We start from the raw sequence: 288,358 nt of genomic DNA on the forward strand, positions 1-288,358 counted from the left end.
ATGTCATAAAGACCAATTAGGATAAGAAAATATTAAAAATTACTAAAATAATACAATTAATAAATAAATAGGGCGGAGATGAGGAGAACGTTGGCCATAAATCTATGATCATCTTGTTGACATTATTACGGACTTTTACCTACCGATTAGGCTTCTTATTCAACAATAACCAACGTTCCTAAGTAAAAGCTGAAACAATGATCCCACCAAGATTGCGTATAGCGCCATCTATAAAGGGTAGTAGAGGTTCAACAGTTGACAGCCGTCAAGAGATGGCGCTCTAATCGTATAACAGGCTTGCTTTACTGCAATGTGTTTCTCATTACTATTATTTAAATAAAGTAAATGCTCTTTAGAAGTCAAGTTTCATACCTTTCTTTAGAAAGGTATGCGGTAAACTTGACTTCTAGTCTGTAATGTGTAAGCTTGCCTGCTTGCTCGAGATTCCACTGAGTTAATTAATGAATTCATTCTCAGGTTATCAGTAAAACAAACTCAGTAAAACAAATTGGAAAGAAAACTCTATATATGTATTTTTATGTTACAAGAAATCTGTGACGAAAATTAAACAAAAAAAAATGGCATATTCCAAGCTTTTTAAAACAACTTAACTAAAATGTTAATCAAGTGACATTTCTGCATCATCGTCTTTCTTGTCACCTTTATCTTCTTTGGGTTTATCATCCTTCTTCTTGTCATCCCCTTCTTTGGGCTTATTTTCAGACGCATTGGATGTTGTTTCAAGAGCTTTAAAGAAAGCCTGCATATCACCCGTGTTTGCAGCGGATGCGACTTCCGAAGGCAGACCGAATTGTGATATTACGGGACCCATTTGACCAGAAGTCAATGCCGACGAGAATTGGTTAGCAGCCTAAAACACAAGGTAACATTAGTAAAATTTAAAAATGTGCGATTACATTACAGTTCTATAATTATAGTTTTCAGTTAAAAATTATGAATACATGGAATTTATTAAAATGTTTATAAGAGGTAGTTTCTTTCTCCCCTGTTCAATATCATTTTATACCCTAAGATATGCATTATTAACGTCAGTAATTTAATTCTTTAAGAAATAGTCGGAATCGAAATATTAATCTTCATCATTTATCAGTGTTTTACTCATGCAGATTTGTGATCAGTTCGTAAGTGGGATTTAATAGTGAATCTTTTACACATCCAGAAATTTAATAAATTACGCTTTAATCACAACTTACCTAGCTGTGATTTAAATACAAAGACAGAGAGCAATTTGATGAAAGGAAAGCATTCCATGCACCACACGCAAACCGTCAAACCAATAAAGCGTTATGAAAATAGGACGAGCGCGCATCGCCGTAAAGAATCGAAGCCAGGCGCGAGTTGAGTCCCGCCGGCGACGTGTCGCAGCCGAAGACGGGAGCGCTATACGTGAAGGTTCACCTGAGCGAACTGCGGTGAGAGCAGGGTGGTCCTTACATCGTCCTGGGCGGCACCGGACGGCGCGGGCGGCAGGTGCGGCGCCAGGCGCGGCGCGTTGCTGGCCGAGCTGGCCGTCGACACTACGTCGGGGGACGCCAGCGCCGCCGCCAGGTCCACACGCGCAGCCCCGCCGCCGCCCGCCGCAGCCGCCGCGGCCCCCGCGCCGGCCGCGCCCGCCGCGCCCCCAGCTCCAGCCTCGCTTTCCGGAGGAGCGTTGCCTAGTCCCGAGAAGTAGCGTTGCAGGTCTGACAGGTAAATCTGTCCGCCCGCTCCATCTACAAGTTATGTTTCTATGAAAACCTTGAATAAGGTAATGTAACTGTACCTTTTTCATGTATCAAGGTTATTGCCTATTTTATTGATATCTATGATATTTAAACTAAAGGAAATTTCACACACTTGGAATTTATAGACGAGTTAGACAGATTTAGAGGAGTTCAACTGTCAAAAAAACTTATTATTTTAGAGGTTGATGTGATGTATATGTATGTCATCAATCATTTATTTTGCGAGTGTATTATAAGAAAGGTTAAGTATTCATTTTAAATATACCACGGGGCTGAGTTGCTGTAGCTGTATTTGGTGGAGTAGCTGTGGGTGCAGGCACATCGCGGGCACGCGAGGGAGTGCGCGTGGCACCGGACTCAGTAGTGCGTGGCGCGCTGCCACCGCGACTACTGTTGCCACTGCCTGCTGATGGACGGGCACTTGTGTTGCCACTGTTGCTACTGCTGTTGTTCCTGATAAATAAATGATATGTTTATGTTATGACATGTATGTTTAAGAAAGAAACAACGAAATGTGTCTGCTTTTATTTACCCCATAGTGCCAAGTAGAGATGAGAGTCCTCCTATCTGGCCTACTCCACCTAGAAGTTGCATCAGCTGCTGCTGGGACATATTGTTCAAAATGTTTTGCAGTTCACCATCCTGAGCACCCCCACTACTTCCTCCACGGCCTCCTGATGTAGGTGGGTTGTTCAAGGCTTCATTGATGCGCCTGCAGTAGTCATCATCCTTGTCGGTTTTAGGCTCCTAGTAAACAAAATATTGAAGCAAATATAATTTACAAAATCGGCATGAATTATAGAGGTGATGTGGATAAAGAAGAATACATACCTGCATCCAAAAAAAATATTTTTTGGAAAAAGACTTGAACTTTAAAACATAAACCCTGCCAGTAGTACATTCCCCAACACGAACAAATTCACAATCGTCTGGAAAGATTAGCAGGTCATCCTCGACTTCGCCAGTTGTTCTGTCTTTCCAACAGAAATGCATCAAGGAATCCTCTCCCTGATACACGTACAAAAGACCTTTCCTCTTATCAGGATGTACCATGCGGCCCTTCAGTGTCATCCTTCCAGCACGAAATTCAACCAGGTGCTTATTGCCTCCTGAGCTGCCGCCTAACCCAGATGTATTACCGAAAAGCGCTGTCGCCGACATATTGCTGAAATAGTAAATACTTCATGATATAAAACGTTATAAACAAGACAAAATTTACAGACAGACAGTAAAAACAACGCTTAACATTCTCAATCAAGGCCTACTCAAAATATCAACTTACATGCACAAAATATATCTGCGTCAATAACTTTTAAAGTGTTAAATAAGTTTATTTATATTTTTATCACAATTAAATTGGTAAAATATATGACAAAAACAGGCAATTCACCGAATGAATGAATGAGAATGACTATGATTTTTGTAAGAATAAGAAAGTCGGAATGACAAGGCAAGACAAGCAGCCACAGCGTCAGTCAACGTACCACAGAAAAAAAGCAAGGCTGTTAATTTATAAACCACAGATTATTAACAGTTAAAGTCAAGCTGCGCGTTAACTAGACTATCCAGTATCCAATGTATTTGGGCCTTGGATAAGCCTAGGAAAGTTTTGGTTCTATATAATTGAATAAAGTAAATAGTAGAAAATGTTGAGCCTGCCTTTGCAGTCGCTCGTCGCTCGTTTGCAGCGACAAATCTGGTCACGTGATATGTAGCGATATAACTCAAAATGTTGAGCTTTATCGATGAGAAAAGATCATAGATATTAATCTACTATGGAGTGTAGAGAAAAGAAAAGAAAAAATAAAGCGGTCGAGACAAGTCGATTTCGATATAAATTATATAGAAGTGGTGCTGCAAACGGTCTCTAAATTAATTCCCGTTAATAATGGAATCGGACAAGGTCAATACTTTAAAACGGACTTTGAGAATCATCCTTGTTTTAAGGGATATAAAAGGATGTCTATTGACGATAGCTATTATATCTTTCCGATGGCAGGTAATTAACATCATTCTGTCTATCATCGAGGATAGTGTAAATCCACGTATTGGACAATTCCGCGGACCCAACAATTTTTTTTCGGCGAACTTTCTGAATACGTTCTCTATGAGCAATCTGTTGACACTGAGCAACCCAGTTTCAATGTTTTTTTAATAACCGCCATATCGTTAATTTCTTTCAATTGAATCACCGCCACTACGGTACGAAATAACTAATGAGGTTAGGAAATCTGACCAAATTTATCGCTGCAAACGAGCGACCAGCGACTCCATGAAGCAGCGACTTTTCGAGTAGCGGGAAATTAAAAATGGGGTCACGTGATCACATTTGTCGCTGGAAACGAGCGACGAACGACTCATGAGGCTACGCCTTAACATACTTGAGATAAAGAATGAAAGAAACTCGTACCAGAGTATACTAGACGATGTATTTAATAGAGGATTATAGGTGGAAACGTGTGAGACACTGCTGTTCTCTTTCAATAATTCAGGTACTATTTAACTCCAGAAGAATAGCAGAATGAATAGAATAATAATATTATGCTTTAGCTTATTCCACCAAAGTAAAGTAAGTACCTTCGCAGATTCTCTTCTTTGTGAAAAATATATTTTTGCCGCCGGTATTTTTTATTTGCCATTATTATCCACATAAAAATATTTGATATTCGCGGCAGTTGAAGTTGTCTGGGTTGTCCCAACAAGCAATTAATAATTACGTGTTGAATCAGGGAGGAAGATTCGGAAATGTATGATGCAAGACCATAATGTTTGGATTTGGTGATTTTCTACCTTTTCATCGCACGCGAGAAATATTCAAGAAATAATTAAAACACTTAATATTTTTAGTGGTGGCAATCTGTTTGTATTAAATATTTTCATCATCTGTGGAAATTATTTAATTGTTACAGAACTATAGACTCTTTGTAAGGAAGAAGTTGACAGCGAGATTCTACTACTCTGGAAATAAAGCGAAGTTATTTACCTTGCTCTTATTAATTTAATTAATCCACAAGTACGTTTTACTGGAGTAGTTTGATGAATTCTCTCCTGTAGCACCACATACTGAAATATATCGTATATTTTCTTGATCGCTTTACGGTATCTTTTTTCAAGCAACATGAGTGGTGTACAAACAGGTATGTAAAAGTTTGTCTCTATTGATAGAATAGCCCATAAATGTATTTGTTTTCCATCGTCGATACTTTTTCCGATACCCATATGAATTTGCGACTGCCTATCACGTACGTAGATTACTAATATAGTTAGTCATTTAATCAAAGCCTGTCTTATAAGAAAAATTGATAAAATGTATCCTACGTGTAGGTCTCTATTTGTAGTTTCGATTCCATTTTTTTCGAGTACTAATTGCTTTTCCTACAAACTGCGTCTTTGTCATATAAAAACGTTTATGGTCGATTTCAACTGGTTATAAGGAAATTATTAAGTAATCTGCCTCTGGAAACTATGTATAAATTTCTTCCATTAGGCCAGTAAAACAATAATGCGCCTGTAATATCTAAGACATAAATATGAATTGTTGAACAGCTTGTAGGCAAAGCACTTGATGTATAAGTGACTAAAAATAAAAATAAATGTCTTGACTAAATATACTGTTCAACATTTAATAAAGTAGGTAATTGATCAGTATAATAATATATTGTTATTTTCCACCAAAATCCCCCAGATATTTTAGTGTCTGAATATTCCATAATTTAACATTATGAACAGTAAATATTTCTAATCATACAGTTACTGCTAGACAATATGCCTGGTCAAACATGAATTCTTGGAAATTATACTTTTCCATCAACTTTACCAAATTATATAAATCAAACTATTGATAGATTATCTAAAAAAAAGTAAAAATTGAAACGAGCAAGTAATTTATATCTGTATCAAACTTGTCTCCCATATTCCTCTATAATATACATGAAACATAAAATAATTAGGTGAGATTTAATGAAATGTATTCCTACAATAACGCTTTGCCTACTTGTAATACTGTATTATGCACTAAGATATACCAAGGGTAGCCTAAGTGTTTGTTGTCCGATATTTGTCATGTTTGTATTTGTATATATAGTTTTATGGTAATTTTTCCTTATAACTATAAGTTTTAATAAAGTACTTATTTATGTTTATATCTATTACATAATTTGGATGAGATCTCTTAAGATTAGAAAACATTTTAGTTGTTGTTAAGGTTAACATGTACAAAATGCAGGTTTTTAAATATTTTAACATTTCCTTGTAGTGAGTTAAATTAATTTGATAATTTGCATAATTATACTTCAGCCCTAGTTTTAACTAGCTTACAAAATAGGGGTTACAAAGTTGGTCGAATCTTTTGAATGGTTGTGCCACCTGAGATATGAGTCATGTCGTCGTGCAATCTACGGTTTTTTACTGTATTTCATCAAGCAACCAATGACGCAATACTCTGGCGTAGAACTTGCGCCGCCGCCGCTCGCTCGCCTGCGGCACTGTCAATAAACTTTAGCGGCACAAGGTGAGCTCAATCTATGGTTTTGTTGTTTTGTTAGTTGTTTCGAACTCGTTGCTTGGTCAGAGACCCTGTTTGATACACCGATACCACGTTTTAAAACACAACCGTTCTCGTTATTTTAAAATTAAAGCTTATCGTTATAAATATGCAAAGATATATTTGCGTTTTTTTGGAGGTCAAATTTAATTTATAAACTGCTAAGATCGTAGCTCGCGTTATTGGTGAAAGTGGCGAACACGAGCAATCAGGCAGCGGCGCGAAACGAACGCGAGCTGTCTGGTTTGGAGGGGCTTGACGTGGCGGAAGAAACTGACATCATTGCGCGCCGCCGGTGCACGTATTCATGTTACTCGTGTCGATTGTGCTCACTGCGAAAACAATGTTTGTAAAGTGACAGTAACTATTTATAATGTAGATTATCGGACAAATAATAACAACGGCCTTAACTGAATTGCCGAGTCGCATGTTTTCACCACGTGATATAAGGACACTTGGATTAAATTATTACAAGATCGTATAAATCAAAATATGCTACATTGTCGCGGAAGACGCGGCAGATAGAATGGCGAGCGATGGAACGTCGAGCTGCGGCGTGGAGCCGACGAGCTTGGAGTACATGGAGGATCCTTACTTCGTGCCCCCCGACGACGACTCTACGCCTAGCTTCGATGTGGCCGTGGACGAGCTGGATGAACTAGACGAATTGCCTAACTGGCCAGCTGGTGGCGTTGCTGACCCTGACGCAGACTGGCGCATGCTGCCTGACCTTGCCGACTCCGCTCTATGTATTGAAACGGAGTTCTACGTAGACAATCGCCGCCGTCGCCTAAGAATATTTCGAAAAAAAATGCGCGAAGTTCGAGTTACTTTCCAAGACTTATCAAAGCCGTATCTTGCCAAGATGTCCAGTCACACCAATTACAAGAAGTTCTTAGGTATCGCTGGAGGTTAGTTAAAATTCAGTTTATAACATAAACAATACGGAAAGGTATGTTTCTGACGTTACTGTGTATTGTTTGAATGACCTGAGCGTGCAATATTGATTTGAAATCGACATTTTATTAGAAACGTGAATAAAAAAAAAACATAATTACTTCTTAATATATATTATCCGTCATTTAAAGCAAATCCAATTCTGTATAGTAGGAAATTTATCTGTCTTTAATTTTGTGTAACAAGTTTTGTATAGCCTTCAAATTGCCTTAGCCTAAATAAATTCTAACGGATAATCTGTTAAACGCTAAAACGAGTTAATCTACATACACTACTAGTTCCTACATGTAAATTCTTTTGTGATTTTATAAGTAGCATTTCTATTACTAATTAACTTTTAAATTAAACATGTAGTATGGATGAAAAGTAAAGGGAATTAATTGATCAAACATCTCATCTTTTAGCCCACTGTTGGAAATAGGCCTTCGATTGGAACTAAACTTTTTAGAGTATCATGTTACAATTACATATGTACATAATCTGATTTTCGTACGGATCGTTTAGCTTGCATTTCACTGAAATGGACAGTACACTGCTCTCAGTATAACTAGCGAAATCCATGCGTGTAGTTATAAAACTGAAACGGTAATTTTATTCGTACATGTTACTTTTATAAATCTAGATTTTTGTGCGCCAAAACTCAACCCAAAAACATAATATTATGTTTTTTAAGATTTGTCATTAGTATTAAACTAACGTTTTGGCGGATCATTTTCTTAACAAGCATAAATTGTTTTTCGTATCGTTTCATTAATAACATAAAAAAGCTCTATAGATTTACAGTGATCTCTTTCTAGACAAAGGTACGAAAATGCGAAAAATAATACAATATAATAATAACATTTGAGAGAGAAGAGATTTTCATAATTATCCTAATTAGATATAGGTTGATTTCTTCCTGTCTGGTACGCACACCCAGCATTAAAAAAAAACGTTCTTAGTAAACTACTAAAACCCTTCGCAACCACAACACTTCATGTTATCGATTTTTTAAAGTAGCTCGAAGTTATTTATGTAAAGCCAAGGCAATTATGCAAAAGGTTAAAAAACGGCTTCTGCTTTATGGGCTTATTAAATTATAATTATCAAATGAATGTAGCTGTTGTAACCAAACAATACAATTAAAGGGCAATTAATTTAATTTATGTATGTGTAACAACTGGATTGATTGAGCTACGCAGCGTCATTCCAGGATGTAAACGGGATGGCTCTGATATGCCACAAAAGTTACTAAAATCGTCAGATAAAATATAAAAAAATTTTCGTACTTCATGCGCTTTAGACCTTGGCTTAAATATGGTAAGCGTTTAACAGATTTTAGAAATATCTTGTTTCGCAAGTAAAATTACAGTTACTGTAATCTACTGTTCGGTAATCGCACGTTTTCAAAATATATGCGCTGTGCGCTGAATAAAGCAATATATAATTATTTTATTGTATTACGTAACTAGACTTTCCCCCTGACGGTTTGCTCGTTACTGAGACAGACGTAAATGTGACTCGCTTTGTGTTTGTTACTACGTACGACGCAGTACGAAATTGTAGACGTTTTCCTTGTGTCTCAGCGATTTTTTTTGGAAGTTCTGTAAGTTCAAGCTTCGTCTCTCAATGAAGTGTGTATTGCATTGTCCTTCTTCCCGTTACTCACGTCTAAACTCTAGTTTCTCTTCGAAACGCATAGTCTATTGTTGTTAATCGCAAGAAAGAACCACAAGACATAATGAATTGAATTTGAAGGTTTTAAAAAAATGTATCTTTTGTCCTCAGCTGAAGAAGCAATGGTCGGGTCGGGAGCGGGCGGCGACGCTCACACCCCCGACGAGCTGGCGGGCCTGACGCCCGAGCAGGCGGAGCAGCTCCGCGCCGAGTGGAGCCGAGAGCTCGCCAGGGTCGAAGACGAGATCGCTACGCTGCGCACCGTGTTGCAAAGCAAGGTATGTTACTCATTCAGTCAGGACACAATATTATTGCTCATTACACTCCCGTTGTTGGGCAAAATCTTCCCTGATCTAAAATTAGATTCTCTAAAAAATTATTTAGATTTATTTAAAAATTGGTAGTTAGATAAAAAGCCACACCAAAATACCAACAAAGATCGCGAGTTTATTGCCGCTTATATTTTATCTAATATTTATTCTCAGAAACATTTCAACGAGGTTAATAGTGGGGAATATTTTAGAAATATAACTGTTTTGTTTTAGATCCGCCAAAGCTCCGAATTAAAACGAAAACTTGGCATAACCGTGTGGAAGGAGATTACTGAAGATGTTAATCAGGGTTTAAAAAATGTAAAAGAAAGCCAAGTGTAAGTACCAAACTAGTTTACTTATGTGTAGTACGACATAATTATTTATCTTTTTTTTTCTGAGGGTTAGAACAATATCTTTTAAACTCTGTAGTGGTGACAGGCATAGCTTCGTTTTAAATTTGCTTAAGCTTGTTCATATTGCAAATGGTGGCGTTTTACTTAGTTTCTTTGATTTCACGTTTGGTTTGTTATACAACAGCTATCAAACTATAGAAACTCGCGTGGCTGCGCTTACACAGGCTGTGACAGAAGCACCAATGTAAGTAAAGTTGACCATTTGTAACTCAAAGTGACAATGCACGTTGGTGATGGTTAACACAAACTCTTGCCTTACAAGTATTTAGCGCTTTAGTATTAAGCTACACAGCTTCTAATAGTTTAATCAATATTTTCTGAATAACCGTTCTAACCCGAAGGAAAACTTTATTTATACCTAACTGATATTATTTATGTTCAATTTACGCATCGATATTATTAGCATTATAATCATAAGTATATTTTACCAAATATTTTTATTTTAACGGAATATTTCCTACTTATTTTGGAATATCGTTTCACTGTACAGAGCCGTATGATCTAACAAATCATATCTACTTACTTATCATTTTATGTATGTCACAATAATTTTATTTACAATCTATTGCATCGTATGCGATTCAATATCGTACTTACAAACAAAATGTGAGTAATTTTTGTGGGGTTTACAATACATAGATTCTTATCACTTGAGTTTATGGCTTATAAAATAAGCTACCAAATGAAAATGAATTAACCAATAACCATTTCGCCCGAACTCGCAATTTTTTGTGGACTGTTAATACGCATGAAACGTGGTGTAACAAAACTTTGGGAGTCAATCATCTAACTGATATTAAGATTTCCTTAAACGTCTGTAACAATATCTATACCTACAACCAGACTAGTATCGACTAAACTCAAAAAAAGTTCTATGACACAGCTAAATTATATTCATAAAATAAATTTAAACTAAATTGATCCACAAATTCACAGATTGCCCATTTTTTTTACATCCATTGTTGAAATTCCAAATAGATTCGTTTTTTCTATCGACTCATTTAATTATAGAGCAAAATGTATTGACTGGCAGGCTGCTTTATATTCATCGTTACTTTTTTTATACTGGTAGATACCAAAAAACTGAATCTGTGATAAAATCGACTGCTGAGAAGACGACTTCGATTCTTGGCGGTATTACTGCAGGAGTATCGACCAAAATTGGCCAAATGCGAAACTCTGAGTCGTTCCGCTCCATCGAAGAACGTGTTGGCACGGCGTACGAAAATGTTAAGGTGAGATAAAATCATTGCTACTAAACAATTTTATCAATCGAAATTATTTTGATGTCTTGTCATTTAGGCGTTTAATAAATACTACTTTTAGAAACACACGTTTTAGATGTAAACTAAAGATGTAACTGCTACGGCTAATATACATGAGCATTTATTGTTCCGAATCGCGTAATCGCGTTTTATTGATCGCGCACTATTGATGTTTTTGCACAGACAGGTATTCTTGAATACCCGTATGCTCAATCGCCGCTTGGTATTATTGTTATAACAGCGGGTTTGCACACTTTTTCAGGGCAAAGTTTCGTCCCGGTCGAACTCGACGCAGAGCTTCGACGAGGCGCTGCGCGACGCCAGCCGCGCGGCCAGCGGCGCCACGTCGCCCACCATCCCCGAGAACAAGCCTCTGCCCTAATCCCGCCGCGCGCCCACCCGCCACACAAGTACACCCGGGACCGACCCGCAACGGCACTAACTCATTCATATGAGGAATATTGCATTTGTAATGCACCCTTATTTGATATACAACACCATTTTATACGTGCTATTAGATAGTATTTAAATTGTGTACTTATATTTAAAACTATTGTATCGCCCCTCTTGTGTCGGGCGGTGATACCGTAAGTGTTTGAAGATGTATGTTGATAAATAATGATTCACTATCTTTTAGTTGGGAGATTTGATTTAAGAGAGCTATCGAGAAGGTTACTAGTGTGAAGAACTTGCAATTTTGATTTCGCAAAAAGCAAAACCTAAAAAAATGCAATTAGTTTTACATCGTCGTAATGTAATAGAAGATGGTTGATAATTTATATACAGTATATAGCAACGTGTACAACGCGAATGTTGTATGTCGTGTGCACGTTTATTTGTAAACTGCGGCGTGGTGGAGTCCATTATTCCCCTATTTAAGAGACTGCTGGTCAAATGCTTCATATTATTATGTCTTATTCGTTTTGTCGTGTTTTCTGTCATTGCATTCCAAACAATCACTGAATATTATATTATACATGGTTATAAAACTATTTTACACTTGATTTTATAAGAAGACGTTGTGTACACGCGATTGGTAAGCGCCGCGCTTACGCGTTACAATAAAACGGGTCTAACACTCAAATATTCCCGTTCGCTTCCTATAAGCGTGAATTTAAAATCACCCAAAAAATGTGTATCTTTATGCTTAACTCAGTGTTATTCATGTAAAAGCTAAATGTTGAGATGTTCATGTTATACACGTTTAAACACATTTTGTAAATCCTTGTTACTTGTATAACAGTTGTAAGACACCTTACTTGCCGATGCCTGTTGAAGGTCCATTATTACTATAAAAATAATATTTTTGTAAGATGCTTAGCTTTCCTTACTTAAAAAATCAACTATTTACAATACCTCTAAAGACGGTAAATAAAATTTATGTATTGATGTGGCACTTTTTCTTTACAATTATAACCTTTTATTTTAAAACTTAATTTTTCGTCATAAGTTTAATAATTTGTAACCGTTTGATTAATCCGGGTATACTACAAGGTTTTATTAATAAAAAAATATTAAATCATACTTAAATAAAATGCATGTGTTTAGGGTAGAGAACATTTAATTACACAATTATAGTAAACAACGCAAATTGAGCGCTACTTCACAATATTAACGTACATAGCAACTATTGACACCAAGACTCGTGTATACCCTGCACGAAGAAATTTGAATCTATTTCATACTCTATGTTATTTGAAACCCTACTTGAAAGACTCATAGGATTAAAATATTCTAAAGAATTATATGTGAATGAATACAAAGCGTGGTCCGTTTATAAAATAACTAACAACTAGATATGTTTTAAAACAAACGCGATTGTTGTTAACAAGTACAGTAAGTCAAAATGTACGCCTTGATTACAAATGCGAACAAATATGAAGATGAATACAATTTGGATTTGTTCATACCTCACCTACATAGCTACAATGATTTAAAAAAATAACAGCTACGAACTTTAGAGTTAATATTAAGTAAAATATTGAAGTTTAAAATTAAAAGGCGCTCGACAAATACAAATATGTTTGGTGTTTTATGGGTACAATAACTATAGCGGCTTAAAATGAGGCTACATTATCACATACAGCTAGGTATAATGTTAGCAATATATCTAACTTTACATTGGCGGCAACGAGAGAAGTAACACATTGCACTCTGATCTGATAACAATAAAATAGCAACAATACGTTCACTTAGGTGACCATTCCCCTCCAAACAGGCAGTATAATAATTTGAATCGAAACGATGGTAATGTAAAAATACATTTTAAATCGTCGTTAACATTTTAAGACGTCCTTATCATTTTTATGAATATTTATGTTAGTTAAAAGGTAACGGTTAAAAGAAAGAGAAAGAAACATGATTCACGATAAGTGCAATGTGTTCATTGAACTATTCATTCCGTAAATTCATGTCGACATGTGTGTAACAAGTAGGTAGGTACTTAGTCACCCAATTTTACAATCAATATTTTTTACAGTCACTTCTCTCGTTACAATGACTAACACGCTATTATGATAAGATAGACTACTAGACTGATTTTACCGACTATGTAGTTTTACATAGCCGTGTGTGAATCACTACCAATAAATAAGTTATATTATCTTTATTTATAAAACCGTACAATCTATAAAATAAGATAGTTTGTGCTCTTTTTTCTCAATAAAGTTGTATGAAAATTGTACATGAATCAACGGCAAGCTTTTAGTTGCGACTCAAGAAATTAGCGACCGAACAACACGTTATCGTTAGTAGGTTAGTATAAATGTCGCAATAATTATTTTACCTACTCATACTCGGAATCGATAGTTCACCACTTACAAAGATAAGATTAGGTACTGCTATGACAAATCTACATCTGATAAATGATATCGCCATTCAATTCTTTTATCAAGTGATGAGTGTAGTTTCTAATACTGGTGTAGATAAAAATATACTGGTTCCGCACTGCTGATATAGTGTTTCTTAGGAAAAAATGTTGAAGTTTCATTTATTCACAAACATATGAAAGTTTTTGCATCTACAAGTCTTGGTCAATGAGGCTATTGCCCTGCACTGGGACGATCATATTTGATAATAATAATATGGTCGTCTAATCCGTAAATCGGTGGGTATTGCGGTGACCTAAATGAATTTATGTAGCGCCGATAACGGTCACATTTACTTGACAACTGTTAAATTGATAAGATTCGAACTTATACGGTTTCATTCGAACTACTATTTCATGGGATGTTAAGTTCTAGTTTCATAGGTAAGATTTGGGATAGATCCAAAACAAAAAATCCAAAATTGTTTAGATGAATTTATTTACGGATGATTAATAGACGGCAGTAACGATGCTGATGACATTTTTGATAGTGTATTAGAAAGTACTTATTAAACCCTGCAATACCTACACTTGAGAAACATTTAAAACATCCCATACAAAATAACCAGATAAAACCGGTCTCTAAAATATCCATAAACTTTAAGAGTAATACACAATCTTTGACAATTCATCACACTCCCAATTATGTTTTACGGCATGATATATCTCGAACAGCTCGGCCACGAGAGTTGTCTGGATTCTACTAATATTAAAACATATACCCACTAAATTTGAATTCCTTTTTCTGATCATGACGCATATTTTATGAGAAACAATCTAAAAGCCTGACGTCAGATTAAAATATTTTAGTTCTTTTGTTATTGCTTTTTTTATGTAATAATGCGTATGGCAAAATAGTTCATCTATTTAGACTCGAATATAAATACTAAATTCGTGCCGTTTTAAAAATTATATCGTATTATCATCATCGTGTTATCACAAAATTTGGTGTCATGTATTTCATTACGATCGATATGATAACTTAAAGTGTAATATTTTCAGTTAGGATTAGTTCAGCCGACGCTATGACATAAAAATAAGAATAGTGCTGTTTACAGAGTATAGCATAATGTCAGATGGATATTTATTCTTTGCATTCAACAAACATTGCTCTTAGGTGGAATTTAGCTTATAATTTTATGCTGATGCTCAATGTGTGTATAGCGTAGTCTGAACCCATCTTGTTACTAAGTAACACAAAATCAATTACTGATAATGGGTAATGCCTGTGAAACTTACATTAAACGGCCCGAACATAGTACAATATAAATATACATTCAATATTACAAATTTAAAATGCTTATCCCTTGTTTACACTCATAATAAGATTAATATAGCTTATTACAAAATAATTCTTATAGTTAATTTACTATAATGTCTGGCTTTTTATACTTAATTTAATAAAGGTGGTCATGTTGTCGACTCTAGACACGTTTTGCACACTCAGCTATTAAGTAACAAGAATAAAAAACGAACATGATGTAAAAAATAAAATAAGCTTCCTAGGAAATAGGCGAATTTTTCACAAATTTAAGTTATGAACTGTCAATTTCCTATTATTAAATATAAATAGAACATTTGATCAGGCACTGTATTTGCAACCAATATTTGAAGGCAACACAAGTCAATATAAAACAATTAAAAGTTTAGGTGCCATTAGTAGAACAGTTACTTATACTAACTTAGGAATCTTTATTCCTACCACCAACAAAAATATTATAAATTAAAATTCATGCATTAAAATAACTTTTGTCCCTGATAAAAATGTAATTAAAACCGAATCATCTTATAGTACAGCATATCTGTAGTCAAACCACCACAGTTGTCACTGGGAATTATATTGTATATTTTTCAATTTACTGACATACTGATTACATTTTTTTGTAGGTGGTTGAACAATAATTAAATTAATAAAACCGTGACAAAGTTGATCGATTGAGCGACATATCATTGACATAAAGCTTTGAGAACAAATTATTTGGTATTAAAGTAGGCGAATTTTAGATTCATATCAATTTATAAAACAACGCATTGAAAACTTACATACAAAATATGACTATTGGGACAGTACAAATGAACGTCTTTTGTATAAGTATAACATTTAAATCCATTTTAAACTAGTAATAAGTAGAATTAATTGATTTTCGAATGTAAAATTGCAGTATTATGAAATAATACTGAAACTTAATTTTTTCAGTTAAAGTTCTAGTTTATTTTTCGTACAAGAAAATACTTGTTCTATTTATTATCTGCTGTTGCTCTCTGGGTAAGCGTATTACATAACATATACAAAAACGGAGTAAAGCCTATTACATCACAAAAAATAATGCAACATAGGGACCAAGGAATTCTGTCGTGTATGTCGATCGACTAAATCACTCTGTGAGAACCCAAGGAAAAAGTAAGAGTATAAACATTCTCCGCATGGCCAGACCGTACTTGTTCAGCAGGGGATGGCCATCTAAGAAATGAGAACGAATCGGAAAAAAAAACAATTTTAAACAAAACACGATTTTCAACAATTTATGCAACTTGAAGGGTCCCTGACACTCAAAAAGATGTGGATGTAATACTGGGTACAGCCTTCTTGATTTTTAAAGATAAGGCATTAACACCAGCATTTGGGCTTTTGATTATTGTGAAGACCGGCACAGTGAGCTAGACGAAACATTATCCTCCGTTAGAAGAGGAAGAGGATCATAATTAATAACTTGTTGAATTGATCCACTGATATCACATCCACTAAATTCGATTTCTCTCTGTAAGTCCTGACCTGATGGCATGGGCGAAACCACATTGGCTCTTTCCTATGTAGAGCTTAACTAACAACAATCATCATATCAGTCAGAAAGATACTAAAAAATGGAGATAGAAGTGAACCGAATAAGATTTCAGAAATTCAATTTTATCTCAGTGTAAAAACTACGCTCGCTATTTTTCTTGCCCAGCTATGTCCGACTGTGTAATAGAATGACCATTCAGCACTTTACGTCTGGTCAAAACGCAGCTTCGCTCAACCATGAGCGAAAATCGTCTAACCGGCCTGTGTACCTATGCTAAGTGAGCACGGTAAGAGGATTGCCAAATCGAAAAATATTTTTGAAGAAGAAGTGCTAAATCGATTATGCCAGAACAAAAAAAAACTGGAGGAGGGGGGGGGGGTAGGTTTACTGCTGCCCCACCCTGAGCCCATGGCTGGCTACGCCCATGGTTGGACTCATTGTAACTAACGAATCAATGGATTGATAGTTATGCACTCAACAAGTAATTACGAATTCCTATCTCCTCTGAACGAAACATGTCATCTCCACAAATACCTTATATTATTAGTTCGAGAAGATTATACTGTAGACCCTATTTTTGTATATTTAAAATGTATAACTTTTTCTTTATAAACGTCACTCTACAATCCGAATAACAGAATTCATTATATGTACATAAAAGCGTGTTTGTACACAATTTTAGCTATAACATAGTAGTATAGAATATATAGCACGTGTGGCGGCTGGTTGGGCGAATGAGTTGTATGGCAGTTACTAACGTGTTGTCCACGTATTGTTGAATATATTAATAACATATACATATATACTACTTTACGTCTACCTAAAGTAAACCTAGACATAGAAAATCGTAAAATGTATTACAGACAGATTTTTAAAGTAGTAAGATTCAAAAAGTTTAAAGATCAACAATAGAAGTTCTTGTTCTTTCTGTACCGACTAATAACAACGGTTAGGGTATATACTAAGCTATTATCTTACATTTGCGAGCATATTTTTAATTTGACTTGGGGAAGAAGACAACGTTCTGTTTGATAATAAAAATATTTTCATCTTTAATAGCGAAACTTCTAGCCGGTTAATTACAGTACATTGCGCACACTTAACAGCTTTTTCTCATAACAAAGTAGTTTTGAAGCAGCGCCATGTTGGCTTTATTTGGTATTTAGCGAACATGTCAAAGCTTCTAAGGCTCCACTCTTTTGATTGAGAAAATGTAAAAAAGACGCGTCACGTAATTATAACACAACATGCCGAGAATACATAAAGTTCATAGTTTTGTTTAATCTAAGCGCTGACCCACCACATAATATATTTATGTCCAGGATCAGTCTTTGGATGAAGACGATTGCTTTGGATTACTTATTTAATAAAGTTCACGGAAAAGTCATACAAATCCATCGGTACTTCATAATTTTATGTACGCTTAAATATAAAACGGACTAGTTTAGTAATTAAGATGAAAATGAAAAGAATACACATAGGAAGATATGTACAAAGGGTTGTCTTTAGTTGGAATAAATTCGAAAGTAAATTGATATTAGTTAAAATCTTAGTTTGCTTTTTTGTACACGAAGGCTTAGGCAACATTTTGTTTTGTTCTTTTAAGGCGCTTACTCTGTTTTGAAAATCTTCAGTAATGATAAAAAAATCGATGCCTAATAACTTATTATGTATTTATTATTAATAAGTTAAGCAAAGAACTAGCAACAGATTTATTTTTTGCTAAAGAGATGTTGTAGAAGTAAAATAAGAAATAATTATATTAAGTTGGAATCACCGTGGCAACCAGAGCTTCTTTTATAAAATTATTGTTTTGGTTTGATGTTTTGAATGTGTTTGTAAGAAAACAGATATTAACAATTTTATCTTAGACATATTATTAATATTTCATTGAGAAATCTTATTAATAAACGATCGCATTATACTTAATTTCTTATTTCATTACAAGTAATTTTTTACTACTAGTTTTTTTTTAATAATTTATGATTAACAGCAGTGTGAAGTAACTAACAAATTCTTATTTTGTATTTAGACAAAAAAACTAATCGATACAAAAGCCTAAAAACTATATTTATTCAGATAATAAATAAATGGGGCACTTGAAAATAATATGAAATCTTTGTGCTTGGGTTATTACTGTTCCAATGAATATAATGGTAGGTATGCATAATACATAATATTAGGTGTATATTATCGACATAAAACGTCACACAGTGCATAAAATAATTAGAAATTGTGTTAAAATTATACATAAATCAATAGAATACATTTTTAAACATATATATTTTTACCTTCTTTACGTAATTATAATATTTCAATTATATTAATCTAGAAAGAAAAAAAAATGTTCCGTGATATAAATTTGAAATAGAAAGAAAATATAAATGCTTATGAACTTGAACCAACTAAAAATGATTTTTAAACTGAGAGACTGACAAAAGAACAATTGAAACAAGAAAAATAAATTAATAGTAAAAAATGTTTATTAACTTCCACACTTTACAAATAAAAACATTAGTCACCCACCTGTAACGTCGGGACCAAGCTTTCACCCAAATATTAGTTAATTCTTCACTTAAAGCTAAAAATACATTATGAAGGAGCTCTTAAATTACAAATAAAACTTAAAAATGTAAAATAAAAATAACATTCTTTACAACGATGATATAATGGCGTGTATTGTGTGTTATATGAGTAAGTATATACATAAGGTGAGGGTCGTTTCGTAAGTGCGTGCATTGTTTAATGGTATAAAATATATGTTTTAGAAAAAAGATACTGTTGAGACGGAAACTAAACAAATTTCGTTTCTAATCGCGCAGGGTAAATTTAGAAATGAACTACACGTAGTTGATGTCTAACAAGTGCAATATGATGTGCCTCATACGTACTAGGCTATTGCAATCGATAACCGAAACTAATGTGCATTTTCATACTCAAATCAATGCAATCAAACTATTTGCGTTGCGATACTTGTCTTTTTGCTTTGTTTTATAAAAACGTCACCAAAATATTAGGCATGGGACAGTTGACATATGGTAAAAAACATTTCCTACATTTTATGGTTATAAAAATATTGTGGACAACAACTGCTTCTCTAAATAATCGCACTTTATCAAATTATAAAGCTAAATTGAATTCTTTTTTTAGAATATAGTCAATAACAGGGATAAATGATATGCAGTAAAGAAACATAAAAATGAATGTTGCACAATGAACATTGCAATCTTCTCACTACATTTCTATTTCCGACATTAGAAGTTTTGATTGCTTCACCCATTATCACAACTTTACGAAAGAGTAAAAACTGTCTAGGGACGTCTGGATTTGTAAAATCATAACAAACAAATAAAAAAATTAGACTATGTTATGAAACAAGTGGGGCTATGCAGAACCTGATAGAATATGGTTGACATTAACATTGATGTAAACAACCAGAAAATAGGCGGAGTTCTATCTCAAAAACAGGGAGATCATATAATATTATTCCATGCTCATGATATACTCCACAAAGCAGGATATAAATAACTATCACTTCAACATACATGATCTCCATGTTGAGATAATTAAAAAGTATAGAAGCCCCAACAGTTTTAGTTTGCGAGATTATTAATTTTATTGTTACCGCAAAGTGCTCCCTTATTCAAAACGCATTCGATATATTGCAACGTGGACTTATTTAAACCCGGCATGAGGTCGAGTGAGACTCGACCGGAATACCGCCCGCTGACCCGAGCCATACCAACTCACTGGCCGCAACGAGCTGCGCTGCTCACAGCTGCCGGTTTTACTAGGAGAGGCACGCGATCCTGATACGGACCCGGACGCGAGTTCGTGCGGCTCTGCGGCGAGACGGGGCGGGTTAAGCGAAATACATGACCTTCTTGGTGACGGCGTGCACGGTGATGGCGCGCGCCATGGCGATGGGCGTGCGGTCCTCGCTGCACGCCGACTGGTGGCTGCCCTCGCCCGAGTCGTGCTCCTTCTCCACCAGGTGGTAGCGCGCGCGGAACGCCACCAGGTGCGCGTAGTACGCGGGCGCCGGGATCGACACCGAGCGCGTGCAGCGCACGTACGTGTGGCACAGCTGGTACGTCAGGCACTGCAGCTCGTCCGACCCGAAGTGGTTGTCGTCCCACAGCACGTGGTAGTGCGACGGCCGCGACGTGCCCTGCAACACCACCGGCGTTATACATATACGCAACCCATCCACATGCGGCCCGACCTCAATTCAATATTTTAGATGGAAAACTGTCTCATTTAAAAATATCGGAAGTTACCAAGTCTTCATATAAAATAACAAAACCTATTGAGAACTTAAAATATTGGAATGTATACCTTAAAACTCTTATATAATACTAACCTGTATTCCTTGATGACTGCATAGATAAAAGTCAAACTCAGTGGGGTGGGTAATGCCGAGGTCGACAGTAGTACCGGCGGGGATGTTGCCCGACTTGCCGGATTGCTCCTTCTTGTCCGCACAGAACAGGCGGGTGTGGTGACGCTTCTGTACCACGATGAACGTGATACCCGGCTTATATTCCGCTTCCAACTAAATATGACAAATGTCATTACGAATACTCGTTATATGAAAGCGAAAGTTAAACAATACTGTGAGATAGGATCTAACATACCTTGATACAAGCTTCTCGGACTGCGGTGAGCTCGTGTTGCAACACGTGTAAGAACTGTCCCTCGGAGATACCGTCGCGGTACATGATGATGCGGTGCGGTTTGAACCCGCCCGTGCTCTTGTAGAACATTATCAACAACTCCTGCACCATGCTGCTCATTTCGTGGACTATCTCTTGTCTGAAACGTTTTATACATTATTATAAAACATCTAGTTTGCGCATAAAATAATGTGCATTAAATATTGCGGTTCAACTCAGCTCATTTCTTCCTGACGAATGCTAAGTAACAATAATAATTCACATATTCGCTTTTTGTACAAAAAAGAAATAGTGTGGTGAAAGATAAAAAGAAGCAGAGGCAGCTAAAAATTTTATGATATAAAGTTAAATTATGTAATTATAATTCGAAGGAAACCAATGAAATAAAATATGAAATTTACAAAAACAACATAAAAACTTGCTTAAAGGCATCATCTGGACCCACGCTTTCGCCACCACAATATAAACCTATATAGTAACTTCTTTGGCGTTGTTTGTGTATTTAGGTTATCAAAGTCCAAAGTTGGTTACACATGAGATGGAGGTCTGCGAAAGGGAGTGCGCACATTGCAAATATTTTGTGGACCGGTAGCTAGACTATCGGGTCGAGTCTTAATCAAAATATTATTTTAATAAGAATCGAGTGCACACACTGTTTTCGATGGTCGGCCAATTGTTTACAATGTTCAATTTTGAGTACCTATCGTTTACGCTTAGTTACATCGCTGATTGGGTTTTCGAATCAGAGCGACAATAAACCAAATGGGAATCGGAACGCCCTTCAGATTTTTATCGACCGACTTTATGGATTATGTGCGCACTCCCATAAATGCTCAAATTAATAAGCAATGGAAGTATTAATAATTATAGTATTTTCAAGTGTGTCGTTCACTGGTATTTTTTGCGTGTGAATTCAGCACTCCAACTAAACTATCGGCCGATAAAAAATCTGCAGTGTGCACACTCCATAAAACGACTCCATCTTACTTACTTATAAAACCCTAACGGTGATGAGTCGGTGCAACTCGCACACCTGCCCTCGCTTGTCATTGACGAGAGCAGTGGAGGTGTGATGAGCGAAGCGAAAGGGAAAAATAAAAAAAACAACGTAAGTGCGTTTATGCACCATGGCCAACGCGAATCGGAGAAAATACTAGGTTTGTAGCGATAAGTACATAAGCGTTTCACTTATGCTCTGGGTCGAAGACTTTAAAAGAAAAAAAAACACTAATTCCAAGTAGCTACTATTTCGTAAGACTGGCGATATGGAATAATCATAAGTGAGGAAAATGATATCACAGAATTATAAAACGTATTTTCTCGGATTCGAATCGGGCATAGCGCACAAGTGCACTCACTGCGAGTTCGCGTCTGTGACTGAACTCACGGCGCGATATATGCGCATACAAGCATTATCACAGCTTTTGCAGTTTAAAACATATTGACAACCGAAGCAGCTTATGCTGCAAGCACAACACAGCAGCATAAGATGCAATTTTGAAATGCTCCTGTTTTAAATCGCAAAATCATTAAACGTTCATAAATGACAGCTCGAAAGTGTATTCTGCAAACAATTTAACTACAGCATATGCAAAAACAAAAAAAAAAAGATTAAATTAAAAAACATACAATCTTACGTTATGGTAAAGGATATTAGGGATTAAAAAAAATGAATTTATCTTCCTCTATCCTACTTAGAAATGACTAATTTGTTATTCATCAGATATTAACGTAGTGGTAATGTCAGAGGCGCCGTGATCCTGTTATAACTGTATCATCTGCATGGAAATATGATAACTTCGTATAGTATGTATCTTACATGAGACAGGCGCGCCGTGAGTCCTGTTATGTATATCTAGGTCTTTGAAATGTCAACTATATGTTACACTAGAACCGGAATTTAAAAAGTATATAATTTTTGTGGCAGAACTGGTAAATAGAGCTTTATTGTTCGCAAGCTCTTAATACAATCTATGGACTCAGTTTATCGTGGACACGCTAAATGGAGTATCAGTATCCTAGTTAAACGATGTATTAAATAAACTGAAAGGTAAACAGATGTCTAACCACATACATTTTAAGTATTCAAGAACGATTTAGGTACGTGATTTAGTGTATCATATAGTTGTGTGTGCGGGTGTCAGGCAGCGTGTTAGCATAGTACCTGTGTTGCTGCACGCGCACGGTGGCGGCGTAGCGCGAGGGGTGCGCGTCCATGGAGCCCACCACGGCCGCGATGGAGGGCTTCTTGTTGTCGCCCGCCGGCGGGTGCGTCACGTCCACACCCAGGAAGATCACCGGCTCGTTGAACACCTGACACATAATACAATTTATAAGCTTTCTTGCCACTTTTAAGGGTACGCTAAAAAGCATAAAGGTTGGAAGTTAGGCTGGAACTGAAACAGCAGCCCTGGGCAGACCTGCATTATTTTTAAATATTATGTTGTACAAGCGAACACACCTTTGGACGTAGCGACGGCACAAGTATAGAGTTAATGCCACCAAGCTTCACGTTAATCTTGAGACATAAATTGCTTAATGTTTGCGGCGATGTCTTGTTAACGTTTTTAGCTTGAACACACTGGGTCGCCATACCTAGGACGGTATCTCCCACTCGCTTTACTTCGGCTGTGAACAAATAAATAATTATTTTAATCCTATTCCAATTTTAATATATACCCTACAGTTATTTACATTAATACATACCATATACGGGTGTTTTTCCAGGCAACACAACAACAACAAGTTGCAACTGCACAAATGTACTCTTGAGATACTTAAACATGGGCTCCACTTGGTCAGGCCCCGTCGCGTATTTACAGAAACATGGCTGACCTATAATAGGCATACCAGCGTCATTCGATATCTTCTGCAGTTGCTGAGTGAAATTCCTGCGTAAGTTAATCAAACAATTACCTATTTATTTTGCATATTTTCGTGTTTGATGACGTTTTTTTTCTGATTTATTGCTAAAATTAATAGAATCACAATAAAAACTCACTTCAAAGCGTCTTCTCTGACAGTCCGCTGGGGCGCAAAGCAAGCTATAGCCCACACGCGAATCTCAACCCCCATGAAGAACTGCTTGCCTCTCATATCCCAAACACCTTGGTTAGGCAACGCCTGCTATTGATAAAGTTAAAGGAACAAAACAAAAGTAGCCATTAAAATTCTAAGTCATTAAAAATCCAAAAAGGCTTTAAGGTAATCAGAAAATATATGGATGCAGCCAGAATGTTACCAAATATTAAGTTGTTATGGCTGAACTGGCTGCATCCACACTGATATGATTTAGAATAATATTACCTGACCACCCAGTGATGAGACTCGGCCCCCATATTGTAGCTTGGGCGGCGGCAACACTCGGCCACGCACCTCCATCATATTATTCGAGATAGTTAGACCAAACTCCTTCACATACAAGTCAGTGTTGAAATTTGCTCGCCGCACTAGGTTATTGATTTCCCGTTCCCTATTTAGTACGTAAAATTTATGGTGAGTAACTGCTAATCAATCATATTAGGTGAATATTCACTTTGCATAATGACTTTTACTATTAAATCACTACATTTTAAGTTTCACTCACAATAACCACTTCTTTTGTAACTATTTTATTTTATACTTTCATCGCAAACGCTAGTCCTACGACATACAGCAAAATAATGTTCTACAATATTGTACACCATAAAAAGATCTACAAAAAAATCTCAGACATCATATGTCTATCTGTTAAGATTGACTCACAATAACCATTTTTTGGCTATTCAATTTATTCCAAAACAAAACATTTTTGCCAAGCTGTTTTTGTTGAGATGGTACTTATCCCTAACGCTTATCAAAATAAAGAACGTTAAAGACATTCTGTAGTGTATATTAGCATTGCTCCCGTGCGAAGCCGGGGCGGGTCGCTAGTGCAGAAATAAAATAGCAGTAAATCTTTAAAAAGAGATAGATATTGAAGTGAAATATGTATATTCAGAGTTATTATCCTGTTACAGTATTTAAATATTATTTACCTGTCTGGGGCTGAGCGTGCTGTTGCCTTGATCATAGTAGATGTTTGCATATCCGTTAGTTTCTTTATGCATCTTTGTCCTGGCACAATGTTGCACACCTCCAGAGGTAGGTATGTGTGTTTATGTTCCTGACCTACTTGCAGGCATGGTAAATGTGGGTAGCGCAGTTTCATCTTATACTTGTCCAAGAAATATTTAGCTACAGTACATTCTACTGTTTGTCCATTTTCCAGCTGTAGAGGGAATCTAAAAATTATAATTGTGTGTTTAACATAGGTATTAAAGTCCAGTTAATGACCGTATTGTGTTTAAAAGAGTTGGTAATAAAAATAATTGATAACAATTGTGTTGATTCAAGGTTAATCAACTGTTGATCATATTGTTTTGATTTTCTGAAATTATACAACGAAAACATAGTCTAAATAAATATATTTAACATTTCTATTTAACTTACGATTGCATCTGTGAAGGTCTTCGGGTCACATTACACACTCTATACTTCCTCTTCATTGTACCACAATGAGTGATTTCTATCTTCAGTCCCTTGATTTCCTTTGTAAACTTCACTCTCTGGGAGTCTGTCAATGGCTTTCTTTGATCATTAATGTCTCGTATGTCAAGTACTTCACACATAAACTCTATGACTGGCTGTGCTTTGTAGAAGGCAGTAGCAGAAACTAAAAGAAAACATTTTGTAAAGATACTACCTAAATGTAATTATTGGTGATACATAAACCTTCTTGTTTAATTAATTACATACCATCAATGTTTAGCATCATTTTCCACTGACTAGGTCTCACAGATTGGTGGAAACCAAACCAAACTTCTCGGCCGCCACCAAGAGGGTGATAATACCCTTCAGGAGATGAGAAAAATGAGCGTCCAACAGGAGTATACATCATTGAAGGGAGATGTCTCATAACAACATCTAAAGCTAGTATAGCATCATAGGGGATCTGTCTTGTTCGACCTTCCAAAGCCTCTTCTAGAGCAAACAGTGACACCTAAAATCATACAAGTATAAAACTTCATTATATTAGATTTTTTCAAAGACACCACAATTATTTTAAGAAGTAATTAACCAAAAAACTTGTTTGGTCTTTAAAGACACAGAGATTTCAATACAATTAAAGTTGTACATAAATTAGCAGAAACTATTAATCTTTTTTAAAATGTAATTAAATACTATGGCAAGTAGGCAATATTATAAAAGATGAATAAATTGGGATTTTCTTATAAAGTAAGGACTTATCAGACTTTGTTTTATATATCAATTGTGTAGGAAAAAATAAAAGGAAAAGATAATCAGGTATTATTAATTAGTAAATGAAATTATACATGTTTGTATGTTTACTTACATATTACAAACAGGCTTTCAATTAACCAATCAATAACTACTATTGTCAACTACAAGACACTTTAGTATAAACAAAACATTTTTGTGTACCTAACCTGTTCAACCAGTTCTTTGATGTATTAAATAGCAGGTAATTTAAGTTTATCATTGAACTATTAATCAAATAATAAGACAGATTTATTTACTAACCTGTGCAACCCATTTGATGCTGACACGGAACACTCGGTCCTTGCCCTCCCCGGGCAATATAACCTCCAACTCAACTTTATCATTACCAATTGGCAAGGGATCTCTGGTATAAAGATTATTTCTGCCATCAAACACAGGTTTGAGCGCTCCAAATATTTTATTGTAACAATGAACCATGGTTTCAACAATTTCTCTATTGACCTAGAAATAATAAAAACACAAAATTCATTGTTTGTCATTATGATAACTGATGACTGAATAACTATTGAAAGTTACTGAAATTACATATTTCATCATTGAGAGTCAAATGGCTTATGATATACACTTGTTGAACACTATTTGAATTAACATTGAGAACAAAAGACAAATAGCAACAATGGATTACATACCTTTCTAGGACATTTATCTGGTTGAATATTGACATCATAATGATGAACAAATCCTCTAGGCATTGATATTTGGAAGTGGTTAGCTCGAAGCATAATCGGCCTTCCTTCATGGCCGAGGTTAGGGCGACGCGGGCAGGTGAGTGTCGGTAGCTCGGCCAGCGGGGCCGCAGGCGACACGAGGCTCATGGCGCCCGCCCCGGCCGCCGCGCCGGGAGCGGTCGCCCCTGTCGCGGGGGCAGTGCTGGGGACTCCGGGCGCTGCACCAGTAGTGCTCGCTGCCGCGGTCACTGCCCCCGCAACACTCACTGCTCCAGCATTCGTGTCCCCCGCTGGAGCTGTTCGGATAACACATGTTCAAATATAATTCACAATATTTCACAGATCACTTATTTAATGATTAGCATTCCATCGCGTTACTTGAAATATTATTTAGAACAATCAAACAAAGTGGTGCTCCCATAGAGTAGAACACCTACCTTGACCAACGGGGTACATTCTGATATGATTTAAATCAACAAAAGGTTAAAACTTAAGAAACACAAGTATTTTGTGTAAGAAATAGCCACAGTGATATTAATCCAGCAATTTATTTATTGTAAAATATAGAAAGTGTCAAAGTATTTTCTAAATCGTCGCCCTAATCTAATGCTTTATGACGTCGTGTAATAGTGAGGTTCCGTGCCATGTTGTTTTAAAATATAGTTGATTAGTAACTAGTGCGGTTACACACGATATGTTGAAATATAAAACTAAAGATAAAAATATTTGTCCAATGTTAAAACGGGTAATTATAATAAAAATTTACTTTTCAAAGGGAAATTCGACAATATTTCAGTGCATGAAATATCGAAATTGTGTTACTGTTTTACCGAAAAAAATAACATCTCACTAACAATGTACTTAGTGCAATCTTATTACGACTAAAACAATATTAAGAACTTGAATATTAATTTGGGTTTTTCAATCTAGATACCAATCCTGTTTACTGGCCCCAAAAGTAAATTAAAAATGTCTGCTTTTAAAGTTTGCTCCAGGGTTTTGATAATCTGTGTTCTATACATGAAATGAAAATAACACCGTGTTTGTACATATAGCAATTTATATGTATTTTGCATTATAATGTCTATCCCGTATAGTGGTACGCTTCGAAGGTCTGGAGGAGTCGTATCTGCGATTGGAAAACAATTAAGAGGTGTAAATTTAAAAGCTGCCAAAAGAATTACTGTTAAATTTGACCCATTTGGCGATAATGTAACTCACACGAGGTAAGACAGTCTTCTGCAAATTTTACATATTATTTTATGATGTCAAGTGTACGTAAGCTCCCTATTTTAAAGAATTGTGAATTGTATTAATAAGGTTGCAGTCTTTTTAGTAGCGAAATAAAGTTCATAACCTCCAAATGTATACCCAAAACCACAGAAGCACAGATTCAATATTGTGCTTAGGCCTACGATCTATATAACATTCTTGCCTACGATATGCCAGACAATGAGCGCTTTGGAACCATTTCAATTGAACATAATTAATCAATAATGTTTTTTGATCTCTTCGAATGGAGCACAGAATTCACAGAAAATTGTGTTTCTCTATTTCGTAAGCAAAATTTTCTTTCTCACTAAGAGTAAGACGTCTAGATGACAGTGACGTCACATTCGCAGCACTTGAACATTTTCCTAAAATATTTTCAAACAATGTCCTAAAATAGACGACTCAAACATTTTATCGGTTACTGTGAGGATCATTCTAAATGGCAAGTAGAATTCCTAGATTCTTGATGGATCATTTAATTAAATTAACAAATACGGCCATTACACTGCTGGATTGTTCCATCGCAAATACAAGTTCTTTATTTCAAGAAATCTAATGTATTTATTAGTTAACCTAAACATAGTCTAAAATTTAATCATGAAATTATGTCTCGTCTTGTTATGCATTGCAGTGTTTAGTGTAATGATATATAAAAATATATTTTTTAGGAATTTCCTGCATTATATCAGTTCACCAAAAATTGCGCTGACGAACCCTAACTGCGCTCTCAAAACGGAAATTGTCTGCGATCGCAGTGAACCCACAGTTGATGTTCTTCTTGCTCCTTCAGTAACAGGTAATCACTACATATTATAAAACGGAAGCACTTTTTCTGTCCTTATTTCCCCTTGACTACTTAAATCTTTGAAACTACTTGACTGATTTTGATGCGGTTTTTTTTTTAAAGATAAAGTGATGAGATGGTAGTTATCCTTATCAAAATAAATACGACTACTGTGACAAGTATTCAATTTTTCTTTCAAACGCTTATTCCAAAGTTGTTTCAGAACAATGGTATGCATGCTTTTCACAATAAAGAAAGTTAAAGAAATTCTGTAGCGTACATTAGCATTGCTCCCGTGTGAAGCCGGGTCGCTAGTTTTGTACTATAGCTTATTGGCTATTGTTAAAGTTCAATTTGAACTTCATGATAGATTTAAGAATGGATAACATTAAGTCCTCAGAAGTGTACAACTACTTTAATAAAATCATTTGGAATAAGCTTAAAACTTTAAAAGTTATGATTGTCTTTTCAGAAGCTTCAAAAATAAACAAAGTTACCTTGAAAACTGGAAACCTAACTTGTTTAGAAATTCTGCAACAAATAAATAAACATATTTCATCACTTGCACCTGTAGAACAGCCAGCAGCGACTATCCAAACCAAAACAGAAAAAAAGAAGATCAAAAAGAAGTAAATACTATCAAGATGACGAGGGCAGGTAAAGGGAACCTCAATGTTGTTGAGGAGTTATACAGCCAGATACCAGCATTCACTGATGTCTTCTCTGAAGACACATTCTACATATTTGTTGTTTTCTTTGTTTTGTCAACATTAATGGTTGCCTTTATTTTGTCTAAGTTCATCACTATCAAACCTGTAGAATAGTATGTATAAATAGGTATTTATTGTGTATAAAATTATCTTAAAAGTTTAAAATGTATTCAAATACAGCTAAATAAAAAGTTTTTTTTTCTCATTTCTGTATTAATATAATTCTGGCTCAACAACTTTAAATGTTTGGCACAATGCCCTCCCTCTGGTCCCATAATTTAAATATCTTGTACTATGGTAATCACACAACTGATTATCTTACTGAAAAGAAATACATAGCTACATAGTAACAAAATTAATTGTTAGTTTATGTGGTCACAGCACTGTTAGTGTCAATGTGTTAAGATAGCTTCAAACGAAACGAAATAGCTTCAATTACTATAATATTTATTCCACATAAAAAAAAAACGCCAAGTTCAATGTTCCTAATAGAATGAGACCTGCAGACCATTCAACTTCCTTCCATCAATGATGAACAGTAGCAGTAAGCAGTAACAGGAGAAAAGGTTATGAAATAAAAATAGAAATATAGTGATAAATATGTAATAAAATTCCTTCATGGATGGGCTGAAGTAGTTGGTTTTAGACTGCTCTTAAGTATTATAATAAAAACGAAGTACTTTTATGGTAATCAAAATTCTTGAGCGCCCCAGCGAATCTGTAAAATAAAATAAAAGTTAAATCTGTAGAATGTTTCCAATAGGTTTCTCAGACTAATTTTAACAGTAAGACAGTATCGCTATAATACATTCTGCTCATTATTGAGACTGTAACCACTCTCCAAATCTCATGCATTTTTATCCTATAGCAGTAGGTTTCAAAATAGATTGAATACTTTAACATCAGCCTATTAGGAAAAACTTACGTCTTGATTCCGGGTTTTCTGTTTGCGTTCCACTAATGAGGTAAGTGCCTCTGATCGTACAGCAAGCGAGTCGATTCTTTCAACAAGCTGCTGGTAAGGAGACAGCGGTTGCGCACCCATCACTACGTGGCCCAACTTGGAATCGATCTTAGCGTCCAAACGAGCGTTACGGATCAAGTTAACAATCCAACATTCAGCTTCGTCCGGCTGCATGTTCAAATTCTCGGCCAACATTCTGTAGACATGTTAAAATTTAATATTTTGACCAAAAAAATAGGTACCTATAAAGAGTAAGTACAAGCTTTTACTATTAAATTCATACCCAATACTGATAACTTGGTGAATACGGCAGAATGTTTCGAAGATCATTAGACGAGCGTTTTCAACAAACTCTTCTAGACAAGCAATCAGGAAGAAGTCAGTAAGTAGTACTGCTTGGCACTGATTGAGTTTCCTGCGTGCAGCTTCGAAGTCAAAGTTTACATACAGATGCTCAATGAACTCCGTAATAGGATCCCTAGAAATGAATATAATATATTATTATGTTAGAACATTTAATTCACCCTATTTAAGCCCAACATCATTGAAATGTAATTTATACCTGTATGTGTAAGCTTCTTGCTGTATTACTTTTACAAGATCCTTGAGTGCGTTCCTTCGTGATCGGTTTATGATAACAGCAGTAGCCAAATAACGAAGGATGTGTGGGCACATTGTCTGGATGGCGTTCAAGTACCTATAGGGAAACAAAAGAACAATTATTAAGAAGTTAATGATACCAGCCCATTTTCGCAATGCTGGTCCAAGAATTTACGCCAAATAGATAAGGATATAGCATTGATCATCCAGTTTCGTGAAGCAGTTTAACAAAATCCATAAATTGATATGTGCTTGGATTCCGTGTCTTTTTAAAGTATAACGTGTGAGATGTTTGCGTTTTAAATGCGTTACAGAGAGGGGTTTGACCGAAAATGAGGGATGTCTTAGTCCCAGAATAGACATAGTATATGTGGAATAGTAAAAATAATTATCGAGAGTTACTTACAAAGGCTTGTACAAGAACATTTCAATAATGAGGTCGCGGCCCTTGACATGGTTGAAGAAGACGAATAGTGACCAGTGTACCAGCCAAGTGCGCTGCTGGAGCGCCTGCATGTTGTTGGCTGTCGCTCCGGCGCCACCGTTGTCGATAAACTCTCTCAGCTTCGTTAAATCATCAAGTGCGCCATCCCAGTTTTGCACCAAAATTTCGCTGGCCAGTTTACCCCACAGAACAGAGAGGTAGTTCTAAAATAAAATATATTACACATTTGTCAGTTTTTTATTTCAATTGGAGTAATTAAAAATGGTGTAAAATTATAAGAAATCCGAATTTTTTTGAAAGTAGGCAATATATCCGAAAAATAAATGCAACCAAAATAAAACTCTTTTGCCAAAACTTTGATTAAATAACCTTTTTACAGTTTATTTTGTTTTCAGGCTTAGATAGCTATTACATTTTAAGAAAACATCATGTCTTTGTGACAGTTGCTAAAAATGTCAGCTTCATCAAAATTAATAATTCATAAATTTGAGGCATCTGGCGTTAATTACAAATCATTACATATTACAATCGATGAAGAGGATAGTTGCACGCTTGCGGTTAAATATGGTGAATGGCTGGATGGGAAAATACAAGAGAAAAAGAAAGACCCTGATAAGTCTTCACGCTTAGTTGTAAAAATAGTTACTGGAAATGAATTTGATGTGTTTGATTTGGATTCCACTGCAAAGGAAATAGATGCTACTGAAAATTATACAATCAATAATTTTTCGGACTCCTTAGTACTACATAAACCTGAACTTTACTACAAATATGGTGATAAAGTACATGATACAGAGAGCAGCAATAAAGAAGAATCAAGAAATCTAGTAATTTCAAATCAACAAACATTACAGAACAATATATGTTTCAAAAATGATATAACATTACAATTTTATGTTAAAAATAAATGTAAACTATCAGGAAACTATTTGAGTCCTTTGGAACACAGTCTTGAGAAAGTAAAAGAAAATAATGCTCGTATTATGGAAAATATTCACATGCTGAATAGAACTTTAAACTATACGAAAAAGAAAGAGATACTTGACATTGTTTGTCCAAAATCAATGAGATCATTTCCTTGCAACACATGCGGAAAATGTTTTGTTTATGAAACGGGGTTACGGCGACATTATTCTATGAGACATGCGATGACGGAAGCGCAACCTCGTTGGCAGGTCGTGTGGACATGTATTCAGTGCTTTCAAGTTTGGCCGCGACAAGATCAGGCACTCAAACATTCCAGTGAATGTTGCAAATCAAACAACGCAGATTGTGTCCGAGAGATAAAAACTTCCTCACTGCTACAATGCGAATTTTGTGAAAAAGTTTATACAAGTATTCCTAGACTACTGCGACATTCTAAAATTCATACTACAGCAAACAATTACGAATGTAATGCATGCGGTATGGCATTTTTGTCATATAAAACAGCTGAACAGCATTGGATTTTATGCCCTTGGTTGAATATGTATTACAGCTTTTCTTTACCGAAGTTATTGCTATGTAATGCATGTGATCGAAAATTCAGGAATTATGAACAGCTATATAATCATAGGTATGTAAAATACTCTAACATTAATCTTAAGCTTTGATTACGAAATAAATTTTAATGAACCCTTATTTTACGTTTCCCAGGTATAAAGTTGGCCACTTCATGACCAAAACACATTGCAATCAAGGCAGTGCAAAATCTTTGGGTATATTGGTATATCAATGTGAGATATGTGGTCAATGGTATCCTTCTATAGCACCATTGAGAGCCCATAAAAATCAATACCATCCGAAACATGAAATTGGAATGCAATGCAGAATGGTATGATTTATAGTCATAAGTTTTTTAGCCATTATATCCCATAATTAATCACCTTTTGTGTTACAGGATAAGACCTTCAAAGATGGTCAGAACTTCTTTATGGCAAGTGATAATTTTTATGTGAATCAGAATGAAGAGATAATTAAGCCTCAAGAACAACAATAAATATAATTTGTAATGTTAGTGTAGTTGAAGTGTTAATTGCATTTTGTAATAAAATAAAGTAAGAATAATGTACATCATGATTTGTTTCTTTTCAAATTTCCTTAGCTTCTATCATAGTCAACTTGTATGATTTTCTATGATCAAGTTAGTTCTAAAAGTGTATTTATAAATTATATTGGCTTTCAAGCAGGAATATATTCATAAATAACATGTCATAATCACTTGGATCAAAAACATTGATAATATTGTAATTGGTGTGACATCTATACTCCATTGGTTTAGAACTTTAGATACATGAAAAAGATTAGTCTTTTTGTCCTAAAACATGGAACAATAATAAAGATCACAAAATCAAATATACCCCCTGAAATATCTACATGTTTATTTATTTCACATGTATTTGCATAAAGGGACACTGGTGTCTCCCTTAATATACTATACCATTTATAATGTTGGTACATTGTTTACCTGTTTTTGAGTACCTTATCAACTGCTTTTTAAGAGTAAGAACATTTAACAAAATTTGCATGTTCAGTTCATTAGTACTTTTGGTGGAACAGGTTACAATTAACTACTTATCAAATGAAAATATCTTACCTTGTCTGTTGGGCACATGACCAGTTGGCAGAAATAGAGGTATGAGGCAGACTCTACATAGTTACCACACTCATACCGGTATTTGGCCAGCCGGTACATACTGTCAATCATCTCAACTTTGAACTGAAAGAAAACAAATTAAAAAGTATAAAAATTGGAAACAGAAACTATTCAGAATAAGTGGATGCTACTGATAACTAATATATGATAGCAATTGATCCATGTAAAATATGAAATTTAATTGAATCTAGTAAGAAAGAAGACCACTTGTACTTATCTTGTAAAATGGGTACAGGTTCATCAACAAATATCTACCTAAACTTTTATTTGCATATTTTAGTGCTTCTATAATCTAGTTGCTACAAATATCAGTTCAGTAGCACTAAGTCCTCTTTACTTTTCCTCATAAATCTATAATAACATCAATTATTCTTACCTCAAACTCCTTATTGGTGGTAAGATGGTTGATAAGAGTCTTGGGGTCTCTCATAGTCTCAACGGTCTTCATGACATCGTCTCTTTGCATCAGTCTGAGCACAGGTTCCACGGCATCCTGCAGTTCCTGTAGCTGGGAGAGGACTACTCCTCTCCTTGACTTAATCTCCTAGAAATTAAACAAAAAATAAAACTAGTGAATGCTGTATTGAATGAAATGTAGGGTATTGACTACTTAAGTAATGATTGTATAATTACTTTCATGCTGTCTCTCATTAAATATCAGATAAAAGTAACTATTACTTATAATTTCATAAAAGCAACTTGATCTGACATCATACATAGTACACATACATAAATTAAAATATATAAACAACCGTTTCCACAATAATATAATAATGTGTGTTTATAATGAAATAAATTAAATGGATAAAGATAAATTGATAATAGAAAATCAAATTAGAAATATAGTGTGTTGAAACCATTTTTACATACCTCTGGTGTATCCTCATCAGGGTAAAGCATTTTCCTGATGTCAATAACATAATCAATCATGTTAGTTTTGCTCAGTATCTCTAACTTAGCTTGCAGGAGCTCTGATTGGTCATAAGTCTGAAAGTAATACGAAATTGTACATTTTTAGACTGAAACATAAGTAGATAAACTTGTTTTAAAGTGAATCAGGTTGAAATTTATAACCTACCTCTTTTGCAGCCAAGAACTCTAATAATGGAAACACTAGATGTCGGTCTAAATATTGACCTATTTTAAACGTTAGGTCAAACTTTGAATAACTCATTTTTGCGTTTTTACTTTATACTGTGTCAAAATATAAAAACCATGTACTCGTGAAAGTGAGACTATGGTGAAGAGAAGAAATGACAACTGTTCATTTATGCCTTGCGTTGCATGAACTTGACGTTTAAATGCTGGAATAACACTGTCTCATTCTTTCAAACGCAAATTCGTATCCTTTATCTCTACATTAAGCCAAAGATTAAGTGATAGGAGAGTTGGTTCACTTTTATAACCTAAAACATGATGTTTAAACGTCATTGGCTGAGATTTTGTGCTTCACGGAACCGGATATAGTAAGGAGGGACGTTTTAGCTTATTTGCCTTTATTTTTAATAGCATATATTATCCTCTAAGATAGTACAGACCCAAATATGCTGCTATTTTACTAATAAAAGTGGGTGACAAGAAATTTAATTATATTTAACGGTTTCTAAAGCATTTTTTTTTTTACGATTTTTGCTTTGTAAATAAAACAAAACATTTCTTGTATTAAGCTTGCATATAATGTTGGCGCACAACTTTTAATTTATTCATGACAGCGTTAATTCGTATAGCGTAATTATAAATTGTTATATTCGGTTTTGACTTTATAGAACAAAAGTGACTTTGATGTTTTTTTTATGTTCATTTAATATTTCAACACATCTTTTTTATATATTATGTAGTAACGGTTATCAAATATATTATTCTACAAAGTCGAAGAAGATAAAAAGACACTAGACATGTCATTAATCGTGGAGCGCCTTTATTAACCATGCTATGTAGTATGTACTTCATACACTAAAGGAAAATATTACAATGGTTATTAATTGAGGCAACTTACAAATTATACTTGAATAAATAATTTACAAGAAGATATATGCACGGTCAAATAGTAATGTTTCGACCTTTTTCGTAGATACAAAGCCATGAAGTCATGTCCTATAGTCTACAGATTAAAAAAATAGTTTGATAACTGTGTGTGTTTCGGAAATTAAAATTTCTGGATTCTATGCAAAACAATGTTTATCGTTTGGATAAATTTGAAACAATTATCAAGCTTATAATCTATTATTAGCGTCCTACACAAGTTAAAGGTTATAAATTGTTGTGTTTGCCGCGGTGCGGCCATTCAATCCAATGGTGGAGTCCAAAATGGCGACTAGCGCGTTGGATTTGGATGCGTCATAATTAGACGCGGTGCATGTGTCTTGAATGGCTATTAATAGAGGAATTGAATTAGAATGGTTGCATGAATTGCAATGAAAAATGTCAAACACGGTTATAACTAATTATACGGATCTTAACGGACCTTCCACAAAAGCTGATAGCTCTGTTGTTGTTATTGTAAACAAGGATGGATCATTGTCTGTTGATCAAAAATTACTGGGGACTCTAATGGGTAAGTCCTTAAGAACATATCTAACAATATATATAATACTTTTCAAAATTGTCTTCCATATAGATGAAGGCTATCATAATGTTCTACATAAGTTTGATGCATAGCAACTAGATGCTAGGGTACTTGTAGTTAGAGGTTTCAGGTGTGTATTTTGTTTGGAATAAGTATTGTATCTAGACAATAACACATAATTATCAACAGAAGTTCAGTTAGAATTGTTTCATTTAGTTGCAAACAAATTGCAACAAGATTATAGCAAATTATGCATTTTGGCGCCAAAATGCTGTTACTATAGAATATGCTTGACTTTTATAAATTTCTTCAATAATATCGATAATTCTTATGCCTAATTGCCTTCATGACATTTTAGGTACAGATGGATCTCAAAGTGCTGGTATAAGTGTTGTACGCGTTGGGCATGAAGGTAAACCGGATGATGCTACTGACTCCGAAACGGATGATGAGAAAGTACCTCATGTAACATTGTCAGTAGACAGTTATTATGATGAGCCTAATAGTATCATAAAGTATGGTAAGATTTATTTCTATTTTCATGTAAATTGTACCATAATCTGAACTTTAAACCATTTTTATGGGGTTAATGGTTCACAATTACTTCTATTTACTTGCAGTGTTGTTTTGAAATTTTAACTGCATGATCTCCTCTCCTCTTCTAAAGTATGTCCTAGGTTGTAGTTTTACTTGATTTATTAAAAACTTAGATTTTTACAAAGTGATTACCAATTTAATCTCCGAATATGGGGAGTATCCAGGGTGTCTTTGTGTGCGTTTGTATTGTATAAACTGTAAAATTTTAATAGTTTTATAATATGTTATATAATGATCTGTAACAATACAATTATTTTTAATTGCAGACAGTGGTGCTGAGATGTTACAGTCATTGAGGATAGAAACAAGGGAAAATAGTTTAGTTGGTTTTCAAAATGACCACTGTTATACACCACTCAAATCACCAAGTCAGTCAGTACCAACAAAAAGCGATAGTTTACCAAACTATGATGAATCAGTCATTGAAATCACTCATACACCACCACCAAAACCTGTGCCCAATTCTAAGAAAATTACTATATTGGAACAAAAGATCTTACCCAAGGGCAAAAAGATAGTTCTAAATTCTAATGAAGCTCCTGTCCTCTTGAAAGGCCATGATGTACTACACAAACCACTACCTGTCACTCCCGGTAATAAATCCAAGGACAACAGAGAACCTGATAAATCTATAGACGCTTTACAAAAGGCAGATGACAGTACTGAGTCATCTTCTATTAGCTCATCAGGTGATAGTATCCCTGATAGAGATTCTGATTCTGATTACAAGTACACTAAAGACCGACCAGGTTCTGTAAGAATAAAGAAACTTAAATCAAAACCTCGCATTTTGAAATCTGGTGGTAGCGCCAAGGCTAAGCTGGAGTCAAAGTTAATAACTAAGCTTAAACCTGCTAGAACTATAATTAAAAAAGAAATTAAAGAGAAGATACAAACTAAAAATGTCACAGAAAAGAAAGATAGCTCTGAAGTTGATTTGGAAAGTATTTTACCATCTTCTAAGATTTCTACTATAATTCCGCCTACTAATGATCTCAGCAAAGTTGTATTGAAACAGACTCCAAAGCCTGTGAAAAAGGAAAAGAAAACACCATCACATGTCACAGCACTATTGACGGATATGACTTCATTGTTTTCAACCCCAGATGTCATTAGAAGGGTATCTACAGACAGCAAAGTGCCACCTAAAACTCCTACAAGTGACAAAGACTCTTTACCACCTGGCATCGACAAAAAGCCTGCTACCGTCACTAAAGTACCTGAGTCAAGTGATGTGAAGGTTGCAGATAACAAGGCTGAAGATATAGACAGTCCCAAGCCCATTGTACAAAAAACTTATGTTAAAGCTAAAGAAAAAGTTGTACAACCTGAAAAACCAACTAAGCCTTATGATCCTATACCTCAACTTGATGATGCAAGTTTGGCACAAATATTACAAGATACCACAGGCATATCTAACCCAGTGAAAGGTCAACCAACTATAACAACTACAGGAGCTATGAATAGTCCTGGACTTGCAGGTCCATTGTCACCCACTCTAGACTTGTTAGGTGGACTTCAGCCTGAAGAGGAAGGGCTGACTGAAGATTTCTTGATGTCTGTTGCTCAACTGGTAGCAAGTTCTGAGAATTTACAAGAAGTCATAGACAAGCAGGTTTTAGGTAAAGTAGATACTGCACCTGCTAAGACTCAACAGAAGGTGCAGACACCACAGACTCCTCAGACACAGCCATCAATTTTATATACACAAGCTTTGTCAAAATCAGCTCCTAAAACTGTTCCTGTACGAAAGGATCCAATTGAAATTGTGAGGCGTGATGGCAGGGTCATTACATTACCACCCATTGAGGCACCAGCAACACGCTCATCAAAACGGAAGAATCAGACAGAAGTAACTTCTCAACCAGAGGCAATACAACCAGCACCAGTGGTGGCAACAACACCAGCTACTCCGGTTCATCCTGTGTCAGTAACTCCTGAGCCACAGGTGCAAGCTGTGTCAAAACAGTACATCAATAAGAAGCTTACTACTAAGAAACAGGAACAGATGGCTAACCCAATCTTGGATAAGGCAGAGTCTCAAGAAAGTTGGAATTCAGAAGATGATCCTAATAGGTAAAGTTTATATGTGATAAACATTATTCTGAGAAGATTGTTTCGAATTTATAGGCAAGAAGATTAATTTAAAAGTCATAGTTTTTAATTGCTCATCTCATGGTTTCTACGATTTTAATTAATTTACTGGCCACAAGTTCCTTTACATTTTTTATTTCAGACTGTGGTGTATATGTAAGCAGCCGCATAACAATCGGTTTATGATATGTTGCGATGGCTGCGAAGACTGGTTCCATGGAAAATGTGTCAATATTACAAAAGCAATGGGTCAACAGATGGAAGAACAAGGAATTGAGTGGAGGTGTCCTAATTGTATCAAGAAAGCAAAACCAACATCTAAGAACTCAAATAAAGTAAGTTCCACTGAAGTTGAATTTGATTTAATATCATTATGTAAATATTAGTTGTATCTAATAATATTAGTTGTTATTTGATTTAAGTTCCAAATAAACGCTTTTTCATTTCATTTTTTTCATCAGAGAAGGATACAAGCTGTCAGTCATTGAACTGTAATTTTTATTTTCAAGTTTGATCTGCTGAATGAATTAATGTTTAATGATAATTTGTAACTTTACCTATTTATGAACTTTATTATAACCATAGCCATTAAATAAATTTAATCAAAGTTAGGATTATTTTTCCATCCACTATTTATGCATTTAGAGATGGACTAATGTCATTATATGAATTTAAACTTCTCTTCTTAGGTCCCAGCACAAATGAGATCAGAAAATGATCAGGAAGGGGCAGTTGCTATAAAATCGCCAGTTCAGTCATCAATCAAAGACTCACTGAAGACAAGTTGTATTGTATGCAAGAAGCCAGCACGTGCTAGCAGCATTTATTGCAGTAACTCTTGCATATGGAAACATGCTCAGGATTCTCTTGGAAACCAAGGGCCTTCTGGGAAAGGTGATGGTGAACCAGGCAAATCTAATGAAAAACAAAAGGCTGAATCTAGGGTAAGTTTGTGCAAAATACAAGTTTTGTTTACCATAATTTTGTGTATGTTCAGATATAATAGGTTTTGATTTGCTTCTTTAGGTAATAGTGTATGAACGTAAATCTGGAAGACTATTAGCTGGACCCAATGCTCCAACTGCAGAAAACTTGAAGGCTTGGTTGCAACAAAATCCTACATTTGAAGTTGTGCGTCCTGGCACTTTGAGTACAATCAAACCTGCTGTAGGTAAAAAGAAGACAAGTGAACCAACTAAGATTCAAACAACTCTCAACTTTGAAAGGATACCTAGAAAACCTGCTGAACAATCAACTAGTGCTAAAACACCCCAAACAGATCCAAAGGAACGATCTATTAGGCTGATACCAGCTCATAAAGAAGAACCTAAGACCCCACAACTTAAGACACCAGTTACTCCAAAGTCGCAGCCCACTACTCAGTTAACTGACACTCCTAAAGCTAGCACGTCTACAGCTAAACCTGGAATTACATCAAGAAAACTGATTAGAACTCCCAGTAATCAAGGACAATCGTCGCAAGACAAGGTAGGATTGGTAAACATAATTACTTCATAACTTCTCCAAAAATGAATTATTCCAGTAATCCATCCATGTAATATGATTTGAAATTTTTTCATTACTAGCTGGTTCATGAATTGCTTGGTCAGTCTACCGTTTTTAAAGGAAGATTTAAGAATAAGACCTTTGTATTAGGTTTACACTTGATGGAGAATTCCTTTTGTTTCGGCAGTTTGTAATTTATAACGTGTTCGTCGTTATCTACGGAGTTGTTATGAATCAGCTAAAATTGTGTGGTCAGTTTTACGACGCACGTGATATGTATATTTTATTCAGTGTTTTGGTAGGTTGTTGTCTCAAATATTTGTCTCTAGTTTGGTAAAAATATTACTTATGGATTTTTCTATATTTTTTTATTATCTTAGATTCTAAGAAATATTGCGGATAATTTAGGTTTACATGATTTAATTTACTACCTAATATTGCGGAAGCTGCTATTGTTTTTGTTTGCCTATTTGGTATTAGTTATGAACATTTTCTAATGTAGTGACCTTGGACGTGTTTGCATAGTGATTATTAAACTGAGGTGGCGAGTTAACGATAATGAATACGTTTCAGGCTCCATCAGTGTCGCCGTCGACATCGCGTCGGAAAGATTCCACTCATACTAGGTTGAGAATGTCAAGCGGTGAACCTATACGCGACAATGTGCGGAAAGCTCTACAAGAACAACTAGCCATAAGGATGTCGGAAAACAAAGGACAGAAATTCTCTGAAGATGAAATACAACAGTTTGCCAATGAGACCGAGCAAGAGTTGCATGAACTGTTTAGAGATGTGGGCATGAAGTATAAGGCAAAGTACAGATCACTCATGTTTAACATCAAGGATCGAAAGAATCTTACGCTATGGGAGAAAATCTGTGATCGTTCGATAACACCTAAACAACTCGTAAGTAATGTTTAAATTTTTATCTGTTCACTGTGAATTAACTATAAGTGCGTTTTTTATATGACATGTAATAATAAATAATTTTATTTTGTAGGTACGACTCTCACCGGAAGAATTGGCAAGTCAAGAGCTAGCTCAATGGCGGGATAAAGAAGCAAAACATCAATTAGAACTTATTAAGAAATCAGAACTAGACCTACTTGCTGCTAACAAAACATATGTCCTCAAAACACACAAAGGAGAAGAGGTACTTCTGTTGTATAGAGATTTATGAATTAACTATTATGTTCTTTACAGCTTACTCATTTTTTGTTCTTATTTAGGTAATGGAGACAAAAGAATCGGTGTCCACTGAATTAGATCCAAATGTGCCTGTTGAAGATGTTGTTACTGCACTAAATGACTCTACAGTTGGTCCTGATGTTATAACAAAAGATAAAACTCCAGAAAGGTACTATATTTTTGTCTTACAAAACTTTTTATAACAATATGTCATTTCAGTAACTAAATTAATCATTTTTTGTATTAGTACCAGCAAGGCTGAAGTAGAAGATAAAAAGTACAGCAGCAAGAAACGAAATCGAGAAGATAGCAGCTCTGGACGCTCTAAGAGAAGTAGGCGGGAGTCTAAACGTGATTCTGACAGAAAATCGAGATCATCGAAACGAAGATCCGAATCAAAAGAAAAAGATGCAAGAGAAGAGCAGAGAAGATCTACACGTAGATCAGAAAAGAAGTCTACTAGAGTCAGATCATCGTCAAAAGAGAGGTCTAAAGATAAACCTGACACCAACGAGCGATCGCGGCATAGGTCTTCATCCAGAGAGAAAACCAAGCGAAGGTCTAAATCACCTGTCCGTGAAAGGTCGAGCTCTCGTGCTCGGTCCCGACGACGATCTTCATCGCGAGACGCAAGGCGCAGAAATAGGTCACGCTCTAAACGCACAATCAGTAGCGAGGATAAGTTGAAGAATCGTTCCAGGTCTCAAGATAATGCTTATAAAACGAAGAACGAGTAAGCAAATATTATGATATAATATCCACAACCTATGAACAGTAAAGCATTGTTTTATAATATTTATTTCTTTAGTTCCACAGATTCTGATTCAATAGAGAGACCAAAATCGGCTATGCTAAAAGAGGCACATCCAGAATACGATCCTCATGAACCAATGATAACATCAGCATTTTCTGAAGAAGACCTCCGGAAGTCTAGAGAGGATGTGTTTGAAGAGAACTACAGGAATGATATGAGTAATTTTGAAGCAGAGTTTGACACATCCAAGACTTTGATTGATACGAATTTGATCTTGCCAGCAACAAGATATTCTGCAAAACAAGACAAAACATCAGGTACTAGAAACACCACACATTTACTGTAACATTTTTGAGTGTTTGTACCAGTACTTTTTATAAAAATATTCATTTTTAAACTTTCTAGAAGCTGAAAGTGATCAAGAACCAAGTAGCACAGTGGACAATGCAGCAGCTACAGTATGGAGTGGATGCATCAACATGGTGGATGTTGCTAGGTTCTATGTGGCTGCCTATGAGGTAAGTTTCTACAAATTATACAGATACATTACTTATGTGCATTTTGTATCTGGTTTTCATTCTCATCCTCTCTTCTATTTTACAAAATTACAGGTGTCCGGCAGTTCTGTGGACTTGGAAGAAGATCTCAGTACAGAATTAGATATTGTAGGAAGAATCAATCCTGACACTGTTTGGGACTATATTGCAAAAATGAAGAAAACTAGTAATAAAGATATTGTTATTCTCAAGCTACAAACTGCTAATGATGAAGAAAAAATGCAATACATTGCTTTATATAGCTATCTCAGTAGTCGCAATAGGTTGGTATTATTATACATGCAAATTCTATGTACACTCAAATGAACATCACCTTATTCCTTACTATCCCATCAAATGGTTTTGTTTCTTATTCCTACAACTTATTTTAGGTTAGGCGTCGTGAAGGCGTCGAACATGATGACAGTAAAAGACTTTTACATTGTACCATTGCCGGCTAATACTACATTACCGGCAGTATTACTACCCCTCGACGGGCCGGGCATTGGCGAAATCAAAACTCATCTTCTGATCGCCATAGTTATTCGACAAAGAAAAAAGCGCTCAGCCGCCAACATTCCGACTGATGTTATTCCAGCTAAGGTCAGTTCGCCGACGGATTGTGACTTATTGTAAATGAATTAATAAAATATACCCTACTTGTGCATTTATTATTTACCGATTTATTTGGCTTAATAGTAAATCTTTGTAAATAAATAAATATGACTGATATTATGTGCTATTGTAGATAGTTCAATAAAAGTAAACCCTAATTAATAAACAAATTTTACTAATAATTTGTTTTGATGTATGTACATTGATATTGGTTAGTCTTACGAAACCCTTCTGATAAATATTTCAAAGGCACCGATCTGATAATGTTACGTTACATTAGGTGGCGCGTGAGTCCCGCAAGCGGTCGTACACTCCCCCGGCCTCGCCGCGGCGGCGGCCACCGCTCCCTCTACTAGCGTACACGTCATCGACTCTCTCTACAACCGTTAAGGACAAAATTGCTGCTTCGCTGGGTATTAAAATATATATAATAAATATTGTGTTTACTTTCCTATTTTTTCTCCTGGAAGCATTGTAGTGTATTTTATTTCTAACATTAAATAAAAGTATTTCATATAAAACAATGCTTAATCCTTAGATATAAATCTCTGGCATTGCTTTAGATTTGCATGCTTTTCAATAAATGGAAAACCTTACTCTTAATAGTACAGTACTGGTAGAAAATTTGGGTTAACTCATGTTTTGTATTTGGTAGTGTCGGCGGATGACGATGAACCGTACAGCCCGGGTTCGACAAGCAGTAGTGGCAGTGGGCAAGCGTCAGGGCCAAGCTTGACCTCGAACACGCTTAGGAGTAAAATGGAAGAACTCAACAGACAGATTGAAGAACAGAAACAACAAATCATGAAGATGGCACAAGCTGATTCCTCCATAGGCGAAGTATGTATACTATTTAAACTATACATGATATTAAAGTGACTATTTCTTATCGTATGGAAATAGGTACAACATTTATTGAATTTTATATTATTTTCAGGACGAAGCTTACTCTCCATCGCGGCCTATGACTCCGCCGCCAGTACAGAGCGTGCCTCTGGCAGATATTGCTTTACCATCCAACTTGCAAGAAATTCTAGCAACAATCAAACAGAGGTCAGAGACTTCAGCTGGAGACGTCGACATGCGTACATTGCCCTTACCATAGTCATAAATATTAAAATTGTACATAAATAGATTTAATTTCTTTATTTAATTATAAGCACAAGGTTTCTTTGCAGTGCAAACATATTATCCATTTTTAACCTACTCCAAAATTGGAGGACGATGTGAATAATATTCTAGCATTTTAATATTTTCATTACATCTCACTAGAAGTTATATACCTAAGGTTCTACTGATTTATATTTCTACTTTTGTAGAGTAGGACGATAATAATGCATTACTGATCCTAAAATTTCATAATGTTACTTTAGTAATTATATAAATATTATGTAGTCTTACGGATTTTATAAAAAAAAAACAAACGAAACAGAATGTGCAAAGCATACATCATTTCTGTGCAATATGTAACATGATAATTCCCAGTACATTATGCTAGTACATACATGGGTGTGCATGAAATTGATAAATTTTATTATGAATGGAGCAAAACTATTTTTTTTTGTGTAAAAGCATTGTAATAAAATATAATACATGATTGTTTGTACCTAGGTACGTATTTATATGTTCAGGATATGTAGTGTACAAAAATTAGATTATTATTAGTTTTATCACAATTATTTTACATTTTTCATGTTTAAAATCTGAAGTTATACATTATGGTTAGATGAAATAAAGACATGTTTCAATTGGTATTTTATATATTTTCATCATCATACAAAGACCTCCTAGATTTAAGTCTCTTTTCCTTAAATACTAATGTGTTCAACTTAGAAAGTTTAATGTTCTTCTTGACATCATATTGTAATTTTTGATTTAGATTTTTCTGCATTGCCATTATTTTAGTTTCCATAAGTTTTCTTCTAGGGACATGTTGTAATGCATATTCCCAATCGGCAGTCATCTTTAAATCTAGCAGAATAGGTATCATGTGGTTAATATTGAGATTTTTCTTAGAACCAGGTGCCCATTCTAAGTATCTGTCCAGTGGTAGTTTAGCCATCTTTATGCCATCTCTTTTAGCTTTAGCAAGGGAAAGGGGTTCATTGTTAACCTGCAAAATTATACATATATATTAGATGTAAATAAAATTTTACAAAACTAAAGACTGTAGTGTGCCACAATACTAGTCTAGACTATTTATAAATTTTAATTCAGTTTATTATTTATGTTTACCTTGTCAACCATGCATCCAACTATATATACAGCGTCATGATCAAATTTTGTTAATTCTTCTCGACAATGTGGGGTCAAATATACAAGCTTTTCCTTTGGGAATACATCCAAATAGCTTTTAGTATGAATATTCATAGGAAACCATGGCTCATCTAATGATGGTATATTTTTCAACATCTGTTTCATAAAAGCACCTGTCATATTTACATTGCACAAATGCAAGTTAAAGGGGTTTTTATGCACTCTGTTATCGCCAAAAACAAATGTCATTTGTTTAGCAGCATTCACAGTTTCTTTATACACCATGTGGCTTTCATAAGAACAGTCTATTACAATTGATTGACCATACATCATAGCTTGAAGAGCCCTGTAAAAAAAAAATAAAGTTGAAGTCACACCTCAAAAATAAATGAGAATTACATAAAGTTTAAATACTTTTATGGTAGGCTGCTTACTATTCTGTTTTCGAAGAGTCTGAATTATAAATTTAAATACCTGTAGTTATCAAACTGGTTGATTGATTGGTCTCTAATGCGTAGAAACAGTGATTGATGTTGTATGCCATATAAAAGGTCATCTTTATTTTCTTTCATATCTTCAGGCTTTGGGACAGTAAACTCTTTTCTTCTTGCTTCTTTTTTAGCCTTAAATAAAAATTTGTAGATTAAATTTTTCTATAAGCAATAGATTCAACTGAGGCTGCCTCAGGTCTAAATATTTAACGGAGCATCTCCTACAGCAATTTAGATAGTCTAATTGAATGTAACTGTTATCTAAATCTATCAAAATACTCACAAAATATGGTAAATAATATATTATGTGAAACTGAGTTGGTTTCATTACAAAATAAAAGAAAGAAAAGAATATAATTAACTTAAAATTTAATTGATAAAAGTTTGAACAGTTTCTTCTTTACCTTGAAATTTTCCTTAGATTTTTCAGTTTTGAACAAATATCTCAAGTAACTTTGGCGCTGATTTTTAGTTTTTAAATCTAATAAGTGTTGCCACTGATCATTGTTAATTGAGTCCGGTGCAAAGCGTCCGTCCTGGCGCATCACCTCTACTTCTAGCATTAATATTCTCAATTTCTTTTCAAGTTCGGCATTACCTTTACATATGAGATCCACCACTTGATCTGAAAAAAATATGATTGACAAAATTGGCATCATTTTAACCATTGAAAGCGAATTGTAATGTAAGAAATTAACTATCTAATATCTACCTGGGTCACTTGTTTTTTGAATTGAATAACATCTTGGATGATTATTGAATGTTACGCATGCTTGGAATGGGGCAACGGTAATTTGCTTATTAGAATGGATAAGTCTTTCACGGCTTATAAGCACGGATGTTATAACTTTTCTAATACAATACATAATTATTTAAAATTATGCAGTCACATACAATTTTAAGTATTTTTGATTTTATTTAAAGTTTCAAGGGTTCATGTCATTGAGGTTATATTTATACTGCAAGAATATGACAGACAGCTCAGAGACAATGTGACATAAAAACATATTCGATATTTAAACACAAACGACTACAGATTAGTTAGACATTAGTATTGTTAAAGGTTTGGCCTCATGGAGCCGCTCGACGCTCGTTTGTAGCGACAAAGGTCATGTGACCCCATTTTAAATTTGCCGCGGCTTGAAAAGCGCTGCATGGTGACGATGCGACCCTGTGTTGCTGCTTACCCTGTGGCAGATACAAGTGAAATAAATAGTAGCTGTACCTATTTTGATTCCATTATTTACAGGAATTAACTTACAAGCTGTTGCAGCACCACACTTATTTCGACTTGTCTCAGCGGCCACCGCTCATTATCGACCTTTTCCTAGCGGCAAAGCCCAATATTTTCAGGTTTTGTTGCTAAATATCTTGTGACCATTTCGAACTGCTGAAAATTTAAAATGGGGTCACGAGACCAGATTTGTCACTGTAAACAAGCGTCGAGCGGCTCTATAAAGCCGCACCTTATTACTCATCACAAAGGATCCAAGCAATTATTGTATGCTTTACTGATTCTACACTTATGAGTGAGTATGCGTTCTTGTAGAACATGTATATGTTATAAGCATCATACTTTCTGCCGGCTTTTTAGAAGCATTTTGAGTTTTATGGAACTATGTAAAATTTTCCTTGTGTGGTTTTGATTTATCCTCAATATTTTTTATCTATCCTCTTTGTAGAAATTATAACTGGTCTGGCAATTACAGAACGTGCTGGCTGGTCGGGTTAGCTGGAAGGTTAGAAAAACATAAATGTGATTTATGTGAATGTGAAATGAAGAATCATTTAAGCCAATTGCTTTAGTTCATTATGCATTTAATTTAATTATATCTAAATTTTTTAGGTTTTCGTTCTTCGTTCAAGATGGCCATCTCGACTATGTTACGCCGTACCGGCCGTACATTAATAAACGGTACGCTGTATTCTGCTGCTGCGCTCCGTCTTGCTTCGACCCAACCTGAAAAAAAAGTATATTTCGATGTCACCGCTGACGGCGAATCCCTGGGTCGCATAGTGATAAAACTGGAAACTGATTTAGTGCCTAAAACATCTGAGAATTTCAGAGCCTTATGCACTGGCGAAAAGGGATTTGGGTACAAAGGCTCTTCATTCCATAGGATCATTCCCAACTTTATGTGCCAAGGAGGAGACTTTACTAACCATAATGGTACAGGTGGAAAGTCTATTTACGGTCGTGTTTTCCAAGATGAAAACTTTAAGCTGAAGCATACTGGCCCAGGCATTTTGTCAATGGCCAATGCTGGTCCTAACACAAACGGATCTCAATTCTTCATCACCACTGTACCTACGCCGTGGCTTGATAAAAAACATGTAGTATTTGGGGCCGTTGTTGAAGGTATGGATGTGGTTAGTAAAATGGAAGGGTTTGGATCTAAAAGTGGAAAGCCTACTAAGAAACTAGTTATCTCTGAATGTGGTGAGTTGGAATAATATTACTGTGTAAAAGTTGATGTAATCTGTTGAATACTTGAGTAGTATATGTAGATAAAATAATTTGTAAGTTAAGTTGTTAAATAGAATTTGTAGAAAACAGTAACTTGGTATTATTTATTTAATCCATCCTAAAGGTATCATCATGCAGTTTCATGAGTTACAATAGATACATATTCTTGTCTTGACCCACAAACACAAGTAGTATTAATTGAATGGAACTTAGATGTGACATCATTTCTCTGTATCAGTCTTGTGAAATTGGTTACATCACAACCCCTGCTCCTAAACTTAGTCAATCAGAATTTTTCAGATAAAACACTATTTTTTTATCGTCTACCCAGTCATCATCCCTATTATCCCATTCCCTATTTCACAATTCTTGTAAAGTATATGTCTTTATTTTTTTTCATTTATATGCAGGTGAAATTCATGAAGAGCTTGCAGCGAAAAAAGTGGTTCAGTGAATTTCATAATGTTCTATAGGTAGTCTAAATGTGCAGTTTTTGTGTTTTTATAAAAAAATAAAAGTAATTTAAAATAAGTATGCAATTTTATTAATCACTAAATGCAACAAATTAGTTTAGGAGTTGCTATTAACAAATTTGTTTGGGTGATTGACTTATCAACTTACTCAAATACATCTAAGTCAGTATCATTATCAAGTCTTAAGATCTATTGTAGTAATAAGGCATTTTTCGTTAAAACACTCTCTTTCATATCAAACTATTATCCTCTCTTAACATAGTGACAAAAATTTACACTGACAATACTTCTGTCTTTTTATTCCAGAGTTAAATATATTGCTTTAAAATACATGTTCATCTATATTAAAATGATATAGTTAATAATTGAGTTATTATTCGAGCAGCCCAACAATTGACATATTTCAAAAATAGTTTTCTAAATTACTTTCAATTAATTTTCATGACCGACCAAATATAATTAAATAAATGTTTGTTTTCAACCAAGGCAGTTTTAATTATTATAGTAAAAATATAAAATTATCATTATGAGCTAAATATTAGCTGTCCAAAATATACAATTATAAAAGTTGAAAACTCAAAATATTAAATTGCAATAGTGTTTTTTGGACCTTCAGTGTCATGTACAGGAATACTAATTGCTCAATGACAATTTCATAAAATAATTTCAATAATAAAGAAATTAAAAATAAATATTTACAAAATTAAAGATGCAGTACAAGTAATCATAGTTGTCAATTATTTACACACCAGCAGTCGGCTGAGGAGACATTCATTTCTCGTATTTAGGTGCACATACATTCTACAGTAATTTTGTTTGTGCTTTATTTATATTACACATAATTTTGAGGAATGTTACATTAACTTAGACATTTAAGTAAAAGGTATGAAAGCACAGAGTCACAAAAAGAATAAGAATAGTTCTGAGAAGTCTGCCAAATCAGTCAATTTTTATAGCAGAATTGCATAGCAAAAATATAAGATAAGATTAGCAACAAAAGGTATATTTAGAATTAAGTCCACAACAAAAATTTCTGGACTTGTGATCATTATAGTAAGGTGCAAACAGTTTCCAAGTGCATAATGCTGTACCAGATAATAGACATTTTAGTATAGTTAAGATATCCTTATGTCGGGGGCACAATCCTAAATTAGGATATATTATTGTGACATTTGTGCTTTTAATTACTTACTGCAAGGGTAGGTCTACTTTTTGTACACAAGTGAATTTGAATGCCATTTGAAAAAAAATCTTTTCCTTCTAAGTAATGTCTAGTTTCTATTTCTAAGTCTTACTTTGTGGATTAAATTACACGTAAATCACTCACGCTACTGCTTTAGATGCATAAATTAATCAGTGTGCCTTTTTACATAGCCATATTATAATGATAAAAGTATATATCCAGACTTTGATTTGTATTTGTAATATTCTCAATAAAATGATATTTTTTTTGCAAATTTTAAGTACAGTAGATGAAACATATGTCTCAATTCTTCGAATGTATTCGAATTAGTTATAAATATGATTGTTAAGTATATATGCATCTTTAAAATAGCAAAATATAATTAACTATTTTTATTTACTAGTTTACATTTTAAATTAAAACAAGAGTGATGCGAGTATTTAAAATGTTAAAACAACAGTTGGTTATCACACTAATTGATTCATCATTACAAACATGTTACAATAATAATTGATCCTACATGTTGTAGCTTCGAAAAGTCACCACTAGAACACTAGTTAGCTGCAGAAGCGACAGTTCTTTTTATTTAATTTTTATTTTATGAAAGCATCAAGACTACATTTAAGATATGATTTAGAATCACTCATAATTTTCCTCTATTTGCTAGTTTTAGAATAGTTTATCTTAAACTTACTCATTTTCACTATATTTATTTCTCACTCAGTCGCATACAGCGGTAAAAAGCAAAAATTGTTTACACACGTACGTAACACACAACTGAGATTCAGTCCCGACTCTTATGTAAAGGTCCCTCGAAATTGGTCTATCGCATTCTCAAACGCTTGGATCTAGCCGGGTAGACGCCAAGTGATCTACGCTCCTACCCTTTTGCATCTGTAAACTAAGCTCGTTGGGTTCCAACGTGATGTGATGCGAGGAAGTTCGCTTGTGTTTCGTCTCAGGAATTTTGGAATCCTTTGAATTGGTCCGTCTATGGCGCAAGACCCCGCCGCCGTCGATGAGGCGCTTGCTCTCCTCGTCCACGCAGCGCGTGAGCGGCAGCACGGTGAGGTCGAGGCTCTCCATGCTCTTGAGCGCGAGGTGCTTCAGCTGGTCCAGGCTGAGGTCGCGGGAGCCGCTGCGCGAGTGCGCGGGCAGGTCGCGCGACGCCGAGCGCGGGAAGGCGTCGCGCCGCGAGTCGCGCGAGTCCCGCGAGTCGCTGCGCACGGGGCGCGCGCGCTCCGCCTCGTCCTGCGAGTGCTGGCGCGCGCGCGGCTCCAGCTGGATGGTCTTGGAGTCGTTGCGCAGGTGTCGCGAGGCCACCAGCACGCGTGAGTTGCGGCCGGCGGGCGCGCGCGACTCCTGCGAGTACTGCGACTCGGTGCGCTGCAGGCGGCCGCGCGCCTCGCCGCCCTCCACCACGCCGCCCGCCTCCATGGGCGTCGTGGTGGCCGAGCTCACGCCCGACATCACGCCGGATCGGAAGCCGCTCGCGTTGTCCGCAGAAGGCAGTTCCTCGAATACTGCACAGATCGATTTTGCAAATAAGACTATGTTATCATGTTATGAAAATCATTCAGAACGTGTCATTCAAGGAAAGTTACATTTGTCAAGACTGATGATAGATCCGGCAATGTCCTTGTGTGGGTCTAGCGGCGGCGCAACCTCGAGGTGTCTTCGGCGGCGCACTAGCCACCAGTCAGCCATGAATATTCCTAGTGCTACTATCTTGATACCTCCGCAGAGCCCCACATACCTAAAATAAAAAGAAAGGATAATTAAATACAAACATTCAATGGATAATATTTTCAATCTTCTTTTGTCATGCTACCCGCTCTGACCTGTATCTAAATTGTTCTATATCGTATAGTAGACAGCGGCCTCCTTTCTCCCCGCTGCAGGATTGTTTCCAAAGTAGACACGTGGAGTCAATAAGGTTTCCGAACACTATCGGTGCTGGTATGTAGCCGAAAAGGCGGAATATCACGAACTGCATGCCCAAAGCAAAGGAACGCTCTTCTTCACTCACAGACCTGAAATAAAATGATATATTGTTATACTTCGTATGACTAGAATCCAACTATACTGTTAGTAAAAAGAATGAAGAAATATAAAAGTTAAGTTATATATTATTATCTCCGACCAACAAAGCTAATTTAAAATTAATAAATTTAAAAAATTTCCCAAATTTCCATAATTTCCATTAAAATATTCTCAAAATCGGTCCAGCCGTTTTTAATTGCATTGTCATCGAGTTTGATGATGAAATTGAGTAGCAGAATTCACCGGAGCGACAAACAAAGAACAAGCAAGAAAGTGAGTGTATAAAAACGTGGGAATAAATACCTGAGCACAATCATAAGCAGCGGCATCTGCGTGACGGCGACGACGAAAGTCATGAAGAACAGCAGCACGAGGAAGGGGAAGATGGTCGTGCAGGGCGGGTTGCAGGCGCCGGCCGTGGCCACGGGCACCACCGTCACCTCCGAGTACTCGCGCGCGCCCGCCAGCGCCGCCGCCGCCGCGCCGCTCACCACCGCGCCCACGCCGCCCACGCCGCCCACTCCGCTCTCGCGGCTGTTCTCGTGCACGCCTGCACAACAATATACGGAATGGAGTAACTTGCTTCATATTGATGGCTGGATTTGTTAGCCTGCTTCTGCGTTGTTTTAATAAAGTTCCTAAAGTTCCATTCCGAAAGTGCCACTTGTTTTTTTTAAATCTCAATTAGATATAAAATTGACAAAGGAAAACAGAAAAGAAGGTTTTAAATAGCAGTTAAAAGATATATGTTTGATTGTGAATCAAAACGCACTCAAATTATACAAGGCTCATAAAATGATAGAGCATTAGGTATGTAATAGTGTCTCAATTTGAAATGATTCCTAATGCAGAAATATCGCTGTACCTAACAGCGACCTACCAACCTCCCGGGTTGATATTTGGTTTTATGACTGGTGATTAAATATAGAACATAGCTGATCGAACCGACACATTTTGTACTACAATTGAGTTTGCGATGACTGTTGTTATTTATTGTTCATAAGTTCAGTTCATAAGTTTTAATGAATATGGCTACACATTAGATTGAGAGTCCACGAAAGAAAGGCATAAAAATATAACAGATACAAAATAGTAAGTAGGCAAAACTTACAAGCACAGTTAGTGAAGTTGGATCGTGAGGAGAAGGCGGCACAGCCGGCGTGGCATGGCGAGAAGTATGTGAGGCCATTGTTGCCGCACACCGGCTCCATGTCGGTCTCGGTGCACAAGCAGTTGAAGTTGCACGCGGCAGTCAGGTTCACTTTGAACGGCTCTAAGTTGCTGCACAAAATAAAATCACGAGTCATTATTATGTTTGTAAGATCACACGATATTATGTAAATAAATGCCGGTCATACAAATTGACCCACCCTGTCTTATAGTTGGTTCGCTTTCAGCGAATGTGCTAGACAGCTACCTATTGCCATACTATTAAATTACCTGTTATTAGTATATGGTATGGTTGTGCCGGCCATCTTGATGTTATCGCAGCCGAGGAAGAACAGCAGCGCGTAGCAAGAGAGGCAGATTGTGTTTGATATGAGCACGAACTGAACAGCTCCTTTTGGTCGAAGCTCCAACCGCTTCAACAGGCAGCCGCCCATGAAGATACCGATGCAAGCGCCCGGGATTGCGATTGAACCTATTGACAAAACCATTGCAGAAATAGAAATCATCATTTCGATCCCCATAAAGAAAATATAATTTAACCGGTACAGTGCTATCAAGAGAACACTTCATGTCCATATTAGAAGCAAAAGCGACTTCAGACTATTTAGAAACTCAACGACAAGCCGACAGACCTTCAGACGTCTCAAAAGTGATGCAAACGGTATCGACGGAAGATGTACAGGAAAGATTACATTGTATATGATTCTACTGTTACTAAACTTGCATACAATGTAGAATTTCTTCATCTTTTGTCTTGTCAGGTTCAGAATAGTTAATGGTTCTTTTTTGCATTGCAATCATTACTTTAAAACATTTTCACTTTGTCTACATACTATACGTAAAGTGTACCATGTGTAACTGAGCACTTATATTATTGGAGCATTTTCTTTTTGTACCTCACCAATAAAACGTCCCTTTTATTATGGAAAGAAATAATGAAGTCAGGTAGGTACATATTATTTTAGACTATAAGACTTAAATTAAAAAAATCCGCCTTTTGACTTACCAGTAAAGACGCTAGCTTGACTCTTCCCCAGACTGAACTGTGTCTCCAGATATTTAGGCAGGAAGACTACGAAGCCCGATACGATCATTAGCTCCATGCAGGCGCCCAGGCACGTGACTACGTACACCGGGTTCTTAAGCAGGCGCCACATCGACACTGGGATATCTGAGGATTAAAAAACATTTTTCTATGAATTTTGTGAAGCATTTCTATTACAAACAAGGTTTGGGTACTGTTCTGTAAAAAGGTCTATTAGATTGAGAAAACGAGTTTTATGATATTTTCCTGTCACTATATTCAGGCAAACCCTATGCTGGCAAAAATCACAGAGAATCGATTCTAGTCAGGAGATACATAGAAGGAACAGAACTAATCCTTTTTTATTTACCTTTAATATCTTTCCCGTAACCAGTATCCTTTATATCAGTTTGTGGTTTCGGCGGTGGTTTGGAAGTGGACGCTCCACTCGCGGCTGCGGCCTTCTCCACTAGTCTGATCTTCTCCTTCTCCCGTACCAAGACTTTTGGGAACGAGAAGAAGGGAATAGCGACCAGTATTAGCAGGAACCCGCATAGCAAAAACCCACCCCACCACATGCCTACCCAGCGGTGATCGCCCGGATCTGCAATGAACATAAGAATAATTAAATCGAAAAGTGCACAAAAAGACATTATTCATACAGTTATTCAGTCATAGCTGTATTAGATACAGCAAAGTGCAGAAAGTAGAAATTTATAAACAGCTGATTGCTGATTTTGCGGGCTGTATAAAAACCTTAAAAACACTGGATGAAAAATAGTTTGCCTGACAAGTGAATCACATCAGACTTTATTTCTATTGTGTCTACATGACGGCAAAGTTGTTTATATTGTTCCGTTACTCACCTATTGATATGATCTGTCCAGAGAATGAGTCCATGTGGAAAGACAGCAAGTATGCGCCGAGAAGAAAACCGAGGACCGGTCCAAAAGCCGCCATGCTGTACATGCACCCTGTAAACAGAACAATGTAATGCAATTAGCGTCATCATTATCAGTTTGTTTACATATGATAGTACTACGTCACAGAACAACATTACGCCGCCAATAAAAATAACAGAGTATTTTGTTGTATGTTCCAATTAATACTTACAGCGTAATGAGCACGTTTAGGATTTGAATTATTGGTCTATATTAATTTGCTACTTGTGATAATTTGTGTTTTTAATAAAATTGCTCATCTGGCATTTAGAGTGAAGACTACTTCAACCAAACGTGTCCAAAATCCTGACACGTACGATACGCAGTTTGAACGCAGTCTTAAATTAGTATCTACTTGCTGTACTAGCAGCTGTTAGACATATTGTCGGGTTTAGTATTGATTAACAAACAAAAGTACGATGATATTTAAATGTTTTTAGAATCCACGTTATTTGGCTACTGAATTCGCAATGTGGCATAAAGCAGCAGTCCATGTTATAATAAAAACAACATGACATGTGTAGTAAGTAGTAGTATCGACAAGTATACTGATAATATCGTGTTATCCCTTTGTGACGTAGTACGTACATAATGTGTCAAAGTGTAAGTGCAGCCGGCACCCGGCACGCCGCACGCGGGTAGTCTGGTACTGCGCCCCGAATCTAGGTCACTCTTGTTTTGTACGGCCGGCGGTTGCAAATGGCGCGGATTTCGCGTCTAATATCAATGACTTATGGTGCTCCGAAATCGGTTCGCGTGAGAAATATTTCCATACGCGCCATTTACTTTGGTTAACTTGCGATTGTTCACAACCTCGATATCTTAAAGGTCGGCTGGAACCGTTCAAAATGCGTTAGAGCCATAGAATCGACCGAATAAAATCATTCTCGTTATAGAAATTAATGGCGGCACCCTGGTACCCTATACAGTGTGGGTACCTACATGTTGTGACGTAAGATTCTATTATGAAAACATTGCGTGCTGGTGTTGCTCGCTTCCATAACTTTAAATTTCATTCACTTTTACGCAGTTGAGGTGTTAATATTAGTTGGTAAAAGAGATAAATGTTTGTAAAAACACAGACGCCGCTTTAAAACTGATCCGAGCAATGACCTGACCTGACCACGTGAGTGCGATATCGCAAGATATCGCAATTACAACAAGCTTTATCTTTTTCGCTTACATTTAATCGATACTATAGACCTTTCTCGTAAATACGAGTGGCTCTCGAATCCAGGTCGCGTCTACAGGAGTCTTAAAGCAAGGGCCTTATTAAAACCCCTCCCCTCAATGGCGCTATAACGAAGTAGGCTACGAAAAATATAACATGTACTGCGACTTCATTTTTCTTTGTAAAGTGTTTGAACATGAAACTGTAATAACAAATCCTTGGTAACAAAATATTTAACAAAAATGTATATTTTACAGTTTTATGAGACTAAATATTTGCATTAATGGTTTTCTCGCATCGACTGTGATATACCAAGTGGGTCAAGGGCGCGGGCTCACGTTAACAATGAATTTTCAAGGCACCTCATTTGATTGTAGTAGCCCCTAACAGTGCTTTTAATATCACTCCTGTTAGACGCTCCGTAGCGGAATAAAAAGGACGTATATTTTATCCAAACTAATTAATTCAAAAAGAAGTCGTAATATACTCAAAATAAATTAATACTATAAAAAAAAATAGAAAATGGCAACAGTTCGCAGTAACCGTTTATTTATCCGACATAATACAATTCATTGCCCGCCGAAGCCATAAACTAAATTCCAACAACCTGTATGTCGGTACGTTTATCATTCTAGAACATTTTCTGCTAACTCCACACACAGCATGTGCGGGTTCAGTAACCTTTCACTTGAATTAATTTAATAAATGGATCCTGCAGTTTTATAGCGTCCCCGTGTCAATGAATCAAACATATGTAGCCGTAGGTATGTACATAAATGTAGGTATGCATGTGAATATAACAACGTTATCGTGAACACGTGATACCGTTAATGTAATAGCTTTCTTTAATGTAATACACTTAAAATTGTTTCTCTAAAGACTGTAACCAATTATAATAGGGACACAAGAACTTAACTCAATATAAGAACGTCGTTTACAATGTTCCATACTTAAATTCACAACTACAGCCTCATTGCAAAATGTCTATTTGGAGTTTGCATTTAGCTCGCGGTTTTGCTACATACTTCAAATAATAACGTAAACGTGCTATTATCTTGTACACAATGATCGTCAACATTGTTATTATGTATTGTTCATCTAGATATTCTAAACAAAGTGATATGAGGCTTACGCAGCGATACAGCTCATAAATTATTGCAACGTTAATTTTCGCATTTCGTAAAACAGAGTATGAAACTAAACGCTGCAAAAAGGTGTGTCTAGTTTTGTTGTTTTTATGAAGTTCAGTGACTCGTGGTGTCGAAGTAGTTTATGTGAGGGACACCGATTACGAGCGACGCACCAGCCGGAGCATGACAATAAAGACATGCAACGAGCGCAAACGTATGAAGAATACACGAATACCCGCTGCCAGTAATAACGGAGGAACGTCACGACAATCGTATTGAAGTCGTTTGAAAGTTAACAAAGGGCGCCGCTCAACGTACTCAGCGATATATGGGGTTATATCGCACCGGGTATTTACTTTTTTGTTTTTTTTTTGTCTTGCTACCTACCTACCCTTTCACCAAGTACAGACAGCAACATAAGTCCTAGGATACTGTCAGATTTCCCCAACATATTGCTCAATAAAATGTTATGAGTTTACTGACTGAATTTTACTGAAAATATTGTAGAGGTAAACTAAACAATGGAAACAGTTCTAGAATCTGCCTTTGTTCATCGACTTTCATTGCTGACCGCAGCAAAAATATGTCCTTGGCTCACAATGCCGATAAGGGCTGTATGGTATTCAAATACAAACGATAACTTACCAATATACATGCTGGAGGATTCAGGTCGGACATGGTCGTCCACATACGTGGTGCCGAGGGTCAGCAGCGGGGAGCCCCCGCAGCCGAGTAGCAGCTGAGCTACCACAAACACCATCACTGGCATGAAAGTGCTCGGCGTGCTCTGTTGAAAGACAATGCTGTTCATAATTATATAGGAGACAGTCGACAATTGTTTGTTCTTGTCTTCATGATATAAGGAGTCTCTGACAGCCGGGTATTCTGTCTATAGGAAGTTACGCCTTACAGTATACTGATCAAGCTATTTATTTTCTCTTGGATTTATGAATAAGTTTAAATTTACAACCTACCTTAATGCAATTATCTGGTCTCAAGTTACTAGGAGGCAAGCCTTGTGAGAGTCGTCCCAGGCCACCCATATCCTGCTCCAATGCACGTGGCAATCGACAGATGTTGTCATCGGATTTATTGTTCATCAAAGTTTCGCTATTAACTTCCGCTATAAAGTGCGGGACGACGAACACCAACGAGCCGATGCCCATAATCACAGCACCTAAAATAACATACGTCATAAACATTATGTTACTCCGGATATCAAGGACCGCTCGAATAATCGATTCGTTTTACTAACAGACTTAAGAACAATAGCTATATTTAATGAACGATTCATTTGCTGACCCGGTCAAGGCTAGACATAAAACGAAAATGAAACATGGTGAAGGAACGTTGGAAGTAAGCATATTAACATTTTTAGAAATTAATTTAACCATTAATTTAACCTAATTTAAACACAGTAAAATGTTCTTACCAACTGCGATCCAAACTGGAATGTGTCTCCTACTACCGAGATACGACACAAAGATCACGGTAATGACGTTCCCGATCTCGTAACTGCTCGCTATGAGCCCCGAGAGACTCGAAGGGATTTCGAAGCGTTTCTCGATTGTAGTGATCACAGAGTTTATGTAACCCGAGCTCAACGCCTGTTGCAGCGTTACCAGGAACGAAAGGAAAAATACAAAAACCTGGAAGAAAATATGTGTTAGGCAAATGTGAACATAATATAAATATGTAGTGTAATATATGAAGGTTATTCCTTACTTTTATGCTAGAAAATCTCTGGATGAAAAGCGGTCTCCAAGACAAGATCCCGCAATCTCTTGCGTCATGAGGAATGTCTAATATTTCTGGGTACATTTGTCTGGGCTTTTCTCGCTCCTTGTCCCGCTCGCGATCTCTATGAATAGAAGAATATGCCGGTTAGTTTCATGTCGCTTAATTTCAGCTCATAATATATAAAGTATTCAACTACAGCAGCAGCTGTGTCTATTTACATTGCGTGCGCAGGTCGATATACGGACAAGTAAGAAAGTGCTTGCTTTTTTCAATTTAGGTCATCCGTACAGCACTAACATTTGCGGTACTTAATTGATCTTTTTGTAATCTGAAGGTTACTTGACAAAGAAGTTACACTGCAAAAACTTCGTAATCTTGTGTGTGATTGGTGGGACATCAGGTGGGTGCAGCTGTTTACCTGTCGCAGATGCCCGCCGATGGGTTCCGGCTGTGGCACTTGACGGACTCCCGCGGCGGGTGCGAGAGGTGCGGCGGGGTGCTGGGCCCGGCCTCGTCGCCGGCGCCGTCCGCGCATCCCGACTCCGCGTACAGGCCCGTCATCGCGTACATTGATTCTTGCCTCCTGAAAATAATACCCTCATCAATACGTTACATGTGCTAGTCAAAACTCAGCTGTCGATACGTTTCCCGTTATATTATCCGCCACAGTTCATTAAGCGTGGCCGTGTTATTTGATTCCGATGACAAGAATTACATAATACAGGAAACATGTTCTCATGAAAATGAATGGTAGGAAGAGAAATTGGTCAATACGCTTTTGTTATTTGTGTTTCTGAAAATTACTTCTCTTATTTATAACCTGGGATGAGAAAAGGTTTATGTGACACTCTTAATGCTGAATTTGTATTATTAATCTGCTTACGCAGCATCTAGGTTAGATATGCTAGGGTATTTTTTGGCAAGCTGCGAAACCCTTGACTCATCAGCAACTGGGTCAGGGAAATGTGCAGAAACAAATTTAACATCAAAGGTATCCGATTCATGTCATGTCATGACGCGAAACAAAAAGTTCCAAGCACAGCGGTCTCAAGTTGCGGTGTTTATTTCAATGCCAAGTTTTTACACGCGGCTTTTAAATTATATGAATGTGGCATGCAATGTGTAAGACAAGTGAATATAGAGATATCGAATGCTGTTCTATTAAAAAGGTGTTCAGACCCGCATTAGTCTTAACTTAAACACCGGATACGAAGTATCGCTCTAAACACAGACAGCTGTTCCATAGATTCATCTGGTCAAATTAGTTAATCACCTTCTAATAATAGCATCGGTCGGTACCTTTATGCGGCAAGAATGACACCTCAGAATTGGGTTAGGCTCTTCCATGTTTAACTGGAAGCTCTATGATATGGAAACATCCTTTAAAACAGTCACGGAAACTTTGCGATGATAAATGGCGAATGTCAGCCTACATACAAATGGCCGTTTGAAATTGTTCTAACTTCGTACTTTACTTGTTTTTCCTCTGATGGATTATCTTATTATTTTTAAACATTTTCACAAAACATCCGGTCATATTATTACCGTAATGACTATAATAACGTAGTTGAAATAACAATCACAACACAAATTTTAATGACAACCGCTTACGGACTTTTTTTACGTTTTACGGAATCAAAGATTTTCTATGCAGTAGGTACATAGGCATTAGTTAATGATGGAAAGTGCAAAGAGAACTGTGGGAAACGTCGCAATGTAAGCATTGTTAAGATACACAAAGCAATCGCACAGTTGAATAGGTATAAAGAAACTGATTCTTACAGAACTAAATGGAATCACTAATGATAGGCAATAACAAATTAATACCTCTTTAATAAACCACGTAGCTGATCCATTTTTTCCGACATAGCAGCACGTAATTACAGTCGCCGTTCGTAAATAAAATAACACTAACACGTAACACGAAAGGAATATTAGCTTATGTTTGTTGAAAATACAGCAGTTTGTAACACAGTGACATTATTAATCATTATACGAGGAGGTGAAACGTGGCGCGTGCTCAAACAAAACATTGGCACTAAGATGACTAAACTTAAAGCTTTGTCTGCCGGTGTGATATCAGAGCAGCTCACAGTAGGTACGAAATGGGCCAGGTGATGCAAACCTACGTTATCAGTGATACGTTATCACGTAAGGGACGGGTTTTCTGTTTGTTTCGCTCGTAGGATGACGAGATTCGGATGAGGTAATTTAGCGCTGATAACGTAAATCTTTCCCATCTGAATGGTTATATTTATGTAACTTTATATCTAGCTCATAACATTTTAAAGTTCTCGTGCTAGAGCTAGGTTGTAAGATACTTATGGAGAATAACCAAGCAAGCCTCGTCTGAAATGACAAACAAAGTATGAATACAAATTTGCAAATGTATGTTATACACGCAGGCTTGCACGCTTAGGAGCTGAGCCCTATAACAAAGTAGCCCACTGGCCTCATTGCGAAACATTCATTACAACAGCTAGCCTTCATGACACCACCTCTTTGATGTTATCAGCCCTACCTTTGTTACTATTATCGAATATAAACAAAATTTCTTCAATTCCTAAAATCCATCAGTTTCAAGTGTTTTTCAGTCATGATTTTAAACAAACACATGATTCATCGTTGAATAGAACACAAAATGACATCGGTCACGATTATCTTGATAAGAATGTATGTATGATCAAATGACCTCGCCGCATGGCACATAAATCTATCCGGACATTAGGGTAAACATTCAACAAATACATTGAAGTTATATTATAATTTAATTGAGGCCATTAACTAGTATAATTTAGACCAGGAAAAAGGTCTGTTATTGTGTGTTTGTTAAGTTTGGCGACCAAAAGATATGACGTCTTTCATTTTGCAAAAACAAATAGTTTTATGACGTTAGGGTGTTTTTCAGCGTTAATTTCCTAACCTAATTTGGTTGTTACAATTTAATATTGCTCAAAGTAATACCGTCGATGGATTTAAATAGCTATCAACTTTAGACGTTTTTGGGCTAAGAGTGCATTTAGTTTACTCGGTACGATTACCATTTGAGAAGTAAGTTAGTGATAAAGTTGTTTTGAGAATATTTGATGGCGAGTTTAATTGTTTAAATAAATAACCATTCATTAAAAACTAAGGAACGCCGTAACAAAAATATCTAGTACATAAAAACAGCTGGTCTTTCCGACAACCGTTTTAGGTTTGTTTATTCATTATTTAATCAAGTCTTATTCTTTCTCTACCAAAAAAGATGTAAAGACCAACGACATCCAAAAATTTGAACGTCTTCTACTGTTTTTCAGTTGTTTCGGTATCCAAATGTCAGAATAAAAATAACAAACATTATAGCTAAGGATGAACTTTAATAAGGTTTTATACAAAATAAATAGATTTTATTAAACACATTGATGTAAAAGTATTCAACTTTATGTCATTGAATTATTACACAATATTCTAGTTACGAAAGTACACAACGCAGCTGGTTCCGTATCTAATTAGACAATAATGGAGACCGATATTGATTAGACGGTCCAATATTCATTCGTTTGCCATAATTGCAATTAATAACAAACAGAATGAATTGCGCATAAGGGTTTGTGGCAGTGAAACATTGAATAAACCGATTGAATAACCGTTGTCAGAATATTTACAAAGAAATTCCACGGCTAGATACTATATAGGTCAGTCTAGGGACAGTCTCTTTCCTTAACAATTTAAAAGTCTAGGTAGAGCAGCGTCTCTTTCCACAATATTCCCGTAAGTAAGACTTATTCTTAAACATCAAATACATGAATGAATCCGATGATATATTGGCTAAAAAAAATCTTTGAATTTGTTTCTATCTTTCTCTTGTGACAAAATAAAAAACCTTTCTAATCTAAATAAATCATTCAGAAAGGCGTAAATGTACGAAACGTTAAATAAGGTGGAGTTTTAAATACCATTCCAATTTCAAAAGGTTCAATGAACACGTTCGGAACCTATCCATTATACATTGATAAAGCTTCCACTTCCAAAGTGCAATCGAAACGAGTAAGTGGGTCATCGTAATAATATCACGAAAGATACAGACTCGTAAATCATACCGCATAGCAACAGGGGTGTTATTTCATGCAGTTCGAGAATAAACGGGATTCAGGTGGAATTTATTTAAAACCTAATTATATTTAGACCTCTTTACAGACTATATGTGTCAAATTGCCAGCATAAACCTACTTACCAGTACATATTTTGAATAAAAACTCAACCCACGATTGACAGTAATTTAACCTATTTATTAAAATGTTTGGCCTTGCTGATAAGAGCTTGTATAGTGTTCACTAAATTAGCAGTTCTTTTTGAAGTGATACCTTTTTTATGGGCACTTTAAAATTGTATTGTAAGTTGGTTGTAAGCTTATAGAAAAGAATTGAATTTTCTATTGATTTGGAAGTCACAAAAACTACTTTACATTTACCGACCTTACAATTACTATTGATCACTTTCATTCAGTTGCAGGTAGTAGTCAAAACCTATTGAAACCTCATTGAACATTGTGTAGCAATAAGATTTATCCAGAAACTGTTATTTAAAAACAATGGGGAGATACATTTCCAAGAATTGTAAAGGTCAAACAACATAAAGTTGGTATCGACAGCTGCCTGGTAGCGGATTACAGATCGCAGTAACAGTGATTTGACATATCCGACACGCGGATAATTATATTTCAGTAAAGTTTACGAACAAAAATAGAATGTTTTTTTGTTTGGACGGACGTTCTGCTGGCAGGAGCCGGCGTACTGAAACAATACCGTCTAAAATAACTCTATTTATGAGTCCGAGTATTCAGAATACAAAAAACAGTTTACATTGTATTCGCAAAAACCATAAACGTCACCTTTGAGTCATTTGGTAATGAGTGAAAGTCTCAGAAAAGGATGTCCTATTGTGCACGTAACACTTATTTTCATTCATTCATAACTTTTCGAATTGTATTTTTAAATAAACACGAGTATTAGGATCTTTAATAGAATGGTGTTTTGGTGAAGTCATTTATAATATGCATGAAATTAAAACTATAGAATAACATTCTGATTCTTAGAATAGACTACATTTTAAATATTCGTCGTCGTTTGCTTACGTCTTAGTATAAAATACACGCGCATGTTGATCAGAATTACATCATAGTACGCGAAGATAGTAAAGATTACAAAAATAAAAGTTTATTGAAGAGTGGTGAAAAGTGTATCAGGACAAAACTTATTTGACTTTTAAGGTAGAAAAATCCTGTCTTTGTTTTGTCGACGTAAAAAGGCATGTGATATAAGTTTGCCATGTCTTCTACATTTTTTTGGGTATAAGAGTCCAAGTGTCGAGTGAGAGTATTAATTACTAAATCTGTCTTTGGAATTCTCCTAAAGAAGACATGTCAGGTGGTCAAGGTTTAATAGAATGAAGTCCTAACAGCATACCTGTGCCCTTTCCTGTGCTGAGGCGCGGCGTTGGTGCCGCCAGCGTTCTGTTGCCGCTCGCCTTCCGTCATCTTGGTTAAGAACTACGCGTCTCACCGCACGCCCATAACACTCCTTACTACCAGACTCCTCCACCTGGTAACAAACAAACAATCCATTAAGCAACGTCTTTAACGCTTATGAATGAACGTTAAACGTGAATGCAAAAAAAGGTTCCAAGAACTTGGAGAGCCGTTGTGTTTGTGACGAACAATATCTAGAAATATGTAAAGCGGACAGACAGGTGAAGGGGACTATAATTATCTTTGTCATAACACGCGCAAGCTCCTCATCTGAGGAATGACGGAGTGTGCTGTAAAGCTTCCACAAATAGTTTATTATATGGCCATAAGGTGAACTGTTATCATTACTCTCGATTGTTGGATACCGTCCAGGTTTACGATAGTTAATACCATGTATGTATACAGATAGCTACATAATATTTATAGAACCTTAAGAAGATTTCGCAAATAAAATACATAAAAGTGGAATCGCTTTATCAAGGTGACATGGCAAGGTCACGTTGACGCCTCAATACCGAAGGCTATGTTCTTCACTAATGGCAATTTGGCTGAGGGCTATGTTTGCACGTTCGTTAATATTCATGTAATATTATGCTCTAGCTGCTGTAGTCTGAGTCACGCTACACAACAACAATGGATCGGCACAGTTTTATTTACATACTTCATTTAATGACTGGCTGTATCCGTGGAACACCATACGTATAATCCTGTTTTAATCTTAATGGTACAACTTTTGAACCAAGTACTCGTATTACACAAGAAATAATTTGAAAGCTCAAAGTAAATTGAATATTATTCTGTTGAGGAGTCTTATCTTCTAACACACGGTCTTAGTTAATCTCTGGTCTCTTACAGATACTAGCCGACAAAGAATATTATAAGGCAGATTAAGTCTCTTTGATAAGCATTACAAGTAGATAGAGCAAGTTCTAAAATAAGACCTTTGGGCGTTATCATAATGGGTAGCTTAAGCTCAACATACAATATATTACCATACTTAAGCCTCGGTAAATTAATTTAGGAAAGAAAGAAATTTAAATGATTAATATCCAGTATTTCTGTAACAGGCTGTTTGAAATCTTGTTGCCGTTTCCTAATTTGTCATTTTTATTATTGTCCATTTGTTATTCATTCAGAAACACGAAGTAAGCCATGTCTAGCAGGTTTTAATAATATAAGCGGACGGAGTTCTTTTATTAGATGTTCCAAATACGTATTAAATCCGCGTTGGGTGAGCTAGTTATTATTGGTACGATTCGTCTTGTACCCGTGACCCCCAGCGTTGTGGTTAACAACATATGTTTCTTTGTACGACTCTTCCAGATACACCATTTGTTTGGTTTATGAACGGGTGGCTTCTTTTAATAAATTCTTAATATGATATGTACAATTCAATTGGAGATAATAGCTGTACTTTATATAGGCATAGCCGTCATACATGTCCGCTTGTGTAAACTGTTTGCGAGTTCAGTTAGTGTGTATGCAAACCTGTTTGTCTCTAATTGATCAACATGTTCGACAGGGCGGCGACCGGGCACGGACTGAATGATTCATTTCCAGATTCCGAATAACAGAAAAAAAGTGATGTCGACCTATTTACCGTACGATGTGACTAAGTAAACAAGCCTACCATTCAGACTACTTCGCACAGTTTACTGAATCTAAATTGAACGGCTAATGTAAGTCGTTCGCATTGCTGAGAACATGTAAGTATTCCAATTCGTCTGATTGCGGTCGAACTGTCGGCCAAACGTACCCCGTACTGGGTAAGTATGTATCTAACGGATATATATGCGGTCATTAGTTCTGAGTAAAAACTCCTTGCCCAACCTATTGCAAATGTTTATCGTACTCGTACATTCCTATTTATTTAAGTACAACCTACTTGGTATGTTGCGAATGTACTGCTACTTCTAGACCGTAAAATTTCTAATGTTCAATGTCCAATTTCCAAACTTGTCATCAATTTACTTTAATACTTACTTAAAAGAAAATATGATTACAAGACTAATATTGTCGGTCATAAGTTTGGTCTTCGGACTGACAACTCGCCTGGTATCATTGCGGTCACTCGATTCTAAGTGGAGCAGAGAAGCTGCAGTTGAACTAAGGTTAATTGTTTAAAGAACCAGCGAGGACACTGCAATTTTAAACGAAGAAAGTTCGTTCGGGTTCATATTCTCTTCTAGTTTGTCTTTGCACTGTCAAACTAAAATATAATTCTGTATTCAGTTAAGGTTTTTGTTTCAGTAAAAGCTTTTTAAAATGTAGTTGAGAATAAAACTGACTATTGAGAATAATAAATCAGACAGCCAACCAGATGCAAGCAATGACCATTAATAACGGTTTGGCAAACATCGTTAATAACGTTTTTTGAATTTACATAAACACTAAACGATAAAATAATAGATTGCAAATAAAAGTATTATTGAATGTAGCGCATTTTACACAGTTCAAAGCAAAAGCAAAATTAAATTACAGGGATTATTGGAATTGTAGTGTCAACGGTACATCGCGGTTGGTCACCTAATTAAGTTTCGAGGTTTCATTTATCTAGTTATATTTCACAGATTTAGGCTAATGTATCTGATTTACGAAATTGTTTTATGGCGTGCTACAAAAACTCCACCTAATATGTCGAAAGCCAAAGTGATTTAATGCCAAACCTAAAATCGCCGTCGTTCTAAATTTACATACCTGTCCAATTGAAAAAAATACTGGCAGATGATATTCATAATATTCATGGTATTAATTACGTGAAATCCACGTGTATTATTAAATAATTGATACGCGGAACGAAATTCGCGCGAATAACGGCAGTGAGAACAGTAGAACGAACACAAAGTGAGCTCTCACGGTTAGTGTTACAACGTTATAACTGTCCACCTGCCGCGAATAGCGCAATAAATGATACCATACAGAGTAACCATTTACACTAAACATTAAGAATTGAATTGTGATGGGCTGTGATTAACACAAATATCTATATGTCCGTCAGCACTTAAACGTTTTATAATTATTGTAACTATAAAAGAGAGGAGAAAACTGTTCTTTCAATAAAATTATGTTGTTGACATGAAAATAGTTTGGTATAAAATACAACCGTTTTTAGAGAAAGCTTTAAAGTACCGCTGAACGGGATGTAAAGGTTTTTAAATATTTTTCAAAATAAATTAATACATTTCGAGTACTCGTGCTGCGGATTCTATTCACCGCGCTTGTCCAACTTACTCATTTTACTCGGTATACAAATTCCGATTCGACATAAGTTACTTATGTAGGTAATTAAATATTAAAGAGCTTGAAGGAAGAAACCTTTTAATATGTTATACGATAGTCACAACAGATGCTTCATACCAGCCGTTTTCCGTATGTCATCAAGTAAACTACCCAAACGGCATCACTGTCGACGGTACTGACACATTTTCGGTCAATTCTTTGTGTCACCAAAACCAATTTGATGATCCGCAACTCCAACTGCAGATTACAAGTGTCACCGTAAATGTCAATTCGCCTATATTTTTATTCATGAAGCAGTATTTGAATGTATAATTTGTTTGAACAATAAACACTTCATGATTTTTGTGTCACGAATATGACAAATACTAAAAAGTTCGTGTTAAACTATTATTAAAATACTATTTTTTTTTGTTGCTATACATCCGTCGAAGGTCAGGGTAGTGCACTGGTTGTAGTGCATTCAATGACTTGGATACTTCGGAGCATCGACAAAACATCCTGTCTTGTGTAGTGGGCCGCATACCTGCATTGTTATGTAACAATTTTGCAGAGTAGGACGGATGCCAAAATTTCACTCCGCGCCAACTGCTACCGTCTATAGGGAGAATGGTTTCACTGCGGGACCGAGACCGCAATATAAACACACTTTTAATACTAACATAACGTAAAACCTCCAGTCGCTGCGTATCGCTAAATAACAGAATCTGTGTTACGTAACTGTAGCAGTTGCCGCTTTCTAAGTAAGATACTGTGTTTGAACATATTAATTATCATAACATTAATTTTATTTCGTAATCTTTATTAGGTACTATGAGAGCAGTTACGATTTAATTAAAACAAATATGTAAAAAGGCAAATAGCAGACACAAGGTGGGCAAAATTCTAGCCAAAGATTCATGTCACCGTCTACCCTGTATGATGTTATTAATTAATTACACCTTAATTTATACTGTACAAAGATTATATTACACAGAAAGGACGTAAACACGCTTTACAATATTATACAATCGGTAACAGCAAAATTTTCTCCAACCAGATTAATTGAACAAAAAAAAATTGACATGTTTGAAAGCTGGCATGCATGAGGGCTTTTTGCTAAATCATATAAATTTACATTAAATGTTAATTCATTGTAAATACAATAAGTAAAATAAAGTGCATAATGCGGTTATGACCAAAGATTGTAATGTTAAGCGAGAGACCAAATAGCGTGCAAAGTCTCTGCTTTATAAAGGTCGGTAACCAAGGCGAGAATGTCACAATAGTAGCTGTTGTGTTACCAAACACCAGAAACAATACAACCAGACTGTTGCTTTTTGCTTTATCTCAGTTTCACCCGGACACGCTTTGGAAATAAGTTTCTTATTACACATGTGAATAATGTTCACATCATTAATATCAGCTACCTTGTGTTAAACGAAAGTGTCAATGTCAAGTATACCGGCAGGCCGTCACATGACCTGGAAAGCTAATGAAGCATGATACGTGCATCGTTATGACCTTTTACGATCCGGAGCAACAGTAAGCGGGAATGATGCACTTATGTTTAATCGGAACACGAGTTGAACACGGCCGGGCTTATAAAGACCTGAGCACAATACACGGCTCAGTGACTTCCGATAACTTTAGCAGAACAAGTTATGTAATTTAAATACAGAAATACGTAGGTACTTTTCACGTTCAAATGGAACAGACTGTGCCAAGCAAGGTGAAGGTTATTCGTTTCAAAGGCGGACACGTCTCGTGCAAACTTACAATGGAAAACTGAATATGAATAGCCATCATCTTTATTCCAATACTGACACATGGTCGGGTAACATGACAATGGACTATAGTCCTCTTGTAGGTCCATATTTTCTAAAACAAACATGACAGTTTCTACCTTGAAAGAGTGACGTATAAATTCTTAGGTGAGAGGTAATCTTGGCCGGATGACAGCATTTACAAATTATCACGGCAAATTGACGTAACCTATCATAATAGTATTGGTATTGTCATTTCTAATACGATGATATTCTAATAAATAGTTGGATTTTAAGAGGTAATTTATATCCTTTGGAGTGTGAGTACCTTCAAGTACCGTATCGCAATAAATCAGGTGTATTCTACCAGAGTTTATGCAGGCTCTTAGTTCAGGTATCAATCAATCAATTTACCCTTTCGTGGTCCACTGCTAGACATTGGCAATACTTAAGCTAGCCTTAGAAAATTGTAAACATATAAGCGAGCGTACTGTATGTCGTACTAAGTATTCATTTCGTCATGGCGTCATTCAGAAATAAATTTGCTACCAAAATTCAACTCAAGTCACAAATAGATCAACACGGAAAAAATATACAAAAATTATCAAAATTTTCGCATTGTTGCTAGCGAATGTTACATAATAAAATTGACTACAATCATCATTTACAAAAACGTGTTTCATTTAAATGTGGTTTAACAAGAGAAAGTGGCTTAACTAACATAATAATATCAAATCTATGCAACATGATTCGCAAAAGCAGAATTTCTAAATTATTTGCATGTTTTAAGATAAAAGCTTACTTTTTATAATATACCGAATGTTTATTATAGAAGTCGAAGTTATAAAGCCGTTTGGTAAAAAAGAAAACTACAATAGGTTGATACAATACATATTGTTCCGAGTTTGTTTTGGTTTATACTTCATAGTATTGTTTAATTTTATCTCGTGCAGAGAATGCAGCACGATTATTGCCGTAAACTAAAGCTGCAGCGAGAAGTTTACGATTGAAAAGTAATATAGTTGAGTCGAGCGTTACTTCTATCAATATTGGCAATTTATCGCTGGAGTTTATAAGAACGAGCGATCGCATTAAAAACGATCAATCACAGGAAATTATAACACTGCACACTGTAAGGTAACACACTCAGCGTACCTTATTACATTAGATATTTTAAATAAATGAGGACTAATTAGGATTTTGAAGAAAAAAAATTAGTAGTTCGTCAGATAGACTTTTGTCAAATTCTCTACTGGATTTTAGACTCCGAAAAATAACTGTGTAAAACATGGAAGTTAGCTATTACGTTAGAGCTTCGCGTAGGTGGTAATTATGATTTAATATAGTAAATTGTTTTCACTAATGGGTATTGTAAACAAAACGCTACCTTAAAAGATTGCCACGAACACGGGGATGTTTCATGTGAAAGTGGGTGTGCTGCCAAGGTTAATAGGCTCGTCACGCTGTCATGCTATAGGTTACGGTCGATACAATAGCATTCTGCCAAAGTGCCTTGAAAGATTCCTTCGATATTAACTTGTAGGGTGGGACTCACGCAGCGAGCCTATCAATTTACCAGCACGATTGTTATTATATACGAACCAATACTATCCGATATCTAGATAGTATGCTTAGTTACTGCCACGTTGAAGTGGTATTGGGCTGAGAACTTTTGTCGTATGCCAATTAAGTAATAGGGGAAAATTACCACCGAATGGTTGTTAACATAAAACTGACGTTAGAGTGGCAGCTCCTGGCGAAGATTGGGAAATAATCTGAATTCGTTTTAAATAAATTGATCACTCGCGAGATCAGAAACAAGTGTAAGAAGAGTCGGGAGGATTTCACCCAGAAGTGGAATATTCCGGACTAGTAAAAAAATACTTAGCTATTGTCGTATTATTTTCCGGTATCGCAAAAAGGAGAACATTTTCTCAAAGGTTATTAAAAAAAAATGCTCTACATTAAAATGCTTTTACCGATAGATGAATTAATTATTTTATTTTGCTTTTATAAAATTAATTAAACTCCATTAGCCTGCGGTGGGTTTGTGTTGGATGGGAGCGATGTCCGCGGTCAACGCGTAAATAGAATGCATTACCGTTGCACATATTGGGAAGTTAATTTGTATGTAGAGTTTTGATAACATTGATACATTTGTGGGAACATCATTGGATTAATATAAATATCGTGTCTGTGTATGTAGGAAGTAACCATACTTACTGTTGGAGAAATCTTGTCTTTGTCATATGTATGTTTAATGGTTTGAGGTGAGAAAGAAACATTTTGTAATAAAGTATAGAAAAACTATCTATAATTCAAATTATTTTGGTAGATAACGAGATTGATGATTGAGGAGCTTAACTTCTGCAGAGAATCATGCCCTGAGAAACGTATTAAAACTGGGCCAGCCGCCGTCCACGTATGACCAAATAAAATATGTAACTTTCATTAAACATATTATTGTTAGTCACACAACGTAGCGCGTAAAGTGTGTCTGCCTGTTGTGTTACACTAAACAAATAAGCACAAAAGGTTCACCGTATGCAAGCCGGTAACAGTACCTTTATACCTTAGACAAAAACGTGTCTCACACAGGTGCTCTTACAAGCTACAGTGAAAGGACTAAAGGGTCGTAAAGTACGTAGTTCACATTCCTCTTTACGCTAATGGCGACATACTTCGATAATTACGACAACACTAACTTTTGTTCGGTGACTGCGGCCATAAGGCAAAATTTTGCTAAGAGTGTTCTAGAATTCTTCAGGTTCTGGACTACCACATGGGCAGTTGCGATGTAAACCGGGCAGACGGACATTCAAAACGTGCGTGTTTTGTTTGATTCAGTCGATATTTAATGAAAAATTGCCAAAACGATCACAAATATTTAAATATATAATTTCTATGATTTAGATGAATTGCGGTGTTTCTTTTGTCTTCATTAGACCTTCTCTTATATTTATTAGTGTCTGGTTAGTGAGGTCCGTTTTGGTGCGTGCCTGGCCTCTGCCAGCGTCACCGAGGGAAAGGCAGCGAGGAGTGCGAGGCCAGCAGGCGGCGTGGGCGACGCTGCCTGACCAGGGGTCTAGCTCCGCCTCTCAAAGTGAGACTGTCACGGATGTTGAAGCGAGACACCGCTCTACGTCATAGCGCGCCATCACTCTTCCACAACTGCTTAAATCTCACTTCACGGCTTCGTGGTAGACAACCAATATCAAACTAAATGTCACTCTTTATTGCTGATTTTAAAACTAGATTAATTGTTTAAATGTTGTACGATTATGAGTCAGGAAGCTGACATTATTGGTAATGGTAGATTCCATATACGGATATATACCGGTGTTTTTGCTAACAATGACATAATAATTTTATTATAGAACGCAAATGTATATAAACTACGTGAAACGTTGTTTGCCCGCGATGGACTTGCTAAACTACCTTTCCGTTTGCAATCAAATTAGTACACCGAGTGTACCTTGGTCAAATTTGAAAGATAGGATAGTTAACATCTCAATTTTTCGCAATATTATTTTCATGTTTTTTTTATCTATTACCTACCCTCCTATAATCCTATCTATCACGTAGAGAAAGTGGAGGGGAAGAGCTAATAGAATTTTGATTAAATGCGTAACCGGCGTTATTATTGTTATTTATTTATAAAAAATAAAATAGAAAATTACATAAAAAATCGACAAACTGCAAAGCAGTTTGTTGGCGATAATAGCGCTCTTCATTATACATTTTTACTTTATTGTGTTTTTATAGTTTACAATGAGTGTAGTTGATTTTATTATTCTTATATAAAATTGCAGCGTAAAACTGCATCTCTCAAAACTGCAAAATTACTGTTAGAGGCGGTAGTAGGCCCCTGTTCACATTTAACCTTCACTAAGAGCAGAAGAAACACAAAGTAAGGGGTCATATTAAGTCGTTTCTTCGTAATGTAAGCGAAACTAGAGCATTAGGTATAAGGATTAAGGATGCCTTTCAAGTCGAGTGGATACTAGATACTACCGACCTATATAGGCGATGTTTATATATGTTTGCACTTCCACCATCAACATTCTCCGAGTTTACTTAACTGAGATTGTTAAGTAAACAGAAATGCAAACTGCGAGTAATATTTCCTTGGAGATAAATGGTTTTTCTTTTGTTTTTGTTACTTTCCAGTATTTGGTTTGTTTGTAAAGTTTGAAGATTTTTCATAATTACTGTAATATGCATTTTTGAATTACGTACTGAATAATTGTTTTGTTCCTATTTGGCAATTGTTTTTTTAAATATTAGGTTCAGCTCTTTGAGCTACTCCAACGTCAAATAACCAAGATGAAATCAAAAAAGTAACAAAAACAAAAGTAAAACCATTTATTAAAAATTATAAACTAAATAGAGTTAGAGACTAGATAAATCTCTCAAAAATCAGACCAAAGTAATGAAATTAAAACAGTGAATTGCGAAAGAACACGCAATAAATACGTGAGACTAATTATTTCGCCTCGCAACATCTCACAGAGCGTCACTCAACTCAAGATCATTACACACTTGAGATATGCAATGATAATTTTGTAATCGATGTTAAAACTTCGAATAATATCTGGTATCTACGTAAGTATGCGTTATTCAGTTATTTACACGTGCCCTTGGCGCGGACAAACGTAATGAAGCACAGCTCTATAACTTTTTTATTTGTGTCATAATACCACGACTACATAATGAAGGTTAAAATAGAATCGTTAAGGGATAAAGGCGTTAGGTAATTGGCCTTTTTCAAACGAGCGTATCGGACAAAGATCGTGTAGGAATCCGTGGAAGAATGGACTGCACACGGCAGAGGTAGAGCGCAGTGGCAATGAACGGTCGCCACTACAGAACCGGTTCGGTCCCGGCCAGACAAACATTCATGTTTAATGATGACTCACTTGTCCGATAGACGCTTATGCATTTACTGATCAGACACGTTCCAACAAAGAATAATAGGACAGCGATAAATATAGTTTGCTAGAAATTCAAGTAAGGATTGTCTCACTTTTCAGACGTCATAACGATAAACTAGTTAATGTAATGCATTGGTTTATTTTATATCTTGATATCTAAATTCTAGACATAAAGTGAGAGAAATACCGATTATAAATAATACGTATAATAAAACTGAGGTTTTTTAGTTAAGCAATGGTAGGAAAATAGTAATAAAATGCGATCAAATCACACTATAACTTGAATAAATAGAAATAAAAGCGCTTTCCACTTTGTTCGTACTCTGCGGAGTGTAGCGAGTATGAACATTGTGATTACAAAACATATTCCCGTATTGTATAGTCCCAGAGCCCCTGTTGTTTGCACAGCTCTCGGGCTCTCACACCTTAATGCAACCTGGACGTGTTATGGAACCTCTCTCAGCAGGGATAAAACACGGCTTACTTTCAACGTGTAACATTAAATTCCAAATTTGGAATCACGAACTCCTGAACACCCAATTATGAAGTTTCATAACATAGATTGGTCCAATTTGAAAAAGGATGACATAGACGGCTAACTGCAGCGCTGTATATTTTTCACAACGGCTCCGAAACTTCATAATAATAGCTCAGACCCGTTAGTTAGTTTACTATGTTCACAATCCCACATACGAAGAACGCATAACAAGTTGTTCGATGTTTTCAAATTGTAAATACACGGTGGTAATATTAATGTACATATTTAATATTTATGTGTATATACTATGTAAATATTGATTGAATACAATACCTTCACCAGTTTTGATTTGTGTTAGTCGCTGCTGGCATGCCAAACCTGGAAAGAAAAATGTGAATATTAAAACTTTGTGGTTTCATTCACCGCAATATTCCAAAAAGATATTATATTATATTATATATTAATTATTTTAAACACGTATAGTTAGCGATATAAAACCGCAATAATTTTAAATGTCAATAACATTGTTAAAATGTTCGTTGTTGCTGATAAGTTAATTTTAATTAATGATAATGTGATTAAGGATAAATAACAAATGTATATAAGTACTTTGTTGCCTTGACGCCAAAAAATATCGCTAACAATGAAAAATAAATTGAATTTCAACTCCGAAGTAGGTAAAGTGTACTTAGTTGTCGACTCATGAAAAATCGATACGTTGCTAGTCCACACTTGGACGTACGGTTTGAAGTTGTCACAGAAGTGCCACTACATGTGGAGGGTTTCAAGTGTCGAAACACAATTTAGATAATGTTGATATCGGATATGCAACATCGCCTACCCTTTTTCTTTAGTGACGTAGCCAAGTTTCGAGTTAACTCGTTATCATTCTATCAACAACACTGAAATATGTTAAAAAGTACAGCCAATAATCTTAACTAATACAAAAACATGCATGGCAACAAAAAAACTTGTTTTAGCAATGAGAAAATAAAGTGACGTAAAAAGTCATTTAAGGTCAAGCCACTTTGAACAACGAAAAGAGTGATAAAAACCTACAAAAATGCTTTAAAAACTTATCACTCAGTTTGTAATTTAAAGTTAGTAATATTATATTGTACAACCGTATAACACCCGCTGCGTGCCTCAACGGTTATCAAAGTACAAACAAAAATGAATATTAGCTACTATAAACTGGTGTAAACAGATTGTGTGACGTTATAATAATTGTTTTATCGCAGAACATTTAAATGTAGAACATCAGTTCTCTTAATATCTGACTTCCCAGTTCACGTGCAATTGTAATAACGCAATAAAACAACAATGTAATGTTGCTCTCCTTTGTTTGTTCTCAGGTAGACCATGATTAAGATAATCAGACCTAACACTTTTTCGTGGAAGAGAGATGCCGCTCTACACCGTCTATTGCGGTCTCCCTTCCACAGCTGTAACTGACTTAGTGTTATAGGTGTTGGTAGACATCCCGCGTCTACGGTCGACGTTTTAGTTTCAGGTCATCATAACAAAACCGCTTCCGTCTATTTACCTTTGATTCACACGTGATAATATCACAAGTGATATCTCTTATCTTATCATCACAAGTGGATGCATTTCTGTTAAAACCTATGACCTAGTATGTTTAACCAGTTGCCGACACCGGTCTTTACAAATATTATAAGGTTCGGTTTGTCGTGCATTATATTATAAAAATATAAATATGTAGAAACTACCTAAAGATGTTAAAACTAAAATTATGCAAAGGAAGTAAAACTTTCTAAATTCTTCAATCTTAATCTGCAGCTCTGAATATGGATTCGTCCTCGTTTAGATGAAACAAGACCAGCGGGCGGCACGCTCAGTTATTGCGATCAATTATGAAGATAAACATGGAACGGATATAGCACCACTTTCCATGTCCCTCTAGACAAGGCTATTACTTCAATGGCCATCACTGATATTGCTATCCAACTAATATAATAAAAGTTTATGACGTTGAAGTCTAAGGTACGGTGCAATCCACGTGTCTCGGCTAGATCAGAAACGTTTTTCCGAAGAATGTCGATGTTTACAACCGGTTCGATCACATTAACCTATGTATTTACGTTACAATACATTGATTCCGGTTATAAATGTAACTCAAGTACGGATACAAGTGTAGTGAGTAACGGAATGACTCAGATGAGGTCTAAAAGCTGGGAAAATACCAAAGAGCCTCTATATCCATAGGTTTTTCGGAAAAGTATTTATTGCGATGTAAAAAGTACTTTCCTTGACGAAAGCCACATTCATCTTTAAAATAAAACACAACTAGGCGTTTCCGGGTGCAGGTAGCCTGACCGTGAACTTTTAAAAATAACTGACTGCAAGGTGAGGTAGACGAAACACGCAGAAAACAACTGTTACGTCAATTATTTGTTCAAGTGTACGGGGAAGTACGTCGGTATGCAACAAACATGTTCCAAATGTTATAAAGATAGCACATGATTACGCTAAAACTTATAGAACACTTACTCCACTGAGTCTAGAATGGTCTACATATTAACAATATTCTTCGAGAAACGTCTACATAATACACGCTATGGAAAATTCTGCTTGATGTTTAGAATGCCAAGAGTACCATAATTTTACATCAACTGTAGTACAGTACTAACGGGATTCCTATGTTCACCTTTCTCTAATTGTACTCTGACACCAAAAGAATAACGATATTTTACAATGTCCTGTCAAATCTACAGAAAATAAAAGCGATGCCCTTAACATTGCTCTTAAAAACGAAAAAAAGTTAAGATCATTGTCATTCAAAAGATGATAATAAATTTAAAGGTTATACCTGAAAAGTATCCAATTACGCTCCAGTAAATTCTGTACGAATTTATCTTTGGTGGAGGAGAATAGTTGGGAGCACGGAACTGTACGGGGTGTAGTCCCTTTCAAGAAGGATATTTATTAGTGGTGTCCTAGTGGTGGCCAAACACGGATCGTGTTGTGACGGAGGTGAGCGACCGGCTGGTGGGTCAACGTCGCGCACGCCGCACGCCGCGCCCGCACTGATTCATCTTCTCGTTGCGCAATATGCTAAATGATCCATTTTACATTATCTATATTTATTTCTATACAGGCATCAGTACCAAGCATTATTTGATATTTTGAACCCACTTTTAAAGGTGACAGACGGGTCAACCAACTGAAATGAGAGTCAGAATCCTTAGGAACGTCGTAAGTAATCAGTATTAACAAAAAATATTAAAGGTACCTTGGTAAAACCTTTTTGTAATTTTGTACGGCATGGTCTTTAAAAGGTTTTCAATAAAGGTATTCAAATGAATTCGTGTCTTTTTTCGGCTGCTAAGATTTTATTTTTGTTACGTTTAATGAAAATGTGTTTGATATTCCATTAGTGTCTCAAAAAATTATCATTGTTATAGATTTTAAGCTGGTTGCTGAATTTACCGTAATTGCACTTTTTTAAGCAAGGGAACAAGTAAAGGGATTTTCATTTCCAAGATTTTTTGTAATGGCATTTAAAATTTACACGTTGCTAAACTTTTTAGCGTCTAAATTTTTTATTTATTCTTTCAGTTAATTTAATTACTTGCACGTGCTGCCGTCATATCTATTAGTCATTGGCATATATAAGTCTATTTCATTTTTATTTGCTCACGATTTGAAGTATCGACGTTTACATAACGGATTGGTGTCTACTGCTAACTATTTGTTGGAATTTTTAGAAGAAACTATTTTACTTAAGTACTATTTATCAGATTTTGCTAAATCTAATTTTAAGAATGCCTTCTGTCTGAAGGAGCCACATAAAGGCGGTGTTTACATCTATGATGCGCTTTCGTGTAAGATAAGTTGATCTATATAAATAATATTTATTAATTATTAAGCATCCATAAACTCTAGACAGGAAGGCATTACCAATCCATGGAAGCACTTCTAAGAAGAAGAGAAATTACTCACTCATCTTTAGGTTTATCAAATCTAGAATGTTATTACATAAACAAGATACTTGAAGATACGGATCTCCTCCCTGATGCAGTATGAAGGAGCATGTTAAACAATGCTGTGGGCGTCACACCAACTATATCAACTATTGTAGTTCCCGTTGCTAGTCTTTGAAGTAAATAGAATTGTGATCCGGATTGCAAGACTAAAACAACAATCGAATCGCCTAACACGAACGAAAATCACGTTTTCTCCAATAACCATGGTTTTTGTTGCTTGCTTCAACAGTGACATTCGCCATTAATTGGAAGTTATATAACACTGAAATCAAAAGTTAATTTATTTTTAATACGCTGTTTTTCTGTCAATCTTTCGATTGTTTCTGACGTACGTATTTTGTTACATGATGAAATTCGTCCTTCATCTCCCGTACAATAGGAGGGTCACATTTAGCTTTTTCTGCAGACAAAGGTTTATATTGTATGTAAGTTCAATGCTACCTAACAAGTTTCTAAACGAAAGACAATAGAACGGTTAGTGTGTATTACGAACCTTACCTACTTAACTATGTAACGAGCCAGGTCGTTAGTTACTGCAGACAATATAGCATATTAACCGTTTCAATGATTAAGTGACGCAACGGCTTACAACTACCTACAATCACTATGGCGTAATAAGTTCACATTAGGAGTGTAATTAAATAGACTTTTTTATCGTCGTGTATGACCTTATTCTGTGTCCACTACCGCTAGATAACCCGACGGAAAAAGATAGCGAATTTGATATATTTTTTTAAACTACAACTTGTGCTCAACAAAATGCCTAAAAAGCATGAAATCGATTAGAAATCGCAGGGGCGGCTTGTTTATATTCAATGGAAAGTGAAGCTTACGTAACAACTCCAATTTTCTGAGAACGACAAAATTACATGTAATTTTGAAGCCATTGTTATTTAATGAAGCCACTAATGGGGTCGCTTTGGTGACCGTCAGACACTAGTTTACCGATGAAAGAAAATTTAACCCTTCTGGTTAATCGATTTTTAAGACACGTAGTATTGACCTTGGCTGCAGTAACCGCACTCATATGTTACATATTGAAGATATTATTTTTCTTGTGAGATGAATTTCTGTCAAAGCGTTGAGGTTCCACTTCGCGATTCATTGGTTACTTTGATGGACAGAGGTACAAGGATGAATATATCAATGTAAGAAAATCTGTATCATTCTAGTTGTAAATTTACAACTTTTGCTTATGTAGTAATAGATCCGGTAGTGCGTTAAGTAATTGGTTCCTGCTGTCAACGAGCAACTACGACGCAACGACGCAGCAAAGAAATAGAACATCATGTCTATTTATTTCGTACCATCCGCTCAATTAGTTATTCAAACTTGCACCAGAAAACTATATCGGTCAACGCGTATTCCAATTTTATTTACTATAAGCTTAATAAAACCGATCTTTACAATCATAAGGTTCGGTTGGTTATGTACTCATTTAATTAGGCCAAGCTAAAAGTAGCACGCTTTTAAAATCGAATAAAGTTATAATCATGCGTTTATGACCTCTCACTTCTGTGGAATTGGTTGCGACTATTAGTTACGCTGATTTTGGTTGAGGAATTCCACTTAAAATTATTGATTAAATCCAAACAAAAAGTCGTGCACCTGCTTTTTTAGGTTAGGAAAAAACAATGGTCGCACGTTACATCCAAAAAAAAAACAACTAGAAGTAGTCCTTTCGTAGAAAAACCGCAATTAGAATGCTCGTCGTGATCCCGGAGCCGCTACGAGGTGCACTTTCTACATCGAACAATGGAAAATGTCACCAACTACCTGAAATGCTCCTTGTGTCTATCCGATAAGATCCAATTTACTCTGAGATAGTTTTGAAATAATCGGATAGCTCGAGTCGAACAAAGGATGAATGCAGTGACATAGAGTGTCATTACTTGCTTTGAAGTATTTTAACACATTTCGATATATCCTCTCATAACCTCTCATAAATTGAACGAACGTATTGATCGGTTAAAACCTTGGTGGTTTTTATAAACAAAGTGATATATTAATATAGGGGTTAAAGGGTATTCGGATTTTAATTATTTAGCAGTCCATTGGAGGTCAGTGAAGTTGGAACGTTTATCATGTTTGGGAGGACGACCTCGGCATATCGTCGCATTGCGCAGCTGTGCTCTACTAGCGGGGTTAGTTTCAATAGTTTGTAGAATACGATTCTTGGTTTTATTGCCCAAGACATAAACATCGATAATAGTAAAAGAGAAAGAAAAAGTATTATTGGATTTATTAAATGCGAAGCAGGTTTTGCCATTAATCATTGATTAGTATTGAAATAAGTAGTATGGAAGGTTCCGTAGATTGTGTCGAATGATAACTTATGTTCGAAATGTTTATATGAAGAAGTAAATAGTATTATTGCTCTATGAAGATTTCAATGTAACTAATAAGGACCTATAAAGAAACTAAGGAACGCGTTGAACTGAAGCGTAAGGAAATTGAAATTGATCTATATTATATCACGATGATTCTTATCAGAATTAAATAATTGAGTCTAGACTCAAGTGTCAAGTGAGTCAATGGTAAATTCAATCCAGGCAATTGTTTTTTATGAAGATTGTCATGAGAACTGCTCCACAGACGAGAGACGTTTGCATGTAAATGTCCTTCGCTATAAACAAATACTTAGTCATTGTAATGACTATCATGTTTACAATGTCCGAATTCTTAATACTTGGCAGACCACAGACATTCAGTTCCGAAGAAAGAGTTGCGACACACAGGTGTCTCGTTTAAGCTCATGATGAGCATACGAATTCTCTCTGTGCAAACCTTATTGTATGTATAACGTATGTATATTGTCATCGCGGAACATTCTGGGTAGCCGTACGCGCAAATTCAACCCTTAAATAAGATTGTAAGCACAGCCCCGCAAAATCGGCTAAGTACAGGTCGGATTTCGAACTTTTTCATGAACAATCATGACTTATGGGACGACCTGAATATGATTACTTATTTCCCTTTTTTCTGGGCATCCGGACGTTGGCCTTACAAATTGGAATGCATATCGTCACAAGTAATTTAGGGTTGTGGGCATGCCCACCGTGCCCACAACGGTGGATCCGCGCGTGGATAGTCGACAGTACTAGGATAGTGAAGCATAGTATTCACTTCTTGTTACTTCTAGCCAGCTACTTCAAGCAAAAAATGAGCCGTTACTTTCAATAACACTTCAAGAAACTCGCTAAGAATATAATAGTACATTTTCGTTGCAGCATTTCAAATCTAAGCTATCATTATGGGTCACGTCCTTTATAACCAGATGGTAGTTTACTCGTACATAGGTCAAAGGTATTGCGGGTCCGGGGTTACCGATATGGTAATTATATTGTAATGTAACCTACATTACACATATTCTGTTTCCAGAAAGAGAAAACAGCGTTTTTGCAGGAATCCAATAAATGTCGAGAGAATCCAATAGTTACCTACGTTGTCCAATAAAAAATGTTGCAAAATGAATACAAAGAATTACGGTCTGAGCTTGTTGTGAAAAAAATAAAATTATTCAGTTTACAGAATGCTTGGTGATATCATCAAAATTTAACATTGATAAATTTGCTTGATAAGAGCCGGCCAACTTCACTAATTTCCTTTAGGAGGTAAAAAATTCAACTAAATTATAATTAAGTAGCAAAGACCCACTTATAATTTATCGTTGTAAAAACTAGCTTTGTGGTTATACGGAAATCGATAAGCCAACAGCCTGCACTGCAAGGTCAATCCATCGTCATTTATTTTGCCACACCCGAGCTATCGTGTGCCAAATTAGAATTTCTATCCGTAACAAATTAATCCAAGCAATTTCATAGAAAAGAAATATAGTGACTCCAGGGAAAGAGCACTTATCGATCAATATAGCCTCCCTAGTTCCCTAGCTATAAGCAATAATTTATGGAAATGGTATTTCATGAAACTTTGATTAAATATCTTGCATGTAATATTAACCTATAGAATTGCTAAGTTAAAGAAAGCATTACGGTTACCGTACTTGGCTGGGATCCAAGAACATTGTACGACTTGTACGTGTAGGTATTGCAATATCCTCACGCTTTCCTAAGTTTCACCTAAAAAGTTATTAAGTTGTTGAGAAGTTGTTATGCGGTGTGGGTCGTACGCGGCGATGGCGATGTCGATGTCGCCGGCGCGTGTTGCGTATACCCTCCCAAACGGCATAGCGCCAATACCCTTGCAAGGTCGCAAGTTTTACTCAACCCCAGCTAAGCTGACAGATTCGTGATCGTTTCACTTTATTTTATTACTGCGACTTTATCTATCATATAAAGCTGCGTATGTTTTGGATCGAGGATTAGTTGAACTGGACAGTACACAAGCGTTTTCTTGCTGCAACTTATTTGATATTAACTGAATGTATGATAATGAGACAATAGGACTTGCAATATTATGAGTCTCGTATATCATTCCTTTAAATATTATAAATGTATCAAATCAATTATCCCGTAAAGCATTGTGGCATAACGGGTTAATTCTCTTGTTATTTTATGCAGATAATCGATACCATTGATATGCAAGGTGCTATGACAGCGAACACCATTGTTATCGCAAACTCTATCGATTTCAATAGACAGCCTTACAACCTTTTCAGAATAGATTATGGGGACTAGATTACCTGTCGCGACGCGCGCTAAGTCATGAATTAATAAAATACTGATTTAGGAAGCAAAATTAATATTATAAATATTTATGAAGTAAAAGAACATGAATATTCCGTTTAAAATTGTTTATATTTTTTCTGACATTCAATTTTTCTTGGTGTACCCTCTAAAATAAAAAGTGGACTTGCGACCTTGTCAAGTTGACAGGCCAGGATACAATGTGTGCCGAGGTTTAATTTGTCCAACATGGCGACTCTATCCATCAGGTCAAATTTTGTCAGAGAATATTTTTACTTAAACATCTATTTTATATTGTAAATTAAGATATTTTTGCAATAAAAGGAACGTTTGGTAAAAAATATTTGTGAGAATTACAGTAATGTGTCATTTTATAACCGTTCACGTTTTTATAGGATGATTCAAGTTATAATCTAATAATTATCTTCATACGAGTCTAGTTTATAAATCCGCTTAGTGGCTTAGTTAGACGGCTATAGTCGAATACATAACAGCTGTTTAATTATTTTTACATTGGCATTGCGAGGCTTCAATATTACACGAATTACAACATGCCAAGGCTATTTAAGTTCTCAATCAATAAACTATTGAGACATTATTTGTTTGACTGCTATTTTAAACATTTTTCCTTTTAATTTTAGTTTTTATTAATGTATAAATTTGACGTAACATGCAATACGTGATAAGATCAAAGGTCCAAGATGTCATATGTGAAAGATTTGATTAAAAATAATTTTAATATACTTAGCCCGTTCGTGATCGCACACAAAGGGCGTATTCTGCGGGTCGACCTTTACAAATTACTAATGTATGTCACAAGATTACGTTTTATCGATTTTTTATGTTGTTGACGCCTGTACGATGTGGTAAAACAATGTTCTGCAGTACAATGAAGGCAAAACAAACGTCTGATAGCGGTTCGTTGCGGTACCTGTCCTTGTTCCACCTATTGTTCGCTACTGTTAATATGAATGCTAGCTGTCTAGTTTCCCGTTTATACTGATAATGGTACATGCATTAATAACATTCAACTGACAACATACTATTATTAACCATTCATATCCCGTCAAACATTGAGATGTACCTATGTTTTTTATAATAATTATATCAGTATAAAATAAACATTCAATTTATAGAGGAACGCACTTATTAAAATGAGGTAATACGTCCATTGATGCTGCGTAATCAAATGAGAAATGAATTATCTACATAATTGAATTAAGTAGTTTTACTTGTGTAAGACTTCATGCGTCATAAAGAAATTATAGTAAGAATATTATAGAACTTACAGTGCCAGTCCAAGAAGATTTATCTTTATTAACACTTAGCAATCGTTTATCTTATTGAAGGTAATTGAATGCACTTTCTGATGACGTTGGATATGAGATTTTGAAGCGAGATTGTTCATATAGTAGGATTTATATGGTCTTTGTTCGCAGTTGTGAGTATAAACTTATTAAGTGTAGCAATTAACGTGGCGGCACATGTGTGAACAAACGGGGCAGACTGCACATGGTGTACAGTGCACAGCGACTAGGTAAATATTTAGGTACGCAATTAGTATCTAACGCTAAGGTTTTTCATGCAGTTATGTTCCACGAAAACAGTAGATGTAGGTTAACCTTATTTGCGTCGCTACAGGCTGGAGACAAATATTTCATTCAATACCTTGCTGTGTTAAGTTTTTTATGAGCTAAAAATACTTTTTCCCTCTCTTGTATTATCTGTGGAGATATCCCTCTTATAGACAAGAGGATGACGACAGCGGAAGACTAAGGTGGCGTAAAGGTGATAAGTCTTTATATAGGTAGGTATAGTGAATACGTACGTAAGTACTTGTTTCTTTAACTACAATGATTATACGTGAAATTGAATGATTATTTTTATATCATAAAAATAACTCGTTATTCAATTATTTTGACATCATTATTTATGCAAAATGCTAGGCTTTTTAATGCAGTGGCGGAAATACGTACATATGACGTAACAATGTCAAACAAATAAACTTCGTTATAGGAAATTGCTTTTGTTTTATTACTATTAACTTTTGCAGTTCTATGGAGATAAAACTTAAACAAAAGACGAAAAATATCACAACGTGACGTGTTAAATGTAAGGGCTTATGCACAGTGCGATCAGTGTGCACTGTATTTTATACGCGCACACTTTGACTTCTAGACTAGACTAAATAATATTCAAAATTCTTAAACAAATCAAAGATTTGTCACAATTATGACACACATCATTTTATTGGTCTATACATTTATAGAAAGTTTATTGCGGCTTTACCCCGCAAGGCGCACCGTATGCATAGGCCCTAACAGTATTCAATTCTAAATCACTTTCAAATCTAGTTCGACGTTCGACAATCGAATTTAGATTTATGTAACAAAAGAAGTTCGAATATAACCGATGGAATATTAGATAGACACCATTGTACTTTTGCATATTGATTATGTAGTCCACGACTTGATCCCGCCTGGTATGAAATGTCATCCAGTAACTACGCATTGCCATTTTACCGTCTCTCGTTAAGGATTGCAACATTTTCTCTATATCCTTGATATTTCAAGGATTTCAATATACCTTTCCATTGCCTTAAGCTGTTTATTGATGTTATATTTAAGCATCTATTTCATTTAATCTGTTTTATAAAAAGTCAGAAGGAAAAGTCATGATAGTAGTCGATTTAGGAGAGAAGAAGAAATTGCTTTGTTAGTGTTGATAAGTTTAAATGGAAATAATCTTGTCTATTCCATGGTCATACGATCTATGGAACCGATGCTTAATGTAATGATGATATTGGATCTTCATAGTTTAATACCTACTAATAGTTGCACAAGAATTAACCACATTAATTGATTATAGTATATGAAAAATGCAAAAAAGAAATAGAAGAAAACTAGACCAATGGAAAAAAATACCATTATAATTTCCTTTACAAAAATAGCAAGTGCATTTTGCAAGTTTGCATTATAATAGCAATTTTTAAGTCTAAAATCTCCTGGGCATAGGTTTGTAAAGTAAAATAACAAGCGTTGCCGCGTTGGTGCTATTTATACTTACAGTAAGTAATGACTGATTATGTTTCTGATACGCAAGGCACGTTTACTCACGTGTTATGTTTTAGTTTTTGTATTATAGTAATCGCTACTCATATTCTATACAGTTTAGTAAATACAGATAAAGATTACACGATTACGTGTATTTGATATCGTAATTGAGTAACATAGGTATGTTATAAGTAAATATTTACGTTTTACATGTGGGTAACCTGTAGCCATCCGAAACTAGAGGTACAAAACAAAAATACTAAATAAAAGCAACTGGCACCATTGATTACTCATTCTAAAAAGTAAGATGTCTTGATATTCGAATCTGATTCATAATTCTCTTTAACATACTAGCTGACCCAGCAAACCTTGTTTGCCATGCAGCAGAAAAACAAAACTAGGATAAAAAGATGTTGTTCTATTCTCAAAGAATCGGTAGAGCCGTTTTGGGGGAGTTCAATTTCGTACACCGTGGCACGAGAATTTTATACATATAATAGATTTATTACCCATCAATAAAGAACGAAACGGTCCTCACGCCAAACGCACTGTGGGCCGTGTCGCGGATTCAATCCCCGCGTATGACACACATTTGTTCGATCCACGAATACCTATGATGTGCCCTGGTTGCCTCTCTACATGTGACTAGAATATTCGTGAAATCCCCCGCGACACAAGGAATATTTTAGTCTGGGAGTCGTTTAAACAAAAGCCAGATCTTTTTAAATGTGTATCAGTATTTAATGGTACAGTTTACAGTGCAACGGCGCTTGCGCAACTCAATTGCGTCATCGACTCACAGAGAGCTTCGGGCTTTCGGGCCTTAGTTACAGCACTTACAGCCCAGCGAAATCGCATTCTAGATGGGTCGTGGGATTTTGCATTTCCTTATGTCTATCTAGAAATTTATTATGAAACATGTAGTTTAACCCGTTCTTCATAATCCCATAAGATATAAGTACGTACTAAATCCAGTATAATAAGATTTTTTTTTCCAATCGTAGACACAAATAAAACCTATAAGGATAATTTATAATCCCTAGCTGTTTTGAAGAATCAGTTACTAAAAAAGTGCGTCTCTTAAATCTCAGTCAAACAATTATTCGATTAACTGTCCAATGGGTTCATACGAAACAATGAAAACCGACAAAACATGCTGACATCAACAACACGTGATGATGCAGGTAACTAAATTAATGAATTAACACGAATTAGGCTTCCACATCTAGGTCAAGATTACTCTGTGCGTGCAAATATCAGCATGTGCACGAGTTCACAAATTATAATTACGACCTTAATTTTTCATATTGGATTTTTAGAACTTCGTTAAAACTTTTTTTATTTTTAAAGACTCCCTCAATTATTAACCCTTGTTTCATGGATCACAAAAATGCTTATCCCACGAGGGGATCGAACCCGCGACATGTCTCCCACAGTGTGTGTTGGCTTTGCGACCACAATCACTCGGCTATCCGTGCATTCAATGTTGCTATAGTTTATAAGGCATTTTCCTTTGTGAACGTCTATCATGACGCAATAGTAGTTAGAATAGCACAGGTACATGGGATGCTGTAATTATCATTATATTACCATAGACCTTACGGCCTTCAATGTACCATACACTAATTGGTCAGTTACAGTTTACACCCAAGGTTACTTACTCATAAATACCAACAAATAACACTGTTCTACAATCATCGACATTATCTTGGGATATCTCCCTGTTCCTGGGAGCGCAGTATCATGTTATTGCGTATTACGTTAATTAGACCTTTCTCTGTATACATAAATGTATATTATGTATGTGCATGAATTCTTGCATTGCACCCAACCGCTACTTATGCTTGGATTAGAATTAAAACCATATGTAATTCTAACGGCTATAATGTTGCATTAAAAAAAAAGTATTAAGTATGCAGATGTGAGTCGGTTGGCAAGTGGTGCACATTTCTGCGCCCGCGCTAAAGACGTCGCACGATACGGAAGCGCATACTGACCTAGTACACTTCTCTGCTTGCCTTGCGATGCAAATGTATCGTTAATAAACCACACAATTGAAACGAGGTTTGAGAACTTTGTGATTAAATTTTAAATAGACGATTTCGTATGCGTCATACAAAGTTAGGAGTGCACTCATTGTTTACATACCTATAAGGTGGGTTGCTGTATGTAGTTTATACACGAATGCTGTTTTTTAAATACCAAATACACTTTTCAAATACTGAAACATCACTCAATGTGAAATCGACGTTTCGTTTAATGCACACATTAGAGGCTAATGTCAGTACAATTAAGAATGTAATTTAAGCATTTTAGCATTGAAATCAAATTCAATTTTTAAATAAGGAATAAGTGTGTTCACAGGAATTACAGGGTTGACGTCACCTTACGTCTGTCTACCTGGCCCTAGGCTTGTAATGACGGATATTAGTTTTGCTGAGCGTAAGCGATTTGTAAAGGGAAGGGCGCGGATATGTGTCGACACGTTCTGTTGTTTATAGGCGAAGCAAAAAATGGGACAGCCATCTATTGTGAACTTTATAGATAGTTTTAAATATATAATGACGTACGTTTTGTTCAAGAGCAACAAAACATGTCGCAAATAAAGTCATTATAAATTAGATAAAATAATCAGAATAAAATAATGAATGAAAATTCCTGAAATGTTTTGAATATTCCTTATAAGTTTACTAATACACAGGAAGATTTATCAATGAGTACAGAGGACAGAAACAATTCTAAAGTACTTACATATTTAGAACACCCATATCCAAAATTGAAAAATAAACAAACGCTATGGTACCTTTGAACACCATCACTTCTAAATAACTAACCCAAATTTGAAAGAAACATCCGAGCTATAAAAGTGTGTCAAGAGGATAATTCATTCATTTATGTACCAATAGCAATGTAAACAGAATACAGTTGGTATATCAAATGATATTGCATCAGATAAAATTGTTTTTTTTAATATAATAAGCCACATAATTAATGTATTGAAAAGTAATGGAAAGGTTTTTTAAAAATTGTCATTTATCTTTTAATTAAAGTTTACTGCTGAATAAAATAACTAGGGTTGGAAATGTTTAGAGAATAAATATCATTATGATAATGAGTTGACGAAAATAGTGAGAGACAAATGACCTTATAAAGAAATTCTACAGAAACCATACCTATTGCCGTCATCAAATACATTTTGTTTAAACTCACTTATTCCTAAGCAGAAACATATTTTAACCCTCAACGCAATGATTGTTGATTTGGATACCATTTATATTTATTTGAAAGCAGGTTTTTAAGTGACGGTGCTTCAGCAGGTTTTATCAGAACTAGTTTAAAGTAATAGTCATAAAATAAAATATTTCTCATCAGACTCATAATAGGTGTTCATAGCTGTTGTGATTAAGTTCATAAAGTTAGTTTATGATCATTTAAGTGCAGGTACCTTATATTAAACTTCCATAAAGCTAGAAAAATAAAATTATAAAATATTACTTCATGATAGGCAAAGAAATTAAGAAAATTTCTAACATACAAATACAAATGTGTGTCATTAATATATGTATGATGATAATGATGTATGTATGATGTGATGACAGTGTGCAATGAATCAATAGTATGCGTGAGAGGTTATTGCTATAAAATAATTTAAATTTCAGTAATTTCAACCCACATTTGCAGCATGTCAACAAAATATTATTTAAGTATGTAATGCTCAATCTTTTGCTCAATTGAATAAACAGAAGTAGGTATAGTTTGACAGGTGACCCCAAATTCTTTGGAAAATTGCCAAAAGTAATGATAAATACTTCAAATTATGCCTGAATGAAATGTATAGGTAACTCTTATACTCATTCATGTTACTTTTAATACAAATTAAGTCACAAATCCATTCTGTTTACACAAAAATCTACATGAGAATGGCTTGTGGTGAAATTTTCAATGCAAGCAATTTAAAAATGATTAAACAAACATAAATCAAAGCAGTGATTGTGATATTGTGTTTTTATTACTGAGAGCATATTTCAAAGCAGTAACTGTATACAATAACAACTATGGCTACTAATAGTAATGTGAGTAATTGAGTACATTTCAGATAAGCAGTCTAGAATTTATGATTAAAATTTCATAAAAGATCTCTTTCCTTGATGTATGATTGTTTACAAGTCGAGGACGAGCGATGCTTAGTTTTTAAGTATTACTAACTATTAAACAAGAATAACATTCGAAAACACTGAAATGATTAACTTATTTTGATTGAAGAAAGTCTGCAGTGCCCAAATTCGCCAGGATTGTTGTGCAACCCGATTTTCTACTCAGCTGTTGAAAAATAAATAAATCGATACTCTTTCTGGTTACACGTAACACGTATTCAAACATCAGATTAAAACTACCTGCATTTACTGAAATAACTATCGTTTAATCTTTTACCTGACCTAAAAGATTAATGCATCGTAAATTTTAAACGAAAATATGAGCCTCACTGGATACATTTTAGAAATAGACAGCCCATAGCTTGCCCATTATTTCACACTGTTAGGATACAATTATACGGATAAAATAGAATTATTTGTTTATTTACAGATTTATAAAGATTCTCAATCATTCTACTTACGTTCGGTAATGTGTAGCTGTCGTTTTGGTGAAATGCGCACGGATAAAACACGAAGTCTCCCTATTATCCTTTGTGAAAGGAGCCCGTAAAACACACAAGACTTTCTCTTACACTGTTTTCGAATCGGTTTGCAGGATGTTCACACATACAACGTGGTATGAAAAACAATATCAGTTGCACTAGTCAATAAAATTTACTAACAAAAATATTCTTGACTCCAAATTAAATCAACGTCGGAACACAACTCACGAAATCGAACACGAATTCTCACTGGCTAATGTTGGCTGGTTGGCGTGACATGAAGTTGGCAACAATTGAAAAGCAAAACATCATCATAAAAACAGCTGTTTTGCAAACCTAACGACATCTACATTTCTGTTTCTGACTCATAAGAAAATGTTGAACTATGAATGACAACAGGTGTCGCTTTATATACCCATCGATGGGTATATAAAGCGACACGGCCGTTCCATTTAAGTGTAGCTATAATCTAAAAGATGTCGCTTTAGAAAATATCATTCACTGTTTCGACATCGCGGTCAGAAACATTAAATTCTTATCAAATATCAGTATATTTAGAATATAATTTGCAATGACCATAACCAAGTTGTATAATTTTAAATATGGACAAAAAGTTAAAACAAGCAATGACCGAGCACAAACAATCATGATACGAAATAACTTTACTATTTACATGAAAATTGTAGGTAAAAATGTACAATATTTAAAACTAAATCTTCCAAAAAAGGGCCCCTCCGGGATTTGAACCCGGGACCTCCTGCACCCAAAGCAGGAATCATACCCCTAGACCAAGAGGCCGCACATATTAAGTTTTGAAAATGCAAGTCACAAAATAGATGGAGTTATTTCCATATTCCAATCAAATAATGAATTCCTACCGATCCTTCGGATCCAGCGACGCTCCACTGTAAAGAAAAATATTAGCAAAAATTAAGCTGTCAACAACGATTTAACGCTAAGTTATGACAGGGTGCATGTAATTGAGGTTATATGACATTCAAATGGATACTTACTAAATAATTCAATAGAAATTCAAGTCGCAGACCCGGAAAGTAATTTATTTAACGCACCCTAAAGGTATTTGTTTGAATATTTATGACACAATCAATATTCGCTTTACGTAACACTGCCCAATGCATGTTCGTCGCAGTGCCCCGACTGAAAAATAGGCGTGGTTTTCATAGAGTTACAGCAAAGAGCTGGTTTTCAATACGCGGTGTATCCTGCAAATAGTTCATTGCAAAACCGACAGGTGGCACTTTGACAATACGTTGCACAGCCTGGAATATCTAAGGGTAGCATTGACTTGAGTTATTGCACCAGAGACTGCGTTCATTTTGTAAACCCTTTTAATTCAAGGCTTTCATTTTATTAGTTTCAAAGCGATTAGTAGTAGTACATAAATTAATTGCGTTGTGAAAACTATGTAGGTAAATGTTTTCAATACTCATAAACCTATTTCATAATAATATTATTTCGATTACGATTTGGCCAAACAAAGTAACGGCTTACAGAATAGATGCGTTGTAATTGCGGTACTGATTTGGGATAGGACACAGCAAGGACTATTTTTTTGCAACCCATAATATTTTAGATTTTTAATATGATAACTTTGCGGCCACTTCTGAGCAGTAGACTGATTAATTATATAATTATGTTAAAGCTAGCATCTCTTTAGAATACCGTCTAATACTGTGAAGAAATAAAGAAAATAATGTTTTTTTTAATGCTTTACGGTAACCATATTATTTGTTCATTCGTGTACAGTCGATTCGTATGGCTGTTGACCAACATTATTGATAGCATAAACTAGTTTGATAGGTAACCATATACCTACTTATTAAAAAAATATCTTTATGTTTTTAAACTAGATTGAATCTAGTCTAGAGCTAAGTAAAATATTCAAATTAATACCTTTATGATATCAAACAAAAAGAAAAACATGGAAAGCAGATTATAGTTTAAATAAAAAGCTTTAACTAAATTACTTTTAGCCACAAATATCGACGAAAAACGTCGACCAAGAAGGTGCTCTAACCTATTTTCACATAATTGCACAAAGAAAAATCGTGCACCGTATAAAAATACATACGCTGCTCAAGTTTGTATAGCACGTACAACATGCACGTTTAGCGCTAGAAAAGATTAATGAGCAAAAATTACGTACAAGTCGTTATTTAGTGTTTTACCCTAACACCCACCGTTATTTGTAAGGCAAATGTGTTCTTTAGAGCTATTAGCAGTCTGTCGGGGCAGTCCACGTACTGCATATGTTATGGAGTTAAATGTAACAGCCTTATATCATTTTGGCCACGCAATTTGACGTAATTACGAATTACATGAGCATGTGCACGGCCACGAAACTGCCGACAAGGAAGCACCCGACCGTTACTCAAACATGCCCATCGAGCCGCGACTATTGTGCAAGTTTTTGTATGTTTTATACCATATACAGGTCCTGATGATCGATCGTAAGCGGAATCCTGATTTATTAAAGCGCCTTTCTTTGTTACGAGAGCAAAAGTGCCGAGTTTCACTTTAGTATGTTGGATTTCACTTTAATTATTATAAACGCAAGAATTCCATTATTTTGTTAAGTTTTTACTTCATTCGTTTTCATAATATCAATAAATTAATAAGTACGTTTACGACAAGCATATTGTTGTGTACCTTTCACTGTATCCGAACAAAAATTCAATATCATGAGCATATTTTCCATATCTATAATAAATAAATGATTGACAGGGGCGCCCCTGTTGACCTGAGCGAAGCCGGTCCGGGATCAATCTCCTTATATATTGCCATAATAACAAACACCCAGGCTACGGATAAACATCTTTAGGCTAAACATATATTTGTTCTACGTTGGTACGAAAAGACATGAATATACTTTATTTAATACAAACTTGGTATGTATTAGGATGATCTAGGTCTCAAGAATCAACGAATTGTATCTTTTAATGTTAATTGTATTGTTGTTATTGTAACTGTTAATTGTATATTAATTATTGAGGAGCTACCCGGACCTCTCATAGACATATTTCTGCAGTTGTAAAAGGGTGACAGCGCTATAAAATCGTAGAGCCACATCACTCTTTCGCGGCATAAATCCTAAATATTACTTGAAGAGGTAGCCGTACTTTTGTATCAATTAATTTTATTATATTGAAAAAGCGCGGGAAACTTTCAAACTTGGCGGACGCGGTTTTTTGGTTTCTTGGGAAAAAAAACAATTTTTTAGTATTTTAATCATTTTAATCATCAATAGTAGTAAGTTTATGTACATATTCTTTTCTTCTTAGTGTAAATATACTTTTTCCTTCCATTGGTAAGTCATTTTTAACTAATTACTTAAGATTACAATGAACGACCCGCCTGACCCGGGGGACTTTGTTCCCCCGGCAGGTAATTTTGTGACCATCCAGTCCAATGAGTCTGGAATGGAAACTGATGGGTCCACATCGACCCGGAGTCTAAAAAGACGTATGCATGTGTGCAAACACTGCAATAAGCGTCGTCGGAGGCACATTGGCACTGATTCGGTTGGCTGCGGATGTCAAGATCCCCAAAGTTTTTCCGAGAACATAAGTAATAATACTCCAAAGAACCCAGTTCCGGTTACTCCTCAAACATCCATAGGCAGAAAAAACTACGAAAAAACAGATAGTGCACCATATGTGATACATGTTCAAAAAGAAGTTACATCACCTAACGACGGTACCACATTGCATACTATCACCTTCGGCAAATTTTTAAAAAAACATTCTTTCACTAACATAATTAATGGTAGCGTTAAGCGGATAGGGCGAAACAAAATTTCCATGGCTTTTTCCAACCACACAGACGCTAATAATTTTCTTACTAATAAGAGTTTAGAGGCACAGAATTTAAAAGCCTACATTCCGACATTTAATGTCACAAGGATGGGCTTAGTTCGAGGGGTCCCTGCAGAATGGTCTCCAGAGGAAATCGGTGAAAATATTTCAGTACCTTTAGGTTGTGGTCCTATAATTAAAGTTAGGCGCATAAATTTTAAAACATTCATAGATGGCGCTATTACCTGGAAACCTACACAATCCGTAGTTGTCACATTTGATGGACAAATTCTACCGAAACGCATTTTTATTTGCTACAATAGTTTACCTGTAGATTTATATATTTTTCCCACAATACAATGCTACAACTGTTGCCGGTATGGTCATACAAAACTGCAGTGCAGGTCAAAGCCCAGGTGCTTTAAATGTGGCCAGGGCCACACAGGGGACAGCTGTGATGTCGATGAAGACCATGCATCATGTTGTATGTGTTCGGGATATCATTTTGCATCCAACAAATCTTGCCCTGAATTTGATAGGCAAAAAAAAATTAAAACTTACATGGCCCAAAATTCTGTTTCATATGCTGAAGCCATGAAAGTACATCCACCAGTAGGCAGAACTTATGCAGAAACGCTTTTATCCTCTCCGTCAAAAAATTTTTCAAACAAGCCTGTTGTTATTTCTAATCGTATACCTAATACCACCACAAGCTATAAAAAAACAATTTTTATGAAACCCCGATCGCCACCTAAAACCACCCAAGGTTATGACATTGAAGCACACAAAAATATTATTAAAGATTTTCAAGAACCACAGCCATCAAATGGGTGTGCTTTAACAATAAATGAAAATAAGAATAAAAATGAAACTAATAGTAACATGTCTATAAATGATTTCATTACAGCTTTCTTACAACTCCTTTCTCAATTTAATATTTCACCGTCCAACGCTGCCTCTTTTCTTAATACTTTTACCCTTCCCACCAATCATGGACTGCATAATACAGTGGAATTGTCGCAGCCTATTGAGCAAAAAAAGTGACATAATTTATTTACTTAATAGATATAAGCCTTCAGTTTTTGCTTTAGCAGAAACTTGGCTGAAGCCACATAATGTTTTTAAAATTAAAAATTATTTAATTATTAGAGATGATAGACTTGATGGGTATGGTGGAGTAGCCATACTTATCAAAAATTCTATCCCCTTTTCTATCATTTCCTTCCCACCACATAGTGAGGACATTTCAATTGTTGCTATTAAAGTATACAATCTTTGCCTTGTCTCTATTTATGTTCCTCACCCTTCTTCTTCTTTACTTCTTGAGATCAACCATCTCTTCTCTATTCTTCCAAGACCTTTAATTATAATGGGAGATTTAAATTGCCACCACCAATGTTGGGGCTGCTCAATTTCAAGCAACTATGGGCAGGACTTACTTGACATAATAGACCAACATAATCTATGCATATTAAATACAGGTATCGCCACTCGGCGGTCAGCCCCTAATCAGAATAACAGTGCTGTGGATCTATCCATTTGTTCTCCTAATCTAGCTTCTTCACTAACCTGGAATACCCTTTCTTCTACATATGGCAGTGACCATTTCCCAATAGTTATTTCCAGCCCATTCTCTATGCCAACTATTTCAAAGAGACGATCAAACCTGAAACATAAACTGCCTGATAGGAATAGCATTCATTGGGAAAAGTATAGAAGTAGTGCTGACACAAAGTTGTCTACTCTCCCGCCTATTTCAGATGGCAATGAAAATGCATGTGCTAATGCTTTAGTTAGGTTAATAATAACTGCAGCTAATGAAACTTTCCGTACTAAAAGTGAAAATGTTACTTTAATTCCTAAACCCCCGTGGTGGGACTCAGAGTGTACAGAGGCTGTTAAAAAACGTAAACAAGCTGAACTTAATTATAATCGTGATATGTCTGATATTAACTTTGAGGCACTGACTAATGTTATTACAGACACCAGACAACTTTTAAAGAAAAAAAAATATACAGGTTGGCAGAGTTTCTGCTCAACAATTTCCCCAAATACCCACCCTACTATAGTTTGGCAAAATATTCGTAAATTCAGGTCCGTTTTTACACAGCCGACGCCTGCTATTCCTGATTCTTTAGCCTCTGACTTCCTGGACCATTTGGCTCCACCATGGGTTCCTCAGAACATTTGTTGTGCACCGTGCGGAACAAATGCCGATAGTTCGAAACAGTCTACAACTAATACATTACACCTCCCGTTCTCCCTAAGTGAATTAAAGGGGATTGTGCAAAATACTGTAGATTCCGCTCCTGGTCTAGATGGCATTCCATACTCATTTTTCGTACATCTGAGTGATAATATTCTTAGTTACTATTTGGAGTTGATTAATACCGTAATGACAACAGGAAACATCCCTGAAGAATGGAAACGTCAAATGGTGTTGCCATTCTTAAAACCAAACAAAGCGCCTTCTGATATTTCCTCGTACCGCCCAATAGTACTGTCCTCAGTATTAATCAAATTAGCTGAAAATCTAATTAAAAATCGTCTATTATGGTACATCGAAAGTGAAGGCCTTCTATCCTCTTCACAATATGGTTTTAGAAAAGGTAAAAGTACTATGGACTGCTTAAGTATTTTAACAACTGATATCCGTTTATCTTTTTCTAATAACCAGTCTACAGCAGCTGTTTTCTTAGATATAAATGCAGCCTATGATAATGTCCTAGTATCCGTATTACATACTAAACTAAGTGAGCTTCGAGTACCATTGAATCTTTGTAATTTTATTATTAACATTTTATCTGATCGTTCCATAGATATGCCTTTAGCTGATCATAAATTATCCCGTAAGGTTTGGAGAGGCCTTCCTCAGGGATCTGTATTAAGTCCCCTTTTATATAATATTTATACATATGACCTGGATAAATCCGTAAACAACGGAGTCAAAGTACTGCAGTATGCCGATGATTTATTATTTTATAGTTCAAGTCATTCCGTGGAAAAAGCCTGTTCGGATATTACTTCGGCTTTGACATCATTATCCTCATGGTTACAGTTGAACGGTTTGGAATTGTCTACTTCTAAAAGCGCAAGTGTCATTTTTACACGTAAAAGAAATATTCCTCATTGTACCATTTCCTATAACGGAAATCCTATTCCTTTCAAAGACTATTTTAAATATCTGGGCGTCATTTTAGACTATAAGCTTAGTGGTGTTCAACATTGCGAACATATTATTAATAAATGTGAAAAACATTTAAATATGCTTAGGTGCTTATCCGGAGTTTGGTGGGGCGCTCATCCTTTCTCATTAAAGTTAATTTATAACGCAATAATTAGAAGTGTTTTAGATTATGGTTTGTTTACCCTTGTACCTGGAAGTATTATGGCTTTCAAAAAATTAGACTTAATTCAATCTAAGGCCCTCCGGATTATTTCTGGTGCCATGAAATCTAGTCCGATAAATGCCCTTCAAGTGGAGTGTGGTGAAACTCCGTTACACCTTAGGAGACAATTTCTGTCAGATATTTTTTTCTTCAGGATCCTTCAGTTCTCTGCTCATCCCCTTATTCCTAAACTACACCTTTTAATGTCTCAAGTCCAATCATCCAGCTACTGGTCTCATAAAACTGTTCCCTGTTTGGTCATTAGTTATCAGAAATTCTTATCCCTTAGTTCCCCTACACATCGGTCTAACAAACTCCCGTTATTTAGTGTTAGCTATGATAGCCTACACTTCTCACCTTATGTAGTACACGACTTAATTAGTAAATCTGATCCCTGTCCCCAGTCGAAATTTAATAAGTTGCTCGCAGAACAATTTCATAATTTTCACCACTTATTCTCTGATGCAGCTAAGCCCTCTTCAACCGACTGTGTTGGTGTAGGGGTATACCACTCACAATACAATGTAGTGCAGAAAATTAGGCTTCCCCCAGAGACTTCGGTTTTCACGGGGGAATGCTTTGGAATTTTCAAAGCACTTGAATATATAAAAATATTTAAACTAAAAAATTCTATAATCTTTACAGACTCTCTGAGCGCTCTTCAAGGTATTCAAAAATTTCCATTTCAACACAAAATTCAACTTCCAATCATTTTTCAAATTAATGAGCTGACGTATAAACTTAACGCTAACAATTATAATCTGCAATTCGCTTGGATCCCAGCCCACTCTGGAATTCGAGGCAACGAATTTGCTGACAAATTGGCAGCTGATGCGGTGCAATGTGGTGACTTGTTTCCTTACAAAAACTTTTGCCAAGACCTTCTGTCTTTACCGAAGGCCTTTCTATTAAAATCATGGAAAGCTGAGTGGGACTCCAGTAGCAAACTTAAGGGAAAATGGTACGCATCAGTTCAATCCAATGTCACACTAAAACCATGGCTTTTTAGAGCCAAGTTTGGCAAGATGGAGACATCGACATTAGTCCGGATGCGCCTGGGACATTGCAGCTGTCCCATCCATCTGGTCAGATTAAAAATTATGTCCGACCCGACTTGCGGGTGTGGCAAAGATGTGGGTGATCTTAACCATATATTCTTCTCCTGTCCTCTCTATGACCATAGTTCCTTTGTAAATAGCTTAGTATCCATTAATATTCCTCTTCCTTCTTCCATCCTGTCCTTACTTCATTCTAATAACTTTCATGTATATAAATGTATAGCGTCATTCATTTCTTCGAATACCATAAAATTGTAATTTAATTTTTCAATTTGTCGCTCCAAATTTATCGTCCTTTTATATATTCCTAAGTTTCCCTACCTTTTGTAAATGTTGTCATTGGCCAACACTAACCGTGAAGAGCCAGAAAAAAAAAAAAAAAAATTTTATTATATATCGTATCAGATTGACATAATAACATTGGGTTTGAAAAAAAAAGTTAGTAGTCAGTCCGATTTTATATACCGACTCGTTGGTTCAAGTCCTGACTTTTTTTTGCATAATATACTGCTGTATCTGTTTTTTATTTACTTTCTGAATAAATAATACTACTTTTATATTAGAAAAATGATTTTACAGTTACCTAATAGGTATACAGTAGATATATGTAATATAGTCTGCAGATTGTTATAGTTTGCGTGCAGTTTACTAAAGTAACCGCGAATCCGTCAGCTAAGACGGCAGCGCTTCCATTTTGTCCGTCCATTGTAGTGGTAATTGAGAGGCTTACGTTTAGCAGCGGACGTTTACGAGCTGATAAGAGGTCACTGCCCTGACAATGTTCTCGCACTAATCTAGGGTAAATCTTATAATTAATTTACTGTTATTGTTGGAATAAGATGTGGTTGGAAGTAGTTTGATACGTTTGAACAAAAGATCTTTGCATGGAATGTAGAATAGCCATGACAGTTGACATCTATCTCAAGTAGTTACTTTCATTATAATTTCATAGGAAAATTTATTAATATATTTTCAACTAAATGAGAAACATTTTTTATTCTGGTTCCGTACCCAAAGGGTGAAACGGAACCCTATTACTGAGATTCGGATACTCTCCATACGTCGGTCACCAGGCTGATATCTCATGAACAGTGATAGCAAGACGGTTAATTTTTTTACAGATGTTTTTTATTCCCTTATCACAATGAATACTGAAAATAGCGGTTACTTATTACAATGAATAATGAAGTTAGCGAGGTTAAGCAACGGCTGTGCAGCCATATATTTTTTGGTAGAAAAAAAAACATTTTCAGCCTATTCGTATGACACCTTCATTGTCGCGAATCCAACTCGCACTTGACCGACTTCTAGGTATTTTACTAAAACTAACTTCGTTTAAAATGGTCATGGTCTCTCGGTTAGAAGATGTTTGAACCACTCCATACGAAAAGGAGAGTCCTCGAAGACTAAAGTGCTATTTGTTAACATCTATGTACATAGGTATGTTATGTATATGGTTTGAGATGATAGCGGTTCCCGTTGAAAGGGACCCCCTGTAGAGATTCATTGTAGAAAATCTGAAACTATGAAAGTGTTTCAGCCTGTTCTGTTCGGATTCGCTGAAACCCACAAGAAAATATGTTTAGGATTCTTCATATTATTATTTATCATTGAAAAGTAAGGAAGATAAAAAACACTTAAGATTGGTAATGGGAGCTAGAAATATGACTTGCTAGTAAAAAGCGTAATGAAAAGTGACGTCACTAGAGATTTTAAACCATTGTATCTCTTAATTTTTTGTTTACGATACTAAAGAAAAAATACGTATTTTGGGAATCTGTGTGACGGTTGACCTTTAGCGTTGAATTTGAGGATTTCCACGTAATTGGCCTGTTCTCAGACACCTGGTTTTCTCTACCAATACTTACCACGCTGAAAACAAGCCACATAGTTATTCAGCAGCTATTCGAAGCGTTCATCGAATGCGATCTTAATCACGAACTTGTTTATATTGCGTAAAACAAAATACATTCCTTGATCATAAAACAACGCGTTAGTGGTTCAAATGAAGAACCTACCAATGTGGGCGCGACTTCTTGTTGCGAAATCTTGAATCTTGACGACTTGTGAGATGAGACCACGTCGAGCGCTGGACAAATATTAAGAAGGTCGTTTGTCCGCTTAACACGTGTAGATTCTATATACTCATATTATAAAGCTGAAGAGTTTGTTTGTTTGTATGTTTGAACAGGCTTATATCGGGACCCAATGGTCCGATTTGAAAATTAATTTTAGTGTTGGATACACCATTTATTGAAGAAGGCTATAGGCTATATACAATCATGCTTTAATAGGACAGGAGCAGTTATTAAATATGTTACAAAAATGGAGAGAAGATGCGTGAACTCTAAAACTACTGAGCTGATTAAAAAAGAACATTAATTATAACTAGGTGGATGAAGTCGCACGCAACTGCTAGTTGTATACAAATACAAAAGTATTGTGAATGAAATATCGTAATTATACGTTACAAGTAAGTTCTCTTTAAAACAGCAATATAAATACATAGGTACTTATAAGTATTGCTGTGTCAAAGAAAGCTTGCTTGTGCCATTCGCATTTGTGTCAAACGCTTTACGTCGAATTGAAATAGGTTTTGGGTTTTTCCATATTATGCAATTAAGTAGGTACATATATTTGACAATAAAGGACAGTTTTTGTGCAAAATAATTAGTTATCTTGTATAGAGTGGTTATATTATTTTGTAAAATAACATTTATCGACAACATTTTGAGATAGTACGAAAGCGTAAATAGCTTGAATGAAAAGTATGTCTTGTCTGAAATAGTTTATTTACCAACCGAAGTTAAAGATGTATTTATCATACAATACTTAATTTATACAACCCTACCTCTTAAACTAGGATGTATACCTTTATTTAAAGAGACAGTGTTCCAACAAATAGGGCCCCAATTCTGCTAATTACAATGGCCGATGAATGAATGGCAATTGTATTGATCTTGTGTATTTAAAGCCAATTTTCATTAATTTATCGTCCATTGTAAATAGTAGAATTTTGGCCCAGTTCTTTAAACATATTTTGAAGCAATTATGTTAAGGATCTACAAGTTCATATATGTATATCGGTCTGAGAGATCATTGTTTTAATGTATGTTATATAGTTTATTTTATCATTCTTTATTTACATATTGCGTAAAGTATTTACAATAATCTACAATCAATATTTCATGTTACGATATAGCTACGTAATCTAAATATAAAAATGCTGTTAAATTTACAGACAAAGCGTTACAGTTTTCATTTTAATATGCCCGTAAAATTACGTTTATGTTAATTAGATATTCTACTCGCTTTAACAATCCTTGTATCACGGGGTGTTTCGCAAATATTCAAGTCACATGCACAAAGACACCTAACTTTAAACATATACTGTAGCTGAAGTAATTATATTTGATTAAGAATTAGAAATAAATTACATTATCAAAAAACATTGCAATTATAGAAGACAAGCGCCACTCTACACACGCCACTGGGTGTCTTTGTGCATGTGATTTGAATGTTTGTGAAACCCTAGCGAAACAAGGATTAAATTTCTTAGTGAGGGAGTGGTTTATAAAAAAACAACATTTTATCACGCTATCACACTTCAACAATTGTAACAATATAAGTAGAGATCTCGGTAAGTACTCAGTTCACATGCTAAAAAGGTAGAAAACAACATTTTCCAATACCTACGTAGTAGTATTTACACAGATCTTCAAAGTCATGCCAGTCGTTACAAGATTTTAACAAATAAGTGGAATACCAGAATACCAAATTGGGCCCTTTGACGTACAGAACAGGTCCTGAGTACCTACTCCTAATAGCATTGAGGGATTTGTGAACGAAACATCAACCCACAACAGTATATTTTTATATATTGTTGTTGCCAATTTATTTTAAGACATGTGGCGTTATTATGGAAAGTTTTAATAGAATGTTTTTCTAATTAAAATATTTTTATTGTTATCTACGTAAGTTTTAAATATATAATTTTTCTATGCGTGTGTGTCCAGGTTTCCTCACACACTGTTTATCTGTATTGATTTAGACTTTAAAAATATAGTTTTATTTTAAAAAAATACTTTTAAAAATCTAATTGGCATATCGTTGGGTTCAAAAATATTTAGATAGAATCCATTCCAAGATGCAAGGATACTGGAACACTATTTATTTACCATTATTTACTTAGTACTTTTCTAAGTCTCAAGGGTGTGTTCAAACCACGTAAGAGACCTACAGGCGGTATTAAACCTCTAACTTCAGGTTTAACATTTAACACACGAAAAGGACCTGAAGACTGCAATACCTATTACTCGTATTATCATAATTATTTCATGTTTTTAATGAAATATATAATTCTTTGAATTGGTTTTATTAATCTCCTCAATATCTTACATGCCAAGTATGTAACGAGTATTAAAATGCACGCAAATACAAACAGCACGCGCAGTGTTACGTATACTGAGAATTTTTTTTCCAAGGAACTATCGTAAATCTTTGGTGCACAGAATTAATATGTAACAGTGTCCAGAAGTAGAAACAAGAATTTTAAAATATTTAATGTGGACTTTCAGGGCTGTTTTGCCATGGCGTAGCGGTGATCCTTGTTAGATATCCTATCACATTTTCCAAGGCTTATGTGTTTTACACCCGTGTTCTATAATTTAACTATTGTAAGCTTCGAAAAAGGAAATGTGCCACCCCTTGAAGTTATCTTGTGATACAGGATGCTTGATGAGATACAATAAAATATTAAAAAATATAATAAGTAAGTTTCAACTTAAGTAATGAAAATCTATCAACACGCACAACGCTCATTATTCTGCACAATTTGAGTAAGTTTTCCAACCTCTCACTCTATTCCTGATTCATAATTGACATCAATTTGATAAATGAATAGTGAAAACACCCTTCGAACAATATCCAATGTTTTCAAAAAGACGAATGTAATTTAATTAATAGGCAATTAATACATTTACGAAAAATCTTCTTTTCTTTTTTAGTAAACGACAATTCAAGTTGCTTGTCAAACCTTCTTGGTTTAAACGGATTTGTCCTTTTATAAACACTTCATACAAAAATACATACATATGAAACAGGTTTTTGGGACTAGGACTTATAAGGGTATACGGAACATCGAACATTCAAATCATACAAAGAAGAAATCTAAGTATTCTGGTTTCCTAATTAGGAGATCATGGCTAAGGTTCCGTTCGACCAAGCCGTCCTTGATCCCATTTAGTTATAGGATATTAACACAGTCCTAATTCATACCAAAATTAGGTACTTTTCCTACATAGCATGAGACATATAATTGGGTGTAAATGGAAAAAACATAAAACATTTCGTAACAAAGGCTACAAACTGCAAGTCATGGTTGAATATATTAAAAGTAATGATCGATAGGCAGAGGCAGTCATTAAATACTAAAATGATATTAGTTTCGAAACTAGAAACACCTCTTCAGAGAATTGAAGAGTGTTTCTGTAATCAGCCGAAATGTGAACACTATTATACTGTTAGGTCTTCGAGAGAGAATTTCAGACACATGTTTTCGCAATTCACGTGCATAAAGCTTTTGAAATATTGATTCAAAATTTACAAGTTTAAAAAATGTGACTTCCAGAACTTCAATAATATATTAAATAACTGGGTTAAGGTTAGCATTGTTCTTGTAAGCTAATTTTGATTCTGTCAAAAATTATGGTCGATGACAGTTGAAAATAAAATTATTGCTTATCCGTTCAGTCTGCGATATTTTAGGCTACAAAATACAAGTACAAGTACCTGTCGACGTCGCAAATTGTCGCTAAAATAAGCACGGATGGGACCTTGTATATTAATTAATCTTCCAGTACTAAATGAACAGAAGGGACATAAGCCATGCTTGTACACTTGTTTGTGCGTGTGTTTTCCTTGAACCCTAGAAACGCAAGGCGGCCGGCTGCCGGCGCCCTCCCCCGTGGCATCGCAACTGCAATCTATAAAAGAAATGGACACCAGCTTATTGTCATCGTGTGTCAGTGGCTGCTGCAGTGCTGTGTTGTGTGCTCGTAACATATAGTCAAGGTACTTGCGTCACATCAGTGTTTACATAGCACTAGTGGTGGGAAATTCTTGTGCAGTGCGCCGGTTAGGGAGAAAATTGCCTATCAATTTCAAAGAATACTTTCTTAGTAATTTCTTTGTTTCACCTATTTTTGTTTGTTAAGAAAATTCTAGGTTTTCCCCGGTTTAAGTATTCAGATCCTCATCTGTGAGAGTATGCAAACAGTCGTTTGGTGCGGTTGCGGTAATCGTACGCGTCTTATTCGCGCAGGATTCTATGCTAATGTTTCGATAGTATCATTAACGAGTTAGATATAGAAAAAACGTAAAGTAGTTACTTACCTCGCTCGACCTATCTTTACTTAATAATTAACTCATATTAGCGATGTAATGTTTATTTAATTTCGGGAATTTCTATTCTAACTGATGTTATTTACAATTCATATTCAAAGGGTTTAAAGTCCAGAGATAAATTGGCGGCTCATTTATATTCGATATTTGTCACACCTAAAACCCACGTGTCTGCCGATACGATATGATTAAACAAATGAATTATTCATTACACGTATCTATTACATGTCGTGTTTGACATAATTACAATATTTATTTGGATGCAGTTCGACGTTAATGCTATTCGTTAACGTTATTCTCTATTCTTCTCTCCTGAAATATTACTCACGTTGGAAATTTGTAAAATTACGTTTATTTCGTATTTGTGGTAGTTTCGTTCGTATCTCTTTTGTATATTGGCGCACATCAGTCGATAGGTAGGGAAGCAAATGTTTTCTGCTCGGCAGCCGCAACCGGATCGCCAAGGAGATGGCTAGGAAATGTTGAACGAAAACCAAATAGAAATGTCTCAATTTCCGTTGGAACGCTTCTTAGCGAAATTGCAACATTTCTTTTTGAGGAAATTTTTCTCTTGGAATATTTTTCGTTTATATCAATTTTAAGCGAATGGCAAAATAATATACGTTTACAATCAAATATGTGAATATTATTTTGTCATGGGTTTGGTATCTGTGAATGTTTTGCGTTTGATGTTTCTCTGTAAATATTTACATTTGATTATTGGCATCGACTTATATTTTCCATTTGTAAAAGTTAGCGAGTGTTTCGGACGATTTCTATCGACGCGTCTCAGTAATCCCAATCATCCCTGCTGACTCTGCGTTAATTAACATAGATTAACAGCCAACTCGATAAACAAATACGTTTAAGTCTGTTTTAAAGATAATCCCGATCAATTACGAGGGGTTCGGAATACAGGCTTAGGATCGAACCGGCGAATTGTTTCTTAGAAAATAGCGTCTTTCTGATGAATTTAATTACGAAAATTAGATATTAGATTAAGTTCAGAAGTGCTAACTAGATAAAGAACATACCCACTCTAATACGATGAAACTGCTGATTATGGACTTGAATAGCGTTTGTCTTTGTATTTTAAATCTATGTGTAAAAATAATAGAATAATTAAATACCCAAATATCGCTTAACTGCGTCCTCGTATATTCCTTCAGTTATTTTGTTGACATATTAATTTTTCATGTATACGCTAAAGACGATAGCACACACAAGCCTCGATCGAGGTCTTTTTCATTTGTCGTTCAACGGCGGTGTCAATGTTATTTATTCAAATCATTACTCTCAAATCGATAGGTAACCTTAGTTTTTCCATAATAATTAGTACCTTGGTATATACATACGTAACATTGATGATTATCAGGCCCAGAAGACGTGTCTTGACTTGTAGTTTTAATAGTAAAGGTGATCTTAGAAGTATGTATTAGTGTATTTTTAATGTCGTACTAAAAGCCTATATTTTTTTTACTCATGGTATAACATTATTCTTTTATACAAAAAAAGCTGGAAGAGGAAAGTTTTGAATGAATCGAATAACCTATTCTAGTCACTTTCAAGCATACCTTAAACATATGGGCGTCCTATGTCATTTTATAGTGCTTACACCATATGAAAATAGGTGCAGACGATTAAAAATTACGATACCAACCAATCAGTAATTTGAGTTGATGAAATCGTCCTTAAAAGGCAAAGGAATTTAATCGAATGCTCCAGGAAGAGACATGGCATCGTTTATGCAAAGTTTTACGATGACACCCTGAATATACTTGTTCAATATGTACGCCCATCACTTGATGCGGCCATTATCAGATAAATGATCTGTTTTATAAACGAGCTGAATTTCATTTGCACTTTTTGCACGGACATGACATTTTAAGTAATGTGTCCTTAAAGTAGACGTGCCATCGGAAGGCAAAAGAGAGACAAAAAAAAGGAATTCCCACTGAACTGTTTATTATGGTCTTTTCCTGTGTTTTTACACTTTAGCGTGTGGTTCAATGAATACTATATATAGGAAGAGGAGTACATTTAGTATAGAACTATTTCGATCGAATGTCGCTGTATATTCTTTCAATTTTAAAAATGTATTGATTCATTCATTCTTTGTATTTATGTTAAGTAGTTGGGATAACGTTGCTCTACGTAAATGTTCTGATAAAACATTTCTTTTTTAATAGAACATGTTTCAAAATATTTTCTTTCTTTTCCAGAAACTCCAAACCATGCAGACCTCAACGATTGTAGTACTCGCCTGCCTATTGGCTGTAGTAGTTGCACAGGCGCACCAGGAACCACAGCCGGTGAACACAGTACATGACCCAGACTTCGACACACCGGCACATGAAAGCAGTCCCAGAAATAAGAGAGGACTCCTATTACTGAAGAAGAAGTTGATACTTGGTGAGTTTACGGTCTCAAAGATCGACACTTAGCTGAGTGACGTTTAAAAATGTCTATACCTATGTCTTTACATGCTACTTAAGAGAGACAAAGACTGCATGACACTTAAGGGTGTCATATTGCCCAGTATCGATTAAAATTGGCAGTAAGGACAATACTAGATTCGTGACTCTGCGTCATGCAATATTTCTTCGGAATTCGCCCAAAGTGCTTTAATGTTTGATGATCATCGTAATACTACTTAAGATATAGTTAGTAGAACTGTGGCGAGGAATTTATGGTGATTAAGATTCTGGGCTTGCTGCTCACACAAGACAAACATTACGTGAACCGAGAAGTTTGTTTACAAACTCTTTTTGTTTGCATAACACACTCATTCATGTTTTTTTAAGAAGTATTTACTCAACGCATTGGAATTTAAAGTTATTACGAGATAGTGACGTAGGTAATTTTTAACGAGCCCAAGACAGGGTGTCATTGTGAATAGTAATGTCGACCTACAGGACGAGTCGTAAATCTCAATTAAGAATTACATTCGTGACAATTGCTAAAGAGACGTTTTCAATGTCACTTGAACTTTCTAAGTTGATGAAGTGGATAAACCTTATTTCTCAATCCTCAATGCCTAGTTGATGCAAACGCAACGGATTAGAGTGATGCGTGATCTTCACCTGATCAAAGGTCAAGCAAAGTTCTCGTGACTCATCAATTTTTCGATCGAATTTTCTAGAAGCATGATTTTGAAATAATTTTTGATGATATCCCCATGGTCTTCTCTCATAATCACTATGCTAAATTTTTCCATGGAAAGTTCACTAAAACTGCAAATATTTCCTCATGAAGATGGTAGACAACTAAAAGATACACTGAAATATTTTCTAATTGCGAAGCAACTCAAGCCTTCGCTAAGTTTTTTGGGGGACGCTCATAAAAGCGCTAAAGCAAACAACGTCAAGTACTCAAATATTATGTTTGCCAAACTATAAATGTTTGCATTATGTAGTCATTGGAGATGATTTAGTTAATCGGGTCAATGCCGTATGGCATCACATTTTTCTAGTATTGTGACCGCCTCGGATGATTTGGCAGCTTTTAAAGTTCCCAGAATCATTGACAAGCAAAATATATTATACTAGCTTTTTCCTCCTTCTTCGCTCTCGTGAATTGTTGGTAATAGCTAAAAAACATATCTATCGTTCAAACGCAGTCAGGTAAAAAAGTAGGCTATATTCAAGGTAAGGATTTCAGCTAATATCATGCCAAAATTTATCGAATTTGGTGTACCGGTTTAAGCCTGAATGTGACAAACGTATAAACACACAAACTTTCAACATTATAATATAAGTGTGATTTATGTTAAAAACTTCATGTTCCTTATACATTACAGAGTTGAATACCAAGTATTGAGGTAATGTTTGTGTGAGAATCTATTGTTTGCGATTAGCGTTGCAAAATAATATTGCATGAACTTAATTGAGTAAATAATTGTCGATAATAGTTTGTATAGTCAATTAATTGCGTAATACTAGGGGTATGAATGGTTTCAGATACTGACGTTCTATTATTAGAATATTGTATGTCTAATTATTTAATTAAGTCATATTAATATAGAGGTTCAACAATGAAACTTTGTTGATTAAGATCGATGAATATAAATCACTATATTTATGATTATATTTCAGTACTATACTGACCTTTGAGGAATATTTCTTTAGTAACATGTTATGGTATTCACGTCAAATATTTCGTGTATTCAATATCTCCATTTCCATTTGTCATTTTCTGCCTTAGGCTGTGTCTTTCGTAAGTTACATATTGAACTTTAAACTTTATTAAAATAATTTTGTTAGTTATTTGTTTGGTGATTTATTGGAATAATGCAATAATAATAATGAGGTTGAGTTAGTAGCATGCGCAAGTGATCCCCGTGACTCTGCCTTAAACCAGTAGAAGGGACTCGGGATGTCTTTTGTTTGTTTTTGACATTCTACATATAAATACGTCGTACTCTTGGCGTCCGATGAATTCATTAGAGTTTTAATACGAAAAACAAATGAAGATGTATAGTCAGTAACAGAAGTCGTCTCACACATTTCGATTTACAAAATGCGTCTGTTTTAGTGACATGTATGTTCATAAAAGCCCTACAGCTTTGCCTGGAGCCTGGATTGCGCTGACAAACTTCTATTAAGGTCTTAATAACAATGCAATTTAAAATACAAGTCTTCGCTGGGGCTACAAAGGGCATCCGATACCTTATAAAGTTATAGAGTCCATGGTCACTCTTTGTTGAAGGCTCAGCTCATTGTAGTAAAACTAGAAATAAACAATACCTATCATACTTACAAAAACCTAGTAAAAATGAATTTTACGATTCTAAATTTCTATTTTTATTAAACAAATCAAGGTTTTACAGGTTTCAGTAAAGAATTTCATATTTTAGTAGATAATTATAAATAAATGGAATGGATGGTTTTTTATGGACTTTGAATGAATGTTTGGATTACCACACAGCGAGAGATGATAACTTTTCTCCTGAAAACGCTATCAAACATTTTAATTGTAGTACCTTAGAAGGTACACAATGAACGAGGTTACACAATAACTTGGACGAATTTCTCCATATTAATATTCAATGGTAAAATACAAATGGGTGAACCTTAGTTAATATTCGAATAGCTCGGTTAAGTAAACTATTGACATTGATAATGTCGACATAATCATAAGTAAACTTTATTAACCTACATGTAAGGTTCACCTCTAAATTAGTTAAATATTGTATCAAGCATATTTTGTCATCATGCGATTGAGTGCCTGGTAATACAAATCGCATTACAGGTCAATTAGCAGAATAATTATGCATGAAAACGCTTTTTGAATTTTTCTACTAAATCTACTTATGAATAGTAGTCGTCTGACAAAGCTTTTGGGATTAAAAGAACAGATACTCACCAAAATTAAAAGAAAATATTAAAATGTAAAAACAACAAAATCTTTCAAAATTAAGAAAACATTTCATAAATTAATTTTACCTTCTCAGAATTCTCCACCGTAAACTCCTACTTAAAATACCATTTAATACTAACGCCATGAAAATTTAAATTTCCTTGTCTAAAAGACATGTAAATTCGGAATTTGCATCGTCTGCGTACATGTAAACATGTTTTGGTACGCAAATCATTATCCCGGTCGTTAGGCGCCGCTAATCCGCTGATGGATGTAACAGCACTCCAAGGCAGGATCCGTTTGATACGGCTCTAACATCCGATGCTGAAATATTGTTGGCGGAATTTACTTGTTCGCTCGCTGCTCATACTACTGCATGCGCCATGTTTGATTTTCGATTTTGAATTTAGAAATTCCATTTCCGAATTTCGTCTCGATGTTTTGATTTTCGATTATATGATATTATGTATGTGTACCATGTTTAAAATAGGTACAACAGTGCTGCTTGTTCCACGTTTGCTTTTGAATTTTGAAATTCCATTTTCGATTTGAAATATTTCATTCAAATGTACATGTGTCGCAGTTTTACCTGTTCAAAAATATATTTTAAGAATGTTGCTTTTAATAAAAAATGTATGATTCGAGTTTGTTATTCGTTAGAAATATTTAATTTGAGTTTGACTGGTTTTATTTTTTTTTCCATTTAGTAAACTTAATAAATTTACTAAAATGATAAGATGATTCAAATAAAAATACAAAAGACTCTTTCTACTGACTTATTTTTAATTCCTCCTTTGTTTTTCTTGCCAGGTGCTTTGGGTCTTAAGGCAGCGAAGGTTGGAGTCGGTGCCGGCGTTGTTGGTGCTCTGGCCCTGAAGGCTAAGTCCAAACCAAAGTCAGTGGGAACCACCTATTACCACCATGGGTAACTACTCGAGTTTAAACATGATTGTGCACCAAAAGTAAGATAGACAGTATTGACGTGCTAAGAGAATAGTTGACTAGTATTTTTGCGGAATTAATCGTATCATCAAATCGAATAATAAGGGCTTTTTGTACTTCTAAGTTACGGAATCGTAAAAATGATTAAAAATAGTTGGATAAAAAGTGCGTTAGAGAGTCTGAATAGGGATTCTCTTTGCTTCCGTAATTATTTAAATATGAGTCGTAATTGCGCAGTTATATAAAAAAAAATAGAATAAAAAAAACAGATACAAAAATATCCAATATAAAATGAGATATGTGTCTTAGGGGTTTAGGACACATCAAATCCATATTGTGGCCTATTTAATAATATGAAATAGGATTGACACATCAACTTCACAGTTCTTACCCTTAGAAATCGTATCAATCAATATAGTTTTCTTGGAAAAAAGGATATTCTTACCAAAAGTGAATAAATCTTATACGTGTGTGAATACGAAATAGTAATATTATTTTATAGGCGAGGTCAAATACTATATGTATTATCTACTTTGTTACGCAAAATAATATAAACGATATTATATAGTTTTTCACAATCGAATAATGATACCGAGAAGTTTATGATCGTGTAACAATTTATTGAGTATTACGATTATATTAAGTTCTAAGGTCAATGCCTGCTTCATAAACTATAGACAATTATTGTCATTTATAGAAAAAATATAAACATAAACTTGCGGCACTTAATTTTGTCATCGAAAATGTGCGTGTTCATAAAATCTTTACGAGAACGAGTTGCCTCAACAAACAAGTTCCCATAAGCCACGTGAGCACATCCTTTCAATACTTCGCCATAGTAACACCTGTTACTGCTATTTACAAAAACGTGCATTGCCATTTAAAAGAAATATAAGCAGCTGTGGAAGCGAAATACCGCTCTATACGGTATATAGTGGCATCTCTCTCCCACAAGCACAACAGTTGTACATTAGCGTAGTGGTAGGGCCACTGTTACTGCTATTTCTAAAACGTGCATTGTCATCTGTGCGCTACGCTGATCGACTAGTCGCACGAATGGGACTATGGGAGTCATTCGGCGTAAGTGTTCGATTCAGTTATTCAATTGTCTATCGTACTAAATTCAAATCGAAAAGGCGATATACATATTTTGTAACGATGGGAATGGAATGTTGATAAATTAACATATTGTGTTTTAATATATTGACGCATTTTACCTTATCACGTCATTAATGTTTTTTAAAGAAGCCATGGGTGATTTTTTATTTGGATTCGAAAAAAGCTCAACTTAAGAACTAGGATTTACGTTATCTTACGAGAGCTAAAACAGATCAAGTATCAGAAGATACTAAATGTGACTAACTGCTAGGGTATTCACTGAGCTTGAATTAACTTACGCTGTTGTCTAATTAGTAATAATTTTACAGTGTTGCACCGTCATTGGACATAGAATTAGTTCATCGGTGAGTTTATTGTGGTATTAGGTTGCGGTCACAAGAAAACAAATGCACTGCTTTTTTTATTAAAGTGACTCGAAATTAACACTTACATCTTACCATTACTTCTAAGAGTAATATTTTTGCAGTTGTGGAACAAAGACGCAGATATGCGCCTTGCGTCGTCCCGCTTCCACAGTTGCGACAATTTTATTTTTATTGTTAGTGGTAGGACCAAAGATATTTATGAAAAGAGCATTGGAATTACTATTCATTTTGAATTTATTTATTAAAGCACAAGGATCAAAAGCACTGTTTTATGAAACGCACTGGCACAAAATATAATGCACTATTTATTAAAAAAAAAGAAGTCCACAATTTTTTTTTAATGTTTTTCATTGTTTATTTGTGTTGTTCAGGGATCATTCCGGGAACATACCGCTTATCATCAAGTACTGAGTCCCGAGCTTCCACTTGCTCTAGTCTGTACATTGAGTAACGGAGAAGTTTGACGTCAGTTTTAATTTCGGTAACATTTTGTTTTGAGGCACAATTGCACGTGTAATTACTGCACTGGCATGAATACTCTCGTTTTTAATAATTATATACCTACTTTTAGAGGAACCTTCTTGAATCTTAGTCACAGATTTAATTGCTTTATTACGTTTGTATTATACTCAAAGGGAAATGTATTCAGGAAAAATGATTCAAAGGTGATGCTTATTTCAGCTAGCAGGTCTGCTACAAGATAAATGTGTGAAGCAACGCTGCCTAATTTAATAGCACATAATTAGCATTGTAATAATGACAAGGTATAGACAGCAAACACGTTTCGAAATTTAAAACGATTATTTATAATAACACATGAACTATGTGTTGTGTATAAACAGCCAGTTAAATGAATTATATGATCATGTTTGTTTTAATTTTATTAATGTGATAGTTTGTAGTAATCAAAATGGTGAAAACAGAAGATAAATGAAAAGATGTACAAGGGTATTTTTAGTATGTATTAAATCTTACACTAAACTAGTGTTCAAGTCAAACATTAAGACACTCATATTTCATTCGTTACACATTTTCGCAAACCTTTCTTTGTTGGAAAGGTACAAATAAATTCTAACGTATTTCTTCCATTTTAACATTGAGGTTTGGTAAAAGCGGTACAATGGAAAAGTTGGTCCTTTCGGAAACTAAAAGGGGTTGGATGAAAGTTTAAGAATAGACCGCGCTCCGTAAACTGTTCAATAATGTAAGGAACCTTTAGGTATTCTTCGAGTTAGTTTTGGAATAACAAAAGTTGATTTTAATAATGAAATTATATTTGCCTTGCTAGAACCTCCTTTTACATTTTCAACCGTATCTAAATCAATACTTTTCGTAAATAATTTATTAACAACCCATTCATACTTATACATCACAAACGTACTCATAAAATATTTATTCTAATCATGAAATTAAACACCGTACAAAACCTACTTACGAACTCATTATTTAATTACTATTTTGGTATTTTTATGACATTCGAAATGACAGTCACGTCCGCTTAATTAATACAGTTTTATTAACTGAGTAAATGATATAACCGGTATGACATTTCCATATCTCACAGTATGAGATGGACGGCTGTTGGTATGTCTGAGGGCGTGTAAAACCATGAAGTCTCGCGTGGAATGCGGATCTGTCTCACCGGGATGTGAAGAAAACGTTCACTCTTATTTGTAACATTATATTCTTAAGCGTAATATTTTTCTTAGCACATTTGTAAGTACTTTTCTATTCGATTTCTTGGAATTTTACGGTCACTTATTTTTCTGACGCACGTCACTGCACATTGTATTTTCTTTTTTTTTAATATTTAAATCGTAGAGTTGCCTACTTTTATTTAAATAAGTAGAAATTAATTGCACACTGATTTCATTATGCACAAAATGTTTAAATGTATTCGAGTTTTCCCTAGTATTTAAGTAACTAACATAGACTTTAGTGCTTCCTACTAATGTATTTTTAAAACTAAAATCTGCTATTTGTTTATACGACACGGCTGCCAATGGCAACGATGAATGGTCAACTACGCAGAAAATATTATAATGATGCACAATGAATGCGCAAATAAAGCCACTCTCTTTTCCTTACTCTTGAGGTCCGATGGGATAACAACGTAACACGGAAAAAGATTATAATTGAGACGTGAGGCCGAACTGTTATACAACAATGCTGGCACGTTATAAATAAAAAAAAAACAATTGCATTATTAAAAATATATTCAATAAAAAAGCAAATCATTTTGTATTTACTACTACTTATTTGAATTTAACATGAAAACTAAAATTTAAACTCAATTTCGAATGTTTCCTTTATTTTTATCCCGCTAGTAAATAATTTAGAGGTTATTGTTTAAATTGAATATACTATGAAAATTGAAGCTCATGTAAATTTACACGTATTTTCTATAAATGGATTTTCATTAGGATTTTTGTTAATAAATTATTGTCGGTGACATCATCTATTAATATTACGGCCGGCTGCCAAAGCGGGCATTTAACACACCCATAGTAATATGTCAACGTTTAAGCGTTGTTATTTCCATAAGAACGCCATAAAGTAATAAACTACTCAACGCATTGGAAAACACTTTAAACTTTTCCTCTGTATTGCAAATATGAAATGCTTAGTAAAAAAATATGCGTATTTCATGGCCAGTACATGTAACATGTGTAACAAAGTAATTGAACTATAAAATCTGTGTTTATTTTCTGAATGAAATTTTTCAATACAGTACGGGCAAAATTAAACTTTTGGGTTTTTGCAATGATACACTTGTTTTTCTTTATTGTAATTGATATGTATCGGTAATGTACAAGTAGCCTAAATTATATTTGGGATATTAATTATCATTGTTTTTTTTTGCAGTTGGTGATTGCTTTCACTGGGGATTTTCTTATAATGCATCGAGTGTCTACGTTATAAGAGAAACCAGTAGGGTGTGTATAATATTAAATGCTAAGATTTCATTGTAATCTGTGAGAGGCTTTTATGTGATGGGTATTTAGAATAATTACAAACACATTTATTGGACGTGACTGTTGATGATCGATTATTGAATACGTATGCTAATAAATTGTCCTTTTTAAGGCACCACTTGGTACTAGTCTAATTCAGGTTGTAATGGTCTTAATATAGTGTAATCTTAAGACCACTATACTGATATTTTGCTAATTAAATTACTCATTTTGATATATTAAACATGAACAAAAGATCTAGTAATTGATTTAATAGTTGTCAGAATTTTGGCTATAATTCAAATTACGTTTCAAGTAATCATTGCATTCATAATAAGTGATTTATTAACCTATTTTGTAAGAAGCAAGCGTGTGCAGAATACCAGGTTAATTACGATTCAATAATCGTTATATCATCATCGTCACGTATACTTGCAATATATGTAAATAGCCTGTTACATAAACCTAAGATTTTAATATAAGCTACTGTTTGAAACAATGCCATAGTAGATAATTTTGTAGACTGTATGTTTTCATTTCATTAAATCACTTTAAAAAATGTAACTGTCAAATTGAAGTAGTGTCAAAGAACTGTCAGATTTGACAGTTGCGTTTTCTTGTTATTTTTTACCCATTCGCTATTGACATTTTATCCATTCATTTATGAGGAGAAAACACCAGTATTGACCATAGTGTGCTAAAATGATTATTTCTAAATGTATGTACTTGTATTATCCGGAACATGGTAAACCTGTGTCACAGGCAGTTTGTGTTATAATATTTATAACACAAAGTGCCCAGCGATTGTTGTTTTCTACCAATTTGTTGCAATAAAACGATTTAATGATCCTAAATCTTGGTTTTTTATTCCTAAAACATATCCCTATATAAAGCTAACATTATTTGAGACTTTTATTTTCATAGCTAAAGCTCGTTTAAAATATGACCTGCCTCTAGGTCTTACTATTGACCTCTTTGTTGGAACATGTATGATGGTAGTATTTAAACCCATTTTTTTACTCTTTTGCGTAGGAGGTGTTTCACAAACATTCAAGTCACATGCAAAAGGATACTTAGGCTCAGGACACGCATTCGTGGATCACACAAATGCTTGTGCCGCTAGGGTACCAAACCCGTGTCGTCGCGCACAATGGGTTTGGCATGGTGACTGTAAATGTAGAGGCAACAGTCTAAGGACTGAGTAGACGTTGGGACCACAGATTGTGAACGTGTTATGATTAAAAGCTTAAATAAATCAACCACAATCAATACAACTGTCTCATTTTTTATACGTTGTCGCCATTAAGCCTGTTTACGCGAATTAATAATGTGCAAAATTCCCAACACTTTAATTTGAATAAATCCTTAAAATAGAGAACCGTAACTGTTTAAGATAAATTCTTGTTGAGTTTGTAAATTAATAATATTTTCAAGTTACGGTATAAGACTGGTAATTTGTTAAGGCCTATTAATAATGGAAGAACTGATGGAAGTGTCAATGACCTCTCTTCTGCCATCAGTTGTAAGGTAGACGATTAATTAAAAGAATTTGCTGTGATTCTATTCATACTATAAGGCTATTAAAATGATAAAGGAATGTGGCTTAATTTAAGGATTCTGTTTTACCCTCGTTGAATTTATCTCAATTTGCCAGGTGGGATAGGTGTGACAGATAAGACTCCGGGAGTTTCCGCTCCATAATTCAGTTTGTTTTTTCATTTTAAAATCGGCCGCTTTAATATTTTCATTTACTTACTTTTTGTACGATTTCGAATTTCGAACATTATTCAGTCAGCTAAACTCTATGCTGGACATTAATACCATAAAACCCAAATAAAACGTTAAGGCTGGTATTCTCGCTAGTGACCTTGTGCATTTGGACGAGTGCGGGTTTGATATAGATGCAGTATTTATACGGGACGCATTTTTAAATAGTTATTATAGAAATCAGACATATTTTTACATATTTTTTGCAGATATAAAATCTCTGTAAGTGCCGACGAAAAGCTGTTTCATCTGCACACTTTTTCACGAAAGAGGAGCCTTAAAATCCTAAAACCGAAGAGAACAAAAGTTTAAAATGAACTATTTAAATCATGTACTGTATCATAAACAAAAAATAAAGAAATGTTTTCAATGGAAAAAATAATTTAAATTCATATTAAAAAAACTGTGTATCAGGAATTTAGATAAGGCATTTCTCTTTTTTATTCTCGCGAAGATCCAAGTTAAGACAGGTCAGAGGTATTTTAGTAATCAATATGAACGTGTCGTTGACATTAGAATCAGCCAGTTTATAGTGAAAATAAAATTAGTTGTCTCGGATCATGTGGAGTGCCACCTGACCGATGACGTAATCAAAAGAATATTATGAACATTAAGAAGATTTAAGGATCTGATTTTAGATGGAGTCGTGTATTATGGCCCTTGGTATAAATTATTAAGATCCGTTTGAATTCATTATAAAATCAGGATCGCATTCGACCTTTGTGCTTATCTACCTCTTTAAGTTTTTTTTTATGTGGAAAAGAGATGGATACACGATGTAGTTCACTGTCACGCTTCCACAATTGCACTTTTATAGTTAATTTTGTACAACTTGGATATGTTTTCATAGCCGATGAAGCAGACAGCAGAAATATGGTAAAAAACGTTTTGCATTTTCTCACTCAGAAAGTGCAGATAATTCGCGGTGTTGAACATTATTGGATTAAACATCTTTAAGCTGGGAAAATTTGACAATGTTGATTTTCATAACCGAAATTAAAATTCTTAGATATTTACTAAGTGACATTACTCACGTAAACTAATACAACCTTTAAATTATTACTTTGTACAAATTACATCTTAAGCGCATTCCTGACTTGCGAAATTAGCTCTTATTGCTCTTTTGATAAAAGTGAATCTTTATGCCTAATGTCTGTTGCTAAGCGCGGATAATGCCTTTGACAAACCTTACCGTTATGATATCTTGCGTCTTCGGTCGCCGCCTTGAACTTGAACTTTGAGGTTTTAAAGCCAGTCAACTCGAGTTGCGGTTTAACATATTTAAAAAATTGCCAATATGTTAATATATCTAATGAATCAGCTTGTTTGCTTAGTGCAGAACATAGATATTTCTCAGGTAGATCAGAAAGCTGTATAACTTTTTTGAAGAAAGAAGATTGAAGAAAATGTTTCAATACTTGTATTTTGGAGAAGCAAATTGCCAATGGTAAATACTGCTATTGAAATGTAAATACTGATGCATTTACATTTACCACTTCAGTTTCCGTGATTTATTTAAAGAAAGAACATAAAAACTTTCAGATTTGGCTGCAAACAGGTCAGAACAAAACAATATTGAATCTGGATTCTCCGATCTTCAATCTATATTTAGAACGGAAATCCCAGGAATTATTCGCAGTTCATCCAACACCTGAAGTCAAACATTCTGTATATTATATGGTTTTAGCAGTAGCCCGAGGCTGCAACCGTGTACCTACGCCGAAAGATAATCCTAGTCGAAGAAAAAGTACATTTATCTAACACTTTATGACAAGTAACAGGGACTCTATAATGTCAGAAACTCTGGTGTTTTTTCTAAGCAAATAAGGAAATAAAGGTAAAAAAAGTGCGAGTTATTGCAATCTACAAATATTTGTAATATTTGGGAAAATTTTCATTGTAATAATTTCTATAGTTTGCGTTAAAAAACAAAACAAATTTCCATAGTAACTCACAAACTTTCGTACTTATACTATTAATAAGATATACATATGTCGCATGTTTTTAATATTTTTATGACGTAAAGAGAGAAATATCTTGTAACATCCTGCCGCGGTCGTTCACTCTAAATGTTTGCTGTCAAACAATTATAACGACGGAATAACGATTACATAGTGACAAAAATTCTATTCAAGTTCAAATAAACGCTAATTTACTTTAAGTTATTGACATTACCGTCTTTGATAAGTTTACGTATCTTATAATATTGTTAGTAGGTAATTTTATAATCAGTTGCTGTGTAAACATTGTTTTTGTAAATGTCGTTAAAATTTACGCTAATCTCATTCATAAATTCGTATGCGTCTATAAATAATAGTATGAATGAAAACTTAAATATTTCCTTAAATAAATACTTTTTAAATATCTTAGAAGAAAGAGAAAATCTTCACTTTCTAATACTACAAGATAAAGTTTTTCTATTTCTTCTTAAGAAAGATAGTCTTATGATGCATATGTAGGACTTTTTTCAATTCTGTTCCCTCTCTTTGGTTCTGTATTCCTTTTGAAATTACATAAGCTTGCTGATATACTGACATATAATTTTGTTTACCTAAACAAAACATTTTACATTCCGTTACCGTTGTATACTTGCTACCTTTGCAGAGGCATGCCTTAATAGCAACTCAACGCTTGCACACATTGCTCACATTCTACAGGCAGTCAGCGTTTTCGCTTTTAAAAACGGAAAGGTTACTCAAATATAGCAATGCCAAATCCATTTAAAATTTAATTTGAGTTAAATATAATATTATAGAAGTATCCAAGAGAGAATGGAAAAATAATTAATCTCAAAGATTTTTTGGGATGATATTAGGTATTCAAGATAAGTCATCTTTGTTAAATTATGTGATATATTAGGGTTGACGTCATCTAAGGTATTTCAAACTCATCTTTGTATAAATTTTTGCAAATAATGATGATAAGGGCTAAATAGAAATTGATGTCCACCAGCTAATAACTTGTACTATTATTAGACGTGATAACAACCCTAGCAAGTACAGTCACGAGAAAAAGATTTAAAGACAATAAAAAATTGCGAAATGAATTTGTTTTTTATATATTTATAGACTGTTATGGAGTTTTCATAATATGTAAGCTGGGCTTATTAGAACTAATTAAGAAAAAAACTATATCCTTCATAAATAATTTGCATAAGAAATACACTACAATGTTTCTGCTTGTTACTGTACACCACCATAAGTCCTCACTTAGTTAATTAGCACTTATGTATATGGAAGTACCTTTCTTATTATTGACATTTAGCACGTGTTTCTAATTAATAGCCTCTGAGATATCTCTGAGAATAAAAAAATATATTTTGTGTTCAAAACATAATAGCGACGAAATGGTCAGAAGGAAAATCTGAAATAGGATGAAACAATAAATATAACTACACTCCTAGATCAAATATTATTAAAATCTTTTCAGAAAACTATATAATTATCAATCTTGGTAGTATTGGTAGGAATAAAAAATGAAAATCCACAAATCCTATAGTCAACCATTCTGTAAATGAACTACTGCACTAGTAGGTATGTATAAGGGAACTGAACACAACATTGAAATGAACACCGATCACAACAAACTAAAGGAATTGTCTTAGTACCGGACAAAGCTTTTCATTCAACAATGGGGTATGATGTTCCTCAATACAGACCCTGGACGGTCTTCCAATAGCTCACAAAGTATAGTTGTGGAAAAGAGATGCAGCTCTGCGCCATGTATAGCGCTGTCACACTTCGACAACAGCAATAATATTATTTCAAGTGCCGGTAGACCCCAGTGCTTGTTACCGTAGCATCTGATTAATACCTACGGAATTCCTCAAGCTCCAACAAAGTTGAGTTCACCAACTATGCCTATCAGCAATTTCATGTTTGTAATAACGTCTAATGAATATTGAATATCTGAAACTGAGGGGCCTGTTGTGTGCGTGTGTTATTAAAGGTGGGGCGATAACATACCTCCTTAGAGGCAGCATATATTATCTGTTAATATGTTTGTGTGTATGTGTGCTCGCTTCGGCGACCTATAAAAGTCATTGGCAGGACATCATCGCACAGTAGATCAGTGATCAGTGCTAGTGCTAGACGGAGATAATTAAACAGGTAAAATAATAATAAATATTTTTTTATTTAATTTTTAAGTCGCGTCAAAAATTATTTTTTAAATTAATCTTTTCATTCATTCATTTTGTTTCAAGGATATCGATACATTAAACAATTAAAATGTGTTGAATAATTCAGATGACTTACTGATTAGTTTTTTGATAATAAAGCGGAAGGGTATTTATCCAGAGTATGTCCTGAACCGAGGGGTTGCAGATAACAATCTCATGTAGGAGTATGAAAGTGTAGTTTAATTTGCAAATGAGAGTAGTTCATACAAACTAAATTAAAATATTCTCAAGTTTTAATTGTAACCCTAGCCTATTAGATGGTAAACTGAGATATAACATTTGAAAACATTCTAAACTTTAAATAAATATTATATTATCAAATTATATGAAACTTAGTTAACAGTTGTACAGGCTTTTAACCGCAAAAATACTGGTGTTTTAAATACAATAAATAGATGCTTCAAAATTTATAAAAATGAACGTCAATTTGTATTATGTTTAACTTTTATCATTTCAAATTAACGGCCAAGTTTTTCTCTAAACAAGTTTTAGCTACAGCCTAATATCTGCATTGGTTTTGCGACAAAACAACTCTTTATCGCTACACTAAAACTTTACGCGTATACTAAAACTATTTTTGTTAGTATACGACCCTTGCGCATCTATCTTAAACTAAAGATAAGAATTCATAGGCTTATGTTATGTACTAAACTAGCAAACATAAATACCAAACGCCACTGAAACGGAGAAATTATAAAATACCGACGTAAAGACATTTTGTAATAAGGCCTTGTTTTCTCTTGTTTTCCTTTTAAATTATTGCTAAATTGTACGCAAAAACAAAACAAAAGAAGTTGCTGGCTGGTCGCTATGCTTAAAGAAGATCTCGTTGATTTAATAATATTACCTGCAACGCTAAAAATACGGCTGGCTCGCATAGATTGGCAACATCTTGTTTTTTAAAAAAACATGAATAACCTACCTGTGTCGTAGCCTCTTTTGACTGTGATTTGGGTAGGAATCACGCAAAGGATAATAAATTTGTATATTAAAGTTATAGTTATATCCGACTCCCGATTTTATTAATGAGTTATTGATTTTGTAAGCAAGACGGTGCAACACACTGCACTATCAACATATACAATATGTTCATACTACTAAGTAAGATCGTTGCAGAAGTTCAAGCTGGATTCTATGGCGTGTATATTCTACAATCTCTTTCACAACTGAAACTGTAGCACTTGAAGAGGTGACATTTCTAAGCCACCGAAGTCTGTTAAATAAACAGTTCATTCGTAGTTCTCGTCGTAGTCTTTAGTTTTGGAAGAAGCAACAACTAGATACATATATATTAAGATAATCTGTTTCTGTTTACAGACTAAATCAACATGAAACTGTGCACGATTATCTTTGGAGTGTTGGTGGCGTGTGTGGCGAGCCTCGCGGCTGAGAATGGTCCTCTCCTGACTATTCTGCAGCCTGAGGACCAGCAGGTTCAGCAGGTTCAAGAGGTCATGCTCGTCGACCCCCAGGGAGTCAGACAGAAGAGGAGTCTCCTTCTTGGTAAGTAACTAGTGCAATTACAGATCAGATTTGCATAAGAACTTTTTCATATCAGGGGTGTGGAAAATATTTATACACAAGTTTTTCTAAATTTAGATATTTCCTTTCTGCAATCTTTGTCCCTTCTGTAACGTGTAAACCGTTTCTCACTTTTAAGATAGGAAACCGTAGGCAAAAGTGTTAATATAATAATGTATTTATTATGCTTACGGATACAGCACTTTACTGCTGTACGTACATATTTGTAATTGCATTTAAATGTATTATTATACAGCTACAGAGGTAAATGCTGTTTATTTCCGACGATTAATTCAGTTCATTTTATTTACGACCGAGCAATACTTATAGGAATACATAAAAATTAAACATTACGCCGAGACGAGTTCAACAAACGTTTAATACCGATTATTGTACATGAACTGTCTGTTAACTTCGTTAACCTAAAAATTGCGTGTTAATAGTGTTCATCTTACGTGACCGACTATCATGATCCTTCATATAAACTTCACGCGATGTATTTTAGCAATGTACAGTTCAAGGTTTCTTCTATTTAATTACTGAACGTCCGATACATTGATAATTACGTAATTACATTATTTCAGGATAGATCTGTGCCTCATACATATTGAGTACGCCTTTTCAAGGTTCTTTTTTATGTAACGGCTGCGTGAGGGTTGTCTATGAAGCACTTACGTTAATTAAGTTACATCAGCAATTCTTGTGGATTCTTCACTGTTAAGGTATCGGCTACATGAATAATGGAATCATAAAATCTTCAAACTTTGTAATAGTTTCGTCGTTCAATTTGTAATCCACACCAAGGAGAACAATAACTCGTTTAATAGCCCCGCGGCACTCATTTCCCCATCAAAATTTCATGACGTTATAAAAGTGAACAATTTTCAAAATTCATTAAATTTGGAAACAAAAATAGTCGAAAGTAAAATAAGGTTCGTTAGCATGTTAGTACAAGTTAGAAGCCCTCAGGTGATATTAAATTAACAACGAGACACGTACTACTGCGTTCTATTTTTTATTTGTTTGCATTTATTTATTCTATTGCTGGTTTTTTGGATTACATTTCGATGGACGTTTCTGTTTACAATTTATTTTCTCTATAGTACATCATTAAAAAGTTTTTGTTGTATATTTCGATGAATTTCGCATGCTATCAACACAAAAGCGAGTAAAAGAACTACGGTAAAAGTTTTAACATAGATAGAAATAAATTAACAATGATAAAGCATCTAGGTATCTACTATTAGTACGTAGTTAGGTGTATCGCCCACTTATCTTACCTCTTGGGCTCTTACAGTCTCCGAGAGATTTGTTACACCCTTACATTCTCTGTGAAATATTGCAATGGTGGAAACACGGTTAAAATCCCAAGCGCTCACGATGTGATTACATTTTTACACCTATTCTTATAAAATATAGTCGTGTTTTGTTTTATTAATTCTTAAAAAAGTTTGGTTACAAATAGGTCCTCGTAATTGTGAGTAGAAAAGTAAAAAAAGTAAATTAGTTTCGTAGACATCATGTTGGAATGCCAAGACATTTGAAATGAAAGGTTCAAGCATGTATAATTTGTAATTAAGTAAATCATGATTGCAATTTGTTGACAAGACATACAAATTTTAACAATGCTAACAGAGGATAAATGGGATTTTGCAAATTATTCACTACTAAAGGAGTCTCTAAAAGAAAAAATATAAAGCGATGAAGATTTAAAAAAAAAAGCACCCATTCAAAGCTTTTTGGTATGACAGTTCTATAATAATAACTTATGTTTAGTTGATCTTAAACTTTTTTCTGCGTTTAAGATCCCGCAGTAATCATTTGCGGTTGACAAAAGTTTTCGCTGAAGTACTCACAAATGTGAAGGAATGGTCGTTTATATGCTAAAACCTGGAAAATACCATTTTACGCGCATAAACATATAATAAGGCATACAGATGCGATAATTTGCTTGGGTATCCATTAGATAACTTAGTTAGTTATTATTTTTCCTATTTTATTCATTTTTTATTTCAAATTATAAAAGGTAATGCCCTGTACAAGTATAACAGTTTTCGTTTTAATAATAACTTCAGATTGAAACTCAAAACTTGTATTTTATAAGATTCGTCTGCGGCCACACCGCGACAGACAGACAAGTAAATAATATTTAAATACATTCACATTAATCCTTATTATTATCATCCAGCCTTTGCATTTTTCTTATTTCGTAATAAAATTCGAATTAATACGATGCAACGCAGTCATGTATCTCATTAAATGAGACATTTGACTCAGTCATGAATATTTGAAGACATTCCAATGAGCAAACACAAGAGTTTGTTCTTGTTAATTAGCGGTCCCATAGCAGACTTTGGCACATACTTTGCTTGAACCGTCAATAACCGACTCTCAAGCTATGGAATTCCCGACGGCACATTATCACGTGTTGCGCATTATTTGTGCTTTGATGAGATATGGGTAGTATGTATGTAATACGGACAAAATCCCTATAGGCATCACTTTCTAGACCTATAGATTGATTACGCAATTAAAACGGTATGGACAGACTAGTTCCGTAAGTATATTTGTTTACGTACGGGTTCAAACCGATGCGACTTTCATAAGTCTTAATTACTATAGAATACTATTTACAAAAATACAATCTGGAATCGGTCCGTCAATGTGCAAGTTGGTGATATGTGTTCCAAAAGGTGAAAATTTACTCATCGATATGACATAAAAATTACCGATCGCCTTAATATGCTAATTCTTGAATAAATAATTCAAAAACAAATAAGTTTCTTCTCGAGACCTTGATCTTTCGTTACCAAACTGTTATATTTATGATAACGCACACGGATGTATCAATCTCATAAAAATGTTAATTTCTCAAGCTACAAATAATAGCAAGCTATAAAACAAGGTATGTATGTAAAGTATTTAATGTCAACTGCGCGGATAGAGTGGATGAGGTCACTAAGCCAAACCCATGGTGCACAGGACATAGGACAAGCATTTGTGTGATCCACAAATGCTTGAGTGATGCTGTGTCTGCGTATATTTGTGCATGTGCCTTGAATGTTTGTGAAAACCCCTGCGTCACACGCATTTTTTCCTAACTGCCGGAGAAGTTTTTTTTATAAGAAATTAATGTGAAAGTTTCGCAACTTTTCGTTAAATTCGGCTTGTACTCACATCTGAGTACAAGCCGAATTTAACGAAAAGTTGACTATAAATACATAGCGAAATAGTGATAGCCAGGTGGTATGAACGTTAGACCGTCAAGTCAAAGGTCGTGGGTTCGAATTCCAGTCTATCCAACGTTTTTTGAATTCATGTGCGTATTAAAAAGTTGTTATAACTCGCTAGAAACGGTGAGAGAAATGAGAAGACCTCACACCTGAGAATTCTTCGAGGGTATTTTAAGATGGGTTATAAGAAAAAGCGCTGTCACCGGGTTGTACAACCATATGAAAAGCAGTTGACTATAAATTTTCATGATCATTTAGTGCGTTTTGTCGCGTGTCGCTATGTTCGTGTATCGCTTGAAGAATTTTTATGGTTTTATTAGGAAAAAAACTTTTATCCTCAGCCTTTTTTTATTGATTATTGCCTATTTTAATATCTAATGTGGCCATATCATTCAGATTCTGCTTCTATCAGCCTTCTTCCTTGAGTCAAGTTATTTTATGTGAATCATTTCAATAATGTTAGTATACGATGTTATGTAGATTCGAGATTTTATTACATAAGTGGCGTTGAACATAAGATAAACTATCTACCATGTACAGTGAAGATATTTGCTAACAAATTCCCGCCAAGAAAGTAAATAAACCATTTCGTTCGACTTTCGTACGTTTATTGTGAGTTCAAAAGAATGCTGCGTAAAATGGAGATTTTTAATATATGACGATGACATGTAAAATATCCACTTTTCAAAAATATTGTTGTATTCAGCAAAAAGCTGACCTATCTCGTTCCGCAAGTTCATTTAAATTGTAAATTCAGAAGCCACTTTATTTATGTATCTGCTTGGACTATGAGCTCTTGAAGCAAGCCTCGTGCCGCTGTGAAAGCGAGAAAGCACGCTTCTTTATTCTCAGCAGCGTCTCACTTTAAGTGTTATTTTAAGACGCGTTTATTTTTTCGCAGTTATTATATTATTATTTTTTTGTTTACTAGGTGGTCTCGGCGCTGGTGCTCTCGGCATTGGAGCTCTCGGTCTCGGTGCTGGCCTGGTCGGCGCTGGTCTCATCGGTGCTAAGGCTGGATTCATTGGCGGTGCCATCGCCGGCAAAGCTTTCTCCGGTAGAGGATACGGCGGCGGCTACGGAGGTGGCTACGGACACGGCTACGGGGGCGGCTACGGGGGTGGCTACGGATACTATGGCGGTGGTGGCTACGGACACGGTGGCTACAAGTAATTATGATTTCTTTATTAAGATATAAATTTGTGTTTGGATACTCTTACATCCAAATTTTTCAAGACGTAAACATGTGTCACTAACATTTATTGATTTTTTTTCCTGATGCAACATAATTTGATTTGTTTATTTCAGGCGTTACTACTACTAAACTCCTATGACTAACACAAACAACTAAACCTATGACACTAATATATTCCAACACTTATACACGGACCTACTCAAAAAAAAAACCAAATATTTATCTGATACAAATATCAATATCACAACTCCTATTTGATCACGATACACGTACTTTGTACATAAAACTCAGGAGGGGTTCCAATGTACTCAGACGAACAGCCCAAGGTCTCGTTTGAGGAGAAAAAACCGATTCAAATATAAGGTAGATGCCTCCAGATATGGTCTGATATGTAGCTGCACTGGTGTGCCGTTAAAACTATACCAAAGTACAAGTATAGTCGTAGCTTGCAAACATTGCCTTTTTTGCCTTGTTCCATTCTATGCTGAGATCTGGTTCCAACCTCCCCGGATTCAGTTGAAAACTATATAATATATGGAATCATGGTTACCTGAACTTCAGTCATTTAATGACTGCAGACTGTGTATTGTCGCATATATTGCAAATATGGAAATATAGATCGCAAAGATTTGACTTGCTTCAAAGGTGTCATGACTATATTAAATGATTGTAAACATGATACTTATCTACATATATAGGTGCATGAGAGAATTCTCATTTACGTCATTATTTGTTCATTTCATTTATTGCAGTAAATCGCTTGTCATGATTGTAAGGAATAAGCATGCTTCTGTCAGCTGATGATGTGTCATTTAAACATGCCTTCATTTTTACATTCTAAAAAAAGACAGTTTTTCTATTAGTCATGTTGGTAGTGAATGTTTATTAAATATTTAGAGAAATCATTCCCAACTTATCACCCAAAAAACCCATTAGCAAGTTCAGGCTTTACTACCATAGCACGTTGCACGGACTGGCGGACATTTTGCATTGACAATTGCGCTATTTCTGCACATATGTTTATTTTTTTTGGAAGATTCTAATTATATTCCTTTTGTTTCAGACAAGTCTACTACCAGCCTTCATACGTAGTGTCTCAGGTGTCTGAACCCTGGTGCTGAGCCAAACGACTGATTAGCCAACTGTTAAGATGATTATTTAAGTGTATGTGATTATGAATGGAGTGAATTTGTATAAAACAATAAATTTTACAAATTAATATTGTGTTTAACTGTATTAAAATTAGCTGTATTAAGTTGTAAAAGGTTAATCTTTCTCTACCTAAAGGACCTTAGCCCAACAGTGGGAAAGTCAAGGTCTAATATTATTAGGTTATATTTGCTAGGTTTTCTTAGTTAAGTGCATACGAACCATTTTCCCGGCCTAGATTTCATAATAATGAAAACATAAAATGCTAAAGCTGATAAAGCAAAACAAAACATTGATTAAAAACGTTTTCAATTAATATTGAAATATTTCCTTATTGTAAAAATTGCTTCCAAGAATAGGTGTATTTCTATTTTCTTTTTAACTTGGAAACAATCTTTTGTGTTTCTTTTTGGTAAAGACCTATATTATCTTTATTCAAATGGAAAATTGTATCAAAATGTATGGCTTTCTTACATTGTAAAAGTCCTTGTATAAAACGTTAAGAAATTTTAGTCGGTTAGTTCTCCTTGCGGTTATTCTTCTCTGATTTGCTCACGAAACGTACTCACTTGGCAAAGAGCAAAAGTCGTTAAAATGTGCATTAGTAAAATGGATATTTGAATGTGTCTGGGACAAGCTATGCATACGCGATGTTCAGGCTCCGTTCCAGGATTCCTTTCATGTACCCGATATTTTCACCGATCAACAGTGTCTTTTATTGCATAAAAGTTAACTGTCTCTATTTGATTTGAGCACAAACTCGATTTATATTATTGGTTTGATTTCATGGTTTGAAACAGGGTAGAAAACAGTCGAGTAATTTTAGCGTCTTGATAGGAAATTAATAAAGCTATATCCATCGAAAAATTCTAATATTATTTCTTTGCTGGGTTATTTGTGCATGGAACTTGATTGGGTCTAAAACGTTGCACAAGGATTAAATTACTAAGTGCGGGAGTCGTTTTTTTAAACAAATCTGAAATATTAAAAAGTTTGATATAATCTGTACAAAACTAATAACAAATTAAACCGTACAGGTGAAATACAAACTGTTATATACTGTTACATAAATACGTACATACTGCGTCACTACGTCCATGTCAGCAAAGCTGCAAACCAAACTTAGTTACCAATAAATATCATCGCAGTAGACTCGGGCGTGCATCACGTGACGCGCGGCGCTCGCCGCTCGCAGCCGCGCTGGATGGAGCCGTCGATACAGCATTAACTGAGATGAATGGCATCGCCCCACGCCATCGCCTCTTTAATCTCACCTACAAAAGAGATATACGACTGTGCCGTGGTCCTGATAACCGTGCTTTTCATTGTACCCGTTTTATAACAAAGACTAGGTGTCTTTGTGGTAATCCCATTTCTACACATGTTTGTCTTCCTTTAAAAACCGCTTGATCCTGTTTAAATTCCCTTTAAAGATGATTTGATTTTGTCTGCTAGGACTTTGCAGGACTATAGCGTGTTTATCAACACGCTATAGTCCAAACACAAAGACTAAAACACTATACATAATAGTTACCGAGAATGATCAAAGAAATATAGAATAGGGGTATAAAATTGAATGGAGCTCTTCTACATTGCATTGAAAAGGGCCTTAAATGGAATAAATAATGGACTGTAACAAAGAGGTCTGTATCGCTAGAAACAGTTCTGCAGACAGAGGTAACAATGACAAAGATTAATTACAGCTCAATAATGACGGAACAATCTTATCCGACGCCATCGATGGAATAGATTATGGGAGCCGTTAGCGCCCAAGCGCCCCGTCATCTGAAGGCACTATTCAATTCTCAGTCGTTTTGTTTGCTATTGTGATCGCAAAATATGACAACAATAGTTTCTACATCTTCAGCCAAACGGAATGTTATTTATTACCCAAAATTATGATTTAGGATATAAGTTTCCTCAATATTTTCGAGAGTATATCTTACGTAAGGAAAGTTTGAGTCATCTACTGTCAGAATATGCTTTATTATCCACGTTAATGCAAGAAAGTGGCGTGATGAGAGATGATGTAAATTTTGTAACCTGATTTGATCTAATGAAGACGTTCTGCGTGGAAGTGGGGCGGCAGTAAACCGCGATCATCCAAACTTTTCAAATAAAACCAATGGAACCCTTGTTTACGCGTTTTGTTGCTTTATCCGCCCTTTTCTTTGTGCAAATCCAAGTTTGTCCTGTTCCTCTAGTAATTTGTGGGTTCAACTATTTTTATTAGGATTTAGATAATGTTGTTAGGCCCCTCTCTTTAGTTTGATCACGTAGTACGCTTTCAAGAACAAAAGTACCACGTTTATGTCCTAGCAAAAAGTTTTGTAACTAAGTATTTTGAAGTCTGTAAATATTTAACCAGAGAAACGTTTCTTACAAAAGTACTTTTAAACTTCGAGAAAAGTAAAAAGGAAATTTTAGTAATTGGTCTTTCAACGTAGTTGTTTTGACTTGTTTTTTTCTTTCGACTGTTTATTTAGGAGAATGGTAATCAAATCATAAAAATATGAAGATTGTTACGAATGTACGTATGATTTAGTTGTATCGCATGCCCGACGATTTGATACAGGTCGCTGATTAGATCGCCGAGCATGATTCAATGCACTGCTTGTTAATAACTAAATGCCTTAAGGAATTAAGGCATTTATCGCTCAGATAAACCCTTTGAAGCTTCATCTAGCAATATGAGCCCCGCTGAATATTCATAGTATGGGCAAGTCATTAAGGCACTTAAAGCAGCTCCTACTATTTTAATAAAAGCAAATTCACTACACAGGGCAATTTGTAGGAAGTTAGAGTTTATGTGAGTTGATTTGATAGTAAGTAGTTTTGTTGGACCAATACTTGTTTGGTGGGTTCCAGATATGTTTACCTTAAATTAGGCCTGACAGAGAAACTGTTGAACTGAGCTGTGTTTCGTTGAAAATTAGAGTTTAATTATATGGTGTTTTTGTTGTGTGCTATTTCAGTTAAAACTTGCCTTTATATTCTTTAAATAACTAGGTGTTGTTAAAAATATGAAAATAATTGTTAAATAAAGTGTGACTACAAAATGATGTAAGACTGTTTTTGTTTATTTGTACAGATTTTCTTGTACAGTCACTTTAATTGCTTATTATTAAAGTGCATTGCAGGTTATTTAGGTAAACAAAGATGTAAATAGTAAAGTATACCAGCGATGAATATAATACGAACGTTCAGGTAAAGGAAAGAGGAAAAAGAGATGAATGGTCTTTGTAAAGAATGACATCAGAAGAAACGAAAGCGGTAATATTCCTCTTTTTCTCAGTGGTTAAAGTAGATGCTTTGAAATGAAAAACAGGAAACAAAGAATATGCCATTAATTATTTTTTGATGGTTACAAATTATATGATAATTATTGCGTTATCCTTACTTTTATAGGTCTTGTTAAAACATTGTATAAAATGTGTAGTATATAAATTTTTAGCATTGGACGTATTCCGGACTCGAAAGACGATTAATAAAAATTCAGATCATTTTGGTATTTTTTTGCCTGATATCAAAGGAGTTCAGCATGAATGAACTTTTAATTTAGTGATTTTTTTGGTCATTCTACTAGCAATGCGTCTCTTTCCAATATATCGTCTTTTATGCAATTCATATGTATTTAGGTATATACTTACTAGCTGTACGTGGGTTCTAGTTATTTTTATGGTTCTCATTGATTGATTTACTATTTTTATGAAACTATTTTCAGTATATCAAAAGATGATAAGATAAAATTTCATTACATTAAGCACATTCCATAAAAATACGTATATTGATTCTTTAAACATAAACGGCTTGACCAATTTTGATGAAATTTGCCGATTTTCACTGATTTAAACCATAAGTTATGTTTAACCTGACCGCAGAAGAAGGGGGAAATGTGATTGTTAGCGAACCCTCAGAGAAAAAGGGTTGCCATAAATTCTGTTCTTATTATAGAGTGTTATTAGACATAGCTAAGTAGAAAGCCACTTGGCCGAAATGTCACAACTAAATGGTTACTTTATTGTATGTCGTTCTGATAACAAAAAGGAAAATCATTAAATTAAGTCGCTAAAACCTCACTTGGGTTCAATCTTAGAAGATACTGGAATCGGTACAAATAACAACAGGAAGGATCAAAGTTTTTTTTTATAATTGAATACTTTTCCTCAACAATTAATCAGTTTCGTGGGATCACAAGTGATAAACTGTTACGGAAAACGTTTAGGTAGAAGAAACCTCCATAGTCAATGCTTAAGAGCTCCAGAGACCAAAATAAGTTTCAATCAAAACTAACGTGTAGTTAAAACTGTTATATATTCCTCGATAGACTTAGCTTAACTTAGCTAAAAATCATATTCTAGCGATACTGTTTCAGTCTAAAACAATTAGGAAAATCCTTTAAACTCGGAAAACCTGCACCTTTAAGGGCTCTTAAGCTAATTATCGGGTGTCACTACTAGATGTTTTAAGTTTATGGTTTAACAAAGAAAACTGCGTAAAATTAATAAATAAAATCAATAAATCTAAAATATTATATTAAAATGCGAATTTCGGAAAAACTCTTCAAACTAGCTTAAACTATCAAACACGATTGATAATCAAAAACTGAATTTACAGTCAACCATGTATATTTACAAAAAACATTTCCTTTAAAAAATGGCATAAATCCTTATAGCACTTAAATCAAACCATTCAGTTTTGTTAGTGTAGCTAATGCCGTCGTAAAGTGTAAAAGTGCCATATTATCATGAGATGTGCGCCTCTCTCGCTGCGGATGACACACTTTATTACTATCTTAAAGTTCCACCTGATATTACTTAGATCACTATTTTTGATGCATCACGTTTTATTACTTATAACCTTACTGTAATTTTGTTGTTATAGCGTGGGAAATTGTTTTTATTTTATGATGAAAATGAACAGCGCTGCGTTTTGATTTTTTTTAGACTGTTAGACGCTAGACAAACTAAAAACTTAATTTTAATAAAAGCTTTTTTAAATAAAAACTTTTTTCTAGATCGAATTTTATGTAAACAACAAAGACAATATTTTTCTGTTTGAATATCGAATGCAATATATCAAATGTATGCGTCTGTGACCTTTGGTCGTTTTTATCTATAATTCTCTAGAGTCGTAATACAAAATTGAGATTGAAACAACAATTCACACCGTACAAATATACGCAACGATAACATAATTAATAAATTAAATTTTACTCGATAAGAATGCAAAAAAAAACCTAGAAAAATGGCACGTGCAAAGTGGGTGTTATTCCCAGGTGTGGTCAATAGCTGTGGAAGACGATGATGTATCAAGCATTAAACTCAAACATACATTAAACACGAGTTAAGATTAGAAGATTAACGTGTATTGATCCTGCGACCGACGCATGGGTTACTACAGCGATTTACGAGAAATCGTAACTTCCAGTCAACAAGGGGTCGATGTATGTTAATCGAAAGCTAAGGCCTGGATGTATGGAGATGCTACGAGTACGATGCGAAAACTGAGATTTATTAATTGAATTTTATTTAGAAGGAACACATACTCTAAGTAAAACATGACAATTCGCCATCATTTTTAAATAATACCTACATGTCTTTGAAACCTTTATGAGAAAAAATTACATTATTATTTAAAGAGTACCCTTTACAGAGATTTCTTGCAATTAAGCTCTTACCAGAAGTGAAAATATTTAAGAATAGTAAGTAATAAATTTAAATCTCGATACTACAGTGCTGTATGCAAAAGGTGTATAGAATCCTATAACGGAGTCTCCACTGTCTATCATCCGTTCGTCCATCACCGGGCTGTATCTCATGAACACTGATAGCTAGGCGGTTAACATTTTCACTGATGATGTATACTGCAGCTATAATAGCAAATACTTTACTTTTTTCTTTCTTTACGCGTTTTTACGGTAATAAGTTTATGTGTAGCATATTTATACCGAACATTCAGGATCACGAGTTCGACTAGCACTTGACCGGTGTTTTTGAGTATTTTTACTAGCTTATAATATTCCTTTATGAGTCATACTTTTGTAACATTGTTTCTCAAATAAATACAGTTTTTACTTCTATTTTAGAAGTTAACATAAACAGTATTGACCGTTCTATTTTCAGAATCTTTTAATAATAGCTCAAAGGATGTAATAACAGTGCACAAATAACATACAATACAATGTTAGCTTTGATATCGTTAGTTCAGATTTAACTGTATTCAGTTCAGTTAAGTTTCGCAATCAATACCGAGAACTATGCTGGCATTAACCTGTGCAGTAATTGATACATTTTCTGCAATATCTGCTGAAGTTCTGAACTCTAACTTGATGTATTTAGCTAAGTCTGATGGTGAGATGTGATGTCTTCTACGTTATTGTTTACTTTGCATGTACTTATTTATTTATGATTTGCTCGTGGGGGTCTTGAGGTGCTATGTTTGGTTTAGTATAAATGGCTGTACTTAGTGCAGGATCGATCCCTAAGAAAATAAGTACTAAGGTATCTCTTTCAAGACTTGCAAAACATTAAATCGTACATATCCGTTAAAAACTGGCAATTTGTATCGGATTATTTCAACTGACTTCTTTTGCCGACTGTACTCCGAAAAATATGAAGTGCACCATAAAGTAATTACAAACACGTTCACGTGACGCGAGACTTTATAGTTATTGAACAAAGTGTAAGGCGTTTCGGGTTAAAAGAAAAGGCCTCTAGGGAGTGATAGGGAGCGCCTCTTAAATGAGTTGTGCTGGTGAAACTCGCTGTACCCGTTCTTTCGAACACAGTGAACTTTCACGGCATAAAGCCAGCATTGAAATGGTGAACGGGCATGGCATGCATAGATGGCGTGATGAAATCGATTCCTAAATGAAGGACCTGGAAACCTGCCTTAGAAAGAAACAAATGGAAAGAGAAGATGAAGACCATTGCCCAGCCGTGGGGTAACAGGATTTCATAATATAAATATTATATGGGGTATTTGGCTAAACATGCATCACAGGAGGTAAAACGTATTAAATAATGGACTAATGTCGTCACTTGTCGGTTAAAAGTGTACTGATAAATTACGTTACGCGAGATTCCAACTTTCCCTATCATGTTCATTTTCGCGTTCCAGATAAAAGAAAAAATATGTATCTGATATTTTGAGACAAGATACTTAGACGATATTTTTTTTATCTAGTACATCTTAAAGATCTTCGGACTAATTATATTTGTTTTGCAACTACCCAGTTCCACTAGATGACGTGGCCTTAGCGCCCCCCCCCCCTCAGTCCTCTAAGCTATTATAATATAGAGGGGGTTTCGTCTTTAACTTTATGTAGTAAATGCAAATTTATTCAAGGCTTATTAGGTTTTAAAGCGAATTATTATATCACTTTATAATGACTTGGATCATTATCAACCTACTCGGATATTTTATTATCTCGGTTGTAATTGTTCTTGTAACAATTAGGCATGCGTTTTATTATCTGGGTTAAATGTTATATCTGATAGAGCGTATAATAATATAGCTTTTCATTATTTACTTTGTGTTTCTGGTGTTTTTAATACACTAAGACTTAGAACGAGCATTATATAAAAGCCTGTCCAACGTGGGATTATATATATACCACTGGACTCAGAGTGCAGTAAAACATTTATTTTAGGTCAAAGACTGGTCTCGAATCTTAGGAACATAATAAGGTTATTTTCTTATAATATTTTAGTATCTCAGTGCTCAAACAAAATGGAATTCTAGATTAAGACGCAAAAAACAAATCAGTTAATAATCACAATCAACCTTTTCACGCTAACAAATAGAAATGAAACACCAAAATGAAACGAGAATGTAATAAACATTTGAAGCATTTGATACGTCTAAAGAAAATATTCAAGGACGAATAAAAATCTACATAGTATATACTTGAAAAGAAACCGTGCATAGCCCGAGTCGATTCTTTTGATATTGTAATTGTTGGCAAGCGTCAACGATGCTTTATTTGAAACTTGAAAGGTATCTTTGTTCTCAATATTTCCATCGTTTCAGTAAAGAAAACTTGAGTTTGTTTTTGTGATCATTTAAGTGGGAACTGTAAAATTAAATGTGAACTTGCTTTCAATTATGGAAATTTGTAAAATGTTTTTAAAATACAAATAATAGACATTTCAAGGCTAATTTAAGTCATGAAACGCCTAGATCACACACACTTGGTGATTGAAATCTCTGAAGAAATAGGTGAGATGGATGTTTGTCGCTAGAGGATTAAATTTCTTAATACAGGAGTCGTATTACAAAAAAAGAAAAAAAAACTATCATTAAAACCTTTTCTAGGTAACGCACAGCACTACTTCAGCATTTTTTTTAAATAAACCGGCGTCAGCACATAAATCAACAAGTCTTTTAAAGCCCCATTAATTCTATTCGTGACCTATTTCGATTCTCCCGGTTCGGTTTCGCGAGAGCCTCTCTGATCGCAAACGCAGCCGAGTCATCCATCAAATAAAAGTTGATCTTTGTTCGATTTATGAAAACCGATAGTTTGCTTTTCGTACCGTTATAATAATCTCTGTCATATTGGAAAACTTTATGAAGAATCGACGTTTTTTCTCGTCTCTCGCGAAGGTTATAAAGCGGTCTTCTTGTTGTCTTAAAATGTGCGTCGTTCAATTAGTAAGACGATATATTTACAGGATTGTTTACACTGAAAACGTTTTTTTGGTATTGTTTTTCTTTCTATAACATTTTTAACTTTAGAATGACATGAGCTAGGCTAGTAGCATGTATTAACAATAGCTATATTACGGAGCACGTATGACAATAAATTTGAACAAGGGATAGCTAAAGCATTTTTACAACGTAGCGATATTTCAATAACCACGGAATTTCTAATAACATGTGCTGTATGCGGAGCCAACCGTCAGCGCGCATCGTAATGAACATTTTGTTAGCCTGAAGCTACGTCATTAAACTCATGCGATCAGCGCATAGGCTATAGTTTGGCAGGTTGGCGGGTGAAGTTTGCGTCGATGAGCTGAGTCGGCGGTAAAAGTTGGCACATCAATATGCAGGGGCGCCTGGCCGGTGGCCAACGTAGGATACGCCAATTGAATATTTTGGCCGTCCCAGGTCCCGCTACACATCCCCGATACAAAACTTGCGACAAGTTTAATGGGGTACTCATAATAACGCGTCCACTCACCGCTTATGTCACCGCCCGGATTCATATTTATTTCATAGATCGAGTTTTTTATGGTGTGATAAATTGTTATTTATTATTTTATGTTGGAAATTTGTTACTTTGGCTTGGTTGACAAGTTTAGCACTTGCTGTTTGAACTTTTACAGGAATATTTTGATCAGCTACACCTGGGCTGATGAAACTAAAAATAACACACGGATACAAGAAGTATTCTTCACGTTTAAATTTGTGTAACATAGGAATTGCAACGCGTACCTGAAAGGTCGTCATTAAAAGACTGGCTTTGCATGGGAATTTCCACGTTATTCCGAAATCCGTAGGGATTACAATCGTGTGTAGCGTGTCGGGGATGGCATTAATACTGTCGTCGTCTGTACGTTTGTGTTATGTAGGATTATACCTGTTTAGCGTCAGCAAGTGCTTATGCGTGTGTCGCGTTGTATGAATGTTGGAATTTGGTTAATTAGTGTTTGTTAGCCCGATGGGTATTCGACAACAATCTTGTTAGTGTCTGACGCAGAGGATTATATGTTCCTCTAGTATATATTTAGGTTCCTAATTAGCAGAACTTGGGAAGTGAAATATCTTTAAATATGTCTATCAGTTACCTAGTAGGTACTTAAAATACAAACATTGCTTAGTTTGTGACTAGAGGGCTTTGTGTGTATTTTATTTATTTTAATGTCTAATTGAGAAAGGGACATTGCATAATGTTTTTAATTTATTTAATGATATCATATTAGATTGGACAAGGAGCCCCTGAGTAGTTAAAAAAACAAACTAAGCAAAATAAAGCATTATATAATTTTCCTCTTACACCTTCGCAGAACACGCAACACTGACCTTGTAAGCATGATTAATCCCTTAATTCAATTACTAACATTTCATTTCGAATTCGCAACAATTTTAATAGAATTTCCGCAATCACTTCTGCGACAATACGCAGTCATTTGGAAGGCTTAAATCAATCTTCGGTAAGTTATAATTTCTCCCGCTGTTTGCTACCACCCAGAAATTTAATTATAAGCATTTGTTGTGTGCCCTGAAACCCGAAGAAAATGTATTATAACAATACGTTCTTATATTTATTAGAGGAAATTATTTTGTCGTTGTTATCATCTTAAAAATACGTTATTACAACGATTTCAGTAATTGTGTTTTGGCTCATTACACTAATCATGACGTTATCAGAAATGGGTTTTATAAGGTGTTATCTTAATTAACAACTTGTTAAATTCTGAGGTTTCATGTGATAAAGTCTCTAAGGTCTTATTTTAAGAGATACCTCCTAATTATAATTATAAGACATTAATTAAAAATATTTAAGCGAAAATTATTGTAATTAAAGGTCTCTAGTAACTTGTTTGAAGTCATAGTCAGGGACGTCACGTAATTAACTTGTCATATTAAAATAGCCCTATTTGTTTACTTATAATAAATATCTTTCAAAATAAACACCATATTACTGCTTATCAATCTACTCAAACAGAAAATAAAGTTGTTTCTAAGCAAGAAAACTACTAAAGATAAACAAAAATATAATCTCTTGAAGAGTGGGTGCGAAAATCGCTGTGTTTTACATGTGAAGTCTACGATTGTAGATAACTTTGTGCCAGCGTTTGAATGCGGGCCGCTGCATGTTTTGCCAGGCCGCGAAGATACGACGTATTCTCAAATAGCCGTGTACAGAATATAAATTAAAATACACAGGCTGCTTCCACGAGCACATTTGGGCGTCCGTATAAAGGTTTTATTTGATACGATAAAACCGTTGGAGTAATTTACTCGGAGCGGTGTTTTAAACAGATCCGTTTGCAAAGAGACAAATAAAACAGTTTGAGCAAATAAAAATACAAAAACGTGACTAGAAAGTATTTGATTATAAACTGGTTTAGTTAGATAAAGCTTAAATAAACATGTGCCGATATACCACCGGGTAAAATCTCCCTGTTGCAATTTTTATAAAAGGTTTTTGCCTAATCTGGATAACTTTTCCTCGTTTTCATCGTTACGTTACTAGCATATGGAAAATCTAGCTGCCGTAGTCACGTAAACCTGTTAGCTTTTTATTAAACAAACGAGTTAACGTCTATTAAACAAACGAACCATTGCTGAGTTAGAAGTGTGATGTGCACTCGCCCACTCGCCCACTCGGCGTGTGCAGGTGCAAAAAATAAAAGCGGACCGCGTGCCCTGCACAGTGGGCAAATTTCGATGGGAAATTCTAATTGTACTGGCGCAAGTCGAAACCACACGGCAAACCTTACGGGCAAACGGCGTTTGTTTCAAAACACTGGCAAATGGAACTATTTTGTATGCAAGTGAAGTTTTTCATAAACTTTTGCCGGTTAAACCACGCCAGGCGTTACTGTGAACAAAAAGTGTAATTAGAGAAAGAATGGAAATGAATTCGTTTCCGCCAATTTCTTTTATTTTGCGGTGACTACTTATTTTCATGTTATTAAAATCTTGACAATGTTTTGCCGTCGTATTGGAGGCGGATTTTCACATTCAAACCGAAATAAATTCGGTTCTTATCTGCTCGATGTGACGGGTGGGTACTTCAGATGTGTTTGATATCGACATTCCGGAAAGCTCATCGTCAACATCGATTCTTCTAAAAATAGACGTCTATACTGTACCACCATTATCGTCGTCTGCGATTAATCAATCAAGTTTGACATTCCGATCATTAAATTTAAGTACTCGTCGAGCGAAAATAAAACGAATGAAACATCACGGGAATGAAATTTTGGATGTAGAACACGTTTTATATTATTTTAACAAAGTTGTTTACTTGAGTTTGGGACAAAGGAGGAACTGATAGGGGAGACTGAGCGAGCGTCAGACTTGTCAACTACTTTATGTGTGAACACAGTTTTGAGATTGTTGGATGCACTTTCAAGTTGCACTATAAACTTTGCTAAAATAAAAGTAACTTGTTGTTCAAATTATAAGTAGGTACCTGTCGTCCTTTGTTTGAAGTAAAGTGGTTATTATACGCGGGTTCAAACTTTAAAATTAAAAGGAGGTTAAAAATAGCAGTTCAACAATAGCTTATATTGAGCCGCGCTTACTTGAGCTGACAAAGGCTTTGGAATGTCTAGTATAACTTAAGTAGAGGTCTGAACTAAATCTGTGATGCTAATGGATCAAACACGTGCATCAGACAGTATTTGCCGCATACCTTGTTGATGGTAGGAACATCAAGCGACACAGTGCAGTGCCGGTAATCGGATTACGAGGCGATGGGCAGCTGTGCGCGAACCTGTGCCACGGTGTTTGAGCCACCCCACTCGACACCTTGATGTATAGCTAATATCCTTTACCTGTACTGAATTTCGTCAAAATTGTTCCAAAGTTTCACGAAAATAAATTACGTCGGTATTCACACGACCAGGACGGCAACGGTAAGTAAACTTGATAAATGTCTACTATTTGTCAAGAACAAGTGTGTGTTGTATGTTTCTATTAGATATATTGCCAAGCGCAGTAATCTGCAGGGTTGCATGTGGAATAAAAGGCCAAGAATAACAGGGACATGAAAAGCAACTACGTTTTTTCCGCTAAATATAAGCACTGGTGGCACTAGTATCAATGATGCCGCCGATAAATAAAAAGTTTTTTTTTTAACTAAAATAATTTTTTGGCTTCACGACTTATGTTCAACTTTTATTCGTAAATAAATGAGGTATTATGAGTTATCAACCATGTCACTTAGGAATACGTTATAAATATTTAAGTAAATATGTTATATCCAAAGAGGAAAGTTTTAAATCAATAAATGTTGAGATCAGTTGGCGCACGTGATATTGTTGCTAAACTTAGTAACTTGGTTCTTGTTCAGGTATTTCAAAATTATATTAAGTCTAGTTGTCGACTGTAAGTTAAGCACAATATTGGTTGTTTCGTTCTAGAATAAAGGAATACTTACGTAACAAGATATTAACTGGTAACAAGGATCCAAAGTTCTCTTATTACGTTTATTTTTAGGTTATATTTTGTCTAGTGTTTTTATACAACCTTTTTCGTCTCGTCTTTTCGTGTGAATGTTCCGAATTAAGCCTCAGGGCCTACTCCTCCTCAGTAACAAGTTATGGTAAGAATTATCAAGTTATGAAAGCGAGACAGCATGCTACAAGAACGAGCATCGGTCTTTAAAAAAACCGCCGTGCTACTTAAAGTGGTTCGGGCAATTTATAATACAAGTCTTTTACGTCCCAATGATGGGCATAGGCCTCTTCTCGTAAAGGGAAGTACTGTGCTTTGATCACCACGCTAGCTAGATTTCAAACGATGTTTTCCTTCACCGTTTGTTAGTGGTGTCTTAGAATAATTTAAAAATAACATATAACTTTGAAATAGCCGTATTGTTACTTTGCTTGTGTTGGGATCGAACCTGCACCTCATGCATACAAATCCATACTTAAAACCGGACACGAAGGCCATCTCCGATTTATTTGTAAAATAAATGAACTGCTACACTCAATCCAGTACATACGTAGATAAAAGTAGGTATTAAAAAATACGCAGTAGGTTTACGCAGTCTCAGTGAATTATATCCCGGCGGTTCGTGCCCTCAAGGAAATTCAATTAGCCAGTGCAGCCCGTGCCTGGTTGACCATCAGTGCAGTGGCGGTATCGCATCGCACGCTGTTCTGAATTAATACGACAGTTTGTTTCTGCGTAGTTTCAATAGGTATAACGCTAAACCTTTTTCGTACTCGCATAGAACTCTTTTGTAGATCGGTTGAGATATAAATAGGTTTTATGCGTCCGGTCTTTTAGAGATAGATGGATCTATAGTTGTTGGAAAGGATTTTAGAGCCTGTAATTTTTATTTTATACCTAGTCTTTTCTTTTTTGACTGGCATGATCCTGGGCTAGTGGCCCTGTCTTCTTTCTCCAAATCTTAACTACTGATGAACATACTGACGGATGGAGGATGCCTGTACCCAATAGTGGGACACCTATAAGTTGTTATAATAATTCATTAAGGATAGCAAAATGTCACGAATAATAAAAAAAAAAACTAATACAAGTTCTGACTCAATTTTCATAACCTTTCCTGTTACGTAAGATTAAAGCTGGGTTTTAGAAGAGTTTGTTCGCTTAACAGGATTTTTAATTAGCGCAGTCAGAATCAAAACTCAATTAACCCCCCGTGCTTCGATGTGAGCGAAGTTCTTTATGTAAATGGCTTTGAGTGAAAAAGGAAATTGAATTATTAAGAGAAATCAAAGAGTAAACAAATTCACATGTGTAGCAATAGGGATAAGGAAATTTCTTTTTTCAGTGTCCTTCTGGTACAGGCCATTCCTGACGGATATAGGAAAAGTTAAAAAAAAAATGAATAACATAAATGGAACTTACGTGTGATGTCACTTATGTGTATAAAACTTGTCGCAAGCTCCTCTCCTAAACTTCAAAGCCGTTTATCTATTTTTTTTTTAATTTCAGATATAGGAAGGAAGGCAGGAAAAAATAAGTGTCTATTATTATTTTATCTCTTTTGGAAGCAACCTGAACACACGATATTATACCTTACTTTAGTTCTACGAATCATGCCTAACTAGTAGAATAGAAATTCAATTAGTGCCAAAACCACATTTGGCGCAGATATAGTGAGTTAAAAGTTCGTGGAATGACTTTCTAAAGTGTAGACCCGAAGTGGTCAGCTTGCTAACAATATAATACCATCGTAGTACACAACTAGCTTTTGCTTTTGTGCATCTACCGTTGATAGTAATGTATTTTTGAACAAATTGTTACCATATTGGAATCCAGGCCAGAAAGACTAAAGTGAAGATACATACCAAAAATCCAGAGAAGTATTCGAAGGCTCAGATATGCTGAGATCAGCTTCACTCTTCAGAGATGTTGAGTGGCTTTTAGTAATATATATCAGTAAATTGGTCTGATCCATTAGAGCACTATTCAAACTCCTTTCTCAATGCACAGACAAACGGCAGTCTAGTCAGTCAACCGTTGAAAAATCAATTCATTTTTCAAATAACTTATTCTGCTTATTCAATCGTATAGACTTCAGAGCCTGGTTATAATGCCAGCTTGGAACTAAGGCCAGCGACTACAAGTCACAGGGGATTCCTGGCTCTAACGTAGTTATGGGATTTACATGGTAACACGCAGAACAATGTTTTATTGCCCGACTGTATTAGAGTTTGTATTTCCCGAAGGCTTTCTGAAAATGTATGTGGGATTGCATGTTACGCGAAATCTACCTGACTAGTCTAGTCAATGTTGGAGTTATGCTGACACGGAGTTTGAGACCTGTCTCGCGAACTAATACGACTGTTGTGTAAACTTCGTTGAAATACGTCTACGTAGTTCTGTGTCTGTAAATCTTCGGAGTGATCTGTATATGTATGTCTGTGTTCGGGGTCTTGGATATACGTGGGGAACTCCATCAGAGAATTTATATGGCTTAGTTATGAATTTTAAGGGATGTAGATTTGTATAGTAAAGTTGAAAATAAATATTTTTTTTCTTGGAAAGTACAGGTGCAACTATAAATTTAGCATTGTTTTTGTTGAAGTCGTGTTCTACATTCTATGTTATCTGTATGCAGATAAAAAACTAGAATGAAAGATAAAAAACATGAAAGAAACTAGCAGGGCCAATACTATGGATTCCTAAAAATACGAAATAAACTCTAAACAAATGAATCATCGATAGTTCATCGTTCATGAATAAGTTTGCTGGTAGCTCAAATCGAGACGATTTTCAGTTTGCTTTGTAGAATTTATTTATACAAAAGTAGGCGTTTATAAAGACTAAAGAGAAATCGGAAATTTTCATTGTATGTTTAGTTCAACTAAAACAGTTTTTTTGTAGACATTTTTAACTTCTACTCGCAATACAATTATTTTCTTTCTAAAGACTATCTACTCTTTATGTTAGAAGTGTCGTCGCAATGAACTAAATCTGGGCTTTTCGATAACGAATAAACAGACTCACGACCGCCACGTGCAGCCAACTAGATTAATTAATCTGTTATAACATAATAATCCAATCTCAATTTCTTAGACAAACACTTGGGAGAGTAAATCCGTCTCTACATTTTCAAAGTTATCTATTTGAAATAAAAATAAATTGCAATTTGCTTTGCAGTAATGTGATAAGCATCAGACTCCTCGATATATTTAAGGCTGGCGTGGTGTGGGGCCGCCGGTGGGGTATTGATTCGGTTTATTTGTGGACTGCTGCAACGGCTAGCCCCCGACTGTCGCATCACACCAGCCAGCTGGCTAAATAAAGATTATGTCTGCCCGATCGAAAATCTTATTCTGTTACGTTGAACTTTCAACCATTAGGTATTATTTGGAAGATAGTATTTATTTATAAAATTTTCCCCGACGTTACGGTTATTTTATTAGGAGGCAATAAAACCAGTTATAAACGTTATACCTTAACATACGCAAGTAATTTGTTCGGAGCGTTGTTTTATTAGGCCATAGCTATTTTGACGGCGGTAATTTGTCTCTAGCGATGATCCTTTCATTCAAAGAGTGCGAATCATTCTTCGTAATAACACCTTCGCTCGGTTGGTGTTAAGATTTACGATTTTATTCAATCCAACGTCCCGGTAAATTACGGGGAGCCGAGATCCATTAAGTGCTTAAGTGCCTCCCGAGCACGAAATTGGGGATGATAATGGAAATGGGTTCCTTACTATGTTAATATGGGACTTTACACCGAGCGGACCAATTCACGCGTTGTTCCAGCAATATGCAGGGCCGGGTATTGCGGTCTTACCGTTTATGTTATGAATAGCCCTTCGTTATGCTGACTCATTACTTCATGCTCCATGTTACTTAGCATTGGGAACGATTACAGATTTTAGTTAGATCTTACTAATACAGAACATTTAGTTCTTATATTACAATTACTAAAATTAAAGTGCTATCCAAGCAAAAAGAAGCTAAAACAAATGATAATTTGATTTAGTTCTTATATTACAATTACTAAAATTAAAGTGCTATCCAAGCAAAAAGAAGCTAAAACAAATGATAATTTGATTTAGTTCTTATATTACAATTACTAAAATTAAAGTTATATCCAAGCAAAAAGAAGCTAAAACAAATGATAATTTGGTAGAGATTTTTAATGTTAATAATTTTTTCAAAAAGGTATGGAAATAATGTACATCTGAGTGTGAAAAATAACAGCATTACGTACAGGAATAATGTGGCCGCCATTAAGCGAGGAGTCGAGGCGTGTACTCGGTAACGTATGTATCCTGATACTACCTGGCCTTTGTTGCAAAGCTCATTAAGCGCGGTTTCGCTTTTCCTAATTTATTTAATTTTCGTATGTCCAACTTCCCGTCAGTTTACGACTTTAGCGAAGTTTCTTCGTGGCTGCGGTCCCATTTATCACTTGCTACTCTCATAGCCTCTCGTCGGATTCCACTCATAAAGCTTCATGTCTCTACACATTACAGTTGTGCTATTATAATTTATTAGCTTCGGCTCACTAACTCAATAGAAATGGAAATAGGCGCTCTCATTCGCAACTTTGGCACAATAAAGAAGTTCCCATTCCTTCACACTGGGCTACAAATGGGTTAAGTTTAAGAAAGCAATCGGCCTTATATGGTCGTTATGGACCACTACGAAGGAGCCGGCGTGAAAACCATTCGAAAGTTTTCCTTATCGCTTCATTTGATATAATTCTTCTGCAATAGCTATTTCCCTTGAAAACTAGCATTCGATAAAGCTTTAAAATAATTTGGTGCTATATAAATGTTAAGGGTGAGTCAGGCCGAGTTCGGCCCGGGGTCGCTAGAAACAAAATTAATTACGAATAGTCGAGAAAACTTTTGGGTTGGCGTCGCGTCGTCGGAATAATTGTTGCTAATTGAGTTCCATCCACCTGGGAAAAAGGGGACGGGAGGGGATGAATTACATTTGACTATGAGCGCGCCCTGCCGCCGCCCGACATGACTGCACCGACTAACGAGTCACCTTTTAATTACACATATGCTTGACGACTTTCTCTTTTTGCAATTCTGTCTTTGACAAGGTATTATTTGCATGTAATACTTACTTTAAAACATTCTTAGACGGGAATTAGTACCTACAGCCATGAATCCTACTCAGGTTCCGTAACCTTTTAGCATTCACAGCCCAATAAAGAAGAATGTAAACGATTCACTTTGTATACTTTAATTTATTTTCGAACTTGTGTATACAAGTTCTTAAACAAAATTTCTAAAATGCATACAAATGGTAAAACAAACCCCGATACTCAATTATTTTGGGGGAGAAGATCGCATAATTAAGGCAGCGCCTCGAAGACATTCAGGGGCTGGGGCGGGCGATTGCAATGAATTGTCAAGTTGTAGATAGCGGGTATCAGTAGTCTCTTATCTCCGAGGGAACCTCGTTAGAGTCGCCGCGTCAATGGTATTAGGATTACGGTGCTGTTCGTCATGTGATTGGTAATAAGCCAATCATTCGGCTCTGATTGGCTTTGAAGATTATACGGAGCCGTCTCATGTATAAGGATGTTTCGGTATATTGTACGGATAGAAATAATATTTGTTATCTTTGATTTCTTTTTTGTGTTGTTGCTTCAAAAAGGTTTTGTTGTTTCGTAATATATGCTGTATTATTACTTTCTATTAATACTTGCTTGATTGCAGTGTCTGTTTAAAAATATATTTTCATATTAGCTTTCAGCGTTCAGGTAACGAGACTGAATGCTCTATCCAAATATTGGACAGCATTGGCCAATAAAAAAGTTACTCAAACATCAGTATACAAACAAAGCTTAATTAATCTCAGTCTATTTACCAGAATGCTTCACACAATTACTCATATGTATACCTACTTAATATACATGTTCCACGATCGTGCCCACACATACATCGCGCGATTCAGTGTGTCATTTTACATATTTAGATGTAACCCTCCGTGGCTATCCAGCCGTAGGTAAGTCTTCGCCCGACGATCTAATTACCATCAGCCTAATGAATATGTAATGTTTATAACGTAATTCAATTATGCTCACCGTGAAAGTAATTTTCAATGCAGCTTTCATTTTCTTTTCAAAAGTTTTGTTAATGAATGAGTTTATTTGAATTAAAAATTAAAATAATCTTTTCTGTTTTGTTTTTGAGGTTTAAAGTATTTTTGTTTTCATTGATCGAGAGTTATTCGGGGGTACGATTATAGTGATAAAATATAACCTTAAAGATTTCGATGTGTAAAAAAGCAAATCTGAATTTTGTTTGGTTCACATATGTAGACATATACTGTTAACTTTCATGAAGAAATCGAACAAATCGCTTAAGACGTTTTGCTCATAAACGTAAGAAAAACTGATGAAAATGGGATGACGACATAACAGTTTAAAAATAACAATTCAGCAAAGTTGTTCAATTCCATTTAAAAATAATATAGCAAGAACAATGTCACCTGTGATTTGCATTAAAAGCTCTCCGCCGGTCGAAACTGGGGCGCCGGCGCCGCGCAAAGTGCATTTCTATGTTAAACTTCAACATAATGTTATAATGCTTTGGCGTTTATAATACCATATCATACAGAACATACCCCAGAGAATTAAACACCTGAAGCTAATTTATAAAATATGTACGAGGTAGATTAATTAAAACTCGAACTGACTGCTGAATTAAATTATTCAAAGCTGATTTTTCTAACTTTATTTTTCTTTCAAAATTGTTAAATTTTGATTAGTATAATTTAAAAGTTATTTTTTAAATATTTAAAAATTGCGCTGCTGTAACGAAGATTTAAAAAATGAAAATAACTGAAACTCAATTATAATTTGAATAAAGAATCCTTATGCGCGGCACTACTTGTATGTGCGAATGACAGCAATTGTTTTTTAGGGCTTTAATTTGTATGACAATGATACACAGGTAAAAGATGCAAACAAAAGCGTATTTTTACAAAAGTTACTCACACATCCCGAAGTGCGTAAAGATGACTTGAATTACTAAAGTTATTTGTTAAAATTCGTTTAAATTTTCTGCAAAAACCTAATAGAGACAAATTACTTCTGTATTTATAATACAGGTTAATGCTGGCCGTTTCGGCGGTAACTCTTCATAATCTTGCTCTTTTTACTTTGCCTTAAACACAAATTAATGCAGCGTTTATGAACGTGCCTTAAATTGAGCGCAACTTTATTAAATATTTAAGGCGACGTAGATTCTATGCGTGACCGGTGCGCGGAAAATGTTTTTATACAGCCAGCAACGTTAACTGTTATTTATGATTTCAAATGAAGATGAGATAAGAAAATATAAGCCAAGATCACTATCGTATTATAAAAAAAAATTCATGAGATATTACTTATGTAACGTAGACAATATGTTTCAAAACTCCTGAAGCTCTATAACTTTTGTTAATTTAAAATATGAAAACTGAAAATTTACTCTGTATGGCCTGTACCCGCCCCTATTTCGTGGGCCGATTCTATAATTTAAACTTTCCTAGTTCATCCAAGCGTACGTGATATCTTTTTATTTGAAAACTTTGGATTAACTGAATATAATTAGCAAAACGGCTGTGCATATTTAAATTAATCGATTCTGATCTTTGAAGTTAATTTTAATTGTCGCAAAAATGATTTTAATGTACAGACGAAAGCTCAGCTCACTTCGAAACAAAAGCGAGTCACTGTTTAAGTGTAAGGATTGTGTGTTAGACTGTACTATAAAGATAAGACTTTATTTCATGACTGTCCAAGTCCCTCTACTTTGTATATTTTATTTCAGCGGCGTCAGACTGAGCTCGATGTAAGTTTGTACGTCAGTTGGACTTATTCCGGGCGTAGTGAGTCGAGGGCGAGCTATTAATGTTTTAGGAGGTTCTAGGAAGGAAGATACACAGATTACATAACAGACTGCGACCCGATGTCCTACAGTTTCGGATTTGTGACCGCAGCTCGCTTAGTTAGGAACTCGGCGTATGAGTTAAGCAACTGGCGCGTAGCGGGTCCGGGTAATGGGTATCCGATTAGCTTGTTAATTCAATATGTTATAAGTTGAATATTTTCGTGGAAATAAATGATAATTAACGTACCTAAGTACTAGACGGATTGTTACCGCACTGTGTGTACTTTAGGAAACAAGATACGAGTGTGATGGAACAAAGCTGAGACAAACCAGCCATAAGCTGTTCAAATATCTCATAAAATACTCTTTACATAACCGTATTAAAAACATACTACTTATCTATGCAATTTAAAACTACATTCTAGTAAGTTGAAAGGGTAACCCCATGTGCTATTTCACGCTGAAAATGTATCGGCAAAATGTTCCCGTGAAAGTTGGTAAAGTCAACGGTGGGGTTTAGGCGGGTGTGGCGGCGGCCGATGGCCTATTGACTTTCCTCGTTATCGCTACACGCGCCTTCAAGCCTCTCTCTAATAAACTTGCCGAGGATATCCCCTATTCTTACCGTTCTCTTAGTTTATACGAAAAAAGGTAGACTCTAGGTGCATAAGTAAGCGAATAAAATTTATTTGTAGTTCATCATCTTTTTGGATTGGTTAGATATAAGTAGGTATATTTTTTTGGAGTATTTTGTTTCTTTAGCCACTATTTTCGAAAACAAGGATTCATAATTATTTATTTGTGAGTAAGCCATTGTCAAATAATCAATTTCGATAAGACAAAGATTACAATTACTTCAAAGCTGTAAAATCTTAGTTATAATCAGATATTTTAATGCAAAAATAATATTCTATCATCATTACAATATTTTATTTCATATCAAACCCCACAAACCGAACGTAATATATAACAAAAATACTACCTTTCAATTCCATTCCTTTTCTCATAAAAAACACTCTGATACTCGAATAAAAAAGACGCAGTAACGACGCGTGATTATGATAGTTCAATAAAGTATACGGGAGGCACTAAAAGGTGTGCTTTCAGTGTATTATAAAACGCAACACTATGAAAAGAGCCGGTTCATGCGAGGCTATTACATAGTGCCTACATTTCGTGATGCAAACACATAAAAGTTGTGTGTGGCAGCTGGGAGGTAATGGTCCCGAAATAATTTTCTTCGCTGAATACTGAATGCTATCGAAGTTTAAGCGGGCCGCCGTTAAATGTTCCGTTATTCGTTCAAAGCTTTACAACTTATGTAAAACACTACTGCATTGACTTTAAACTGCGTTATTATGGAGTATTAGACTTATTTTATGCCGACTTTTAACAGATAATACGTAATCACTGTACACTCCTATCTCTGTTATTTGTCTTTTATTTATTTAAAACGTGTGTATGAATGCATAAAAATAGGAAAAAAAGATTATCATTGATTTTTTAACGAATTATGGACTAGCATGATTATTTTTGACTGCTTGGACCTTTAATTTAATTCAGATGCCGAATTTAGGAAATTAGGGAGTAAATCTAATTTAACCAATCTAAAATTAAACATAATTATCCCAAAACCTTTGAAACCACTTCCGTTCCCAAATGAGTTAATCAGCTCCATATTCTAAAAATAATCCGGGAACAAATAGGCTGAGTGCTGATTAATATATTCAGCTTAAGTGGCAGGGAACACATCGCCGCTGACAGCGTCCAGACACACCAGTTCTCTACGAAAATATAAACGGACGAGTCACATTCATAATTTAGTTGACCAACTGACGCTGGGTATTTTTAGCCAAAGCTTTTAAAGGAACGAAGTCTGCTAAAAAGCTCACCGTACTAAAATACTCTGTTATTATCAAGCATGATGGACGCTCCAGAGAAATAGTAAATAAAATAGAGCTTTCGCTTCGTATCCCATATTTTTCAAACATCTATTTTTCAAAAACTTAAACGTACTTCTTGTAGACCACCTCTAAACAATTTCATTTTCTGTACTCTGACTTCGTTTTGGAGCTTAGCGTTTTCAGTGAAGGCAAGTGCAAATTGTTTTCGCATATTTTATTTCTTACTCAAACAAGAAAGCGTTTAACACGGTAAATACAGAAACACCAGCGAAACTTTTTAATGTTATAAGATTTTATTTTTACTGGTATATTCGCAGCGATGGCGGCCGGGGTGCAATTAAAGATTATACCCTAGTATTTGCATAATATTGGGGCGTATATAAAGTACGGTGAGGAAAAATATGGAATGGACCAAAACAATAGCCGGCCGTTCGCCAGATTACTAAGGCTTTGTAATGAATCGTTGAATTTAACGAAACAAAGGCAGGGTAAAGATGTTTATACAGAGTTTTTGAATTCCATTTGGGTAATTATGTTAATTGTATTCAGTTTCAATCTAAGAAAAAATAAATCTGTTCCGTTTTAGTTAGAATATCCTTTTATTAAATTTATGAAAGCAATTCTGAAGAAGTGGATAAACAAAAGCCCGAAGCTCATATACAAAGGTTCATGGATTCCTTCTATTAAAATTTCAATTGAAATCAAGTATTGACATAAAACAATTTATACAATTTAACACACTGAAGCACTCTCCCACTATATGATAAGAGGTGAGAACAGGCCAGGTAAAAAAACGCCATAATTTGTCGAAATTTCTTAGAGCCACTTGAAAATGTGGGGCTGTCTGAAGCACGCGCACTAAAAGTTTGCAAGAGAAGCCTTGGAGGTGGGATCTCCCCGGAAGCCAAGATTTATGACGCCAGTTAACGTGACGCAGGTATTATCCCGAAACTGACCAGTATCGTAGCACGTTCTGCCGGAACTTTGGATTTATACCTATACGTAAAAGGTTATGTGAACACTTTTAGAGGAATATTATGTTTAAGACTGATAGTATTTTAAGGAATTGATAATTATTTTTTTCAGTTTATTTCAGGGCTAATTAATTTCGTAATCGTTTAGTTCTAATTACGTAGTAGTGTCCTGCGAAGTGCCATTAGAGATATTTTAATTTACTTCATGTTTTTTTTATAAGATCATTGATGAAAACTTTAGAATGTATAATTTAAATCAACACTTATGAAATTACGTACATGGGTACATAAATAGGGCAATTTACTGATTTTATTTCTAATGAATGATATTTAGCTATAATATAGCATTTTTTTTACTGTGGGGCGAAAATAAAACGGTTTACTTTCATTACTTTTGTAAGACAAAATAAATAATGGATTTATGGCGTTCGGAATCTGCTTTTCGGTCCGTGAAAATCTACTTAGGACTAAGAGCTAAGGACTTAATTACTTAAGGTAATTCATTAGGCCATTGGGGTCTAATCTATTTTACTCGGAACAGCAAAGGAATGTTTGCCTACAGCCAGACAATTTATAACCAAGTTAAAATGTTAAAGATTGAATAGAACCGTTTAAAAATACCTCTGCTGAAGCTTAGTAAATTAATCTGTACGAAGCTATCAAATGGTTAGTTTTAATTCAAGCCGAGTCGAGCCACACCGAAAAAAGCTGTTCAGAAAAATCCAATCATATTTTTATCATATTTTGCTTGACTTCTGGATAAAAGTTTGGGGATAAAAATACCTCAAAAATGTAGTAGTTTGATAAACTGAATTTACAAAAATTCTTAATATTAAGTAATACCTAACATATTTATTTTGCTGTAAAGTTACATATTTATTCATAATCTTATTTTTGCATACTATCTATAATAGAATGCAGAATCAAAGTTAAGAGTGCTTACAATAGAAAATTGTTTCCTACTTATCGTAAAAGAAATTTGGTAAACAAATGCCATTCCGTATTAATTGTCAAACAACTCGTTAAACAGAAGTAATTAGTACTTTCGCACTTGTTGATTTCATTTTCGTTCTCATTTCGTTTGGAACAATCTATTTGGCCGGTAACTGGCGTTAACAGTTGATCCTGGAGCTTATTCTATCAACAACGTCTAGGAAAGTTCCAGAAAGATGCGGGGAATGGCTTAACTGTACTCGATGAACTTAAATTAAATGTTCCTATACCTGTATATTGTAAGTTGTGCATTTAATTAAAGGTTAGATGAGATGTTTGCGCTTCTAGAATCGCGAGAAAGTTGATATCCGCTGAGATAAGACTCCGTTTAAAGTGGCTGTGAAATGAGAGCGAATAGTATCTATCTATAGGTTGTAGCAGGCTAGATAAAACAAGACTGGTGAAGGCGTAGGTCACAGAAGAGTACACATTGCAGGATAAGACACGTTAAAGGCCTGTCTGCTCATGAGTCACGATTTCTGCTTATGCAGAATACTCGTAACTACGTCTCAAGGGAAATCAAGATTTTGTACGATGTTATTAGTAAGCAGGTGAATGTTAGTGGCCATCTACACGACATACGGCACAACACGCCCCTGGGAAAACATGTGTTATTGCCAACGAACAAGCATTAAAGTAACATATTACCTATTTTATTTGTAAAGCTCCTGTGCAGACACATACCAAGGAGGAAATCTTTTACAGGTATCCGAATATATTCCAGTCCATTTAACCGTTCTCCGTCCAAGTTTAACATGCTCCGATCCAGCAGTACTACCCTGACATAAGCGTTTAAGAACGGGTTCTTTAAAGGCGCCTAAGCGGATGAAAAGACGTAAAATTTGTTATCACGGCCCACGGCGTGGGTCGGGATACTTAACTCTACGTACATGCATAACTTGCTCACATGTGCCCGAGTTATGTCATATGGAAATCGAACAATAACTGTAAGATATTGCTTGTTTAAATTCAAGTACAGTGCCAAGCAGGAGCTTTATACGTTTGTAAATTAACTATAAATTTGTGTTGGTTGTTAATGGAGGGCAAATATTAGCGTCGGTCGCGAGCCCGATGAGGCTAGTGGGGCGTGCATCACGCTGGAGCCATGCCAGCCCGAGATACTCGTCTCCATGTTGGAATACTGCTGTTTGTCTTCATTATGACTCGCTCTTAGGATTAACTTAAGCCGTTTATCCCGGATTCCAAAACAACTAAACAAAAATAGCACAAGACGAACCTTGTTACGAGCCAAGACATTAATGATAGTGGTTTTCATTTAATTTTCTTATTCTTAAGATTTGTAAATCGGATTACTATTTATGATAGGGATAGTTAAAACTGGCTTATTTCAATTCACCAAAAATGAATATTTGAGTTATATTTATTTTATTACAAAAAACGAGGTGTTACACAATGTTCTTTAGACAATTTTTGTTAAATTCCAGTGCTTAAATATCATCACAAACATAAAAAGTTTCAGTGTCTCCGAGGGCTCTAAATCGTAGACTATTCGAAAGAAAAATAGCCCCGCATCTTGGGGCACAGGGCAAAACGCTTTACGAGTGATACGTAAACATTTTTTATTTCGCACGCTAGGCTAGCTCTGAAAACAAAAGTATGAATTAAATTTATGACTGCATAATATTACTGGTGTACCTTTAACGAACATCAAGCCGTATAAACGTGTAAAATCTGCCGGGCTGACTCGGCCCGCTCATTACGTATTCCGTTTCGGCGAGCGAATATTTCGACAACAAACATTATGGTAATTTGGCCGCATAACGATCTATTTTACACCTGTTTACGTAAACACGTTGCCTAAGCTCCGGAGACGATTTTTCCTTGCTTACACTAGTTCGTTAGTCGCCAAAACGATCGTTTATTTACAAAGGACGCCAAATAAAATGGCACTTGTGCTTTGATGAGGGTCTAATGTTTGTAGTTGGACCAGAGCTTTTTGTTCGATGTCAAATGTTTTAGAAAGTCGTTATTGAGTAATTATCTCCGATAGCGGACGTTATGATATTTTATTGGGCATTTAAATGGTTTAAATGGAGACATTGAGCCTCAAAATGTGCACATTTAATTCATAACCTGTTGCACGAGACATTAAAGCGTTTTAATCTGGCTTACATTACGCTGCGTTTAGTTGCAGGTCACGTTTCAGAGTTTTCAGTCGATTGCCTGAAACTTAAGGCGGAAGGATTCACTAAGCGTTGTCTCCCAATTTTATATTTCTCTTGGATTTATCTGAGCGTCGTAAAATATATAAGTTTGAAAAAGTTTTGGGATAACATCGGTGGAGTCCAATAAATTTAAAATCTCTTGAGGGCATTATAACAGGACGGTTGACAATGTGCAACAAAGCTTCTACAACGGTCCCTTTTGTTTTGTAGATATTATGTAACACTGTTTTTGTGCACTCGGAACATTTCAAGTACTAATGATATCCAGAGGAATACTAACTTTAAAGTTTTACGTCTGATGACAAATTACAATCGAGTTTTAACTTTAGTGAGTCAGTTTAAGGTGTGTTTTGTTTTATTTCTAATTTGGACGATGAAATAAGTACGTGTGATGTACAAGTTTAGCAGATACTGTGACCTTCGTTTGCTGACATTTCAGGGGTGTGGGAGAGTGCAGGTAGAATTATATGATATGAGTGTCGGCCTCGGGCAGTTGTAAAACTTTTAGAGTAATAGTCACGTGACCCACTTAGAGAGAGTAATGTAATTTTTACTAGCGTTTTATGTAATGATATTGAAAATGAAAAGTTATTAAGATACTTTAGTTAACTCGATATTAAACGCAAAGAAAATAACTAACAACGTAAATATAAAAGGTGCAAGTGCCTTGACTCTGGCACCAGGTTGTACATCAAATAAAAGCATATAAAAAAAGCATCGGCCCCATTTGTTTCATGCAAGTTAATTTTTAAACTAAGTTTTTTTTTACTTCTTTCGCAAATTGTTTTGTAAGCGGTGGTACGCAAACATGATGATCTTTTTGATAGTTTTATGATACTAAAATAAGAATTTAACTGTATAACTATATATTTCTTCTTACACATAGTTTCTCTGCAACAACAAAATATCCCTCTTTACTTAGTACTAAGATATAATACTTGAATAGTGTACCCGAGCTTCAAGGTATGGAACAAAATTGACACTTACTTGGCTAAAGACTCAATCTGCATTTAAAGTCGCGCTTCACCTATGAAAACTTGAAGACACCAGCGTCTGAAAATGTATTTTTTACATATGAACCTACTATAAGCTAAAGTGAGTATAGTCCATCTTATCATGAACCGCAATAGCTAGACAGACGAAAAATATATTATGTTTAGTGAAAATTTCAACTTTCTAGCTATTGCGGTTGAGCGGTAGATAATGCCTTGCGGCATTAAGTCCACCTTATGTACCACAATTATACATGAAAGATAGACTATAAATAAATAAGATGGCCTATACTCACCTTAGTACGTATTTGATTGACGAATAGAATGATAGATTGACAAATTTTGTAATTAACAAATAAGGATTATAAATATTGAAAGCAACCAAAAAGAATTTAACTCTTCATTTAAAATAATTTATTCTTCTAAGCTTGACAATGTTTGATTGGTGCTTCGTTCAAGACAATTTAGTAACGCTTGTTATAAGGTACTAGCGTATGTTGCATTTATCTTGAAGCTAGTATATGCTAGGTAGTGGATTAGATGAACAACAAAAACATTCATACGATGCATTGATAAAGTGATTGCTGAAGAGTGTACATTTGTAGTATTCTTAGGCGTCCCCTCGAGACGCGCTGAGCAGAGCTGCATGTAAATGCAGTCTCGTGATTTGTGGCGGAGTGACGTGTTCTCGTGACGCGCCCCGCGGCACCCGACAACACTCCACACCCTATTGTTGACTCCCACCGTGTACCAACCTACACTGCTACAAATATCCGCAGACAATAAACGTCTGCCTGAATAAATACCGCAGTTTTTTTTACCTTGAATAAGAATTTGTACGGAAAAGCCCTAACTTTATGGCTTCCGAGGTTTAAGTAATCGGAAATTTATAGCGTCTACACAAGATCTCTTGCTAGACGCGTAATGGCAAGCAACATCTATGCATTATAGCAATACCAGCTGTTGTACAAATCGAAAATTATCCCACGGCAACCTCAAATCGGGATTAAAACTATTCTATGGGTTAACCATAGAATAGTTTTTTCTTCCTATAAACTATCTGGCTAGAAAGTTTCGTCGAAATCCTTTCAGAGGTTTTTGGGTGAAAGAGGAACAAAGATCCATCCGTCCATCTATACATTACATACAAACTTTCGCGTTTATAATATTATTAGGATATCTTTTTTTGTTTGATTTAAGTTTTAACTATGTATATTAAAGGCTTAATCAATGAAAAAAGTAATAAATAATACAAAAGCATAACTAGTGATGTTTGCATGTATTGAGCCGTCAGATGTGCTCGCTGCCGGTCTATTGTTAGAGGCAAAGCCCAGATTTACATAACACGCCCCGGATCATTGGCTGTGATTGTTTCGATGCCAGTTACTGCCCATGTAATTTGTTCGGATTCTGATGAGCAAACTGCTTATATTTAGAAAAATAATCATAAATTCCCACGCTGAGTAAAAATGGAATTTATGAAGAGATTATTCAAGAAACATTGCTCGAAAAGTTAGTGCGTACTAAACATTTGTATACCGTGTACTAATGAGGTTTTCGATAAGAAGGTTTATAAAGTAAAGGTTTAGTTCAATGTGAAGTGCCCACGCTGGGTCTTGTCCTAATAATACATCACCACTTTGTTGGAAAAAAATGCGTTAATATTTCGCGAGGAATTTCATTACTGCGAGCCTTGTTGGCTTTCAAATAAATAGGCGTTTTATTGCTTTTCTTCGCTCGCCGATGTTCGATATTGTGTATCGGGTTGAGATTAGACAACACGTATTCTACTTACTATCCCCCGCTTATTATTCTAGAAACGTAAAGTCTAGTATTTCTCGCTGGGATCTGTTACATTACCGTTTATTACATTACTTTTTAAATCTGTTTGTAGTACGAGTATGTCTGACTGAAGTTGTTTATTTTTCCGTATTGCCATGAGCTAATAGGACCGAGAGTATTTTGTGGGTTAGTAAAAAGATTTGAAACTCTTTTTTGTAGATTAATACAGCAACTGTAATTCATAAGTCTTATTATGTGAAGTACAAGACATATATTTGCAAATCAATAGCAACCTTTATCGAATACCCAGTCAATCGGCCGGCAGATTGTGTGAAATTGGGGCTACAGGTAACCCTACTTATTACATTTAAGATAAAAATCGAATTTGCGGATAAACCCTACGTTTTCCTGCGTCTTTACTCAACCGTAAAAATGAACTATTGGGTTTAGTAGGTTTCGATCGCTCTTTTTGGGGTTCCGTACTGTTCGTATGTCCATTCGTCTTTCACCAAGCATAATTTCAGTCATAGCTAGTGAGTTAATTTTTTTATTGACACTATAACATCAAATACTTGTGTTCATAAATTTAATGGGTGACAATTTTCGTACAAAAACTGTCATTCTTTTTTCTCTTTTTACTTAAGCCTCAGTGTGACGAGACTTGCTCGCACTTGACCGGCGTTTTTAAAATGTTCATTTTATTTTATACAAATTCCGAGACAAAAGCTTTTCAAAGAGGAGAGTGTAAAATTTGGTGTCTTTCTTAAGTAGTTTCAATAATAAAGATAGTTATGAAAATAGCTTTCGCTGGCGTCTTTATGAAGTAGGTATTACGCTTTCACAATTTTGTATTCTCTCTCTAGAGGTACTCACCTTCGTAATAAGATTTTACTTTCAAGGATTTCTGTTTACTTATGCTTGTGTAGGTATATGTTAAAATTAATAACATCTGCAGTGTTTGCTTTGTTCAAAACGTTTGGGTTCCGTGGACTTTTATATCAGACGATTTCTGTATTCGGTCTCGCCTCAAAAACTTGATCAACATTATCCCTTCAAAGTATCGAGAATCCGGTTTGAATGTTTTATAGTAAGTTACGGACGGTCGGCGAGGCAACGACTCTTTACTAATAAGGTTTTGTTTTTGACGGTACCCTAAGACACGCTCGTGTGGCGTAGAGTGAAAATTGTACTCGAGGGAGTGTAAGAAGAGGGGTGAAAATGAGAAATGCAAATAGGTTGTTGAGCTCAGCTTCGCACAGAATAAGCCTATGAACGCTTGACAAATAGTATTATGTCACAATTGCGCGTCACACGCCGAATAAATAATAATAGATTAATAAACTGCCAATCTGTATTTTATTGCGTCAACGAAGGAATTTATAAAATAAAATATGTCACGTGCACAGGTCGGACACAATATTTCGTCAACATTCAATTTCCTGTCGTGTGAAAAGGTTACGTTCCGCTATCGAAAATGTCAAAATAACGAGCGGAAATCGAAATGAACTCAATAGGTAGGAGCGATAAATTATAAAAGGATTTTTTGGCAATAACAATAAAAGATAGAGCTAATATTATATGAGGAGGTTTTACTATTAATTAATGTAATATTTTCTTTTTTAATATTTTCCAGTTTTGTATTTTTTGTTCAAAAAAAAAAGTCATTTTATAGACGTAGATTTGAACTGTTTCTATATTATTTTGTAACAAGTTTGTTAAGCCACAGTATCTTGGCTGTTTTCAATTACCTACCTCGTTTCTTTTTTAGTGTGAAAAAGAACATTTTCAGCTCTCTCGAGGCAAGCAAACTTGAAAATCTGTTCTTTGTAGTTTACTCGAACTATTTTAGGGTTAGCAAAATGTTTTCTGAAGTTTTCTGTTGTAACGGTAACTAGCGAAAGAAAATATCATATTTTTACAATTACGCTATGGGGGTTCACAAAACATGTTTGCATATGACATATCTCAATCAAATACTTCCTTGGGTTTCGATTTCCTATTTTTGTTTTGGATACGTTTTGATATTAAGTAATTTTAATATTTTCGTTACAATTGTATCAACCCATGACCAACTTACTACGACAAGATTTTTCCTTATTTACTATGTCACTGACTTCCTGTCATTTATTTTTAATCTACCTTAAATGAGGGTTAATAATAATACTTGCTTCTTTACGTTTCGTCTTCAGACTCTCGAAACAATTATAATCCCAAGAAATAAAGGGCAAACTCAATGAAAATAAATAAAATATTCGATTGCTGCAAAGACACCGTAGAAATTCAAGTAGAGCGAAACGCAGCGCCCTTGTTAGTGATCAGGATGATATTTCAGTACAAAACAAAGAGATCAAACCCTCTCTTGTTCCTTTAGTTAACAAAGCTTCAATGACCCTTTGCTGCCGGCACCTTCTTTGTCATCGGAAAGGCCTTGTCGTTAATGTCGAAAAAGATTAATTGCCATATAAATTAATGGGAAAACGTCTACTGATGACAGCAATGACATATTGCGGTGTAAGCTCCATTGTTTTGGTATTGTCCGCGACCGGCACAACTTTTGTTTAATGGTATTATTTTAAAAATTCCTGATAGAGTTGTCAATAGACGTTGGCTCATAATATGAAGATGATATAGATAGATAATAATCAAATGATATGACACAAAACCATAAGATACTATATTACGTAGACCAAGATTGAACCCTCAAAAAATAAGCCCTTGTTTTTTGCCCCTGGTTAACCTACGAATCGTCGTGTCTACCAATTTGGGCGGTTAGGATCCCGAAACTTTGTTGCCCTACTTCGGTCTGCCTTAGGCCATCGATATCCCGGTGGTAATTGAGTTGTGGGCGTCTGATCAGTCTGATGGCAATCACACCGTGGAAAATTCTAATAATTAACCGCGTTTGGTTTATGTTAGGGAAACGTCACCGTCTAATAAACTTTTTTTAAAAGATTTTTAACAGAACAGGTAAAATTACGAAGGTACAGTTTTAAACGACTTTGGTCACTGTATTTTGTAAAACAATTATCATCATCGCGTTTATTATCACACCCACTTACCAATATATTCCTAATATATAAAATTAAATAATTTATTAGGCAAAACAACGTTTGCTGGGTCAGCTAGTACATGTATAAAATCCCAATAAAGGACAGCTTTTCTATATATCTCAAAACAATTGAATTCCGAACACCAAAATTTACAATAGAATTTCGAAAGGCCCGTTCACGCTTGTTGAAAGTTATTTGTTGATATCAGAATGTTTCGGGAATGAAATCCATAATAATGTATAAATAATACAATAATTCAGTGCTTGAGGAAATATCCGCCGAGACCGCTAAGCGGCGCTGCAGTGCTGCGGTCTGCGGTAGAGCCGTGGGTACGACTCTATCGACGTTGCTATAACTTTACTTACCTTAGTCAATGTACTGGAGCTTGCATATCAAAGCTGACAGAACAATCTTGCAAGGTATTGTTTCATGAATGTTGTTAGAAGTTAGTGCGGTAAATAAAGGATCACCAAAAAGGTTTTAAGTCTGTCACAAGGAGTTTGCAGTGAGCGCTTAAACTTATCTTTATCTTAAGCTTACACGTAATTAATAATTATAATTAATGAAAAATATAGTCATAGAGATCTGCAATCCGCAAAATTTCCTGAACACGTACAAAATATTTAAACGTCGACTTTACCACCTGTCTCGTTGCTTGTCAATAACTTTACCGGTTAGCAGTCCGCTTACAATCAGCGATACTATATGTACATACGACTCGACATATAAATGGCATCTCATTTTAATTCACCATTGACGCCTCCTTGCACGTTTTTTCTTTTCCACCTATGTACAGTAGGTACATTCGATATGAATCATAAGTTAGTTCGCAACACTATCGCGATCGCGGTGGAAGTGATTATGCACTCAGGCGCCGACGACGCCCGAGCTCAATTTAACGCCATTTACACGGCGACCCGCGACGCGCACCGCTTAACGCCCAATTAATAACACCTATTTAGCTGCCTGTAACGATATAAAATCCCATAAAATTATCTCGTTTTCGGCAATATGCTTTACTATTGTTTGTTTTATGTACCTACTGAATTAAATTGACGACATATTTTGATATTCGATGAGATTCAGGTTTTATACTTTTTACAACAAATATTCGTCATTTTGTCATCAATTTGAGTTGATTTTGTAAGCTCGTATCCCAAAATAATCCAGCTTTGCCATTAGCGTGAAAGCCAAACAAGCGTAGCTAAAAGGTTTTAATAGCAGTCGAATCCGAATAACTCGATTGTTTCAAGTGATATTTGACTTCGGTAGTCAAATAAGGATCAAGTGAGAACCATCACTAGGGCAACGTAAACCTAATCATTGAAAACTAACAGTAAGCGAGGAGCATCGGGCATTCCCTGCCGAGATATGTTTGACTTGCCCCGTTTGTATTCCCTCTACTGTTTGTGAGTGAGACTCTACATCGAATCTGTTTTCATTTTAAACGTGTGTTAGCCTTTATAAACTTCATCTTGTTGGTTTTCTTTGTTTGAAATGTTAATTTTCGGTGTTTCGGAACTCTCGAACGGATGCAATTGTGTTTCACTCGATTAAAGTTTCGAATTTTGTGATCTATGTTAGGCTTTAAACTAGATCAGTTAGAAGTTATAAGTAGGTGAAATGAGCGGTAAAATGTGATGAAGTTTGAAGTGACCACAGAGGCGGGAGTAGAGTGACGTCACGGGTCCGGTAAACATTGCATACAAATCAGCGCAGTGGCCGACTTTCACGGAAACTTTGCGAAATTAACTTTGATCGTGTTTTAATACCCGCGCTTGCGTGGTAAAGCATTAAATCTCAATTTATATCCGAGCAGTCTTTATACAACTAGTTTATGAATTAGTTTCAAAGTTAACTCATTAAGTTGCGGTAGCTGTTGCATTTTATTTCTGAAAGAATATTAAACTTATTTGTCAAATTGTATATTCATGGAATGAAGCTGAACATTCTCACATTAAAAAAAAAATGTAAATTAAAAACAATATGTATAAAAATACCTAATAACTAAAATAAGTATCTTAGATCTGACTTAACCGGAGGTCGAGTTTAGAAGACTTCAGGAATTCCGGTTCTTTTCCTAAGAAAGGAGAATGACGGATCCCGAAACTAGGCGCTGGCACTGATCTTCTGTTTATGTTGAACTGTGAACAAGAGCAATATTCACGTAAATTTAGTAAACATCATAAATTGAAGGTTTGTTTTATCATTAAAAACTATACCACCTACAAACACATCATCATCAAACACATGCATTATTTTTATAGTACCTAACTTTCGTGAGGATTCATAATTTATTAAATGATGCAACGGTTAACTCGTAAAGGGTTGCCCATTTCGACTCGCGACCTCACCGCCTCGTCAGCTCATGCTTAAGGACTCCGGTTAGGATCTAAACTAGTCGGGCAATCCCGATACATACGCGGGTATAGCGATGCAACCTTTAACTAACATATTCTTTGAGCTCCGTTTCGAAAATAGAACAATTACACAAACCCAAAATAAATCTGAAAGAGGTTTGAAACCTGACTCTCAGCTTTTAATTAAAATGAATCTAAATATACGTTAAGCGTGCATAATTATATAATCCCGTACCTTTTTCTCGCAGTAGGTGTTGGGCGCCGGTGTCTTATACGCTGGCAGTTCTCTATGGGTAGCCCCGAAAGAGTATGCGGGTTTGCTCTTTTGGACGAACTTGTAATTTGGCTCGTGTTCGCCCGGCCCGGGAATGTAAGCCTTCGCGAGAGTCCTGTCCGGGTAGCCGAGGGTATAAGAAGGGGCGGTTCTGTACAGATTTAAATTAAATTATTTTAAAATAGTACAAAATATAGTTGCAGGATTTTCGTAATAATTGAAGCCGTGCAGCATGTATTCTTTAAAATTTTGTAAAATTAACACTTCCTCACCTATGCCTGCAGAAATTTCCATTATAATCATTTGTAAAAAGGCATGGCATATACCAACGAACCAAACCTTTCAGTGTGCAGGTAAATACTTGTAGAATCTACCAAAAGCTATTGTCCATAGTTACGGACAAAGCCTACTGACAGGCTGACGTCGGTTAGTGGCAGGCTTTTGTGCGTAAATGTACATTGTTATCTTTTTACCTTTTTTATTTGTGGACAGGACATGTTCTAAGAAATAACCATGTTTTTCCTAAAACTAATAATTGAGGTCAAGTTTGTATCTGCTCTTTTGCGAGTGAATATCTACTTATATGTTTATTATTTTATTCGCAGATTAATAAAAACAATTAAATATAAATAATACTAAAAATTTCAAACCCGAGACAGGATATAAACCTGCGCATCCTGGCTATACGCGCCAGGCGCTTCACCAAAATACTACCGACTATTTATTATAATTCAGCATGACATGACCCATGACGGAGTGCAAAAAAACTTCTCCTATTAACAGCAATATGATAAAAAAGTGCATCACTCTTACGCTCAAACAACTTTATCTTTCTCATTTAGGTCTACCACCATTGAGCTTTGAAAACGCACTATACAGCCTAGAAGAGCCCACAACAGAAACGAAAAGCCTGCAGAACTGCTACAGATTTAAAAAAGAAACATTTCCAACTTACGCTTTAGGTATAGGGGGGCAGTACATATTTGGTGGTGGTGTCCACGCATCGAAGGGTTGGTATGGGGGCTTGGCAGCCGGCCGCATGCTGTACGCGGGCACGCGTTTAGTTCGCAGCCGCGTCATTGGGTCGTAGGAACCCGGGCCGGGTACCTTCATTGTACTGCCAGGTGGATCGATGTGCGGGATGAGTAATCCACCTGGTATTCTATGGGTACCTGAGAAAAATATATTGATTAATTATTGACCGCCCTATTGGTCTAGTGGTAGTACGCACGATCATGTTCCTTGTATGGGTGTCATTTATCTATATTATGTATTTAGAAATATATAAGTATGTTTATCAGTTGTTTAGTACCAAGCTCTGCTTAATTTGACACTAGATGGCGTTGTGTGATTGTTGTGGAATATTGTTATATTCCAATTCCATTACCTACTTTCATTAAGTGAAGTTCCATTCAATGAAGTTGTAACGTTTGTAGCTTTTATTTTTGAATTAGAGTCTTTATTAATTTAATTGAAGGTTGCTTTACCTTTTGCACTAATTCCCCTCACATCCAGAAGAGGCGCGTTAAGGGATGCCGCTGGCTTCAAGTTACATGCGTTTGTTTTGTATCCAAACGTGTAAGCTGGTGATCGTTTAATCTTCGAATAACCTTTCCCACCTGTAATACAACATAATTAACGAGAGATAAGTTTCATATGGGTGGTAGTTTTGGCTTTTTTTATTAGTCTGGGAACTTGGTAAATATTTAATACCAACTAAATTTAAATTTACACCAACTTTAGTTTCAAAGAAATATGCAAAACAAAACACAAATAAACGGTCTAGAGACACATGAAATAAACTCCCACGCTCTGTAACGGTTTGCGTGTTTCCGATTGACTTTGCATTTTCAGGTGCAAAGGCATTCCGGTAGAATAAGCCGAAACATTTAGGGATGCATAGCGTTGTTTGTTTCGTTTTCATAGCGTATCGTAGCCTTGAAACATAGAGGGATTCGTCACAAAGCTTTTGTATCGTTTTAACCCGTGTCACCCTGTGTCTGTTTCAAAAAGAATTTCGGGAAGTTTTCTCCTATCTATCGGGTGTTTGTTCTTCTGTGTTTCTGTTTGAACAGTTTTGAGGACGTTTTGTTTGAAGATTTATTTGTTGGCCAATAAGCTAATACTTTGACGTCAACTTAGCTTACAAAATCCTTTATTTTGAGGATAATGTATGTAACTTCTCTTAACCTTCTCTCTTGTCCTAATACAAATAGTAAGTTATATGTGATATTAATAAAAATTTGTCAAAATAAAAGGTACTCTCAGGAGAATTGTTTTTTTTTTAAATACAGATTCATTTTAAGTTACCGGATACTTTTGGTGGTTCATAATAATCGGGTCCAGGTGTGCTTGTCTCTGCAGATATCGCGTTTTTACGGTGAGTGGGCTTCGCTGGATTCTGCTTTATAAGCTTTGCTCTGCATTCGAACCCCCAAGGCATGCTTGTCTTTATAAATGTTCTTCCATTTAAACTTCAGTGACGATGCCAGACGTACAAAGTTATTGAAATGAAACTACTAAGCTATCGCAATAAACAGACTTCCAATAAATTCAGAAAGCAATAAAATGTAATAAAACTATTTGATTAATATTCCTTCGACGGGACGTTACAACTGAATACCTTCGTTATTGTGTCAAAATATTTGTATTTCACTTCAGCCAGCAACATAGCGACGTCTATAAAAGGAGATCCCAAATCATAGCAACGGATGAACGGAATAAAGCCAGAGATAACATTTGGAGATAAAAACGGCACGAACGCAGGAATCAGGAGGGCAAATAAAAACTCAGTGGAATTTCCACGGTCCAGGAAATTGAGCTGCACCGGATATCGTCGCACCGAGCGACGTGCGACGGAGAAATGGCTTCCGGCCGAGGTGGGCCTCCTTCATTATTCCTCCATTCTCTCACATTTCAATTCTGAAAATATTATCCCGCAATACATAATTTTAGTTTTCATATTTTTTGTATCAATTCAATTACTTTTGACTATAAAGCACAGCGATCAATGTTCGGCCTTTGCAGGAGTGGGACAATTACAGGCCAATATTATTATATAGTGATATGATCGTTGTGTCATGATTACAATGCAGTTGTGGTTTATACAATGAGCTTTTGTTATCACATGGAAGTGATAAATGCACTGTAGCATTGTTTTACTGGTCGTATGTTTGTTAAAACAAAGCAAATATTTGGATTTTATTTATTACACGTTTTGAATAGGTATTGGAAAACAATATACATAAACAACAAATTATGCATGTACAATTAGCACTTATATTTTTCATAAATAGGAACTGTACAATTAGATTCATAATAGGAAATCTGAGTTAACATGCTAGTATAATTAGAATTAATTGTAATTATATCAACAGCAAGGCTATGAGCTCATCTACATATTAATTTTCTAAAGTATAAAAACAAGTGCATAAATTATAATGATATCAACCATTCTTGATACTTGGGTGTGATTGATGATATCGGAAAGCTTTTAGACATATTGCTTAAAGAAGAGCCAGCCTAAAATATGTCAAAAACATCATAACTCGATTGTAAATAATCAATGGAACGTTATATACTGTCTCCCGTCCCTTTTGTAATTTATTCATGTAAGTAATGGAAAATTAAAAACGAAAACGGGGCAATATGGCGGGTCGTGTGGCATTCATTATTCAGACCATATTGCCGGGACATGCGGATCCCGGGTTTTATAGATCCTGCTATGAATGCGCTGCTCTCGGCAATAACTATACTGAGGGTTATGTTCGTTCCAAAGTGATGGTAACGATGCATAACGCGACCTGATTGAATTTGAATAAATCGCTTACTTTGAGCCACGGTTTGGTGCGCCCGTGCAGTTTTAGGTTTCGAAATCGAATGCGAAATTGAGGATCTGGTTACTTGGTTATGTTGTACGTGGATATGTCACGTCCGTGATCACATTGCAAGATGTGGTATCTTAGTTTTAAATATAGATTGCCTTATAAGGAATACCCTTGTTTGTGAAGCTTATAACTAAGTGTACATATTCTTTGTATAATTATGACAAAAAAATCTCATTATACTTTTTGCTATAAATATTGTTTTGGTATCAATTTTGATGTTTGATTGACGTTTTCTATAAATCTGAACAATACTTCAAAATTGAACCCAAAAAAATATTTAAAGCAATTGGTCATGAGACAGGACAGATTAATAATATAATTTTATCACCTTTGACATTTTTAGATGATTAAAACTCAACATTATTTATGATTTGAGCATTGCGGCTATACCTATAGAGTTTATTTTTATATGTACAAAGTAAACTAGTGTTACATGAGTGCGGAGTTGTTCTTGTTAGGAAATCTCTCGCTCCGTCGCCTCCCAGTTTGTGGTTCACTAAACTTTATTACATCTTTTGTTTTAGTCGCAGCCTCTGACTGCGCGAACTGACGAGCGAAGTCTATTCGTGGGACTTAGCTGGTGGCTTCCACAGCTATGGGTCGTACTTTCCAAACAATATTCAATAGCATATACGTATACCTATGTAGGTAGGTACGTATTTGTTACTGTTCTTATGGATCAGATGGAGCATAGATGTTTTTGCAGAAATGGGAAGATAGAATACAAAAAATATGTGAATATTTACTGATCGTTGGAGGTTGGACGCGTTAAAAATACTTGTAATTATGTAAGTGTTGCGTTTGATAACACAGAAAAATACTTTTTGTCTCTTGCGTAATTTATGAAGTCGTGTTTGAGATTCTTCGTTAGCGTCAAGACAATCACAAGAAAAACAATGAGCTACTGCGGAGTTAAAAATCAATAGAAAAGGTCGACTCAATGCCGCTCGGCTTAAGCTCTGAAAAAAGTTGCCAGTTGGAATTGACTTTCCCTGTTCAGGGCCGAAGTTACAGTATGCTTCACTTACCCGTAATACGGGTGACCCGTTTCAACATCATTGTAAAAAACGTAGTTTTTAATATTTAACGCCATCATTTATAATTTCCGAGATAAGTTTTCGGAGAAATATATTTTTAATTAAATCATGTTCGCAGGTAGATTCATTTTCGCAGCGTAAATGTATTAAGTTTATTATTATTTATTTATTTCTTATTTTGAAACACGTTATAAAGGATTATTAAAATTTTAAAAACATTATAGAATATTAATAATATTACTTGATTTTATATGTTTTCCAGATATGAAATCATAATCAATACGAGATCATATTTATATATTAAACCAACGACATCAGAAGTAGAAACAACAAACATATCTATATGAATAAAATAATCAAACTTTTTGGCTTGGTATATTTTCGCTGAAGTGTGCGTACAATCCAAAGTGTAGCTATTTTTCGGATCTTTGCCGCAGGAAACAATCCGCTCTGCTGAATAATTAAATATATCCCGAATTACTTTTCTCTTTGTGTTAGTATATAATATTTTATTCCTATGAACTCCTTACTTTATATTTACCTGCAAAAACGGTCCTTGAAACCATACAGCTACCTTTGTACCTGTAATATGAGCAGCGTGCAGACTGGTATGGTTCTGCTTATGATTTAAATTTAAACTGATTCAGTCGTGAATAAAACCCAAGATTCAGAGATTCAGTATTTTTGGCATTTTAGCCGGCGTAGTCGGCATTTTTTTCAAAACGATTTCTGCCATAAATAAATCTCCTTGGGTCGCGAAGGTTTCACAAACATTCAAGTTATAGTTACATGCACAGAGATACCCACGTTTAGAACAAGATTTGTTTGTTGCACAATTGCTTTCAAGGGGATGAAACCCTCGGCACGTGGCTGGTGGTGACCTGAAATATTCGGCTAGCCATGCAGTCGCGGAGAGTAAGTGTCAGAATTAAGAGAACACACTTGATCTCAATTCTACGAGTATCTAAAATAGAAGACATTTAAATTAATTTGTTACACGTTCAAACAAGTATAATCAAGTATCCACTTTGTAACATTTCAGTTCACATTTAATCATAAAACATTTTAACGAAATCTTTTCCTCGCGCATGACAGACTACAGATATTTCATTAAAATGATAAAACGACAAGATTGCCAATTATTTTTATATTTATGAGAAAAGTATAAAGTTCATAAGAATTGAAGTGAAAAAATAAATTTTTGGAAACGTTGAGACTAATTTAAAGTTATTTTCTCGTTAAATTTATTCAGAAAAGCAAAACACATAGAGTAGGTCACCGGCGCAGTGTTCAGTTAAAAGCTTTGTCGGGCATATGAAGTTAATTCACCTAATTAGAACGTATCCAGCCGTACCAGATCATGACTTCTCGCAGCGTAGCGTTTCAACACTCTTAAAGTTAGTGCTTATCTACTTCGTTGTAGAAAGTTTCAGTCAACTAAAATTATTTTCTTGAAGTATGTGATATCAGTTTTATTTGTAACTTTCCGCCCTTTGATGAACTATTGGCTGATTTCAAATTGCGTTTGAGTCAAGTTTTAACGATTCATATTCGGGTTGAAATGGCCCAGATATTTCATAATAAATCAATTCAATAGCTCTTTATTTTTTTCTCGGTTCCTTTAATAAGTTTTCTTAACACTAATGAAAAATAAAAGGTGACTTCTAAGGGATGACTTCTACTTTTTTTAAGGGGAACAGAGCAGAGCCTGAAATCATATTTTGTGGATATCTTGTACTAAATTGTGTAGAGGAATAATTCCTGCTCAGCTATTCTAACAGTTGTCCGGTCAGTCGTGATTGCCTGTATTTTTATGCTCAAACCTTCCCTATACGGGAAGAGTCCCATACCCAGCAGGGGGACGTATATATTCTGGTATTATTTGCACATTATATGTTCTATTAATAGACCTAACAATCAAATATTGTGCATTAATATCTTGAGACGAGGCGTTATAATGTAGTCTGTTTGGCAAGGGGAGGGTAAACTGTCAACCATGTTGCGTGGTGCATAATGTACTTGATTAGTGTCAGGTGCCTGATTGGATAATTAGACAGGACTAGAAGTGGAAGTGTCAACGGTAATTTGCTCCTGTCATGAGCGTAGAGAATACTATCAGAATAATACAAGCGCTGCGATATTAGTTTCGGTTCATTGTATATGTAGTGTGTTCGAAGGCACGTTTGATATATGTATATATGGTGTGGAGTTCATGTTACAATAATACGATATGTGTTTGGCGTAAATTATGAACTAATATCAAGTTTGGAAAGCAAATATTATCTCATAGTTATGATGTAATCGCACGTTCTCGTGTGTATTGGTAACATGTTTAGAAACATTTAAGGCATTTTGAGCAGCTCATTTATATTTTTTGGGTTTTAAGTGCGTCCGTTCATCTGTACCTATCAGACCGTATCTTATGAACTTTGAAATGTTGAAATTTTCACAGATGATGTATTTATATTTTATCAACAAATACCTACTAGAAATAACGAACGATGTTAAGGTTGTAACGGTCATACATTAGTTGGGTGATAAAATAATGTATGAACCCCATCAAATACCAACATATACTATTTGTCACTAATCCTAATTGTTATTTAATATTCGTTTGATATTCGCCTTTTTGATCTCCTTTATTTGATTATGAAAGACAAGAACATTTATCTTTGTTCTATACTTAATCAGTTGCTATCGGTTTTCTATCAGGCGTACCTAAATATTATAAAACATTAAGGTAAGTCAACAGTCTCGAAACTTACAATATTGATGTTGAGACCCGTCAATGAATAGTTTAACTCGTCAACCCACATCAAACTAGTTACAGTCGCTCAACTTGTCAATTTTACAAGACATTTTATAAATGATGAAACTTTATGATTTATCCCTTGTCTGTCTTGATTTACTTATATTCTATTTCATTTAAAAATCATTTAGGAAATAAATTAATATAAAATACTATTTTGTTTCAGCTCTACTTAGTATTATGGTATCAAAACTTTTTGCATATATATTTAAAAAATCAAATTTGACATTCTAACTGTCACATTTATCAAAACGTCATCTATGACTAAGGTAAAAATGTTTCCATCGCCACTTTTGAACCGTATAAGACCGACACAAAGTACTTTTATATTTAAGCGAAATGCAGGAGGCACTCCAACTGACCCGATCCAAAAACTATTCGTCGAAAAAATCAGGGAATACAAACAGAAAAGCGTAGGTGGCGAATTCGTAGACCCAAGCCCAGATATCAAGAAGGAATTGGCGGCTGAAATGGCGAAACTGGACAAAAATTATGGAGGCGGCCCAAATGTTGATATGACGGCTTTCCCACAGTTCAAATTTGATGAGCCAAAGATAGATCCCATTGATAACGTCAAAACAGCGCCAGCGAAGCAGGAGAAGAAGAAGGACGAGAAGAAGGACGAGAAGAAGGGCGGGAAGAAATAAATAATATTTGTAGTTATGGTTAGATTGTACATACATCGTATTAAACTGTGATTATACAAGACGGTGGTATTGATTACAACAAAGTGAACTCTATCTGTGCACTATAGCACTGTACCGTTTACGTTCTAAGTAAAAATAGACAAATAAAAAAGGCAATATATAGCAAGTTAATACGCTTTACTACAGTTCGCAAATTGCGGTATAATGCCCCAATACGAAAGGGGCGAACCAATCGCCATTTACTGCAAGCTCGGCCAGTAACTAAAAGAAAAACCCAATTACTTGAGTTTTTGTGAGAAAACTTTCTTTTTTATATCCTCCGTGGTTTAGCTGTGATGTAGCCGTGCTAAGAACTTAGAAGTATACCAGAACGAAAGCACTATTGTTGTCGAAAGAAACTTAAAGGAGACACATATGGTATCGTTTTCTTTTAGGTTATTATACCTTGCTGTTTCTGGCTAAAGGAAAACTTAGATAGCGTGTAAACTCCTTATAATACGAGCTCTAGAAAGTTTTCTTCGAAAATATAACATTTGGTTTGCGAGCATTGTTTACTAATTGTTTCTAGAAGACAACAATTTGTTCCTTATTTACTGTTAATTGTTTCTAGTTTTTATTTATGCAAAGATATGGAAACTTTTATATACATACCTATTTTTTAGTTTTTTGGTACTGAATTAATTTATTGGTGTATTTATTAAGAAATACAATTGTCATTATCAAGGAAAAAAAATGCAGTAACTTTAAAATATCATAATATAAAACCAATTAATTTTATATCAGACTAGCTGTTGCCCGCGACTTCGTTCCCGTGGGTAGAAGAAGATGTAAGTTATGATTTATACCCGTCCTGTTTTTCTTTCACATTTTCCATTGTATCTTCGCTCCTATTAGTCGCAGAGTGATGGTTTATAGCCTAAAGCCTTCCTCGATTAATTGTCTACTCAACACAAAAAGAATTTTTCAATTTGGACCAGTAGTTCCTGAGATTAGCGCGTTCAAACAAACAAACAAACAAACAAACTCTTCAGGTTTATATATTAGTATAGATGTAATGAACGATTACGCACATTAATTAAGTTAAGAGCTCGAAGTCTGGGGCACCGCCGAGCGAGGAATTCCTAACAAGAGCCTCTGACACTCTCGTAATACAAGTTTATCCAGTGACAAGGGAGTATTTTTATTACCTGCCGACTTAACATCCAAAAGAGACGTAAAAGTTACTACCGTGCATTATTTCGAGTTTTTGGAACTTTAAAAATTATGTAGGTATTATTTCATATCCTAGTTACAATGTTATGCTGGTAGGAGAAAATAGAGTCGAACATTTGGAATCCAGGTTTTTCTTTGTCAATAGCATAGTAAATATTACTAGTAATGTGTCAATAGTGTGTTAGGTACAATAAGTATTGTATGGAGGATTGCAACGCATTGCCATACACCGACACAAAAACGCGGATGACGTAGCACGGCGGTTCAGGTTTAGTCAGTAAAAGTCTGACACTACCCATTTCCTCCCCCGAGGGAGTGGGTGTCCATGAGGACTCCCCCGCCTAAACAAACAAAAAAAAAAGGTACAATAAGTATAACTTTGCCCAAAATCGTATTGCCACTCTGCAACCTCCGCAATCCATTCACTGGCCGCCAAGGCAAAAACAAAGATGATTGAAGAAGTTCTTCACAGAGCCAGTTGAGACGGGCACATAATCCATTTGAGCTCACTACATTATTTAATAAGGGCGCTAGTATGGCCGACTACAGAATATCGGAGGTATTAACAATAGCTCGCACATCATCTAATTAATTACGTGCACAGACTTCGTTACCCTTCGCTTCGGTTATTGTTGCAGATATTGTCGTATATGAAGCCAAATAATTCTGTTAGCAATTTAAATTGGCGTGCATATAATAATTTAATTTTAGAAAATATAATGTTATATTTAAAATACTCTTGCATACTTGTTTTAATCAAAGCATGCTTACGCTTTTTAAATGGACAGGGACATGCATGGACAGGGTTTTGAAATAGGTATCTTTGTATAGGTTTTGTTGCTATATTGCGGTCTATATATCAATGTTTTTACTTTGTTATATACATATATGACGATGATGACAATGGAGGACGGTTCCACACGCCATTAGGCCTGATTCGCATGGGAGCTTTTTTAATGCGCGTTAAAAAAAGCGTTCAAATAGAACAAATGCAAAATTTCCAAGTACTTGTTCATACGTCCGTGCTTTTTTTTTAGGTTTTCTGTAACTCGAATTTATATCAATTCCTCCTAATTACTAACTATCACCAATATCATCGCAGCACGAAGCAATAGATGAAATAGGTACATTTTGTAGACTTCTCAGGAAAAATTATCAAATATTTGTCAGGACCTTATTATTTTTAACAAGGTAACTTTACATATAATTCGTTGTCTCCTTTCAACAGGAAAATACTGTCGCTATTTCTGTAGGGGATATTCTTTTACGACTTCCCGGATTAAGACGAAAATGAGTTATGTCATAATTATTATTAAGTTTGCAAAGTAAAACATCTAAACAAAAATGTAACAAGTCGAGTCACAAAACAGTTTAACGTTTGACGGATAATTTTAAATGAATTTACTGATGTACTTTCATGTTTCAACGAAGAAAAGTCTTTGTTTTAAATACCTATACTCTTTTTGTAAGACGGAAAAAATATATTAAATGGCCACATGTTTTGTTTTACAAAACGTAAATTTCGTATAGCCGAGTTGTTGAGGTCACAGGTCGCGGGTTCGATCCCCGCGTAGGACAAGTATTTTTGTGATCAAAGAAAGCTTGTCCTGTGTCTGAGTGTATTTGTTAAGACATGAATGTTTTAGAAACTCCCCGCGACACAAGGATTATCTATATCTATATTCTATATTAATATATAAACCTGAAGAGTTTGTTTGTTTGTTTGAACGCGCTAATCTCAGGAACTACTGGTCCAAATTGAAAAATTCTTTTTGTGTTGAGTAGACAATTAATCGAGGAAGGCTTTAGGCTATAAACCATCACGCTGCGACTAATAGGAGCGAAGATACAATGGAAAATGTGAAAAAAAAACAGGAGGGGTATAAATCATAACTTACATCTTCTTCTACCCACGGGAACGAAGTCGTTTATTATTTAAAAAAATACTTATCTGCTTATTCTCATACACTTAAATAGTTTTACTTCACTTAACAACATTTGTATCGTTACTTTCTTTGGTATTAAGTATACAGTACAGTACTGTAGTGTCTAATCAAGGCTGTGTTACCGCGTCTAGCGATCATCAGGCATACGGCTTTGAATATTCAACGGAGCAATTACTAGTTAAATCTCTGGTATCTTGCTGGATTCCACCACTACTACGGATTGCATTTTAACTAGAACAACTTTACTTTCGAACATGTAACTATTAATCTGTCCTTGTTTTTAAGAGCAGCTTATAATGTAAAAACGTCATAACTATTCAAGGAAGTTATTAATTATACTTTTTCTTAACCTTATTAATTTTCTGTCGTGTTTTTAAGTTATTACCGATAATTAATTTCATTTCAAAGATTCTATTTGTTTTTATCTGCTGTTAGTTTTTCGGACAATATATCGATAAGGAATCGGAGTTTACTAACATATACACATAACTATCTAAAAGTTTGTTAATAAGCGGAGTACTTTTGAAATTGCGAGGGTATGCCTCTAGTAACCATGGCAACGGTAATGTGCCCGTGTAGTGGAAACGCGTACTTGAGGTAATAGTGTGAGCACGAGTAGATAATCCTTCTGTTAATATTCACTGTCAGTAGCTATGAGTGTGCTGGTACAAGCGTACCATGGTGGTCGTATGCAAATCCATTATATTTACGAGTAATGCTAGGAGCATAGTTTTTTTAGTATTTAGTTTGAAAATGATGCCGCGTTAACAAAAAGTTTTCCATTGCCAATGTTTTAAACTTAATTGTTCTCTACTATTTCTTCTGATGGTTTAAAGGATGTTCCAAGTTTTTTAAATATTAAAAGTGCGGTGCTATGTGTGTTTCAATTCTATTTTGTATAATACGCAGACAGAGTTACGGGACAAGCAGCTAGTAGATCAGAATTCAGCAAAAACATCTGTAAATCCTGTTTACGCATCAATGCCCTGATATTTTTCGTGAGCGCACTCGTTATTTAAATTTAAGGCATTATTTAGTTTGACTTTGTCTGGCCATTACTTTTCTTGGTGTCAGATGCTTGGAAGTACCATTTACATGGCAAAAGGCATATGAAATGGATCGAGTAAATTTTAAAATCAATGGAAGAAACTATAGCGGTGCGTACTACATATTTTCCTTTCTTTTTTAGTTTCCCAAGTACAAAAAATATATACCTATTTCTATTTTGCAGCGGGTTCTGAATTTCCTGTGGACCTGACGTTAAATGATTATATCCGTCGCTATGCGGAGCTGCGCGGCACTAAGTACATGTGTCAGGAGGGCGGCTGCGGCGCGTGCGTCGTCAACGTGCGAGCTCGTCAGCCCGACTCACAGGAAATGTGTTCCTTCTCCGTCAACTCTGTAAGTAACCTTACTACCACTAGAAAGCAATTTCCGTGGTTTTAGACTTTGAAGTCCAAAAGATTAGATATTGAAGCTAGTTTTTTTATTCCCGAAAAAATCTCAGGACATATTTTTTCTTCTAAACGAGATTTGACTGAAAGATATTCTACGGCCTGCCGTCACTAATAAGGCAATTCAAAGGATCTAAGCTTTAAAATAATTTCAAGCACTCGGCCCTACGGCCTTGCGAACTGAGTAGGATTTGATTGGTTTGTAAATGAGTGTCTTTTACTCAAGAAATGGAGAAAGTCTCTGATACTAGTCTTTATTTCAACAGTGTCTCGTGGTTCTAATGTCCTGTGATGGCTGGGACATAACAACTATCGAAGGCATTGGAAACCGGAAGATTGGTTACAACATCATACAGAAACGTCTCAATCATTTCTTTGGGTCGCAGTGTGGATATTGCAGTCCAGGATTTGTTATGACCATGTATAGGTAACTTTTTTATTGGTCAAATGTTTGCTTCGATTTTAATAGCGCTTAAATATTGTATGGAACCCTTTTTTGGTTCTATGTATCTTTTCCACACACAGATTATTTAATTCCAATTTAATTAATTTTGCTAAGTCTTAAATTATTTTACCACAAGAATTAATGCAGTTAATGTTTTAGTCTTGTAGATAGTAGTGATCGTCATTTAACGGAAGCAGAAATAGAAAACTCTTTAGGCGGCAACATATGTAGGTGCACTGGCTATCGTCCTATTTTGGAAGCATTCAAATCACTTGCCCTTAACCCAGATCCAAATATCTTAAAAAAAATAAAGGATATAGAAGACGTGTCTGAACAAATATGTCCTAAATCCGGTGAAGCGTGTGGCGGTACTTGTGGGATCACTGACGACTGGTGTTTAGTGAACATGAATAATACAAGCAATAAGGATTTACCGAAAAAGATATCTTTAGCTGATGGAAGACTGTGGTACGCTGTTAACAATATACGATCGATTTTTAATGTTTTGGACGACGTCGGATATGACTCTTACATGTTGGTCAGTGGTAACACAGCGCGAGGTAATGTATGCATATGTACATTTTTGAGAGTAAGCACAGTCTAGTGTTAAAGGATATTTAGTGCTAATAATAGGCCAATTAAAACTGAACAGTCAATTGTTTCTAATCGTAAAAAATATGTATGTCCATTTTTTAGTTTAATGGCTATTTTTTGTCTTAGAGGAATCTCTGCGTGATTCCACCGATATGTGTTAACTTATGACATTCGGGTAACTAAAATGTTAATTTGGATTTCAGGTGTTTTTCCCATGCCGCTCTATCCCAAGCTGTTGATTGACATAAGTGATGTGGAGGAGCTTGCCACACATTACATAGATGTGAACTTGGTCTTAGGAGCTAATACAACTTTAACTGATACAATGAACCTATTCAAAGAATTAGCAAATTCAAACGAAGATTTCTGGTACTTAGATGTACTGTACGATCATTTGGAGAAAGTGGCTCACATACCAGTCAGAAATGTAAGTAATTTAAACATTTTTGAATTCTAGTAATATAATCAATCAATTACTTTAATAACTGCTCTATTATCCATACCACTAGTAATGGTAAAAGTTGTGCGTGATAAGATAATACTTTGATGATGAGGTCCAAAAATATTAAAAGACACACAAACACGTCTTGGCTTAACTTCTTGTTTTTTATTTTATTTGAATCATTAATTTACAGTCTATACGTAAATTAATACGTAACATAAACTTAATAGTATTAACAGTTCTTTGTCATTCTTTTATGTTTTCAGATTGGAACGCTTGCTGGTAATTTGGCTTTGAAGAATTGTTATCCAAGTTTTCAATCAGATGTATTTTTATTATTGGATTGTATCGGGGCCACTATTAACCTTGGTATAAACACTAAACATATTGTTCGTGAGAGTAATTGCTTTTACAATTGCAAGTACTGTAACCTATTATTTTTTCAGTTGATCGAAATATGACACAGACTGAAATGAAACTACCCGAATTTTTGAAAACTGATCTAAAAGGAAAACTAATAACGCAAATAAAACTGCGGCCTCTGTCAAGAAACTATGAATTAGTAACTTATAAGGTAAGGCTAACTCAACTTTCTGAGTAGACACTTACTGGTTAGTATTTCCTCTTTTTGTTTTGTGATATCCCAATATCTGAAAATTTGCGGACAGAATAATGCCTAATAGCAAAACCCTTAAAAATGCAAGTAAAATCTAAACAGGAACATTTGTTTCTAGATAGCGAGAAGGGAACAAAACGCCCAGGCTGAAGTGAATTCAGCTTTTCTTTTGAAATTCAACCCTCATACACATCTCGTTGATGAAGCTTCCATTGTGTACGGTAATATTAATCCATCATTTACTCACGCCTACGAAACAGAGAAGTTTTTGAAGGGCTGTAATATATTTAACAATGACACCTTGCAATCGGCTCTGAGGATCTTAGAGAAGGAAATTAATCCTAATGTACGACCACCGTACCCACCCCCGAGTGTCAGAAAAAAAGTGGCTTTGGGCCTTTTCTACAAGGTATGATAGTTCCTCCTGCCCTTTGAAATTTGACTTAATTGTAATTTAGACTTATGAAAAAATGTGAATATTCGTAACGTGTTCTGTTCATAATTGATATCGAGTAACCTTTACAGGCTGTTATAAAATTATGCCCTAAGGATGTTTTGAATCCTATTTATAAATCTGGAGCGACTACACCAAGTGACGATAGACCACCAGTTAGTCGAAGTTATCAAGAATTTGACACTGATGAAGATGAGTATCCCATTACACAGCCGGTGCTGAAGAAGGAAGGACTAATTCAATGTGCAGGTGAAGCTATGTACAGCGATGACGAACCCAGAGTAAAAGATGAAATATTTGGTGCGTTTGTTCTTTCCACTGTAGTAAAAGGAGATATAGAAAATATTGATGGATCTGAAGCGTTGGTAAGTACTCAATGTTAGTGCTGTGCTTCAACGATTATTGAGGAATTAAATAATATTTATTTATTTAACTTGAATTATGTTTTGTGTTATTGATAGAAACATGAAGGTATTTTAGCAGTGTTGACTGCAGCTGATATACCAGGAGTAAACAGCGTTATACGTGCAAACTTTTTATTCGTAGAAGAAAACGAAGAACTCTTTGCGAGCGATAAAGTAATTTATTATAACCAACCAGTTGCTCTTGTAGTGGCTGTGAATCAAAAATTAGCCGATAAAATGACGTCATTAGTAAAAGTGAATTATAAAAATGTTCCAATGAAGCCTATAGTCTTTACTATAGATGATGCAATACATGCTCCAAAACATGAAAATAGACTGGTTTCGTATCCTGGTATAGAGCCTACAGATAGAGGGACAAATACAAAGCACGTTGTCAAAGGGACGTTTATTAGTCCACGCCAGTTTCACCACACAATGGAGCTGCATACAACTGTTACCAAACCAGTTGATGAAGGATTTGAAGTAATATCATCTACACAGTTCATGGACCATGTACAAGCATCAATAGCCCAGGTTTTAAAAATACCTGAGAGTTTGTAAGTATTGCCTATTACCTGCTAGTTAAATCATGTTTGCCATTACTGTTAAGAAAGTATTTATAAGCGTTTTCGTTTTACAGGATTTTAGTAAAAACGCGCAGATGTGGAGGCGGTTTTGGTTCTAAAATTACTAGATCAAATTTTGCAGCGTGTGCTACTGCTTTAGTTGCTCATAAATTTAACAAGCCTTGTAGGGTTATAATGCCAATGACGAGTATGACGAGAGCTTTTGGTAAACGACCTAACAGTAGGCTTGACTATGAGGTTTGTGGTTTTAAATTATCAATGTTTATGTAAATATTGATTATTTACAAGCAACAATACTGAATTTGAAATAAGTTGTGTGAAATAAATGGTGTTAAAAAATACAATTGTCTTTTTTAAGGTCGGAGTGGATGAAAAAGGTGAAATACAGTATATGGATGCTACATTATACATAAATGATGGACATTCTAAAAACGAAAATGAAAATACGATGGCAATCAATTCTATACAGACTTGTTATGATTCTCGTAGATGGAAAGTAAAATCTTTTGGAGTTATCACGGATGCACCATCAAACAGTTTTATGCGGGCACCTGGTAAGCATGACAAATATGTTACAAAAATGTTTTCTATCCTTCAGTTATAAACAAAAAGATTCTATTTCAGGTTGGCTTGAGGGAATTTCGGGTGTCGAACACATAATAGATCATATAGCTGAAGAAATAAACAAAGATCCAGTACAAGTTCGGATGGCTAACTATCGCCCAGATGATGAAAATTTGCCTAAGCAGATCCCAATGTTTGTCGAGAAAATTAATTTGAAGGAGCGACAGGAAAGAATAAAACAGTTTAATAAATCAAACAGATGGAAGAAACGCGGGATAAAACTAAATAATATGGCTTTTCCGTTTGCTTACGTTGGTAATCACGGCGCACTAGTATCTGTGAACCATGGTGATGGAAGTGTCATAGTAAACATTGGTGGTATAGAAATTGGGCAAGGGATTTTTACTAAAATAGCCCAAGTTGCTGCTTCTGAGCTCGACGTTCCTTTGAAAATTGTATCTGTTGTACCTAGTCATAACTTTGCAACCCCAAACAATTTCGCAACAGCAGCGAGTAACACAACTGAAACTTGTGCATATTGCGTGATCAGATGTTGTGATCAGATCAAAGCAAGATTAGCACCGTTTAGAGCAGCTAAACCAGAAGCATCTTGGAGGGAGATTGTATTCGAAGCAGATTTACAAGGAGTTTCATTACAAGCCAATTACTTAGCTGGTCAAAATGACTCACGATTAACCAATTACAATATTTTTGGCATAGCTGTAACAGAAGTAGAAGTAGATATTTTAACTGGTACTAAATGGGTTGTAAGAGCTGATATATTCCAAGATGCTGGTCGGAGTTTGAATCCAGGCATTGACATAGGGCAGGTGAGTTGTTTTGATATTTGGACGTTTTTATAAATCTGCATTGTCTTGTTGGTCAAACATTGATGGAAACAATTCGTTATGTTATTTCCTATGAAAATTATTGGATCTTGCTCTGTGTCTAGATGTTATTTATATTTATGTTGGAAAACATACATATCTTTATTGTTTAACTCATTACCGTAATACGGGTTACCGTAATATGCCAAGTTTGAGATTGTGTAAAAGTGAAAAGATTGTTACTGCCAAACAGAAACTATCTTTTTAAATATATTTTTGTCGTAGGTGGAAGGAGCTTTCATTATGGCCACCTCCTTATGGTTGGTAGAAGATATCGTTTACGACAACAATACAGGAGAGTTATATACTGACCGAACTTGGACTTACAAGGTTAAAGGCGCGAAAGACATACCGTACGATTTCCGCGTATATTTGCAACGACAGAGACCCAATCCCGTTGGAGTTTTGGGGGCTAAAGGTAAATGAAATAAAGCTATTGAATTAAACTTTGATGGATTGAAACATACGCCACTATGAATTATTATTTTTTCTAGCTGTGAGTGAGCCGCCTACTTGCCTAGGATATGTTGTAGTTGAATCCTTACGAAGTGCAATACTAAGCTCACGTAGAGACAGTGGCTACAATTCAAGTCATATTCCTCTCAGTAAGTATTATGATTTTTTGAAAACGTTAATGAAAGTGATATTCTTATTTTATTTGTATTTTAGCTTAAAAAAACGACGTAAATTAGTAAATATTCTGGTTCTGTATTATTATATTTTTAAAACCTTCATGTACATTATGGAACGCAATAAATTATTGAGTATTGACTAATGAAATATTTTTGGTTTATTTGATTTCAGGAGTTCCAGTTAATGTGGAAAGTCTTATTGAGGCGGCAGATGTCAAGCTTCAGGAATTTGTGTTATATTGAAAAAATATTAACTTTTACGAATGTTACCCAAGTTTAAAAAAAGAAAAGTTTTTACAGTTCGTTTATTATATTTGAAGGGATTGATTAAAGGTTTCTTGAGTTTTATCTTTTGGCGGTCTAGCTCAAGTTGAACTGACCTTGTTCATAATATCAATTGCACTTTCTTCAAATCCTATCATAGCATAAAGACAATTTTGAGACTGCAAACTGTCAAGTAGCAATTTAAGTAAAGTAAGTATTCATTAAGTTTTTTGGTTTTCGATTAATTATTAGTTTTATTTGGCTTTTAGTAATCATTTATTGAGCAGCATTCTAATAGTCTAATCAGGGCTGCGTCTCATATCATGATCATCAGGAAACGGCTTCGAATATTCAACGGAGTATTTACTAGTTATATTATTATTATCTCTGGTGTCTCAACGAATTCCACTACTTCACTTTGACATGGTACATTTTTGGCTTCGAAATATATACGTAACTGTTACGCTGTCCTTGTTTTTCTTTTTCTAAAGTGGTGTTAATTACATGAATACTACATTAAAAATGTTCAATAAGTAACAAATTAATTGATACAATTTCCTATCTATTTACATTTTTACCGGTCGTATTGAATGGTAGTATTAATTATTTACTTAATTAATCAATAATTAACAAGAAATCGGAGAATAATAAAATCTAACAAAGAATATTTCAAGAGTATTCTTGTATGGACATTCTGATTCGCATGTCCTAGTGTAAAAAGGTACGTGATAGTGTGAGCAGACATTCCTGTTAATACGTCAGTAGCTCAATGTCTATAGGTACCTATGTACGAAGTCTTGAAGTGAACTGCTATAGTCCTTAGTAACTGTTGTTATCAGCTACTTAACGGATACTCTCGTCTATTTTGTTTTTTACCCTGGGAAGACTCCATGGCTTCTCTATGAATATTGGTCTATGTACTCTACTTACCTGTCTTCTGGACTACTACCTGTGTTTTGGTTTTCCGTGGAGAGACGACGACAACCCATTTCGAGGGCACTTCTTAAGCCAAAGTCACGGCTGGCCCTAGTAATTTGGAGTCCTCCAAGGATGGGTGTAGAGATGCCTTATTGCTCATAAAAATGGATGCGCAGGATGATGCGAACGTCTCCTTTTTTGCCTGTTAGCTAATAGGGTGACAGGGTCCTACCCACAAGTCTGACCTTATGGTAGCCGTAGATCACAGTCCTACCTATCCAAATTCTAATGTTATAAGCATTTACAAAATCTCGTAGATGAACGTTTTCAACTGATATAATTTTACGGTGAACGCATTTGACGTGCTTATACATATTTTAGTTGCGATTTCATACGAGATTTAAGTTGAACTCAGACTACACAGGTTCAAGCTCAAAGGGCAAAACTCAATTAAGCAGTCACAATGCTCAATTAACATGGAACGTGTTGGCGACAACTTTGAATTTTTCATTTTTCACTAACTCTTTTAAAAGCGAGATCGTTGACATGCAGTTTACATCCAGTTTTAATTAATAAATGTATTTCCAATGTTCGCGTTTCAAGTGGTTGGAACACAATAAAAGAACCATTTCTTAACTTGAAATGAATTAATTAAGCCGGCTCGCATTGGAGAGCTCAGTAAAGCTGAAATGTCTCGTCTTACTCGGATATATTTTATATTTCTTCCTAACTTTGTTCAACAGGATAATTGATGGATTTTTGAATGGCTGTGATATTACTTGTATTGGTAGGACAACTAATGTTTACATTATAATATTTTTTTCACACCAATACCAAACAAACGCCTCGATATAAAAACTACTCAGTCAAACTTGATGAAATGGGCCCGAATGACAGCTATTTCGCGATGAATAAAAATTATAATCAAAATCGGTTTATCCACCCCGATTCTCTCGACAAACTTAAACAAAAACAAAACACTGACGAATTGAGAACTTCGTTTTTATGTTGGGTCATCATCACAGCCTATAGTTGTCCACTGCTGGACATAGGCCTCTCCATATGTTCTCCAGCGCGACCGGTTCATTGCCACCTGCATTCAACGAGACCCAGCGAATGTTGGTTGAAAATGTATTAATTTTTACTAAATTGCCTTTATTTCTTAAAAGTAAGTTTGACCAGCACCATAAAATCCCATAACTCAATACTCAATATTTTTATTGCACTCCATATGTTCAACAGGTGTTACATAATATAAGTATAGTACACTCTGGACCCTGTAGGGCACGGCAATGTAGGAGAGAGGAGGATGCTAACTTTATTTAGATTATGTATCACAGATTATTTTTATTTATTAAGTGGTTGTTTTATTCTATTTATTTTGTAATGTTATTTATAACTAATGTATAATCTAATGTACCGTTAGTATAATTACTGTATCAACTAATACGTTTATGCAATTGCAGTTAACAGGTAATAACTTTATATTTTGTAAAGTAACACAGGAAAGAAGATCAATTACGTACCTTACATTTATAACTAAGTAGGATGTGTGTTTGGCGAGCCGTGAAATTAATGAAATATACTTCGGATCTAGACGGACAATTTAATAATGAGATATTGTAGCTGAATTGTAGATAATTGTACATCTTTCGGCTTGCCAGTGTTCCGTACAACTTCAGAGGGTAGAATTTGATTCTTGGTCTGTTTTTTTTTCTGTACATAAAGGATTGAAACAGAAACTTAAGCAAGGCTTGTCTCTATGTCTGTACGTCATCAGGTTGTATCTCTTGAATTGTGATTTAACATTTGAAATGTTTACAAACGATGTATACATATGCCGCTATAACGACACACAGAATAACCGTTTCATAGGTGATATTTTGTTTCCAAAATCGTTTTTCTTTTTATTAATGCAATAAAAGTTAATTCGGCCATTTGTCAGAGTCTCATTTGACCAATTTTTTAGTTTTCATCATGTACATATGTGAAAACTAAAACAAAAAACTATACAATCCTGGAGTCTTCGAGGAAGTAAAGATTTCCTGTTTTCAAATCAACTGATCTAAGAAAAATTAAAATCAGCTCATGGGCATGCATGAAATGATATAACGGTTGAACATTAAACATTTTATTTAATGTCAATAGTTTATTAATCACAACATTGCTAATTCAAGAAAGAAAGTTTAATATAAAAATGGGAGCATTGCAATATTCTTATAAAGCCACGGGATTCTGTATTATGAATCAATCAATCACGGGTGCGATAATTACGATTTCATATGCGCACATTATTGAAATCAATTAGTAAACGGAATTCGCTCAGTAATCAGTTTTTTTTTGTGTTGAATATCTACTCTAACAAAATTAATGTGAATAATTATTTTGTAATGCATCGAGAATTACAAACCGGATAGCAACTACTTATTTAAATAAAATTGACTTGAGTGAAGGCGTTACTTGAATTATAAAGATTAAGACTGTTGACAGGTTAAAACACTTTTGGTGCAATCGCACTTGATACTGAGGTTAGAGGAAAAGGGTAGCGTTTGATTTCAGCCTGTAAGGTCATATGCTCTCTAAAATGCCCATATACCTGTAAATATACAGTATTAGACTGAAAATATCTAATAGATAAATAATGGATTTATTTATGATTTCTTGAATCATAAAAAGTTACATGGATGAATTTAAAAAACAAAATTAGTGTTATGAATGCGGTAGTGAGCGATCCTGCACCTACGTACATGTAAATCCACTGCACGGTCACCACGACATCCTTCACACGACGAGTGAATCCTTGACCTAAATAGTAGTTAAAGGAATTGCACCATGTTTTAGAAAACGAAATCAAATTGTTTTAATTATTATGGTTCTTGCCTTGCTACGTATGATAATCATAATACTGCAGAAACAAAACCCATTGAAGGTTACCAGTGCTACAGACAAAAACACATTGAATTAAATTATGATTCAGAATTATATTAAATTAATTATTGACCTATCAGCATCAGTTAATGAAATGCTGAAAGTATTTTGCTGCTAAATTCTACTTAATTGTTACAGTAAGTGTGAAACTATAATAATATATAACTATAACAAATCTTCCTGATTTGTTAATTTTTGTGTTTTCTATGTACAAGTTATTGCTTACATTACATTTAATCGTTCGCGGTTGTTATTAATCCGTAAAAAATATTATTTGTTAATCCTCTTTATGCTTGAATGCGCTGAAATGTTTCATAAAACGCGTTACTTGATTCTAGTCATTTCGTAGTTAGATGTCGTGTTGTAATAACATTGATTGATTGGTTAGCTTCTGTATATCGATATAGTTTTTTTTTCATAAATGGCTGAAGAAATTAAAGAAATGGATCGTGTGAAATTTAAAATCAACGGCAGAAACTATAGCGGTCTGTATTATTTATAACATGTATTACATTTTTATTTATTTTCTAACGTTGGTGTTTAATTTTTTTTTGGAAACCAGTTTTCTTTTAACAAATTAATTGAGTTTTGCTATACATTACGTAATACTGAAACGATTTTCGATTCTTTACCTGTCGCATTTTAGAGCCCAACATTTTTTTTTCATATATTTCTTGTTTTATCCATCGTTATAGAGTTTTGTCCCATGAACTGTGATAATGATTGTAATTTAATTACGTTTTCAGCGGGTTCTGAATTTTCTGTGGACCTGACGTTAAATGACTACATACGTCGCTATGCGGAGCTGCGCGGCACTAAGTACATGTGTCAGGAGGGCGGCTGCGGCGCGTGCGTCGTCAACGTGCGAGCTCGTCAGCCCGGCTCACAGGAAATGTGTTCCTTCTCCGTCAACTCTGTAAGTACTACTACAACGTATTTTTTTAATATTTATTAATATCCAAAGAGGAGCTCGTGGCTAAGCTATAACCGCATAAGTGATTCGATCACAGGTTAAGCTATGCTTGACGCGGTTGGTCCGTAGATGGGTGACCATCTTTGTCATAACGAGTTCCTCCGTGTTTCGGAAGGCACGTTAAATTGTGGGTCCCGGCTGTTATTCCTACATCTTTGACAGTCGTTACAGATAGTCAGAAGCTGAAAAAAGTCTGACAGCCAGTCTAACCAAGGGGTATCGTGTTGCCCAGGTAACTGGGTTGAGGAGGTCAGATAGGCAGTCGCTCCTTGTAAAACACTGGTACTTAGCTGAAACCGGTTGGACTGGTAGCCGACCCCAAAATAGTTGGGAAAAGGCTAGGCCGATGATGATGATGGATATAAATCCTTGAATAGCGGGGGATTTCACCAACATTCAAGTCAAAGTCTGACTGGGGACAAATATTAACTAATCACACAATGCTTGTCATACGCGGGCATCGAGCCTTGATACGCCTCTATCAGTGGGTTTTTGGCGTGGTGACCTCCACCAGTTGACTATCCGAAACTAACTTATGACGACTTCTTTCCAGAGGTCTTACCACCGCGTTTTAAAGTTATATTGCAACACTTTTAAAAGGCCACGCTAATTGTAATAGTTTAGCAGTAGTGGAAGTGTGAGAGCCCAAAACCAAATTCTTGCAGAAGTAAGCAAACGCAAACGTTGATAGAGACATTTTATTCCCGAACTCATTAAACAATATCGCATACTTTTCTGTTAACTATTACGTTATAGAAACTACATGCATTATTTTAATTGTTTCTATATCCTTAAGAATCTGAAGCATGATAAAGTTAAGGGCTAGTGACAACTTAAACTATTTCGCTCTAACCCTCGTACTTGAACTTGTCCTTGTACATTGTATGTCACGAACGAAGGTTTGTCTGTTTCTAAAGTCGATTTGACTTGAAGATATACTACTGTCTGCTAGACGGCAACTAATTAGGCCTAGAGCGATTAAAAGGATTTAAACTGTCAAACAATCTCAAGCACTTACTTGGTCCTTAGGCCTTGACTCGACCCGAGTTGGGTTTGATAGGTACTGTGAAGGTAAAACCTTTTACGCACAAGATAATGCAAGTATTTGTGACATTTTGCCTCTAAGCTAACTGACTTCGAGCGATCCTAACCCTTGATCTTGTACATACACGCTTTTTTGAAGATAAACCGCAATCGGAAGCCTCGCGTAAAATGGCAAAAAAAGTAGTAGTTCTCTAAGATTCTGAAATAAAATGTGAAAAATTTACTATAGTCTGAATTTGACGTATTCAGTTTAAGTAACTGAGAATAATAGGTAGAACCGGCAAATAAATGATACTTATTTTTTCGTAATAGTGTCTCGTGGCTCTGATGTCCTGTGATGGCTGGGACATAACAACTATCGAAGGCATTGGAAACAGGAAGACTGGTTACAACATCATACAGAAACGTCTCAATCATTTCTTTGGGTCACAGTGTGGATATTGCAGTCCAGGATTTGTTATGAGCATGTATAGGTAAAGTTGTCTTTTCTTAATAAGCATTTTTCAATTTTATGTTATATTTACGTTTCGTCATTATTATTATTATCTTACAGTCTTGTAGATGGTAGTGAGCGTCACTTGACTGAAGCAGAAGTTGAAAACTCGTTTGGTAGCAACATATGTAGGTGTACTGGCTATCGTCCTATTTTAGAAGCATTCAAATCACTCGCTCTACACCCAGATGCAAGCGTACTGGATAAGATAAAGGATATTGAAGACGTGTCTGAACAAATATGTCCTAAATCTGGTAAAACGTGTGGCGGTACTTGTGGGATCACTGACGACTGGTGTTTAGTGAACATGAATAATACAAGCAACAAGGATTTACCGAAGAAGATATCTTTAGCTGATGGAAGATTGTGGTACGCTGTTAACAATATACGATCGATTTTTAATGTTTTGGATGATGTCGGAGATGACTCCTACATGTTGATCGCGGGTAATACCGCGCAAGGTAATTTATCCATAAGTATATACTTCCTTGGTATCAATCACGGTGTTTTGTTATAGTTGCGGCATCGAGACGTCTTAGATGTTTTTTTATAACTATTAGAAGAATCATTCAAAACCATAACAAATACACAAGTCCGTATTACAACAGAAGATTATTTTACAGATTTACAGAAACACATTATTTTAAAGACTTGGTTTTGTCCCTAGAGAAATCGTTACAGATTCCTACCTGTCCGAAAAATAAGTTAAAACCGTTTGGATGCTAAGACCTTCTGAGAAACAGAAAGTACTTTAAACAAAAATATTTAACCTCCTTACTGTATTTCAGGAGTGGTTCCGATTGATTTTTATCCTAAGCTGTTGATTGACATAAGTGATGTTAAGGAGCTTGCCACACATTACATAGATGTGAACTTGGTCTTAGGAGCTAATACAACTTTAACTGATACAATGAACCTATTTAAAGAATTAGCAAATTCAAACGAAGATTTCTGGTACTTAGATGTACTCTACGATCATTTGGATAGAGTTGCTCATATACCAGTCAGAAACGTAAGTAGCTTACATATGAACTAAAACTATGTAGTAATAGTTATTAATGTAGCTAGTAAATGTTTTTTAAATGCTTTTCTTTATGTCAGACAATCTGTAAGTCTGTAAATAGCACAATAATTTAATGACGTTTAATGGATCAAATAATTTTTAGGATTTTTTTATAATAACTATCGTGAGACTGATTCATTATTAAATGATGTAACGGTTTACTCGCGTTCGACTCGCGATCCCGCCGCGTCTGCTCATGATTAAGGACTCCGGTTGGGTCCGAAACTAGTCGGGCACCCCCGATAAATACGCATGAGTAAACCGTTAGATCATTTAATCATTTTTAGGATATTTTGGTTTGGCCTGTAGATAAGGTTAGAGTAAGAATAATTATACTTATTTGGGTTTTTACTGTCTTTCTAACATTTACTTCGATGTTTCTAGGTTGGAACGCTTGCTGGTAATTTAGCTTTGAAGAATTGTTACCCAAGTTTTCAATCGGATGTATTTCTGTTATTGGATTGTGTCGGTGCTACTGTTACTCTTGGTAATATATACATTTGGAATAAGATTTCGTAAAAATACGTGTACAACATTTTAACAAAGCAAGTAAAATATTTTTTTCTTTCAGTTGATCGTAATATGGCGCAGACAGAAATGAAATTACCTGAATTTTTGAGGACTAATCTGAGAGGAAAAGTTATGACGCAAATAAAATTGCGGCCTCTGTCACGAAACTATGAATTAGTAACTTATAAGGTAAGGCTAACGCATAATACTACGTAAGAGACCTATTGGTTCATATATCTTCTAATTTTTTAATATTCGATTTCCCTTATTTTGACCGATATACTTTCATCTGTACCTAAGTAAAAGTCCTTAGTAATATTCACCTGCGTGCGTAATATTGAAACTTGGTAAACAGGAACATTTGTTTCTAGATTACGAAGAGGGAGCAAAACGCTCAAGCTGAAGTGAATTCAGCTTTTCTTTTCAAATTCAACCCTCATACACATCTCGTTGACGAAGCTTCCATTGTGTACGGTAATATTAATCCATCATTTACCCACGCCTACGATACGGAAAAGTTTTTGAAGGGTCGCAATATATTTAACAATGACACCTTACAATCAGCTCTGAGGATTTTGGAAAAGGAAATTAATCCTAATGTACGACCACCGTACCCACCCCCGAGTGTCAGAAGAAAAGTGGCTTTAGGACTTTTTTACAAGGTATGTTAGTCCATCGTCTTAAGACAGGAAGTTGGTGTGCTTTTAAGGGTTGACTAGTTTTCCAAGAAATTAAATTAATTAAGAAGCATAATTGCCAAATTTAAGGTCGCGATAGTATTATAATTATTTTTATTACAGGCCATCATAAAATTATGTCCGAAGGATATTTTGAACCCCATTTATAAATCTGGAGCGACTACACCAAGTGACGATAGACCACCAGTTAGTCGAAGCTATCAAGAATTTGACACTTATGAAAAAGAATATCCTATAACACAGCCGTTATTAAAGAGAGAAGGACTAATTCAATGTGCAGGTGAAGCTGTGTATAGCGATGACGAACCCAGAATCAAAGATGAAATATTTGGTGCGTTTGTTCTTTCCACTGTAGCAAAAGGAGATATAGAAAGTATTGATGGATCTGAAGCTTTGGTAAGTACTGAGTAATTTGTGCTAAACTCCGGGTATCTCAAAATATTCATGCACAAATACTAATGTATTCTTGTTCATTAACTAATAGAAACATGAAGGCGTTTTGGCAGTATTGACTTCCGCCGATATACCAGGAGTTAACAGCGTTATACGTCCAGATTTTGAACTCAGCATTGAAAATGAGGAACTTTTTGCCAGCGAAAAAGTAATTTATTATAACCAACCAGTTGCTCTTGTAGTGGCTGTGAATCAAAAACTGGCCGATAAAATGACGTCATTAGTAAAAGTTCATTACAAAAATGTTCCAATGAAGCCTATTGTGTTTACTATTGAAGATGCAATACATGCTCCAAAACATGAAAACAGACTGGTGTCTTATCCTGGTATAGAGCCTACAGATAGAGGGACAAATACTAAGCACATTGTTAAAGGAACGTTTATTAGTCCACGCCAGTATCACCACATGATGGAGTTGCATACAACTGTTACCAAACCAGTTGATGAAGGATTTGAAGTAATATCATCTTCACAGTTCATGGACCATGTACAAGCATCAATTGCCCAAGTTTTAAAAATACCTGAGAGTTTGTAAGCATTTAAATTGTTTGTTATCTTTTATCTATTTCATTCATTTATGCGAGTGTTTATGCATGCCCTTGTTTTTCAGTGTTATAGTCAAAACCCGAAGATGTGGAGGTGGTTTCGGTGCTAAAATTACAAGGCCTAACTTTCTAGCATGTGCAACTGCTTTAGTTGCCCATAAATTTAATAAACCGTGTAGGGTTGTCATGCCCATGACGACTATAATGCGAACTTTTGGTAAAAGACCTAATTCTAGATGTGACTACGAGGTTTGTGATTTTAAGTTAAAAGATATTCATTTAAAAACACACTGTTTTGAAAACGGATGGTTTGTTAGATATGCTTATTTTGTTTTATGTTTATGATATAAAATACCTACATGTTTTTGACAAGGTTGGAGTGGATGAAAAAGGAGAAATTCAGTATATGGACGCTGTGTTTTATGTTAACGATGGCCATTCTAGTAATGAAAATGAAAACCCATATGTTACAAGTTCCATACAAAATTGTTATGATTCGCGTAGATGGAAAGTTGCATCCTTTGGAGTTATAACTGATGCACCATCGAACACTTTTATGAGAGCTCCTGGTAAGCAATTCATGAACAAAATTAACTAATTTGATGTCGTTCAGTTAAAAATATGGAAATATGTTTTAGGTGGATTTGAGGGGATTTCGGGTATAGAACACATTATGGATCATATAGCTGAAGAAATAAATAGAGATCCAGTTGAAGTTCGCATGGTTAATTATCGCCTACAAGATAACGATTTACCTAAGCTGGTCCCAATGTTCCTTGAAAAAATTAATTACAAAGAGAGACAGGAAAGAATCAAAGAATTCAATAAACTAAATAGATGGAAGAAACGTGGGATGAAGCTTAATAATATGGCTTTTCCAACCGCCTATCTAGGTAATTACGGAGCACTTGTGTCTGTATACCATGGCGATGGAAGTGTCGTAGTTAATATTGGAGGTATCGAGATTGGGCAGGGAATTTTTACTAAAATGGCTCAAGTGGCAGCATTCGAATTCGATATTCCTGTAGAAACCGTTAGTATCATACCTTGTCTTAACTTTGCAACTCCAAACACGTTCGCAACTGCGTCGAGTATCACAAGTGAATGTTGTGCATATGCTGTAATAAGATGTTGTGATCAGATCAAAGCTCGACTGGCACCGTTTAGAGCAGCCAGGCCACAAGCTTCATGGAGAGAAATCGTGTTCGAAGCTGATGCACAAGGAGTTTCATTGCAAGCGAATTATTTAACAAGTGACAATGATCCACGGCTAATCAATTATTCCATTTTCGGCATAGCTGTCACAGAAGTTGAAGTAGATATTTTAACTGGTACTAAATGGATCGTTCGGGCTGATATTTTTGAAGATGCTGGTCGGAGTCTGAATCCAGGCATTGATGTAGGGCAGGTGAGTTGAAAATGCATGTACGCTTTTTTTTAAAATGAAGAATTGATAATTCTACAAAAAAAACTAAAGTCGCATTTCAATTAGATATATTATATTATATTTTACCTTCTTAGGTGGAAGGAGCTTTCGTAATGGCTATTTCTTTATGGCTGATAGAAGATATTGTTTATAACGAACATACTGGAGAGTTATATACTGACCGTACATGGACTTACAAAGTTATAGGTGCAAAAGATATACCGTATGATTTCCGTGTGTTTTTGCGACGAAAACGTCCTAATCCTGTTGGAATTTTGGGATCTAAAGGTAAATAAGAGTGAAGTGTGAGTTAAATTATGAGGGATTTTAAACTGAGTTATTTAAACGGACCTTAATATTTTTTAAAGCTGTCGGAGAGCCTCCTGGCTGCTTAGGATATGTGGTAGTTGAATCACTGAGAGATGCGATAGAAGCTTCACACAGAGACAGCGGCTATGATACAAAATATGTTTGCCTTGGTAAGTACATCTGTCTTCTTAGAAGATTGCAATGAGTTTTGCCGCTTATAATTATTGGTATTGAATTATTGGGCACAATATTGTTTTCTAGTAAAAATTTTGACTTTAGAAATAACGATAAAACCCTTATTTTTAAATTGCAGAGGTTCCAGTTAATGTTGAAAGTCTGATAGAAGCGGCGGACGTGAAACTGGAGGAATTCGTATTGTATTGAAATTTAAAAATCATAATTTAAGTTTACCTGGATATTACTTAGTTTAAGTTATTGGTAAAATAAGTCCATTCATAGCGATTTCCTCATTTCGTTTATTAATTATCTTTATAGAAGTGGAGCAGGAAGTTTCTATGTTTTGTTACCTAACGATAATAAAGTAATAATGTCGGTCCTACCTAAGCGTTTATATAAAAGCAGAATGATTCTCTTTGTCGGTCGTAAATCCATTGCTTGTTCTAGGGTTTATTTGATTATGTGGACGGCCTCGGCGCCGGGATGGACATAACCGAGTTTATTGCTTACTTAAATAACTACCGTCCCAGGAGACCCCTTCCCTATAATTTTTGTTGCACGTAATTCATTTCTCAATCTTTAATAAAGCCTTGGAGTGCAGTTTATGCGTTTTGATTTGTTTGTTCATGAATCTATGCCTAATATATTTGTAGCACGAAAAGTGTTGTGTTCCTGCAAATTAGTATGAGGAAGTACCTAATAGTTATGGGGATTATTAGGTTGTGTGTTATGTATATTTTGATACGTTCCCATTCCAGTTCCCTTTTACGTTTTATAAAAAAAACACATTTTAACCAACAAACTTTTCTTCTATCAAAATATACCGACAACTTCTCTGAACATACAATAGAGAACAAAAAATTAAATAACAATGTTACCAAGAATGACATTCACTGTAGTCGTCGAAACTCTCGTAGAAGGTATTGTGGTCCTCATAGATCGTATTTGATTTAAGATGAGGCCAGACAAAGGCGTTAGGTATCATTTTAGATCAAAGCCCACGGCTGACAGTTCGACCAGAGCCAGCGCACCGGAAAATAGCCTGCTCATGAAACTGAGACGCAACGCCAGCGGCTGGCGATTAAGTCTCGATTACATGTTTTATTTATGTTAAAGGTTGTCAGCTTAATGTATTTCAGTTTTTTATTTTAGTTGGAAACTCTAATTGATAGGATGTAGGAAAAGTATTTCAAATATATTTAATTTGAATACCTATGTATGTCTAAGCTTTTAGAGATAAGACCGCCCATTGTGGCGCATGTAACTATTTACTAGTATCCAATCCTCTACTTATGTGGTGTGCAATAAACAATATTCTATTCTATTCTTATATTTCTATTCCCTATGTTTTTAGAGCGTTTATTTATTTGACCTATCTTTGTCTTTTACTCACCAAACGAAACAATAAATATCATAAAAACTTAATATTCTACATTTATTTACGAAAAGTTTTTCTACAAAACTCATTATGTTCGAGCATAAATAAATCAAAGTAACCTTTCCCATATATTCCCTGTTCAATAAGTAATCGCTTTGCTTCAATCCAGGTAGAAGAATCAATAGCCTTCGCATATACTAAGCCTCTAACGCCGAACGAAATTAGTACAAATGGAGTCAATATAGTGAAACAAATAAATACAATTACTGCTATCGTCGGTCATTTGTCCACGAACTACGTGCAAGCATATTTATATAGGTACACAGAGGAGCTCGTATCTAAACTGTAACTGCGTAAGTGGATCGGTTACAGGTTAAGCTACGCTTGACGGGGTTGGTCCGTAGATGGGTGACCATCTTTGTCATAACGAGTTTGTCCGAGTTTCGGGAGACAGGTAAGATTGTGGGTCCCGGCTATTATTCATACATATTATTCATTTATACCGGTAGTCAGAAGCAAGAGTGTCTGACAACCAGTCTACCTAAGGGGTGTCGTGGTGCCCAGGTATATGGGTTGAGGAGGTCAGACAGGAAGTCGCTCCTTGTAAAACACTGGTACCTAGCGGAATACGGCTAGACTGAAAGCCGACTAGGAAAAGGCTAGGATGATGATAGATACAAATGCCAATTTATTTTATGTCACACTACACGTGTAACAGAAATCTGATACCGAACAATTTATTAAAATTACGCGAATTTTAGTACAAAAGTTAATGTGTGAAATTGTTTTAGTTAGTCGATACTTCGGTGGATATGATTATATAGAGTCAATTTGATAGTTTTGAAACTAACATAATATTAATACAACTAAAAGTTTGTTTGAGTTTATTTGAAGTTGTATGGCGTTGAGACTTTTACTTCGAATTGAAAATGAACCTCTCCAATCTTTCCGAACGTTCGTTTCAATTTTAATTTAGAAATTTATATTGAGGGGATTTTTTTTTATTTTAAACATTTTATTTCAGCTAAAGAGTAACAGAGTTTAAAATTTATTAAAACGAAATGATGATGACAATTATTTTATTAATTTTGTCATTCTGATCACTTTCATTGCAGATATAATAGACACAAACAAATTATGGCGTTCATATTTGATATATTGAACGACCTACATGCTTCTGATATTATGTACATTCATATTCCTTAATTAAACTTCTATCTTTCCCATTGAAAGCTATTGTAGCAAATCGTATCGTAACAACGTACAAATATATTTTGTCTCTAGGTGTACGAGCGCTGTATGTAGTCGCATTTTCACCAAATTTGTCGTCGGGAATAGGAATGACGCGTAGTAACGAGCCAACGTCTGCGGCGGTGTCGTAGCGCGACTAACAATAATTCATTCCAGCTGCTTGTCAACAATTTCACCCTTATGTGTATGTAGACGAAATGTTTATGTAATTTATATTATTTTAATAGAATTTTAAACAGATATTAACATTCAGAAGTAACTTAATACACTTTAATTGTGGAAGCCTTTCTGAGGTACGCAGAACGATAGCAGTTTTTAATGTTTAAATGATGTTGTCGAAATTTGTTAAATTTGAAATTGTACTGAAGTAAAATTATAGCATCGGTTCTTATAGCTGTATGACATGCATAAAACTTTTAAAGAGGGCTGAACAATGCCACGACCCCGTACAAGGGTGTCGGGAAATTCTCCCTGCCTTATCATGTACAGCACACTTGAACTTTCGAGTATAGGGGAGTCGACAATTAGGCCCGTAGGAATTCTTATTAAGTTCACAACACAACGAAATAAATGTACTGTGATGTCAAAGGTTTACCATACCATGATATATGAACGGACGACATACATTACGAAAGTAAGCGAATACCTGCGACCATGGAACCACAAAGATGGCGCCCCGCCAATTCCACAATTTATACTTCAGGGAGAACAAGCATAGATACCGATTCTAGTTTTAGATTGCGTATGGCAAAGTTTTGAATAAAAGTGTCTGGGGCCCGATAAGGTACAGATTTTTTTGATTGAAGTCACTGAATTGCAAAAAGGAAAGTTCTAGCTAAATTGTTATCATCCACTTAGCACAGCCAATCACGTTTATCGATAATAATATTATTAAACTACAAATAAAAAATTGGCGAGGAAATAACCCGACAAAGTTCGCCATTTTAAATAAACTTCCCCTTACTGTTAAAAGTTTCATTCAGAAAATGGAAAAATTGAGAAGTAAGTTTGCTGAAGATTTTATTGATTCCATCTTTAGCCAGCTCAGCGAATTGAATTCAGTGTTGAAATCTCACAAATTGTAGGTGTTTTGACTTGGTCCATCACAAATTTCAATTTTGGTTAATACTGCGGTTAAAATTACTAGAGATTACTGCAGGCTTTTCAGATATCATTTATTGTTGGCCATAGATTCTTATAAATAGCCTAAAGAATATCAAAGAGTAGGAATATCAAAGGGGACGAAGGTTGCGCGATGCGCTAAGCCACATCTTACGGTAACAGCCGAGCTCAGACCCGCAGAGTTAATTGCATTGCCCCACACTATGAGGTCTCATTTTTAGGTCAACCGCATTATAAATTACGTTTCCATAACAATGAATGCTGTCATTGAGCGGATATTAAATGCATTTAATAAATCCATTATTTCTATATTATTTAGACTTTTGTTTTTAATTGCTGTTCAAAATGTGCACTAACGAAACTAAGCGAATACCTGCGACCGTATGATATAACACTTAATAACCGTTAAAGTCAATGCTCAAACCCAGTGCGTGAAAATATGACATAGGCTGGTATTATAACAACCGCATTACTGCAGTTTAAGCCTTAAGTTGACACAGACAAACATCCCGGCCGGTCAAGCATCAACAGCACCTATGTTTTTGCAACGTGTTCACGAAAATACCACCAAAAATGCGTATCAAAGCAAGAGAATAACGTTTATTTTTTGTTGCAAAAATGAGTTTTCCAAAGACAGCCAAATATGTTGTATTTCGTTGTCCTACAAACACCATGTGATGCCTCAAGCGAATTGTAATTTTAGGTCAGTGTTATCTGGGAAAGTATTGCCTTCCATAATGAGCACCACTCAGCTAATATAGTATGGTATAATAAATATAATATAGTATGAATAGACTTTAGACCTACGAATTACTAGCAACTACCAAAAACTACATATGTTGTGGTATGAAGGATGTGTAATTGTGTAGTACCTAAATTTATATGAGGAGGTAGAACTCACTCTACTTCTCCCCGCGCATTGATATTACATAGATAGATTTATTTAAAAAAATGTATGCCTAATCAAGCCAAAGATAAATTTTATCAAAGAATACCATAATTTTAACAAAAGTCAGTTGACTGCATTGAATAACAAAAGACGAATGTTTTTTCTTAAGCTTTTCTCTATATTAATTGTCTTGCTGTGCAAACAGCCAGCAAGATGGCGCAGTGCGCGGCAGCAGCGTATTCAAAGACGTCCAAAGAGTATCAACTATCAACAATCCAAAACCTTCTTTTTTCAACTAGAACCAAAAATAAATGTGTCTTGAAAATTTGAGCAGAAGTAACTGGACAAAATTAAATTACCTAAGTGTAAAATGTGTTTAGTTTCAATGTAGATATAAAGATTAGATACGATTTTGTGTTACAGACGAAGATATATGTTTATATGAACTAGCTGCCTCAGCTAACGTTTTGCCATACAAATGAGTTCTAGGGAGTAAAAAAATAGATGTTGTTCAATTCTCAGACCTAGCTAATAATCGCAAAAAAATCATAAGAATCTGTCAAGTCGTTCCGGAGTAGTTTAATTACTCGGACCGTGACACGAAAATTTTAAATATTAGATAGAAAAGTATACGAAGTCCAACAATGTGCAATAAAATCATAAAAAAACATAAAAAAAAAACAAATTAGGAATTAGAGTTACAGACAAAAACTTTTATTCTAATGCAAGTAAATGGCTAGTTGCAATAATGCTGTGTGATGTTTTTAGATTTTTCTATGAGACAGCGTTTTTGCCTTGCGGAATAAAGAATAAAATATATGAATGTTACCGACGACAATTTCTCAAAGCTTCTTCTAGGTTTAATGCTGAAAAATTAACGTCGTAGCGACTGCAATATTAATGTATTCGCTGGTTACTTGTTCCATGACTAATTGTTTTCGTATTTTGTGAAATTTTAACTCACTCTTGCCCTTTGTCGTGGTTGTTTTGATGTTTTAATTGTTTAAAACTTATGAAATATTAAATAATAAATTATGCTGCTTTAATCTTGTGTTCAGTAATATTAATTCGGGTTAACTTATTACGTTGGACGAATATTATATAATCATTTTTATTCAAAGCGATGGTCTTCTTTTCATCTCACATTGAAAAAATAAATACACAATAATTCAAGATAAAAAAAAAAAGATTTCTTAAAGCTTTCTCGTAACTCATATAATTAGTAAGAACGAAAAATAAACAACTATCCATCAAGATAATACTGTACCTTTTAAATCCTTGTTCAGGCAAAATTTATTGTTATAAATACGTAGTACTTACATGTAAAATAAACACATTGTATGTTATAAATCTTTACCTGGATAAGGTAAACTCTGCAGAGGGTTCGCGTAGGCTTACGGGATATGAAGGATTAGTTTTCTTACTCCTGTGTAAAAGTATTTTAATGCGGCATTCAATTATGACAAAGCTCTACAGTGAGATGTTATTGTTTAATTTTATAATGTGTATAAAAAACCACTATCGCTCTTAGGAATTTAATCCTTGCATCGCTGGGGGTTTGTCCTATGTTCCAAAACATTCGAGTCATAAGGCACTGTAACACCAGAAAAAGCATTCGTGGATCACACAAAGGTGAACTCACGTTTTGTGTGGTGACCTTTACCAATCGGCTATCCGCGTAGTTAGAGTAAATACGAAGACATTAAAAAAAAAATTAAGCAAATTAGCTTTTTAGTGTTAGTTTTTAGTTCTAACTAATGCAACTTCATTTAGGTTTTCCACATTTGTTAATCAGGTAGGATTTATCGTGGGTTGCGTACATTATTGCGTTTGATAGTGTCTCTTATCGCTATAAGCTTTGTGTTTTTAGTCCAATCATTGAACACAAATCTTGAATGGAACTATCTTAAATGTATTCATTTAAATTCGAATTATATTTTTATAGATATAATTTTGTCTTTTTTCAACCATCCATGTATGCATGCCATTCATAATTTACAATTTAAAGTAAATAATAATTAAGTACGTATGTATGGTACGTAAAATTACTCAATTAAAACTAAATTATATTTAATCACAATATTTGTTCACGTGAAATAACGCTACACAAAAACAAACAAGCTTTTCGTCGTAAGGTATCATTACACGGTTCACTAGTTAATTTAATTAGTCTAGAAGGATACAATCACAATACTACGGTTCATCGAGTTCAAAGTTGATGGACCTTTGTCACATCAAAGTCGGAGTATAAGGTCAAACTGTCGAATTATCAGAAATAGAACAATCAATGGTCTTATTAAAATTTCATTGCTCATTAAAGTTAATTCGAAATTATATAGTTCTTGTTTTATATTATGATACTAGCTGACCCAGCAAATGTTGTTTTGCCTAATAAATTATTTCTAGTCGTATGTATTTTTTAATGCCACATTATAAAAAAATAAAACCAAAAAAAATTCGTCCAAAAAATAAAATATTTTTTTTAGTGTGAGCAACCCTTATCACTTAGGGGTATGAAAAATAGATGTTGTTCTATTCTCAGACCTACCCAATATGTATACAAAATTTCATAAGAATCGGTCGAACCGTTTCGGAGGAGTACGGTAACTAACATCGTGACATGGGAATTTTATATATTAGATAATGATGTTGATTAAATACATGTTAAAGTTGAGTCAGTTGCCTGATCTGAAACTATCGTAATGTTACCATCACCGGACTTTAGTAAATTGGCATGCAAGAAAAAGATTGTTTTTTTTTCAAAAATGTAAAGCTTTGTGAAGAAAATGAAGTCTTTAAAATTAAATAACACGTTAAAATTCGAAATTCATTTTTGTAAATGAAATTAAATCGTTCAAATAATTAAAGCAAATATTTTAACCTTTTTAATAATTGGAACCCATTCGCAAGTGAGATCGCAGCCAATGCAAGCAACATTGTTAAGATACTTAAAATATTAACTGTTCGAAGTTTTTATTAATATTTCATTTTAAATTAATCAGGAAACGTTGAAAACACTTCATCAAAAATGTCTGCTTCGTTAAAAATAAATACATCATTCATAATTATCTGTCTTTTAATGAGCTTACAGTAACCGGGAAAAACCAATGAATACTATTCGATTTAATGTTAAATCCAATTACAGCCGACCGTGAAGTAGTAAAAAATGAAAGGGTTTTACCAGTCAAACCTTCGGGTAGTGATAATCCGCAATAAATTTCACACATTCGGGGCTACCAAAGAAAACTATTCTGCAGTTAACGTTTTTATTTATATCCCTGACCTTTGAATTGAGCACACATAATATTCCTATAAATCCGGGAAACTCATTCTGGTTTTATACTTTTAAAGCGAGGTCTGTAACGACGAATAAAAATGAGGTTTATCTGACCTATTTTATCGAAATCAATATTTTTACATAGACAAATAAAAATCAAAGGACCGAGATATCGTATTGCCAAACGAGCCCTGTAATATTGAAATGATTATGACTGAGATTAAAGTATATGGTCGCCGGATTAATATTGGCGCTCTAAATCAGCAATTTCACATCAATTAGCCACGGCAGGGCTACAAAATGATTATGCTAATACACCAGGCAGGCAATTGCTTCCACGTTGGTGCCGCCGCTGTAATTAAAGTTCATCAGGCATTCGCGTCGCGTCTTCAACTCGCTTGTATATTGCTTTGGCTGCAAACCTACTACTTAAAATAGACCCTCATTATTTCCTTTGTGCGACCCCTCCGTGGCCTTGTTCGTTGAACTGAGCGGGGGGAGGGGTGTCCGTTCCTACAATGGACCCTACCTGTTTGCGGTAACAGAAGCGCTGCGTTGGCCTAACTACCGTCATAAATTGTGCAAGTGGCGAAGCGGTTGGGAGTTTTTCGTAGCAAGTCTTTAGAGAGCACTCAAGGGAACTGTTCGAGCGAAGATTTCTTGCGTGAATTAAGCCGGCGCTACACGTTTGGGAATTTGCTTGCTGTAAACTAAGTACTAATGCTAATGCAGGTGGAAGCGGGATCTCTATAGTTAAGCGCGGCGTTTATGTAAGCTCTACATACAATCAAAGCAATGCTGATTGCTTGTGTTCAATAGACTTTAGTAGATGCAGCGAGGCTCGCTCAATGCTAGGAGAATTACGTTCTAAACACGTACAATCTACACCTTAAACAAGAGCAATGTTCGGTAAAGTTATGGATGAACTATTCCACAGTTGTTCACGGGCCATTGGTGCAGCATTATGCATTTGAGTCGTGAGGCAATGGATCCAGGGCGGAACATTGTCTCAAGACAACGAGCTCTATAATGAGACGGGCCGGCAGATTGCTGGCTCAGTGCTCGCGCGGCTCGGGGGAAATTAAGACAGTTTATTTAGACGTACATACATCAGGGGAACGAAAATGCGTGCTACGTAAAAATATTACATTATGCAAAGCGTTTTTCTTTATTTAAATAATCGTCTGATGTAAAAATAAATGAAGAGCGAAGAGTATCTGAATTTTTTGCAAATCTTTTGAGACTTTTACTAAACATTTTGTGTTGATATGCAAATCAATACCAATAGCCAATAAAACATTGTTCACACCCCATATCCGCCGTTATTGTGTAAACATAACACACATTCCTCTATAAATGGGTAAACGGATAAACAATAATACATTCTTTCCACAAAGGACATTTGTTTCACCGCAAAACAAAATGAAACAACCGCTCAATAAAACAAAAGACAAAACACGTTTGTGTTTTGCACGTTGGCACACCATCCATCAGGCGGTTACGTGGCAAATCGCTGACAATATCGATTACTAAGACGAAAAATAATATTTATGGCAATTCCCGAGTCAAGTTTTTGCATTGTTCCCTTGTTTGTTTCAGTTTTTCAACTTAAAAGGAAACACATTTTCATCGGGAAATACGACGGAAAGTTACACGACTAATGGTAACCTTGATCTACGATACGTGAAAAACATGGCTATTTCCGAAACGGGCCGATTGCTAAATGTAATTCAATTTTTATTTGGAAGAAAAGAAATCTACTCGTATTTTATTGTGAGCAAAAGCCGTGATCCGTATATTTGTTTGGCTCGATCTAATTAATTAGTTAGGGCTAATACCCAATTTAAAAAGGTATTACCTACATGCCATTTAATAATTATCCTTATACAAACCGTGTTGCTCGTTGAGTTAATTTCTTACAAAGTTCAATGGGAATGAAACGCTGACCGTTTCCGTGCAGAAGAGTTAATCCGAAGCTCTTTCAAATATACTGGCTACGGAATTAATCGAAAGCCTTTGAACCCTATTAATGGGTTCCTCGTTATACATATTTAATATGATGTACAATTTTTGAGCCATAAGTTTGAAAAGCAAATATTGATATTAGTTTGATAAGGTTTTAGGCGAAGTTAGAGGATGTTCGGTAGTAGTTGTTGTACGTTCTGCAACTATTACCTCTAAATTTCCTACAAAAATACAGAAATTCAGTTTTTTGTTTATTTTTATCAATTTATTTTTAATATAAATTGCTCCAAGAAATAATAATAGTATGTGTCTGCCGCATTTGCAAAACAGCGTAATTGTGGTACCAATCACAGGTACCAGTCACATCCTATTACGCTCATTCGAACATTCATTTCCTAGGATTGGAGGTGATAGCGTAAGGAGAACTCTCTCACTAAGCCTAACTAACTCACTGATGTGTTTCTGAAAAAAAAAAAAAAATTAAGTATTTTAAACTTTGCATTACATACAACGGTAGGGTGCTCATTTTGCCATATATTTACTGTAAGTAGACACCAAATATTATTATATAGTCACTGTCGTCTCGAAACCTACTCCTTTTACGACTAATATAGGAATCGCTGATCTTAAAGCATCGTGTCATGTAATGAGCCTTTGAATGTCTCTCTCCGAGGTACCAGGCATCTTGACTGGCCTACTAGTTTGCGAAGCCACTTGCGAACTTAATGTTCATTGCCTAATACATAAAATAGCGATCGGTCTCCAGAGGGTACTTACGCCACCTTCTATCTAGACATATCGATTACTGAATTGGAACTTTTCATCGTCTGTGACCACAATTGGTCGAATAAGAATAATTTTCCCATTTCTAAAGACGTTGCTAGTACCGACGATATGAAAAGGCAAAAATAATATAAAATGAAGACTGTACCTGTCTTCTTCGTCGCACTAATTGCGAGATTCGCAGATTTTTTGCTGAAAGTTTTAAGTGTCCATAAACTAGGGAAGAGAAAAGCATAAACTTTTGTTGCCATTCATCTGTTTCTTCGAATTAATGAGTTTTATTGCTGGATACTTGTTTTCTTTAAATTATATTGTTTTTTTTTCTGAATAAAACCTTACGTATTCAACATCAATTTATGAATCACTTATTGAAAGATCGCTTGTTCAGTGTCAAAAAAGTTTTAAAGAAATTCCTTGAAATTGTAAGGCGGTTGTGTACATAAGTTCCAGAAGCCTTCGTCTGCAGGAAAAGTTTCGATTCAAAACTAGTCATGTGCTAAATAATATTGGTAGACCAAGCCGGCCGAGTTCAGAATTCCTTATAAGTGCCAATGAATGATTTATGGGAATTAAAAACTTTTGAACTCTTTTTCAGTTTTCTGCACTTAGTAAGGACTGTAGCTAGTGTATGTAGTGGATGCGTTTAGAAAGGCGAGGTCTTTCTTAAAAGTATTTCATTCATTCATTCATCGTGATTAAATAGTGAATTAAATATACAAAGCTTGAGGTATCCCTACTTTTTTTTACACCTTTATGCAGCATTGAAATCAGAATGGATACCATGAAATTATCTTATAATCGTGTAAAAGTATAAAGCTTCGTACACACTGTTTTTAAAGATGTTTCCGCAAAAATATATAGTTGTCATTATTAATTATGTAATATACACATTGTTTCTAAAATACAAATATTAAAACGAAATTTTTATAAGAAAATTGTCTGCGATTCATTTAGCTTTAGTTTGGTCAGCTAAAAAGTATGGTAAGCCGGATCGCTGTCAAGTGGCCAGCTAGCGCGAGCGCTCGCGGCAAGCTGTAAGATATTTGTATTTAAACCTATAAATTTTACCTCCTTTTAAAAATATTGAAACTTAAAGGTATTTAAAAAAGGTTTTGTATATTTAGAGTCTTGAACTCATTCTAAATCTATTGACGGTACGACGAGAATGATAATTTACATTTACGTGCCAAAATGATGAAGTCACGCTTTATTTTTTCGGAGTTCCAAATATACATAAGAGATTCAAGTGATGCTTGAATATTCTATTGTTTTTCCCCAATGTAAAGTATTATATTACTTAAGGAAAAGAAAGAAATTGCAACATTGTAGAAAGTAAAAATTTGATACAATTAATTGTTACATGCTAAACGTCAGTGTTTACTCAACTCTTCTATTTTGGTGTAAGATGCCCAAAATTAATTAAAACGTATTACGCCATTCATTGATACTAAATTCATCAAATTCCCATTCAAATTCTTAATCCATTGTGGCAAGTTTGACAGTAGCAGTCATCGAAACATCATTACTTTCGTACTTAAGCATTTATTGTTCGATAAAGCACTTCCTCTGTTAAACGGTTTTATTGAACTGTTTATTTCAACATTCATTTATAAAGCGAGACAAAATAGTCATGACAGTGTCGCCCGTTTCACACTCAGTACTGGAGGCTGTAGACGACATTGAACGATTTACGAACTCCCTTGTGATTAATATGGATCTCATCGATCGCTGGGGAAAATAATGCTCGGCACACCCCGCCGATAAACGCCTATTAGCTCTGTTTATTTAACAATATTTTTCCCTTTAACAACTGGATTTACTGTTTATTTGCAATCTGTTCATTCGGGTTTTCATACGGATTGCGTGATAAAAGCGACTACAATCCGCATGTATGGGCAAGCTGTCAAAAAAGCTATAGTTAAGTCTTTGATTGCAATCTTCAACATCAAAAAATCTGATCCGTTTTATGCGTTTTCAAATCTTTTGATTATGACTGAAACTGTTTGAATAAAAATACTTAAAACTTATCACAGCACTTTAAACCTCAGGAATTAATATTTATGTTGTTTGTTCTTGCTGAAACCAGGAGTTAGTAAGATTAGTGTTATCATTTAAGGTCAGCTTATATGCTTAGTAATTATAGACTGCATCCAAGCTTGCATGCTTTCCTTATATCCTTGACTTTCTCATCTTAATCAGTAAAATAGTTTGTGGTGATTACGCACAGCGATTGCAACAATATCCATTTAATATTTGTAAATGATATTTAACAAAATAGTTATGATATTCAGCTCTACCATAACATCATTCATTGACATAATTGTTGTGTGTTGTAATTATGATTGTTTATGCTCTCTGTGTACTATGCTTTATGTTTGACCCTATTGTCAACGGTTGAGTAAAATATATAGAGAACCATCAAGGGTATATTTCGTTCAGAAAACAGCCGTAAACCCTGACAGAAGTAGTCTTTCAGTGTGAATTGTAGCACATCAATGTTGTATGGGTTCGATTTATGTGGTTCCATTGGTTTATTTAAATTTTATCATATTTTTTTCTGCTAACAAAAAGATTATATTTCAACATTATTGGCTATTTAAATGTTCGCTGGAAAGGAATCGAAACACCACGAAACAGGCTGCTTTTCCTATTATTGGAAGAAATTCCCCCCTTCAAGTTTATTTGTCACACGCCGATGAATTTATGACTGCAACTGTTTGCTTTACCTCGAACTTATTTTTAGTATTTTTCCGGTTCATGAGATTCAGCCTGGAGAAGGACAGACGGACAGATAGATGGAAAGACGAACAAATAGCGGATCCTCAGTAAAAAGTTTCCGTTTTACCTTTGGGTATATAACCCTAAAAACAAATTAATTAGTACTTCATGAACTATATTATTACGTTTATAGAGTTTAACAGACTTGTTTAAACTAAAGCAAGAAACAAACAAGCCACAAAAAGTTCCAATAAAAAAGTTGAAAGTAGTGAAGAGCAGTGATGACTTTTATGACGTTGCTTCTTTTACGAGGTTCTGTTTTACATCCGAGGATAGGATAACTTGTCTTTTACTTGAGAGTGTATTATAATATGGCGATCGAACAAGAGCGATGGCAGCGAGATAGGTGCCTTGACACGCCTCCTAGATACATTTTTCACTCTCGCTTCAAATTTGCAAGCTAAGTTCATTCTGAATTATTTATGAAGTGCGCTCAAATAGGTAACTTTAGCCAATAACTTATACTAAGCTATTTTTCTTGTATGTCATGTTATTTCTTTATCATCCAGTTCAATAAAACCTAACAAATAATTGATAGATTCTGTTAGTTGCGAGTTATGTCAAAAGAAAGGTTAAATATGTTTGAATTTGTCCAAACAAAAAATATCCTTATTTCGAGTAATATTAGATCAAAAGCATTTTGTTAAGGAAATTGAGAGACCGTAATAATTTTAATGGCAAAGGAGGTATTATTTTTGTACTAAGCCGAAGAAGGCGAAGTCATTATACGACGAGTAAGCATATAAATTGTGAAAAAAATTAAAAAGAAAATATAATTTCTTAATACACTCTTGAATAATATAGCTTTTAAAATATTAAAAACTTTACCTTTCTTTTAATAAGTGTTTTGCAGAAGTGTCTACGTAAATGTACATTTGGATGCGAATATTTTTTTAAACTCGCATATTAGGCTTGCGTATCCTTGGACATAGACAAAGCACAAAGCCTCGAATTTCTGTAGGCAAACAACAGGCGGACGTGAATAAACTAAAGGCCTGATTCAACCTGAGCTAATCAAATTTTGAAAAGCCATATACCCGAAACATACTCCACCAAACGGAACTTAAACATATGCACGGAGTAACCCAATTATGACAATAGAATCGCGATGGGAGGGTCTGACTAGGACAAGACCAGTCAGACGTATTAAGCACTCCAAACGATAATAATTAAACCGAATAATACACTTATAAACATTGTGGAAATGACGCAATCGCTGATTTATTATTTCACTCAAAATAAACGAAATGTTCTTGTTTACGTAGATTCTTTATTTGAGCCTTTATTAATTAATTCCCGCCACTTTATTCGCCGTCTATTTCCCCGTTTCTTTTGTCGTTTTGTATTTCCATTGTAGAAATGGTTGTATTTAAACGTTCGTTAATGAGTACTTGTTTTTCAATACTCTAATCACATTGCCACTTGTAAAGGAACACCGTAGTTTAGTAGTTTTATTCATTAGTATTTTACGTAGTTAAAAAAATTAGACGTAAGAAAGACAGAAAATGAAATTGCCTTCATTCCTTAATGTGTTTTTGGACATCTAAAAATATTTCCTCTCTAATGGACAATCTAAAAAGGGAGAAATGTTGAAGTAAATTTCATGTTTCCTTTCAACGTTCATTTCCTTTCGTATTGCAAAGAGCACTCTCTAAATCGTTCCGTCACATCTAGTTTGTTGAAGTTTTTCTTCGCGCTATGTGAATTTCATAGGGTGGAGAAATGCGCCAAGTTTGGTGACGTTAGCAATGTCTAAGTTCGCATTGCATAGGCGGCGCGGCACAGTACAGGCCGCTGCAACGCTCACCGTCTGCAAATTGAATTTCTAAGTTATTCCCCAACTTGTGAAGGCCCGAATGAAGTGAGCTCGTTCCCAGTTGTTGTTTCCCGACTTGGGACTCGATGATTGGAGCCGAGGGCACGAACGACTTTGGTTTAGACCAACTTCTCGCTTTCTAACACTCTGTTTAGATCGCCGACGCGCAGCATAGTAAGTAGGCATCGATTATTTTATTACTGTCGGTCGTTTCATACGTGACAAGTTTTGTATGCTTCTCCCTAGAAAGTCTATTGAATATGTAGGAAAATATTTCATTTCGTATTCACGGAATGCAACAATCTAATAATCGAGTATCACACATTCCAGTGTAGCATACTAGTTTTGTTCGTGTGCGATACTGCTGCGTTTTGCAAGACAGAAATATGTTACAGTTGCAGGTAATGTCATTTGATACTGATGGCTTTTGTGATTCTCTAATAGAGATTTCTGAAAACGATGTTAAATATTTATCTGTAACCTGAAATTCAGTCACCCGGTTTCGCGGAATAGGACCTCCAAGCACAACAACGAAATCTATTCAGTATTTTATGTAATATATACAATATCCAAGCTACATGTATATGAGGGCGTTGTAAACGGGATCGGCTGTAACGTGAATTCATTAGCATGTAAACTGTTGCCTTGTGATAGTCTTGGCGTATCATTGTTTGTCAGGCGTTCACGCCGGGGCTCGGCTGCGGTCTCAACAAAGCGTTGTAAGTGATTTCGTGTTGGAAGCTTGACGCGATGCCCTTGAGAGATAACTCCTTCATTTCGGGAGCAGATTGAACCGATTCCCCTGTTCAAGACATGAATTTAAAATGCTCGATTTACAATTCAGTTTCGTTCACGGCGCAACCCCAACATTTTGTTTAAATCTGTACCCCTGTTACAAACGTGATTACATTTTTAATTAGATTTCTTTTTTCCAACGTTTCGAGCGGCCAAGTACCCACGCTTCGCGTGTACACTGTGCATTAACGCTGCCTCTCATACCGCGTTACTCTACGATAATTGCTATTATTAACTGCTCAAACGCCGATCGATTCTAGACCCTATGCGATGAGATAAAAAGTTTGAATTTCTATACGTTGACATAAATTATTTTTACTTATTATTTTATACGGTGCTTGTGTTTCTATTCCATAATATTTCCGTCTTTAGAGATTTCACATTTCCACGTTAGGTTTACTTAGCTTAATTAGGTTAAAGTGGATTTATTAATTAAATTAACAGGTTTTATTGGTAGTGATACGTGTACTAGCCGTAATTGTCCTAATAATATAATTGAAATATTTATTTTTAGTCGCGATCTTTTGATCTGGGAATATAATCTGCGACTATTATATGCGAAAGTTTGTTCCGGAATGTTATTTTTTTGCCCGGAATAATTTATTTAAACAGAAACACGTAACTTCGCCAATAAATAAGATAAATGTCAAAGTGAGACATTAACCCTCGAAGTAGCCACCGGTGACCGAAAAGCGACGTTTGAAAACTTAAAATGAACTTTATCGCTGGTCACGTTTACTGCTCGTTTTAAAGTGTTATGAGACCTCTGACACATCAATATTATTTTTTAAAAATATATTTTATTCTTTTTTCCCAGACCAAGTACGCTCATGATGAATTTAAATGTTCAAAATCATCGAGATAGTATATTAAAAGTTGAAGATTGGAAGCAGACATATAACCGTCTAACAGTTACACCGAATTCGATATTTTATCAGCTAATTTTATTCATCGAAAACTGATTACGTCATCAGATCGCTAACTTTTACTGTCAGCCATCATATTAGTTTCGGATAATTTGCCTCCTTGATAGTTCTCATATTCATCGATGCATTAAAAATAGATTAATGTTGAAGAACAAAAATATGTAGAATGAGGGATACGTTATTTATCATTCTTATATTATCATAAGAAAGGAGGATCATTCATCATTATCGTACTGACTTTTATTCAAGGCTGAGAAGCGAATGTAGACCGTAAAAGGATCCAAGATCCAACAAAGACTATCTTCGCATAGTAGGTATAATTTGTTAACAAAAGGCCAGAAACTCTTATTTTTAAATTTATTACTTTCCTTTTCTCTTGATCGGCCCTCATCCTAAGACGTTATAATACTAGCGACGGTTTTTCAGAAAATGAATTGCAGTTTCATATTCGTAATTGTTCTGGAAACTTTTACATTAAAAGTCCAAAACAACGTATGCTATAGTAGTAAGTATAAGGTCATTTTTTAACATGCCAAACTACCTAATTTTCTTGATTACGATATTAAATATGTTGCATTTTGATATGCTTAAAAACTACCCCATTTTATGAACCTACTTGTCAGTAATCTAATTCACTAACGCAAAAACACAATCAATGTAAACCCATTACCTCTTAGTAACTGCAGGAAGGAAACATAAAGTGAATAAAATTACCGTTTCAGTTCCTGGCAAGTGATTTACGAGACTCAGCAACAGTTCATCATCACTCATAGTGATGTGTTTATCACGGGAGACGTAATGTTCGTCATTCGTAATGCAGCGAGGTGGTCCGGTTGTCCTAGGAGCGCATAAATCGAGCGTGCGTCGGCTAAACGTACACTGAGCAACAGTGACAGCCCAGTGTTCCCTTATCTTAATTGCCTTCCCAGATACGATCGTGGAATTTATCTACGGCGCCACCAGAATAAGTACGACACTTTTTAGCGGTCTGCGCGGTAAAAAGTTTAATGATAGTGGCCAAGCTATCTGCGACAGTTGCTTTATTTTTCACAATTAAAATAAATGCTACTTGGAGTTTTGTATCTAATTGGATGCTGACGATTTTATTCATTTTCTGCTTTTGTTTTTAAGTGGCAAAGTTTTGATTTCTTCATCAACAATTTATGTTTTACTGTTATAAAGTTTAGGGTAAGAAAAGCTAAATTTTATATTTTAAGAAAATCTTATTTATACACGAAAATAAATTGTTAAATCTTCGAAGTGGAAGTTTTATTTTATGTACCCGAGCACGAAATCCTGAAGTCAAAAGGTCGGAGTACTAGGGATATTTATTAGAATTCAGTTGGCTCGGGAAGTATTTTCAATCACGCCAGTTTATTGTTTCTCTATTGTCTCACAAGCGGCTGATTTAACGGGCTAACTGAATGAATAATGCATAGCACAATAAACTGCCAAATCCAATCTGAATCCATTTCCAGAATCTTTGAATTCGATAAATATGAATATTTTAAGCAGGATTTGGAATTCGTGATTTAATGGTTAGGTGTGTCTCGGAGGTGAGTTCATCCTATGAATAATGCGATATGAATGTTTTAGGGTTTTAATTTAACCTACTTTAGTCAGTTTCCTTGTAGTATTATGATAGTTAAGATCCAGTTACGACATAACTAGAGTAAGTAAGTTATCCTAAAGTGTCCCTGAAGTACATTGCCAATGCATCAGTTAGATATCTCTATTAAAACTTGTGAATCGGAGAACAATATCTTGGTATAAACCTGCTGTATCAGACAGATGTTTGATTATATACTAAGTTCGTATCTCTTGGAGAAGCAGTCCAAACTTCGCAACGGATATCAGCTGGCTGACCAAATTTAACGAAGTCAAGTTCCGTCCCGCGGAACCAACTGTAGTTATATCATGTTGATTGAGGAAGTAATTTGTACTAGCACCACTTTATTTCAACCTTGAATGTTATTTTCCATTTTCCTTACTTCAATTTTAGGTTTGAAAGTAGGATACCAGATACCAGAATCTGAAGGTTAAGAAATCCTCATTTTTTATGTTGTTCTTTGTTACTTTTACATGTAAAGTAGGCGCGATGTTAAAGTTTGAAGGTGTTCATATTTGTCATTAAATTTGGAGCATGTTGGCTAAAATAATGCTAGCGGGAGTTGTGGCTAAAATTATTTTTGGGTTAAAAATGAAAAGGTAAAAAGTACCCTCGCTGAAGCAGCCCTAAAGCAACCAAGAGTAAGTCGCAGTAAACTTAAATAACCTCTCAGTTACGGGAGCATAATGGTAGCGTTGCGCATACAAAACACTGGTTTAATACCATTTTACACTTCGGATGAATATATTTAATGGGTGAAAGGCAAATAGTCGTTAACTGGCCAGTTGGCACAGTCCAATGCAGGCTCCGTTAATTCCGAGGGCGGTCACGGAGCCGGTAAATGTGTCATGTTAATGGTTCTCTGTTAAAATATCGCACATTTTCATTTTATGATCTTCCAATTTTATAGCTAGTGCTGCTGATAGGTGACGAGAAATCTCGTCGTTCTCAGATTGATCTTTACATACAATTTCGACCTTCTTCCTCCCCAGGGTATCAGTTTCTCATTAATGATGTACTCAAGTACGATATTCCACTTTAAATTTAAATTAAGTTTACCATTAATACCTATGTATGTGTGAAGACAGTCTCTTCGACGCTTAGATAAGCCGCAATTTCAGCGTGTGACCAAAATTAATTAAAATTTGGCTACATCGGTAACGAGCATATTTTTGCCAACTCTATGGAAAGAAGTATAATAAGACTTCGATGAAAATAATCATAATATTCAATCCTGAGAAAAGATGCTTGAATTAGAAGAAGGAAAAAATAATCGTAGGGACGTAAATATCTTCCTCCTATGTAGCAAAAACCTTTGATGTTAATATGCCATGTTAACATACAAATTATGGTATCATTTATGCATGTGTTAATCAAGATAAATTCTCTCCACGAGACTTTATCAAGTATTCTATTTGTAACAAATTCTGGAGGCTAAATATTGTGGAAGGGTTAATACAGTTATCAGCTGTGCTCGATCCATTTAACCTAATACTGACCAACGTTATAATACTTTACGATCCACTAAATACGGTTAACACAACCAAATGACCTGAAATAGATTTAACTATGAATATCGACGTACGAAATCCGCACTCTCAGGCTCTGGCGATAATGGTTATGAATAAAAATTTATAGGCCTCGGAATAGCCTTCTATTCTGTAAAGCTTCATCTCAATTAAAATCCTATTATCTACTCAAAATGATGGCGCCATGTGCTGGCAAGTACTGCTATCAGTATTATTAACAGTGAATTATCAGCGCTAACGTCGATAACTTTCTTTGGCCAGAAGTATAACAATTTAGAAATGTTTTACAAAGTTTATTTTGTGAAGTTACTCACGATTGAGATAAACATTATATATACGTATCTCAAGGTAAACCTGAATTAGGATGATATACAATTTGATAAGGCAATAAATACATGCGGTTGATTCAAGATGGAGTTGAATTAATTTTATGATGTGAATCTCCTATGCGTTGTATATGATTGGCTAAATCTGATTACACCAACTATACCCGAAATCCAAATTCCCTATCGTGCTATTATAATATGTTCCCAAACTACGTGTGTACTAACAGTCAACGTATAATTCGATATTATGTTGGTTTATAATTTTAATATATGATATTACGGACTTGGAGGCTCTGCTTGCAGGCCATTAGGGAAAGCAAAGAAGACCAAGAATAGACTTGATCCAAACAACCAAAAAGTCCACAATTCAGCCAGATTAGAGATAAGACGTTTGAAATTGTAGTTTATCCAGTTATTTACATTCTTGAGCCATTTTAAATACTTCCTTTCATAATAATTTTATCCATTCAATTTGTGGACGCAATATATTACTTGGCGTAATGAACAAAAGACCATTTAGGCTTTAATGGTACTGTTTTCATAAAATATATAATTTTCCTTATATTTGATTAAAAAGGGCCTTAGCTTTGGTACTGTTCTAAAAATTTACTGTGTGTACGTTTTTCTTTCGTCTTTAAAAAACGTAGTGACCCAATTTAAATGTACTGTGGACCACATTTTATCCAGATATAATTGCAATAAATGGTATCGTAATTATCCAGGTCTAGCTACTAAGATGTAGTAGGTTTTGAATATATATTCCTTTCAATTAAATTAATTTACGATATCACTCTTGTCAATAAAAAGTAAGGCTAACTCACTTGAAGAAGTTTTCCTCACAAGGATGACCTTGGGTCCAGTGATATGTACTTGCGGCTCACCCTTGGAATTTGTCCCGTTTGGGGATTTGGCCCGCCTCTATAAATGGCAAATATTATAACGTCAATTGTGAACGAACGTTTTGTTTTCGTAACATTAAATGTTCGGCTTTTTCTTGCGATCCTAGATAACATCTTGTTCCTCCAATTAATAAAAATATATGCAATAAACTTCAGATCAATATGGCCTATTTAGGGTTTCATATCTAATGGGTAAAAACAGAATCTTATTAAACTACTGAGGCACCGCTCCCTGTCGGTCTGTTCGTCCGTCACGATTTGTAATAGTGAGGCAGTTGAAAAGTTAATAAATTATGTATTTCTGTTACAGCTATAAGTAAGTATACTTATTATGAAAACACTAAAAAAATTGAGGTCAATCAACGGTTTTTTATTTGAACACTAGACAAAACTTTTACATAAAGACATTTTATTTATAAAGTTTTTAAAATACAGTGACCTTTAAATAAAAGCTTTATTTTCAGCAGCAAACCCAGCCAAGACTCTGTCAGTATTTTGGACGGTGTTCCCGACAGTTACACTAAGCTTTTCAACCTAAGGCGCAGCGCGGCTCTTGAAGGTCAAGGCCATAGATTCGATTTTCTCATCGTGCCAAACATTTGTATGGGTCACAGTTGCCAAGTATTTGTAAAGACTGCACTTTAAGGCTATATGTTACATGTTTGTAATCCTCGTGTTGGCGTTTGGAACTGATCCATAACATTGAATACCATTTCTTTGCTAAAATTCTGAATCTGCATGTAGGTAAAACTAATAAATTATTTTTTTATTAATAGAACCGGTCAAGAGTAATTCGGTAATGCGGCGGTAATGCCGAAGATAAAAATTGTAACCCACCAAAAATATTTTTGCCTTAATATAACTAACTAAAATCCGAGCCCAACATTTGGGGAAGGGTAGCCTGATTATGATGAGCCGTTGCCTAACCTCTCATTACACATCGTCTGTCAAAATTTCAACTATCTTGGTAAAACAGTTCACTAGATAGCCTGGTAACGGACGGAGAGCAGAGCCTTAAGTAATAGAGTTCTGTTTTTACCTTTTGGGGAGTCTTTAAAAAATACCATGCTGTGTTTAAATGCTGTTCTTAAATTTAAATAATAACTAGACAGAACTATAGACGTTGTCGCACTGTCACTAAGTTCTGGTTTATAAAGTATCAGAATAACAGATCACTAATCAGCAAAAAAAACTCAATAAAACAGGAATCTTTAATCATCATCATCAGCTGATTATTTTTACTTTGATTTTTAATTTATTAAGTTAAAACACATCTTCGATATTCATGGACAGTTGTGGCAGTTTAGTCCATTTGTCGTGTAATACCACAATGCGGTTTCGGACTCGTAATAATATAATTAGTTACTATAGTCAATTGGTGAGCCTAACTGGTCTTGTGATGGCGCTAGTGAGACCACAAGGTTGCCTAGATGTAATTATGCATGTATTATTATATTAGCCAAAGTAGATTTCACAATTAGCTGTGGTGGCAGTACAGTATAGGTCAATTCAACCCACTTCGATCCCCGCGCCCGCGTTGAGATTTGTGTGATCCAAGAATGCTTGTTCTGAGCCTGGATGTGTTTGGGTTTGTGACTTGAATGTTTGTGAAATCCCCGCTAAACAAGGATTATTTTTTTTTGGAGTGGCAGTTGTCTCAAGATAATATGAATATAATATTAAAATACAACATACATAAAGCGCAGCGGGAACTCCTTATATTAAGTAATTCTTGTTTTCCATCCGAAAATAAAATGTTTCGTATTCAGCTCGGACTATTTAATGTTTTCTGTCGATTAAACGTGAACCTATTATCATAATATCCATTTCATACTCCACAATAAACCAAAAATATCTTCAAAATACATCAGCGTTGAGTATTACTAGTAGGTAGGTACATCCAAGACTACTTAACGTAACTTTTCAGCTTAAACTTGGCAAATATCCCATATTTTTGTGAGTCGTTGTTCTACCTACAGCTGAATTGATCGACGGAGTAGCCGAGCGCTCTATCTCCACCATAAAGGTTACGGGTTAAATCCCCGAATAAAACATATATTTGCAAAGCTCGCCATTTGTTTAGAATCCTGGATTTTGCTTGTGTAATGTATATTTCACGATGCCTCATACTGGCTGGATAATATCTTAGGTTGATATGAATAGATCTTCGTTTATAACTGTATATGTTATGTGCCAAGATTATAAGGAACAATTTGAGAAAGAACTTTATAAGTAACTATCTAAGACGCTATTAGGAACTACTTGCAAAAACTCCTTTTATAAGATTTTAAACGATTTTGCATAACTGAAAAGTTTAAAAATAAAGACAGAAAAGCAAAGAAGTTAACAACTCGTTTTAAGCCACTTATGCGTTATAAAACAAAATGGTTTACAATATTTATGATACACCTAGTCTTGGCATAGAAGATGACAAATTCCCACAAATTAAACGTCTACTGTTTAAATTAAATGTTCACAAGTTTTATTATCAGTCAGACGGTGTTGCAATGAATAATAAAGAGTTTGTAGAAGGAACTTTAGTCGGCATTTCAGTACCGGCTAGCGTACCTCCTAGCTACGTAACATAAGTTAAACTAGAGCTGTCAGCGATTTGCGATCGCGTTAATAACCGCTGCGAATGTAGATATTATAGTGGAAAAGCACTATTTAAGTTCTAAAGTTGGACTAAGATAGAGTTACTTGCGAAGTAGTCTTAGGATTTGATTTCATGAGAGAGTTAGAGATTTGGTTTTGTATTGATAGTAAATATATTTCTATGGTAACTGAGAAGTACGACCTGTCATAACACAATGCTTCATAGAAAGCAACATACAACTGCACATTTTGATTAATTACAGGTTAAGTTACTCTTGCAATGATCCGTTGTCGGATGGTTACCGTCTATGTTAACGAATGCCTCCGTGTTTTTAAGGCACGTCAAATGTCGGTTATTAATACATCTTTGATAGTCGTGACGGAAAGTCACAAGTCAAAGACCCTAAGAAGCTAAAAACCTGTCAACCAGTCTGCGTTGAGGAGGTCAGTCTTATATTATTATCCGGATAGACTGCAATACCCCAACATTGCTGGAAAAAAGCTAGGCTAATGATGTTGAATGTTTTATTCAAGATAAGCACTGCTCTGAAGTACTTTATCAGAATGTTCCTTACCCATTGTTAAGACACCTTTGCTGATGTCATATTTATAGAAAAACCGTTCGGCTACAATGCGGGAACTAAGTGATATTATCAGACCAAGTATAAACTATTTATAGATAGCACGTACGAAGGAAGTGAATAACAAATATCTATTAGATTTCGTTTACCGTATTCCTCTATTCGTTCCTTCTAATATCATTGTAAACATTCGATTTAAGTAAATATATACTTTACCTACAATCTTTATCCCTCAGTCCTTTGTAGACAGAAATAGAATCAATCACCCATGTAAACAGTGTAATAGGTGTCCCAGTTCCAAATCCCTACTTAAGTGTGTTATAACTGTATGTTAAGCACTATTTTTTTAACCCTCTATACGTTTTTCGAACTTTAAGCAAGTACATTGAGAAATAGGAATTACGGTATTGATATATCTATTAACTCGGAAAGTAATAGAAAATATTTTCTGTACCTAAAAAAAACGATCAGCAAAATGAACATTCAATTTCAGAATTAAAATTTATTTTGTTCTATTGAGCTCTATCCACAGATAAAAAAAAGAAACGGCTATGTAGCAGATTTATTAAAACCTACTTGCGGATATATTTTTTTTCGAAAACTCAATCACGTTCCAGACTGCCTACTACAAGTAATTATTTCATTAATATTTCTCGTTGAAGCTTTAAGGTCGCACAGTTTAATTCATGGTCAGCTGCATTTCGACGTGATAATCCTTACGATATTTCGATGAAATACATATATAATATTCGCTGAAAGTCGTCGAAAATATCCATCTGTATCCAAGTAGGTTCTTTTTACTGAAATAAGTAATTGTTACAAGAATATATTTATCTTCATAATACTAATTGCGAACTCGCTGTCCTATTATTATATTAAACTTTAATTAAGCAATTTTAAGTCATATTGCGTGTTACAAAGCTATTAAAATGATAGACACGGTTGTAACGTGTTATCATCACTTTAATTATTATCAAAAACATTATTAATAAAACGAAATCTGTATACGATTGTTAGCGAAACTCCTTGACCCACATAAACACTCGAATATTTTATACTCAGCATTATTCTTGCGTCCAATAATCTGGGAACTTTGTTGATTTGAATATTCATATTTTTTTTACCCGCTACGCCACGTAGTTGGCTATTATCATGATCGCTTTGCCGAAGCTTTTGTAAATAAATGCCTTTATTATATCGCCTTTAACTACTCCAAGATAAAACCTTTTAAAAGAGCTTTAAAAATGTATTCGAAAGTGTGTGACAACAATAAAAATAGCATGTGTTTGCGTTGCTATGGGCTTGTCACTCGCGCATTCAATAAAATAAAACCTTTTATATTTTCATCGAAAATATTATGTGCTATGATGTTTTATAGACAATAAACGATTTTAAAATACCTGCTCTCAGAGAAGTGATAGAACAACACACACAATCAAAATAATGAACCAGAAAATCCGCAAACTTCAAAATAACTGTAGGAACAGGTAAAATCAAGTATCTGGTTTTCGTATTTGTGGTGAATAACCGCAGCGACCAGCCGATAACCGAAAAGCGTAATATCCACGCGACATACCAGAAAGACATACGTCAATTGTCACCGCAAAAACCGCCGAGGCAGCGCTTGACCGACCTAATTAATGGCGACTGCCCCCCGGGACAGATTAAGCCACACATAAAACCTTTTCCGTGCCCATACGGTCCGCGAGAGGCCATCGATCCTTTTCTTGTTAGTTGCTGCCAATCAAATGCAATCAGGATCCGTCCGGCAATCTACTACCGTTCTACTGTCTCGCTACTCCCATAATAGCGAACTAAAAGCACAAGTACTAACAAAAAGCGAACGTCCCAAGATAGACTTGTATCCTGTATCGATCAGGAACATTAATAAGAGCAAGTTTGTGAATTCTTTATGTTAATCGGAAGAGCTGTAAATAGTATAATGGACTAAATTAATAACATCTACTTAAAACTTACTTAACAAACAAGAGATATCGTCTAACAATAAGAAGAACGCATAAAAAGTTTTTATATGCTCCAAGTGAGACGAGGTCGTCCGAAACCACACATTTACTGTGGAGCTGAGAATTCATAATTAGTACGTATCTCATCTAGAATATGAGCTTACTTTTGACCTAATTTCAGCTCATGCATACATCCCCGCGTCCGACTCGAACTCTGTTTAGTAGGTTTGAAGAGCACAACTTGTGCGAACAAGATTGTACTGCATATAGTAGGACATCAAAGTTTCGCCTTTTGTGTGAGGTATTCGCTATATTTCCATGACAACGCGGAATTCATTGAAATGCAGCGAATCCACGGAAAGTAACATTGCAGGAAAACCCGCGGTCCATAACTATGCGCTGGCGTCTTCGCGCTTCTCCCAATAAATTCTAACAATGTCTCCGAGTGCGACGAATATTTTCACTGAATTTAAAATGTATTGAGAACGTATTGCTTGAATGCTGTTGAAATTACGCGAAACTAATACTTATTTTGGTGTGGGTTTACAATAGTTTACAGTGAGGCCTTAGTATTAAGGCTTAAATGTTTACTATTAAGATAACGAATGAGTACTTATCTTAAAAGCAAGATGCCGATTTTTCTTACAAAATGAACACAAAAACTCGCAAAACCTAAAAAAAGTATTACTCGAAGACACCTAAGGAAGTATCCATCAAAGAGCCGCTGTATCTATCCATTTGACCAATTATGAAGCAGCGTTTAACCAAAGCAATGAGAAGTAAATAACGAGCCCTAGATTTGGTTATAAACAGAATTTAGTTGCTACACTTACAATGTTGTTCGCTGGATACAGTAAGACCGTCGGCTACTAAATAATGCGCGCTGTTCCTATTGATTGCGGCTATTTTAAGCATCGCCGCCACACTGCCGTGGCTTGCTGCCCTAACATTATTTCGAGAACTTAGTTTACTGTACCGATAATTTGTAAATAAGTATCTAAGGATTATTTTTTTTATTTTTGTTTTCGTATTGTATGTCTTTCAGTTATGAAATAATTACAGATGAAATATATCAATGATAAAAAGAAAATCCGGTCAGAGCGAGTCGGACTAGCAATACTGATGGTTCTGTGCACATTGATGTTCATTAAGTTAAAAAAAAAACACATTTGCAAAAAAAAAATAGTTTCATCATAATTGCTTCTTGTTATAGCGACAAAAATATCAACTCAAACATCATGTATCTAGATGTCATGGTACGTGAGTTGCAGTGTGATGACAGACGGATGGGCACGCAGACATATAATATCAGAACCTAAGTTATATGGTTCAGTTTTTGCCATTCATGTTCGGAACTAAAAAAATGTATGAATTCGATCATAATTAGAATAACAAATACGAACATCCGGCCTCCTTTAGTTTTCAATAAGCGCGTATATAAGTGGTGATATTTATTCAAAGAAATCACTAAAGTCTAATAGAAATTAAACGTTCATTTCAGATCGTCAAGTGTCCTTGACAGTGCCATCAAATCATTAGCAACGTTAATAGTGAGATCCTGATTACTCTGGTACGTGGGCAGATCTTTATGACACGACACTTGTCCCAAATAACTAGGTTTTCTTGTACTGACTGTGTAATTTTCTTTCACGAAATAGGTTTTAATTATGTCTGCCTTCTTTTTACACAGGAATCTTCCATTATGACGAAACTTTCTCATAATAATATAGAATTAAATTTGTCTGCTCCAGGACTTAATTTGTTGCTATACAGTATTGCTTTGACAGTCAATTGAGGGGATGGAAAAATACTGACAAGTATAAGACGTAACCCATTCTTTTTTTATTTTGTATATTTACCCAGTCAAAAACTTGACAATAAAGCTCATAAAAAAGATAAAACGTACATATGTATGTAAGTGCTGGCATTTATATTACATAGTTCAACAAATTCTGTAGTTTCCCTTAAGTATTCGTCGAATGAAATAGTAATAAGGAAAAATTAAGATTCTCAAGGCTTACTTGTTCCAACACAAAGAGCTTAGAATCCAGAACACTTTAGTTTGAACAAAAACAGAACATCTTGGCGCGAAGTTCGAAAGACGTGAGTACTTAAAAATCAGGAGAAATAAAAACTTAGGAAGACCGAGAAAGAAGTAAGTTACTATGTACTGGCAACAGAAATTGGGTTACCTAGGATTCAATATTTCATTATCTATGATAGGGGAAACTTGAGTCATAAATTGGCATGATGATGCAATGCAGACATCGGAATCCTTTTAATTTCCATGATTTGACTCAGTTCAATCAATAATTAATCAGTTAAAGCGGTCTAAGTCTGCGCCCAGGTCAACTGCATGGACGTCTTCAACATAAAAATGATATCTTCTCCTTTTTGACCCCCGACATTAAAAGAGGGTTAGTACCTATAAGTTTGATTTAATGCATGAAATTAATTTAATTTTTTATATTATCCTGTTTAAGTAACTTCTTTAGGTATATGCATATTTTAGGCTTCCCTTGACCGCTTGATAAGATTCCTACCAACTCCTTTAATTGCCACGTCTTGACCTTTTTCTCACATTTATATTCTTTTTTTTTCGTAACATTTTAACATTTTATAACAAATAGAAAAATTCTATGTAAACGAATAAACCCTTGTATAAAGTAAGCTTGCAAGTAATGGTCACTTATTCAACCATGATCGTAGCACTATCGATTAGTGGTGGAGCCACTCACATGCCCTTTCGAGGCTTAGTGTTTGTACCGCTTTATTATTTATGTAACACCGAACCAATCACCAACATGACTAGAATTTTACATTCACTTTTAAAAAGATTACGATTGAATTAGCTGATTCTGTTACTGAAATGTTATAACGTTTTCTTTGTACATTTTAAGGAACTTTCCTCAAGTGATGAAATGGTTTCTTTTAGAACAATCTTTACCTTTAGTTCTAGTAAATTATGGTTTCGTTGCTGAGTTTTGTGCAGGTTTTTGAGTATTCCTCGAATAAAATTTAAATCCAGCAGTATTAAGTATAATATTTTTCGAATGTTCAATGGATTTTGCTTATCAGAGAATGAATATTTTGCTTGCCCGGGGGTTACTGCTTGAATATGAGGAGGAAATGAAGGAGGCATTTGCCAAAGTTAGAAAAACAAGAAACTTATAAGTGTCACCAGTTCGTCAGAGTCGTTAGATTGAACAATTAATATATTATTATTTTCTACTGACAACTTAAAGTCTGAATAAAGAATCTAAATAAACTGAATAAACTTAATATTAATTAATAATAATGTTATTAGTCCAAATTCCGAGGTAAATTTACAATTACAAAAAAAGCTGTAACAGGTTGGTGAACCATCGCGTGACTGTCCTAACTTATTTTCCGCAATTGACTTTCGGAGTTATTGCACGAATTGCAGAAAATGAAAAAGAAAACTTGTGTTTGTAACTTGTTTTTTAAATAAATTATATTTTTTGTGTCATGATAGCTTACTGAGTCATTCTTAAATTCCTACACAATTCCAAATCGAATAAACGGCTAGCGAATGAATTGCAATTTCAGATACCAGCCAGTACCATGCTGTCAATAAATCGATTGACAAGCAATTAACCAAACCAGATTTTCCTTTCTTTAATTGCCATGGAGCAGCTAAAATATCGATCATTTTTACTAGAACCAGAGACAAAATAATAAGCATAAAAACTATAAGTGTTATTTTTGTTACTGGTGAAATCAATCCTAAATGTCTATGGGGAAAACATTATTTAATGTCACTCTATATCCACCAGAACGTTGACAAGCCAAAAATATACTTCTAGGATAAGAGAAAGAGAAGTAAAACAAGGATTAACTTTTACCAATTACCCTGGTATTAGGTACCTAATGCCGAAACCAATAGTAGGAAAAATTTAAATAATTACGAAGGAGCTTTTCACTTCTACTCTACTTACTAAGTATTAAAGGTATAGTAAAGGGTTGTGTTCATGATATTTACTCGTACATTAAGGTTGTCATGATTCCGTATAAAAACGGGCCGGCACCCACTTAATTCGGATCACGTGTGCGTTCGCAATGAGTCTGTAAACACATACGTACACATCCACTACTGACAATGCTGTGTACCGACATGGTCATCATTCAACTGTTTCGTCGTTTGTCATTCGGATCTCAAATATTTTTGATTGGCATGTTTAAATTTGTAAGAATAGTAATTGTTATTAATAAGCTATGGTTGAAATTGTGGTATTATTGTGTTTATCATCTGTATGATGTGGTTTGGCTGATTTCTGTCTGAAAAAATTGTTCGAAGTTTAAAAAGTATTTATTTTTTGCAAGCCTTTTAGCGACATATCCGTTACGTGTTAGACCATGCAGTTATTATATGAGCACTCTATGTAAATGTTAAGGTGGAACCTTAAAAGCTGCTCACTTCATTAAGGTATGCTCCAAATTCGCGCATATTGTGTTACCGGTCTTATCAAAGCGGAGAGAGCCGGGACGTGCGCGTCCCATTAGAGAAGTTTCCCGAAACTTATCAAATTATCTAATCATTTCATATCCTAATAAAGAAGTTCGCATTACCCATCGAATCGTTCTTAATAATTGATTCACTTGCTCAAGAAATCGGGAGTGACCTAATTACCTAAGGTGGCAGTTATGGCCAACTGGAGGACCGACGACCGCTCTAAATATACGATAAGGAAGCTATCACCCTGCTGGTTATCGGTGCGGCTAACATAAGACCAACCGTTCATGAATAGTTAAAATGTTAACCTCTTAGGAAATGTTCACACGTACGACAAAAATACACAACCAACGTCAACCGCGATTCCGGCGGCAAACTCGATATTCGAAATTCAGCAAAGCTAACTGCTACATAAAACATTGCGGATTCAGTCGCCGATAGACTTGTTGTTTAAATAAAAATCAGTTTCACGGGATGTGCAAGCTCTTTAGATGTTCGTGTGAGCTTGGGCTTATTGTGATGGAGGCATGCGCGGTGCGCGGCTGGCAGGGAAGCGAGGCTCAGTGGCTCTCGGCGCGAGGAGCGGCACGCGCGCGACCCGCCGCCGGCACACACCGCGTGCCTACTTACGTAAGTCACGTGAAAAATATAAATAATAAACTTGACACAACTCCGTGTGGGCTCGCAGGCAAACTAAATTAAGACTTTGGTTTATTTTACAAGTAAAAACGCGGGATAGTGGATTAAGTGAGTGAATATATACAATTGTGTTTTCTGTGTTGATACGGGCGGTATATATCTACATATTTCTTCCCAAGAAGGTGTTGTTTGGTAAGTACAAGTGGCTTAATAATAAAAACACTATATTAAATTTCAAACCAACTGTATCAAATTCGATTTTGATGATGTTTTCTTCTTACATTTATCTCATAAATAATTTAAATTTCTGTTTAAGTTGTAAAATAAGCGTACGTCGTGGGTGTTACTGTGCCGATTTAATATTAATTCGTATAATATTGTATTTTATTCAACGACATTAACATCAATTTTAAGCATTTTTTGTGTCTGCTAAACATATTAACTTAGGGTCTCATTTACCTGCGCAATTATATTTATTCAGTGCATACATTGTGGATTGGGAGGCTATATAAATAAAAAGGTCAGACAAATCATGATTTCTGTTTATAAATCATAATCCTCGTTATTTTTAGAATATCAATTTTCAAAAGGTGGAAATTTCTGTGAGAAAATTTAATATTTTTCCATTAGGGTCTGAAGCGCTTCTTGTTTCAAAGGTCAAATTGGTTCGAAATACAAATCGTTCCTCATTTTATCCTGGAAAATCCTTTTGCGTAGTTGAAAATCTAACACCATGTAGTAAGATTTCGTTAAATTAGAGGCCAATTAAACTTTTATCAAAAGATAGAAAGAAAAAAGGTAACAAATATCAAATTATCAATATCACTATTTATTTTGGTGTTTACTTTTTCAGCATAGCGAAACTATGTCATTGTAATAAACTTTTAAGACAATATTAATACAGGAGATATCAATTACAACAATTTTTCTTATCAAGAAATCTTTTTTGATTTTTGTCAATGTTTTTGTGTACATAGGTAATTAAAAGAGGTTGTTTTTATTGGTTTTACATATTATTATCTTAATATTGTGCAGATGTTTATCGAATTAACTACATATATTACCCAAAAGTATACATTTTTGATGTTATATATAGCTGTATGTATGTTTATTCCTAGTCTATAAAACATACTTCACGTAGTTTTATTTCTGCGAGCTGTGTTTTCCCAATGGACAGATTGATTTATGTTCGCAATGATTAATTATGTTTGTATGACTACTTTTCCGTTATTTTTCTTTAGCTGTATATGTGGTTGAGGTCGATTATCAAAATTGATTGAATTGTTTGTCATAATTTCCAAGCAATAAAACTAACGATGTATTTTTAGGCGACTAACTCCTGAAACTATCTTCACCCACGTGGATGGTCATCGTAGCAAAAGTTGATTGTTAATGAGCTATCTGCATATCAAATTTTATCGAAATCAGTTAAGCGGTTTAGCCGTGACGGCGTAAAATATACAGTTACTTTCACATTTTATAGTATTTACATTAATTTTATCATATTTTGTAACAAAGGCAAAGAGACAAAAGAGTTATTCATCAACGGTAATTTAGCTAATTTATAATTGCTGGTTCATAACCTGTAAATTAAGCTCAAGAATAAATCCTTCGTAGAGCTTTTTCAGCAGAATTTATGTTAATACATCACAGGGAAGTAAAAAACGAACAAGATTTTTAATTACACGTGGTGAAAGAGACTAAAGACATGTTTTATTTTTTGTTCTACGGCAAATCCCGGGTTTGTAATGATAAAGACCCGTATACGTAGCTTTGTATACGTAACTTTCTGTAGCAGGTCAGAATATGATTAGTTTGTAGAACATTTTCTTAAACGTTGTATAAATAAATAATTTTCTTTAAGATAATATAAAATTTAAAGCAAAGCTTGTATTATGAGTACCTACTAGACCACAGATAAACATACTTATATGATTCTAAATACGTAAATAATGTAGATAAATTACACCCAGACACAGAACAAATAATCGTGCGCATCACGCAAATATTTGTCCTGGAAGCGAATCGAACCCACGACCTAAGGTATAGCAGCCAGGGTCATTAACTACAAGACCCGTCTAATAGACAAGGCCAGTCAGATCATGAGTATATTAATTTAAAAAGTTGTTTTGGCAAGTAAAACAAAATCAAGAATGTTTTTAAATCTATACTCTATACTAATATATCAAGCTGAAGAGTTTGTTTGTTTGAACGCGCTAATCTCAGGAACTACTGGTCCAAATTTAAAAATTCTTCATCGAGGAAGGCTTTAGGCTATAAACCATCACGCTGCGACTAACAGGAGCGAAGATACAATGGAAAATGTGAAAAAAAACAGGGCAGGTATAAATCATAACTTATATCTTCTAACCACGGGGACTAAGTCGCGGGCAACAGCTAGTTTGGAAATAAAAGGACTGTCAGACTTCACAGATTGGATCCCTATAGACAAATACTACTTCATATTAATGATTTGTAAATTGATGTTTGAATTGCTAAGATACATTGAATTGAAAAGAATAACTTGTTTGGTCTAGAGGCGAAGATTGTTTAAATTTGACATCAGAATGAAATTCTTTTTCGCTTGAGTGGTGAGTGGTTAGCAATTTTAATAGACTACAGAGGACCGCTCCTTATTATCAAAGCATCCTGTTCATGATTGTCATTTCAATATTTCAAATGATGCAAGTACGCTTACGAGTTTGTTTGTTACATTCTCATGCTCAAACGGCTGGACCAATTTTGATACAATTTTCTATGGAGGCAACTGATGCCTTTGATTAATATAGACAACTTGCAGCTATAACCGACGCGATAGTCTAGAATTTTGGATACGTATTCATTATTATGATACAGATATAGATACTTACTCTGTCAGATAGCAGCCGATACACTTTAGCCCGTCTAATCATCATCATCGGCCTAACCTTTTCCCAACTATGTTGGGGTCGGCTACCAGTCCAAGCAGTTTCAGCTAAGTACTAGTGTTTTACAAGGAGCGACTGCCTATCTGACCTCCATAACCCAGTTACCTGGGCAACACGACACCCCTTGGTTAGACTGGCTGTCAGACTTTTTCAAGCTTCTGACTACCTGTAACGACTGTCAAAGATGTGGGAATAACAGCCGGGACCCACTTTAGCCCGTCTAATTAAACTTTAATATTTATGTTTGAGTTAGTGCTAAGTTATGACTCCATGTTTATTGAGTTTATCGTGCCAATAACTATGATACACTAGAGCTATCAACTTTCAAGTACTATCACTAGTAGGTACTTGAAAGTTGTTAAAATCGTATTAACATTGTAGACCGTAGCGTTCATAGAGAAAGAAAAGTATATATTAAGATGAGAAAGTAATTTTTAACTTTGTATGTAGTTCTCAACAAGTTTTGCTAGGTACTGAGTGGATGTGCCGATTCTGGAGGTCAAACAGGCTATTAGTAACATATGACAGGTATATAGTTTTTTTGTGGTGTGGCGCCACTTAGGGGAGGGCTATGTCCAGTGGATGTCGATTGGCTGAATCGATGATAGTTTTTTGAAAAAAAGAAAACCTCTTATAATCTAATCAGTCAACCAGACAGTTTGTTTTACCTCAAAATATGGCGTACAGTTAAGGTTCATAATTCTCTGTAATTTGTATTTATCAATCATTACAAAACAGGTTGAAAATGAAGATCTTAAAAAAGTAAATTGAATCGCTCGCGTCTGCCACAAGGCGTGTTACGGTACGGTATGGAAAAAAAATATACAGTGACTATGGTAGCTTAGTTGGTAAAGCGACTGGCACCTTTAGCCAGGAGTCGCAGGTTCAAGTCCTGACTGAGGTTTGAGTTTCTCTATTTAAAATTTAAAATGTTTGTTTTATTTTTACTTGTTACTTTCTTCTAATAATTATAAACTCGGAAGTTTGTATGTATAGATGTATGCATATTTGTTCCTCTATTAAGCAAAAATAAACGGATTTAGACAAAACTTGGTACAAAGATTTGAGTTTATAATCAGGATTAGCACATAGGATGGTTTTTATATCAATCTTGTTTTCGTTTCGTAGCGGGCGGGCCCGTTGGCAACAGCTTACATGTAATAAATAATAGATATATAAGTACATATATTGTATAATATATTATTATAAGATGGTGTTACATATTGATAAATAAAAATCGTAATTGTATCGTAATCGTAATAAAATTGAATTCATATGGTGTTATTGCTAACGTTATAATTCCAGGGTGCAAATTAATTTCCGGAACGTGAAACGTGGGCCGAAAGCCGAAAATACTTTCAGAGATTTTATTATCTACACGCTTCGGGAAATAAGACTAAATTATAAGCTTAAAAAAATATTGCTTGAAATTAAGGAAAGCATTTTTGTAAAAAAAACAACTTTTTTCTGACGGCCCTAAAGAAACGTCATCGGTCGCTGCTTAATGCTTCTTCAATTAGACGTAGTAAATACTAACTACTATATTAACTATATAACAATATATTCTGAGCTACATTTTCTGGCGTACAACCAAACAACAATTTACTTTTCAGCCTCATCTTTTTAAGAATGGAAACCGCCACTTAGTCGAAGCTGGACATCCTATAATCAGTACCTGCGATGGTTTAATATGATTTATTAATCATATGGAAGATGGAATAACAAATACTGCTTGCCATGTTGCGTAATATGATTTGTATAGATGGCTACGCCACGAAGCTGTGATAGCCTAGAAGTAAGATTAAAGGATTGAGAAGTCAAAAACATCGTGTTGGATCCCAAGGCATTGTGTGCGTTTGAAAAATAAATATCACAACTTTCATGTCACGGAAGGCACGTAAATATGTTGGTCCTTTACCTGATGTCTCTCCGGCCGTGTAGGATTGCCGTCACCACGTTCTAAGAGGGGAAGGGAACAGAGATTGCACCTGTGTTGGCGCAAACGCTTGTGCACTGTAACACTAAAGGTCACGCGTCGCGGCCAAAAATCGATTAAGGCATCGTTATTATTATTATTTTTCACAGAAAATAGAGAATACTTTGTAAAATTGCTAAAGCATAGTGACATTCATATAGCAAAATTACATGACTCCTATTAGCAACATAATTACAACGTCTTACCAGTTAGGAATATGACAGCATTGTTTAATTTCTACAGTACTAAACCAATTGCCATTGCCACAATTTCTAAATTATGTGATGCTTCCTAATAATAATATACGTCGATAGTAGATAATTTTACAGCAGATAAATTGATTCCACAATACATGAGAGGTGAGCAGCTAAATAGGTCAGACGACACGGCTGGTAATGCACCATTTGCTCGTTGGCCCAGCACTTTCATTTTTTGTATGCAAGTCGGTATGCCAAAAGTTTTGCGCACTGCGTCTCACCCCCTCGCCTGAATATGTATGGGACAGACTTGCCAATTCAAATTTGGTTACTTTATTCACCACATTGCAGTCTTATTGGAATTTTAAGCGGTGATAATCTTCTTTTTGTTATTTAAAACGTTCAGCGTTTTCATCTTATTTTAGTCTGTTATGAAGCGGCGTTTCAATGGTATAAATTAAATGTTGTGCTTCGTTTAATATTTTCATTGCTCGTTCCAGAATATCAAGTTTCTGGTTTGCGTTTTTAACCGAACTGCTAAGAGCACAATATGTTTATGTATGGGATTTATATCTACTCGAGTTAAGAACGATATGTTGATATTTATATAATTATCAAGATTTCTTTATATTCAAATGATCTTAGTCAACAACAGGCGCTTAGAAAGCAACATTATCTATAATTAAAACGTAGTTCATTTGTTCTACAAAACACTCTAATTGAGTAATAAAAAGCATGTGAAATCGTGTTTCCAAATAAAAATTACATCGCACAAAGTTTACACGTGTATGTCCAAATAAAATTATCGAAGGTTATATTTCGTCCTTCAAATAAATTAATTTAATTTCCGCAAAGAAATATTCCAAACAATCTCTTACGGTTGACCGTTTCTTGTTTACAATATCGGCAACCAGCCCTTGTGTTCATGCTTTAATTATGACCAGAACTAAAGCTTTTCGGGAAGACCTTTTGGTGTAATTAATTTGTAAATAAATTATCGCTTGCTGAGCAAAACAGAACATAACAAAGTATTAAAACATTAATGAGAAGCTTGTTGCTAACGATCGATGTAGTTTGTAATTTAGACATCAAGAGCGGTAAAATTGTTTTGTTCGAAGGCTTAATTGCGAGTGATACTTATACATATTTTTCCAGAAAGGAATATTTTATTATAACTGTTTGTAACAATTTATGAGAGATAATTGTCAAACAAATTTTACACAAGATATTTAAAGTTGGTTAAACAATAATGACCAATTAAGGCTTACAAAAAATATATTATTACTTAATGTTTTTTTTAATGTTTACTTATCGAGGTTATCACGGTTTCCGAGACACGTGGTGTTAAAACAATTATTACAAGATATAATAGAATTGTTGATAGGTGAATGTCGTGAATTTCCTATACGTCCTAGCCAATAGGGCTAGGATACATAAATCCGTCTACAAAGTGTCAGTATTTGACAATAAACCTATTCTTTCTGAAAAGGGTTCATGCGTAAATTTTAAGTGGTACAACTTTATTGCACCTAATTCTTGTACCTTATTTGGCAACAATGTTTATTAATGTTGCAATATTTGACTTTAGGACTAGCTTTCGCCTCCGTCCGATGGGTTTGTGGAAATAATTTTGTAGATATGTTTTATTTTAGGAGGTTTAGGATTAAGGCAATTTTTCAAAATAGATAGTATAGATTTCATTTTATTTGAACGGTAACAAAGTTTTAACAGTTCACCAATGAAACTAATATAGTTGTGATTGCAACAATATATAGAGCGGCCCTGTCTCTTTCATAACTATAATATCACATTAAGCATATTGCAATCCCACAAACGTTTCAAATTATTCGTCCGAAATATATTTAATAGCAGTTAAATTTCACAGAAAACCAACTACGAATTATTTTGACAGCAATTTATTGCTAAACACTAAGAACTAAGAACATTCAGTTTTGTTTCAGTTTGAACGAACGAAATACCTACGTATAGCTTACCGAAATTGTGTACTTTAATATAATTACGAAATATGCTAATATCAAAATAAATGGTGTCATTTTACACTGAATGCTTCTTGCTTTCGTTTGAAAGATATTTGAGATTCAGTTAAATTAAAATTATAATTAACGAACTGTTGCTTTCGGGTCAGCCCGCTACAAAACAATAATGATCATTAAACATTAAATCTTGATAAAAACTATGAGTTAATTCTGGTTATAAACGATCCCTGTACCAAGTTTCATCTAAATCTGTTTGGTTTTTGTGTGAAAGAGGAACAAACATCCTCACGTCCATACATACAATCTTTGGAGTTTGTAATATTAGTAAGAAGCAGGATATTAGTAGCATACACCAAAATACATGTATACTAATGCTACTTGTTACTTACTACAAGCCTGGGTTATGGAATCTCAACGCGCAGTTTAGTCGACCTCTGGTCAGGCATGAGTATGCTCGATGTTCTAGCAATGCGTTGGGTTGATATATGGTGTTTGACATGCCACGCTATTCCACGCGCGGGGTCTTAATCAACGAGCCCTTGGCCTGTACTGAAGTCTTACTAAATTCAGTTCCATGAAAACTTCGCTTGTGGAAAGCCTTTTTCCTATTGGTGTACGATAAATAAAAGGGGTAATCATCTATGATGATATTAAAATTAAACTTCTTGGGCAAACGTGGTAACTTTTTTCTTGGCGTAAATTCTTGATTCAGGTTAACCTTAAAGAAATACACTTGGAGATTGAGCATTTCAACAACAACAATCGATTATTTAGTTGAAATATTCAGTTAAACTGACTTTTAATAAAGGAGATCTTACCACAAAATTTGCTTCGCAACTAAAGATTTCTCAAAATAAACTATCAAGCCAATTATTTTAATTGAATAAACAAAATAATACACAAAACGAGTAGGGCTTTTAGTTTCTAACTACCTACATTAGAAACCAGATCTGAAGGATTATTTTACAAATAAGAAAACAATTTCACGTCATCGTAAGATTGCGTCCACGTGAAATCGGAGCGGGTCGCCGTAAGCTAACAATATAAGAGCAAACAATACAGCGTCTGTCAGGTATATTATTACGAAATATCGTCTGACATGACGAGCTAAAACAAAGATCAAAGGTTCCTTGATTAAATCCTTTATCGAGAACGCGGAGAACATTATAAATTGTACGTAATATCAGCATTTCATTTTATAATGTTTTCAATCAGCTATGGCAAATACGCTACAGCCATTGTAAACACCCAGCATGGATAAAACGAGGAACACAAAATAAATTATATTAACAAACTGGCTCGTATTTGCAAATGAAGGTAATTGCTTCATTTGCGTTCGCAATCTCGTTAATACATTGTATTTTAATTAATATCTAAATAGGTGTACACTTTGGGAATCGGACGGCATGAGGCTCATTTGAAATCCAATCATATCCGGAATCAAATAACTGCTTTACCGCACCTGTGCGGTCATTAATACAATTGTTACGTTGAAATCGACATGTTTTAATGTTTAATTTTGTTTTATGGTAGAACGATTAGCGTATTTCATTCTTGTGTTTCGGTCCGTGAAACCAAACCTTTTTAATGGCCTTTCAATACTTTTGGATAATTAAAAATCATCAAACCGAAAATGTTGAAAAACGTGGTTCGGGAGAATCCCGGCATTGAACGGTTCACCAAATACCGGATAAATGTTTATCCAAATAACTGACGTTCACCACACAAGTATATATATTATACTTTAATATCAGTAAGAAAATATTTACCTATAGAAATAAATGAGCAATTCTGATACTTTACTATGATACGTTCCTAACGTAGTTTGTGGGTAACCCCTTTGCCTTCCCCAGGGTGAAGAACGAGTAACAAAAGAAGCATATTTTTTGTGAAGGATAGTTTAAGTATTTAACACTATTATTATAACTGAATTATCGCTACCGTCTGCCGGCGCCACGGTACTAATAAAACGCAGCATGTACCAGGTGCAGTGTCGCTGTACAATTATTTCTCAAATAAAATTTGAACACCTATTGAAACTGAAAACACGCAACCAATTTGAAGTTTTCCAGCGCATTTAATTGAACTAGTCCGCAGAATAGTTAGTTACGGTTTCAAAAAATAACAAAATATGGTGTTTCAATTATTTTACCAGATTTTCAGTGGAGGTATGCGTGTTGCATGTGAATTGTAGAGACACTAAGACTTTTCCGCAGAAAAAAATATTACTGCAATGTTATATTTTAAACCGATTTTTGATGCAGATTTTACGCAGAATCTTGCAAGTGTATGGAACATTTGGATGATGCAATAAAACATTGAAAGGCTTTTAAAAATTCATTTGTAAGGATTGTCTCTTCTTTGAAGTATCAAAAATTTTCTTTATCTCATTAATTACTTACATTGGCTTTTCTTGTGCATGTTATTTCATTATAAGCTTTGTTTATGTTTATAAGCTACACACAAAATTGTTAATTTTTAGGGTGTCGTAACCAAAGGATGTAAAGGAACCCAAAATGTTTTAGAAAACCAGTCTGTCCACTTTTCCGTCTGTGTGACACTAGGTTATATTCTTAACCGTAGCAAATCGATAGGTATATGTATTTTACAAATATATGTTTAAGTTACCGTTATTACAACAAAAAATGAAATAAACATCAAGATACAGTAAGCAATGGATGGTATGGTAAAGAAAATGGACAACTGATGGATTATGCAAATTTATCTTTCTTCATCAAATTTATACAGATACCTCTGTGTCGCGAATCTGACTCACAAAAAACCGTTTTTTTTTAATACACTTGATCCAATATCTACACGTTGTATTTAACATTACATAACTAAAACTACAAATCTCTCTCAAGTACAATGCAGCCGCTTCACGAATCCTTATGGGACTTAGCACTGATGACTAGAACTTAGTACTAAACGGGACTTACCTTTGATCGCACCTCTAACGACGCTAATGAAAATCAAGTATTAAGCAGCTTACAGTACTAAACCCACTTGTGTGCGACAATATTATCAAGTATGATATTAATAGACTTACAATATTAGTATGTTCATTACAAGCTAATCTTCAATGATAATTTAATTTACATATTGTCTCTAAGGACACGTTTCCTTTAGCAGATTTTCTGGTAGCTCAAAATGACTCAACGAATAGGTTGTTTTTATTTATACAGCATGCTAAATAGAATAACCAATAGTTTTAGTAAATTTTAATTCAATTGCAGTTATGGATAGTAATAGGATACTTAAAAAAAAACAACAGTATTTTTTGTTGATTTAATAAAATAAATTCGTATCCAATATTTTCATAAACCTAATAGATGGACCGATTTAATTTTTTAGTCACAACCCAATCGTCAATTGTTTTGTAAGTCATTTAAAGACTTATTTCTCATCAAAGAGAAAATAAATCTCATTACAACATTTGAAATTACAATTACCATAGTACACAAATCCGTAAAACAACAAAACAAAGTCACATTCACACGTCAGTATATCTACTCATAACAGAGTTTGCATAACACGTTTCCCCAACGACTATAAAATTATATAACAATTTTATGTACCTAGAAATGCAGTCCCCGCGGTAACAATTACGAGAGCGGTGCTTTCATTAAACTTCATGAACTTACTCGTAGATTTATGTTCGCCGAGTTTCAAAGAGTTCGGCGTCTTGCTCACGTCGCACGTCGTTTGGTTGTCTCGTTGAAATGTTTTCCAAGGCAGTCGACCATCAATTAGTTTAACGTTTGTAGCTTTTGCACTGAGCTGTGGTACAAGGTTTAATTTTCTGAATGAGATGGGAAATGTGTGCGTTGTTGGTCATTTCGGGAGTCCGAGTTTGAGATGTACTTAAATGCCTTTTTGTCTTTACTTCACGCAACATAGACACGTATACATCATAGGTATACACATGAGGATGAGTGTCAATTAGAATACTAAATATCATAAGCATATTTCCGTTTACATAACACATACACTTACGTACAAAATTATGGATACATATACGATTATAGAGGTGGTACTAAAGTAACACAGTACCTCGGTATTTCCTCTTGAACGGTTTGCGAAGTTGGTCTACGTCCGAAGTGAATATTCCACTTAGCTAACAATTTCGAAAACAAAAGCAAATGTAATTAGCGAGAGGGCTTTCAATAGAAAAAAACAATCACCATGAAACAAAAACCCCTTTTTCTGTGGAATACATAAATCTTCCTTGTTCGGGCTCTCTTGGCACGGGGTTAGCCAGCACATAGCCATAGTACATGTGTATTGTTTTCGTTAATTGCCTGAGAAAAGTATATACCAATTTCTACGAACAATATTTCGGGATTTTCTGGTAACAGTAAAGCAGTATAATTCACAAGTAGGTAACCATGAAAAACTGAATGTATTGGAGATTTGTAAACTGTTAAAAATTAATTGTACTCATGAGAAAATCTCGGTATTGCCTAATTTAGTGAGACATAGATTATAAAATATATCTCCATTAACATCACAAAGCTTATAAATATTATCTTAAATTTATTTACCTAAAACAGATCCAAAAGAATAAAAATACTCCTCCAGAAACGTCAACAAAATCATGGCATACCTTGAGATTTACGCAACGTTGCCAGGACGAGACCAATTACGTAGGGAATAATAATAAAAGAAGGGTATTTTATCCTTATGCCATTACTCCATTCCATATAACAGTATAAAAGTGTCCAGTAAATGGGTCAAAGTCAACGCTCTGGCTGGCATGTGGGTGATAGCCATTCACTTCAGTAAATAATGGCTAAAGTGACCCCACTTCCTCGTCTACCACTTCGATGAGCATACACTGTCTTTATAAGTCTACGGAATATTGATTAATTGTATCCCCTATCCTGCATTGTGGATACATTTGAGAGATTTGTTATTGCAAGAAGTTGTTAGAAAACCGATTGAGAATAGATAGCTAGTCGTTTTTATAGTTCCCTACCCAAGAGGTACAAGAGATACAAAATAACCATATTACTGAGACTCCGTTTGTCAGTCCATCTGTCACGAGGTTGTATCTCATCATCCGGTATAGCAGAGATACATTATTCTAACTGTCTACAGTTGGGTTTATTAATTTCTGTTGCTCTAATGACAAATTCTAAACGTAAAAATCGAAGCTAAACAACAGTTTTTACATGTGTTGGGTGACTTATTTGTAGGTAATTTGTGGATAAATATCCACCCAAACTTATAAGTCTTCTTTGCCTCATACGGAACCCGAGTCATACTCGTACTTGAATGAAGATATCATACTGACTGTAGATCACAACGATATATAATATCCGTTGTTTTTTGAGGGTATTTGCTGAACTATTCAAAGAACACGTTGTTTATTTATTTTGGTCTTGTGCTTGCTCATAAGTGACAGTGAATAGCTAAAATGTATGAAATAGGTATAATTTTAACGAACCTTAATTTCGACTTGCCTTTTCAATAAATTTGGGGGGTTCAATTTCGATGAGCACTAGCGAATCTTTAGATAGCATATCTATGTGTTGGTTTAACTATCAAAGTAAGTCTCAATTGTCACAGAGACACCCCTGCTCTTGTAACACTAATTTCTTCTCTGACCTATTTTCACTTAGCTAATGAGCCTGTTTATTCACCTCACACTACGATGGTGCATCGTATAAAATACTTATTTGTCTGATATAATCTAGTGTAATATTATTATATTGATAGATTGAAGGGTTGCTACCTAATGCTGAACATTTCGCAGTGTGTTGTGTTTTCAAAATCATATTATTTTTCTACTACGCCTAAACAGGTGTATAAGAAACGTTATATTAAATACTCTCAGAGCGCGGTTCCAAAGTGTCATTCCCGTGAAAATGAACCAGCTAGAAATTGAAGTAGTAAGTTAAATTATTTCTATGGCTATAAAGTAGTTTTGTCTCACTCTTCCCCAGTGTAAATGCTGAATTTATTTTAGTTTTAAAAGTTGATGAAAATAAGAAGCCAAACCACACGATTAATTCAACTGCATAAAATGTTTTTATAATTATATTGGGGTTAATGGTAATTGCACGTTGATATTAAAAGTAGAAAAAAGGTTTTTTTTTATTATAAACACGTCAAAATAATGACGTCATAATCGGAAAATTGTGAAGACTATCAAGTTTCCGTATAATAAGCTCAGTTTACTACAATATGCTTATAGTGAAATTCGTTTATCAACGTTTGATATTGCAAATATCTTTACTGGTTACCATGAGCTCTATAAGCAAGACTCGCCTCTGAGGGAGTGAGATAGCACAACTCGCAGTGTAATTCGCCGTCTCACTTCTACTCTATGAATAGTCTTGGTTATATTGCTCAGCGTACAGGCTGTTCTATTTGTTTTGCCGAATACCGAAGTTAATTGATACATGGTGTTTGTGAAACAACAGCGAACACTAGATTGTATCCTATATTTTGTTTCCGTATTAAAGCAGTTTTTATTACGCGGGACCGCACTGTTGGTGTACTGCGATTTAGAGACATGTAATTATTTTAACATTATTTAAGTTAAATGTGTCCCCTTCTTTAAAATATGATATTAGCTGTTGAGAGATTTACTTTAATTATTTAATTTTGTTTCATCACCTCTTTCACTTAGGTAGTATTTACTTAAAACAAATGAAAACATTAAAATGCATGTATTTCTTAATTCAGAAAGTAGAAAAAAAAATAACTTAATTAAAACAAATGCCTGTACTGTTTATACAAAAGTCACTCGATAAAGTGACGTAAAACAATGAAAAAAGGTTCTTAATGTGACCGAGGGCGCTCTCACTCATCCCGCCGTATTGATGCACAGATAGGGCGGACCCTATCAAAATTTAAATGCGGTCCATTTTAGCTGTTCCGCTCTGCGGTCGCGTAATGAAAATATCCTTTACATTTTCCAATATTAGAATTTTTATTAAACCCAATTTCTTTTATTACTTACTTTATGAAGTCATACCGATTCTGCGATAGCGTCCGCAAGTTTATTTACTTTTAAATTACAAAAAATGCGAAGTTTAATGTTGTCTTTTCAATTTTAAGAAAGTCCTTAAAAATGTAAGTTAAGACCGCGCTGCATCAACTCACAAGAGAAATATAGCGCTTTCATAAAATCCGAGGTGTCATTTCCTTTTGAATAGTTCGTTATATCTGCGCTGGGACGAAGCCGTGTATAAAAGTCTCAGGTTATTCAGGTTATTACGAGTCGTCCCCGCGATCCTTCCGCGTCATTGTGGGGCGAACGTGTTATAAAACGGACACTAAATCTCGCTTCTATTGACAAATGACGGCGCTCGTTACAATACTGTATCGTTTTCCAGGCCCATATCATTTTATATTTCCTTCCACCTATTTGATGTCGTATGATCATAAACTAGTAAAGCTTCCTTCTCACTGAGCGCAAGGATTGAATATTCGCTTTGATGTCTACGTACATAGTATTTGCGACTATAAATAAGGCCGTTACATTGATGTTCGTTTACCAAGCTCCCGTTATTGCAATGTTTTTGTGCCTTTTCCTAAACTATAAGCGGAGGACGAGGGGAAATTGTCATGTATAATAGTTTCTATGGACTGGCTTTCGGTATAATTGTGTACAGATATACAGACCAAGAGGAAACACAAATAAGAGACAAAGTACGTATTCATTTGTGGTTATAATACTTAGCATTATTCATTTATTACTAGTACTTTTTTGTTGATTTTGCTTGCGTGTCGTGAGGATTCAAGCCTCATTTCAAGTTTCAGGAAATTCAGTAGAGCCATGAAAGGATAAAACGTCTCGGCTGAAAAAAAAGAAATAGTTATATTTTATAGATAAATTAACATCGGAACTTGGTTACTGGCATACTTAATGACGGCGGCCGAATTATAATAAATCGCTGAAGATATCATATCCACAAGATAATAATAATATACCGACATTATTTCCAAAATTTAAAACAATTTCTACAGACCCTACTCAATAAAAAAATGGATATCAAAATGTATTTCATCAAACTCCTTTTATTTAAACCCAGTGTTAGAAAAACAATAAAAAAGTGGATCCTATAAAGAAAGCCGCTTAGAGCGCTAAAGCTCCATTGTGACTCAGTTTGCCGGTAGACTTGACACAGTACGGGACCAGAAAGATGGATGTTTTTAAAACCGATTAGTCTAAAAATGTTTAGACTTGAATATATACTTTTTTTTAACCATTATGGGGCTCACAAATAGAAATAATGTACCATATCCTACTAATATTTTGCGATTCATTTAATAAGCGCAAAAACGCCATTTAAATCGTCGTACACGGCAATATTATTCACATTCTTCAAGTCATAAATTCTCGCTTTCAATACTTTTATATCGTATACAGAAGGAGGAATTTATTACGTTTCGATAATATAAGTGTATGTATAAACCCTCTTTGTGGGGAGGGTCATAAATCACCCAAATGAACCGAAGCCTCCATTGACAAAAGTACCATCATAAATAAATAAATACATTCTTACAAGATTCCCGGCACTCGTGCAGTTTCTTCAAGATTTCCCTTTGTACGCGTAATGGTAAATAGGCATTTACACAAACATGCTACGCATTTGTCAAAGGTGTCCTTTTATGGTGATTTGTGTATACTTTGCCTCAAAAGCTTTTGTTGACAAACATGTATGTTTATACTTTTGGAATGTCAAACAAATCCCCTTTTGTTTAAGTTCAATTGGAAGTGTTGGAGGCATGACAGAAATAGTGAAGCTTCACGCTTATGAATGTGGCCATTTGAAGGTTATAAAGTGGAAATATCATACAATAGGTACGTTCGGGGCATCGCTATCGAATTCACTTCAAAGGACCGAGCGAAAGGATGAAGTCGCTTGGAAATAATCTTCATTTCAGGAAGGACACGTGACTAGTAGACTTGTCATGATCTTATCTGTGAAGTAGGTAGAGAGACAAGTAGGAACATTATCTGAACGTATGTATTTAGATAGAGATAGTGTAATTTCACATTGTACCCAAATATACTATTGATGTGACTGTACTGAAATACCGACAGTCTGGAGGATGAGGTGGGCAGACGACTTAAGAATATAGCGGGAATAGGATGGATCCGAAGGGCAAGTGACAGCCGAATGACATAAACAAAGGAAGAGCCCAGCAGCGGGTTCTTCAAGGCTGATGATGATGAGCGTAATGACGGGACTCACAATTTGTGTTATTGGTGAATTGTGCTTTTGCCTTTCAGTATGAACTGGTCATTTAAGTTCTAATTTCAGGGTAATAAAGAATATTTTGCTTTGACTACGTAATAGAAAGTAAAATACTAAGAGAACTATTCAGAAAGCAATAAAATTGCTTTTAATGTAAACTAAAATTCTATTGGATACGTTCAGTTGGAAAAGTGTATTCTAAAAGTGTTGAGAGTTTACCGACGTTTCGTAAACCGCTGAGTAAAATGTTTGCCAGCCAGACTTCAGAAACACAAACAAAACGCATTGAAAGTGCATTTTCATGGATGCACAGTATAAACATTCAGTATTGAAGCAATTTGAAAAGCTTTACTACTGTTCAGAGAGATATAAACTATGGTTATTGTACTTTGTACCCAATGTTATGACTGTTATGGGTCAATTTGGTATATTAAGTAGTTACTTTTGTAATTAGAGATATTTTAATTTAGGATCGTACGATAATAGAGCTCGTTAGTTTTTAGATTATTTTTTTTTTCCATATTTAGACAATTAAAAGAGTTATGAAATGAAATTGAGTTATCTGAACTCCATAACATCCGAGAGGGAATTTTAACTAGAGATAAATAATAATTCAAAGAGAAATTTATCGGAACGCTAAATCAATTTCACCCCATTGAATCAAGGAATGCGCTGTATGGGCTCTGAAGCCTTTTAAAATATCAAAAATGAGATTTTATTTTCATTCAATAATACCTTGAATGACGTCAATGAAACATACAAAATTATATAGTTACTTAGGTATATTAAATAATAAATATCATAGCATTTTAGGTTTCACTTCCTATTCGCGGCAAATATGCCTTTTTGAAAAGAGATGTGAAGGTTAGCCTGAATAGAAAGCGTTTTAAGCCAGGTTTTTCCGTCGTCATCAATCGGTCGTCCGTCAATTGGACCGGTCATCCAGAAAATGAATATACCCAGAAAAACGAAAAATCGGCTCGGGGATTTTTTTAACGATAAGTATCGAAAGCTAAAAATTTTTGCTAAAATCCAGAAAATATTTATCAGGTTTTGTTTAGATCGATATGCTAGTGATATTTCAGTGGAAGGAGTTTTTACAAAAACATCGCGGAAGCTTTATAAAATGAATAAGCTGCGACTGTTATTATTGAGTTTTTGTTATTATTGACATTTCCCAGTGACTAGTAGGCGTCGGCGTCACCAATTTTCCTCGGAAATGATGTGCGGAATCGCCAAGTAAAAGGCATTAAATCTGTCTGGAGCGTTCGATTTGCATTGGGAAAATTGCATTTTCGAATCGTCGGCGACAAGGAGGCGGCGCCTGTGAATGTTTGCAAATGTGTTGCAAAAGCTTTGCTTTAGAGTTTTGCCCCCAGCGCTGCCTGTAGCGACACGCCTTTCCAAGCAAATGATGTAAACCGGAGACACTTGTAAACTTGCAGCAAATCACATTGTATACAGATTATTTTTATTATCACAATCGAACGCTTCGAATTGTTTCGTAGCGAAACAAAGTAAGAAACTTAATTATCTGTGGAGACTTTGACCATCTGTTAAACGAAAGTTTTATAGGCATTGGAGTTAAAACGAACCATTGAGTAACTTACTATTGAGTTTTGTACGTGTCTTGAAGTCGAACACCAACTCTTGGGTGGGGTACAATATTATAGCAAACGGTATATGTTATGTAAACATACCTATGTTAATAAACGTCAAACCCTATGATTTATTTGGTCATATTATTTCGTTGTTATCTTAATTATTTAATGAAAAGAAGGTGGCATACTGTATTATTTTTAATCAAGGAGGTTTACATAATGAATTGCTTTGCTAAGAAATAATAAATAGCCGCCATTTGTGAATTAAAAGTAAAGAAAGAACTCATTTGAAAATTGGCAGTGAAAAATCACCAACACAAATACCATTTGGGCATAAATTAAATTTCAGTAAAAATATATATTGTTATGAATCTAAATTAAACAAGTAGAAAGAGAGTAATATTGAAAAGACTAAAAATATGGATTGTTATTATCCAGTCGATTGTGGGGAGTTTACCGTGACACCGATGTTGGTAGCGAATAGTTGTACTCCGAAATGTTACGAGGAAGAGCCAGCGTGCTATCCATGCTTACCGCGATGTACCAAGCCAGTGTACTACTGCTGTGAGAAGAAGGCGCCGAGGTCACCGCCGCCGCCGCGGACTGCCGTCTGCGAGGACTGCTGCGTCCGGCCCGCTTCCCCAGTGAGGTGCTGCGCCCCGCGCTCGCCACCTCCCGCCCGACAAGAAAGTTGCCCGCCACCGGCTTCAGCACCTGCACCATGTTGCAACTCTTGTTGCCCACCTTGCAAACCTGTCAAGACAAAATACATCATACCTTGCTATCGATATGAAGATGGGCGAATAGTAAGTTCAGTTTGTCTTACATACCTACATACAGCGGGTATATACATCGTAGCTTTAATCTCGATTCATTTATTTTTACTTCCTGTCAATGTCTAGAGTACCTCATTGCGTCACTACCTCAGGGTGACAATTATTGGTTTTCTATGACCGTCCTGAAACCAACTTCGCAAAAGCAAGCCAAAATTTCAAAAGCCGGATCACGTGTAAAACCAATCGTCTTATTAAATATCAACGGCATTTTTTTTGGATCCCAATTTACACGAAGAAAACTAAATATGTTGTGTATTCTGAACGTGCCTGTTTGAATTATTCAGTGGATTTGCCACACCACCGAGCCAGCGTGTCTTCCTGAATATTTTCGTGGTCCCATTGTTTTGTTGTTAGTTTCAGGAACGGTATGTTCCGACACGTAACGGTAGACTTCCCATGTCAGCGTACCGCCGAAACGGAATGCAGGATCAAATTCATGGGTACCGCGGAGCTATCCGATACTTATGTACGGCTAAAGGATCTGATGGCGTATACTGCGTCCATACTGCCGTGGAGCCAATGTGTAGGATATACCCTAAAGTGACACAAGAAGTATGGCCTGTTAGAAAGAAGAAGGACAAGAAATGAAACTTATTTATTGACTAATTTATTTATTGAGTGTTATTTTTGTTTTAATTTATTACTTATTTAAACATTGGAAAAAGGAAAGTGATATGACAAAGATCGCATATGGCAGGTTAATCCTCTGCCGTCATCAGCGCTAAAACGAAACGGAATTCAAGATCACCAATACACAGAGTGCGGCAGTATAGCACACATTCGAAAGTGCTGGCATCAAGCGATTTGGAGCTATCAACCTATCGCCATTCCAGTCAGACCTTCGAAGAAATGTGCCGTAGTGTTTAAGAAGTAGTGGCCTCTTATCCGGTGCGTAAAATAATAATAGCATTAGTACAAGGCATACGCAGATGTAATAAACTGATAAAATCACATAACAATACTACTTCTGTATTTAAAAATGCAATTTCATTCAGTGCGTCAGTGGTCTTATGTAAAATAGTATTAATTTCGCCATATTTTTGTGAAGTCGCGAAAATACGGGGAAATTCGCATTGCCTGAGTAAGGCGCAACTAAACTGCGTCTGTCTGGTCCGTTGCAGGTGAGGAAGCTACCCGTATCTGCATTCAAGCGCAATGGAATGCAAGACCAGGAGCACTCGAAGCTGCTCGGTACTGCGAATTTCCTCTTCCGTTGTCCTCGAGACGTGTCCATCGAATGTGACGTCTGCGTGAACCCAGTCAAAGTAGCTGATCCTGCCAAAGTTCCATCTTGTTGCAAGAAACATGGACTCTGCAGTAGTTTACTAAAAAAGGAGCCAATTGAAGTGTCCCTAGAAGATTTATTAGATGACTAAGAGCCACGTCCGTACCACTCGCTTGTGTTGAACTCGACATGAGAGAAAAGAATTAAAGCAGAGCTGCGACACTTGAAAAATTTTAGACATTAAATGAGAACGGAATAATAAACGCGACCACCTCACGTAAGCGGCTTTTCTTGTATTGTAGGAGGGGTCAACCAGACATTTATTTATTTGATTGTCCTAATAGATAGATCATTATTGGCTTAGGGTTCATAAATAGGAATTTAAATGTCTATATCATAACGCTTTAGTGCTGTTGACATTATGTGATGAATATTATTCTGTATTGTTTCAGACAAATCAACCAACGGTGCTGATGCGCCGTGCTTGTGAGGTGGCTTGTGGCACGCGCGCGCGGCGAAAACCATTCGTGGTCTCAACTTATGCAGCAGACCCTTACAACGAAGTACGACGGTATCATTCTGAAGATGAAAGGGTATAGATACCAGTTTAGAAATAGCGACTATACCATTTCCGTTTCAGTGATGTCATTATTAATAAATCTAAATACCTATAGGTGGAAATTAGGATTTCAAAACTGGAAATAATTATTGGGCAGAGATGATGAAAGCTTGACTCTTTCAATATTTGACAGCTTATCCTGAATAAATAGAGATGAAAATAAGAGAGACTTTTGTCCTGCAGTGAGACAGAATCGGACACAAAAAATATATCTATGACAATAATTATCATAGAAGCCTCTTCAACTGTGACCTATATGTAGGTAAACAAATATTTTATAAAGCACGATTTATTATTAACTTCTACAGTACTAAACTTTAAGTCCTTTCCTTTTCAAACTTGTTCGTTACGAATGTAATACCCATAATGGCTTTTTGTGGTAAAACGAAAGTCATTTCTACTGTCTCCGCAGTAATAGGAATATTAAGTCTTCGTTTTTAAAATAAATCTTTCTCAACAAATATCTCCGTTCAGTTGATTCCAATTGAACTCGGCGATATTTTATGAAAAATTAATATTCAGTAGAAGGATGGAAAACCGCCACCTGAATTGATTCCCACGCAATATCCTTTTAGAAGCCAAAGCAAAAAGCCGAATAAACGCCGTCGGTGACGCCGTGGAGAAATTCAATTTCATTACAAACCCAGTTCAGTGCTAGAAAAATGATTCGTGGACCGCAACCGGGAAATAAGTTTAGGAATGTTTTATTAAAAATCCCAAAACTCTCGTCTCAAAATTATTGCATGATGCGAAAAAGCAAGAAAAGAAAAGAACCCACCTAATTAAATTATTCCTTAGCATCGGGGCAAAAAATATTACTTTTTTAGGTAAAAGCATGTAATTCAAATTAAAGGAACATGTGTACTGAAGTGAACACTCAATCTTTCAGGGTTCAGACGTTTACATTTATAACGACATCAAACGTTCAGGATTAATCACACTGTAAATACGCCAGACGCATACGCCGGTCCTACCCACCAAAACAAAATTAACAAAGTTAAAGGAACCTCCTCCTAGTTTGAATCTAACAGAATTACTGAACTGTCAACTTCGTAATGAGTGTTTAAGAATCAGATTATCCGTTGAATTAGAATTTTAATTGAATTGCCACACTATTTACGAGCAATTTACGGGAGATTAGATGTTATTTCGGGTCCGCCCGCTGGTGTGTTTTTGACATCGATCGTGCCGACTCGCGGACCACAATGTTTATTCGGTGAACGCGACATGGGTTCAGATGAGGATTTATTTCCGACTGGGGCTCAAGATACGACTGCTCGTGATTGGACCCTGTAATCCAAAAACTCGCAGAATTAGGCCGTCTCTGTACACGGACACCCGCTGAGTTGCTCGCGTCTAGTTAAACATTTTATTGTTTGACATACTTGACAGTTTAATTAAACTTGAACCTCTTAACGTGATGATTTACTAATCCTTTGAGGTCTAACAAACTTGGTCGGAATCCCGCAGTTGAATATTCAACCATTTGTACTCTCATCACCTGGGCCATTTGGCGTCCTTTAACACGTAAAAGAAAGTTAACAGATCCCTAACTAAATTTAAACTTTTAACACTCCCCGTCTAAGCCCAGTAATTAACAGAAAGCGTAGTTATTATCCGAAACACGAAAACTTTCTGGATAGGAATTTGGACTTACGATTCTTGCTTTTTTACCTGCAAAGTTAATTAATTTACGGGATTCCAGTTAGGAAACTTATCTGCTTATGCAAATGAGAAGATTGCCGCCTCTCGTAGAGATTTTTAAATTAAATTTGGATTTTGTTTGTTGGTTCTGTTAGGATTCTTGATCGTTTGCGCCTTTTTACCCTCGTTTATGTTGTTATTGTTTTGTAAAGTTATTTTTGTTCTGTAAACAGGGTAACTGTTGCTTCCACTTCGAGAGGAACGAGCCTCAGAAGTGTAGCCCGTGTGTTCCTTGTCAGCCTTGCGTGTCCTGTCCCGAATGCCAGTACATAGACTGTGTGCAAGCGCGACCCATTGACCAACCAAGCTGCTGCTACTATTGCAGATGAAGTATGGCTTGATAAATATAGTGTTAATGTCAGTAAATTAAGTGTGCATGTTCTTTATATTTATGCCCAAACAATTTGGCGGCTATATTTTGTAAGTAAATTATTTATTAAAATGCAAGTGTTTTATTGTATTCATTGAAAAATAGAAGGAAAATAAAATTTCAAGCACCAATTTTTATTTTTGATTTTTGTCTGACTGGCAAGCTTTAGTTTGTGCTGAATTAAGGACATTTTTGCAAATATTACAACTATGACTTGAATGAAGACTTCACACCACTCTTTATCAGTACGAAAGATATCCATACACACATAAATGACTTTAGAAGCATATTATTCAGATCGTCATTAGTTTGCATATACAAGCATTGCAATAATCACTACCTTACTGATTCCATATGATCAAAAAATGTGAATCGGATTGACAACGGTATTATTCAACTCTAAGGTCGTGGCTGTGCTATAACCGCATAAGTGATTCAATCACAGGTTAAGCTATGCGTGACGCGGTTGGTCCGTAGATGGGTGACCATCTTTGTCATAGCGAGTTCCTCCTTGTTTCGGAAGGCACGTTAAATTGTGGGTCCCGGCTGTTATTCCTACATCTTTGAAAGTCGTTACAGGTAGTCAGAAGCTTGAAAAAGTCTGACAGCCAGTCTAACCAAGGGGTGTCGTGTTGCCCAGGTAACTGGGTTGAGGAGGTCAGATAGGCAGTCGCTCCTTGTAAAACACAGGTACTCAGCTGAAACCGGTTGGACTGGTAGCCGACCCCAACATAGTTGGGAAAAGGCTAGGCCGATGATTATTCAACTCTAAGAACTAACGCGCCAGTCGCCACTGAAACCTCTAGTAAATAGGATATTTGCTCGTATTTAACATCGTCTGTAATAACGATATCACTGTCGTCTTGGTTTTGCACGAGCAGGCACTTGAGTACTATCATCAGTCGCATATGACGATTGCAATACTGATAAATGTGCGATCAACTTTGAAATCCATGGCTAAGTATTAACACCCAGAATTTTTGTACCTGATTTTGTACTTTTACTGCATTTACCTAGATTGTGGGTTAAAAACCCATAACATACACAACATATTTGGTCATTAGCCATATTGATTGAAATGAAAGCTCTCTCCCCAGTGACGCATCTTAAATTTTTTCTGATAAAATGTACGTATCATCATGTTGACAAAGCACACTAAACCAGACAATAACAAATATCAATAACCTGCTATACTCCAGATAAATACACATCTTCTTTTACGTAGTATGAATACCATTGCTCTGAATCCCTGTCTAGTAATTATTTCAAACGAACATCAAGAAATGTACTGAAACTTACCAAGCAATCCACTTACTCATTTGACGCTCAGTCTTATTACTTCCAATTATCTTTTAGGTGTGTTTCCTGTAACAAATGAACTTTACCAGACATAAAGATGAACGACCAATTTAGCGTTATTACTTTGATTCCTGCCTATTGGTGCGTAATAAGGCGTAACACAGATAATATTTTGTTGCAGACAACACGTCGACCAAAATCCTCAACGCAATCGGACGGAAAAGGGAAGATCTCGGAGATTTGTGATAAAGCTGTAAAGTGCTGAAATAAGGAGACCTTTGTGTGCGTGTAACCGTGTAATGATGCGCCACGTGTGTCGAGTGACCAGTGTGTTCGTGTGTGGTTGTGCGGGTGTTTGAGTGTGTGGGGTGCCAATGCGAAGGCGGCGCGGGAGGGGGGCGGGGCGAGGTGTGCGGTGACTGCCCGCTGCACCATGCGACCGCCGCTGCCGCTGCTGCTGCTCGCCGTGTGCGCTGCCTGCACTGCGCAGATTGCGTGGACGCCCATATTCCTCGACGGCAGCAGTAAGTTCTATGTCTTAACAAATGTGACGTTAACTTGACGATTATTTTTTAAATTAATGAATATGTTTTCCTATCAGCTATAGCACACTATCCAGGAAGAGCCATAATTGATTGTTTTTACATTTCTTGACATTCAAATGTGTGTCATCGCCACACAAGATTTAGGTTAGGTAACAATGCATTTGTTATCAGGTCAAGTAGACCTGTGGACGCAGTCGTCATCGGGCTGCGCATGCCCCGGCGGCGATGGCGAAGACTGCGCATGTTGTGTGCGGGACGGCGCTTGTCCATGCGGGGATGTCGCTCCTACGCGATGCGCACAATGCGGGCTCGAACAGTACTGCGCTAATAGTAAGTTATTTTGTACCAGTATTTACTTTTTGTTGCTTGCCTAGAAGATTCTAATTCCTATTATGTTCTTCTTGATGCATAGGTACATCATTCCTAAATATGGTTCTAAAGTTATCTGATCTCAATTTTATATTTAGTTTAATTTATTTTTGTCATATCTGAGGCCTCGCTTAAAGGGATAGATACAGTTGCCGGGCTGTTGTTAGTGGGCTCAACTGTGAAACTTAACGGCATGCTTCGTCAGCGTGTACACGTTGCGTATTGGCAGTTATGTGTCATCGAAAATTCTGCATAATAAGACAATAAATTGTTGACTACTCGCTTGTTTTCAATACAATCTAGCGAAAATGATTCAACATAAAAATTAACTAGCGCGCGTTTACTTCGTTGTATAGTTTTTTTCGGCTATCACTCACAAAATTCGTAGTTTTCTATTGGGAAAGAACTTCCAAAATCAGTTTCGTAGCTTCCGAGATTATTTCCTTCAAGGTCACTAGCACCTAAAGTTTACTCTTGATAATATTACGATTGATGTAGGATGCTAGTTTGTAAGGGGTTCAATAGGATGTTCAGATAATTCCTTTGATTAAACACTTATAGTCTGGTGGTATGACGGTTGGGAAGCTAGGACAAAGGTCGATAGTTCAAATCCCAGCGCGCTCCAATTTCTTTTATAAATAGTGTGCGTATGTTACAAAATAGTTATCACTTGCCTCAAAGTAAAACGGTAAAGAAAAATTTGAGGATCCAACCTTAGATTTCTTTAAGTGTGTTAAAACTACATCAGACTGTCAAGTGCCTTTAAAAAAACTGAATCCTCGTAAATATCCTTTGGTTCTCCACAAAATACAAAGACTCTTTTAAGATATAATATTTAAGTAAAGAATACCAGGTTTCAAATATAAGTCAACATATTTCTTCTTTAAGTGCATCTGGAGTGTAGCTGTTGGTGGTAAAGTGTTGCTAATTGACCATTGTGTATAAAAGCCTTAACGAGTTTCATGTTACATACAACTCTAGCTTTTACTTTCAACAAAATTACTGTTCTCCGCAGACAAGATGTATCTTTGTTACAAGAAATTCAATTATTATCTATGCGGCTGGCACGGGGCCAAGATATCATTGATATGTTTCCTTTTCCGGTAGAAAATTAATATTTTTAATTTTATGGTACGATACACTCTGCATTATGGCAAGTTTTGAAACAAACGGGGTTTATACATACTTATAGAATTGTATTTTGAAATGCTAATTTTAAATAACGTTTATAAGGTTTAAATTTCGTTTTTAGATATAAGTCGCGGTTGAAGTCAATTTATTCTTTGGTTCAAAAATATCATACATACTGAAATTATTTGTAGTTTTTTGTAACATTTGTATCGTAATAAAGAAAATATTTTAGTCACATGAAACAAGTGACGAAATCAGCCCCTGTTCCACCAAGATCATAATTTTCAAATTGATTTAATCAAACAATAATACGTAGCCAATATCTAAAAAAACTCTTAATATACTAATTAGACTTCATTATTCAAACACCCTATTAAATTATCAATAACAACAATGCAGCTATTTCTATGATTACAATAAATTCAATATTCAATTTTAAATCATGAAATGCTCTATTGATTGCCATGTCGCCGCCATAATGACGCCAAACATACTTTATGTAACCGTCGTTTAGAACCCCACTAATATACAACCCTTAGGTATTCCAACCCGGTCGCTATATCCGTTTGTTCAGATAAGTGCTCAGTAGTCAAATCTATTAATAAAACGGTCGATACGTTTACATAATTTCAATCAACCCATTTCTGTTTGAATACCTTCGATTTGTTTTGTCCATAATTTTCTATTACGAAATATTTTAAGTTAAGTTTTTTCTACTGCGTTCCGTTTTTTTTGTAGATTTTCAGTTTTTCATTCCACTTTCTTTCGGATGTTGATATCGTTAAGCATAATCTACCAAACGTTTATGTAAAAATTTGATAAATGAATCCTTTCATTTCTTTATACTTTTTATTTTCCTTCGATTTTCTTATTTTCGTGATTGTTTTCAATCTTCAAAAAAATTTCAAATTGTTTGAAATCAGCTTGGAAGTTTTAGTATTACTTGTTACCTTATAATACTAACGTTTTCTATACATTTACGATACGAACATTCGATTCAAGATCGTTTTTTAGTTAGTACAGTAACTTTTTGTTAAATTGATGCGTTTCGTGATTTTGACACTAGGTTAAAAGTGATCGAAGAGACTCATACAAATGTTATGAAATCAGTTTCCTATCAATCGACGTGAAACAGTGAGCGTAATCCAACCCTTATCAATCACTTTCAATAGAGCGCGTTGAAGTAGTCATCGCTTTCATAATAATATACCCTTTACAGGAAGTTGGAAAATATAGGAAATATTTCCGCGATAATGGAGCATATTGACAAGTAAATAAGACTTTATTTTTACTGTGTCAAGGATATTTTAATGGAAGACAATTTATCAACTTTTTCGACATTTATTTATCATTTTCTTACATTTTACTTGTACCTACAGAACTGAAAGTGTCTCCACAGATTGTTCAATATTCGAAACATTTGCAATGTTGTTTAGAAAAAACAAAAATAGGTGTTTAAAATATTTTAATTTACCGAGGGACGTTTTTATACCCAGTCAACATCCCTTCTCATGAGGTACATTTTTTTCTGTATTTGCATACATTCTAAAAGAATATGGTTTAGTTTTACTTAGCGGTATTTATAACATGGTCGGGCGTCACCTAATATGTTCTTGAAGGCCATGTATCGTAATAATAATAAATCATTTTATAATCAGGCTACTAAGGCCCATAGACATACACCTTACTAACAAAGATATTTAAACAATAGTTGTGTTACGTATTTAAACAAATTTTGTTCCAGTGTGCAACATCACGATCGACTCTCGGGTCCTCAAGAGCAAGTCCGGCAAGACGTTCGGTCAGATCAAGTCGCCGTCTTTCGAGGGTCCCGGCGCGTGTTCCTACTTCCTGCAGCCAGACGCCGGCCAGCGTGTCGAGATACAACTCTACAGACTCGTCTCCGTCGGCAAGTTTAATGGAACGAGGTAAATACCATTTTCATTTTATATTTATATAAATAATCTAGATAAATTTTAGTTGCCACAACATCTTTTTAAATTTTTCCTTATCGCGGGTCTGCTGAAAGAAATTTATTTCAGAAATAAGCCGTACCTTAGTACCAGGCATTAATAAGGCACTTATATGAAATGATTTTAAATATGCTGATTGGCACAATTCATCGGAAACATTCAAAAAAAATCACTGACACGTATTAAATAAATTTTTTTTTTATCCGTTTTTCATATTAAATGTAAAGTATTCCAGAAAGAGAAATAAAAAAGTCATATTTTCCTGTAAATAAAAAATAACGTCCGTTTACGAGTGTGTTTTTACACGAAGTAGAATAAAAAAAACTGCAGGTACTTAACACTGAAAAGTAGTTTTCTGATAAAAATGTTAAAATTTCTATTTTTGATCGGACATATCGGTGTTTTGTTTCGTTGTTTTGTTGCCTTTCCATCTATTGTCAGAATGTAATAGACCGAATGATTAATGAGAACATTGTTTAAAACGGCCTGGCCGTTTGGAATATGTCTAATTTATCGTTTTGTGATCTCTCATACTCGCGTTTAGCTGAAATCTAGTCTATTGTTTTGTTCTTGATGTTGTTACAAACGAGTGTATAAATAAAGGTTAGGCAATAATAAAGGCTAGATATATAATATGTTTTATACTGAAGATTCAGTTTTGATAAGTTTTAAGAAATAAATGGTTATGTTATTATGTAGGTAGCATGTTTCCCATAAGTAGGTGTCAAGTGTTGTTAATAAAATTCATCAATACATTCTTATGAGTTAATGATATTTTTTTTCATTGAAACTCGAAGACCTGCAGTCTTAATTTCAAAATTATCTTCTTGAATAAATTATTTATTATAACTATTTGGCGTTACCAAATCGATTTGAATAATCAGTTGATCTACCTATAAATAACAAATACAACTATTATTTTATCCAGATTTGATTGGAAAATTTAACTAAATCCACTCAATTGAGATTTAAAATATTAGCAATAATTCATCCCGTAACTGACTGACACATTTGGCTTAATTGAAATGCAATGGATTCCATCCGCAATTACCTATGCAATCGGAAACTAAGTCCTGATTTAACTATCCTGATTTATGTGATACTAGCTGCGGTTCGCGGCGTTTCCCGAAATTTACCAAATATGCTGGTCCTTGCTCATTAATTTTCTCTTCATGAAAGTACGATTTTTTCAAGGTTTGCAGCCTACCTGCTTATATGTAATCAATGGCGTCAGCTACCTCCATCTATACTAATATATAAAGCTGAAGAGTTTGTTTGTTTGTTTGAACGCGCAATCTCAGGAACTACTGGTTCAAATTGAAAAATTATTTTTGTATTGAATAGACCATTAATCGAGGAAGGTTTTAGGCTATATACCATCACGCTGCGACTAATAGGAGCGAAGATATAATGGAAGATGTGAAGAAAACAGGGCAGGTATAAATCATAACTTATATCTTCTCACCACTCGGATGAAGTCGCGGGCAACAGCTAGTATTAAAATATTCTCCATCTACGTTTTAATTTTATACTTGATTTTACAAACTTTCACTTTTATAATATTGGTGTGACTAGAGTGTGTAGCTCGTTTTTCCACATGAATAGCGTTTCAGGTTTTAATTACTTTCATATTAATCTTTTTTATTACCCATTAAGTATATAAATTACAACGGTTTAATAACAATATGTTAAGGCGAGCCGGCTCGACGTACGCAGAAAATTCTTCAGTTTAATTAACGCCTGTGAAGTTTGTAAATAAAAGCGATGGAAAGTTCTATTTAATCCTTTTCATGTGTCACTGAGAACCCAAATAATATTATACCAGTTCTAGGTACACGCGTTCTTATTATTTAAGTTTGTGTATTCTAAGAATTAAGTACCAATATTGAGTGATTCCTACAGAATTGTGATGTTTCATTCGCTTGATAACGTCAATTTTCAGGTCAATTGTTGTTTATTTTAGACGTGAAGCAAGGTGACTGGTGTTCGCAGTTGACGATTAATATATTCGTGTAAAGGCATACCCACTTTTAGGCGAATTTAGGCGCGACAATAAATTTGAACAGAGTTATGTGACATTTAAGTCAATTAACGTAATTAGAAATAAGGACGTAGCCGTAAAAAGCCTCATGAACTTTAAATTATGCCATTTCGTTAGCATACACCAATTTTCATATAGGAATTTTCTACAATTTAACACATTTCAATGGAAAAATGAAAAAGGGTAAGAATAACTTCACCACTATGGTCACGAAAGATCTATAAAATATCAGATACGTCTATCGAAATCATAGTTACGGAACATAGATGAGTTTTATGGAGCGGGATATGAATGTTCGAAAAGAATCGGATGTGACGGGTCCGAGGTTGTCGCACGACTATGATCAATGTCCCGTCAAATTGAATATTTCCAGTGGATCGTCTTGGGATCGACACCGGCCATGTATATTAATACCCTGTTCATACATCTGTGACGATATGCTAAGCAGGTTTAAGGACATCCCGTGCTTGCAAAAAATATTTATGGTGTGCTGTTTTGGTGAAATATGCTTTCGGAACGCAAGTTTTTTTTTAATACAGCTCCCTGGTTTAATTGTTCAATCAAATGTAACAGGGCGTTTCACGAACATTGACTTCATTTGATTCATGGGCAAAGACACCCAGACTTGGAATAAGCATTCATGGGTCACACAAATGCTTGTCCTACTCGGGAATATCACCCACGAGTCCACGACACGTTGCGCATAGTGGGTTTGGTGTGGTAACTTAAGTATAAGTATCCGACTCGGCTATCTGAGCAGTCAATGTGTGTTCATTTTGTTTTGGAGGATATAAGTAATTGTGGGTTTCTCTTAGTTAAATCATGCAAACATTATGAAAACTGCAACCTCTTATTGAACGTAGAACCCGAATAATATCCATTCTATTTGCTTCTAAGGCTAGAGAATTATACCCGTTTACATTGCACGTGGGTAATATTCGCGTACCTACCTCATTTTGAAATAAGAACAATATGTATAAAATGCGCACAGTATAAACTCTTAACTTTATGGACATTCGCATTTAAAAGTGCGCATAAAACGCCGCTGCGTACATTTTTATGAGAGTTATGCTGCTGTGTTTTGTTTAGTTATAAGGCTGTTGGCTGCGCTCGGCGGGCAGCGTGCCCAGAGCTGCAGTCACAATCCAACTCAAGACAAATATGTCTGGATTATGTTGTTTTGCTCCACTACGTTTCATTTAAGCGGGTTTGCAAATGTTATGGGTACTGCTGAATAGTTTATTGATACAAACTAGCGTAAGTTAGGTGTTTTACAGGTGTTTTAAAGTTTGTGTCAAGGTCTATCTAGAGTTATATAGGTATCTACATAATAACGTTGGCAACTTCTTTTCAACAAGAAAAATTTAAATTTATATTATTAGCCTCATATGTAAGTGCCTGTCTCTTTGCTACTAAGGTAATAAAAAAAAACACTCATTAACATTTGTTCCACTATTTATGTATTAATCGCCCCCTGGAACTAAAAATCCAGAAATCTATTGACGCCGTCTAATTCAAGTAAGATTTTTAAAATTGCGACAACATTTGAGATTGTGAAGACTTCACTGTGCTGTCTCTCTTTTACTTCTGCAACAACTTATACACCGCAAGACCTGACCTAGACCACAATATTATCATTAATAACTGAACTTTTCTCACTCAGTTGCGTGGGAGGCTGGCTTCAGCTCGGCGGAGCAGGCGCAGTGCCCGCAGGTGGCGCCGCTGTGACAAGACTGTGTGGGGCCAACGAGCGGTACACGCCGCCAGTTGTACTGTTCGCCGATCATGGGGCCTCCACTTTAGAATTTAGGTAAGTACATATACTACAATACGTGTAATGTGAGAGGCCACTATTTTAATACACACATGTTTCTGTTTGGGTGGTGGTATGTGATGCCAAAAAACAAAAAACAAATAAATGTCATTTTAACGTCCTATTATCAACAGCGTTTACCCTGTGAGTAGTATAGTATAACCTTTGTAAAATAGGTAGAGAAACATGTAAACGTGCTTATTCCGTAGCGTTATAATTCGAATGAATTTCGAATAACTTACCTATAACTTAAAAAAAACACATCTTACACAGTCCAAATATCATGTAACAAAAATATGTTAAAGAAAAAAAGAACGTGTTCGTATGTTATTCTCGAAGATTTACTAAATTTGCGTCGTCTTGTAGATACCTCGATATTATGCGTACCTCCAATTTAACGTAAAGATGTTTTATCCCTTATTTCATGCTAGTGAAGAAACATAGTCTAAGATATCTTTATATAATTTTTATGAGCAGTAATTCCAAAATTATTCAAATAAACTAATAATTAGTAGACTCTGCTATGATAGATTCACAATTTCACAAATTAATTGCTGTAATATAACCAGTACCAATTTACTAAATAGCCTAAAGTTTTAATAATGGAAAATGAAGGCTGATAACAAAGCGGTTACTACCAGCTTCGGGAATTGTGGTTCTGTAAATTTTGCGAGTTAATGAGTATGATCAGGCTCCCTTACACAATCTATTTTTAAACAATTTTAGGTTAATTAGTGTATTTAGGTATCCGATAATACCAAGAGCAGCGAAAGCGTTTATTTTAATAGCAAGCAATTACCTAACGGCCTAATTGTTGGTACGTTTTGGGGATTGGCGTACATCGCAGGCACATTACAGTAATAGTATGCGGACGACATTATCCTAGCACTCTTAGTTTGGTAATCAAAACAAACAGGTGTGTGTAGATACATCGATCATTAAGCGTAACTCGTTAAGCAATCAGGTCTGCTCGCGCGGTGGTAATGAATCCGACCAAAATGAACAATAATTAATTACATTTTCGTCCGCTAATGGGAGCGGCAGACACTCAAATGAGCATTATTTCCGGATAGTGAAGCGATGCGGCCGCGTGGAGCATTTCAGAATTTATCTCCATTTGCAGTTCGGTTCGGAAACGCGAATTCCGGTAGAGAGCGCCAGTCGGAATCGGAACAAAAGGTCGTCACGGCGGAACCGGTAATGCTCGATTCAGAATTGTGGCCGGTTGACAGAGAGCGCTGCAAATGCTCGTGTCAGCGACGACTTGAATCGCTTGATTTTATGAACTTATGTACTAAGCGGCGAGCACTTAAGGCGCCCAGTGTGTGCCTAAGATTACTCTAGTATGCTACTTTTACAAACTCGAGCGCACAAGGAATTTTACAATAAATCAAAATTTACATTAAAGTTCTATATCCACTTTCGTCTATGAAATTTGGCAACAGGTGTTCCAAGCTAACGCCAAAAAAACATTTCAATACTTAAAACAAGATATTGAAAACGGAAAATTTATTTAGCTATCTTTAGAACAAAGTAAAGTCTGATAAACTTTTTACACCCCTGTTTTAGCATCAAAGAGGACAGATTTTAACATGAGTTACTTTTATTTTATAAAACGTTTGTACCTCAGGAAAAACGTTTCATGTTTCTAATTTAGCTCCTTTGTTGGCAGGATAATAGAAAAAACTGTAAGGTCACAGTTCCTCGCGTTCTTCAGTTTCACGTCTCTGAGTAATACCCAAGGCGTCGGGTTTCACCCTAGGGGCGGCTCCCGGATACCTCACACAGGTAAATATTATATAAGAGGCTACAAAACCCTTTAGCCAGCTATGTATCATTATCATTTATCTTGACTTTGTGCTTAGTTGCTTCAAAACGTTTTCTTTTCTGACATCTACTGTCAGAAAACAAAACACTGGCTTACGGGCTTTTTTTAGAATGAGACTGTTTTTGTGATGATGTATTATTAATGCTTATGTGAGTTATGTTGGCAATAGGATGAGTTGATATATTAAATGGTATAATAATGCTACACGTATCTGTTCCGACTTAAAAAAATTAAGTATGTATTTGACTTGAGTGCCAGTAACGTTCCGTTTAGCGAACGAAAGAATTATTCGTAAATATTTTATGAAGCTCCTATCTGAGGCTATTTCGTAAATATTGATGGAGAATTGCACTTAGTCTTCGACGGCATAAAACCTCATTTCATTCTATTAATATTTATCACCTCAACAAAAGCTTTATTCGGTATTTGATTTTTCAGGCCAATATTTTCCGCGATCAACTATAAATTTTTCATTCTTTCTGCTAAAAGATACTTAAATTTGACTGAATTTTGTGAAAAAAGGTGAATTGTAATGAAAAGTAGATAAAATGGAGTATTGGCAATGTAGGAAAGCTAAATAAAAAGTTGATGAATAAATTGAGACCGGTTTGTTGGGATATAAGCAAGCCTTTACATTGTGTACACATATAACAAATTGGTGGCACATTGGCGATGAAGCTTAGTATTCTTTGGTGGGAAGGGGGATAGATTCATAAGATAGTTATTCATGGGTCGGCAATTATTCAAACTGGCAAAAATGTAAACCCATATTATTGTGGGCGTATATCTATCGGACACATTGCCTAAAGTACAAATTCCCTCTGAAAATTCAATACCGCTTTTAGTCCGACCTGAGAATTAAACTCCACGCTTGTCAGTTTCATTCGGCTGCCTGTGGCGAAATAATTTCATAAATACTCAAAATAAAGCTAAAAGCAAATAAGAAGAGGAATAACAATATTTCCTTTTGTAAGTATATTGTAGGTTATATTATTTAACGAGTATTTAAGTGTTCGAATGACGGTGGAACGTCACAAACATGTCGTCAATTGTAGGATAGCTGTCTTATCAAGATATTTTCGGAAGTTGCGCAAGTGTGGCATCAGAGACCCTCGTCAAGTCGACTCATAATTATACTCAGAAGTAGCTTTATACAATTTCGTATACATTTGTAGGTACTTTATATACGCGTGTCAAATACACACCTTATTAAGTAGCCTTCCCGGTATTTTGTTTGTAATAGTCGAATACCGGGAAGGTCGCGTCTTTAGGCAAAAATATTTCGTAACGCGTGATGGAATTGTTTCAAAGGGAATGTGACAACAGCAGAAGGAAAAAAATAAGTTATTGTGGGGGAATAATATAGAATATACAGCATGAGTCCAAATAACACAATATTTTGCCCCAGCTATATCCAATAAGACTCATATTCAAATACTTTTTTGCAAATATTAACTAGATTTACGAGTACATTAGAGTTTACTCCGCCTACAGGAGATCGGATAATAACTTTAATTAATTATTTATGTGAAGCCCTGCAAAAACCTTGAGATTCAGTGAGCTCATATTACCTACTATTACGGAAATGGTTGTGTCAATAATTAATTAATATTACGTAATTGCGATGTTTTCTTGTAGAAAAATGCAGAACTAATATTTTTTTACTTCAGTAGCAGATTTTTTGTGGATGTTCATGCTTAACTTAATTTATTTGTATTATGTTTTTTCCAGAATAGATATTACGTTAACTGAAAAATTGGCCTCTATTTTGAAATGTAGAGAGTAGTATCCACTTCCACTTTCCAAAAAAATATATATATCCATCTGGTACCTACATAAGTATTTCGATGTATACACTCACTGTTAAGGTGTACTGTTTATATGCGTATTCTGCTTGTTTTCAAAACAAATACTCAGCTACTTAAGCCGTCATTTCGTACAACGGAGCTGGTGATCACGGCAGGGAGATTACTCACTAATCCTACGTCAAAATGACTTAGACCCTTTTTTATACGCAAGTGTACGCTTGTATGTAGTCCCTTCCAAAGCTCCTTACGAATTATGTATAATATACACTTATTCTCTTATGCTACGTATTAGGAAAGCCGTGATTAATTTTTGAGACTATGTTTTTTTGGGTTCGTATTTCGGAAGGCACGTTAAATTGTGGGTCACGGCTGTTATTCATACACCTTTGACAGTCGTTACAGGTGAAAGTCTGACAAACAGTCTATCCAAGGGGTACCGTATAACCCAGGTAACTGGGTTGAGGAGGTCAGATAGGCTGTCGCTCCTTATAAAACACTGGTACTTAGCTTTAGGCCGATGTTTTTTTTTTTTGGTTAATCGTTGCGTCAATGCTAAAGTATTTGTAGTTCCTACTACTAAGTAGGTAGGTAAGTAGTATGTATTCAGTTCTACAAACAAAACAATCTAGCAATCTTCTTACTATTTACTATAAAATTTAACAAAAACGTTTTGTCTGACGTAATTCGCACTTCCCTTAAACGAAACGTGTGCAACGTGTTTTGCCGGTGTTTGCACGCCAGTGTTATTTCTGATGCCACATATGTTCATGGAAATAAACAACTTTCCCCCAGAAAGCATTAGCCTCTAAAATTAAACTTAACTCTTGCTTTTGAAACAATTAACTTTGAGTTCCTATATTCAGTTGACTAACTAAATTAAACAAATCGTAAAATCGTTGTACTTGATTTTTATTCCCTGACCCAAAAATACGATGTTCGATTGGTGTGACGTGTCTGTGTTCGTGTGCGTTTGCAAATGGCATTGTAGCTGTCGAACGACTGAACAGATAGTCATTTTTTTAAAGGTAAATTAGTCAATGCTATTATCTCCCAGTTTTTATACTTGATGAAAATCGGTCCAAGATGAATTAACAATATGTCTGCGGAGTACCTATATATTTTTTCACAACTTTCTAATTTAAGGGTATTTGATGTAAGAGCCATTCTAGGCGAAAGGCGGATAGGCGAATTTTCAGTGCCCGCTTGAGACTGAGTCAATACATGGAAAATTGTTATTCTTTCATCACATCTTCATATAAAAGTTTTCTAGGAAATAAACTCCGCCGTAAGTAAACCGTAACCATGATAATATAATAGTGAAGTAGGAGCATGTAACTATAAGGAAAAGAAATAATGTTGCCCTGTAAACCCTCTCAGTGGGCTGTAGAAGAACTGAGCACTGAAGGAAAATGGTTTATAGATATGTGTGTTGAGTAAATGTGTACGCATGGAAGGTCCTTCCTTATATTTTCGTTAATTATATAATAAGTAATAATTATTTTCTGCTTTAAATTTCGTATCACATTTTAGATTAAGTCTTTAAATTCCCAAAAAGGTTTCTCCATAGAACGGTGTTTAGGAGAAATCCTTTAAAAAGGACCACGTCTCATCCCTTGAAGTTATTCCGTGAATTGAAGATGGGTCTATAAAATTACTCTATTTAAATAACATTATGAAATTAAGTCTCTCAAGTCTTGAATACAGCTTTTACGGTAAACCTGTTATGTAAAGTGAGTTAATTCCACATTTGGTATAAAATTAATATTCGTTTATTCGATTTATTAAACGTTAAACAGTAGAATTAAAAATAATATTGTCATCTAATGATAAAAGGGAAATAACAATTTTTAGTGGAAGGTACGTATGTCTAAAAACAAAAAAAAATGATATTTTAAGCGAGATGACACATTACACAGCGTCAAGTGTTGTCTCGTTTCCGCTACTATAAGACTTACATTAACAGGCTGCGATATCTTCCTCAAGATACTGAAGTTCTCATCCTTTGTTTGTTAGTCTGACCTTGAAGGATTGTACTGGACACTAATTAAACTTTATTCGCAGTAAAGGCATTTTCGTCCACTGTCTTTAAGAGCTGGCAAGGGGAAAAATAAAATGATTAATCAAAACAATAATATGTTCATAAATTGCGATGACAAGACACAACTAGGTTACCACGCTAAAATAAAAAACTAAGCTACTAAGTAAGTTGATACTACTAAGCTGATATTTGCCTCACAATGAAAACATAGTTGGGTGGCTGATACTACAATGTCATGATTGATTTTGATTTTGATCATCTCTTTAAATGGTTAACTATATTCATGTTTTGTCTGATTTTACGTCTTTCCCAACAGACTGCGACTGGCTGTACCAGGACGTGTCGTGTCGTGGTCCCGGGTCTTGTGTCCTGGCGAGTCCCGGATATCCCGGTCTATATCCTCCGCACCGCCGCTGCCGATACCTCTTCGCAACCAACTCCGTTCACACCAGGGTCAAGATTATTTTCACATCTATATTGTTGCCTAGAAAGTAAGTATTTATTGACTTTGATGATTAATTATAAACACCTGTTTTTGTACTTTTTGAGTATGGCAAGACTGCCCAGCTGTGACACATTCATAGGCTAGTACCAACTTACAAACACCTCCATACACTTAAACTTTAAACATTTTAAAAGTCGAGGTTCTAAGTACCAGTTTTCAAGCAGCGTTGAAAAAAATATGTTTTAAAGAAATTTTTGGATAGCGATAATATTTAAATCACTTTACAAACGTGTTAAAGCAGTCTTTTATAAACATAATTCACGTACAACAATATTCTATGTCACAAAATCCAATATTGACAAACTTTCCTCCTATGAACGATGTGTATTAAAATGTAAACACGAAAATGAATACGAAAGCAGAAATCTACCCGAAGTTGGATCCGACGCAAATCTCTATGTAAACGGCCCGAGCTTTATACATTCACGAAAATATTATATTTACTGTTATGTAACTGATATGCGTTCAAGCGAGGTTTTATGAAATAATTACAACTGAGGCTGTAGATAAGTTATATTTTTCCGAGTGTGTCCGTTAATCAAACGGCCCAAATGTATTGAATTGACAAGTCGAAGCAACATCACTTTGTTGAATCATCATCATCAGCCCATATTTTTCCACTGCACGCCATCAAGATCTTTCTTTTGCTGCTGTTATTCAGCACGCTTCGTTGAATCGTAAATATCATGTTCATTTCCCGACTGAATTAATATGTATGTGTAGAGAACAATGTTTTGTAGTCAAGCTCTTCATTCCATTCGTTTAACATTTTCAATAATGTTTGTGCTTATAGCTCAAATTTAAAAAATAATTTCAAAAAGCTTAAAATTAAGTGACATTCGAACTCCTTAAAAGAACATGAATAAATCCAACATTATAATTTCTAATCCATTTACAATGATTAAAAGTTACATACGAATTCAAAAGTAATTCGTTTCTACTTACTTCGGATTTAATAATTTTAATATTAATATATTATGTAGGTGCGTACATCAAAGAAGCCTTCGTATTAGGGTTGCTTTGAAAAGGGTTCTGGGTCTGGGTACCGTCTTACAAATATTGAAGAGAGTTGTTGATAAGTTACGGGTATAAGAGCATGTGGGTCGATAAGCATGTTAAGTATTACAAATTTAAATTATAGGTGGCAATTGGCAGGGGACTGCATTTTATTATGGCTCGGAGAGCAAAACGGTATTTTAAGGCCATAGTGTGAAATGTGGCCTAGTAATTCTAGGACTAGAAATGGGACGAAATATTCCTCTTCTTTGTCCTTACTCTCTTGTCAGAGTAGTCGTGTTGGCCTTAAGGTGCTGGCAAGCTGGACTATCCGTCGCCATTCCTCTCGTACCGAGGCTTTCCTCGTACCTTCGTGAAGTGGACCATTTAGAAGAGAAATAGAGCAAACAGACGGCTAGCGAAAAATATTAATGAGGTGTTGGTGAATGAAAGGGAAGAAATAACTCAAGGTCAACATAGAGTGCATATTCAGTGCTTTCACTGATGTGGCCTTTCATTAATACAGTTCTATTTTTGTTAAAAGTACGATTCCCCCCTAAATAATTGTCGTTGTAGAATTGATAGCCTAGTGGATAAACCGTTGGATTGCCAAGTCATGTATTCAAATCCCAGCACCCACTAATATATTTTCGAATTTGTGATTGTTACGAACTATTTATCCCTTGATTAAAACCATGTATTGAAACACTAGCTTTTGCCCGCGACTTCGTCCCCGTGGGTAGAAGATATAAGTTATGATTTTTACCTGCTCTGTTTTTTTTTTCACATTTTCCATTGTATCTTCGCTCCTATTGGTCGCAGCGTGATGGTTTATAGCCTAAAGCCTTCCTCGATGAATGGTCTATTCAATACAAAAAGAATTTTTCGATTCGGACCAGTAGTTCCTGAGATAAGCGCGTTAACAAACAAACTAACAAACTCTTCAGCTTTATATATTAGTATAGATAAGACAATATGTATATCTACCTATACGCTAATAGTACCAAAACCCAAAGGAACATAAAGAATTATTTAATACGGAAACAACTAACTCAATTTAAATTACAATTTAACGTCTTACAAGACGAGACGTTAACATTAATGGGCATGTCAATCTGAAGTCTCATTTGCTTAATTTTATTCTCAGAACTCAAATGTGAATGTTTTCCTTTTACGTAATTTGTATGAATCAAATAACGTTTGGCGATAATTTACGACTCTCTCTTCGTTATGTTAACTGTATGTTCAAATCAACTACCGAAAAAAATATAATTTTTAAATGTCGAAAGTTTTTGCTTTTTATCGATTCAATTAGTTCTTATTGTTAATAATAGTTTCTTTTCCTTGAAAAAAAAACATTGCTTTTAAATGAAAAAATAAAAATAAATGAATGGCATGTAATTGCTCAAATCTTTCTTGTTTCAAGGGTCCTCTCTCAAGCAGTGGGATATTCATTTATAAGCTGGTATAATTCATTTTTCAAAGCCAGTATTTTCCTATGACACTATTTAAAAATACGAAGTATCTATAGATTAACTAGACAATCAAACTAAATAATTTGTATTTGGTACAAAATGTTTTTAATGGAACCAGGATTTAAAATACAAAGAGAGGTTGTATACCACTCACCGCTTAGTTTCGAAAACAGCCAATGCATTAAATGAAACAATGAACTATTTGCACAATATTGGAAGTAACGGTGTCACAGCTAGTGAAACGCAGTAATTACAAGCTTAATGGTCCGAGGGTCAGGGTGTTAATACGAACACAAAAGGTGGACCATTATGGTAATGGATATTATGGTTTTATATCTCTGTTTATCACTATTTTGTAAGTTTGTTCCAATTTTGTGTAGTGATCTAAATAACGAAATTGAGCAAAACGTGTGTATAGAGTATTTTTAAAATGTTTCTCTAGTTTTCTATTTCATATCTTCATGGATAGAGCTTTAGTATGACTTCACTATTATGTTACCTTATTATACAATATACAATATACAATAACCTAACGGTTATTAATTTGATGTTTAAAGCACAACTACAGTCATAAATATTAAGGTTTGTAAAGTGCCTGAAAGGGCACGTAAAATAAAGATCTATTGATTTTGCTGATATAATGACAAATTATGTTTGTATTGCCAATATTTACAATTTATATTTAAATTAAGCCCCCAAAACCTTTTCTGGACGAAGGCATATGACGAGGGTAATTATAATTTACAGTTCAAAAGTATATTTTTAAAGAAAATAGTATTTTTCTACTAGACAAAAGCAAAGGCGAGTTATCATTCAGCCGACGTGTGACCTACATTGTCTGCCTGTTGGTACTCAGTTGCTATTGTAACGCTGTCCACATTGAAGTTTCCCATAATTAGAACATCGAACAACTAAGATTACTGTAACCAACATACTAATGTCGGTACCTAGTTCAATTAGAATAAAATTATAGTTTAATTTTGACATGTCAAATATACCTACTGCAGAGTACCTAATCAAAATATCATTAATACTGTTAATACAAATTTTCTTATTACAGAATTATCATATCCATTTAAATGGTAAAGTATTCTATATTTATGAGTTTTCTTTTAAAAAAACTTTATGTTATTTAAAGAAATATATATCTATGTATAACTTTCCCCATATATGAATATAATTTAATACGAAAAGAAATAAAAAAAGACTATAAAGGGGTGACGCTAAAAAAAACTACAATAGCACAAAAAAATCAAGAAGTATTATCGGAGTATTATTACCATAAACCCCAATATAGCAACGTATCCAAGTATTATTACATTACAAACTGTATTTAAATCGCACATATAACGCGATCAACATCACATCTTACGGGAATGTCCCGTTTATTGATTATTATACGGTAACCATCATCATTTGTACGAGTGACGAAGCCGTTACCAAGGTAATAAGGAAACTGATCGTGTTACTAATATTCAAACTTCTGGAGAATTTATTTGTTAATTACGTGAGGTAGTGAGGGGTGGAAAATTAAATGAGATGTTTGTAGACTCCTAAATATTTGTAGCACGTGCTGAGAGCAATACCAGGCATTGTATAAGTATTTGGGATTTTGACTGGCAAGTTGGTCTAGTGGTTGGTGTCCCTGACTGCTAAGCCGGAGGTCGTGAGTTCGATTCCCATTCAAGACAAATGTTTTTTTGATGACCACGATCATGCGTTCTGTATCTGGGTGTAATTTTATTTTTAATATGTATGTAGTTATGTGTGCTAGTTGTGGAATATTACCACATATTTCTTAAAATAATATAGAGTTATTTATGAGGCGACCTAGCGTATAGTCATGGGACAGTAGTGGATTCTGTAGTGTATCTAATATCACTTCGTGCCTTCCAGCCAATCGACCAACTTCTGACAAGCGATTTAAGGTAAAAAATATATTAAACATTATCTTACATAGTGTTAATGCGCAGAAACAAAAACGAATACGAATTCTAAGCGGTTATCTACAAACCCGGCCTTTGATAGGAGACGTACCAAAAACCTATCTAGATGCTTCAAGTTAGGCTTCACTGAATTTCCATTTAGAAATTTTATTTTTGAATCGTCAAAAGGCTGTGCCAAGTCTCATTCGCACACAGAGTTCCAGTCTACTGAAAAGATTAATAAATATGAATAGGTACAAAAACTACATAGTTTTTGTTGTGTTGTTATAGTATCAAAACAAAAGATCAAGTCTGCATGTTAGTGTATATGAGATACGACATGTTGCCACAGGGCCTCGACTGGCGGTCAGCAGAAACCTAAAAATAGTCTGACTATCATATTTTTAAACGTCCGCATTTGTGTGGTAAGCCTAGGTGTTCAGTGTATGTGACTTGAATGCTTTTGAGACCCCCTGCAACATAATCATAGTATACAATTCATTTGCTGGCGTGATATTTTTTTAAACCACCAAACTCTAAAACGTAAAGTAGAAATTCTTCTGAATGAATTTTATCAACCCGTATAAAATCCATTCGGTTTTAAAGCTGGCGAACAATCGTTTTAGTAAATAAAGGATCGCCATTCGTATCTCTTTTCCACTCGTATGGGCGTGGCGACGAATCTCGCTAAATGTGTATTGACACGCAGCTACTGAAACAATGTTAAGTGGATGAAACATTATTAAAAAGGGTACATAAATATAACAAATGGCTTGAAATTTAAACGTGACTTATTGCCGTATTACCTCGCTTATTTTTATTAGGTCTTATTCAGACAAATGATAAGCCTTACATTGTTTTATGTTGCTAATAAAGTCGTTATTTTGCGCGATAAAACAACGCCGCATATTTTTTATAGACTCGCACAGTCATAACCGTAATGTTTTACAAGAATTTGCCTTTACAAGAACTATTTCGATTATCTTTACTTATCTACATATTCTACAGTTATCTTTGAATACTTACCAAAAGGAAGACCAAATCCAGATTAAACATTACAAAGGGGACACTTCCTCAATTAATGATTATCCTTATACGTTTTATCTTGTTTGTCACTGAGATAGATACGAATGAGACAAAACTGAGTCTAAAAACAAGATTGCAAAGTGAGAGTACCATAAGCATACATTAGCTGGTTCGACTAGCAAGATTGTTACGAGCATTGCGCTGCATTTTGCATTTCTTCATAACGTGGGCACAAAAGATGGGTCTCGCATCAGTGACTCCTCTGTTGTCACGTGACCCGTTGGCTTGTTTCATGTTCGCCTTCTCCATAACAAAAGTTAAATAAAACTGTTGTTATGTTTTTGTTGGTATTTGGTGCTTCAAAGGTTCTGTAAGGAGGCTAGTATTTGTTAATGTGCATGGATTTTGAGGGGAGAATAAATTTATTAACGAGTGAAAAAGTAGTCATAATCGATGATTTATCCTTTTATATTTCTATTTAACAATACGTGTTCCAACAAAGTTTTATATGCTTTAGAGTCTATTAGAAGCGCTTCTTGACTAATTTTGATATCTTTGCATAAACATAGGTTGATTAAAAACAATATGACACAACAGAACAATGTAATTAGAAATTAATTACGAGACATACTCGCATAAATGTGTAATATGTAAATAACATTGCTTGATATTAAGGACCTCTACTTGTATTAAAACGGCATTAAATTAAGGGTTTCAGACAAAACATAAACTTGATTAGCATGCGTAGCGTACTCGGCTTAGAGATAATTGCTATTTCCTCCTCCGTATAAAGCTATCTCACCGTCTTTAATCTCGCCCACTTGACTCTCTTGGCAATAACACTTGCTACTCCAACATAATATGCTTGTCATTACTTACTTTCACACACAATTATTTGTTAATCCTGAACCCTTATTAAAATTCATCCCTCCGTTTATTGAAACGTATTCGGTATTTAAATACATCGCGTCGCCGACGACGACGGTCGGGAAATCCCAAATATTTTCACATCTCCGATATTGCTCGCCGTATTTATAAATTCCTAAGAGCATTTTAAAAAGATTACATTTTATATCAAACTGAAATCTCGAATATCGATTACTAAAGCTTTAACTTTTACATTTTTCTTGAAGACGGGTTTATTTTTTAAGTTTTCTCATTTAGGAGATCCCTTTAGAAATATTCGACGACTTCGAAAAGTAAACGTTATGTAAATTTGTTGTTATAAGTATAAACGAAAAAGATCAAAGTGCTCCAAATACGGATAATTGAAAAGGAAACATCCGTGACTTTTACGTTCGCAACATTTCCGTGGAATAATAATGTGGGCACACATTCGTATATCTTTGTTCCACTAGCTGTAGTTCCGCGATAAATCCCTGGAGAGTGCCAGGGGAGAGAAATAAAAGTGCTATCTTTCTGCAATACGTTTTTCAACATACTAATAGGTAGAATGTTCACACGCGAGCAGAGCCACTTTAGCTACCAGATTTAGCACAAACACACTCGCTATAAACTTTTCAAAGAAACCTTGAGCTTTATGATCTCTTTGAAAACAGATTTATTATTATGATACACGTAAAACGTTAAGTTCTTCATTTATTTGTTCTTGATGTGAAGTGGATTAAGTGTTTGATTTTATATGTTTTTGTTTGTGAGTGTTTTATTTTATAACAAAATTCTCAAGTAGCTTTTAACAACCCTATTAAGACGTAACCTGGAATTTTCTGGAAACGATTTTGTTTTTGAACGTTTATAAGGTTGTCACAAAAATACAGTAACATGTTTAATGATCTTAAGTTGCGTTTGTTAAAGGCAAGTGGTATTCTTTTATTATGAAGACAAAACAAAAACTTCATAGAAATTAGCAATATTTACTTAAATAACAGTGTGTTTGCTACGATTTAAATAGTATTCAGATCAGAAGGTTGATGTCATTTTTTTTTACCCAGTCATCATTTTTTTTCTCTTTCTCTCTTCAATTGCAAACTACAATCATAAAATTAGAGTTAACTAGCAACAAAAAGAGACATTTGTAAGTAGGACTAAGCCATATCCAGCAGCAACGTGCCTCGTGGTGCGAACCTTATCGCTTGCTGAAACATTTTGTCACCGTTCCTTTACCGCGAGGCGTTACTTAAAGCTTCACTTACGAACATTGTACAACTCTTTTCCCACTTAAGACACTTTTATTTACAAAAGATTACAAGCAACTTTGTTTAAAGGTCATTCTCTGTAGTCTTTCTGCTTGGAATAGTTTTACAAATTTTTATATTTTGCGCATATAGCATGTTATAACTTCTGGCAGCTTGAATCGAATCTAAATAATTATACACAATACTAACTTTATTTTATTGTCTTTTATATAAAACTCTTGGATAAATTATAATGATGAAACGTTTTATTCATGCGTATTAATTGGGATTGCTTGAATTTGACTCACTACCCCGCCGGCGCGTCAGCTCATGACTAAAGACTCCGGTTAGGTCCTAGTCGGGCAATCCGGGGATCACCCTTACTAGAATTACTACAGAAATATCTTGGACAATTGTCTTTTCAATAGACCTTTTAGGTTCTCATTTTTTTTTCTTTTTGGTCAATGTTCTCACAATCTATAGACACATTCGTTTATAAGGATAAAGATTAATATCGACGTTTATTAGATATCACAAAAATTGTTGTTGATAAATGTTCTACCACATCTCTGTAAGCCTGGTATCGCCAGAATGTTCTCCGAAGAGATTTATTGAAATCATTTCGAAATGAACAACTTGCTCGAGCGTAGGTGTTTCGTGGTACGTTTGGTAGATACCATCTTCATGTAATATTTGTTATTCTCATTGTTGTTATAAACGCCTCTTAATTGTTCACTCGAGCTTCTAAAATTCATTTTAGATAGAAGGAAAGAAGGCTGTAGGCTATTGACCCTGTACCAAGAATTGTGTTTCCTGCCTACCTATAGGTAATTTTCCATTCCACTGTTTCTAAGTAACATATTTTGTTTTAGGTTAATAAAGATAATAATATGTCTGCGAAAAACATGACCAAATTGTACATGTACCACGTGTCTTTGTAATATAAATGACTAATTAATCACCGAATATTTTCGTTTCGTTTATTTTCTTAGTCTCTTACTGGAACAGATTACGTAATTAAATAATAATAATACTCCTCTGGGAAAAAGATCCTACAACTGTATCAAATCAGATCACATTGAGCCCAACACGAGGGTAATCGTATATACAAAAAGGTTTTAGCTGTTTATGCTATAACAAGAGAGAGAATTCAACATACATACGCCCTTCGTAAACCCCAATAACAAACACAATCCCAAAGCATATTTAACTTGAAAATCTACCGAAATGTATCGAAAATCCGTACTCCGACTTAAACAGAACCCGCATAATCCATTCATAAGCTTTACAATAAAACAATATCGTTTTCGCAGTCAGTGTGCGACGGATTATCTGACGTTACGAGCGGGTAGTTTGTTGTCACCATCGTTGATCGGCACCCTTCCCAGTATTCGGCAGGTATCGATTATCGTTGAAGAGATCCAATAAAATCACAATACAGGATACCTAGCTCGTCATTAGCAAGCTGTTAAAGCAAGGATACCGCACGTGTTTAAGCGAGATGATATACTATTCATGTAGAGCGGCATCTTTTTAAGAACTGCTGGTAACTAACTTGTAAGACGTAGTCGTAGGCTTCTTGTACAGAATCCCCATAACCCCATTCAAAATCTTCTCGTTAAACTAATACTGTTTCCACAGTCACTGTACGACGGACTATCTGACGTTGAGGGCTGGTAGTTCGCCGTCGGCCTCTTTACTGGGGACTCTTTGTTCCGAGCGCTCGGCCACTCTCGAACACCCTGGGCCAAACCTGCTTCTGGAATTCAAGTAAGTCATAAATTATACTTTTAAGACGTAGATTTATATTTGAAAAGAATGTAAAAAGTAGCGGCTAAATTAATTACTAATTGTAAGTACACATTATATTATAAATACTGATGCTTGGAAGTCTATGACTTTATTCTAAAGAAATTTCAGAAAATCTGTTATTTTATAAAAAATGACATTAGCTGATCAAAATATTAGCATAATTTACGTAGTATAGGTTGCTATACTACGTAAATAGAAGAGACAATTTAGAGTTCAAGTTTTGTTGGTTAAATAAAGTAGTAGTATATTGTGTTCATGATTTTTTTACCGATATCATTATTCAGACCTTCGATATCTAAACAACGAAACGTAATTCGTTAAATTGAAAAGTACCTTAAAAGAAAATAAATATAAACACATTTACAAGACAACAAAGATAAAGGTTGTTTTCAAACGTCATTCGTTTGTGTTAGACGCCCACAATTGAATCAAAACAACGACAATCCAAAAACACATTCTATTTTTATTGCCATTCGAAAGGCATTTTATTTCTTTTTGTACCGAACTAAGTTGACGATACCTGTGTTCAGTTCCGGGCCATTAGTGCCGCCGTACGACTACAACGGATTTATCGCGAAGCTGGAATTTATCGAGAGGATCGACAGCAGTGGATCCCCGCCCACGGTCGTGCCGGCCTCGCCGCCGCTGGCTGCACTCACACATCACATGCAACATGGTAACTTATCTTCCCTAGCTAGTATTCAGTAGAACTGATTTTTTTGGTCAGTCAACTTGATTTACGGGTAAATCCGTTGAATTCCACGAACGCCCATAAACAGACAATGACTAATTTTCCTAAAAGTAATTTAAATAAACGCAACGGGAAAACCATTTAGTTTTCTATAAATAGTTCTGAAAAGCTAGTTTTGTATTTACCAAATGGCTTTTAAAATGTAAGTAGATGCCAAACAAAGTTCAAAATGCATTTGTTTTTGTCCATTACTAGAACTGCTAAAAGCTTTTTCTATGTCAAAACTTTAAGTTGCGAAAAAGTTGAATGAAATGGTTAAGGCCGTCTGTATTCCACTAGCTATTTTTGTCCTGTCTTATTCTGAATTCTCATATCATAAATTAAGATTAACAGACATAAATACAACGTCTCACCATTCGGAAAAGTTCCCTTTATTGAAATATAAGTAAAAATATGTCTAGAAAGATGTTATTATTTTGTAGCGGACAGGATACCAGTAGATAGTAGTGGGATGACAAATGAAGTGTCCGGGGGAAACGCGCGGGTGGGGTGCGGCGCCACGGTCCGGGGATACGGCCCGGGCGGCGCCCGCTCCGGCCACTTCGACTCCCGGGCATCGACGTGGCGCTCCCAATGCGTCATACACCTAGTGGGCGCACCTACCGACGTCGTCCAAGTATCACTATTTAATTATAATCTAAGGTAAGTCACATACTCAAATAATTAAGGTGGAACTGTGACTCCCCTTTCTGTCACCTATAATAGTTAGGGTGAATGCTAATGTTCAGTGTTCTGTCAGTTTAATAGAGCGGAAGGAATTTGGATGAGTTTACATTACGATTTATGTTTGGTAAATGTATTGCGATAGTCCTTACGTGTGTCATTAGTTCACTAATTATAGAATGTTAAACCCTTATACTCACGCACTGTAATGCCAAGCCCATTTACATTTCAAATAAAATTCTTAATTACTGGAATGAAAATCGCTGTTAGCTGTACTTAATGCTGATTAGTTTTGGCAAATGATAAGTAAGTGAACTTATACCTTTGTTTTGGTATGTACCCCTATCTCCATAGTATCTGTTAGATACAACCGACTACTCCCTGGGATGCACTTGATTGATATCCCAGCCCTTAGAATCATAAATTTGTGATTCAGGAATTTAATTTCGTGTGGTCTGTAAAAGCTTTTGAAGAACATTTTCCTCTGTCATTGTTGTGAAAGTAAACTTGAACCCAGATGATGAACTTGTATTTGGGTTCATCAATTGTAATCCTCTTTTTAATTTGTTTCATAGGTTACCAAGTTGTCGATCTCATATTGAGGTTTTAGAAGGTCTGCACGAATTTGGAGGAAGAGGAGAAAGGGACAGGTCCGAGCGTGGAGATCGGGCTCTCTTAAGAGTATGTGGACCGGCTGTGAGAGAAGCCAGGGATCCTTCAGGCCGGTTCCTCATACGACAAGCAGTGACGTCTAAAGGTGCTAACTTAACAATCCTCGTACGAAGAGCCACCTCACAAACTCCTGACGAAGAAGAATTTGTTGATGGGGCCTTCGCCTTCCACGATGGTAAGCAAATAACATCAGATACATAACTAAAAGCGCCAAAAGGAAATTATGAAGGAAAAATAATATTTTTGCTTTCACAACAAGACATAAACAATGATATTTGATGACTTATGGAAAGCGAAGAGAAAAAGGGCTGACGGAATAATATTCAGAGGCTAAATCCTGGTGCTGTTTATGTAAAGCCTGTTCTACATGTGTGTGACGTGGCGTACACAATGATTGGCGAGAAGAAAAATACAAGATGTAGAGCGAATGTCACAACACATTATTTACGCTTCCCTAAATAAAAATAATGTAATTGTTCCTAACAATCTTGTTCGGGCGTCTTGTTACTTAACAATAGTTGATTTGAATTGTGTCTTGTGTAACGCCTTCGCACTTTATAATGGGATCTCAATTTAGGAATTTTGCCTCTAAGAATTGTTTTCATTTGAAGTGTTTTGGAAACCATTTATTCTCTACAGCCAATCAAATTTATTCATGTTTTTTTTTATTTAGAACAACACGAAGGCACAGTGTCCCCTGACGCGACGTGTGCGGCTACCCACTATGGACTAGCGTCTCCCGCCCATGGTGGAGTATCAGCACCTTCTCATCACCACATATTCTGGAACATCGAGGAACGTCTGCTCTGCACGCATCGGTTCATTCCCGCTGCTAACCAAAGCGTTACTATAGAGGTATGTGAAGCTTGTTACACGATTTGATAGAGCCAACATCAATATGATCCAGTATGAAAAGTCGAAAGGAAATATTAATAGTTGCATCAGTTTAGCTAACGTGAATATTCTTGAAGAACTTTCAAACTTATACTTACTTTACCTACTTTTTGTGTTTCATCCACTAAATTACAACTCTTCGCATTTTAAGTAGGATACAAGTTATCATTAATTCCTTAGATCCAACGTCTGGAGCGCATGTGGAGCGCGGAGCCGACGGGCACGGTGGGCGCCGGCGGGTGCCGGACGGCGTGTGGCGACGCCGGCTGCGAGTGCCGCTCCAACACTGCGCTTTTCTACCACGACCATATCGCACTCGTGGCCGGGGATGGCACGCACCTATCCTGTTTGTGTGGTGACTTTCAGGTGAACATTAGATTACAAGTTGTCATTATAACAGCATGTTTACATGTCATGAATAGGTTTGAACAAGGGGTGCTGCCATATTATTGAAATAGAAAAGGATGAGTGCACAAGATTAATAATTTAAAGTTGTTTAAAATTATGGTCCTTCTTTTGTTTGCATGTTATGATCAGGGATAACTAATTATCCAGCTCTATAACCCTAAAAATGACAAAACCACATCGTCCCACTTCGAATTTATAAATGAGACGATTAAAATCAAGAACCTATAACTTCATGACATGACGGTCCCTTATTTGCAATTCAAAAAATAACAGAACTCGACGTGACAGTCATTGGAATTGACGTTCATTACAGCTATCTGAGCGAATAAAATATTCGGAAACCAGTGACAAGAAAATTGACGTTAATTGCTTAAAATATTAAAGGAAGCATTAAGGGTAATCGACAGGAGAATAACGGGACCGATACATAATAGAAGAGAACAAATAGGTTGGTACTGAAATATGCTGTGAGTCATTGAAATTGTGAGGTCTATTTAAACATGAGGTCTTTAGCAAACAGGAACGGAAGCTTGATCTAATTATTGTGAGCTCTGAATATACGACAGCAAATATATTAATTGTGTTGGTGGGGCCTTGTGCCAACACTGCCGACGAGGCAACCCTTCGCCGCGACGCCGCGGCCGGCTGCGGCGCGATCCGCATAATTAAGTAAGAGGGTTACTATTAACTATGTAACAGCAATAAAGCGTAGAACGACCACCCGAGCGTACAGGGACTTCTACATAAAAGCAAATATGCCGCTTAATAATTTAGTTACCATGTTTACTACTCTTTCATGGCCATCTAAATTAAGTTTCTTTTGAAATTATAGCTCCTAGTTACTCCTCTTTATGACTGTATTAGCGTTCGCTAATGATTAGCCTGCAGAACATGTACTATCAATCATTTAATGAATTCTTTGCAGTTATTCTGTTTCTAAAATGTTTGGATCTGTACCAGATCTTCATCTTGTATTGCAACGTGCATTTATGTCCTAAATGATTTCTAAGACTAACCATACCATAAACATAAACTGTCAAAAGGTTCTATCTAAACTACAGTTGTAAACGGTTCAATATTATACATATTAGTCATACCATTACTATTACGTTTCCTGCAACTACGCTTAAAGTATGTAACCATTAAGAGACTGTACGGCAAAATTGTCAAAGGTTTTAAACAAAAACGAACACAGATATGACACAAAGCTGTGTTATCTTAGGTATATCGGAAACGCGCGCATAATTTAATTATTAACAGTGCTATACCCCCGTCAGGCACCATCCACGACAAATTGTTACGAACTGGCATTGTTGGAAAATGGACTTTGAGCAATATACTGCCTCTAAAACAGCGGCGGCGTGGCGGTCCATGTCCCGGTACTCATAAAACATGGGCTAACTGGCGGCATGTCATCCGTCCGCCCCTGTTATTAGTGGCCAGCCGACGACGCAGCTCGGGGCGACAGCTTAGAGACTCACCCCTCAAAATTCAATTACTTAGTACCGGCAACGTATGCCCATTGCGTACAGCGTACCGCTGCACACTAAATTTGTCAATACCCTGTCCACGTACATACATTTATGACGACGGTACATATCAGGTCTGCTGCTACATTCTCACCGGGGTACTATTCAAAATATTTCATGTCTGTTAGCAACGGAGTGAATGTGACAAAGCTTTCTCAAATAAATTATTTTATATTATATTTCGTATCTTTTACTCAGACAGCGATTACTAGGAATAAATATTTTTCGTGTGTCGCCAGGCGGCCTGGCTGCCTGTTGTGGTGCGGAGTTGGACGAGCGTTCGGTTGGAGTATTCGGTGGCTCATTACACATATGCGAGCCGCGGTTTTGATTACGCAGCCGCATACAGTTTCAACGATGACGCCATGTGCGGTCAACGCACATACACCACACATTCTGGTAAGCGATAATAATCTGAGTGATCTGTCTATCCATAAACATTATGGCCATTAAACATATTACCTACACGAAAACGAAACCCGGGATAATTTGATGAAGATATCTCCACGCAAGGGGGCAGATAATCGGCAATTTATCTCCGATGAACTTTATAGACCTTCATCACATAAAGCGAAAAACAAACATTTCCATTTGACATTCGACGCGCGTCTCAGACGTTTGAAAAAACGCGTCGGATATTGTTCTCATGGCGCGGCGGGGCGCGTCCGAGAAAATTACGTGCCACGACCCAGTTTCACACTGAATCGAAAAAAACCTTGAACAAGATCGTAAAGTTCCAATTACAACGTCGCTATTGCGGCGACTCGTCATGCTAGCTTAACGCCGCATTATTGCCCACGTAGGTAGACGCTTCCCCGTCGCATTTTTAATGTATTGTTTCTTCTCGAGGACTTGATATTGTTTTTGTCTGTGTAGGTGAGATATCGTCGAGGAACGTATCAGTAACGGGAAGTCTGAACGAGTTTTTCTATCAACAATGCACCTGGGTACTAGATTCTAACGTAGAGCGTCAGTTGTTCATTGACATCACGTCTGAACAGGTAAGCTACAAAGAAATGCTGATAGATTTATTTTTATTTTCTTAGCGATATCTTCCTGTTTATAATGTGTTATAAAAATGTGTTAACAATTTTATAAATAAGATCATAAAAAACTGTTATGTTTAGTTCCCTATCAAGCTATAAATAACAGTTTATAAATTTATAGATACCGGTAGCATTACCACGTTGCATACCGGTTTTCACAACTCATGGCTATTGTTGGATAATTTATACGTGGCCTTACATAAAAATATTTCCATAGGATAAGTCCTGCGGTTCATGGAACATCACATTGCACGAATGGTCGGGCCCCGGAGCGCAGAGCGAGGCTGGGCTGGCGGGGGCGGCCGGCGAGCTATTGTACACCTTCTGTGCACGACATAAGAACCACACTTACACGCTCCCGTGGCAGCTGAACACCGTAGTCATTAGGTATGTATGAATTCCACACATAAGATAGATCCCAACGTTGACGAGATCAATTGTCCGACTAATTAGAACGTGTATATCTAAACTGTGTATTCCCAAATAAATTTCTCTGTTGATTAATGTTTTAAATTGGAAACAATGCTGAAACGATAACCGAAGCGATTGCGAAGAATTAATGATTTGTTTGTTTTACGAAGGCGCCTAATTTCTGAATCAAAATCAAACATTTCTGTCTTTATTTAAGTCTACATTGCTTTTTATCGCTTCTCGAACATTGTACAATTGTAGGGAAGGTTGTACACGTGACCGAGTGCTGATGGTTTAATTTATGGATAACGTCGCATTATGTCTCACTCATTGCTTACATGTAACACGTGGATTGGATTGCGATTACACGTGTTACGGGTTGTTAGCAAATATACGTATATTCCCGTAGGTACTACACGATCAAATGAATGCTACTTATGCTAAGCCAATCCCAAGTGGAATCGATGCATAGTACAAAGGTAACTCAATTCATATTCGACAGGCGTGTACTCTCCACGTACCTAGTTTGCTCAGAAGTCGAACGAAATCTTCCATTGAGCTTTTAGCACAATCTAAACAATTTCCAAAAAGAAAGAAAACGCCACGATAAATTATTTATGAATGGCCCTCGGCTTTAATACACAAACCGACGTGCCAAATACGTAAGAGCGCATGCTTTTATTTAGCTACTTTCTCGGTACAAAGATCTTTTTTCTTTGTGCATATTAGAGGAACCCGTAAGAGGGTACGTGGTGTGTATCCGAAATGACATTTTCACTCGTAAATCCTGAATAACGATGTGTGAAAACATACCTTTGGCGATGAATCGAAACCTCTTGTCATTCTTTTTGGTGGACGCAGGTGGGACCGTTAATAAAGTTTTTAAGCGCCACACTACAGCCTTTCCCGTTAGATGGCTTAGTTTTTGGCCACATTTTTTTCCCAATAAAACGTTTGCACTCCAGCCTTTTGATAATAGCCAATAGAAATGGCACCGCTGAAAACCAACACTCGCAAAGTTTGCGCCACACGCGTTTATTCCCACACAACTTGGGTGCCCATTTAGTATTTTATGGTATCTGTGAAAGCTATTTCTCCCATTTGGTACTATAAAGAATTTTCTATACATAGCAAGATTTTAAAATTATACTTCAGGGCATTTCATACTCACTAATCTCAATTAATATCCGATATTAGTACTTTACTTAATCTTGCCTTCTTTTATTCCCTTTTATTGTTATCTTCTTCTATCACTTCTACGGAATGTCTCACAACATATTAACTTACAGGTTAGTAGCTTTATCGAGGCAGCAACCGCTGTACACGATTCGGTGGCGGTCGCAGGTGGTGCGAGCCAACAACAGGCTGGGCCCGCCGACACCAGCGCCGGCCGCATCCGCCGCCGCCGCAACCGTCGCAATCACACGACTCCTTATATACATCCTTTTAATACCAATCATGACTTTTAATACAAGACTTTGAAAAAAATAATATTAAAAAATACGACAGTTATTTTGTCCCGCAGTGCTTAGACTTTGAAATCAATTTAAAAAGTGACTATTTAAAGTGACCCGAAGTGTATTCTGTCACCAGTGTATAAAAATTGTTTTTAATAAAAACTGGTCTAACAAAATGACGTGTGAAGTTGTTAGGAATAGAATTTCGAGTGTGTCCAACTTTGTTCAGTGTGACTGACATCTAGTTTGATTATGAAACTGTGGAACGGTGTATTTAAAAAGTAACGAAAATAAGGTGCAGACGAAACATGGCCAAGGTGAGAACATGGTTTTTGTATCGATAATGTACGCGTATTTACTGGGTGTAAGTAAACTATTATTTGAAAAATTAATTGTAAATGACCCCAATGGTTGCGTACTATTGTTATTAGCAACACTGTATCTATATCAACGTTTGGAGTGTAACATTATTTGATACTTGAAAAAATATAACCATACTTACAACTTTGTCAAAAACAATTTGCCTAACAAGTTTTAAGAAATCCATGCAAGTACGGTCGAAATTTGGTTGATTCATTTTGGGTTATAAATCTAACTGCAGGGAGCAACGCTCTGCTACATGAAAACAAGGGCATGAATCAAACGGTTTGTGCGTCGAAAATATTCTAACCAGGGGTTGTTGAGACTGTTATTTATTGTATTGGCTCATGTAGACTCGGTCCTGACTATAGTACCGATACGTTCTCGAAATGAAAGGTGCATTCCCTATCAATATAGGGAATTTCCAGCGGTAAAACCGAACGCGAATTTCGTTTGTGATATTTCCGTCGAGATCGAATCGAGTGCTATGGCTCTTCGATGTATTGACTTATTGGTGTGACGTAGGTTAATAAGCAAGGAATGCGATCATTGGACTGAGAACTGATTCTTTAACGTATAAAAATTTAAACGCAGCCTCTGTATTAAAAACACCTAATTAAGTTTCGAAAAGTCATTGAAATCCGATATAAAATTTTCATTTGCTGACTTCAATGTTGTTTGGTTTTCCAAATATGTTCAGAGGCCGAAGCATGTTATATGTTTCCTTCATTCAATTACCTTGCTAATTAACCTAATATCAGACAAAATTTAGATAATAAGCGCAAACTGTATATGTATAATATCGATAGTGTGTATGTTTGTGTAAATATTGAATATATAAGCTTAAAACCAAATTTTTAGAATAGCATAGATTAACACCTCCAAAGACTATGGATAAGTAGGAAAAATAATATTGCTTCAATAATTATGCTGATATTTTTTAAAGCTTTAAATCTGATTAGTTCAATTATTTTAAAGTAGCATGAATGTTGATATAAATGGCTGTTTATTAAGTAAATGTCTTACTGTCAATTATAAGTAAGTAGAAATCGAATATGCAATTGTTTATCTCTGAATTCTTCACTGTTTATTACTTGTATGTAAATGTGCTTCTATTGTAAATTAAATTTATTTAAGTCACGGCGTTTTAACAGAAATTCTAACCATTACTCTTTTGGCTATATAGATGTCAAAACGAATCTCGCTATACAGGGACAACACGATCATAAAATACCGAAAAAATTGAATTGAATCGTTGAAAATCTATTTCTATAAAATTATAACTGCACAAAAATATTTAAATTTGTATCACACGCGATTCAACAAACAAAAAAATAAAATTTTATTATTCGATTGTGAATTCGGAGCACTTCACAGGAATTGAATTACAAAAACAAAACACACACGATCACAGTTGTATTTTAAGGTTTGTCAAAATAGAATTATATCAAGTTGAGGCAGAATAGGAAATGTTTTCGCACGGTGTTTTAGATGTTGTTTATAGTATTTGCTTACTTTTGTAACGCGGTTAAAACAATTCTAACCCGTGCTATCTGATATCGAATGCAGTGAACTATTTCAGTGACTGAATATTGAGGTTTGCAGCTATTCTGATATTCACTACACATGAATACAAAACAATATGTAAGTTTCTGTTTTGTTTATTTTTCAATGTGTTGATCACAGCTATAACTTTCGAAACCTGAAAGTAAATGATGTTCTAGCCGAGACTAGTCGTTTTAGACATCCATCTTTACAAGCAAAGAAAGCAAAGCTTAGAACTCAACAATTAAAAACATTTTCCATTAAAAGTATACTTGTTATCAACTGCTAAGAGTTCGTCATCATGAAAATCATCGTGTGTGATCTCTGATTTATATTAATTTAGTTACGTTCAATTTTTAATAGTGAATTTGCAACATAATTAACTTTTCAATTATGTAATTAGATCATAATTTAGCTTAGATGTAAATAGCACAAACAAGATCTGCGTTGTTATAAATAAATTATGTTTTAGTAACGCAAATGTTGTTTCTTAGATTAAATGAAAAGCTAACTTTAATAGGTAGACGATTCTACGTATAAATATATTGAATAATGTTTGTTACACTGAAATAGATAAAATGAAAGCGATTTGTGTATTATTTTTCTCCTGGTATTATTCCCTGGGCGTCTATAAGCAGAGTTCAGTTGCTAAGTGTCTGGTGATCGGGTGTTACTCTCGACAATTAGCACAGTGATTAAGTTACAATAGGTAATTGAAGCGTCTTGAAAAGATCTTTCCGAACCAGTGGCTTATATTTAAACCTTGTTAGTGCAGATTATTTTAAGCTATAAATAGAATAAAACCATTGGTAAGGGGCCTACTAGTCACACAATGATTAACGTAAAACGTAGGTAGGTATATAGTCAAATACGGGAAGTCAATATTGGCAGTCGAAATTTTATAAAGGGTACAAAATTACAAAATAAGATTCTTTATAATATACCTTAATATGAAAATGGCTTCCCAAACTAAATTTCGTTGAATTCAGTTCCTACTCCAGAAAAAAAATGTTTTCATTGTAAAAGCGACACAACATACATACTACATGTAGCAAGATTTCTTCATCCCATTTCCACACACCAATAAACCATTTAGGCTTAGTTTAACCATAAGTCAGTTCAATCTTAGATATCTGCTTATTAAAATCGTAAATCAGAAAACTCTTTCAAAACATTTTAAGTTCAATTAAAAATAAAGAAATATCAACACATTATATTCAATTAAACGAGGCCTGCTACACAGCTGGGAGGACTGATTACAGCCGTCTTTTGCATTTGATTCGAGTCACTAGAGTTAACAAAATTATAGGAGCAAACATCGGAGCGGAGTTTTATCAGTTCGATCGTGCCTCAGTTTAAACTTTCCATTTGAAACGTTCGCCTCTGCCTTTCTTTAAATTTCCGCTCTTGCCTTTGAGGTTTTAAGACGGAAACTTCTTCAGATAGGTTTTGAACTAGGTATTACTTTTATTTTCCATTTACTTGCTTGCCTTTGCTACTAGTTTTACCTTATTGAGGGTGTGTGATTATAAGTAGACAACTCATTTTAATTGGTTGGGTTATATAAGGCAATCCATCGATGTTTGTTAGAGAAAATCTTGATGATTTTAGTATTAAACATTTTCAGTTTTGATGCGTTTAAAGGTGACAAAATTTCAATTATGGCCAAATGATTTAATATCCGGACAAAATGATTTCGTGTTGAAATACTTGGAAAAATAATAATAGAAAATAGTGGCCCGAGTCTAGTCTAGGTTTAGTCTTTACTTGTTAAAACTTAACTAAACTTCAGGATCGGAATATCAACTTAAATACTGAGACAGGTTAGTTATAAAGATCCAGCCTTCATACAGTTTAAAAGATAATTTATTTTCATAATATGTTAAAGATCTCTTTAAAGATAAAACGAAGTCCCGCAGATTTGTTCTGAAACTTTAATAAGTTTAATATTAAGTGAGATATGGAACTGAAGAAAAGATGGATCCGAGTTGGTTGCTAACTTAGCAGCTTTTGATTCGCTAGCTCTGCGCCAATCTGAAACTTGTGTGCCCTGAAAAAGGCCGTTGGCGAAGCCTTCTAGTAGATGAAGTTCCTCGCAACCAGCCTTCTTTGTGCTCCACTCAAAGGAAACGCAATTTAAACTACATGCGGGCACACCAGACATTCATTCCCTTAACCCCAACTCTTTCCGAGCACAATTTGCAAGTTTTATTTAAGACTCGCGCTCGAGTTATTCTCGGCTCTGTCTACAATAACAATTAAACAAATACGAATTAAGTTGGAGTAGCAATGAGCTGTGTGGAGTTCGTTAAAACTATGTAATTGGGGCTCGGAGCGCATAAATACGCGCGCGCTAATGGTGTACGTTGTAAGGGATTAGCAGACGTGTTGTATTTTCCATGTCACTGATAATTATTCGCGAGTCTGTTGCGGTACTTTA

The 288,358-nt window shown here is 35.3% G+C and overlaps 17 protein-coding genes, 1 long non-coding RNA gene and 1 other non-coding gene across 34 annotated transcripts; 11 read left to right on the forward strand and 8 right to left on the reverse strand.

The window, feature by feature from the left end:
- Positions 1-579: 579 nt before the first annotated feature.
- LOC113501753 (proteasomal ubiquitin receptor ADRM1) lies at positions 580-3,244 on the reverse strand. Of its 2 annotated transcripts, none has more exons than XM_026882979.1 (6): positions 3,028-3,244; positions 2,577-2,910; positions 2,278-2,492; positions 2,011-2,198; positions 1,456-1,733; positions 580-871 (listed from the first exon to the last, which is right to left on the reverse strand). In XM_026882979.1, exons 2-6 carry the CDS (start codon positions 2,904-2,906, stop codon positions 620-622), a joined length of 1,263 nt encoding a protein of 420 aa, XP_026738780.1. In that variant the 5' UTR covers positions 2,907-2,910; positions 3,028-3,244; the 3' UTR covers positions 580-619. The 2 variants fall into 2 exon arrangements, with proteins under 2 accessions (XP_026738780.1, XP_026738779.1); XM_026882978.1 differs by having other exon boundaries at positions 1,420-1,733.
- Positions 3,245-6,322: 3,078 nt separating this feature from the next.
- On the forward strand, positions 6,323-12,282 carry LOC113501754 (tumor protein D54). 2 transcript variants are annotated; one of them, XM_026882980.1, is made up of 6 exons: positions 6,323-7,199; positions 9,013-9,179; positions 9,447-9,550; positions 9,753-9,812; positions 10,701-10,863; positions 11,156-12,282. In XM_026882980.1, the coding sequence occupies exons 1-6, from the start codon at positions 6,815-6,817 to the stop codon at positions 11,273-11,275; spliced, it is 999 nt and encodes a 332-aa protein (XP_026738781.1). In that variant the 5' UTR covers positions 6,323-6,814; the 3' UTR covers positions 11,276-12,282. The 2 variants fall into 2 exon arrangements, with proteins under 2 accessions (XP_026738781.1, XP_026738782.1); XM_026882981.1 differs by lacking the exon at positions 9,753-9,812 and having other exon boundaries at positions 6,340-7,199.
- Positions 12,283-19,003: 6,721 nt separating this feature from the next.
- On the reverse strand, positions 19,004-27,849 carry LOC113502232 (protein argonaute-2). Of its 4 annotated transcripts, none has more exons than XM_026883728.1 (15): positions 27,646-27,849; positions 27,170-27,504; positions 26,781-26,981; positions 25,995-26,238; positions 25,689-25,911; positions 25,235-25,480; positions 24,525-24,690; positions 24,220-24,341; positions 23,925-24,109; positions 23,680-23,846; positions 23,383-23,531; positions 22,210-22,260; positions 21,180-21,357; positions 20,906-21,097; positions 19,004-20,713 (listed from the first exon to the last, which is right to left on the reverse strand). In XM_026883728.1, exons 1-15 carry the CDS (start codon positions 27,662-27,664, stop codon positions 20,405-20,407), a joined length of 2,787 nt encoding a protein of 928 aa, XP_026739529.1. In that variant the 5' UTR covers positions 27,665-27,849; the 3' UTR covers positions 19,004-20,404. The 4 variants fall into 4 exon arrangements, with proteins under 4 accessions (XP_026739529.1, XP_026739528.1, XP_026739531.1 ...); XM_026883727.1 differs by having other exon boundaries at positions 24,220-24,344; XM_026883730.1 differs by lacking the exon at positions 22,210-22,260.
- A 364-nt stretch (positions 27,850-28,213) lies between these two features.
- Positions 28,214-30,168, forward strand: LOC113502236 (39S ribosomal protein L53, mitochondrial). Its single transcript, XM_026883734.1, has 3 exons — positions 28,214-28,434; positions 29,149-29,276; positions 29,737-30,168. The coding sequence occupies exons 1-3, from the start codon at positions 28,289-28,291 to the stop codon at positions 29,895-29,897; spliced, it is 435 nt and encodes a 144-aa protein (XP_026739535.1). The 5' UTR covers positions 28,214-28,288; the 3' UTR covers positions 29,898-30,168.
- On the forward strand, positions 29,891-30,211 carry LOC113502237. Its single transcript, XM_026883735.1, has one exon. The coding sequence runs from the start codon at positions 29,909-29,911 to the stop codon at positions 30,086-30,088; it is 180 nt and encodes a 59-aa protein (XP_026739536.1). The 5' UTR covers positions 29,891-29,908; the 3' UTR covers positions 30,089-30,211.
- Positions 30,212-30,561: 350 nt separating this feature from the next.
- LOC113502235 (eukaryotic translation initiation factor 3 subunit E) lies at positions 30,562-35,895 on the reverse strand. The gene is made up of 9 exons (XM_026883733.1): positions 35,697-35,895; positions 35,489-35,605; positions 34,995-35,162; positions 34,559-34,681; positions 31,945-32,186; positions 31,501-31,635; positions 31,222-31,416; positions 30,900-31,134; positions 30,562-30,692 (listed from the first exon to the last, which is right to left on the reverse strand). The coding sequence occupies exons 1-9, from the start codon at positions 35,790-35,792 to the stop codon at positions 30,666-30,668; spliced, it is 1,338 nt and encodes a 445-aa protein (XP_026739534.1). The 5' UTR covers positions 35,793-35,895; the 3' UTR covers positions 30,562-30,665.
- On the forward strand, positions 32,224-34,033 carry LOC113502234 (zinc finger protein 347-like). The gene is made up of 3 exons (XM_026883731.1): positions 32,224-33,538; positions 33,619-33,796; positions 33,863-34,033. Exons 1-3 carry the CDS (start codon positions 32,436-32,438, stop codon positions 33,959-33,961), a joined length of 1,380 nt encoding a protein of 459 aa, XP_026739532.1. The 5' UTR covers positions 32,224-32,435; the 3' UTR covers positions 33,962-34,033.
- An 826-nt stretch (positions 35,896-36,721) lies between the features above and the next one.
- On the forward strand, positions 36,722-46,228 carry LOC113501928 (death-inducer obliterator 1). The gene is made up of 17 exons (XM_026883242.1): positions 36,722-37,172; positions 37,543-37,704; positions 38,048-39,857; positions 40,018-40,210; positions 40,565-40,819; positions 40,902-41,363; positions 41,955-42,287; positions 42,382-42,534; positions 42,611-42,738; positions 42,817-43,302; positions 43,378-43,640; positions 43,729-43,841; positions 43,935-44,143; positions 44,252-44,462; positions 44,755-44,887; positions 45,130-45,314; positions 45,412-46,228. Exons 1-17 carry the CDS (start codon positions 37,040-37,042, stop codon positions 45,577-45,579), a joined length of 5,397 nt encoding a protein of 1,798 aa, XP_026739043.1. The 5' UTR covers positions 36,722-37,039; the 3' UTR covers positions 45,580-46,228.
- LOC113501930 (mitochondrial ribonuclease P protein 1 homolog) lies at positions 46,217-48,655 on the reverse strand. The gene is made up of 5 exons (XM_026883246.1): positions 47,934-48,655; positions 47,626-47,846; positions 47,205-47,353; positions 46,710-47,076; positions 46,217-46,587 (listed from the first exon to the last, which is right to left on the reverse strand). The coding sequence occupies exons 1-5, from the start codon at positions 48,085-48,087 to the stop codon at positions 46,231-46,233; spliced, it is 1,248 nt and encodes a 415-aa protein (XP_026739047.1). The 5' UTR covers positions 48,088-48,655; the 3' UTR covers positions 46,217-46,230.
- Positions 48,656-48,727: 72 nt separating this feature from the next.
- On the forward strand, positions 48,728-50,183 carry LOC113501931 (peptidyl-prolyl cis-trans isomerase-like). 4 transcript variants are annotated; one of them, XM_026883249.1, is made up of 4 exons: positions 48,733-48,750; positions 48,931-48,960; positions 49,068-49,661; positions 50,099-50,183. In XM_026883249.1, the coding sequence occupies exons 3-4, from the start codon at positions 49,088-49,090 to the stop codon at positions 50,140-50,142; spliced, it is 618 nt and encodes a 205-aa protein (XP_026739050.1). In that variant the 5' UTR covers positions 48,733-48,750; positions 48,931-48,960; positions 49,068-49,087; the 3' UTR covers positions 50,143-50,183. The 4 variants fall into 4 exon arrangements, with proteins under 4 accessions (XP_026739048.1, XP_026739051.1, XP_026739050.1 ...); XM_026883247.1 differs by lacking the exon at positions 48,931-48,960 and having other exon boundaries at positions 48,728-48,750; XM_026883248.1 differs by lacking the exon at positions 48,733-48,750 and having other exon boundaries at positions 48,869-48,960.
- Positions 50,184-50,209: 26 nt separating this feature from the next.
- Positions 50,210-93,108, reverse strand: LOC113501929 (solute carrier organic anion transporter family member 5A1). 2 transcript variants are annotated; one of them, XM_026883244.1, is made up of 17 exons: positions 92,788-93,108; positions 76,800-76,844; positions 66,011-66,145; positions 60,982-61,146; positions 60,549-60,684; positions 60,256-60,472; positions 59,798-60,000; positions 59,469-59,610; positions 56,448-56,555; positions 55,952-56,185; positions 55,564-55,728; positions 54,828-55,029; positions 54,499-54,668; positions 53,691-53,937; positions 53,186-53,377; positions 52,949-53,100; positions 50,210-52,867 (listed from the first exon to the last, which is right to left on the reverse strand). In XM_026883244.1, exons 3-17 carry the CDS (start codon positions 66,079-66,081, stop codon positions 52,179-52,181), a joined length of 3,093 nt encoding a protein of 1,030 aa, XP_026739045.1. In that variant the 5' UTR covers positions 66,082-66,145; positions 76,800-76,844; positions 92,788-93,108; the 3' UTR covers positions 50,210-52,178. The 2 variants fall into 2 exon arrangements, with proteins under 2 accessions (XP_026739045.1, XP_026739046.1); XM_026883245.1 differs by lacking the exons at positions 66,011-66,145; positions 76,800-76,844; positions 92,788-93,108 and adding an exon at positions 62,391-62,778.
- Positions 93,109-93,534: 426 nt separating this feature from the next.
- On the reverse strand, positions 93,535-93,606 carry Trnap-ugg. Its single transcript has one exon. It is a non-coding gene; the product is annotated as a tRNA-Pro (tRNA).
- A 4,234-nt stretch (positions 93,607-97,840) lies between these two features.
- LOC113501860 lies at positions 97,841-99,167 on the reverse strand. The gene is made up of 2 exons (XR_003401323.1): positions 98,683-99,167; positions 97,841-98,289 (listed from the first exon to the last, which is right to left on the reverse strand). It is a non-coding gene; the product is annotated as an uncharacterized LOC113501860 (long non-coding RNA).
- A 7,936-nt stretch (positions 99,168-107,103) lies between these two features.
- Positions 107,104-119,064, forward strand: LOC113502043. Of its 4 annotated transcripts, none has more exons than XM_026883417.1 (5): positions 107,104-107,142; positions 109,695-109,884; positions 113,641-113,755; positions 115,628-115,721; positions 118,122-119,064. In XM_026883417.1, the coding sequence occupies exons 2-4, from the start codon at positions 109,707-109,709 to the stop codon at positions 115,665-115,667; spliced, it is 333 nt and encodes a 110-aa protein (XP_026739218.1). In that variant the 5' UTR covers positions 107,104-107,142; positions 109,695-109,706; the 3' UTR covers positions 115,668-115,721; positions 118,122-119,064. The 4 variants fall into 4 exon arrangements, with proteins under 4 accessions (XP_026739218.1, XP_026739217.1, XP_026739219.1 ...); XM_026883416.1 differs by having other exon boundaries at positions 115,628-115,737; positions 118,122-118,136; XM_026883418.1 differs by lacking the exon at positions 115,628-115,721.
- Positions 119,065-123,931: 4,867 nt separating this feature from the next.
- LOC113502121 (acanthoscurrin-1-like) lies at positions 123,932-131,325 on the forward strand. Of its 2 annotated transcripts, XR_003401334.1 has the most exons (5): positions 123,932-124,086; positions 125,475-125,660; positions 129,843-130,080; positions 130,220-130,469; positions 131,170-131,325. XR_003401334.1 is itself a non-coding variant. In XM_026883499.1 (4 exons), the coding sequence occupies exons 2-4, from the start codon at positions 125,486-125,488 to the stop codon at positions 131,225-131,227; spliced, it is 471 nt and encodes a 156-aa protein (XP_026739300.1). In that variant the 5' UTR covers positions 123,932-124,086; positions 125,475-125,485; the 3' UTR covers positions 131,228-131,325. The 2 variants fall into 2 exon arrangements, 1 of the variants encoding a protein (XP_026739300.1); XM_026883499.1 differs by lacking the exon at positions 130,220-130,469.
- A 34,733-nt stretch (positions 131,326-166,058) lies between these two features.
- Positions 166,059-169,678, reverse strand: LOC113502159 (outer dense fiber protein 3-like protein 2). Its single transcript, XM_026883572.1, has 5 exons — positions 169,094-169,678; positions 168,271-168,402; positions 167,739-167,955; positions 166,745-166,934; positions 166,059-166,293 (listed from the first exon to the last, which is right to left on the reverse strand). The coding sequence occupies exons 1-5, from the start codon at positions 169,224-169,226 to the stop codon at positions 166,171-166,173; spliced, it is 795 nt and encodes a 264-aa protein (XP_026739373.1). The 5' UTR covers positions 169,227-169,678; the 3' UTR covers positions 166,059-166,170.
- A 4,986-nt stretch (positions 169,679-174,664) lies between these two features.
- On the forward strand, positions 174,665-175,222 carry LOC113502042 (ATP synthase-coupling factor 6, mitochondrial-like). Its single transcript, XM_026883415.1, has one exon. The coding sequence runs from the start codon at positions 174,777-174,779 to the stop codon at positions 175,161-175,163; it is 387 nt and encodes a 128-aa protein (XP_026739216.1). The 5' UTR covers positions 174,665-174,776; the 3' UTR covers positions 175,164-175,222.
- Positions 175,223-195,527: 20,305 nt separating this feature from the next.
- Positions 195,528-197,408, forward strand: LOC113502107 (xanthine dehydrogenase-like). The gene is made up of 5 exons (XM_026883488.1): positions 195,528-195,538; positions 195,663-196,697; positions 196,811-197,003; positions 197,084-197,194; positions 197,338-197,408. The coding sequence occupies exons 2-5, from the start codon at positions 195,963-195,965 to the stop codon at positions 197,406-197,408; spliced, it is 1,110 nt and encodes a 369-aa protein (XP_026739289.1). The 5' UTR covers positions 195,528-195,538; positions 195,663-195,962.
- Positions 197,409-228,071: 30,663 nt separating this feature from the next.
- LOC113501799 lies at positions 228,072-286,506 on the forward strand. Of its 3 annotated transcripts, none has more exons than XM_026883058.1 (19): positions 247,448-247,515; positions 248,667-249,047; positions 249,223-249,363; positions 252,944-253,286; positions 253,479-253,637; positions 256,552-256,735; positions 260,485-260,631; positions 262,307-262,422; positions 266,625-266,799; positions 276,012-276,140; positions 276,713-276,858; positions 277,356-277,575; positions 278,172-278,443; positions 278,942-279,123; positions 279,343-279,528; positions 281,339-281,498; positions 281,976-282,100; positions 282,363-282,532; positions 283,846-286,506. In XM_026883058.1, the coding sequence occupies exons 4-19, from the start codon at positions 253,196-253,198 to the stop codon at positions 284,036-284,038; spliced, it is 2,655 nt and encodes an 884-aa protein (XP_026738859.1). In that variant the 5' UTR covers positions 247,448-247,515; positions 248,667-249,047; positions 249,223-249,363; positions 252,944-253,195; the 3' UTR covers positions 284,039-286,506. The 3 variants fall into 3 exon arrangements, with proteins under 3 accessions (XP_026738861.1, XP_026738859.1, XP_026738860.1); XM_026883059.1 differs by having other exon boundaries at positions 249,223-249,333; XM_026883060.1 differs by lacking the exons at positions 247,448-247,515; positions 248,667-249,047; positions 249,223-249,363 and adding an exon at positions 228,072-228,989.
- Positions 286,507-288,358: the final 1,852 nt, after the last annotated feature.

This window comes from Trichoplusia ni, chromosome 16, assembly GCF_003590095.1.
Source record: "Trichoplusia ni isolate ovarian cell line Hi5 chromosome 16, tn1, whole genome shotgun sequence".
NCBI lineage: Eukaryota > Metazoa > Arthropoda > Insecta > Lepidoptera > Noctuidae > Trichoplusia > Trichoplusia ni.

Coding starts and splice junctions, on each gene's coding strand:
- LOC113502121 (XM_026883499.1), top strand. CDS start 125,486: ATGAAACTGTGCACGATTATCTTTGGAGTGTTGGTGGCGTGTGTGGCG. Junction 125,661..129,842: donor GAAGAGGAGTCTCCTTCTTG/GTAAGTAACTAG, acceptor TTTGTTTACTAG/GTGGTCTCGGCGCTGGTGCT. Junction 130,081..131,169: donor TACGGACACGGTGGCTACAA/GTAATTATGATT, acceptor CTTTTGTTTCAG/ACAAGTCTACTACCAGCCTT.
- LOC113502042 (XM_026883415.1), top strand. CDS start 174,777: ATGACTAAGGTAAAAATGTTTCCATCGCCACTTTTGAACCGTATAAGA.
- LOC113501754 (XM_026882980.1), top strand. CDS start 6,815: ATGGCGAGCGATGGAACGTCGAGCTGCGGCGTGGAGCCGACGAGCTTG. Junction 9,180..9,446: donor GCACCGTGTTGCAAAGCAAG/GTATGTTACTCA, acceptor GTTTTGTTTTAG/ATCCGCCAAAGCTCCGAATT. Junction 10,864..11,155: donor CGGCGTACGAAAATGTTAAG/GTGAGATAAAAT, acceptor ACACTTTTTCAG/GGCAAAGTTTCGTCCCGGTC.
- LOC113502234 (XM_026883731.1), top strand. CDS start 32,436: ATGTCAGCTTCATCAAAATTAATAATTCATAAATTTGAGGCATCTGGC. Junction 33,539..33,618: donor GAACAGCTATATAATCATAG/GTATGTAAAATA, acceptor TACGTTTCCCAG/GTATAAAGTTGGCCACTTCA. Junction 33,797..33,862: donor TTGGAATGCAATGCAGAATG/GTATGATTTATA, acceptor TTTGTGTTACAG/GATAAGACCTTCAAAGATGG.
- LOC113502043 (XM_026883417.1), top strand. CDS start 109,707: ATGCAGACCTCAACGATTGTAGTACTCGCCTGCCTATTGGCTGTAGTA. Junction 109,885..113,640: donor GAAGAAGAAGTTGATACTTG/GTGAGTTTACGG, acceptor TTTTCTTGCCAG/GTGCTTTGGGTCTTAAGGCA. Junction 113,756..115,627: donor ACCACCTATTACCACCATGG/GTAACTACTCGA, acceptor TGTGTTGTTCAG/GGATCATTCCGGGAACATAC.
- LOC113501930 (XM_026883246.1), bottom strand. CDS start 48,087: ATGTATTGTATTAGAAAAGTTATAACATCCGTGCTTATAAGCCGTGAA. Junction 47,354..47,625: donor AATCTAAGGAAAATTTCAAG/GTAAAGAAGAAA, acceptor TTTTTATTTAAG/GCTAAAAAAGAAGCAAGAAG. Junction 47,077..47,204: donor AACCAGTTTGATAACTACAG/GTATTTAAATTT, acceptor TTTTTTTTACAG/GGCTCTTCAAGCTATGATGT.
- LOC113501929 (XM_026883244.1), bottom strand. CDS start 66,081: ATGACGGAAGGCGAGCGGCAACAGAACGCTGGCGGCACCAACGCCGCG. Junction 59,611..59,797: donor GACCAGATAATTGCATTAAG/GTAGGTTGTAAA, acceptor GTCTTTCAACAG/AGCACGCCGAGCACTTTCAT. Junction 52,868..52,948: donor TATCATCAGTCTTGACAAAT/GTAACTTTCCTT, acceptor CGATCTGTGCAG/TATTCGAGGAACTGCCTTCT.
- LOC113501753 (XM_026882978.1), bottom strand. CDS start 2,906: ATGTCGGCGACAGCGCTTTTCGGTAATACATCTGGGTTAGGCGGCAGC. Junction 2,493..2,576: donor AATATTTTTTTTGGATGCAG/GTATGTATTCTT, acceptor TTTGTTTACTAG/GAGCCTAAAACCGACAAGGA. Junction 872..1,419: donor TCTCACCGCAGTTCGCTCAG/GTGAACCTTCAC, acceptor CTTGTGTTTTAG/GCTGCTAACCAATTCTCGTC.
- LOC113501799 (XM_026883060.1), top strand. CDS start 253,196: ATGCGACCGCCGCTGCCGCTGCTGCTGCTCGCCGTGTGCGCTGCCTGC. Junction 262,423..266,624: donor CTCCCGGATACCTCACACAG/GTAAATATTATA, acceptor CTTTCCCAACAG/ACTGCGACTGGCTGTACCAG. Junction 278,444..278,941: donor GGCCTTCGCCTTCCACGATG/GTAAGCAAATAA, acceptor TTTTTTATTTAG/AACAACACGAAGGCACAGTG.
- LOC113502236 (XM_026883734.1), top strand. CDS start 28,289: ATGTCTATCCCGTATAGTGGTACGCTTCGAAGGTCTGGAGGAGTCGTA. Junction 28,435..29,148: donor GATAATGTAACTCACACGAG/GTAAGACAGTCT, acceptor TATATTTTTTAG/GAATTTCCTGCATTATATCA. Junction 29,277..29,736: donor TCTTGCTCCTTCAGTAACAG/GTAATCACTACA, acceptor TTGTCTTTTCAG/AAGCTTCAAAAATAAACAAA.
- LOC113501931 (XM_026883247.1), top strand. Junction 49,662..50,098: donor ACTAGTTATCTCTGAATGTG/GTGAGTTGGAAT, acceptor ATTTATATGCAG/GTGAAATTCATGAAGAGCTT.
- LOC113501928 (XM_026883242.1), top strand. CDS start 37,040: ATGTCAAACACGGTTATAACTAATTATACGGATCTTAACGGACCTTCC. Junction 37,173..37,542: donor ATTACTGGGGACTCTAATGG/GTAAGTCCTTAA, acceptor ATGACATTTTAG/GTACAGATGGATCTCAAAGT. Junction 42,535..42,610: donor AAACACACAAAGGAGAAGAG/GTACTTCTGTTG, acceptor GTTCTTATTTAG/GTAATGGAGACAAAAGAATC.
- LOC113502237 (XM_026883735.1), top strand. CDS start 29,909: ATGACGAGGGCAGGTAAAGGGAACCTCAATGTTGTTGAGGAGTTATAC.
- LOC113502232 (XM_026883727.1), bottom strand. Junction 25,481..25,688: donor AGACCTTCACAGATGCAATC/GTAAGTTAAATA, acceptor TATAATTTTTAG/ATTCCCTCTACAGCTGGAAA. Junction 24,345..24,524: donor TCTCATCACTGGGTGGTCAG/GTAATATTATTC, acceptor CTTTATCAATAG/CAGGCGTTGCCTAACCAAGG.
- LOC113502159 (XM_026883572.1), bottom strand. CDS start 169,226: ATGCCTTGGGGGTTCGAATGCAGAGCAAAGCTTATAAAGCAGAATCCA. Junction 168,403..169,093: donor TGAACCACCAAAAGTATCCG/GTAACTTAAAAT, acceptor GTTGTATTACAG/GTGGGAAAGGTTATTCGAAG. Junction 166,935..167,738: donor TGCCCCCCTATACCTAAAGC/GTAAGTTGGAAA, acceptor AAATCTGTACAG/AACCGCCCCTTCTTATACCC.
- LOC113502235 (XM_026883733.1), bottom strand. CDS start 35,792: ATGAGTTATTCAAAGTTTGACCTAACGTTTAAAATAGGTCAATATTTA. Junction 31,135..31,221: donor CACCAAGTTATCAGTATTGG/GTATGAATTTAA, acceptor ACATGTCTACAG/AATGTTGGCCGAGAATTTGA. Junction 30,693..30,899: donor AGAAAACCCGGAATCAAGAC/GTAAGTTTTTCC, acceptor TTTATTTTACAG/ATTCGCTGGGGCGCTCAAGA.
- LOC113502107 (XM_026883488.1), top strand. CDS start 195,963: ATGGATCATATAGCTGAAGAAATAAATAGAGATCCAGTTGAAGTTCGC. Junction 196,698..196,810: donor CAGGCATTGATGTAGGGCAG/GTGAGTTGAAAA, acceptor TTACCTTCTTAG/GTGGAAGGAGCTTTCGTAAT. Junction 197,195..197,337: donor TACAAAATATGTTTGCCTTG/GTAAGTACATCT, acceptor TTTAAATTGCAG/AGGTTCCAGTTAATGTTGAA.